The 263,924-nt window shown below is 36.7% G+C and overlaps 2 protein-coding genes across 2 annotated transcripts; one reads left to right on the top strand and one right to left on the bottom strand.

Moving 5' to 3' along the window:
* Positions 1–20,342: 20,342 nt before the first annotated feature.
* On the bottom strand, positions 20,343–161,913 carry LOC141540482 (maestro heat-like repeat family member 5). Its single transcript, XM_074264601.1, has 30 exons — positions 161,806–161,913; positions 126,125–126,315; positions 122,314–122,459; positions 120,428–120,556; positions 114,980–115,139; positions 110,941–110,993; positions 107,608–107,715; positions 103,505–103,621; positions 101,150–101,269; positions 99,739–99,885; positions 81,446–81,568; positions 80,023–80,102; positions 79,282–79,417; positions 78,002–78,097; positions 74,619–74,723; positions 70,502–70,637; positions 69,584–69,705; positions 64,755–64,904; positions 61,406–61,560; positions 59,201–59,351; positions 58,434–58,618; positions 52,181–52,318; positions 48,615–48,729; positions 45,551–45,694; positions 44,512–44,688; positions 42,726–42,881; positions 37,908–38,030; positions 23,958–24,060; positions 23,092–23,166; positions 20,343–20,584 (listed from the first exon to the last, which is right to left on the bottom strand). The coding sequence occupies exons 2-30, from the start codon at positions 126,225–126,227 to the stop codon at positions 20,487–20,489; spliced, it is 3,651 nt and encodes a 1,216-aa protein (XP_074120702.1). The 5' UTR covers positions 126,228–126,315; positions 161,806–161,913; the 3' UTR covers positions 20,343–20,486.
* Positions 161,914–187,177: 25,264 nt separating this feature from the next.
* On the top strand, positions 187,178–189,459 carry C1H8orf90 (chromosome 1 C8orf90 homolog). The gene is made up of 2 exons (XM_074284674.1): positions 187,178–187,278; positions 188,909–189,459. The coding sequence occupies exons 1-2, from the start codon at positions 187,209–187,211 to the stop codon at positions 189,385–189,387; spliced, it is 549 nt and encodes a 182-aa protein (XP_074140775.1). The 5' UTR covers positions 187,178–187,208; the 3' UTR covers positions 189,388–189,459.
* Positions 189,460–263,924: the final 74,465 nt, after the last annotated feature.

The following is a 263,924-nucleotide window of genomic DNA, read 5'->3' as shown; positions in this document are numbered from 1 at the left end:
AGTTGCTTGCCAGTTTACAGCGTCTGTTCAAGATACATGGATCGATAGTCCAAAGTGCTCCATTGGCAATCCCTAAAGATTGAGAGATCTACAGGGATGCCTTAAGAAGTATGTTGAATAGACTCCCTGTGGAGAATTTATGGGATGACATGGATGAGAAATATATAGGATAAAAAGGAATGGATGGGTGAAAGTATATAACAATCACTGAGATTATAGATCCAACCAAGCTTCCATGAATGTGTGCATTTTTGACTCATATTGAACAGGCAATCTTTTTTTTTTTATTATAGCTTTTTATTTATAAGATATATAAATAGGTAATTTTTCAGCATTGACAATTGCAAAACCTTTTGTTCCAACTTTTCCTGTCCTTCCCTCTACCTCTTCCCCGAGATGGCAAGTTGACTAATACATGGTAAATACGTTAAAGTATAAATTAAATACAATATATGTATACATGTCCAAACAGTTATTTTGCTGCACAAGGAGAATCAGACTTTGAAATAGTGTACAATTAGCCTGTGAAGGAAATAAAAAATGCAGGCGGAAAAAATAGAGGGATTGGGAATTCTATGTAGTGGTTCATAGTCATCTCCCAGAGTTCTTTCACTGGGTGTAGCTGGTTCAGTTCATTACTGCTCTATTGGAAGTGATTTGGTTCATCTCATTGTTGGAGAGGGCCACGCCCATCAGAATTGATCATCATATAATATTGTTGTTGAGGTATACAACGATCTCCTGGTCCTGCTCATTTCACTCAGCATCAGTTCATGTAAGTCTCTCCAGGCCTTTCTGAAATCGTCCTGCTGGCCATTTATTACAGAACAATAATATTCCATAACATTCATATACCACAATTTATTCAGCCATTCTCTAATTGATGGGCATCCACTCAGTTTCCAGTTTCTGGCCACTACAAAAAGGGCTGCCACAAACATTCTTGGACATACAGGTCCCTTGCCCTTCTTTTAAATCTCTTTGGGATATAAGCCCAGTAGTAACGCTGCTGGATCAAATGGGTATGCACAGTTTGATAACTTTTTGAGGATAGTTCCAAAGGAACAGGCAATCTGTTAAAATTCCAAGGTACTTTTCAAGCAACTTCAAGATACTTGTTTAGCCATACCTTTCACTTGAGAGGTTGATTTTGGGAATATGAGTGGTGGTGTTCAGTTATGTCCAACTCGTGACTTCATTTGGGGATTTTCTTGGCAAAGATACTGGACTGGTTTACCATTTCCTTCTGGAGTTCCAGATGAGGAAACTGAAGCAGAATTAAATGATTTGTCCAGGATCACAAATATCTGAAGCTCAAGGTTTGAGCTCAAAAAGTTGTCTTTCTAATTTCCAGCCAGCCCTGTATTCTATCCACTGATTCACCTAGTTTTACTAGATTTGGCTAATTCTTCCATCCTGTCAAAAATGATCTTGATTCGTCCTGATTTTATTTTCTGATTTGTTAGCTCTCATACCTCTCCTTGCATTTGACAAATCTGATGGTATACCATCTCTGCCCTCATCTAAGTCATTGATAAAAATATGAAATAGTATGGGGCCAAAAACAAATATTTGAAATGCTCTGCTTGGACTTCCTTTTACCTTCAATTTGGCGTTTCACCTAATCCCTGCCCACTTAAAACCCATTAAGACTGCCTCACTGTTCATCCTGCTTGGATGAGATGGGCTCTATTCCTTCTCATGAGATGGAGGACCACCAGGCCTTGACATCTACAATATATAAATATTTATTGAATATTTACTATGTGCCAGACATTGTGTTAAGTGTTAGGGAAACAGCTCTTGTTTTCAAGGAGCTTACAATCTAATAGAAAAGGTAATACAAGAAAGAAAGATGAAAAGGGAGAAGTGTCAGGGCATACATGGTGCACTGGCATGATGATGGTAATGATAATGATGGTAGTCTCAACCAAATAAAAGGTGTCAGAGAAAAGAAATATAAGGGTCTAGCTCCCTCTCCTTCCTCTCCTTAGAAAAGATTTTGAGAACACAGGCTGAATTCTGATTGAGAAAAGTAAAAAAAAAAAAAAGTCACAACAAATCTTTTTTTTTTTTTTTTTTTTTTTTTTTTTTCCAGCCTAGGGCTGGAAATGATGGACAAAGAGGTTTGTGGATTCTGAGGAGGGAATCTGGCCATTAGAGTAAGCCTGGTCTCAGGGATAGGGAGTATTATCATGTTCAGGGATTGACATAGGGCTGAGTAAGCACCAGAAAGAAATCCTAGGGGATCACTGAATAAGCAGTCAATGCAGAAAAGGGTATCATCTAGTTGCTGGTATTGCTAGCCAATACTGGGTCACAGATGCAGGATAGAGAGAAGCATTTGAGAGTATTGGCTCTAGGAGTGATAAAGCACAAAACAAGTTTTGGGAAACATATGGTAGCAGTGTGGCTCTGAGCCCAGGAGCAAGTACAGCATTCCAGACCAAAGAGGGGATTGCAGTTCAATCACTCTGAACCTGCAGAGTCTTTCATTGGGTCAACAGTAGAATATAGCAATAGTATATTGAAATTATTCACCAAAAACAAACCAATAGATGGAAATTTGTTTCAAGAACTTGCAGAGAAGTGTAGTGAACAGAACTTCCCCTGAATCTCACCACTTTGGGGGTACTGAAAGTTTTCAGGTCTGCATCGGGAGTTTTGAAAGGAGAGGAAAGATGTGATGTCAGATGTAGAGGCTAAATATCTCTTTCTCTCTTTCATCTCCCAGAAATGTGCACCTTCCAGCACTAATATAAAGTCTAAAGTCCAGAAGTAAACTGTATGAAGGAGCAAACAACAAACATAAACAGAATCTAATTATAAAGAGGTATTATGGTAATAGAGTGGATTAGGCCTCTGAAAAGGACTTAAAAAACCTATAAGCAATGCCTCAAAGAAGAATACAGCATGGGTATAAGTCGAACAAGAATTCCTAGACAAAGTATAGCAAGAATTTAAGAAGGAGCTAAAAATGATTTAAAAAATGAAATGAAGCTATAAAGAACTAGGGATGATATGAAGTCAAGCAGAGCAGCTGATGACAAATGAAGAGATGGGTGGAGAAAAATCAGCAAATTGAAAAAACCAGTAACTCCTTGTATTTTTGTGGTACTTAGAATGAGATTCCAGAGCTTGAATGGACCTTAGAATATAACACAGAATACCAAAATTGGAAGAAATATTATAAAGAAAGACTGGGGGAAGGTTTTTTTTTTTTAATTCTGCCTTCACTCTCTATATTCTAGCCTCTTTGTATCTGCACCTTAAATCTTTTTGGTTATTCCAGCTTCCCTGCAGATGAAAATTTCTTTTATGTATTTTATTTTTCCCAATTATAGTGTGAAATCCTTGAAAGTAGAGGGACTCTCTTGATTTTTTTGTTTGTATCCCCAGAACTTGCCACAATGCTTGCTGCAACAAAAGTACTTAAAAATGTTTTTTAATTAGTTAAGTAATTCTACACTGATATAAATTAGCCATTAATAAATATTCATTGATTATTCTTTAGACTTCACTTAGCTGTGCTATCATTTGGCCCACCTCTCCAGCTTGTTCACAAGAAAACATGAGAGATTTTATTTAGTATTTTGCTAAAATCAAGCTAAACTATATCTACAATGCTTCTCTGACTTAAAAGCCTAATAACCCTGTCAAAAAAGGAAATAAGGTTAGTCTGGCATAACCTTTCTTTGGTGAATCCATGCTGATTGACTCTTTGTGGCCTGGCTTTCTTTCATCAATGTTCCCCCTGCTAAATTCCTTTTACAACATAGTCTAGTATTTGTCAGAAATTGAAGTCAAACTCATTTACCTACAGCTTGCACACTCCACTTTTGCCTTTTTTGAAAATTAAGGCATTTTTACCCTACTTCCATCCTGAGACATGAGGGCTTTCTTCTTTCTCCCTATTCAGAAAAATAAAAAGCCAGCACTTTCCTGCATTTTTTGTGGTACTTAGAACATAGAATGTCAGAGCTTGAATGGATCTTAGAAAATAGAATGCAGAATATCAAAGTTAAAAGAGCTATAATAATTTCAGAAAATATATAATGGTAGAGCTGGAATGGCACTTAGAACGTAAATCATAGAATTTTAGAACTAAAAGTATTCTTAGAGATCTTCTCTAGAAATCTGTATTCTGAGATTTGTGAACTTTGTTTAAGTTTTTTTATAATGGTATTTTAAAAATAATTGGTTCCTTTGTAATTATGTGTATTTTATTTTATACATTTTAAAACATTATTCTCAAAAGGGATCCATGGGCTTTACCAGTCCTCCAATGGGTCAATGACACAACATTGGTTAAGAATACTTGATACAGGCTGATTCCATCTTTCTGTGGGGAAACTGAGGTTCAGAGGGGGAAGTTTATTCAAGGTCACAGATTGATTCAAAGTCAGATACTAGACTAGAACTCTTGTTTATGGACTCCTAAAGCGGAGCTATCTCCCTACGAGGAAGCAGAAGAGAAGGCTTGGTGGTTAAAGGGTGAGGAAGAAGTAGAAAGAGATTGTGTCTTTGAAAAAGGAGCAATTTTTGCTCTTTCTGCCTCTTTGCCCTGGCAATGACGCCACTTCACAATGGCTGAATGAACAGATAAAGCCTATTAATCTCATTCATTCCAATGCCAGGCTCCCCTGTGCATTCATCTCACTGAGCTGAGAAGAGAAAAAACATTATTGCTGACAGGAACAGGGCAGCTCTTTTCTGAGGCAGCCAAGGTCTTTGTTGCTGTTGGAGCATTGGTGTAGTTTCCAGGGACAACTACTCAGGAGGTGCAATGTGGGTGGCAGAGAATGCTGGTCTATGGCTGTGGCTAGGAGGCAGAAAATCCTGGATTCTGGATTCACTGACACTCCCCAACCCCTTTTCTGGATTTGATGTTATGGTATACATAATTCTAGTAATTCATTGGTGCCTTTTGTCCCCAGCAAGTCTTTTAGCATATCACAAAGATTTTTTTTTTTTTTTTTAAAGATAACTATCTCCATTTATCCTTAAGAACAAAGACAGTAAACCCAAGGACAGGAACAATTAGCAGAAGGATAGTTCAGAAGCATAATTGATTATTATGATGACTCCTTTTAGGAAGTACATTGTAAGTCTAAAAGAACTCTGAGTTATCATCATCATCATTATTGAGTGCCTATCCTGTGCCAAGTCATGGGTAGGTACAGTGGGGGATATAAAGAGATAATTTGATCACCTCTAAGGTTCTTTCCAGCTTGCACAATCTACAGTTCTATGATTCTAGTCATTAATTGAAGGCAGCTGCTCCCTTTAGGACTGCACATCAGAGTGATTTTTCAATTCACTTCAATTAAACAAATACTTATTAAATGTCTACTATATGCAAAGCACTGTGAGTGTTTGTATGCCATGTTTTCTTTAAGCAGAACATGGTTCAGTTCCACTCCTCCCTCCCCCTTTCCTATTAACATTAGCCTTCCAGATGCCATTTCAATGTATAATTCAATGAACATTTATTACGCCCTTACCATGTCAAGGGTCACATGTTCAACCCTGAAGATGTAGAGATAAAGAAAAATAGTCTTTGCCTTTAAGGATCTTAGAGTCCATTTGAAATAGAATTTGTACAAATAGATATGATAAAAGTTAACTACGTGCATAGGAGATGCCAAATATAATCATAAGATCAACAGTCCAAAGCTGGAAGAGAGCTCAGATATCAGTTCATCCATCATCTCCATTGCCCATATGAGGAAACAGATTAAATTCATACAGGACTGGGATTTGCATCTGGTCCCTTGACATTGCAAATAGGATACAGAAGGGAAATGGGAAAAGTTTAGATTTGAAATAAGGAAAAACCTTTTCAAGATTATAGATGTTGTTATGTGGTTATAGTAGATAGAGCACCGTGGCTAGAATCTGGAAGATCTGAGTTCAAATCCAGAGTTAGACACTTGTGAATCCTTGAGAGTCACTTAAGTACATTTCATTTCTTTTCTATGGATGACTGATTTTCAGGTATGTTTTTTGAAGATTTTTTTCAGACACAAGTTGGAGTAGGTTCATAGCTTTGGGTCTAAAAGGGATTCCAGTTCAACCCTCATTGTACAGATGACTCAGGGAGGTTGTGACTTGCCCAAGATCGCACTGGTAATAAGTGTTGGAGATAAGATTTGAACCTTGGTTCAAAATAAGATCTTGGTCTGACCTTATTAGAGTCAGTGTTTTTTCCACTGTACTATGTGTACCTAAAGAACCTTCCAACTGTGTAAGCCCCAACTGTTGGGAGAAATTAAAGAAAGCATCATTGAAGAAATGGTACCTGGGCTGGAACTTGAAGGAAAAGATGGATTGAAGGGCATAGAGGCACAGAAGGTATTCTGTGTATGTGTGCATCACAGAATTGGGAGAAGATTTGGTCGACCAGATTTCAAATATTAAGTAGTTCAATTTGTCTGGGGGAATAAAAGATACACAAAGGGGAGTAGTGTGAAGTAAGGCTAGAGAGGTAAGTCAGGGTTAGATTTTTAGATTGCTTTGAACCTCAAGATCAGTTTAGACTTAATTCTGTAGGCAATAGGGAGCTATTGAAAATATTTCAATAGAAGAGAGTTACGGTTAAGTGTGTGTTGGGGAGATAAAGGATGGATTGGAGAACAGAGAATGGAGTCAGGGAGACCAGTTCTGGGGCTGCAGCAGAATCAGGTTATTGGTGCCTGATCCACAGGGCTGACTGTTAGTGGGAAGAAGGGGGTAGCTATAAAAGATATTGCTCATCAAAAATAGATTAGGGATTAATAACTCATTGGATCTGTAGAGGGTGGGGGAGAGAGAAAGGCAGAAGAGGTTTTGCTGGGAAAGGTGAGGATGTCATCAGCAGAAAGAGGGAAGTTGGCAGAAGAGATTTTGGGTGGAAGACAATGAGACTAATTTTGGAGGTGTTGAAACCTAGCTGCCCATCATTCAGGTGAAATTGTCTGATGGGAAATTGGAGAGGTAGGCACAGATCCTTCATGGAGAGGTTAGGATCAGAGAAAAGATCCGGGAATTGTCTGCAGAGAAGTGACAATAGAAGCCAAGGAATATATTTTTTTGATTCAGACCTGGGATTTTGTCTCAATTGGGAAAATTTGGGTATATAAAATATCTTCCACTGATACAGATCATTAACATACTTGTATGTTATAGCCTAAGAGAGTTGCCTGAGGCATTGATAAGTGACACATTACTGGCCTGGTTTGCACGTGTCTGAGACAAGATTTGGGCCTGACTTCAGGGCTGCGTCCACTATTCATTACATCATACTCCTATATATCTATAGAGTGAGAGATAAGTTGATCTGGATGCATAGATTGCCACACCTATATATACCTACCTATAAACACATACACTGTATATACAAATATATGCAAATATATGTGTATATATTATATATATACATATGTATGTACATACACACACGAATAGATACAGGAGAAAGAACATCTACCTAGCCTGGGATTACAAAATGCCTGGTACTAACCTACCTTTTCAGTTTTATTTCAGATGAATCCCTTTTAAGTACACTTACTTTCTGACCAAACTGGAATAAGAGCTAACTAGTTCCTAAACTCGTCATATTACACCTTCTTCCATTCAGTCACTAGGAAGGAAGGAGGATGTAATTTCCCTTCCTGTTCAGTTGAGATTACACCATGATGAGGTTTTAATGTGTCAATGAAGTGTAACATCCTATGTTTCTTTTTATGAGTAGGAATCCCTGTCTGATTAAGTCAAGAAGGGATTGAGATTGGCTGAGCAAACAAATTAGCCATCCCATCTTCATCCTTCCCATCTCCATTAAATGGTTAAACCCTGAGCAAATTTCTGCAGTTTGAGAGTGGGAGAGTTTGCAAGTTGGCAGCTGCTTATGTAGAAGATCCTTGCAGTTGAGGGGGAAAAATTTACCTCTTCTTCCTTTTCCCCATCTCAAGTCAATCATGCAGTGGGAGCAACTGGACTAGTCAGAGACAATGCCTTCATCAGGGAGATTTGGGAGGTCTCAGAAGGAAGAAGATGCAGGATCAGAGACATGAGGGAAGGAGTTAGCTCTGGATAGGAGGAGAGGTACCTTGTCCTCTGAGATTGGAGGGAAGGAGCTATCTAAAGGTAAACCACAAGCACAACTCTTCAGCATAATCAATAAACAAATATTAAACATGACCTATATAAAGTATGCCTAGGTTTGGCTTATTCTATTATACTTTTGTCTTGGGAATCTCTAATTTACAAATTGAGGCAGAGAGGTGTGTCATGGACAATGCTTTAAAATGGTTGAATCTGTTATAGAGGAATTTCAGGCCATGTGACAGGGACATGATTGGCATTTATTAGATGCCTGCTATATGCCAAATCACATGTTTGGATCAGAGATACAAACACAAAAATAAAACAGTCTGCTTTTAGGAGGCTTACAGACTAATTTCTATGGTGTTAGGAGTAATAATGTGGAGAGACTTAATGTTAACCAAATTTTGTTGTCTTGGGCTTTAAAATATGGAGAGCTGATGCCGCACAAAGCAGAGACAGGTTTCAGAGATCAAGTAGCAGTTTAATTAATCACTTTCAGAGTGAGGAATACAGTTTGCAAACTGGAAATTCTCCTGGGCAGGAGACTTGTAGTCAGGGGTCAGGAAGTCTTGAGTTCAAATTCTGACTCTGATACATGACATCAAACCTGGGTAAGTCATTTCTCTCAAGCCTCAACATCCTGATTTATAAAATGAGGAAGGGCAGCTAGGTGGTGCAGTAGATAGGGTACCAGCCCTGACGTCAGGAGGACCCAAGTTCAAATCTGACCTCAGACACTTAACACTTATGAGGTGTGTGATCCTGGGCAAGTCATTTAACCTCAAATGAGGATTGGTTAACTTCTGAAGTTCTAACTCTAAATTTATCTAAATTGAGACAAAATATATATACACACATATGTGTATATGTACATATATGTGTGTTTATGTGTATATATATATATATGTATATATATGTTTGTGTGTATAGTAAGCCTCAGAGGAAAAGATACTTGTAGGTGTGGCTTAGGAGATAGCAAGAAAGGCTTCATGTTGGAAGTAATTATAGCTTTTTAAAGTGCTTTACAAATATCTCATTTTTATCTTTATAACCACTTTGAGAAGGAAGTGCTATTTCTGTCTTACAGATAAACAGGCAGAGATTAAATGACTTGTCTAGGGTCTTCTAGCTAGTAAGATCTGATTATTTAAGGTGGATTTGAATTCAGATCTTCATTTCGGGTTCAGCACTCCATCTACTGAACAATTAGCTAAAGATGGCACTTGCTAAGTTCTTGAGATAAATCAGGAAATTCAAGAAACTTAGGGAGAGCTTTTCAAGCATGGATGATAGATAACTAGTGGGAAAGCAGATGGGAGATGAAGTATTATGTGTGGGAAACAGAAAGCCGGCTATTATGCTTGGGCCATAGAATGCTTAGAAGGGAGGAATATTTAATAAGAAGGGTTGTTTTTTGAAGAATTATGAATGCCAAACAATGGATTTTACATTCATTCCTAGAGGTAATAAAAAGCCACTGGGACTTACCAAGTAGGAGAGTAGCCTGATGGGCTTGGGGGTACATGAAGAAAACAGTTCATCTTTTCAAGGATCTTGTATTTTAATGGAAGGTGACGTTTTAGGAAACTTTTTTATAGTTGTACGTGGGATGGATTGATGAAGAAAGTACTTGAGTCAGAAGGCTAATTAGGAGTCCACTGCAGTAATTTAGAAGAATGGTGATGGTATGAATAAGAATGGTGACTGATTTAACAACAGATTGGATATGTGGGGTAAGAGGGAGGAGTTAAGGACAATGACGTTTCAAATCGGGCCTGCTGGAACAGTGGTGATATCCTAGATCCCATTCAGGGAATGTTAGTCCTGGAAGGTCATTTAATCTTTTTTTTTTTTTGATGTCTATTATTATAGCTGTTTATTTACAAGATATATGCATAGGTAATTTTTCAGCATTGACAATTGCAAAACCTTTTGTTCCAACTTTTCTCCTTCCCCCCACCCCTTCCCCCAGATAGCAGGTTGACCAATACATGTTAAATATGTTAAAGTATAAATTAAATACAATATATGTATACATGTCCAAAGAGTTATTTTGCTGTACAAAAAGAATTGGACTTTGAAATAGGGTACAATTAGCCTGTGAAGGAAATAAAAAAATGCAGGCTGACAAAAAATAGAGGGATTGGGAATTCTATGTAGTGGTTCATAGTCATCTCCCAGAGTTCTTTCCCTGGGTGTAACTGGCTCAGTTCATTACTGCTCTGTTGGAACTGATTTGGTTAGTCTCATTGTTGAAGATAGCCACGTCCATCATAATTGATAATCATATAGTATTGTTGTTGAAGTATAATGATCTCCTGGTCCTGCTCATTTCACTCAGCATCAGTTCATGTAAGTCTCTCCAGGCCTTTCTGAAGTCATCCTGCTGGTCATTTCTTACAGAATAATATTCCATAATATTCATATATCTCAATTTATTCAGCCATTCTCCAATTGATGGGCATCCATTCATTTTCCAGTTTCTGGCCACTACAAAGAGGGCTGCTACAAACATTCTTGCACATACAGGTCCCTTTCCCTTCTTTAAGATCTCTTTGGGATATAAGCCCAGTAGTAGCACTGCTGGATCAAAGGGTATGCACAGTTTGATAACTTTTTGAGCATAGTTCCAAATCATTCTCCAGAATGGCTGGATGTATTCACAATCCCACTAACAACGTATCAGTGTCCCAGTTTTCCCACATCCCCTCCAACATTCTGCACTATCTTTCCCTGTCATTCTAGCCAATCTTAATTTTCATTTCTCTGATTAATAATGACTTGGAGCATCGTTTCATATGGCTAGAAATAGTTTCAATTGCTTCATCTGAGAATTGTCTGTTCATATCCATTGACCATTTATTAATTGGAGAATGACTTGATTTCTTATAAATTAGGATCAATTCTCTATATATTTTGGAAATGAGGCCTTTATCAGAACCTTTGACTGTAAACATGTTTTCCCAGTTTGTTGCTTCCCTTCTAATCTTGCCTGCATTAGTTTTGCTTGTACAAAAACTTTTCAATTTGATATAATCAAAAGTTTCTATTTTGTGATAATGATCTCTAGTTCTTTGGTCATAAATTCCTTCCTCTTCCATAGGTCTGAGAGGTAAAGTATATTCTTCTAATTTATTTATAATCTCTTTATGCCTAGGTCATGAACCCATTTTGACCTTATTTTGGTATATGATATTAAGTGTGGGTCAATGCCTAATTTCTGCCATACTAATTTCCACTTTTCCTAGCAATTTTTGTCAAACAGTGAGTTCCTATCCCAAAAGCTGAGGTCCTTGGGTTTGTCAAACACTAGATTATTAATGTTATTGGCTGTTTTATCCTTTGAACCTAACCTATTCCATTGATCAACTAGTCTATTTCTTAGCCAATACCAAATGGTTTTGGTAACCGCTGCTTTATAATTTTAGCTCGGGTACATCTAGGCCACCTTCATTTGATTTTTTTTTTCATTAATTCCCTTGAAATTCTTGTAGGTCATTTAATCTTATCCCCTCACTTTAGAGAGGAAGAAAACTAAGGCTATACAAAGGAAAATGACTTTGCTCAGAAGCATACTGTATGTTATTAGGAAAACTAACACTCAGTTTCAAGAACCTAGCTCTTCACTGTGATTGGCTTTTTTCCTCCTAGATATTTTGGGTAAAGGGAGAGTGTTTTCAATATTTGATACCACAACCTACTGGTGGTTGTTATTCAAACCTCTTGGAAGGGCTTTGTGTAAAGTCTTGACAGTTTATAAAATGACCACTTCACAAATCACAGAATAGATTACTTGAACCTTAAGGACTATATGAAGGCTGAAGGGGTCTCCTAGCAATAGCCAATGAGATAAATCATGTCATCTTCCAGCAGGCTTCTTCCATTCTCTTCCTCTGGCATGAGGTGCACCAGAAAGAGCCAGGAAGAATTACCCTAAAACTATCCCATAATGTAGTAGGTTTCCTTGACAGATAGCAAATAATTTGTTAAGGGATTTAAGCAGAGACTGATGGGAGACTATAATGGAGTGAGAGAGTCTGGGTTAGAGAACTTTGAGGTCCTTTCCAGTTCTGAGATTCCTTTCTTTCTAAATCCCATCTGCATGAAATCATATATTTGCAGAATCTCAGACCTTATCTGTAGGGGATAATTTGGAGAACAGGGAAGGGAGCAAAGGAAATATTAAGATATTTTGTGGCTTCAGGTTTCCTTTGCAACATATATCTCCAATTTTCTACTTTGTGCTGGCTTTTCTAACACTCATTCAGGCCAAGCTCATTTCAAGATGTTTCTCATGATATCCTCTCTGGTATGGAGGAAAGAAAGTGTTCCCTGCTCATTTCTGCCCATTTTAGGGCATAGAGCCTAATCCATCAGTATCTGCATTCAAATAATGTACTCTTTCTTCAGGGAAACTCTTCCTAACCAGCATCATAGAATTTCAAATTTGAAAGCAGCAACCTCAATGGTTTTGTAATTCAACAAATACCAGGGGAAAAAAGCATATTTACAGTCAACCCAATTAGATAGTCATCTAGCTTTTGCTTGAGAGACAACCCCCTGCTTCTTTTGGCTGTCCATTTCACTGATGGGTCTTTTCTCCTGATATCAAACCTAAATTTCCTTGTTGGCAATTTTGACTCATTACATCTACTTTAGCTCGCTTAGATCCAACAAAACTGTCTCCTTTTCTATAGGATCACTAATTATTAAATTATTTTCTAGAATTTCACCAAGAGTTGAAATCAAGTTCACTGGCCTGTAGTTTGTCAAGTCTTCTATCTCCTAAAAAGAAGTCCTGAATCAGGTATCATAATTTTTCACATTAACACTGGTAGTGGTTCAGAATTTCCATACATTGTTCTGGGCTAGGGGTGAATTAATTCATTAAGAGAAATTAGATATTCTCTTGTTTTGGATTCCAGCTTATAAAATGATTTTTAGAGCTGGAAAGGATCTAAGACATTCTTGAATCCAGCCCTCTCATTTCACAGATGGGACCAATAAGTTAAGGGAATTGTGAAGGGTCACACAACTGGTTAAGTATTTGAGAAAGGAACTGAAGCCAGTTCTTCCTGACTCCAAGTCTAAGCCACTAAACCAAGTTGTTTATTGCAAGTCTCTTTTAGCATTCTATCCTTTTGCTTTGTTCTTTCCAGTCCAAATGTAGTTCCAACTTGACTACATCTGAAAAAGGGATAATTAAGAGAATGGACATGACATGAAAGATGGACAGAACCCAGACTCGTGAGTCCAGTTCAAACTTCTCTCCACCATTAGTAAAAGGATTTGTTTATGCCTGGAGCCAGGCAAATGGGAGGGAGAAAGCCATCACAGGAGGAGTTTTCAGTATGGAGGTATAGAGAGCCAATGATGAGTCTCTAGACAATATGAGTAGCTATCATGAGTTCTGGAGAAGCTGTGGTGGGGGTTGAGAGGTAAAAATGATCCAAAGAGCAAATTATATTCTAGGTGAAATCTGCACTATTAATTGAGGTTGATGGGATGAGACATGGACAGCCATTCCTTAATCTTCCCTCTCTTTCAGAAAGAAGCTAAATGTCTTCATGGGTATTTAATAATTTTTGTCTCAATTCTTACCCAGCCTGTGGTCATTGAATGGCGTTACTTCAGACAAACTGAGACCTAGGAAAGATCTTAACTTTAGAAAAGCAAGGTCACCCTTTGCATCCTGGGCCATCAGCAGTTATCTTGACTATCTTGTCATTAAGCTCTTAACCTATGATTAAAAATACCCTGTTAGTAAAATGTCTAATCTGTGTATTGTTCTTTAAGACTTACAAATATAAATATAAGGGATAAGAGGAGGGGATAATGGAATCCTTCATCTGGAAAGAGCCATCTTGACAAGCTGAATTAGGCTGGGGGCTCTGAGCCATTCTAGAACTATTGGAGGCAAAGTCTGGAGGATGATGTTATAATTTGCCAGAGATAGTCAGAGAGAAAAAAAGTGAGGGAGGGATGAAAGGAGAAAGAGAGGGTCAGACAGACAGACAGAGACATAGACACAGAGAGAAAGAATAAGATACTCCTGCTAAAATCTAATAAAGAACCACAAGAGTGAGCATACGAGATGGGGCAGCTATTTTGCCACTTGAAAAACTTCCATGAAGAGAGGGATAATGAGCTCCAGGAACACTTCATCCATATGATGGGCTCCTTTACATTCCTCTATCTCAGGAAATTATTAGGTCAAGATGCCTTCCTTATACCATCTATTGATGCAAAAATCATTTTTCTTGGGACAAAACAACTGAATATTCCCTACACCTTTTCTCTGGCTAGTTATCTTATCCCAAGTATCATTCGTATTCCTTCTCTGATCCTTCTCTTCACCTTTTTAAATGCTAATTTTTGTCATCCTTAGCTCTCCTGGTCTGTCTTGACTTTTTCTGATTCTTTTTGATAGTACCTTGTCAAGCCTTTTATTTCTTTTGTGTTGTTGAATTATCTGCCCTTGCTTCTGTATTCACTATATAGCTTTTAAAAAAATCCAAGTTGGTTCCTTCAATCCATATAAGTCTCTTCAGACAACTTCCCCAGATCCCTGCCCCTCACCTTTGTTTTAATTTTACATTTGGTTCCTACATGTATTCTCCACCAGAAATGATCTTATTCTCCTCAGAAACTCATAGTATTTATTATTTGAGTCACACATTTGGTACTTTTTGTATCCTATCTTGTTCTGTGAGTTTTTTCCCCTTTGTCATAGCTTGAGAGTAATATTAGAACATAGAATATATTCATACAACATGGAATACAATATGGAAGAACCTTAAAATATAGAATACAAAGTCTTAGGGCTGGAAGAGAGATTAGAACATAGAGTGGTAAAGCTAAAAGGGATCTTACACCACAAGTTGTCAGAAAGGACTACAGACATTATCTGGTTCCCTCTCTCCTCATTCTTATTCTGTCAGTATTTCAGTAACACATTTCTGATCAGCACTGGGAATTTGCCTCCTACATCATTTGCTCCTTCAATCCACATCTCTTCTATGCTGATATCCCCTGCTTTTTTTGCCTACAAATAAAATCAAGTCTCCTTCAATTCCTGCTCTCCCTAAAAACAAATCCTTTCACTTGCCCATGATATGCCTTCAAGTTATTAACACATCTTATTTCCTTTTCACAAAATTTTAGAAAAAAAATTGCTCATCCTTCTTTCTCAGCTTATGTTCACTTGTCAAACCTTTGTATTGACTTCTGACCCCAGTACTAGACTGAAAATTCTCCCTCTAACCTTACCACTGCCATCTTAGCTGCTCCTTTTGATAGCTTCTTCTCAGTCTTCTTATTCCTTGACTGTCTCTGAAATTTTTGATGCTGATCACATGTTCTTTTTATATCTCCTTTCTTGGCTTATCTGATGCTCTTTTACATGTCTCATTTCTCTTTTTTTAGTCTCCTTCGGTGGATTGTTAATTATCTCCTACTTATTTAAGCGTTGCTATTCCTCAAGGCTTTGACTCTCATTGCCTTATAGCCTCTCTTGGTTATTTCAACTCCTCTGGGCTCCAGTTTCTATTTGGATAAGTAAATTGCTATCTTCTTCTATCCCCAAAGGATGTAAACACTTTGAAAGTAAGGATTGTTTAATTTTTGTTTATATATCTTGAGTACTAGCAGAGTGTTTGGCACATCAGATACTTCCTAGATGCTTGTTGGTTAGTAATTTAGTTTATCTAGTTTTACTCTCTTGTAGTCTAGTCCTTCACTGAGATAAACTAGGCCATCTTTTGTCTCAATCCTTACCTAGCTTTTAATCACTGAATGGACATTGCCTCAGACAAATGGAGAGCTGAGAAAAATATTAGCTTAAAAAGTCTCCCATTGCATTCTGGACCATTGCCAGTCATATTGACTTATGTCTTGTCATTGAACTCCAATAACTCTGGAGGAGAGGGGCTGATGACTTTGTACAGCTTTGTTTCACTGAAATCCAATTTAAGTCAAGACATCATCCTCCTGATGTCATTGGTCCTTTTTGAGAATGAAGGACAAACAACAAGAAATCCTTCACTGCCATTTGTCCATTAGATATCTTCATTTGGGTGTCCCATTGTCATTTTAAACTCAACATATAAACAATATAGTATTTTCTTCACTTAAATCTGCAATTTTAAAAAATTTACTCATTTCTGTCAAGGACACTCCAATCCTTCTTGTCATTCAGGTTAATAACCTTGGAGTCATTTTTGAATATTCTCTTCCTCTCATGGCCCAAGTTGCTAAGTCTTGTCAATTTTAACATCACAATACTCTTGAAATCTAACTTCTCTCCATTCATAATGACTCTATTCTAGTTGAGTTCCATCTTTAGTCTCCTAACTAGTGTCATTGCTTCTGTTCTCACTTTTCCCATCTGTCTTCTACATGCTTGTTAAAATAATCTTTCTAAAGCACATGTCTGACCATGAGAAGTTCCTGATAAAACCTCTCTAGTGGCTTCCTTTTGCTTCTTAGAAAAAGACAAATTCCTCAACCTGGCATTTAATATTACCCATAACCTTAATTACCACCTTCATTTCTGCACTTAATTCCCATTGTTCTCATGTATTCAAGTCTTCTCGCTAAGTTGGTCTAGTAGCTGGTCCTGAAACTTGTCATTCCATCTCTTTTCTCTTTAAGTTCACCTGGGCTATCCCCACATTGACCATTGCCACATTTCTGAAATTCAGTTCTTCCTCAACTTAATCTCTTAGTAGTCCCCAGATCAGGAATCATGCATCTTCACAGGTCTATGAGATAACCTGGTAAATTGAGACCAAGCACTTGTAATTGGGAATGTGGATCATATCCTCCCTTCTCCATGATAATTGTCTTGTCTCCAATACAACATGATCACCCCTTTCACCTATTATTTCCCAAACCCTCCTCTAGTTTGTCTTTTCCCACTGCTGTGCAAGTTTCCAACTTCTCTTTTTATATTAAGCTATTATTGTATTCCCCCCCCCCCCAGGAACTGGGGTTAGCTAGTAAGTGTCAAATGTCTAAGGTCACATTTGAACTCTGGTCCTCTTGATTCCAGGGCTGATATTCTATTCATTATACTACCTAGCTGCCTCTATGCTAAACTGTTTTAACCTATCCACAATCCAGGTTACCCTCTGCAGCTACACATATAGAACTGGCAAAAATCTTTTCTTGCCCTTACTTACCCACTTTCCATTTCCATCATTTTGTGGCTGTACCAGGTACCCCTTAATGAGTCCTCTTTTTCATGGTGAGATGAATCACAAGATTGATCAAGCATAGTCTGCATTGAAAATTCTCAATTATCTTTCCTATCAAATTCATCCATCACCCAAACTCCTATTTTTAACAAGGTTACACTATCCTTTTAGTTATCCATATCTGAAATTTTGATGTCATCTTCAGTGCCAAATTTTCACCCACATTTGCAATCAATTGCCAAAGTTGTAGTTTCTTCTCTGAAAGACAGTAGGTACTTAGTCCTTCTTGATTGATCGTTGGATCAATTGTTGGAATCACAGATCAGTTTTGGTATTTGTTTCACAAACTTCATGTGCTTGATTTTATTCTTCTTCAAAATTAGCCAAATCTCTAGACTCATGAAATAAGCCAAAGGAAGAGTTAAGATATATATATATATATATATATATATATATATATATATATATATATATATGTATATAAGTTTTGCAAAACCATTTGTAGATTTCTAGAACCAAATCCTGGAAAAATGTGCCACGATGAAGTATTTGGCAGATGCTTCCAAAACAAAGGGGAAAAAAAACCCTTCCAAAACACTTTCCCTACCTCCGTTATGAATGCTAATATTATTGCCGCAAAGTTCACTGGCTGTCTTTATTTCCTGGAAAAATACTTAAAAGAGTTATTGAATTTAATGCCATTTTTTCCAAAAAGAAAAATGTACCAAATTTGTTAATCTTTTTTTTTATGATGATAAATGTCTATCAGGAACATAGTATTTAATAGATTTTTTTCCCCAAAAAGCATTCTCAAACAATCCCTTCATGGTCGAGTTATATTAAATTAAAAAAAAAGTTTTTATATCACTTTCATTTCCTAATACATTGCAATATCTTCCCTCTACCCAAAGAACTATCCTCTATAACAAAGGATATAGAAGAGAAGATAGTACAACAAAATCAATCAATTCATCAATAAAGTCTGACAATATAGTGCTTGATATTCATAGTCATACTTCTCTGCAAAGAATGAAGGTACATTTTTATTTTATTTGAGGCCAAAATTCATTAAAATCACACCATATTCAGTTTCAGTTTTGTTATTCTATCCATTTACATCATTATACTCATTCTATTTTCTGGTTCTGCTAATTTCACATTGTCTTAGTTTTTATAAACCTTCCAATATCTCCCTGTGATCTTTCACTGGTATAATAATAGTCCATCATACAACATCTATTTAGTCATTCCTCAAATGATGATTATCTCCTCTCTCTTCCCCCCTCCAATTCTTTCCTGTGCAAAAAGTGCTGTCATGAATATTTTGGTGAATATTAAACCTTTCTATTTTTGACCTCTTTGAGACATATATAACTAACTGTATGGTCTCTGGATCAAAGGATATGAACACTTTAGTAATTGTTTTTATCATAATTCCCAATTTCTTTTAACAAGGTTGGATCAGTTCATGGTTCTTCTACTTACTGTACCTGTCCTTCCATAACTCCCAACACTGACTACCTTCATATTTGTCATTTTGATGGGTGTGAAGTGAAATCTCAAAGAGTTTTTTTGCTTTCTCCTATTTTGAACAATTTGGAGCAATTTTACAAATGATTAATAGTTCACAATTCTTTAGAGAATTATTGGTTCATATCCTTTGGTCACTTATTCATTGAAGACTGGCTTTTGGTCTTATATCTTTGTGTGAGAGTTCTCTATGTATCTTTGTATATCAGACAAATGTGATATTTTAACAATGAATAAAAAAGCAACTACTTTTTGAAAGAAGCCCATGCTAAAGGAAAGCTCATTTTGAAAATGGATGTTTAGAAATATTTCTATTGCTTTGTGATTTTGTTGCCCTAAATAATGTGTATTACCTATGAAGTCTATCTGTACACTTAAAAAACTTGGAAATGGAATTTTTTAGTCTGTTTTTCTTCTTAATGAAAATTTCCAGTGAGTTTGAACCAATTTGTTGAAAATATAAAAATATAACACTTTCTGATTAGTTTGCACAAATAATTGATTGACATCAGAGAACATGCAAATTTGCTGGCCAAATTTCAACAGCAATCTTTTGTGCAACTGAAGAAATAAGATTTTAAAAATGAATATCATGATTTAGTAAGTGAAGCCAACCACGCATTTTTATCCATTTGGATTTAAATATCTTTGTGAAATATCTTTTTCAGATATTACAATAATTAAAATCAAATATTAAAATAAACCATGAACATGCATATAATTTATATGAACATACACATATGCGGGGGAGTACGTGCACTATAATATGTTGCAACAACAGGGATGCACAGTAACAAAAAGTTTGTAGACTATTGTCTTGAAAATCTTAGCTTCTTTAAAGGCTCAGCTTCTGTGCCACTCCCTCCATGAAACCTTTACTGATCATTCCAATTATTTTTATTTGTAATTTCACATGTGATATGTCCTCTCTAATAGAATGTAAAAACTCCTAGGGGTCAGGGTCTGGGACTTCATCCAGAATAGGTGCTTAATAAATGTTTATTGAGCAATTAAGCTTTAAGTTTTTGGTTGGGAGAGGCTAGTAAGGAAAGGGGAGGATGAGAGAAGCCAGCTCACCAGCTCAAAGCTAAATTCATGCCCATTGAGGGTAAGAGGATACAGTGGGGGATTCCAGCCCAAAGAAACCCATGTCTTTGCTGTGAAGCAGTCGAGCCAAGAGTTTGGAGGGAGGCATCCTTCCTAAATAATTACCTAGAAAGGGGTCCTGGACTCTAATTTGTAGGAGAACCACAAAGTGACCAGAAAGACTTCATGAATGGACATCTCCACAGCTCAGTTTAGCTTATTAAGCATGGTCATTCATAGCCCCATAGCATTTCAGAATGTGTTCCTGTTCATGAAGAGAAAGCAAAGCAGAGCTGAGCCATCTTGGTCTGGTTTGTTCTCCTGAACACCTTGCTTACTTAGTTCAGCAGGATATCCACACCATGTTCTTCTTAGGAGGGAAAACAGTATTGGGAAGGGAATAAGTATAGAATGGGGGACAAGCAAGAGGTCAGAGGCTCCTTTGAACCTAGTTTTTTTTTCTTTTAAATCAAAAAAAGCAGAGCAATTAAACAAAAAACAATTTGGGAATAAGGAAGGTGCCCAGAAGGAATGGAGACATCAGACAGGGAGGAAAGGAGGTGGTGATGTGGGATAGAAATGAGGTTAGAGCATCTGTTTGGATGCACCCTCAAGGAAGGTGGAATGCCTTGTGGCGAAGTCCCTGAAGGTCTGCTCAGGATCTTGCTTAAGTTCTTCCAAAGCTTAAAGAGAGGAAAGGTCAGTGAGTTTCCCTGCCTTTGCCTCTACCCAGGAACCACCCAAGCCATTCCCATGATCCTGGGTCTTGGGTCTATTGCTTCCTGGGGCAAAGGGTGGTGATGGGATGCAGTTAGCATTTAAAGAAAGAGAAAGAACCCCTATCCCCTTCCCTCCCTCTACCAAATCCAACCCATATATATATACCTTCCTCCCTACCCATTTTAGGAAGCGAGGAGGCTCTTTCTCAGGCCATTGGTAGACTGAAACAGGGTCAAAGGGTAGGAGGGAGAGGAAAAAAAATAGTCATACTTTAATAATTATGTAAGGCCTTAATTCCATCACATAATGTTAGGTCTGGAAGAAGTCATTGATATAATTCACATGACTAGAGAGCTTTAGGACCTTATTTAAACAGCATTTTTCTTACAAGATAAGGGGTTAGTCAGTACAAACGTTACTTTTCTCATTTTACAGATCAGGCACACTGGACATGCTTAGCAAATATTTGTGAAATTGAATTGAATTTTACATATTATGGAACTTTAAAAGGTTTATAAAGTACTGCCTTCACAACCATATCTTTGAGGTAGTCAGTGTATAATTACATCAGTTTAATGGATGAGAAAACAGACTTGTGGAAGTAAAATGACTAGACCACCCACAGCTGAACAGGTGTTAGGCCAAGATTTGATCCTAGGTGTCTTAACTCCAAATTAAGAAGAGTAAAAACTGGAAGGGACCTTAAAACATAGAATGTTAGAAGATATAATATTTGAGCTCCTGGGAACCTTAGAACATAGGATGTTAGAACACAGAACATTAGAGGTAGAAGAGAACTTAAAACTTAAAAAGTTAGAACATAGAATGTTCAAGACAGCAGGAACTTTAGAATGTAGAATACTAGAGATAGAAGAAATCTTAGAACTTAGAATGTCAGAATATAGAAAAGTAGAGAGGAGACTACTTTAGAATTTAGAAAACTAAAACATAAAATGTTTGAGTCAACAGGGACCTTAGAACATAGACCACTAGAGATAAAAGAAAACTTAGAAAGTTAGAACATAGAATGTTTGAGCTGGTAGAGACTGTAGAACACTAGATATGGAAGAAGTCTTAGAACTTAAATACCACAACATAGAAAAGCAGAGATAAAAGATACTTTAGAATTTAGAAAACTAGAACATAAAATGTTTGAGTCAGCAGGGATCTTAGAACAAAGAACCCTAGAGATAGAAGGAAACTTAGAAAGTTAGAATACAGAATGTTCGAACTGGCAGGGTCTATAGAACATAGGATATTAGAGATGGAAGTGACCTTAGAACTTAGAAAGCTAGAGCAGAGAATGTTTGAGCTGGTAGGAACATTAGAATATAGAACACTAGAGATGGAAGAGACCGTAACTTAAGACTGTAAGAACATAGAATGTTAGAATTAGAAGCAATTCTAGAACACAGAATGAAGTAGTAGTCATCTAGCTCAACTTTATCACTTTACAGAGAAAGAATTTAAGGTGTAGAGAGGACAACCATATTTTCCCAAAGTCATCTGGAGAGATTTAGTGCCAGTTAAGCCTAGAATTCAGGCTTAGTTCCTTTATACCTTTTAAAGCCAGTCCACTTCTAGTACTTTACCAGAACACTGACCTTTGTGAAACAGCAAAAGCAGGAATTATAATCTGTATAAATAGACAAGTGAGGACTTCAAGAGGGACAAGGTGCCTCATCCGATGTTGCACAGTTTACGGGTGGCAAAGCCAGTTATGAAATTCAGGCCTTTCTGATTCCCAGAACTTTTCTATGTTCTGACATTCTAAGTTTTAAGACTTCGTCCATCTCTAGTGTTCCATGTCATAATATCCCATGTTCTACAGTCCCTTCCAACTCAAATATTCTGTGTTCTAACTTTCTAAGTTTTTTTCTATCTCTAATGTTCTATGTTCTAAGATCCCTGCTGACTCAAACATTTTATGTTTTAGCTTTCTAAGTTCTGAGGTATTTTTCATCTCTACTTTTGGTTAAGGCCCTAGTAGGAAAGCAAGAAGAAAATGGTAGGGAGGAGAAAAGGGTCTCCATGAATGGCCTTGAGAGGCTTTGTATGAACTTTTTTCTTAGAGCTAGTTTCTTTTGGTCCTGCCTAGCATCTTTATCAACTTCCTCCAATCAATCTTAGATTTTGTACAGCTTTTTGTTCTTTATTGCTAAGGTCGTCTCCTGAAAACTGAATTTGTGATGAAGTGAAATTTGAGAGCCAGTGTGGATCAGGAGTCTAATGCTGGCCCGGGTTCCTTTTCTGGGTCTCAGTTTCCTTCTCTGTAAAATGAGGGAGGCTGGACTAGGTGACCACTGAGGTCCTTTCAGCTCTGACATTCTATGTTCCACAATTTTAGACCCCTAGGGCCAGGGAAAGCCCACCTGCTAGAAGGAGAGAAGCAGGGAGAGGAAGATGGAATGGAATGGTGATTGAGTTGGCAGTTAAGAAAGGAAGGGGCTGATCCCAATCTGGGCCTTACTGGAATAGAACAAGGTCAAGTCAACTTCACTCGATTTCTGGAAGATAGCATCAGGATAATAACAGATGGTATAACCTGAATGGAAAAACAAAGGGTTCATTGAGTACTCATTTCCCAGGCAGGAGCTGGTGATAATGGGTGAGAACAATAGTCATGGCCCATCTTTGGGACTTTAGCAATTTCTCTTCTTCTCTTCTCTGGGTAAGGGTGAAATCAGGATATAAGTGGCTGTGGTGGGGAGGTGAGAGGAGAGGGCTGTGGCAGGATCTAGAATGGGAGTTTGGTCATGGTTGGCAGTATAGGCACTTGGGTGATGAGGTGCTTGATTGGTGACTGAGGTTTCAGAGAAAAATTTTTTTCATCTACAGCCCAAAGCTGGTGGTATGCTGCAAGAAAGTACGAGGGAATGGGAATAGAGGAATAAAGGAAAGGACAAGAAAAGAACAGAGAAGAGAGGACAGAGACACAAAAAAGAAGAGAAGAGAAGAAAGGAAGAGAGAAATGAGACAGAGGAAGATTGGAGAAAAGAAAAGCAAAAGAATAGAAAGGAAGAGAGGAAAAATGCAAAAAGGACAAGAGAAAGTTGAGGAAAGAAGAAGAGAAAAAGGAAAAAGAGAAGGAGTAAGAAAGGAAGAAAGCAGAAGAGAGATAAGTATAAGAGGAGGAAAACTGAAAGGGAGACTAGAAAAGGAGAGAGGGAGGGAAGGAAGGGGGAAGGTGGGGAGAAAGAGAGAGAGAGAGAGAGAGAGAGAGAGAGAGAGAGAGAGAGAGAGAGAGAGAGAGAGAGAGAGAGAAAAGAAAAACAGGATAGAAAACAAAAATGGAAGGAGAGAAGGCTCAGCATATTCTAGTTTCTTCTTCCTTACCTATAAACAAGGCCGCTGAAAGTTTGAGGTTTCGATGGGGACTATGGAGATATTTGAGAGCCTGTGAGAGGTGCACTGGAAATTCTCCTTCGCTATTCTCCATCTGTCAAGAGAGAAGATATTGGGGAGGGGTTTCATTTTATAGATTTGACTGCCCTTTCCCCAAGGGTTATAGATCTTAAGCCCCAGGAACACTGTGTTCTCTTTGCTCTTTGAGTCCCTTTTCAGGGAGAAGGAGGATTAACTATGATCTTGGACCCTGAGCCCTTAGCCTGTCACCTAGCCACCCCAGGTGTATTATGCACATTTTCTCAGTCATTTATTAATAATGTGCATTCATAATAATAGCTCACATTTCCTCTGAAATAGATAGTACAAAGTCTTATTAACTTCATTTTATGGATGTTTAAACTGAGAATTAAGTGAGGTAAAATGGATGTTCATGGTCATCATATAAATAGTATCAGAAGTGCAACTCACACCTATGTCTTCTGAAATTCTTTACTGCTTTCCACTGTCTTAACCATAGACACCAGACATCAGACATTTACTGAGCAGCTAGTGCAGTCTCAATCTTGTACTAGAAGCTCTTTGGCTTGCCCTCAAGGGACTTAGAATACTGTAATACAAGGTAAAAAGGGTCAGGGATCATCCCTTGAAATTTGGGATTCTCAGACAACAGGGGCTGAGACTCTCCCCCACCCACTCAATAATTCTGCCTTCTTTTCACTAATTTTATTTATAGCTCAATAAAGATACATAGAATGAACACAGCAACATATTTTTAACACTGATTTAAAAAAAGACCACAAATAGTGAAAGAACAAACTGAATAATCAAGGTCTCAAGGGCAAGAAGATTGTGAAAGTTGAACATATAATCTTAGAATATAGAATGAGCCCAGTAAGAGCTAGAAGAAAACAGAACTCTTGCATATAAAGCATTGAATGGTAGAATTACAACTTGGTTTATGATGGAGCCAACTTGTGAAGACTCCTAAGAATTGATTATTAAATTTTCAATGTGACTATACTTTGGAAATCAGCTACAAATGAGGGCTTGATTTATTGTTTTGTTGATTGTCTAGACTTTTAAAAATGGTGGGAGAAAATGTTAATGTAGATTAAATTTAAAGCATATCTATACTTTTTTTTTTCCTGGAGAGCTGGTTGTTAAACATATCTCAGGATACTCCTTCTCAAGAAGCTGAAGGCTCAGTAAAGAGAACCTTGGAAATTGAGAGAGATCAAGTGACTGAGTGATAGGTCTAAGGTGACACAATTAGCAAATATAAATATATATGTATGTAGTATGTATGTATTCACACAGAGATGTGTACATATACACATACATATATATACATACATAAAGATATCTAAATATATGAAATTTAAATATATACATGTATATGATCACCACAGTCCAGAGATTCATAAAATTGTAGAGCTGGAAAGGACTTTATCTAGTTTAATCCCTACTTGATAAAGAATTCCCATTATAATATACCTTGCATGTGTTCCTCCAGCCTCTTGCTTGAAAGGGAATAATTTGCTTTCTGAGGAAGCCTAGTTTACTTTTGGATGGGTTCTTCTTGTTACTAATTTTTTCCTAATATATATATATATATAGCATAGTTCCTGGTACACAGATGATGATTAATAAATGCTCATTCCCAATTCTTCTCCCTTATAGTTTTGGCCCAAGGTCATTTACCATTCTGGTTGCCGCCTTTTCGGCGGTGCTCCCCAATTGATCATTTTCTTTCCTAAAATGTGCTACATAGAACTGAAATCATGATTTCTGAAGGGCAAAGGTCAGAGGGAAGGTGACATCCTTGTCTCTAGAAGCCATGTCTCTCAATCCTAGCTCAAGTTCACATTACTTTCTTGTTATAGCACATCCCTGGTTCACTCCAAATTTGCTGTCCACTAAAACATCTCTTTTTTCATTAAAAATGCTTTTTTGATGTCTTTTTACATCAGTTATCTCTGGAAAAAGACCTCCCTCCTTAACCCCTCTACTCTCCATTGAATCTTTGCTTCAATCAATATCCCCCCTCCCCCTCCAACAAACTCTTTTATTTATTTATTTTAGCACACATTGCTTTGTGAATCATTTTGGGAGAGATGGGAAAGGTAGAAAAAAAAACAGAAAAAAGAAGTGAAAATAGCATGTGTTGATTTACATTCAATCTTTTTAATTCTTTTTCTGGATGAAGATGGCATTTTCTGTCCAAAGTCTATTGGAATTGCTTTGAATCACTGAATCACTGAGAACCACCAAATCTTTCATAAATGATCATTGCACACACTTGCTATTATTTCTGGTTCTGCTTATTTCTCTCAGCATTAGTTCATATACATCTTTCCAAGTCTTTCTAAAATCAACTTGTTCATCTTTTTTTTAATAGAATAATAATATTCCATTATCTTCATATACCACAACTTATTCAGCCATTCCCCAAATGATGGGCATCTACTCATTTTCCAATTCTTTGCTACCACAAAAAGAGCTGCTACAAACATTTTTGCACATATGGGTCCTTTTCTCTCCTTTATGATTTTCTTGGGGTACAGACCCAGTTATGATACTGCTGGGTCAAAGTCTATACACAGTTTTATAGCCATTTAGAAATATAGTTCCAGATTTCTCTCTCAAATGGTTGGATCACTTCACAATTTCACCAAAAATGCATTAGTGTCTCAGTTTTCTTACATCCTCTCCAACATTTATTATTATCTTTTCCTGTCAGCCAATTTGAGAGGTGTGAGGTGGTATCTCAAGAGTTGTTTTAATTTGCATTTCTCTAATCAATGGTGATTTAGAGCATTTTTTTCATATGATTATAGATGGCTTTAATTTCATCATCTGAAATTTGTTTGTTCATATCCTTTGACCATTTATTGATTGGGGAATAAGTTGTATTCTTATAAATTTGACACAGTTCTTGATATATTTTAGAAATGAGATCTTTATCAGAAATACTGAATATGAAGATTTTTTTATCAGTTTTGTACTGCCCTTTTAATTTTGTTTCTGTTGATTTTGTTTGTGCAAAAATTTTTTAGTTTAATGTAATCACAGTTGTCCATTTTACCTTTCACAATGTTCTCTAGTTCTTCTTTAGTCTAAATTTCTCCCTTCTCCAAAGAGAAATTAGGAATTCTTAATTAGTTTATGGTATCATTCTTTATGCCCACTCCATGTGTTCATTTCGACCTTATTTTGGTATGGGGTATGAGATGTAAGTCTATGTCGAGTTTCTGGCATTATTTTCCACCAACAAACTCTTAATATAGAAATAGCAAATGACAATGAATTCAACATTCTGCCCTGATAGTTCCCATTTTTCTGCCATAAAATCACTGAAAGATCCAGAGAATAGATAATATGACATTATCAATTCTCTGGATCCTTCCTTGATTTTTCAGTTACTCAAACTACTAGTAGTCTTTTAATTTATGTTGCTATTTTGCTTATTTTATTTCTTTGGTTATGTCCTCAATCACTCTATGCCAATGTATATACATATTCCTACTAGATTTCTCTAAATTCTTGATATTTTGTCATTTCTTAATGCACAATAATATCTATTATATTTTTTAGTGGGAAGATGGACCAGTGAAGGTTGGTGCTAAAGCCTGCCTTATGTTCAATTGGAGGCTAGATAAGCCTACTTCTTGAAGGACCCCTTGCTTCCTTGCTTCCTATTTCATAGTATGCATTTGTATTCTGTTCCTGTTGGTTTAGTGTATAATCATGAAAAAGCCTTTTAATTGACTGAATTGCATATGATCTCTTCCCCAATTGCCATCAGAGGCCTAATAATTGAAGATAGTAGAAGGACCTGCCACTTGCAATAGGTAGTATCTCACCCTGAGGAGTGGATTCCTTGTGCCAGCTCAGTAGTGAGTTGATCTGGTAGCTAAGATGCTGTGTCATGAAATCAAGGAAGTGACTTGTCCATTATCTACACTATGACTACAAATGAACTTGGTTAACAGGGAATATTTCATAGCAACCATTTTGAGATCTGACTCAATCTCTGCAGGGCTGTGGAGATAGATGAATATATGTTTCTTGTGTGAAATACTGTGCTTCAGTATTTGCTACTCTTCTCAGTAAATATTCCTTTATAAAATCTGATTGATGTTCATTGGTTAAATACCGATAAGATATTGATGATCAATATTGGGGGAACAACAAAGTAGGTGGGAATTCATGAGCAATAGTCTTAGAAAAATCATCCTTTTTTCCTCAGGGTTACCATTAGAACCCTGTTGCGTGAGTTAAGCTTGTGTTCTGGTACTCAAGCTTCTAGTCTGAGTATAAATTGGAAAAGCAAGCCTAAAACTTAAGCAGTACATAGTCATGCATCATAGTTTCTGAAGTCATTCCCCAGTTGATGGAATCCAACTTTTCTTTGAGCTCTTTTCTACTGTGATCAGTGTTGCCAGAAATATATTGGTAAGTATTGGGTCTTTGTTTCTGTCTTTATCTTCCTTCCTTCCTTCGATTTTATTTCATATTTATTTTTATGTCCAAGTAGTTCTACCTACTTTATTTTTTCCTCCAATTGACAATTTAGTAACTTGTTTTGCATAATTCCAAAATGACAACTCTATCAAGTTCATTGATTGTTCAATAATGTATATGTGTGTGTGTGAATTTTCAGGGTATGAAGTGTTTTTAAAATTTGCATTTATTTTACTATGATTGATATGGAGTATATTTTCAAAAGGCCATTTCAAATTTCCAATTCTTGTTTGAAAACTTTCTATCCTTTCACCACTTATCTGCTAAAGAATAACTTCTCTTGGTATTTCTATATTTGAATGAAGTCCCTGTATCATGGATACATGGACTCTTGTTACTGATATTTGATAATATATATTTTTCCTACTCTGCCATTTCTCTTTTAACACTGCCTTCATTAATTTTATTTGTACAAAAGCTTTTTAATTTTATGTAGTTGAAAGATGTTTGATTTGGTTTTGATCTGTTTGATCTAGTTGGGCTGGCAGGACCTCTTTTTAATAAAGTCATTTTATGCTTTTCATAATGATGGTTTTCTTTTCTAGATGTAAACTAAATGTCTCTCTAATTTCTAGAATTTAAATTCTACAATTTCCCCAGCAATTTATGCCAAACACATTAGCTGAAAATTTGCTGATTCTATTCCTTTTCACCTCTTATCACTTAAAAATGGAAACATTTGCCCCTCTCTGAGTTCATGGTACCTTTCCCATTCTTTAGAATCTTTTAGGTATCACCAAGGTTGGCTCAGCAATCCCATTTTCCGATTCTTTTAAAATTCAAGAATGTGGTTTTTCTCATTCAGGTGAGTTGAATTTGTTAAGGACATCTGAATGTTCTTTTGCTATCTCTTCACTTATCTTTGTTGAAACTCTCCATTAGCCATTTTTAGTTCACTTTCAATGCCAAAGTTTTCTGAGGAAATGGAAGTAAGAAAAAAAATTGAGCACCTCTGTTTTTTCTCTGTTGTGTTATTATTGTGCTATTCATCTTGAGGAGTGAGCATATTCCTTCTTCCCCTTTCATTTTCCTTAGCTTTCTTCGCCATCCTCCAGTCAAAATGAAATTTAGCATTCCTATCATTATTCTCACAGAATTATGTCATGCTCTTAGCATTATTTTGTTGCCTGCCCTTGCTTCCTTTGTCCATACCTACCTTTACAAAATTTAAGTTGGTTATTGAGTTTATTGTATGTTCATATCAATTTTTTAGCTTCTGTTTTTGCCTTTTCATTGAAATGGTTTCTCTTTGTTTCTTTAGCATTTTATTCTTGAGCATCTTCCATCCCTCCTGAGCTGGCATCCTTTGTCAATCTTAGTTTATAGAATTCTATTCATCCTTTTCCTGAAATTTGTTTTCCCTTTTAAATCTGCTTTCCCAAAATCTAAAGTGCATGTCAGACTTTTTCTACCACAAAATCTAGAATGATGATGATAATGATGACTGGCATTCATATATTTATGTAGTACTTTAAGGTTTGCAAAACACTTTACAAATATTGTCTCATTTGATTTTCAAAACCACTCTAGGAGAAGATATGTGCTACTATTATCCATAGTTTACAGATGAGGAAACTGAAGCAGAAAGTAGTTAAGTGATTTGCCCAGGGTTACATGACTAGTTCTTGAGACTTGATTCAACCTCAGATTTTCCTGATTGCAGGTCCAGTGGTCCAGTGTTCTATTACTTTGCCACCTGGTTGCTCCTCTTCCTATAGAGTAGTTACTTCTTCCTAAGGTTCCCACTCTGGAAAAACCAGCTCCTTCTTATTAATGAGACTCATACCCTCAGAGAATATCCTAATCTAGAGATTTTCAAGAGAGGGGCTATGAACTTTTTTTTTGGAAAAATATTATGATAAATGTATTTTGAAAAATTGTTTTTTGTAACCCTATGTATTTAATTTTATTCATTTAAAATCATTATTCCAAGAAACAGTCCGTAGACTTCACCAGACTGTCAAAAGGCTGGGAGTGTGTATGTGTGTGTGTGTGTGTGTGTGTGTGTGTGTGTGTGTGTGTGTGTGATTTACAGATGATAAAACTGACTGGCAGAGGATATAACTTATTCAACTAAGACCAACCAGCTAAACTAATAGTAGAACTGGTACTTTTAACTTTGGTTTCCTCTACTGCTCCAAGTTCACTTGCTAATCTAAGGATTTGATCTATTCAAGTGAACTGAGTTGGAGACTTGATGGCTGGAGCCTTTAATATGAGTTTTCTAATGTACTTGTGCAAGTCTCCAAAACATTGAAGCTTTGGCAAAGTTCACTGTTACCATTGAGTGATGGGAAACCTTCTTGTTTGCAATTAGAAACTCTTAGAAAAACAAGGATTCAGTATATCCTGAATCACCTTCATGTTAAATTGGTTCAGGGGAAAAAAACTTGAATTGATGCTTCTTTTGAGTGGAAAATTTTGAGAGGGAATGTGGGTGTGAATTGAGAACATGGAAACATTTGCTCTACAACTTACTATTTTTTTAAAAAGATGTTGATAATGCAGGTGTGGGTGTGAAAGACAGACTGGGTAAATAAAGAAGGTGGTAGATTTGCAGACTCAGAGACTGTCAGAGCTGGAAGGGAGCTTCCAGGGGATCATCCCTCTACCCTCCCTTCCCCACAATTAACAGGATAGGATTAAGATTAGGAGAAGGGAAGGGGGTTCCACAAGGTCATATAGCCAATGATTGGCATTGACAGAATTTGAACTCAGGTTTCTAAATCCTAGTCATACACTTTCTTTTTTTCCCCCTTTTTCTTTCTTTCTCTCTTACCTAGGGTCACATAGCCAGGAAGTGGCTGAGATCAAATTTGAACTCAGGTCCTCCTGACTTCTCATGTATTCCTGACTTCAAGACTGGCTGGTGCTCTTATCCACTGTGCCACTTAGTTGCCCCATCATATACTTTCCATTGCTTATTCACTATTTTGGTTCCTAAACTGAAACAGTACTAAACTATGTCATCTTGGAAATAACCTCTTATAAAATAGAGTGATGTATTGGGGCTTAGCAAGTAGCTTTTGTTGAATTAAATCAAATCAATAGTCTTTATTTCTGTGATCTAGTCCCAGTTTGCCTTTTCTACTTAATAAAAATCATAGAATCCTATATCAGAGGTGTCAAATGTGCAGCCCCATTGTGGTCACAGTATTCTCAAGTGTGGCTGAATAAGATTAAAATATCATTAGGAAATATTAAACAAAATAAGTAAAATAAAACACAGATAATGTTAACATGTTAAAGTTATTATATAGGCAGGGATATGTATGGTTTAGTGGCCATTCCTATTTGAAATAGTCTAGACTTCAGTTCGGTATATTAGATAATATAATATTAAATGACAGAGCAGGAAGGGACCTTAGGACAGAAAATAATAAGTGGTGGAAGGAACTTGAGAAGCCATTTATTCTATTGTTTTGGTCTCAGTCTATCTTTTCCACTTAATAATACAGCTACACTGCTATTGGTGCAAATGCCCCCCAGTGGTGGCAATGTTAAAATTCTTATTGCATATTTTGGATAGATTGGACAAATGACTATATTTTATATAACTTCAGATAATGCAAAATCAAATAGAGCTACCCATTTCAGGGAATTCATTATTTGCATTAATAGGGACCTAGGTGTAGAGTCAGAGAATTATAATCTATTACCAATTGGAAAGGATCTTAGAACATAAAATATGTTGAGAGCATATGAAATGAAGATGAAATAGAAGATTTCAAAGAGATATGAAAAGACAAATAAAATGATGTAGACTGAAGAAAGCAGAACTGGAAGAATAATTTGTTGTAGTGTTAATATTATAAAAATGAACAATGTTAAAGATTTTTTATAAACTAATGGAGAATAAAATAAGCAGAATGAGGAAAACAATATAGACAACAAACATAAAATTAAAAATTATAATAACTATGATCAATACAATCACCATGATTTCAAAGACTGCTGATGAAATATACTATTCTCTATTGGGAAAAGAGAGTAGCTAAAAGATTTAGGGTACAGAATTATATACACACATATACATATATAATATGTATACATATATGTATATAATATGTACACACACATATAAATATATAACTAAATAAATTTAGATATATGCACACATACAAGTATATACACACATATAACATACATATAAATGAATATTACTAGATAAATTTAGATATATAATATAAACATATATATACAAATATACATACACACAATACACATATACATACACACATACACAAACACAAACATCTTACATATATATGACAGTGCATATGTATATATGTGACATATACAAACATATTTGCATATAGCCAATGAGAGAATTTATTTTGATTAACTCTGCATACTTGTTACCAGAAATTTGTTTTTGCTTTCCTCCCCACAATGAAGTAGGGGTAAGAGGAAGAGAAAATAGATTTGTTAATAAAAATATTAAGAAGGGGATGCTATAGCTATGGAATGTTATATGCACTTTCAAATGATGTTGTTATATCATTAGTTTTACTAAGATAACTCTTGAGGAATGGAGGTGAACTAAAAATGGGATATAAATCATTCTGTTTAACATTAGTAAAATTTGTTTAATGGAAAAATTGAGATCCAGGGACTCTTATTCAGAGTTAGTGAAAGTTAGTGACAAGATAGGAATCAAATCCAGAACTCCTGAATTCCTACTATATAGTGTTCTTTCTCCTACCCAATATTCTTATTATTCTCCTCTATATATTGTACACTCTGACCAAGCTGAACTGTTAAATTTATCTGTTTCATATTTCCTATCTTCTCTCTATTACTTATTCTGGTACCCACATATCTCTCTACCTGTTGATATTCTTTCCATTCTAGAGTGGCCTGCTTCAAAAGCCTTCCTAGATCTTCAGGTCAAAAATTTTCTTTTTATGGATAGCTACCTTCTCTCTTCTTCCTCCAGGTTTTTGCCTTCTCCCTAGCATCTTTTGCCTATTTTATTATTCTTTCCTATTTCTCTTTGTCTTGTTTGTCTCCTTGCCTGAAGTCTCTTGCTAGGTTGTGAGAGCAGAGATGCTTGCCTTTGTGTTTCCCCCAGAAATGTGTCCAAAGTTTGACAATAAATCTCTGCTGAAAGAATGGGATTTCTACAATGTTGCAACATAGAAAGCTCTTCCTTTCTTCATAGACTTGATCATGTGCCTCCTTTGTTCAAATAGAAGGCTCCTAATCACTGCTTACATGACATTCAAATCCTTTTACTTGACATTTAAAGCCCTTTGTAACCTGTGATCGTCCTACATTTTCTGCCTTATTTCCTATTATCCTCTCTCCCTTCCAGGGAGTTCTGAAAAACTCTATTGCTCTAGGCAAACTGATCTATTCCAATTCTCCTGTCCTATATCATTGCCTTAACACTTCACCTTTGCCTTTGTTTACCCTGGTATCTGTGTCTAGAATGACTTCTTTCTCCCTTTTCATATATTGACATCTTATCAGTTGGAGCTAAAGTTTATCTGAAATATTACTGTTTCTCCGGGAAGCCTTTTTGTCATAATAATCTTTCCCTTCAAACCTCACATAATACTTTGTTTATTCCTCTTCTCTCCCTTGACTATTACCATTTAATAATTTGTATTATGGCTACTTGTATTGGTGTCACAGTCTTCTGTTAGATAATAAGTTCCTCAAAACTAGGGATGGTGCCTAATTAAAATTAATTCACAAGATTAGTATGAGGAAGGAACTTTGCCAGTCTTAGAGTACCATGAAAATATGAATTCTTTTATTATTACTGATGTTGCTCTCATTATTTTATAAACTTTATATCTCTCTAGAAAATCTTTGAATGACTATGTTCAGTGCTTAAGTAATAAATGTATTTATAGTTCTCTTAAGGGAAAGAGGTCAGTTATTTTTCCTATTGGACAAACGATATCATTTACTTATTTGTTATTTTATTTTTTGTACAATGGAGGTGGTATAGTGGATAGAATGCTCAGTCTGGAATTAAGAAAACTCATCTTCCTGAATTCAAATCCAATTTTAGACACTTGGCTATATGACCCCGGGCAACTCAATTTAAGTCAGTTTCCTTATCTGTAATATGAGCTGGAAAAGAAAATGGCAAACTATTCCAGTATATTTGCCAAGAAAACTTCAAAAAGAGTTGTAGAGAGTCAGACATGATTGAAAAAAAATTATTTTTAAATTTGGAGCTTTATAAATATCAAATAAGATAAATATTTCTAGTAGAACCCAAAAAGAGGAACACATGCACTGCTGTGAATCTCTATCATGAATTTATTCTCCATAGCTTTATTCTCCAAACAAATTCAGTAGGTTGAATTTTGTTTTCAAAACTGTCCTGCTTGTCTGTTTCCTACTGACCTTCCTTCTGTTCTCTTCGTCAATGATCTTTTAAAATATTTTTCTAATTTTATTCATTTTGTTAATTTTATCATTAACTCCCTTTTCTTCAACCTCCCCAAACTGAAGGGAACTCTATTATCATTGAAGTGAAAGGAAGAAAAACAAATCCCAGTATCATAAATGCAGAATCAAAAACAAATCCCCACTTTGGCTAAATCCCAAAATCAATGTCTCCTTCTGTACCTCCTGTTTGTAAGTAAAGAGCCATATTTTAACATTGGTCATCTGGAGTTGTGATTTTTGGTGTTTAGTTTAGTTGTGTCTGCCTCTTTGTGACCCCATTTGGAGTTTTCTTGGAAGAGACATCAGATTGATTTGCCATTTCCTTCTCCAATTCATTTTGCAAATGAGGAAACTGAGGCAAACAGGGTTAAGTGACTTGCTCAGGTCACATAGTTAAAAGTAAGTGTCTGAAGCTTGATATGAACTCAGGAAGATGAGTCTTCTTGACTTCAGGCCCAACTCTCTATCCAGTGACCCAATTGACTCCTGGGGGAATTGTGATTGGTTATTACTTTGTTTTTTTTTTTTTCCAATGTTATTTTTAAATTGTTCTCTAGATTTTGCTCATTTCACTTTTTATCAGTTTATAAAAGTCTTCCCAGGTTTAGAAACTCTCTCTTTTGTCATTTCTTATGGTGCAATAATATTTCATTCCATTCATATTCCATAATTTGTTCAGTTATTCCTCAATTGATGGGAACATCTTTTGTATTCTAGTTATGGGCTACCACAAAAAAAATCTATTATAAATATTTTTGTACATGTGGGTTTCTTTTTTTCCCTCTTACTTTGGCCTCATTTGGGATATATGTGTAGTAGTGGAATTACTGGGTAAAAAGGAATGTTTAGTGACTTTTTGAATATAGTTCTAAATTGCTTTCCAGAAGAAACAGACCAATTTCACAGCTTCACCAAAAATATATCTTTGTGCCTCTCCAAAAATGGTCTTTTTTTTTCCTGTCATATTAGCCAAACTGAGGTGCTACTTCAGTTATTTTAAATTACTTTTTGTTATTAGTGGCATTTTTACATTAACATGAATATTTTTATATGTTAACAGCTTGGACTTTTTCTTTAGAGGACTACATGTTTTGTTTCCTTTGTCTGTATCTACCTATCAGGCAATGTTTCTTGTTCTTATATAATTGAGTCAGTTCTTTATGTATCTTGGATGTTGGACTTTTATTTGAGAAATGTGCTTCAAAGATTCCCTCACCCCACCTTAGTAAATTGCTTGCCTTCTAATTTTAACTATATTAACTTTGTGCAATTATTTTTAGTTTTGGTTGATCAAAATGATCTGTTTTATTTCCTATGATCTTCTCCTTCTCTTGCTTGGCTATGTGCTCTTCTTTTCCCCAAGCTTGTATTAAATATTTCCTTTCTTGCTTCTCTACTTAGTTTATTATCTGATTTTTTATTTTTCTTATGTATACATTTGGATTTATCCATCTATTATATATTTATCTGTATATATATAATAAGTAATATGTATACATATATAAACATAGTAACATGTATATGTGTGCAAATAAATAAAATGAGTAATAATTTTAAAAATTTAAATCTAATTACTATCAGATTGCTTTCCAATTTTTCCTGATGTTTTTTGTCCGATATAGAGCACTTGCCCCAGTAGTTTGGGTTTATCAAACATGATATTGTATGTGATTTTGTCTATTATTTCTTAACCAATACCAAATGGTTTTGGTGACTGTTGCTTTATAATATAGTTCTAGATCAGGTACAGCTAGACCACCTTCATTTAATTTTTTTTTTCATTACTTCCCTTGAAATTCTCGACCTTTTGTCATTCCATATGAATTCTGTCATTTTTTATAGTTTATATAGTTTCTTGGGAGTCTGATTGGTATAGCACTAAATAAATAGATTATTTTAGGGAGTATTGTAATTTTAATTATATTCGCTCGGCCTGTCCAAGAGCACTGAATGTCTTTCCAATTATTTAAATCTGACTTTATTTTTTGTGGCAAGTGTTTCATAATTTTGCTCATATAATTCCTGACTTTCCTTTGGTAGATGGATTCCCAAATATTTTATACTATTGACAGTTATTTTGAATGGGATTTCTCTTTGTATCTCTTGCTCTTGGATTGTGTTGGTAATGTATAAAAATGCTGAAGATTTATGTGGATTTATTTTGTATCCTGCAACTTTGCTAAAGTTCTGAATTATTTCTAATAGCTTTTTAGCAGAGTCTTTGGGGTTCTCTAAGTATACCATCATGTCATCTCCAAAGAGTGATAGTTTGATTTCCTCATTTCCTACTCTAATTCCTTGAATCTCTTTCTCGGCTCTTATTGCCGAGGCTAGCATTTCTAGTACTATATTGAACAGTAATGGCGATAGTGGGCAACTTTGTTTCACTCCTGATCTTACAGGGAAAGGTTCCAGTTTATCGCCTTTACATATGATGCTTACTGATGGTTTTAAATATATGCTCGTTATTATTTTAAGGAATAGTCCATTTATTCCTATACTCTCAAGCGTTTTTAGTAGGAATGGATGTTGGATTTTATCAAATGCTTTTTCTGCATCTATTGAGATGCAGCCCTGTATTCCTGGTATAAATCCTACTTGATCATAGTGTATTATCCTGGGGATGATTTTCTGAAGTCTTTTTGCTAATATCTTATTTAAGATTTTAGCATCAATATTCATTAATTAGATTGGTTTATAGTTTTCTTTCTCTGTTTTCAATCTACCTGGTTTAGGTATCAGTACCATGTCTGTGTCATAAAAGGGATTTGGTAGGTCTCCTTCAATTCCTATTTTTTCAAATAGTTTATATAGCATTGGAGTTAGTTGTTCTTTAAATGTCTGGTAGAATTCACATGTAAATCATCTGGTCCTGGGGATTTTGTCTATTATATAACAAATATTTTTCACTGATTAACTTCTCTTTAGCCAACACCAAATAGAAACTAAATCATTAACAAAATATTTTTTCCCTCCTTCCTACCTTAGCCTTGACCCACTTACCAGAGAGGACCAGAGAAAATGGCGGGCAGTGAGTCCTTTTTCCCAGGCCAGTGTACAGAATAGAGTGTGGCGGAGCTTCCAATTCAAGAACACAGCACAACGGTAGAAAGTGAACTTGCATTTCTGCAAGGTAGAGATAGAGCTGATGGATCTTCCTCCTTAGTCCCCAAATGTGCTTCAAATCTCCCTCCCCCTCCCCTGCATGAAGAAAGCTGGCTTTCTAGAGTTGGAAGGACCTTGAGGAAAATCATTATGTCTAATTGTGATCAGAGCCAATGACTTGGGGCCCATCAGATAAAATTATAAGTATCAAGATATTTCCCATATTTACAGACATATGAAGTGCTTTTGTTATAACAGCCTCAAAAGCAGGGAATATTAGCATGAGTGATTGTCAGTCCTTTATTACTACATCATTTTGACATAAGGAGAAACTGAGGCTCTGAGAGGTTAAGAAAATAATTATTAATAAGTATTGAAGTCAGGATTTGAAGACATTCTCCTGTAGCCACTTTGCCTCAGGCAGAGGTCTGAATCAATCAACAAATATTTATTAAGAGCCTTATAAATCCCATTCATTGTATAGTAGCTGAGTATATAAAGACAAAAACGAAAGCCTTCAAAGTGCTTATATTTTACTGGGGGAGTTAAAATGTAGACATTGATATAAAATATATGTACAAATTAATACAAGGTAATTTTGTTGAAAAATGACACTAACATCTTGGCATGGTGGAAATTAGAAATGGTCTCATATAAAGAAGATGGCACTTGAGCTAAATTTTGAAGGAAATTAAGGATTCTATCAAAAAATAGTGCCCATGTATCAGGCAATAAGCTAATTGCTGGGAATACAAATATAAAGAATGAATTGATCCCTTCTCATAAGAAGCTTACATGTGAATGGGGAAACAAATATATATATATATATATATATATATATATATATATATATATATATATATATATATATATATGTATATATTTCCATATATATGTATCTATAATATATATATGTACATATATATAAAAGTTTATACAGAATAAATACCAAAATAATATGGATATTTACAAGGTAATTGGAGAGGAAGGGAACTAAAAGTTAAGGGGATCAGAGAAGACTTCATTTAGAGAAGTGGTCCTTGAGCTGAATCTTGAAAAGAGGGATTCTAGGAGACAGAAGAAAGGAGAAAGTATATTCCAAGCTGTAGAGTTGGCCAATACAAAGACAGATACAGAACATGTAGTGTGTGAAGAACAGAGAGAAGGCCAGGTTGATAGAACTGTTGATTGTCCTTTGTTTTTGAAGAAGACTAATAATATGGGGTGATGTCTTGACTCATGTGTGAATTGGATTTAAGTGGTGCAGAGTTGTACAAAGTTGTCAGCCTTACTCTCTCTTCCAGAGTCACCAGTGGCAAGACAAACTGGCAATGTCCTGGGATGCAGTGGATGGCCTTGGAATCTTTGATGTCTGACCAACCTCCAAGGCTTCACAGCACCTGCTTCAGCTGCCTTCATGACTGTGGGAACAAATTGTTCTCATGTGCCTATCCTGTTGGAATAAATCTTTATGTGCTTGGGGTAGACAGCACCCTAACTCACCAAAGCCCATTAGCTACTCTCAACTTGGTTTAGTCTGTCTGCCAAGATGGTTGAGTGCCAAGTAGACACCCAAAGTATATGAGCATCCCTGAAAAGGGCTTGGCAAGTCCTCACACTAGAGGCTCTAGTTCTTTTTGAGTGCCCCATAGACTCCCTGAACACCTCATACACCTTAGAATTGTAGAGTACAGAAGAATGAGCTATTTACATTCAAACTGGAAAGATAGTTTTAAAAGTTAAAGTTAAAAGGAGTTTTTCTTTGAACTTAGAGGAAACAGGGACCCAAGAGTAAGGGAGAAAAATGGTTAGATCTCCTCTTAAGGAAAATTACTTTGGCAACTCTTTTGGAAGATTTTAAGGGATTTTAAGGAAGTAGAAATGACAATATTTGGCAATTGATTGGATATGTGGGATAAGTAAAATGGAGTAGTTGAGGATGACTTTGATGTTATTAACCTGGGACACTAGAATAAGAGTGGTGCCTTCAACAGAAATAGAGGGGTAAGGAAGGTAGTTCAGGTAGAAGTTGGGGTTGAGCAGAAAGATAATGAATTTTCTTTTGAAAATGTTGATGTCTCAAGGACATAGAGTTTGAAATGATTAAAAAATGGTGGTATGGAACTGAAGGGGAGTGACTAGGACTGGATATATTATATAGATTGGTGATTCATAAGCATAAAGATGATAATTAAATCCTTGGAGAATAGGACCTAGGACAGAGTTTGGGGGAATGCTCATAGATGAGAATGTGTAATTTATTGTTCTAAAATATTACCAGTGTTTTCTGAGTTGTGAATTTACAACTGTAATTGATTTTGTGAATTTTTTATTATAATTGGATGTTGGCTCTTACAAATGATAAACCAGCATCAGTCAGACTGTTAGGAGAAGAATCAGGAGGAAGTAGTGAATAGCATAAAGCATCAGATTAGAAGTTATTGAGGAAGGGAGGATGACCAACAGTATTATATGTAACAGAAAGATTGAAGAGGTTGAAGACTGAGAAAAGATTTGTCAATTGAAGTCAATTGTAATTTGGAGAGAGTAGTTTCAGGTGAACAAAGAGGTTAAAAGCCACATTGCAATAGACTGAGAAATTAATAAGATGAGAGGAACTAGATACTAGGACTAGAGACCTTTTTCAAGGAGCTTGGATGAGAAAAGGAAGAGAAATAAAAGGTGATAGATTTAAGGGGTTAGGGTCTAGGGAAATTTCTTAATGATAGGAGAAGGATTGGGCATTTTTTGAAAGCAGCAGAAGAGATTCAGGTTTGAAGTGTGGAGGAGTAAATTGAGAAAGCAATATCAGGAGAACAGAGATCGTGAACCTCTATAGAGGACTTAATCTTGGTTTAAATTCCCCAGGGCAACCTCATTATCAAAATTATGGGAAAGGAAAAAAAAAGTAGGAGATTATAGTAAGGGATCCAATACTTTGCACAGTACTTGCAACATAGTAGGTACTTAATAAATGCTTGTTGACTGTTGATTGAAAATGAAAAGAGAGAATTTGAGGTTTAAGTAGTCTTAATTTTCTGATTAAAGAGGTAAAATTATCATCTGAGAAAGTGGAATAAAAGGAAATTGTAAAGAACTAGAGGAAACAAGGGTTAGAGTAGTTTCTGAGAGAGCAAAAAATGGAGTCAATTAGGGAGAAATAAAGAACTTGCTTCCTTCTGGTAAGGATCTAGCTGAAGTTGGATAACATGAATTTAAAGTGTATTCCTTCTGCATGTCTGTGTGACTTCCTCTGTCTGAATGTACTGTTGCATAAGAGTAGAACAAAAAGAGGTGAATGATCTAAAATTATCTAGGATAATCTAGAATTGATGTTTGACAAGGATAAAGTGTGATAGGGGGTGAAGGATTCAAGAGAGGATAAGAATATGGAGCAAGAATAATGGTCTGAAAGAGCACTGAGAGGTAAAAGAATTGGAGGTGAAGATGAAACCTTGAACCTGAAGGTCAGGAAAGGTGAGGCATGGGATGAGATAGAATGATGGGAGGTAATGATCAGGTCAGAATTTTTGATTAAGAAAATAAAGCACTTAGAAGGAATGGTGAGATCCAGGGTATATAGCCAAAGGAAAGTAAAGGAGTATCTTGTGAGATTTAAGGAGATTAAAAGAGCATCACCATTGTTTTTAAAGTCTGCTTTGAAAAAGATAAGAGGGAGGAGAGAAAGAGAAGTGAGAGGCAATAAACTTCTTTAGGTACGAGGGGATTGTTTTGGGGACAATAGTCACCATAATCTGAATAAGTTGGAACATTTTGATACCATGAATTCCAAAGTAGTTGAGAGTGCTGAGAGACAACAGCAAAGGGACAAGGTTCTATCCCAATTTCCTCTCCTGTATCAGTGAATCTCTATAGTGGGGTATGAATATAACTGCTTCTGGAAAGGATAGAATGGGAATGCAGTGTGATCTGGAAGAAGAATGATTCATATGTGGATGAAATAGCCTGTTCAAAGGCTTGGAGATAGAATATGGTATCTTTGTGAGGAACAGTACAAAGATCAGTTTGACTAGATTGTAATGTGTATAAAGGGGACTAATATGTAATAATGATGAGTTTCATAAAGCATCTATCCTAATGAAAATTGGGCATGAGACTAAATAAAAATGCTGGAGTTGGTTTTGTGAAAATAGGGCATGGCATTGAATGAAAATGAAATGACTGTGGTTCTGGACAACATTAGTCAGTGGATTTATAATGAAAATAAAATTCTCCATTCTAAGGTAGGGAAAGATGGCTGCCAGTGTGAATTTGCATGGGCTAGTCCATCCCATGCCTAACCAGAGTTGGAGAATTATCTTTTTCCTTTCCCTAGTTCCTCAGCTACTTTCTCAAGCAAAAATTCAATGTCTTTTTGTTAAGAGTAAAGATAGAAAAAAACAAAGCAAACAAAAAAATCAAACAACAAAAGAATAAAGATAAAACCCTCTTTTCTTAGATTATGGGCTTATTCCCACAGGGTATACTCAGTAACAACTTGAAGAATTGCATGGTTGATACCATTGCTTGACTGACCTAGAGACCTCTTAACTGATGGACTCCCAACCCCTCTGTCTGAATACTTGTTGAATTGATCATGACCTGAGTGACTACCTGAATGACTGCTCTCTGTGACTACTTGTTTTGATGATTGACAGGATGGTTGTCTGCTTATTTGACAATCAGCCTCTCTGCTTGACCATCGGATTGACTGACCGTTATAACTGCTGGGCACTTGTCCTTCAGGTGCATGAGAAGGGGAATCAAGCTCTGGTGCACCTGGGGCTTCATAGTGTAGGGATCCTTTCTCTCCATGGAAATCACCAGATCTCCGAACAGGGAGATGGCCGATGCTCTGACATTATCTCTTTCCTGAGGATGACATACCCAGAGGAACCCCCACCCCAACCATTATTATTTAATCAATCAAAAAGCACTTATTAAGTGATGACTCTATGTTAGGGACTGTGCTATGTCCTGAGACTACAAATACAAAAATGAAACAGTTCCTGTCCTCAAGAAGGTTTTTTTTTTTTTAAACCACATTTGACCATTGTTTATCAGATTTGATATTTGGTCTTAGGGCCAAATATTGCCAATAATTCCTTTCTGTTTTTATCTCAGATCAGGTCTCCCCAAGTGTATAGTCTATTACTCTTCTTTTATGCAAAAATTTTGGAAGGAGAGGATTTCTTTCTTTCTTAAACATGTACATTGTTATGCACATGTACTTTTACATACACACATACAAGTACACATAGAAAGTGTTATGCATGTGAAAACTCACACATATCCTCTTTACATGCAATGTAAAGCAGCTTGTACCCACTTTATCCTTAATTTGGTACCTCTAATATGTAATCCTGTTATAAGAATCATGTGTTTTATGGATCAAGCAACCTGAGTGGGAGGAAGGGCTCAGAGGATGCTATGAAAATAAGGCTGTCACTGACTTTGTGACCCAGTAATCATCCTATAGCACTCAGGCCTCTGGTTCCCCAAGCATAGTCTGGCACACAATACTTTCCCATACAACCTATGAGAGCTGCTATGCTTTGCTATTTATTAAAGGCGCTTGCTTACCCTTCTTGTTTATATACTCAGCTCTGCAGTCAAAGTACAGGGCATCAATTTTATTTTACTTTTTTAATGTTTATGATTTTTTTATTTTACATATTTTACATGGCTTCTTTTATGTGCAAAGTTTCCCAGATAAGAATAATTTTTAAAAATTCATTCAAAATACACCCAGTAAGTGGATTATATTGCTGCCCACATACCTTTCATTTTTTTTCCCTCAATAGTATTTTATTTTTACAAATACATGTAAAGAAAGCTTCTAGCATCCATTTTTAAAAGATTTTGTGTTCCATTTTTTTTTGTTTAGGGCATCACTTTTAGAGCCCATAACCTTGGGTTATAGCTCTGCCTGATTTTATCTATCACCTCTTGACAACTCTAGGAGAGGAGAGGGGTAAGGTAAGGGCCATTGGCAGCAAATTCTATTTTCAAATGAAATTCATTCTTTTGTGTAGGAACATGTATCTACTTACAGATCCTAAGACCCAGACCTAGAAGGGACTTTAGAATTATATAATCCAAAATCCCTATTTTACAGGTGGGGAAACTGAAGCTCCGAAAGAAGTGACTTGCTCAAGTCCCATAGCTATAGAGTCAAAATTCAAACCAATATAGTATTCCCATCTGTTACTCCACCCCAACTTCAGTGTTAAGATGGAGAAGCTCTAAAATTGGGGTCAGGAATTCCTAACTTTGTTATTGGCTGGCTTGTTGGGTGACCATTGGGTGATTTCTTCTTCCCCTCTCTGGGCCTCAGTTTTCCCCTTTATAAAATGAGAATCTCTGAAAAAGGACCGAAATGAGAATACAGTAGATACAAACTTAGAACTCCCTGGATCTAAGATCTCAACCAGAATAACCTGGAAATCTTGTAAAAGGAAATGGACAATATCAGGGCCCATGCATTCATTGATACACTCACATCATCAAAGAAGTTGCGAAGATTAAAGGCGATCTCCTGGCACTGGTGGCCAGCCCCTTGTTGGCCCAGGCAGTACAATACATCAGCCACTGTGCTCATTACCCTGATGACTACCTGCTCATTGTTGCTGTAGAAGCCCTCCAGGAAGGCAGGCAGTTGGGCCCGGAGAAGATTACCCTGGGGGAAAAGAGTTTTTAGGCAGAAGGCAAATTTGAGACCTGGCCCCAATCCTGCAAAATTATGAAGGGTAACCAGAATCAATTTAAAATGTAATTGGAAAATGGTGAACAAAATAAATTTAAAAATACAACATAGATCATGCTAATTTGTGATTTTCTAAGTTAACAAAGGATGTCTTCCTATTTGCATTTGACACCTCTGGTAGACTCCAGCACTTTAGTCCCTTTCCCATACAAAATTATATGTCCTCCAGGTTGTAAGGAACTATGGAGGGCAGGCTAACCAATAAGTAAATAGGACATACGCCTCTCCCCTGACAAATAGCTACTAACTTTTTCCAAGAGACTCTTCAGGAACATGGAACCCATTATTTTATGAAGTTACCTGCTCCACTTTTAGAAATTTTGTCCAGACTAATCTCAATTCTCATTCTATAACTCCCTAGTGGGAGCTAGTGGGAAGAGGCTATGAATATGAAATATTCTTCCATACTTGCTCAAGACACCTAGGTTAGAATCCTATTGGCTAACTAGTGAACTTGGGCTAGTGGGCTCTTTGGTTTACTTAAGTTTCTCTGGATCTTAAGTTTTCTCCTCTTTTAGCCTTGAATCCTATGATCTTATGCTCAAAACAGAAGATGGTTCCCCATTTGTCTGCTTCAACAAGCCTAAAGGTTACCTAGCATTCAAAGCCATGAGGGTATTATTCCTTCTTCCTTGTTTGCTTCTACTTCCTTTTACTCTGTACCACAACTATTGTCCCATCAGACTCATTCCTCTATGGTTAGGCTCTTACCCATCCATGTGCCATGGATAAATGAGTGAGCAATCAATAAATCAGCCTCTTTGGACCTTTTTACCTTCTCAGAGTCAAAGATGACGTTCTTGAGACCTTGCAGGCTCATCACTCTGATGGCAGGATTGAGATCAGTCAGCCCTTGATGGAGGTGTGACAATATGGCCTGTTTAGGTAGCTCCTCCAGTATCACGGGGCTGTTGAGAAACTGAAGTGGAGGAGTGGGCAATGTCATCCCTAAATCCCCTAACTCCCCTCATGGGGACATTTTTCTGATAATGAGGTATGTACAGATGTGGTGCTTGCATACTTTGAGTAAGGATGGCATAGGGGTGATCAGGGCTGACCTTTCTAGAGCTATTATATGTCAGGGAATAGTATGATTACAAACCATGAACAAGGATATAGCAAGAAGGTAGTATGGATTCTACTTCTAGGACCTAAGAAGGTAGACAGGGCATCAGATCAGAAATGAAAACAAAAGAATGTCAGAGTGGAAGGAACCTTAGAGGCAACAGTTGCTAGAGCAATGGATAGAACCTTAGGCCTAGAATCAGGAAGCCCTGAATTAAATTGGACCTTAGACATTTACTTGCTATGTGACCCTGGACACCTTAACCTCTATTTGCCTCAGTTTCCTCAATTGTAAAAGGGGGGTTATTATAGGCTATTGTGAGGATAAAGTAATGAGCACAGTATCTGGTACTAAGTAGGTGCTATATAAATATTTTTTCTCTTCCTGTCTGTATAGACTAGCCTTTAGGTAGATGAGGGAATAGGGACAATGTTGTGACAGAGGATACTTCTGGGCCTCAAAGGGATTGTAAGGCACAAAGTAAGAAATTAAAACTATAGAATTTCAGAGGTGGAAGGAAGGTGGTAGAAAGAATTTAATTCAATCTTATTATATTATAGGAAAAGAAGCTGAGAACAGTGATGAGAAAGAAACTTTTCCAAATTATTCATTTTTTTCCCATTTTTGGAAGAATAAAAAGATTTACTTTTCTAGTTTTGAAGATCTGAGATAGAGAATACAGATCAAGCAGGCTTAATGGGGGAAAGTTGGGGTTGGGATGGAGAAGCTGAAAGAGTGCCTTGATCCTATAGACAATGTCGAACCATTGATATTTTTCTAGAATGGGCTTGTGATCTGATGATCATGTTAAAGCTTCACCTCTGGGATCCTCCAGGGCCACTTCCTCTCTACTCAGGGCAGCCTTTCCCTCTAAAATGAGGAAAATGAGACCCAGAGAAATGAAGTGATTTGCCCAAGACCAGACAAGTAGAGCTATGATTGGAACCCAGATTCAATTGTTTTCTTTCTATCATACCACAACCTCCTCCCATCCTCCCCTCAATTTATCTTCTCATCATTGCCAAATGTCTTTGTAAAAACTAGCTAGGCTTTTTTTTTCTTTTTCTTTTTTCTCATCTGACTTTAGGGAGCAGTTCAGAATGACCGTCCTTTCTTTCATTGGCATCTTTTTGTTTTCCTCCTTTGATGATCCTTTCCTCCCAGGAAGAAGGTTCAGATGTCATTCCCTCTTACAATGGCAATTATACATACTTAAATGTTCTCCTTTTTTATCTTTTCCTCTTGCCTTCCCTGGCTTTCTTTTGTTTTCAACTAAAATCCTACTTTTCTTTTTCAGGGGTACCCATGTAATTTTGTTTGTTGACTCCATGTGTTTCTAAAAGAATTACATTGTCTTGTGCCTTTAAGACTCTTTCATGTAATAATTATGGTATACATATCTATTTTATTCATTCATTTATTTGTTTATTTACTGTTGAGGCAATTGGGGTTAAGTAACTTGTCCAGGGTTATACAGATAGGAGGTGTTAAGTGTCTGAGGTCAGATTTGAACTCAGGTTCTCCTGACTTCAGGGCTGGTGCTCTGTCCACTGCCCCACCTAGCTGCCCCTACGTATTTTATTTTTTACAATAATTTTGTTAGATTAGAGTTAGTTAAAAGCTTACCAATACCCCTTTAATATTAATATTAAAATATCTCAAGGCATTATGTAAATGATTATGCCAAGTTTTCTGTATTTGTTTAATGTTAGGGTTTTTAAATAATTAAAACGAGTTTGTAATGAAATTTTTTTCCTTAACATTATGTTACATTTTGAAAAAAAAAGGCTTTTTTAAATTTTCCATTTTTATTCTGTATATAGATTGTTTGTCCATAGTCACTGCCATGTTATCTCCCCTGATACATAGCAGGTACTTAATAAATGCTTTTTGACTAATTAGCCCTTTCTATATAGACATAATTCATAATTACATTCCCTCCTCTCCATTGTTTAACCTCACCTTAAAAATCCTGTCCCTTTCTCTTCCTTAGAAGAACACAATCATTTGTTAGGGCCCTTTAAATCTACTACCCTAAAGAAAATTTCTCCACTCTGGCAAATGCCACTGATGAAGTCCTGGTGGTCTGCTTAAAATAAAAATTCTATTTCTTGGGTCAGGAGAGGAAGTTTGAGGCATATCTAGAGATTGCCTTCCTTCTGGTAGCAAAAGGTCCTGTGGGGCTTTACTCCTAAAGGGGGGCCAGAATGGAGAGCAAAACAAGTTCTTAAAATAGGGGTAGTTCTTGGAGAAAGATTATCTAACAGACAATGAGGAGGATATGGCTCTGTCTCTTTGCCAGAAGGGTAGCCAATTCCCCAAACTTATGGGGCTAGAACATTTGGCCTAAGCTCAATGAATGTTTTAGGTTTTTTTTTTTTTTTTTTTTGTCAAAAAGAGAATGATAGCCATCTTTAAGTATTTCAAGAACTGTCATATGAGAGATGGAATAATTTTGTTGTGCTTGGATTGAAAAGGCAAAATTATAATGAGTGAAAATTAAAAAGAAAGAATTAGACTCACCCTAAGGGAAAAAATGTCTATTAAGACTTAAGTGAAATAGGCTCCCCTTCAAGTGGGGGTTAGGTGACTACTTGTTAAAGCATATTATTTATATTTGAGTTAGACTAGATCTGGTCTTTGAGAAGTCCATTTATCTCTGAGAATTTAGGATTCCTTTTACTGTCTAGGGACTTAGTGATGGGATAGGAAAATAAATATCTTTGAAGAAGATACCCAGAGTTTTCCACCCTACCCTTAGCAAGTATCCTACCTCTGTGAAAAAGAGGGTGGCGACCTTCTTGTCACGCTCTGGTTTGGCCTCCATATTGGAGATGGTCTGGTAAAGGAGTCCTTTGATTTGGCTGCAGGAATTCTGCACCATGGCCCTGTAATAGGATAGGAAGGCATGAAACATACAACCAAGGCATCCTATATCAACATTTGGTTTTGGAAGTGGGTATTTGTTTCTCTGTGTATAACAAGTAAAGAGTGCACTATAGTTAAGAAAACTTGGGTTTTGGAAATTATGGTGCTAGTTTTCCCAGGCAAGTTGCTTAAAAATCTTCCTCCCTGGCCATGAAATTTATTAGTTGTGTCATTCTGAGCAGGTCACTTAAACTCTCAAACTCTACCACCCATGATACTTGCATAAGTCACTCAAACCTTAGCAATGACATGTACCTGGACAAGTCACTTTAACTCTATGGGTCTCGGTTTTCTCACCATTGTAAAATGGGGTTAAAAACATTTTATTTTTATATTGTTAATCTTAAGGCAGTACAGAAATGCATGTTATTTCTAGAACAAAGACTGACAAACGCACTAGATGCAGAAGTTGAGATTATGGATACCCTTGGAAAGAATAACCCATTAGTTGAGCAGCAGTGTTCAAAGCCAGACAATGAGCAGTTGATGAGAGAAGAAGAAATTAAGTTAATTCCAGATGACTTTTTCCGAAGAGTCTTAACTAAGAAACATCATATTTCATAACCTTTCTATGTTTTGGTAGATGATCTCAGCGTATTTTTCTTGTCATAAAACAACAACAAAATATGCATTCTCTGTGGATCAGTTCCTTATCACTTACCTAGACATTTATATACACCTAGTCCATTGGAGGGTCTGCACTGAAATCCCTCCCAGTTTGGTAGGAGCAGCCATAGCTACTGGCACTGCTTTTGAGAAGCCAGAATTGTTGACTCTTTTGGTGTATTGGAGGAGGATGTTGGCAGAGCTATTTTTATGATCATTATTATCATTATGTGGTGACGATGACACATGGTAGGTGTGAGTAGGCTGTAGCATTTATTGCCAAAAAAGAAATATGCAGAGGAAATGGCCTAAAAGGAAAATGTCAAAAAACTATAGAACTGGAAAGGAAGGTGGGTGGGTCATGGAGGGAAAATACAGGGTAGCTGATGACTGGCCTAAATGCTTCATTGGCATCCTCACAATGTCAAGGTTTTCTAAAGAAAGGCCCTCCCTAGAATGCTGGGTAGATTCTGTGGGAGGACGTGGACAAGGATTGTCCAGGGTGAAGAAGTATGAATGGGTTGCAACCTATACTCTTGGGTGGAATATCTACAGTCGGAGATCATAGATCCATTAGAGTGGGAGAAGCAGGATGATATAGTAGAAAGGGCTAAACTTGAGGCCAGGAAACCTGAGTTCAAACGTCACTTTGGATGCTCACTAGCTTTGTGACCATAAGGCCATGGTTTTCTTGAGTTTTCAAAGTTATACATAGGATAGAGATCACCAGACTTGTATTGCCAGTTGTTAGTGTGAAACTCATACGTTAGACTTCTTTATGTGCATCTATGTGCAAAGACTTAAACCACATAAGATTTTTAGAATCAGAGTATAAAGGACTTTAGAGGGAGATTATTTTAAAAAGTAGATTCATTTGGGAGCCTGATGTCAGGAGTGATCGAGGTGGACTCTAGTGTGTTGGGAGCTTACAAGGCAGGACCTATGTGATAATGATATAGGAACAAAAGAAGCTAAGAAGAGGAGAGTTCTGGAGGCTGGAATGATTATGGAAGACTTCCTGGGGAAAGGAAGAATTTGAGAAGAGTCCCTGAAGGAAGTGCAGGGTTCAAATAGATTGAGAGAATGGAGAAGGCATTATATGAGTAACAACTACAAAACAAAGTATAATCAGGTATTGCATTGAAGTAACTTGGTGCAATGCATAGAACACTGGACCTGGACCTGGAAAGATGTGAGTTGACTAATTGTGTCACTTTGGACAAGTCTCAGTCTCTCTTTCCTCTTCTATAAAATAAGGCTAATAATAGCATTTACCTTTTCAGGATTGTTGTGAAGATGAAATGAGACAATATTTGCAAACTTTAAATTATCATATGAAAGCTAGCTATCAATGTTAATGTAATCTTGTCAAGTCATATCAAGAATCAAGGAGAGGGATTGGTATAAGAATAGTCAAAGAAATCTTGATGGATGTAAGTCTTAGAGGAGTGAAGTCCTGAAGGATAGTAGGGTTTCTATAATTAATTCATGGATGGTAAGTAATCCCTCTCTGACTAGCTGCTTTCACTTTTCTAAAGCCCATATATCCAGCTATCCAATTCAGGAGGTGACTTAGTTTAGTGGAAAGATCACTAGCTTTTGAGTCAAAGAATACGGGTTTGAATTCAGGTTCTTATTATCTTATTGACTTCATGGGCAAAATCACATCATAGAAACTTCAAATTAGAGAGAAAATTTTTAAAAGGCCATTTAAAATATTTATAGCAGCTCTTTTTGTTCTGGCTAAAAATTGGACAGCAAGGAGATGTCTATCAATTGAAAAAATGGCTGAATAAGCTGTGGTATATGAAATGTGATGGGATATTGTGCTATAAGAAATGAAAAGCAGTATGATTTCAGAAAAATCTGGGAATGATGATGTAAAGTGAAGTGAGAAGAACTATGATAACATTGTATACGTAACAGCAACATTGTACAATGAAGAATTATTAGTGACAGATATTCTTAGCAATATAGTGATCTAAGACAACCCCAAAGAACTCATAATAAAACATGTTATCTGCCTCCAGAGAAAAAATTGATACTGAGTATACACTGAAACTTGGTATTTTTCTTTTTTGTTTGTGCAAAATGAATAATATGGAAATGCTTTACATGACTGCACATGTACAATTTATATCAGATTGCTTGCTGTCTTGGTGGGGGGAGGGGGAATGAGAAAAAGGAGAGAGGGACTCAGAGTTTAAAAAATGTTAAAAATATTTTAATATGTGATTGGGGAAAATAAATTAATATTTTTTGGAAAGGCAATTTAAGTCCAACTTGTATCTGACCACAAAATTTGGGCTTCTATTTTCTTGGAAGCCCCTTTCCAACTTTAAATGTTATGATTCGGTATTGCACTTAGTCTAAGCAGTTACTGTGTGCCAAGCACTGTATATATGTACCTTTATTTTCTGAACAAACCTAAGACTTGGGGCATTAATTTTTTCCATAGTCACAAAGTGAATCAGTGGCAGAAGGAAGATTAGGCTCTCTGGACTAGATGATCCTCCCACTGAAATGAGTGAAGCCTCAAAGATAGAATACAGAATATTAGAAAAAGGTGGAACTTCAGGAGATTGAACATAGAATGTCAGAATTGAGTAGAATCTCAAGATAGAAAATACATCAGAACTGGGTGGAACCTTGCAAGATAGACGTTGAATGTAGGATGTCAGAGCTGGAAGGGATTGTAGAGATGATCTGTTCAGACCTTTCATTCTACAATGTTGAATTGAATAATTCTGTTCCTCTCTCCTTTCCCCTGCCCACTTGCACAGCTATTTTCCCCCCATTCAGTACCTGGCAATGAGGGTCACCCCTTGATGGTAGGTTTCAAAGTTGGTGAACAGATTCCAGGCTTCTTGTAGCTCTAACTGTGCAAAGTCCTTCCAGTGGCCACTGGTGTACAGAAGACTCTTCACAGAATTCAGAGAGGTTCTATGGCCAAGAGGAACCAGAGTCAGTTAAGGAATCCTAACATTTTGGAGCTGGAATGGATCTTAGAATCACCAAGGATTAGAATAGGCAGAACTTTGGAGATTATTTAGTACAACTCTCATTTTAAATGGAGGCCCAGAGATGTTAAATTTGTTACTTAGGTTCCTAGTTGTTCAGTCAACAAACATTAAGTGTCTACTGCTATGTGCTAAGTCCTGGTGATATAACAAAAGGCAAAAGATAGTCCAGAGACTGTATCAAAGAGCTCACAACCTAATGAGGGAGACAACAAATTAGTTAAACCACTACAAATAAGTTGAATATATTGCAAATTGTAGATAACCCATAGAGGGAAGACACTGATATTAATGAGAATGGACTGAAAGGCTTCTTGTAGAAGATGGGATTTTGGCTGGGACCAGAAGGTGAAGATGAGGAAGGATAGAATTTTAAGTATGTAGGGAAGTCAGTGAAAATGCTTTAGGTCTGGAGATGGAAAGTCTTATTCAAGGAGCAGTATGGAGGTCAATGTCACTGGAAAGAGAAGTTTTCGAGGTTGATTAAGATGATTGGGAAGTGATTAGGGGAAACTATCAAGGACTTTGCATATCTAACAGAGGATTTTATATTTGATTTGGGAGGTGACTAGTGGAGTTTATTGAGTAAGGGAAGGAGAAGTGACATAGTCAGATGTGCTTTAAGAAGATTATTTTGATAATTGGGGGGAAGGTGGGCTGGAGTGGGGAAGAACCTGTGGCATGCAGATCAAACAGCAGGATGTTAGAATAGTCTAGACTTGAAATGATCAGAACGAAGTGTCATGTAATAGACAAAAAATAGCTATAGGGAAGAGAGTAAGAAGTCAAGGATGACACCTAATTACCTGGAGCCTGGGAGTCTTGGAGGATGATGGGACCCTTAAACAGTCATATGGAAGGCCCACAAATAGCAAAGGCTAGAGCTGAGATCTTAGCCCAGAGTTTTCTCCACAGTCCCAAGGAGGATCATTTGTTACAAATCCTTTATTTTACCAATGCAGGAATTGATTAAGAGAGTGAAACAGCCATGGTCAAGATATATTACATAATGTGTCATAGGGTCATAGATTTCAAGTTGCAAGGGATCGTAGCGTAATCTCATTCAGTATCCTCATTTTACAAGTGAGAATATTGAGGCCCATAAAAATTATATAACTTGTCAAAAGGTCACAAAATCTGGATTTGAACCAGGTTTTCTGTTTCCTAATCAGTACTCAACCTATTGTATATGCCTTTCTAAGGTTCTGTATCACTTCTGGGTCTTGGAGCTTTGATGATACAGACCATATTTTTGTCTCTCAGAGACAGAACCTTCTCCTCTCCAACCTATATTAGACTGATGCAAATGATGCCATTTCATTAAGAAGAAGAATATTTTTCCTACTTATCTTCACTTCAGTGCCAAATAGAATTTTCCCTTTATGTCTAATCTCAATCCTCCCCAATATAGTATAAGATCATTTCACTGGGATATATCTTCAGAGTAAGGATAATGGCCACTTTACTTAGAGAAATATCTCTATGGCCTTAGTCTAAGGTCACCACATCTCAGCAGTGTTAGAGATAAGGATGTCAGAAGTCATTCTAATCTAACTACTTCCTGGATGGGAATCTTTTGGTTAAAAAAATCCCTGATGAGTAGTCATAAACATCCCTTAAGAGATCTCCCTGAAAGGAGAATTCATTTCCTCCTCATGGTGCAAACAGCCCATTATATTTTTGGACAGTTCTCATTGTATCACAAAATTTCAGAGTCAGAAAGGCCCTTAAGGTCCATCTGGTTCAAATGCTACTCAAATAAAAATCTCCTTTATAAATGCCCTCACTTGCTTTGCCTTTTAAAAAAAAATCCCAATTAATAAAAAATAAATGATTTTTGATTCCTTACACCTTAGACCCATCCACTGGAAAAACTAAACCAAAAAAAAAACCCTGTTGTGACAAATATATATATACACATATTTGTGTATACACATATACCATGTATGTGTGTGTGTGTATACACACACACACACACACACACACACACACACACACACACAAAGTCAAGTCAAATAAATTCCTTCGATTGTCCAAAAGTTATTTTTCTTAATCTGCCAAAGATCATGAGAAGTCTGGATTTTTTTATCATCTCTTGGTCAGGAGAAAGGCTTATTGGACCTCAGACTGTGGCTGTCATTGCATTGATCAGAGTTAAAGGCTTTAAAAGTTTTTTGTCTTGATAATTTGGTTGCTATTATATAAATTATTCTCTTGATTCTATTTACTTTACATCAGTTCATACAGAATACCTTTACTTGACTTCTAATAAGAATATATATATATATATATATATATGTATATATATATATATATATATATATATATATATATATATATATATATATATATACATATATATATATATATATATATATCCTAAGGCAATTCCCCTTTTGGGTAGCTTTAATTGCATATAGGTATCAGAGTAGATAGATCCCTGAGCTTGGAATCAGAAACTCTCATTTTCTCAATTTCAAATCTGATCTTAGACACTTACTAGTTGTATGACCCTGGGAAAGTGTTTGCCTCAGTTTTCTTTTACAAATAAAATGAGTTGGAGAAGGGAATGGAAAAATTCCAAATTGGGTCAGAGAGAGTTGGACATGATTGAAAGATAACAATGACAATTGCTTGAGCCAGTTTTCTCTTATTAGCAACAGTAATATTGTAGTTTTATAACTTCTACCCATTGTAACTAAATACATCTTGCTTCTAGAAAGAACATATTTAATCACTTTCCACTTAATATCCCTTCAGATACTTTTTATTTTTTGAGGCTGGGGTTAAGTGACTTGCCCAGGGTCACACAGCCAGGAAGTGTCAAGTGTCTGAGATCAGATTTGAACTCTGATCCTCCTGAATTCAAGGCTGGTACTCTATCTACTGCACCATCTAGCTGCCCCTATCCCTTCAGATACTTGAAGATCATGGACATCTCTTCCCTTCACTTCTCTCCTCTTCATCTTTTGTCTAGGTTCATTAATTTCAAATTCCCTTACGGCATCTTCACCATTTGCCCTCCTAATTACCCATTTGTTGTTTTTCCCTTTCCAGTCCAAAGGCAATTCTTCTTGGTAAAGAAAACAGAAGCAAAAAATCAAACCAAACCAAAAATCAAAACAAAACTCAATCCCCAAAGATAATTGAGAAGCTCTGCTTTTTTTGGTGTCTGCTTTCAACATCCCATAAGCTATGTTCTTTTCTCTTTATTCCTCTACTGTTAAAAGACAATCAGAGAAACTTTAAAAAAAAAATCCTAACATTTCTTTGATAGCTTTAGCTCATTCTGAACATATAAAACCATTATAGTATCATTCAGGTAAGCAAACAAACATTTATTGAGTACTTACAAACCTCTCTAATATCTTTGCTAAGAAAATTACGAATGAGGTCATGGAGAATTGGACATGACTGAAATGACTCAACAAAAGAAGAAATGTACAAATCTCAGAGATACAAATACAAGCTAAATAGTCTCTATCCTCAAGGAGCTTATATTCTAATAGGAGAAAACAACATATAAAAGGGAACTGGAAAGCAGGGGAGAGGATAAAATTAGTGGTAAAGTTGATGTTAGAGTCAGAAGCACAGCTGGGAGGGGGATGAAAAATGAGGGGCCTGTTCCCAAAACAGAGATTTCCAAAGGAACTCTTCATTAGGAGAAGGAGCCACCATAGTGGAGGGATATTGCTGGGTGAGAGGGCCATAATTTTATTCTCACTTTCTGCTTTCTGTTCTTGCTTCTATTTTCTGGACGTGTATAAAATGATTAATGAGTTGCCAGTGAATTCATATTGGTTTCTTTAGATACATTTCCTTTCCTAATCTAGATTATCTTTATATCTTTAAAATTATATTTTAGAGAATTTCTCATCTTTCCTAAGATGATTCCCTTAGGAGAATTTACCACATAGGTTCTTGCTTGTCATTTCTTTGAATCCTTTGGAGAAAAAAAAACAAAACAAAACCAAAACCAAAACCTCTTCAAATGTTGACATTATGACTGGAATTCCTCTTCTTTCTTTATCACAAATTAAAAAGGAATCGTGACTTCCCCTTGCTACTCAAAGTTCTTATTTCCACTCATCAACCAATTATTCCTTGTTGATGAGAATTAAGTGCAGAATAAAAGCCTCTTTCTTCTACTTCTGCCTTCATCACATTTTAAAAGAAGAAATTAAAATCAGGACAAGTTAAAGAATGACCAGCTGCCTTTGACAGATAAGGAAATCTAAAAGATTTTTGGATAATTAAATTTTCCATCACCATTACATCATCCTTCTGTTCCAAGACCATGATGTTTCTTGAATACCTCATTTATTTCTTCTTTCTGTCTTGGTGTCCTACAGTATACTCCAATGATGACATCACTTCTGTTTCTTCCACTAATGTTCTTTATAAAAAGACTCTCTATCTTGTTTTTCCTAGATAAGATGTAGCCTTTTATAGCCATATTCTAGTGATAGGTCTCATTCCCTCAAACCTCAATAATATCCAAGAAGTCAACTTTGCCTTCAGAATGTCTAATAAACTTTCCTTGTTACTTCATGCATTTGATATAAAACTTTGATGTCCAGAATCTTATTCCTGGCTCCTTTCTTGGATTTTTCCTTGTGTAATTTTTGGTCATCTCTACTGCTATTCTTCCAACACTATAGCTACTCTCAATGACATATCTGAGGAGGAGCAGTATATATATATATATATATATATATATATATATATATATATATGTATATATATATATATACATATATATATATATATATCTCCACATATACATATGTGTAAGTGTGTGTATTTGTATATATACACATATATAAGCATTTGAACAATTGTGCTCACTGCAGTAGAAGTGGAATGCTTGGCAGTTTAGTTTGAGAAAGGACCTCAGTGTCTGGTATCTTATCCTGACAGCTGATCTTCTTAATCTTCTCAAGATAATTCAAATGTACACTTGCCAAAAAGATTATTTTATGGAGAACTCACACAAAAGCTCATAAGTATTCAGAAAAAGTGATACAAGATGCTCTCAAGGTCAGTTAATAACTTAAGAATTGCTTTATGACATGGGAGACATTGGCACAGGACCACCCAGAATAGTGTGTTCTCATTCCTCATTAGAGATACGCTGACTCTATGAGCAAAACAGAATTAGCCCAAAGGAAATATGAAATGTGCAAAATTAGAGAAGCCATCCTAAATGTTCATATGGATTATTTGTGTCTGACTTGTGTCAGAACATTCTGAGCTCATATTCTGATCAGCTACAGCTGGACATGCTGTAATTCAACTCTCATATAGTGAGTGATCTGTCATTTTGGTCCTCTTTGAGAACGAAGAACAACCAAATGTGTGTTTTTATCTGTGTATACACACAAATGCACATATATGTATGTATACATACATTATATACATATATATTATGTATGTGTGTATATAGATATAGATACATTTACATACACAAGGAGAAAGGGACAGAGGGATACAGAGACATAGAGACACAGAGAGAAATTAACTATATGTGTATGTGTATATGTGCAGTGAATAAATTCCCACTGATTAGTCTATTCTTTAGGATGACTATCAGAACTTTGGGGCTTGGGACAAAGGGAAGCTAACAGGGAACATGAGCTCTATAGTTGGACAGTACTAGATAATCTCTCTCTGTTCTTCTCCCTTATTCCTCACCAGTAACTAAAATCTAATTTTAGAAGATTAATGAAATCTGAGATCTGGAGGGGACCTTAGAACATGGTAGATTTTAGGTGAAAGAAGTCTTTATCTATAGATCATGGAGTGTCAGAGCTCTAGGGAAATTTAGCACATAAAATGTTAGACTCAGGAGGAGCTTTAGGTCTTGGTAAATAGAATGTTAGAATAGACATCACATAACCCATTAAAAAAAAGAAGAGAACTAATTCTCAGAGGAAGAGACTTTCCAAGGTTACCTTATAAGTCAACAGGAGAGCTAGACAGGAGTCAGAACTCTTAAAGGTCCTGGATTTTTATAGAATACATTCTGTGGTCCTTACCCCTGAGGGCTGTTTATTGTTTCTTTCTCCTCTGCCAGCTCACTTTTCTTGGGTGATTCAGCCATGCTGAGTTCAAAGAGGTAGTGAAGCTGAGTAAGGAGACCCAGGAGGAGCTGTGGATACCAGTTCTGTATAGCTTCTCTGTATTCACGGGAATACTGAATTTCATAGAGTGTATTCATGGCCTGCCAGGAGGAAGACAAGAGAGAATGGATTTCAGAATGAAGATTTCTCAAGAAGAGAGGATGGAATTCTCCTTTAACTCTTCCAGGTTTATTTCTTCCTAGTCCTAGTCCTGTTCCCACTGGGCCTAGGATTAACGTGGAGTTCATCTAATTGTTTTTCCAATATTTTGATAATGGTATTTCAATATAATTTATTTCCTTTGTATTTTTTTTTTTTGGTGTTAAAAAGCTTATCATAAGGAGGAGTTCCTAGACTTCATCAGGTATGGGGTTCATAACCCAGAAAGGGTTAAGACCTCTAACTGGAAGGCTCTGATATAACAATAATGAGCATTACTGGTATGCTTGTAAAGTTTCTAAAGTTCTTTTATTGCAAAAATCTTTAAGGTAAATAATTATTTCCCTTCTACAGATAAGGAAGCAAGGATTTGCTTCATGTATCTCCCTCATTAGATTGCAAGATATTTGAGGCTAGGGACTGTCTTTTGCCTCTTTTTGAATCCCTAGTGCTTAGGGAAGTACCTAATAAATGCTTATGGAATAATTGATTGGTCCCATAAAGATCCCTTGTTCTTAACTTACAGCTAGTGAATCCAGGTAGATCTTAATCTCCTCAGGGCTTTTGACTTGTCCTGGAGTTGGCCGCTCCTGTAGCTTGATGAGCAGCTCATGGAGCACTTTGGGGGCTGTCGTTCTCTCTGCCCCCATGGCCCGCCAAAGATTGATGGTTTCACTGCCAAAAAATGCAAGAATCAGGAAGGGTTGTAATAAATTATTTGGGTTGGCTTGACCTTCACATATATTCCTAACCCCAAATTCCTCACTGCAGCCTCTGGCAGAGACTTGCTCTACTTAATTTTATTTTAAGCTCGGTATCCTTCACTCTAAGCCAAGGATAAGATCTTTGAAGTGGGGAGCTTTTTTTCTATATCCAGTCTAAAACTTTGAACTCAGAGCTTCCTTATTCCAAATCTAATCCTCTATCCACTGCTCTACTAAATCAATAGATGTCTGGTTTTCAAACCTTAAGGGAGATTGAGAGCATCTCATCCAGTTTCGTCATTTGAGAAATGAGGAGTCCCAGAGCTCCGGGATGGGATCAGAACATCTCCTGGATTTTCCCAATGCAGTCCTGACTCTGATTTCATTCATTGCTTATATATATAAAAGATATAAGTCATCATAGAGGTGCACTTGACCTAACTCCCTTGGAACTGAGGCTGAGAGGTTATATGACTTGTCTAAGATCACACAGCTTAAAAATTTCATTTGAACTCAGATCCTTTGCTTTTAAATCCAGCATATTCTTTTCACTGCACCATGTGGTCTTCAAGATATTTGACATTAGCTTTGTAAGTCTGCTGTGTTAAATTCTGGGCCTATAATAATTACAATAAACCTATGACTTTGTGAATGATCCTGCTTTCCCTAACAGATACGATTTTCAAAAATTCCCCAATGCCTAGGGCAGGGGAGTTCCATGCAATGGATTGAGGCCTGTTCTTCAAATGCAAAAAGTTCAGCATAGCAATATTCCTTCTCTCCTCTCTCACCCCAGTAAACTCAAGACTCCAAGATGTAAATGGAACTATAAAGTTATATGTATTATCGATTACACTTCTTCATTGAGGTTGGGGAATCCTCTCTTATAAAAAAAATGTTTAAACTTTTTAGCTTGGTGTTCTAGGTACTCCAGAACTGATCACAGTCTAGCCTTACAACTTTAGCAGCTGGTACTTCCCAATAACAATTAATGGTACTAGCTAGACTTAGCATCCTTATTGTCTCTTGAACATGTACAGTACAATTTGGGTCATCATTTAGACCTAGACAGACCCTACCCTATAATTCTAGATCCAAATCAAGTGCTACCTCTTCCTCTCAACCTTTTCTGTCACTGAGTCCCTTATCTACCCCTTGTTCCTTTAACTCTTGACCTGCCAGGGTTTGGTCACCTAGTTTCAAATCCTGGGTCTAACACTGGCTGTGTAATTTTGGAAAAGTCACTTTTCCTCTCTGATACTCTTGTTTCCTCATCTGTAAATAAGGGTAATGGCCTTGATGAATTTTAACATTCCTTCCATATTTAAAGTGATAAACCCTGGACTTATAGTATTAGTTTTTCATATCTTTCAAATGAAGGCAGCTATGACTTCATAGAGCTTTTGTGAGGAAAGTACTTTGAAAACATATTCTAAAAATGGAGGGAATTTTAAATATTATTATTATAGCACCTAAAAATAAAAAATAAACATTATTATAGTATAACTGAAAAGGCCCTATGTTACATATTATTATAAACTATCCTACTTTGAATCTTGCTTTCCTCACTAGACTGAAAGCTCCTTGAGACTATGCATTATACTTCTTTGTGAATCCCCCTTAGCCTCTTGCAGAGAACTCTGGAAATTGGGTGGAGTTCAATTTCACAGAATTGAAAAAGTGTTTTCTGGGAGCTCTAAAGATGATAATTTACAACTGCTTTCCCATTCGTTATATTTAAGACCTCCTCTTTCTAGAATTTGTAAGATTTATAAAAAACACTTTCCTAACAACAATCAGGAGGCAGGTCACACAAGGATTAACACTCCCATTTTGGAGATGGGGAAATTGAAAGATGAGAGAGCAAGTGTTTTTCTAGATCATACAAATATCCTGTTGAATAGCCAGGCATGCTGACAGGATCCCACTTCAGAGTTCTGAATACTACTACCATGTAAACTTAGTCAACTCCAGAGCTCTGCTGAGGTCTGGCCAGGCTGGGACCCCTGAAATTCCCCATTGTACCGGTCCAGTGGGAGAGAATACTCCAGAAAGGAGTTCACTAGGTCCTGGGTGTGGTATCTAGATATCTGGGTGATGGCCTTCAGGATTTTTTTCTTGATATTCACTGCTTCAATGGAGATGAAGTGGCAATAGAGGGTCCGGCTAATGTCTGAAACCTGAGAGAAGGAGAAAAAAAGCAGAGGAAAGATGCAGGCAAAACATCAAGAGACAGAATCAAAAAGACGTAATGACTGGTTGGGTATAGGGGCTTGAAGAGTCAAAGACCACAAGAAGTGTTAAACATTGATGGCTGGTAGAGATTGGAGCAGATGACTGAGGAAGGGAATCTAGTATTTATTGCAATACATCTAACTATTTGGAACCCCATTTGGGGTTTTCTTGGCAAAGCTACTGAAGTAGTTCACCATTTCCTTCTCCAACTCATTTTTACAGTAGAGGAAAGTACCCAGAATTTAAGTGACTTGGCCAGAATTACATGCTTCTAAGCATCTGAGCCTGGATTTGAACTTGGGTTTTCCTGATGCCAGGTCCAGTACCCTATCCACTGCACCACATACTTGCATTTATTAATTATGTGCTTACTATGTGTCAGGCACTATGCCCAGTGCTTTACAAATATTATCTTGTTTGATCCTCACAATTATTCATTAAAAATACTTTTAATTAAGGAATAAAACAGGCAATAAGTATTTCATGAAATTACAAAACTTAAGAGTTTGAAGGAACCTTAGCTGCCATTTAGTCCAATTCAATGTTAAAGAAATTTAGACACTAACATACCAGTTGAGTGTTCATCCAGCCTTTTTGAAGACTTCTTAAGAGAAAAAACTCACAGCTTCTAGAGCAGCTCATTCTACTTTGGGGCAGTTCTAATTAGAATTTTTTTCCTGACCTTGAATCTAAATTTGCCTCTTTGTAACCTCTACCATTACTCTTGGTTTAGCCCTTTGGGGTCAAACAGAATAAATCAGCACCCTCTTCACACAGCCCTTCAAATTAAAGGCAACTAAACATGTTCTCCTTAAGCCTTCTCTTTCCAAAATAAACGAGCACCCCTAGTTTTTTCATTCAATCCTTACATGACATGAACTGAAGGCCTTTTCAGTATCCTAGTTTGTCCAATGCCTCGTATGTGTCAGGCTAGCCTCTGGAGATAGAAACACATGTGAACAGTCTCTGCCCAAAGAAAACTTCCATTCCACTTGACATTAGGAATGAAGTATGGGGAGCTCTTTATATATAGCTATAGACTAATAAAAAGTACCTCAAAAGTAAATATGAAGTGATTTCTAGATTCTAATGAATCGTTTGCCAGCCCAGGTCTGTATTCACTAAATATTCCTGTCCTTTTACTTAATAGGTATTTGATGAATTGAATTGAATTGAGAGACCCTGAAATCCAGCTTTGTGAGCATAGGTAAAATAAATGGGGATGCTTAGCCTGAAGAAGACTTAGAGAGGCCTACTTGATATTTTCAGGCATTTGAAGGACCATCATGTAGAAAAGGGATTCTACTTGGGGCCATAAAAAAGTGCTTCCTAACAATTATAATTGCTCAAAAGGGAAAGGATCTAGTCCTAGAAGGATCATGAGATGCTCAAGAAAAGCTGGATTACATGTTAGTGATATTATAGATTAAATAGGGGACTTAATTCCTTTTTGAAAGTTTCATCCAGCTTGGAGATTCCTCTATAATTCTACCACTGCCTTGTCTATGTGTATTTTACTTCTCCTAATCATGTAGTGATTTCAACTTAACAAGAGCTTAGCAAAAATTTTTTTCCCACTTAAGTTGAGCTGAATTTATAAGGGATATTTTTTTAAAAGATCAAAAAGTGATCCTGACTCATAGATTGAGTTAGAAGGAAGATTAGAAATAAGAACAGAGAATGAAAATGACTTATTCAAGGTCACAGATATAATTAAAAGTAAGGTTGGAGTCAGGCTTAGGTCCCTTTGGATTCAAATCTAGTGCTGCACAGAGCTAAAAAGGAAAGTTTTTAAACTGAATTTTAGAACACAGGTATTTGCAAACCTGAAAGTGCAATATAAATACTAGCTATGTTCTTCCTACCAGAGGTCTGGTTTCCTCATATTTGTAATCAGAAAAGTAATTATGTTCAAATGAACTAATAAACATAGTTTATTGAATTTGAATTTCAGAGGATAGGTATTATATCATCAAGTAATTTTCATTTAAAGAAAATTAAGAAAACCTGGGCATAGCTGTTATAATGAGAGGGGAAGAAGGATTGAATCTAGGCAGCTGGGTGGCACAGTGAATAGCACTCAGAACTTAGATAGGATAAACCTGAGTTCAAATCTAGCTTTAGACACAAGCTGTGTGACTCTATTCAAGTCACTTAACCCCTTTATATTCTTCATCTGTAAAATAAGCATAACATTAGCACCTATTTAGGGTTGTTGTAAGATTAAATAAGTGAACACACATAAAGAGCTTTGTAAATCTAAAAGTACTATATAAATAATAGCTATTATTATTATTATCTGGTTCATATCCTTTATGCCAGAGCTCTGGTTTTTGTACGTTGTTTCTTATTCCAGTCTTAAGGTACCCTACGGTTCATAGCTCACAGTTGAACACTTGAGTCTCTGTTGTCTTACATTTTTTTAGCCCTTAGTACAATGTCTGTAACATAGTAGGTTCAAAATAAATGCTAATTGACTATTCTTTCATAGTTTTTGATATTTGATTTTCTCCTTGGTTGGATCAGAACTCCCAAATTTTCCCAGGCAGGATATTCTATTTACTGTGTCTTCACTATAACTGATTGGGGACTGACCACATATAATCTCCTTGAGGGCAGAGACTATTTAATTTTGGTGTTTGGATTCCCCAATACTTAGCACATAGTAGGCACTTATAAAATGCTTACTTACTGATTCCAGGTCCAAAGTCAATGCTTAATTATACTTTCCACTGGGGCAACAGCAATTGACCTGAGTCTCTTGGAAAAGCCAATCTAGTGTTCTGGAACTTATTTAGCTGGAGTCCCTCCACCCCTGGAGATCTATCCAAAGGATAGGAATTATAATCAAATGGGACTTCAGAGATACAATTTCCATAGAAATGGAAAGTGATTTGCCCAAGATCATACAATGAACAAGTAACAGAGTTTGGATTTAAATCTAGGTCTTCTTGATTAAATCTAAATCCAGTCATCTTTATGGTCACCTCCTCCTCCAATCCAACCCATTCCCTTTTCATTTGGGCATTTAATTATTTAGGATATAGACTGTGTCCCCTTTCCTGGAGGAGAAGCTCTGGACTCTGTGTCTCAGCCCTGCTCCCTCTCAGTTAATCTCTGCTCCTTCAAACATTCATACCTTTTCCACTCGAGGGCTAAAGTCTTCTAGGATGATAATGAGCATATCCCCTGCAGTTTCTGTTTGGAAATCCAAGTTACTCCTTAGACCATCCATCACTGTCCAGATGAGATCTTTCATCTGAGACAGAGATAAATTCTTTGCAAACTCCTATATCAAACAAGAAGAGAAAAAGTCACATTGGGATCAATAACCCCCTCTGGCCCTATGAATGGTGGTGCCCTAGGCCCTCTAAAGTCTAATCTCTTCCTTTGGGTTTCTTTCTGTTTCTTTTTACTAACTCCCTTATTTACCTAGCCCTATAAATAGTCCCTGAAATCCCTTTTTTTTCAGGATGATTTTGATCAGGAAATGATCATATTTTATATTTGCAGGGTATTTTCTTTTTTCTTTTTAAAATTTTATTTAATATTTTTCTCCAGTTACATTCAAAATAATTTTTTACATTTGTTTTTAAATTTTTTTGATAGGTTCTCTTTTTGATCCCCAATCACAATTTAGAAACCACATGTGAAGTTATGTAAAACATTTCCATAAAGTCAAGTTATGAAAGAAAATATAGATCTCCTACCCTAATGAAAATAAAAACCCTCAAGAAAAATTAAAAAGAGAAATATAGAGAAAGAGAGAATGCTTCAATCTGTATTCAGACACAGTTACTTCTTTGGGTATGGCTAGGATTTTTCATCATAAGTCCTTCAGAGTAGTCATGGATCATTGTACTATTAAGAATAGCAAAGTCATTCACAGCTGGTCATCCCAGAATACTGTTATCACTTTGTATACAGTACATTTCACTTTGAGTTCAAGTAGAACTTTCTGGGTTTTTTTTTTTTTTCCTGAGATCGTCCTTGCAGGGCATTTTAAAATCTAGAAGATTATTCATATTCATATAGTTTCATAGTATTGTCACAAGTAATTCTCAAGGAAGGCACAATAGGTAAGATTGTTCTTATCTCATATAGGAAACAAATCCAGAGAGAGAGGAATGACTAAGCAAAGATCAAAATCCTAGAAAAAGCTATCTAATAATGAAAGTTATACACTATATTTACATCATATTGTAAGATTTGCAAAGTAATTTATAAATTTCTCAATTTTTCCTCATAACAATTCTGGGAAGTAAGTACGATAATTGTCCACATTTTAAAGATGGGGAAACTGAGGCTTAGAGATTAAATGATTTATCCAGGATCACTGTTTCAGGATTGACTCAAACTAGTACAGCTCCCCATGTAATTGCCTCTGCCTTTATTAGATTTTTCCAATTCCTCACCTTCCACTCACTTCTTAATTCCTTGTATCCCACTTCTGATCCCACTGCTGGATTGGAAATACTTAATTAAAGTTCACCAATGACTTCCTAATGATTAAATCCAGTAGTCTCTTCTCAGTCCTGATCCTATCCCTTAGGCACAAGTGTGCTCTATCCTGAACTCCTGTCTCTTACTGCATATCTTCTATAGGTGATCTTATCAATTCCCATGCATTCAAATACTCCCAAGGTAACTCTTCCAGGTAACTCCCAAGTCAACACATTCAACTCTTATTTCATTACTGAGCTCAGGTCTACCATTTTCCCGTTTGATATCTCCACTAGATAGGTCTCATTGGTATCTTAAACTTCATGATCTTTCCCCTCAAGCTCAACTTTCACCTTAACATCTGAATTTTTTTTTTCAATGATGCCGCCATCCTTCCAGTCATCTAGAGAGGAAATCTTGTGAGTTATCCACGAATCTCTACTGTCTCTCCATTTTCAACCAGTTGTCAAAGTCTTGTTGATTCTACCTTTATAACATCTCCTCTAATGTTCCCTTCTTCCCACTTACACACTCATCACCATCGTTTAAGTTTCTCTCATCATTTCTTAGCAGGATTTTTAAAATGAAATATTTGAAGAGAATCTTAGTCTTTTTGTATATGATAACTAAAGCCTAGTTTCTACTTTTAAATCCATTATCCTTGCAGCTACCAAATTGATATTCCTAACTTGTATATCTGACCATTCCATTGCCCTCTTTAATAGATTTCCGTGGTTCTCTATTGCTTCTGAGGGAATATGAAATATATGGAAGTAAAAGGACTTTATAATATAACCCCAACTTCTATTTTTGGGCTGATCTCACATTCTTCCCTTTCACACTTGCTTATTATTTTCTGCATATAATATTCTATTTTCTGGTTTTTGTTCATTTGTACTGTGCTTGGAGCTCTCCCTTTCTCCATCATCCTTGAAGCCATTCATGATCTTTCCAGTTATTGATTATTTCTCCTCAGCAAGTTATTGTGAATTTGCTTTGAATATATTTTGTCTTTACTAACTGGGTAGATTTTATTTCCCCAGAAGAATGTAAGTTCTCAGAAGGCTGGGGATTGTTTAATCTTTGCCTTTGCAAAGCCCAGTGCCTAACAACCCTGTGAATAATCCTAAGAAACTTCTGATGAATAGAATTGAAGGTTTAATAGGAATTTGGTATCAAAACTGGAGAAAGAAACTCAGTATACGGATTACTTTTCTGAACTATGTCTTATGACCAGTTAATATTAAAGGTGTATCATGAATCAAAAGGGGGGTTACTTTATTGAGCTATGTCTTGTGACTAGTTAATATTAAAGGTCTATCTGGATGGTCAGATGGCACGGAATGTGTATCCCAAAGTTAGGAACTCAGGAAGATGAGTTCAAATCTGGCTTCAGATATTTACTAGCTATGTGACCCAGAATGAGTTGCTTAATTTCTCCCTTTTCAGTTTCTTAACTGTAAAATGGGAATAATAACAGCACATTCTTCTCAGGGTTGTTGTGAGGATCAATCAAGATATGCCTGGCATTTTTTATTGAATTGTTTTTCAGTGCTGTCTGACTCTGTGATTCTCCTCCCTTCCTCCCCCTGCCCCTTTAGGGATTTTTTTAATAAAAGATACTGGAGTGGTTTGTGAATTCTTGTGTACAGGAGGTATTTAATGTTTGTCCCTTCCCCCTTTCCTTAGTTCCTAGAACTGTTCATGGAGTCATGGAATTTAGAACTATAAGGGACTTCAGGTATCTTCTATTGCCTTTTCACTTTGACGTATTTGGAAGTTTGGAGGATCAGAGAGGTTGAACCATTTGCCCAAGGTCACATAGACATAGATGAAATTTGAAGTCAGTTCCCTTGATTCTAAAAATTCAGTGCTCTTTCCATTAAATATATGACATAAAATAATAATAATGATAACACCACTATAATGATAACTTTAAGGAGGAAAGGAAACAGACCTGAAACTGAACTTTTAAGGCCATCTAACTAAGTCTTTTTTCCACCCTGTCATAGATCTGTACTCTGGATTTATCAAACCACAAACACTATTTGATTTTTCTTATCTCAAGTATAGGATTCCTAATAAAAATGTACTTAATTGGATCTGGCTCATTGTTCAAGTTTGTAAGATCTTTTTGGATTTTGACTCTGGCATTCAATATATTATTGCACAAAAAGTGCTGGTCTGGAATTAGAGGGTATGGATTCAAATCCTAGATCTATGACTTAGCCTGTGTGACCTGGGACAAATTGTTGTCCTTTTCTGGGTTTCAGGTTCTTAATATGTAAAATGAAATCATTGGACTTGATCATTTTGAGGTCCTCTCCCTTCCTCCTTTAAATCTATAATACTATGATCGCCTGAACTATTCTTCTCTTCCCAGTTTTGTGTTATTTGCAAATTGGATAAGCAAATAACTTATTTTTTTGTTCAGTAGTCCCAGTCATGTCTGACTCTGACTCTTTGTGACCCAATTTGGATTTTCTTGGCAAAAAACACTGGAGTATTTTGCCATTTACCTCTCCAGCTCATTTTGCAGATGAGGAAATTGAGGCAAACAGTATGTCTGAGACTAGATTTGAGTTCAGGAAGATGAGTCTTCCTGACTCAAGAATGTATTCTATGTACCACGCCACCAAGTTGCCCATGTACCTTATGACTTAATCCAAATGACTGAGAAAAAGTTAAACAGAATAGATCTCAAGCCTGTCAAAGTTGTTGTCTCTCCATTAATGACTGCTTTTTAGATTCAATTATAAAATGTTTTTATAAAATTTATGAAATTTTATAAAAATGTATCTAAATTATCAATTGTCCAACCATTCTTGATTTCAGGGATAATGTGTAAAGCTTTGCTGAAATCTAGGTATATGAGATTATGTCCATAGAATTCTACTTTTTTACTAGGCTAGGAACATCACCAAATCATGACTTGTAGGCTAAATTTAGAAAATGAGTGTTGTTTTTATAAATAAAGTACAGTGTATCTTGCCCATTAAAGAACTGATATTTTGCAGATGAGGTAACTGAAGGCTAGGAAATTTAAGTGATTTATTTGAAGTCACATAGATAATAAGTGGTGAGAGTAAAGTAGGACTTGAACCCAAATCCTGTAAGAAAACTCATCTTCCTGAGTTCTAATCTGGTCTCAGATACTTACTAGCTGTGTGACACGGAGCCGGTCATTTAACCTTTAGTTTCCTCATCTGTGAAATAAAGTGAAAAAGGAAATGGACAACCACTCTAGTATCTTTGCCAAGAAAACTCCAAATGATTTAATAGAATTGTACATGGCTGAAATGGTTATACAACCACCATCCAAATGATATAATTGAGTTGTACATGATTGAAATGGTTGTACAACAACCACCACTTCTGATTTTAAATTCAATGCTCTTTCTATGTTACCCCTCATTCTTGACTCTTCAGTAAAGACTGGGAGATGAGACCTCTAGCTGACCTAGAAGAGAGGCTCCTAAGGTAAGCCCTCCCGCTCTGCCCTGCTGATCCCTCGAGAGCTTTGACCTTAATAATGTGGGTGGTAGGGTTGACAGGAATCTCCGGCATAGGTATTGGCCCCTGTTTTGATAGACTCTGTGTTTCTTCGCTCTGCCCCATATTTCTGAAAAGGATAGATGTCTCCAAGCCTGGTGAAGAGACATGATTATAAATGGCTGTTGTTTCCTAAAAGACAACTCTAGCTATCTATGTTTCTACTTCAGAGTTGGAAATAGAGTAAACATTAAAGTTGGGGCACAGACAATGAGGGGCCAAGTTTGGGGATGCAGTTGGTATAGTATATAGTATATAGTATAGTTGGTATAGTAGAGGTAGGATGTATACAGGGCTATATAGGAGGTCAGAGCTGGGATCAGGTTTGGTCAGGTTGGGTTAGGATAGGGAAGTGTACAATGTGGTCAAGCTTGAGGGTTTGGTCAAGATCTAGGGGCATAATGAATTAAAGTTAGAGCTGAATTATAGTCAGAATTGTAGTGAGCTCAAAGTTGGTTATTTGGAAAAAGCCAGGGTATGGTCAGGGATGGGGACAAGGTCAGGGCTCAGATGACACGGTCAGAAGTTAGTTTTATCAAGACTGAGAGACATGGTTGGTATGGAGGATGAGATAAAATTATGGTATGGCAAGGGTTGTGGAGGAGGGTCAGTGACAAGGATATACTTAGATTTGTGGTGAGGTGACTGTAGGGAGGTATTCAGTGATAGAGATGTGGCCCTTTCTGAGGTGAGATCATGGTTACATAGCATGTTGTCACAGAGATTACTATTATGGTTTGAGTAAGGTCATTGCTTGGGTCTGGTCAATATTGGAAAGTGAGTTTAGGACTGACGAGTATATTGGAAAGTGAGTTTAGGACTAGGAAGTAACTATGTAAGAGGAAACAGACACACATAAATCACTAAATTAGGGTTCCTGTCAAGTATCACCTTTTTGATATAGGAGGACTTGGTATAAGTAGTTAATTGCTTCAAGCACCAGCTGCTGTATTTCTTTGTCTGGATCCTGACATAACATGCCCAGCGTGCCCAAAATGTACCCGATTCTTTCAAATTCCTCTGTTGTCTGGTAAGAGAAAAATAAAGAAAATAAACATAACATTGTAATTTCAGGCTTCAAGGGACCTAAGAGATCATCTAATTCATCCCTTTCATTTGACGATGGAAATGAGTTTCAGAATTTGAATCTCAGTTTTCTTATTTCTAAATTATTGCTCTTATTACAACAGACCTACAGCTTTCTGGGTAAGTAATGCCTAGAGCTATTTCTTTGTCCTGATATTCCACCCCTAAAATGCATTTATACTTCCCCCAAAACAAATCAACAAACATTTGTTAAACTCTTCCTATATATCAGGCATTGTGCCACAGATTATAAGTACATGCAAAAAGACAGTGCCTGTCCTCAAGAAACTTACATTCTAATGATATATCATAATACATAAAATGAAGTTGAAAAGCAGGGGGAGCCAGGGGAAGTATCTGAGCAAGAGCATGGAAATAGAAGCAGATGTGGGAGAAAAAAGGAGTTTAGCTGGCCTGAGTCATCCTTCAAAATGGAGTCCTAGGAGGTACTCATCAATAGGAAAAGAGAGCTACAGGAATGGAGGGATGTACTAAAGTGAGAAGGCAGCTAAGACATGGCAGAAAAGTCCAGAAAATAATCAGAGCCAGGAAAAGGATGAAGGGTGCCCGACCTGGGCCATTCCTTAAAGTAGAAGTCTTCAGAAGATATGGTGGCTGCTTGGAGAGAGGAATATTCCAGAATTATCATAGATTGAGATTCTAGTCCTATGTTCTTAATGTCACACAGTTGACTGGAAGTCATTACAAGTTTCTCCTATGTTTGAATAAAATGAAAGGAAGGCATGTGTCTATATAGATAAGAGCAAAATGCAGTTAAAAAAAAAACTTTCCTTTAACAAGGTGTCTCCCATGCAGATATTAAAATTATACAAAGATCTTTGAGATCAGCAAATTCAAAAAAAATAACTTTGATGATTCTGATTATGAATATTCAACTCATCTTAAGTCATTAAGCAATTATTAAGCACCTACATATATGATAAGTGTCAGGGATAGAAAGATAAACTAGATAATTTCATTATTCAAGGAATTTAAATTCTTCTATGGGGGCAGAGTGAGAACTTAAATTTTATAGCATGTAAATAAATATATGTCCAAAAAAAATCAGAGCTATTGTCTATACCCACATATATACATGAATGATGGTAGTGAATATGGAGTAATTACAGGGAATGGAACATATTAACAAATGGGAAGATATTATTGAGAGATAAAACAGAGAGATTTAAGGCACTGGCTATGGTACAAAGTCCAAAAGGAAGAGGGATACCCTATAGATAGATGGTGATGTACTTCAGATAACTCCTGCTTAAGAATGTAAAATTAATGTAAATTTGTTAGGTTCTTACTAAGTGCTAATGAGATAATGAGATATTAGGTTCTTACTAAGTACTAAGTCGGTACTTGACAATTCTCTAGTTCCGGCCATGTCTGGGAGTTTTACTTGTGAATTTCTGGGGAAGAGCTTGCATGCTTAGGAGGAGCAAGTTCATTGGTTGAAGTAATTTTTCCCAGAAGGCCTTGCATTATCTCATGCCCATTCTCTGGGAGGATAAAAGAGGGAAGTCACACTCTGGACCAGAGTTGACGGCAACTGTCTGGAGACAACGGCTCTCTACAGGAAGAAGAATCTGTCTGAGAGATTTGAGTTGACACAGCAGATCTCCTCCCAGAGAGCGATAGGCAGCTTCTGGAGACAGCAGCACGGTACATAAATTAATTACTCAATTATTATAGTCTCTTGAATGAGGCACAGAACTACTAAAGAATTTGGCCTAGGGGTAGCTAGGTGGCGCAGTGGATAGAGCACCAGCCCTGAAGTCAGGAGGACCTGAATTCAAATCTGGCCTCAGACACTTAACACTTCCTAGCTGTGTGACCCTGGGCAAGTCACTTAACCCCAACTGCCTCAGAAAAAAAAGAATTTGGTCTAATTCACATGAGAAAAATCAAGTGAATGAAGAATGCTTACTGTCCAGTGTATATTATAAAATGAGATGGACAAATTATAACCCTGTGAATAGATGTGTCTATACATATATACACATATACATATATGACATACACATAGTTACACATGTACACAACTGTCTATATAAGTGTATATACATATATGTGTATGTCTGTATCTCTATAATGTACTGATAGTTAACTGGACAATTAAACAGGAAGCTGAGATTGAACTGAAATATCTCTGGGAAATTGCTATATTCTTTGGGCAATTGTTATATTAACAACTCCAAATTTCTCTTTGAAATAAAGACCTCTCTCTTTAATACTAGTATTCTCCTAGTATTATCTTACAGTTATGAGTCATGGAATATAACAATCTCCAAACAATTAAATGTGATTATCACTAAGAGACCAACAGAGAGGACAATGGATAGTGTTAATTAGTCCATAAAATAATACAAAGAAGGGATTAAGGAGAACAGAGTAGAATATGCCATTTAAAAATGTTCAGTATAAAAAAGCTATGTAATAAGATCAAGAGCTAACATGGACATTGTGAATATTCTTCCAATGTTATGGAAAAGTAAGAGAGGCTTCCAAGATTTTTAGTGAAACTTTAATGATGAATTTATTAGGATTTGTTCAAGAATCACCCAGATTGAGCAGGCATAAAATTTTGACAAGATGACAAGATTAGAGAGCCATTGGAGTAATCTTTCTGTTTAAATCTATCTCTGGGCTTAGCCAAAATACATTTATAGTATTGAGATTTTCAATGTTTCAAGAAGTAGCATTATGCAACATTTCCTCCAAGATGGCTTCCAGAGGCAAAGAAGGTAGTGATTGTCCCTCCCAAGGCAGAAGCTAAATCAAAATTCCTGAAGGCCAAGAAGGCAGTGATGAAGGATGTCCATAGCCCCCAAAAGATGAAAATCCAAATGTCTCCCACTTTCTGGCAACCAAGCAATTTCAGTTTAAAAGCAGTCCAATACTCTTAAAAAAAAAAACTCCCCGTAGCACTAACAAGCTTGATCACCATGCCATCATCAAATTTCCCTTGACCACTGAATTTGTTGTGAAGAAGGCTGAATTCTTAGTAAATATTAAGGCCAACAAACATCATATTAAATAAGGTATAAAGAATACTTTGACCAAAGTTCCCACAGTGGTTTAGCCTGATGGAAAGAAGACCTAAATCTGATATATCCTGGACTGAGAGGTGCAGGATATTGCCAACAAAATTGGAATCATCTAAACTTTCCAGCTAGCTTGCTCAACATGCAATAAAATTCCCATTTTTGTAGTCTGCATGTACACTTGCACACATACATGTATGTATAACACTCATGTATATATAGATTGTATATATACATATACATGTATTTATAGATATACATATAGACATGTATTTGTATATGAAGAGAGAGAGAGAGAGAGAGAGAGAGAGAGAGAGAGAGAGAGAGAGAGAGAGAGAGAGAGAGAAGGAGATAGAGAGGGAAAGAGAATATGGCATAGTGGAAAAAACAGTTAATTTGGAATTAGAGGACCTGCGGTTGGAAGCATAGTTCTCCTGCTTCTTACCCCATTGTGGTATCTATCAAATAATGGTGCTAATGAAACTATGACACTTGCAATCAGTGTGGGCATGAACTCTTTTGTTTACTGAGGCAATTGGGATTAAGTGACATGCTCAGGGTCATAAAGCTAGGAAGTATTAAGTGTCTGAGTCACATTTGAACTCAGGTCCTCTTGACTTCAGGGCTCTATCCACAGCGTCACTAGCTGCCCCAAAATCTCCTTTAGAGATAATCATATGCAGACCCAGCCTATGCATCCTTCAAATGTCGTCCTGACAGGAAATGGAGATTAGGACTGGCTTATTTTCTGGAGTTCCTTTTAGATCTACACTCTATAATATAGAAAAGCTCACTTACACATCACCATGAGGAATAGGGAAGGATTCAGTAAGATGAAGTGAGGGGAGGGATCAGATGATGGTAGTACTCACATCCAAGCAGGCTTTTTGTGCCAGAAATTTGAGGAGAACCATGCAGCTTCTAACTGCCCGCTGACGCTCATGAACCTTCTCTGAGACAAGCCAGTTGTACATGTGCTGGAGAGAACAAAGGGGCAGATAGGACAGAGCCATTGGGACCAACAGAACATCTATGAAAGGACAATAGCATCTACTCTCCTGCTCCCATCACTCCCACTGGAAGATGTCTCCTTTTCTTTCTCCCTACTTATCCAAATTAGACCCTCCATCAGACCCCAGCTAAATACTATCTTCTCTAGAAAGCTCCTCTTGGCTCCTCTTAGTAACAGGGTTAACTCCTTTTCTCTGGATTGCTATTACACATTACCACAGAGTCAGCCTGTATTTCTACTTGTTTTATGAGTCTCTTATCTCCTGGAGAAAAGTGCAAAACTACATAAGAGGAAAGGGAATTGCCTTTTTTCCTTCTATTTCTTATTTTATTTGGGATTCAGGGACTGGACTAATGATAGATGTTTAGTAAATATGGAATGCAAAGGATACTTCCTTTGGGACTTTGACAAAAGGATTTCTGATGTTGAGGGAGTATCATGTAGTTGAAATTCACTGGGTGGGCATCAGAAGGCTTGGGGTCACTTTTTACTTCAATATTTACTTTTTGTGAGAACCTGGGCAAGTCACTTAGCTGATTTGATCCTCAGTCTCCTCTTCTGTGAAAGGGAGTAATAGCACATACTTCATAGGAAGCACTTTGTAAACTTTTAAAATGCCATAGAGATGTGAGGAAAATCCCTTTACTTCTCTGGACCTCAGTATCCTCATCTGTAATATAGATATGATAACCACTTGTCTTGCCTCCGAGAGCACTCAAGTGAAAAAAAAGGATAGAAAAGCAAATATTGGTTCAAATATAGGTGTCAACCCCTAAAATAAAAGGCCCTTGAAGGGTCCTTAGAGATAATTGAGTCTAGCCTCCTAATTTTCTTGCTAAGAAAACTGAAGTCCAGAGGAAGGGAGTTAGGACCTAGTTCAAGATCATATAGGTGGTAAGACAAAGAACAGAGATGGGGAGTCAGGTTTTTAAATTGCTAACTCCAGGACTTTTACCATGCTTTTGCATCTATGTCAAAGAGAAAAATTATGAACAAACGTTGTAGCAGTTCAAACTATGGGCTGCACTTGGGTTTTATACAAATTGTAATTGGAGGAAAAATGCAGCCTCTATGGGGTTAATGTGGTGGAAAGCGCTATATGTATAGATATGAGGGATTTTCTTATTCTCAGTTCCAGTTACATCTCTGTCCTTACTCCCAGGAATTGGAGTAGTTTTTGAGACTCTAGTGATCAACACAAGACAAAATGAGAAAGATCAGGTGGTTTAGATTGTAAGAGATCATTTCACATATTTTATTACTGGGAATGATTGGTGCATTGGAGATGTTGAAAACTAGGTTGGATTCTGAAGGGATACCCTTCCCTCTTGTGTGTGCTGAGCCTGGCCTCAGGAGAATAGTGTGGAAAAAATTGCTAGAAATAGGCCATAGGTCTGCCAGAGTTCTTCAAGATTAGTTCTTTTTTTTTAACCTTACCCACTTCCCTCCCAATTTTATCATCATTCATTACAGCCGTGGTTCTCAAAGTGTGATTCATAGGATGCTGAGGGTCCCTGAAACCCTTTCAGAGGATCTACAAATTAAAAATTAGTTTTGTTTTCTAATACTCTCTCTATATATGTAATTTTCATAAACAAAAATTCTTTTGACAGATACTAGATTTTTAAATGATATAACCTGAGAACTAAACTTTGAGGACTACAGCATTATATAAATGCAACAAAACCAACACCATATTTAATTAGGGATTACTTTTATAAGTGATGATAGTAATGATGTGGAATAAAATTGTGATTTTGATTATGATAATGAGAGTAATGGTGAATGAAGTCATAAGATGGTGATAGTAATTATTGTGTCTATGATGGTGATAATTATGAAGGTGATGGGACTATAGTGATGGTGACGATGCTGATAGTGGTAATGGGAATAAAATAATAAGAGTGATGATGATAATGTTGCTGATTAAGGTGATGGGAATATAGTAATGGTGGTTGTAACTGATGATAGTGATGGAAATATAATGGTAATGAAAGTGATTATAATGATGGTGATGTAAATATGATGATAGTAATGATGGTACTGATTCTGGTGATGAGAATGCAATGGCAATAGGAATGATGCTGTTGATGGTGAGGGTGATGATTCATATGACAATGGTGATGCTGATTCTTTAATCATATATCAATAATGAGAATCAACAATAATCATTGATGGGTAATTGTTGATGGTGATGATGGTGATAATTCAGAATTTAGAGTATACTCTCATGATGTTAATTTTCTTATACTTATACCTCTAATATTAGTCCCTATCATTTTGGTCTCTTTGTAGCATTTGGACTCCATTGCTTCTGAATATTTTCATCTTAAACTGTAATTATATTGTTCCAGGTTCTCATACCATCTCTCTGATACTTCCTTTTTTTTCCCTTTCTCCTAAAAAAAGACTTTCCACACACTATGGATCATCTCTTCTCTATTTCCATTGTTCCTTATCTATTAAAGATCATAGCTTCAATGATTACTTTACATATATGACTATCAAACACGTCTTCAATTACAACCTCAATCCTAAATTCCACATGCATGTCTATATGTTAGAAATTTACACCTGCATTTGTTACTGGAACATCAAACTCACTAAGTACAAAAGAGAATAGTTAAATCTGATCTTCCTGACTTTAGGATCTGAGTTCTACCATGTGACCATGATCATACCAAGCCATTTTCCCTATCTGGGCTTCAGTTTCCTTTCCTGAAAATGAGAGATTGAACTAGACAGAATGTAAGGGTCTTTCTAGCATGCACATCAGCATTCTGTGTTTTAAAGTGTTCCTATTCTGACATTCTATGTTCTAAAGTCCTGCTAGTACTTATGTTCTGATATTCCTATTAGAGATTTCTATGTTTATATTTTAAGTTCATTTTGTCTTTTAATAAATATATTCTAGATTCTCTTGTTCCTTTCAGCTCTGATATTTTAAAAAGCTTTTTAAAGGCTTTTAAAAAGTGAAAATATCTATTTTTCTCTGCTTTACATTCTGCTTCAAATCACATGGTAAAGAAACTTAGGATAACCTTGATGTTCTGATCTTCAGTCACATCCTCATCCCACAAGTAAATAAAAAAAATGTTTATTAAGCTTTAATATATGTCAAGAGTAGAAAATACAATGCATGGTAACTTTAAAAATCAGATATAGTTTCCCACTCTCATGGGTTCATTGGATGGTATCCCACATAAATTATTTCCCTCTTCCTCCCGCCAAAACCTGGGTTACCCCTAGCAAGCAGTGAAGTTCTTCTGGCTTGGGATTCTCTGTGATTAAGCTCTGGAGAAGGTCATCTAAGGAGTTCATGGTGTCAATGTAGAGTTTCTAGAAGGAGAAAAACTAAAGTCAAAGGGAGTCCTAGATTATATCTAATGTAACTCTGATTGGGATCCCAGTTGAACAAGGACTAAGGTGTCAGAGTTGAGTTGAGCAAAATATAGGCATTCCTCTCTGTTTTGGCTGTATATTTATTGTCTAGTGGCTCTCACTTGTATATCACCCTTCCTGGCCTTTACTTATAGACCATTTTTAGGACATACAATGAGGGATATTGAGTTTATTGATAAAATTTCTTTTATGTATGATATTGTATAATTTGTATTTTATGTCACAGAATCAGTGACAGCTTTGTCCTTGAGAACACATTTCAAGTCTTCCCCTTTTTCTTAGAGTACTTTTGTCCCAAAAGTGTTTGTACCCTGATGGAGGGAGAGAAAGACAGACCCAATGCTAGATTGTTGATCACCTATCTCTGCGGAAGCATAGGGCCAGGCCTGACAACATGTGAAACTGTTTCACATAAGAATCATTTTTTACTCTCTATAGCATTTTCACAGATGCGTTTATAAATTGTTTCCAAATACAATTGATCTCCAAGTTTCAACTTATTTTCTACCTAATCTGCTCAAAAGACATGACTCAGCAGAACTCTCTGTATGTATTTTATATAAATTGGGAGGTAGAATTTGGGGACCCATAAACATATAAGAGTGAGACCTCTCCCCTTTCCCTCTTTGCATTGGCTGGTTGAGCGCTCAACTGGCAACAAGTAAGCCAACAACAGTTCTCATTGGCTATAATACCAAGAGACACAGCAATGATGGAGGACAATGTCTGTGGTCATCTTCCTCTCCATCCCCTTCATTGATTTACCACAAGAAGTAGAGATAAGGATAGTCTTAAAATAGAGAACATTCAATGGTAATTTGAAAAGACTAGACCAGCTACAGATTGCGCTTAATACTTCACTATTTCATAAATAATCATGGGCAACTTTTCTGATGGGCCATGGGTGTATCTCCCAATGTACCAGTCTTGATGTATCTTGATTGCCAAGACTAATGTGGTTTAAATTTCCTTTATATCTTCCTTTATCACCCTGTGGTCATCAGTAGGGACTCATCCCCAAGGGAAGGGTTGGGAAGGAGGAAGAGTAAATACAGCACAAATAGAAAATGGTCAACAAAAAGAATGCCCCTTAGATAATGGAGAACAGTTGGCTGTGTCACCTGTATATCAGGAGGGTCTGCCAGGAGACAGGTGTGTTTTTCCAGAGCCTCTATCAGTGGAAGTTTAAACACACTTTGGAAGCAGGTGAAGAGAATCTTGGATTTCCTTTTGGAGTCCAACATTGGTCTCAGTTTGCTATGAGGTTATCAGAAAAATAAAAGAATGTGAGCACAATTTGAGTTACAGTTAAAGAAACACAAATTTGGACCAAATAAAGAGGTGAAAAAGGCAATGGAATTAGAATCAAATCAGAGTTTTGTGTTCTAACCCTGAACACATCAAAACATGTGTTTTACCATACCATCATACCAACCATCAAAATAAAAGTCAGAAAGTGTTGGGGAAACAAACATTTCAAGAGGAAGAAAATTCAATTAAAAATTTGGAACACAAAACAAAATCAGTCAAAAGAGGTTTCTAAAATTAGAAAGGAGAATGGGTTTCCACAGATCTCTCAAAAGCATTCCTCACTCACTCCAGTCATAGTGTATTATTCTTATTCATGTTGGTATCTTATCCCAATACTAGCCTTTCTGCTCCATGAGATTAGAAAGTGGAAAGTAACCTTTGCATACAGTAGGTACTTCATAAGTGTCTGTGTGATATGAATTTGAATTCTCCCCTTTCTACCATCTTCTGCCTAATTGAGTCTTGATTTTTTCAGTTTGATAGTCCCTGGACAGTCCCTGGACATGTTTGTTTCACTGGACATCACTTTGAGGAGGATTGGGAGAGCCTACCAAAGTCCTGATATGGCGCACATGACCTGCTGTCGAGTTGTGGTACAGAGTGTGTCTTGGGGTTCTTTCTTCATCAGCACCTGCAATTCCCCAAAATAAAGGATTAGTAACAGGATTAAAATCTCAAGGTCCTCTACACAGAAAAACTGGTATGAACTTCAGTGAGCCAAGCCCTCACCTATCCTCAAATACATATTTCTTCTCCCATTCCTTCTTTCTACCCCCCAAACTGAGGACCACTTTCTTACAGACCTGCTAAGGGAGTTCTGAATGTTGCCTGTCTTTGTGTAGGATTTTGTTCTGGACATGTGGGCATGGCTGTTCCCCACTGTTGTTCTTTATCCTCAAGATCTGTCCCTCCCATTCCTCTCAGAATGATCCCCATTGAAACAAATATACCCAGGAACTACCAAATAAAAAAAAAACCCAGTTAGTTCCTTGTCAGGAATCAGGATATAGGATCCTATAAATCAGTCTTAGAGACAGACTTTTAAGGTCATCTGGTCCAATCTCCCGTTTTACAAATGAGGAGATTGAGACATTCTAGAGAAATACCTTTTTTAAGTATGAGACCTTCTCAAAGAGACTTTGCAGAAAGGCTCCAAAGTTTTCCCCTTAGTAATACAGCTATTAGTAAATCATCACTAGAGGCAGGATATTGTTTCAGATAAAGAAAGTAGTTCTAGAAAATGATTGCTGAATCTGAGATGAGTGATGGGGAAATTTTGTGTGTGTGTATGTGTGTGTGTGTGTGTGTGTGTGTGTGTGTGTGTGTGTGTGTGTGTGTGGTCCCAGGCTATTTTGACTATACCCAGTAGTGTATTAAGAATCAGAGAGTGAGAAACAACCTCAGGTTAACCAAATCCATCCCTAGAGAGGAATCTCCAACATTCTTGGATTTCTGCTACAAAGTACCTAGTAGGTTCCCAAGTAATGCCTTTTGCATTCATTTATACTTTCTAGTATTATGTGGATATTTGAAGTGCAAGTTGTAGGACTAGGTGAATTCTGAGTTTGGGAACTGTTACTGTTTAGGGGGATATATAGTCATTAATAGAAAAGTGAAAAACAAAATGGCAGCATATGTGAGGAATGTTGGTGCATTTTCCTAGTTCTCAATCCTATTGAAATCTCAAACCCCATGGAAGACACAAATAGAATGGGTTGGTTGTGCTAGATCTGGAGAGAACTTAGGTTCATATTTCATCTGTCCTCTTTAGGTCACAGTTTTGTCATTTGGAAAATGAAGGGGTTGGACTCAATGTGTTTGAGGCTCTCTTTCAGCTCTAAATACTATGATCCTTTGGTATTTAACCACATTTACATTTAACAGGGTTGGAGGGGGGATAATCCCTTTCCCATTCCTCTAGTCTTCCCAGCCACATTGTTGATATTCTCTCTTTCCCCATACCCTTTCATTTACCAATAGGCTGTCGATCAGCTCAGGCACCTGGGTGAACTCATAACTGTGGGCCCCCTCATTCCTGCTGATGGATCCCACTAGCAACAGGGTGGCCTCGAGGAAGCTCTGCTTGAGGGTGTCATCCTGGTAATCCCATAGAGAAGACATGAAAAATCAGGTTAAAGAGTGTGTGGATATGAATTGATATCCTTTTGTGCTCTCTTGGAGCCCTGCTAATTGTTTAGGCAAGGGTTAGTTATCTCTGGGAAATGGAAAGGGTTTGGAGTCCCAAGGAGTGTGTGGGCCCAAGGCCATTTCTAGTTAGTAGGAGGGTGCCTTCAGACAAACTGATCCTGGGAACATGATCTGGACTCTGTATAATGTGAATCCTAATTTGGTTTTCTGTAGATAAGCCTGACTTGACTTTGGGAAGGGTGTTAGCCTCTATTTATCTTCATTATATTGTTGCATTATGTTCACAGAAAAACTCAAACATAGGTCATCTCTTTCCTTTCTCTCTCCTCCCAGCTTCTTTTTACTGACATGAATTCCAGGAATTCTTGGACTATAGAATTCTCCATAGTTTGCCAAAATTAGATCTCTTTATTACCAGCAATCATCTTTCTTTCCAGCCATATTAGTTGACTCAAGATCTTCTAACAAATTCTTTTCCAACAAAGATTGAGTTATATTCTATCTCCATCATTCTTCCATTGCTAGACTAATTCTGTCACTGTTCCCCCAAACACACTCTCTTCTCCAATCCAGGTGCGCTGCTCACTGTTTCTCAACAATCTTTCCCTCTTTTCTAGTCAGATTAGTTCATCACTGCCCTTGAACATGCACCTTCATAGTAAGCCAAATAGATTTACTCACTTACTATCCCTTCTTTAAATCCCCAAAGCCAGATAGGTCTATTTATTGTTTCTCAACCTTCAATAAACCCATGAGCCAGATGATCTACTAATTGTCCTCAACATATAATTTCATCAGCAATCATACTATTTCATCTGGTTTTCCCCAACAATCATACAATTCTTCAGGTTGACATTGTCTCCCAAAATGCATCCTACTTTACAGCTAGTTAGGTACCTTAATAATCTTTTCTGAGCAGAGAGTTACACTATTTCCCAATAGTGTATCTTTCCGTCTAGCCAGACTTGTCTATACTCCAACTATGCATCCTTTTATCTACCCAGTCAATCAAATACCAAATATTGAATGCTAAATCTGAACCAAGAATAGGAATACAAAGAAAGGTAAAATCCTTATCCTTCCTTATCCCACACAAAAATCTCACTTTCTAATTGGGAAATACCATGAAAGAAACATGTAAGATAAATACTAAATAGATGAGACAATCTCTAAGAGGAACATTTTGGGATGGGGGAATAGGGGTAGGAAAGCCTACCCTAATTCAGTTACTCACTAATCCCCTATATGCATTCTCTTCTATATCTAGTTTTGTCCATTATTCTAGGAGCCTTTTTTGATGAGGGTACATCATACTGAACAGTCCTGTGCCAATGTCTCTCACAGCATACAATTTAAGATTCTTAAGAGAGACCTTGAGAATATTCTTGTATTGCTTTTTTCTGACCACTTTGTGAGCACGTGTGCTATGTGAGTTCTCCATAAAATTGTCTTTTAGAATTAACTGTATAACATGGGAGATGCTGGCACAGGATTACCCAGCATGGTGGACCCTCATCAGAGGTGTTGTGCTCTATGAGCAAGGCAGAATTGAATTAGCTTGGAAGAAATGTGAGGTGCACAAAGTTAGAGAAGCTATCTCAAATGTTCATAGGGCTGTTTTTGTCTGCCCTGTGGCAGAATATTCTGAGCTCATATTGTTCTGATTAGCCACAGTCAGACATACTATAACTCGACTTTTAACATAGTAATGTCATTTTTGGTCCTCTTTGAGAACAAAAGACAACAACCAGCCAACTAAGAAGCCTGTTTTTTTTTTTTTGAACCCTTAGTTCCTAAATCATCTTATAGATGAAAGATACTCAAGTATGACATACTGGGCAGAAGCCCCAAGTGAGTGTTAATGTTTCCTCCACCTGCTCTATCTGGCACCAATATGCTGTAAATTCTGGAGGTTAGCTCCAGAAAATTGAAATTAAGATAAAAAATCAGGCCAATAATGAATTTAATGGTGCTACTGTTTGTTTGCCATTTGCCAAGCTTGTATCATCTCCTGAACCTTAAATTTCTTATCCAACTTCTAGCGAGCTGAGTTGTATAGACTATGCCCATCTGTGCAAAAACTTGAGTTCTTGGACTCTGGGAAACTTAAAGAGCAAGAAGTGTCCCTGACTCCAACTGATATATCCAAAGCTGATCCAATATATTTACAAAGTTAGCCAGGAAATGAATCAGGCTCTTCCCACCTTCCTTTTCTACCTCCTTCCCTTTTTCAATTAATTCTAATTCTCAGAGATCTCAAAGGATAGATTTGAGAGCAGAAATAACATATAATACCTTGTTTCCACACTAGTCATTGCCTTAGAATCCCAGGAGAGCAATAAAACTGGTGAAACATCACCAACCCTCAACAGAGATGAGAATTATTGCAGGGAAAGATGGGAAGCCCTTTTTTTTGCCAGTGCTTCTTACAAACTGATCAGAGAATGCTGACACTTTGTGACACAGATAGTTGATATGAAATTTGATTTACAGGTCTCATACTAAGATACAAATTTCCTAGAAATGCCTAGGAAAATTGTAGTATCTTGCATCAAAAGCCTTTGTGGTCTCAGCTGGCTTTAAAAAATAGCCTTCAACAAATCTCATGAGGATATCTAAGTTTTGTTCATGGGCAGTCTTTCATGCTTTTTGTGTGCTGGCAAATGGATGACTCAGATAACTATACATTTAGAAAACATTGCTCCTACATGGTAAAGGATAGAAAGAAGAAACTGATTACCTCTCCAAAATCTAAAAGCAAGTCTTCTGGACCTATTTGTTCCTTTATATAAACATTCTCTCTAGACAAATTGGTCCACTCACTAACTCTAATCACAAATGTCTATTCACTTATCTCTAAACATGCACTCATTCAACAGGTTTCATTCATTGTTATCATATCCAATCAGACTGGTTCATGCATTGTGTCTCAACATGTACTTTTTGTTTAAGTCAGACTGGGCTCTTCATTTTCCTTCGATAATACATTGTCCTATTTAGACAGCACCATGCACCCACTATCTGTTAACTCTCAATAGTCCTTTCCAATCAGGCTGACATCCTCCAATTAATAGTCTCCTCTTTAGCCAAACTGGTCTCCCTTACACTCCCCAAATACACATATCCTCTAGAGCCACGTCTACTCAATGATCCCCCCAAATTAATCCTCTCCAATCAGACACTTCCATTATTGTTCCCCAGCTTTGATACACTTGTCTTGCCAGACAGGACCACTTATTGTTTTCCAAGATGGACTCTTTTCTTCAGTGTTTCTATTATTACTCCACATGCCCTTTCTTCAGCCAAATTGGTCTACTCACTGTCTTCCTGAAGTAAATGCTTCTCTTCAGCCAGACTGGTCCACTTTATTTCCTAACATATCTTTCTTTCTCTTTCCATTAAGAATACACATCTCCTGTTACAATGACCCATTTATTGTCCCTAACATGCATCCTTCCAGTAGACTAATACACTCAACTCATTGTCTCTTGAATGAATCTTTCTTTGCAATCTGACTCACTAGTTGTTCTGGACATGTACTCTTTTCCTGAATGATTCTCTCATTCTCCTTCCAAATGTGTCAGCCTTTCCAGTAAGACGTGTATTCACCATTGTCTAACAAGTATCTCAATTTCCCCCCTCCCCCACCTCCAATCTTGACTGGTCTCTAATTGAGTCTAGTAATAAGCACTCAACTCTGATTACTTTGGTGCACTTAGTATACCCTCAATATACTTCTTTTATAGCCCAATTGACTGTTGTCAAATAAAGACACTTTAGCTAGAATGGCCTCCCAATTTCAAAGATAACTTGCTTTAAACCAACTCTTTTCAAAAGGAATTATTGCTTCATTCTGGGATATTTCACTCAATTCTCCCTCCTTCCTGATTGGTCTTATCAGTCCCAAAATACAATCATCCCTTCTATATGCTAGTTCCATTCAATTTTCCCATTATGTGTCCATCTCTCCAGCCAAACTGTTGCACGCTCTATCTCCACACAGTCACTAGGCAGCTTGATTCATTCACTGTCCACAAAATGAATCCTTATCTCCAGCCAGAGTGGTTCATTCACTGTTCCCATGCAATCTCCTTTCCATCTAGAATGCTACATTCACTGTTCACCATTTCTAGCTAAAGCAGTTCCTTTCATCATCTTTCAACAAAAATTTTTTTCTTGGCCAAAGGGCTGTCATTCACAATGTCCTAAAATCATCTTCCTCTCTAGTTATCCTGATCTAATCAACTCCCCCACAATATGCATTCTATTCTCTCTAAAATTGTACACTAAGTGTAGCCTCCTCTTCCACAGATAAAATGATCCATTCTCACATCCTTCTTTCCATGGGAAGACTGGTCCAGTTGTTCCCTTACATTTATCCTCCTTTCTAGCCAGAAAAATCCACTCATTGCTTCCTGACTATTCATTTCCTCCTCTAATTGGATGGATCCACTCATTATTTCTGATATATACATTCTTTTCCAGCCAGAGATCTATTTATTCTACACTTAGTACCCTTCTGGACTTATTGCTTTGACAGGCTTGTCCACTTGCTGTCTACCAAATGATACCCTCTTCTGGGTTCTACTGTCTCTTGTATGCTCTTCCATTCTACCCATGAGACCTCTCATCTTCCATTCTCTCACATGTGTATCAACGTCACTAAAATGTTCTACTCAATGTACCCTCAAGGCAATTCTCACTGTGGGCAGACAGCCTCATAACTCACTGTCCTTTTCCATGAATGTTCTGAGTCAGAATAATGGATCCATTCATTGTTGTCCAAAATGCACCTTCCCTTTCCAGACATATTAGTTCATCTGCTTGTTGTACTCAAGCACAGACATCATCTCATCTAGCCTTCCTGAATAGACTATTAATAATTCTCCAACATACCCCAACCTTCTCCATCCATAAAATTCCATTTTAAAAACTAATGAATATGGCCTCTCAGGTTCCTCTTAACTCGAATCTACAATCCTATGGCCTCATCCTCCTGCCAAACTGATGTAATCGTGGTTGCCTTATGCATATCTTTTCTCTTGGTAAACTATTCCAGTTATTTTCTCTCAACATACTCTTACCTTCCTCTCCAAATTGTACATAGTTTCTCAAGTTTGCACTCTTTAATCCAGACTAATCAGGCTACGCATTTTGCCATTTCATATTTAGCAAAAACAGTTCACTCTATCCTATATAAACTTATCCGTCCTTCTTGTCAGAATGTTCCATTCACTGTCTATTAATATGTACTTTCTTTTCCAGGAACACTCTTGTCCTGCCATATGTATCCAATCTTCCTAGGCCAGCTGGTCATCTCTCAATAATACCTAACATCATCGTATTCCCCTTTTCAGGCGTATTAATTCACTCACTCTTTAGCAAGATCTTCCCTCCAGCTTTTTACTGTTTACCCACACCCACTCTTCTCTGCCTCCTTAGAGCAGCTGGTTGTAGATGGAGTCAGGAAGACTAAAGTTCAAATCGAACCTCAGGCACTTACTAGCTATGTGAACTTGGGACAAGTAATTTTGGTTTGTCTCAGGTTCTACAAATGTTAATAGAATACGTTTAGGGTTGTTTAAGGATCAACTGAGATAATATTTGTAAAAAGCATTTAATGTTTCCCTACTCTTTCCCTATAGTCTAATTGGTCTTCTTACTGTCTCTATTATGTTTCTTTGAGAGCTAAATGACCCTCATTAACTATGCATTTTCTTCTCCAGTCAGCTATTTCTCTCCAAAGTCACATCCTCTTCAGCCATATTAGTTTATTTAATGCTGTCTAGTAGCATTCAATCTCCTGTCCAACCAGAAGGAGCCATTCATTTTCTTCCAATATACACATTCCTTTTCTGCCGATCTGGTCCACTTACTCTAGTGAAATCTTCCTTACTAGTAGGACTGATTTACTCAGTTTTCCCCATCATATAGTGTCCTCCAAACTTTTTTTCCCCCCTATGAATAGTTTGGTCAGTTCATTCTCTCTAGCATTATATATATATATATATATATATATATATATATATATATATATATTTCTTTCTAACCAAACTGATCCAGTCAATAGATAAAATGTAGTTTCACCTCAACAGTCAGATTGATCCATTCTCTATGCTCCATTATGTTAACTATTCTCTATGTTCCATTATGTTAATTGCTTCTTCACTCACTGGTCCACTCACATTTCTTCATTGTTTTCCTTATTCTATAGATAGGCCCATCTATTCACTTACTGTTCCCTCTTTAATTTTTTTCTATCTAGTTCAAGTCTTTTATTATTTTTATTTTTCCTAGTTATATGTGAAGTAATTTTCACATTTATTTTAAAAACTTTTGAGTTTCATATTTGCTTTCTTTCTCTCTACCTTCTCATTAAGAAAACACATGTATTTCTTATGGAACATACCATAAAAGTTATACTGTAAAAGATAACAATCTCTCCCCCCCCAACTAAAAAGCCCTTAATAAAACAGAGTAGAAAATAAAGTATGTTTTAATCTGCATTCAGACCCAATCAGTTCTTCTTTGGGTATGAGTAACACTTTTCATAAGTCCTTCAGAGAAGTCTTGGAACACTATATTGCTGAAACTAAGTTTTTCATAGTTGATCATTTCACAACTTTGCTATTACTATGTACACAATACATTTCACTTTAATGCAGCCTCTCTTTAGCAGAAAGAATATATTATTCCATGACCATCCTGGATATGTGCCCTTTTGTCTACTTGAGGTATACCTACAGGTAGCCTTTTTCTTCATAGCTAAACTGATTTATTTATAGTCCTAAACATACAGAATTTTTGCCTAGCCAGACTGATCATCACTTTCCCTGAATGCATCATCTCCTCTATTGATATCCTCTACTGTATCTTCCTATTCATAGTGGCTCATATATAGACTATTCCCAGACAGGTTTGATCATACTGTCCAGAATTATGAACCCTCATTTTCAATTGAACTGGTCCCCTTACGGCTACCCAAACATATGCCATCATTTCCAATCTGACTATCAATTCAAACTCCCTCAAGAGCACCTCCTCCTTTCTATCTAGATTGGATACTTTACTGAAGCACACATCTTCCTCTCCAGTCAGACTCTGGCCCCAAGAATCACTTATTGTTCTTTTTATGTGGCTCACCTCTCCGGCCCACATTGGTTTACTTGCTATCTCTGACTGGCACCCACTTCTCCAGCCAGATTCCTCTACTTGCCATACCACCAAATTCACCCTTTGCTTTTCCAGCTGGACTGGACCACTGATGTCCTCTTAACATCATATTCTACTCTGCAGCCTACTTCTTTCATACACTATCCATGGCACACTTCTTCATCTTGAGATGAAACTTCATTGTCTTTGGTCTGCTCATTCCTCTTCAGTTGTTTGGTTATTCAACCCCATTATCCTCTAGTATGGTTCCTCAAATCATACCTCCTCTCAAGTCTATACTTCCTCATCTGGAGCTTAGAAGGCTGTGATTCAAATCTTACTTTTGATATTTACTGTCACTCTACTTTTCTCAGCCTCAGTTTTGTCATCTGTAAAATAGGCATAATGATATCTGTTGTGCCTATGTCTTAGGATTGTTGTGAAGCTTAAATAAATTCATGTATGGAAAACAATTTGCAAATCTTATCTAATACTATATAAATGTCAGTTATTATCAACATTATCATAATGATGCAAAAATATCATGATGTAGTAGAACTAAATTATAAGAACTAAATGGTTCTAATTTCGTCTTGGATCTGACTGTGTGACCCAGTGCCTCAAGCACCCTCCTAAGATGAGGAGTTGCAGCACTATCTGCATTGTTAATAAGAATTTACTTATGAGAGTTCCCTAGAAGTCACTGATCTGGACAAAAATTTTATTATTATTATTATCACTTTTGGCCAGATCATGTATTCTTCTTTTACCCATTGTTTCGTAGCACACACCCCTCTACCTAGTAATGTCATTTCATTCACCATTCCACCCAAAGGCAATTTCCTCAGCAGCCAGGCTAACCAATTCCCTCATCCATTCACTGTTCCAGAATAAGCATTTTCCTTTTTTGGTCATATTCCTCCATTCACTGTCTTATTAAACATTTTTTTCCTAGTCAGGATGTTTCATGCATTTGATCATTGTCTCCACTCATTCTGATCTATATGTTGCCACTGGACCCAGATGACTCTGGATGACAGAATGAGGCAGGTGATATTGCACAGTCCTCCCTTACTCAAATCCAGTTCACTTGCATGTCATGATATTACCCTCCTGATGGTAATGGTCCTTATCCAGAACAAAGGATAGATAACAACAACTACTATTCAATAAAAACTTTTGAAAACTCTGTTATGGGTTCTATGTGATGCTAAGCCCTGGGAATACAAATAAAAAGGCAAAAAATGTCCCTGTTCTCCAGGAGCTCACAGTTTATCATGCAAATATATATAGTACAAGTTATATGCAGTATCACACATGCTCTAGCAGTATGAAAAGTCAGGCAAAGCTTCTGCCAGAAGATGGGACCATTTCCTTTCTCTGACAAACTTTCTCAAATAACTCACTCATATTCCCTGACATGTACTCTCCCCTATGGCTAGATTTCTCCCTATCCACTCTGAATTGTATTTTCCCCTCTAGTTAGATTGTGCCATTGTTCCTCCTCCTTCTTTAGTCACATTATTCTACTTCTTCTCTCCCATTTCTCTCCAGACATCTATCCCTGACATGATTTTTTCATTCATGAAAGCAAATTTATGGAACTAGAAAGGAGCTCAGAGAGTATCTTGTTTAATCTCTTATGCAACTTATAAATCCTATCTGTATAGCATCTCTAATAAGGATAATGGTCTTAAGAGCTAGAAGAGACCTTAGAAGTTCTATAGGGTTTTAAAAATTTTCCCAATTAGGAAATTAAGCCACTAAGAAGTTAAGTGCTTTACCTCAATTGTCTAATGCTTTTATTTTCCAAAAGAGGAACTTGAAGCCAAAAGAGATGGAATAATTTATCCAAAGTAACACAAGTAGTAAATGATTGAACTGGGATTTGAAATCTGGTCTTCTAAATCCAATGTTCTTTTTTCAATACCATGTTGCCTCTTCCAAGTGGTCCTTTAGGCATTTCCTGAACACCTCTCCAGAGGATGAGAAACATTCTCTTCTGAGACAAATTCCATTCCCTTTTTGTCCAGATTTGATCAAGTTTTTCCTTACATTAAGCCTAAATCAGCCTTTCTCTGCAATTTCTACCCACTGTTTTTAATTCTTTTGAGGTCAAGCAGAATAAAGTTAGCCTATCTTTCACATGCTAGGCCTTTAAGTACTTGAAACCATGATTATGCCTTCCCTCAACTGGGTCAACTTCTGAGATCAACAATTCAAGTTTTCTTTTTGCCTCAATTTCAAGTCCCTTCAACAATTGCATTATTTTTCTAATATACCTTTCTACTATTAACTGTTAATGTCTTTCTCAACATGTTCCTAGAAGTGAAAATACTATTCTGAATGGTGGAAGGTCTTACCAGGGTAGGGGATAGTATAGTGTTCACTAGTCTTGGAATCAGGCTTCTGATATAGCCTAAAACCAGTGTGTATGTGTGTGTGTAGCTTTCCATGTCATACAATTAATTCACAATGAGCTTACAATACATTAAAACTCCTCAGCTTCCCTCACCATTATTTGACTTACAGTAAGTATTAGTTTTTATAACTCGCATTGCTTTCTAGCTGTACCTTTTCTTTCCTGTATTTGTCCTATTCATTTATTTATTTTTGTTCCTAAATGATGGACATTAAGAGAATATCTATTAAATTTCACTTTTCTGAATGCCTATTCGTTTTTCTTAAAATCCCTATTCTTGACATCTGATAACTTAAGATATCTCTCCTTCCCTCTTTTCCTTCCTAACCCCCGTGTATAAACTGCTAAATTTGATAAACATTCCATAATGTCTTTATCTAAGTAACTCATAAAGAGGGAAGGAAGAAAGGAAATAAGCATTTATTAAACATTTATTATGTGTCAGGCATAATGATAAGTGCTTCACAATTATTATCTCATTTAATCCTCATAAAAGCCCTGGCAAGTGAGTGCCATTAATATTGCCTTTTTCTGGGGCAGCTAGGTGGTGCAGTGGATAGAGCACCAGTACTGAAGTCAGGAGGACCCGAGTTCAAATCTGCCCTCAGACACTTAACACTTCCTAGCTGAGAAAAAGACCAAATTATAAACCCCCAACCAAAAATTAAACTCGAAATACAAAAATTAAAAGGAGAAATCAATAAAATTGAAAGTAAAAAAACTATTGAATTAATAAATAAAACCAAGAGTTGGTTTTATGAAAAAGCCAATAAAATAGATAAACCTTTGGTAAATTTGATCAAAAAAAAGAAAGAGGAAAATCAAATTGATAGTCTTACAAATGAAAAGGGGGATCTTTCCACCAATGAAGAGGAAATTAGAGAAATAATAAGGAGTTACTTTGCCCAACTTTATGCCAATAAATTTGATAACTTAAGTGAAATGGATGACTTTCTCCAAAAATATAGGCTCCCTAGATTAACAGAGGAGGAGATAAATTGCTTAAATAGTCCCATTTCAGAAAAAGAAATAGAACAAGCTATTAATCAACTCCCCAGGAAAAAATCCCCAGGGCCAGATGGATTCACATGTGAATTCTACCAAACATTTAAAGAACAATTAGCCCCAATGTTATATAAATTATTTGAAAAAATAGGGGATGAAGGAGTCCTACCAAACTCCTTTTATGACACAGACATGGTACTGATACCTAAACCTGGTAGATCGAAAACTGAGAAAGAAAATTATAGACCAATCTCCTTAATGAATATTGATGCTAAAATCTTAAATAAGATATTAGCAAAAAGACTTCAGAAAATCATCTCCAAGATAATACAAGTAGGATTTATTCCAGGAATGCAGGGCTGGTTTAATATTAGGAAAACTATTAATATAATTGACCATATTAATAATCAAATTAATAAGAACCATATGATCATCTCAATAGATGCAGAAAAAGCATTTGACAAAATCCAACATCCATTCCTACTAAAAACTCTTGAGAGTATAGGAATAAATGGATTATTCCTTAGAATAATCAGGAGTATATATTTAAGACCGTCAGTAAGCATAATATGCAATAGAAATAAACTGCAACCTTTCCCAGTAAGATCAGGAGTGAAACAAGGTTGCCCACTATCACCATTACTATTCAATATAGTACTAGAAACGCTAGCCTCGGCAATAAGAGCCGAGAAAGAGATTCAAGGAATTAGAGTAGGAAATGAGGAAATCAAACTATCACTTTTTGCAGATGACATGATGGTATACTTAGAGAACCCCAAAGACTCTGCTAAAAAGCTACTAGAAATAATTCAAAATTTCAGCAAAGTGGCAGGATACAAAATAAATCCACATAAATCCTCGGCATTTTTATATATCACTAACAAAATGCAACAGCAAGAGATACAAAGAGAAATTCCATTCCAAACAAATGTTGAGAGTATAAAATATTTGGGAATCCATCTACCAAAGAAAAGTCAGGAATTATATGAGAAAAATTACAAAACACTTGCCACAAAAAATAAAGTCAGATTTAAATAATTGGAAAGACATTCAGTGCTCTTGGATAGGCCGAGCGAATATAATAAAGATGACAATACTCCCCAAACTAATCTATTTATTTAGTGCTATACCAATCAGACTCCCAAGAAACTATTTTAATGACCTAGAAAAAATAACAACAAAATTCATATGGAAGAATAAAAGGTCAAGAATTGCAAGGGAACTAATGAAAAAAAACTCAGAGGAAGGTGGTCTAAGTGTACCTGATCTAAAGCTATATTATATAGCAGCAGTCACCAAAACCATTTGGTATTGGCTACGAAATAGACCGGTAGATCAGTGGAACAGATTAGATACAAAGGACAAAAAAGGGTACATCTATAGCAATCTAATCTTTGACAAACCCAAAGATTCCAACATTAGGGATAAAAATTCATTATTCGGAAAAAACTGTTGGGAAAACTGGAAATTAGTATGGCAGAAATTAGATATGGATCCACACTTAACACCATATACCAAGATAAGATCAAAATGGGTCCATGATTTAGGCATAAAGAGGGAGATAATAAATAGATTAGAGGAACAGAGGATAATCTACCTCTCAGACTTGTGGAGGAGGAAGGAATTTATGACCAGAGGAGAACTAGAGATCATTATTGATCACAAAATAGAAGATTTTGATTACATCAAACTAAAAAGTTTCTGTACAAATAATACTAATGCAAACAAGATTAGAAGGGAAGTAACAAATTGGGAAAATATTTTTAAAAACAAAGGTTCTGACAAAGGTCTCATTTCCAAAATATATAGAGAACTGACCCTAATTTATAAGAAACCAAACCATTCTCCAATTGATAAATGGTCAAAGGATATGAACAGACAATTCTCAGAGGAAGAAATTGAAACTATATCCACTCACATGAAAGAGTGTTCCAAATCACTACTGATCAGAGAAATGCAAATTAAGACCACTCTGAGATACCACTACACACCTGTCAGATTGGCTAAGATGACAGGAACAAATAATGACAAATGTTGGAGGGGATGTGGGGAAACTGGGACACTAATACATTGCTGGTGGAGTTGTGAAAGAATCCAGCCATTCTGGAGAGCAATCTGGAATTATGCCCAAAAAGTTATCAAACTGTGCATACCCTTTGACCCAGCAGCGCTACTACTGGGATTATATCCCAAAGAAATACTAAAGAGCAGAAAGAGACATATATGTGCCAAAATGTTTGTGGCAGCTCTTTTTGTTGTAGCTAGAAACTGGAGGATGAATGGATGTCCATCAGTTGGAGAATGGTTGGGTAAATTGTGGTATATGAAGGTTATGGAATATTATTGCTCGGTAAGAAATGACCAGCAGGAGGAATATAGAGAGGCCTGGAGAGACTTAAATCAACTGATGCTGAGTGAAATGAGCAGAACCAGAAGATCACTGTACACTTCAACAACAATACTGTATGAGGATGTATTCTGATGGAAGTGGAAATCTTCAACATAAAGAAGATCCAACTCACTTCCAGTTGATCAATGATGGACAGAGGTAGCTGCACCCAGAGAAGAAACACTGGGAGGGGAATGAAAATTGTTAGCACTAATATCTGTCTGCCCAGGTTGCATGTACCTTCGGATTCTAATGTTTATTGTGCAACAAGAAAATGATATTCGCACACATGTATTGTACCTAGACTATATTGTAACACATGTAAAATGTATGGTATTGCCTGTCGTCGGGGGGAGGGAATAGAGGGAGGGGGGGTAAATTGGAAAAATGAATACAAGGGATAATATTATAAAATATATATATATATATATATATATATATATATATATATATATATATAATAAAAAAAAAAAAGAAAAAAAAAAAAAAACCAAAACACTTCCTAGCTGTGTGATCCTGGGCAAGTCACTTAACCCCAATTGCCTCAGCAAAAAAAAAAAAAAAAAAAAAAAAAAAAAAAAAAAAAAAATATATATATATATATATATATATATATATATATATATATATATATATTCCCTTTTTCTAGCCAAAGAAACTGAGGCAGACAAAAATAACTTGCCTAGGGTCATAATAAGTGTATGTAAAATTGGATTTGAACTTGGGTCTCCCTGACTTCATGCCCAGTACTCTATTAATTATACCACCAGGCTGTATAAAATAAACAAATACATACATACATATATACACATATAGATATACATATAGATAAATATATAAGTAGTAAAATATTAAAAAGACTTAGATTTTAGATAGAAGTCATTTGGCACTTCATTAAAGATCTCCATCTAGGTTGTCATTCACTCATTAATCAATAAACTGAGCCTATTCATTCTATTACTTCTGAATCCCCCAAACTCTACTATCATCTACCATCAGGCTGTATTTCTCCATCTTGTTCATGAGAATTCTGAGGAGGTTCTGCCAAATGCCTCACTAATTTCCAGGTATACTTAAACTAACATGTTCTGCTGATTTAGTAACTCTTTCAAAAAGGAAGTGAGGGGGTGGCAGAATCAAGCGATTCTCAGATTGGGGTAGATCAGGGCATATTTGTAGGCAGGAAAAGAGCCAGTAGGAAGACAAGAGGTTGATTATAGGGAAAAATTGTTCTTTGGGAATTTTTTCTAGTTTTAAGTGAAGATCACTTCCTCTTCAAAGTCCTTAAAATCTATTTTTTATAATCCTTTGAGGTTTGTGAGAAGTTAGGCATTAAACTCAATAATGACTGCTTTGCAGAATCCATTTTATTTCTCTTTTTGAAAATGGAAATGACTTTAACTGTCTCCACATGTGTGGTACCTCATCTGTTCTCTATAAGTCCTTTCAAGTTTACAAAAGGGGCTCAGCAATCTCATTCCCAAATTCATGTAAGCCTTTTATTCTGAATATATATTAGGGACAGTAAAAGGGACTATGGAAAGAGCTTGAGACTTGGGAGTCAGGAGACACCTATAATTTATTAATTATATGACACTGAACAAATCATTCAACTTGAGTCTCAGTTCCCTTCTCTCTAAGTTGGGGTTGATAATGTGAACATTACATTTGAGAAAAGATAAAGCTGGAAAAAGGTTGGAGTAGGTTGACAAGGATGATGAGGGGACACAAAACATCGAATACGAGGTGTACCAAATGTCTTAGTGGAGCTCAAAGCTATTAAAACTTTGAAGAAACTGAGGAATGGAAAAGAGAAGATTTAAGGGAGACTAGCCAACTATTTGAATGGTTAGAATATCAAAGAAGTATTATTTTATTCTGCTTATTCTAGGAACAGTAGGAATGAAGCTGCAAATAGATTTTGGTTTGAAGGAACAATTTCCTTGGAAAATAGAGCTGACCCAATATGTAATGGTATGTTTTAGAGGTAGTGAGTTTCCTTGTCACTTTAAACCTTCAAGGAGAAGACTGGATATCCATATGTAGAGATACTGGAGAAGTTACTTCTTACTCAGTGAGAGGTTAGGCTGAGAGTTCTTTCAACTCTGAGAAGCAAGAAGCCCAAATTAGGAGGATTTTATAGTAACCGATGAGATATAAGGGCCTAAGGATGCTGTTTGTGTGAATAGCAAAAAAGAAGATAATTACAAAAAACGATTTGGAGTTAGACTTGACAAAAATAAGATTTGTCAAATGATTGGATATGGGAGGTAAGTGGAAGGGAAGAGTTCAATAACTGTATGGTCTTAAAGTTGTACTTGCAACAGAAATATAGAAGTTTGGAGGATTGAAGACTTTAATTGAGGAAAACAGCAATTTTCCTTTTTGACAAACTGAGTTTGAAATGCCTATGGGGCATTCAGGAAAAAAAATTCAGTTGTAATTGATAATATTGCTTATTATAGCCATCGAGGTTAGATATACAGATATGGGTATTGTTTGCATAAGAGATGGCACTTGAATCTATGAGAACTCATGGAATTTCCAAGAGAGAAAAGTAAAGGAGGAAAGAAGGACTATGAGTATAAAGTGATAAAAATATTATCTTAATAGAGAAAGTGACAGATGATTATCCAGCTAAGAGGATTTGAAAATGATATGGACAGGGAAGATGAGAAATGAGAAACATTTCCATGGAGGAAGGGGAGTGCTTATGAGTGTCAAAAGTTGTAGAGAAGTCAAGGAGGTTAAGATGAGATATAAAGAGGTCTTTAGCAAGTTTGGAGAGAACAGTAGCAGTCAGATAGTGGAGTCTGAAGCCCAACTGCAAAAGGTTGAGAATTGAAGGAGTAATGAATAAATAGTACAAATATGTACAACCCTTTTTAGAATTGCAGTACAAGAGAGGAGATGGATATAATAACAGCATGAGGAGATGGCAGAATCAAGTGAGGACTTCTTCAGATTGCGGGAGGCCAGGGCATATTTGTAGGCAAGAAAAAAGCCAACAGGAAGACAAGAGATTGATTATAAGAGAAAGAGGGGCAACATTTAATGAGTCAAGTTCCTAGAAGAGATGGGAAAGGAAGGGATCAAGGATAAAAGTTGAGAGGTTGCTTCAAAGGCAAAGATTACCTTTTTCAAATATAAGGATAAAGGAGATACATCTGAGTAAAAATAGAGATTTTTGAGATATGGAATAGGAAGCAATGAAGTTTATGAAGGAGGAACTTTATTTTCTTGAAAAAGGAGGCAGTGACATCTGTGGAGAATGGGGTAAAAGAAAACAGATGATGGTACTAGAGGCTTGAGAGAGTAGAGAAAGGAGATCCAGTTGAGATTAATTAACATGGAATTGAGATAACATGGAGTTGGAACAATGTGGTTGCTTCCTCCAGATATATTTGGGATTATGGATGGTAGAAGTGATCCAGTGTTGAGGCAGGGGATAAATTATGGTAAGATCACAAACAAGAGAGTTCAAGGATGGAGAATAATGTTCTTGGCAATTATATGATCTGTGATATGGATAGAGTAGAGAAGCAGGTCTGGGAGAAAAGAGAGAAATGGGTGGATGTGAGGTTACTTACATTAAGGAGATACAGTAGGTTTAGGCATTTAGAAGGCAGCAGAGGAAGAGATGAAAAGATAGGGGATTATCTCATAGAAGGATCCTAGAACTGTAGATCTAGAGATGTGAAACATCATCTAGTCCATTACCTTATTTTAAAAGATTAGGTACTATTAGGTCATGGAAGAATTAAGGAAAGAAACAATCCTTGATTAAACAGCAATTATGTGCCAGATACTGTGTTAAGTGATCACAATTGTTTTCTCATTCATTCTCAGAATCGTGGGAAGTAAGTATTTTTATTAGCTTCATTTTATAGATAAGAAACCTAAGATTTAGATTTGCTCAAAGTCTTACAACTAGTAAGTTTCTGAAGCCAGATTTAAACTCAGGTTTTCCTGACTCAATACCTAGATCTCTAAGCCCCCCAAATTCCTAAAATTATCTTTATCTTGAAAGGAATTTCATATCTCCCCATTTCTCTCTCTTCTCTTAATCTATCCAATGTGCCAGCTAGCTGACTTACACTTTAACATTAAACTCTCCAATTAAGAGGCTGAATAATTTAGGAATTTCAGAGTTCAGTATCATGGAAGTGCCAAGTAATGGACGACGATGATGGTGTTCTATGATATAATCATCCCTGTGAGTGACTGAAGTACAGCAAAGCTTTAGCTCATGTGAATTAAAAAAAAAAGTTGTCCTGGGAGGCCAAGCTTACCAACAGTCAGAAGTTCTAGATCTTTCATGGAAAGGGAGTCTTGAGGACTTAAGGGACTGATAAGTGGTAGATTTAAGTTGGATTAGATGAGAAGATGGAGAAAGGACAGCAAGGGGAGAATTATTCCTCTCTGGCACAGATTGACTGAGTCACTGAGATTAAGAAAGAAGTAAGAATTTGTTCATCATAGCTGTCAATTGTTTGGAACCTTTACTTTTCTGGATCTTATGATGTTGAAAGATGGTATAGATATAATCCTTCCCTCTTCTAAGATGGTAGTAGAATGTTTAGCCTGGAGGCTCAAGACCTCTCTTTCCCCTCCTTAATTGCAACGGACTCTCTCATGTCACCACCTCATTAGTAACATCCCAAGATGGAGGAACATGAAGTCAACATAGAAGATATCTCCCACAGTATACCCATATTAGGTCTTGCCTTTAATTAATGCATCCCATAAACCATCCACAACTTATAAATGGTTTCATAAGTACCCATGACTGAACAAGAAATGAGCCTCTCTCTATTTAGCTAAGCAGAGCTTCAGCAAACTGAAAGAATCTTAACACCAAACCTATCTTCAAAGACTTTCCTTTCCATCTTTGAAAGACTTATAAAAGCTGATTCTGTTGGTTTAGCCTTTGAGAAGTCGGAGTTTCCCCCCAGTCTTTTCGTACTATAATGAGATGAGAGGTTTTTATAATTTTGAAACTCCATGTTTACAATAATTCTATGAATCTATGATTGTAATATTTTCAATGTAATTCTAAGATTCTATGACTATGTGCTTTTGAATCTAGATTCTAAGAGGTTCTGCATTCCTCATTTCTGATTCTCTTTGATCAAGTAGCACTTTTCATACCCAGTAGCTACTGCGAAAGTAGAAAACCATTCTCGAGGAGATGTTGTCCACCCAAGGAAGAATATTCTCTTTAGCCTTGGCTGCCATCTGCCCATAAGAGAGAAGGATGGTACTGCTGGCCCACCTCCACTTTGGGTCCTCTTCCTCCTAGGGAGAAGGGAAAAGAAAAGAACAAAGAGAGACTTTCATATTGGGTTCATCAACAGGTATCACTGTTTTTGAACAGTGGAGCCCCAAGGACTAGGCATCATAGAATTATAGATTTAGAATTAGGAGGCAAGACATTTAGAAGTCTGTGAGTATAATCTCATCATTTTAGAGAGTAGGTAAATGATGTTAAGTTAAACATCTTGGCCAGCATCATGGATAGTAAAGGACAAAACAAGTCCTTGGACTCCAAATCAAGCACTTTTTCCTAGACAGTATACCTCTCTGATAAAAGATCATGGGTTTAGTTCCCTAATTCTTCCAGGAAAGGGACTCACATCTTGAGTGGTACCTTTGTTTTCTCCAATTTGTAAAATATATAAACTTGAAAGAATCCACTCATTTGGGTGGGTTCTAGGCCTGGGGAAAGTTATGTCATGGGTAAGGTCAGTATGTAGTGACAATACAAACCCTTTTTGCCTGACTGGTCTTCAACACATCTCATTCATTGATCTACTTATTAACTGATTGATTCAACAAATATTTATTGAATACCTGCTAAATGTAGGACCTTGAGCTCCATGACAGGGAAAATATACAATGCCTTCATGAAGCTTAGTCAGTCAAGAAAAAGGAGGATTGATTAGGTGACTCATATGTTTATAGATACAAACATTTCTCTTCTATTTTTCCCCCCCAGGTTTTAGGTTTCTCTTTGCTGTGCTGATGTTTCTCTTCCTGTGTCCTACCCTGCCTACTTATTCTATTAATATTTTTTGTCCTTATGATCTCTTCAGATTTCCAATTCTTTCCTTTACTACTTGGAATTCCTGCCACCCATCCTTTGCTCCTTTCCCCTTAACCTCTTTTTTCTATGCTGTTTGAGGGATCAATGATTGTCATAGGTCCTTGCATGATGTTAATGGTGGGCAAACCTGTTATTTGAGGATAGTATTCTTGTTTGGAAGGTGAAAATGGGCATTGTGGGGAATCCTGAAAGTGAGATTCTGTGCTACAAAAGATATAGATTTTTGTCATAGATCATAGACTTTGAGATCAAAAGGACTTGAGAGAAAAGCTAATACATGTGCCCCATTTTGCAATTAGAGAAATTGTCTCAGATAGGGACAGATTGATTCTGAACATTAGACAGGTTATTTGTCATAGATCTATTTGTCATAGATCCTTTGTTGCTTATAGTCTCTGTGAAGAGGATAGGAAGAGGTGTGGGCAGAGTTTTTTTGTGGCCATGGGGTGCAAATACCTTAATACTAAAGTTGTTAAGAGTCCGCTTTAAAGGTCCTGTCCGGCCAAATTGGTCCAGGACTGCCCAAGCATCATCCAGATGTCGTGCTGCTGTTAATCCTATGGTGAGGGCAATTCCCTGTAAGGGGACAAGAGAAGGAAGGATGCTGATAAATTGAGGGTTCCTAGTATAGGGAAGATTGGGACAAGATTCATGAGATCTTAGAGGAGAAAGGGATTACTCCATGAGGAAATTAAGTCTCAGAAAAGAGAAAGGATTTCATTCCTCCTAGATAACACAGTGACTCAGCAGGCTTACACTTCAAGTTTCAAATCAATAACATTCATATAATGCTTAACATGTTTCCTCCTCACAGAAGCTCTATGAGATAGGTTATGTAAATGTTATTGTTTTTTAAAGCTCATTGATTTATAGATGGGAGGGCTCTTAGAGGTAAATTGGTTCAATCTCTAATTTTTATAGATGAGGAAACTGAGATACACGGAGGTGAATTGAGGGACCCAAAAGCCAATATATTTTCCAGTATTGAGATGGCTAGATAGAATAGTAGAGTGTTGTACTTGGAGTAAGGAAAGCCTGAGTTCAAATCTGGCCTTAGACACTTATTAGCTATGTGTCCCTGAGTACATCATGTCTGCCTCAGTTTCCTCAATTGCAAAATCAGGAGAATAGCAGCATCTACCTCCCTAGGTTGTTGTAAGGAAAGCACTTAGTACAGTATCTAGCACAGTGGTCCTCAAACTTTTTAAATACTGTCCCTCAGACTGTGGGAGGGCCGGACTATAATAAAAACAAAACCTCACATGTCTCCGCCCCTCAGCCCATTTGCCATAATCTGGTGGGCTGCATAAATGTCCTCAGCCTGCAGTATCTGGCCGATGGGCTGTAGTTTGAGAACCCCTGGCCTCTAGCATATAGTAAGTGCTCAATAAATGCTTGTTCCTTTCAACACCCTTCTCTCTCTTCCCTTTCATCATTTTATAGATGAAAGCAACTGAGTCTCTGAAGAGTGATCTTACCATAGTACTGTGTTTTTTTTTATGTTTTTTTTTTAAATATAAATATAAATTCACATATTTTGACTCCCAAGTCCAGGTTCTTTTCCATCATATCATATCATATCATACTACATGAAACTCAGACCTTACTTGTAGTAGGATTTTAAGGATTTATAATCAGGTGGTATTCATGAGGAAGGAATTTTTAAGGAAACAAAGAGTCAAACTTGGAACTCCTATAGGAATAGCAAATTGTACATAGTGCAGTTGTACATGATGTGCAATTTTATGTGTAATTATCTTTTAAAAATTATACTGTTGAAAATATTTTAATTGTATAAATTAAAAATAAAATAAAAATTACACTATGTAGCTGGTCAGTTTCTAAGGACTGGGTACTCTAAGGGTACTCACTGGTTGGTTCCCCTATTATACGGGTACTCACTGGTTGGTTCCCCTATTATACTGGTATATGGATAAAACAGTAGTGGAAACAGCTCTGGAAGCAGCACCAGAAAGCCTGTCTAAAGCAGCAAAGAAATAGTATTTGTGCCTCCTACTTCATGGAATCACTAAGAAGAAAGTACTTTCAAGGTGTAAGAATAGGTCAAGCCTGCTGGATTTCCCCTAAGGGCTAATAACTGTTTAACAATTCATTAAAAGGGGGGGGGTGAAATGTAAGCAGGACACATCATTACCATTTTTTTTCTATCATTTTCTTAGGTATAATGAACAAAATAATAAATCAAGTCTCTGATTTGTGGTTTATCTATTTCTGAAATGTAAATGGTCACACTGAAAATTTAACAACTGTCTCTAATGAGCTGGTAAGAGCTGGCTCCAGCACATCACTATTTGAGAGCCATTGATCTCACTCGATACCTTTTATCTAGGGAAGTTGTTTGTACCAGGGCAGCTGGTGATGATGGAGATGAAATTTAATGACAAGGTAAGCCTGGAATGGTTTAAGTTTGTAAGTTTAGAACAATATGTAGACAGAAGCAGACCTTACTCAAGTCTATGGCTATGGGGAGAGTTTAGCCTGGGTTTAGAATTAAGCATAAATCTGGTAATAGAGTTAGATCTTAGTCCATGCTGATGGTCATGACTGGTCGTAAGATCAACATACAGTCTGGAGTGGGGGTTAAGAATCTGTGGTTGAATTTAGGGCTTAGGTTGTGACAGGCATCTTTAAGACATCTTTTGTTAGGATTGGAGTTCATCCTGTTAATGGATCAGTGTTCAACTTATGGCAGAGATATCAGGTATATTCTGAGAATGTATGAGTTCTTCATGGGCTTTACAGGATTAGACGTTTACTAGAAAAGACTGGGATGACTATCGATATGATCACCTCTCTCTGTTGCAGGGACTGATGGGATGTGTCCAAAAGTGATCTTAAATGTTTTCTGATCATGGAGCTGTTGTTGGCTGCTCGTAGAATCATTCCATAGTAGATGAATAGGAAAGTCTGAAAAAACGGTTAAAAGGTTAGAATTATATAGGGAAAAAACTACTTGATGTGAACCAAAATGAGATTGAGGTGCTCTTTCAAGTCAATCCAAACATTTACTAAATGCCTACTATAAACAAAAAGACTCTGCTAGATATTAGAAATTCAGAGACAAAAAATAGCCTCTGCCCTCAAGAGGCTTGCTTTTTCTTGAGTGATATGAGGAAAGGGGGAATACCAATAGCTTAGAGGCTAGGGCTAGGGATGACATTGTTGGGAGGTTACAGCTGAGCTGATTCTTGAACAAAGAAAATATATTATGTAACTATAAATATAGAATATATAAAATATATAATATTTGATATAATGATATATATTATACTATAATATAGCTATATAAAATAATCTATACAAATATATAGAGAAGGAAAATAGAGTGGCAAGTTTGGGGGAAATCTAGTAGCCCAGTTTGGCTGGAATGAAGAACTCAGTGAAATAAGCCTGGAAGGAAAGAGGAAACAAGTATTTATTGAGTATCTACTATATGCCAGATACTGTGTTAAACACTTTACAAATATTATCTCATTTGATTCTCTCCACAATCTGGGTAAATAGATATTATTATCATCCCCGTTTTACAGGAAATTGAGGTAGACAAAGGTTTAAGTTACATGCCTAGAGTTATATAATTGGCAAGTGTCTGTGGCAGGATTTGAACTTGTCTTCCTGTCTCTATACCTAATACTCTAGTTACTATACTATTAATTGCCTGGAAAGATAGATTTGAACTCCTCCAAGTAAAGCTTTTCCCTAATATTGAAAAGATGAAAGCATACATTTAAGTAATGCTTTAAAGTTTAGAAAGTTTTCAATATGAATCTTCTCATTTGAACTCCCCCATCACCTGGAGAGCAGGTAGTATGATTTTACAGATGACAAAAAGCAGCTGACATTGAAATGGAGTTTGCTGATATGTTCTTTCCTCTGATGGGAAGGTTGCAGGGCAGAGAATCCACCTCTATCCAATGCCTTCCTTTATGGAGGATAAAAACTGGACTTTCAGTTCACTCTACTTTGTATCTGTTATTATGCCTGATATTGCCTCCATCGAACAAGATTTCCCATTGGGTATCCTCTGATGAGCTCTCCCACTTTTCCTGTATCTTTTTTTATGCTCTTGCTTTCTCCTCTAGATTGCAAGCCCCTTAAAGGCAGGGTCTATCTTTTAAAAAATTAATTGTATCCTTATTGCTTAGCACAGTGCCTAAAGTAAGAAAAAAAAAGTAAAATAAATTAAGTTATATTTACATAGTAAGTAAAATAAATTATTGTATTAGATTGGTTTGGAGTATCGTTCTAATCTCTAACTTTGTTGTTAAAAACATCAAATAAAAGGCAAGGCAAAGGTATGCAGATACATACATGTAGAATATAGAGATGTGAATAGAGGTATGTTGGTAAATGCATAAAAACCAGCTCACCAAATATATATATATATATATATATATATATATATATATATATATATATATATATATATATATATATATATATATATATATATATACGAACACATTAATTTACATTGTCTAAATTTTCTCCATAATTTTAAGTAAAGATAATCAACAAAACAAATCAAGTCCTAATTTGTAGCATTTGACCATTTTTGAGGTAAGAATGCTCCCACTAAAAATGAAATAATTGGCTCTGGTCAGCCTTTCCCAGCTTCCTCCAGCACATCATTGGGCAGAGGAGACCTTAGAGTTCCTTTGTTAGGTTCTTACTAAATGCTAATGAAATTGTGATGGTCCGGTCTAGCTCCTCTGAAGGGCTCAGAATAAGTCCTTGTCAGGATAAACAAAAGTCCTTGTTCCCCCCTCCCCCCCAGTAAAGGCTGGAACTAGAGAATTGTTAAGTACCGACTTAGCACTTAGTAAGAACCTAATATCTCATTATCTCATTAGCACTTAGTAAGAACCTAACATTCCTTTAGTTCTGTCCCCTCAGTTTCAAGATCGTTGAAGCTGAGAAATAAACTGTGTTTATGTGAGAGAAGACAATTTCATGTCAGAGAAGAGGGGCGGAGAAAAGAGAGAGGGGAGACAGACAGTGAAAGATAAAGAGAGCAAAGAGTAAAATAGATTAAAAGTATAATAATCAAGAAGTATTTATTATGAGTCTATTGTATGCCAGGCACTATGCTTGGTTTAGGTGCAGGAGATACAAATAGGAAAAAAATGAAACAATCCCTAGTTACAATGAACTTACATTGTAATGGAAGAGATAACATGCAAAAACATTTATATACACACATACATACATATAAGGTTAATAAATATATTTATATATACACACATAGGTATGTATATACATATATATGTATATAATACATATTTAAATTTAATATATTTAAATTACATATATTAAGTTAAATATAAAATTTAAAGTTAAGTTTAATATGAGAGTTAAATATAAGAGCAGCTAGGTGGTGCAGGAGACAATGCTGGCCCTGAAATCAAATGGAGATTTGAGTTTAAATTCAGCTTCAGCTACTAGTTGTGTGACCCTGAGCAAGTCACTGAGCTCCACCTACCTCAGTTTATCTGTAAAATGAGCTGGAGAATAAATGGCAAATAACTCTGGTATTTGTGCTAAGAAAATGTCAAATGGGATCACAGAGAATTGACCATAACTATAACTATTCAATGACAGCATCTTCCTTTCCTAACACACTACTCTGCACACAGTAGGACCTCAGTAAATATTTGCTGGATTGATTGAGAGGGAAGAGAGAGAGAATTCAGAACTAAAAACACAAAAAAATTGAACTTAAAAAATGAAGAGGAGAAAACACATAGGAAAGTAAAGAAAGATGCACACAGATAAGGACAGCTTTGAAAGTTCCCAGTTATCCTGCTTTAAAAGAAAAGCAAATACGTTATAAAGGACTACAATGTTATATATAATCCTCTTTATTTTGTTCTACTATACATATATATACACACATATTCATTTATATGGTGAAAAGGGCTGACACTCTTAAAAGATGTGCTTGAATCAGACAACTCCAGCACTTAAGGCTAATTAACTATTAGCCAATAACTCTATTAGCATATGTTTGGAAAAATGGCCCTTCTCACAATTCCCTACTGGCTCGATCTTTTGGTGTATACAGATAATTGTAGGAGGGATTAGAGAGTGGAGTGAGACAAGCCAAACTCACTTTGCTGTAGGACCAGGAGAAGGGAGGTTGGTGGAGAGCTTGTGGCAGTTTGTCTCCTTCATTTCTCCCCCTAAAGACTAAGGACTTTTGCTTATCCTGACTCTGGCTTATCCTGAAGTCTCCAGGGAGCTAGTCCAGAACTTACAATATGGTATATGTGAAATTGAAAATTTAAATAAAAAGGAAAAAAGGCAAGATCCATTATTCTTGTATTCAAACAATTAGATTCGAGCCGTGGCTTTAATACTTATTTTTTAACATCCTTGGATAGTCTGTTTCCTCATCTATGAAATGTTGTTACATCCTTTCAGTCACATTGAACTCTTCATAATTTAATTTGGGATTTTTCTGGCAAAATGTTTTACTGTTTCCTTCTCTAGCTTATTTTATTGATGAGGAAACTGAGGCAAACAAGATCAAGTGATTGCCTGGAGGTCACATAGGTAGTAAGTATCTGAGGTCAGGTTTGAATTTAAGTTTTCCTGACTCCAGGACCACAGCTCTATCTACTGTGCTACCTAGCTGCTCATCTATAAAGTGGGGCATCATTTTTACATTACCTGCCCTATAGGAAAATTATGAGCACAGTATCTTATAAAGCCTCAAATGCTAAATAATTAAGAATTATAATGATATCATGTGATGGTACCCTCTGTCAATTTACTTTCCTTCCCAGTGTGGATCACAGCATTAGGTAAACAAGCATGCTATGTCCTAAAATAGGGACATAGAAGAAGTAGTGAATGGTAGGTGAAAATAAGGAGAAATCTGTGAAACGAACCTTTTCAGGATTTTGCTCCACATAAGTCCGGTCAGGTTTCATGACAGCAAGCATTAGTGACTTTGCCCATCCATCTACTGTTAAGAACTGAACAGACCTGGCTCCTATCTGTGGGCAGATGTTAAAAAGTCATTGAGAGGACAAATTGGAATCTCTCCCACTTTCTGAGCTGGGGGGGATCAAGTTCTCCCTTTTTGTTCTGCCTCAACCAGTACCCAGATATGTCCCCAAGGTCAGTTTTTCAGTAGCTTGAATCTTCATGTTGCTCAGTCTCTTATCTTCATAGCCACAATTCTATCCCATATCTTTAAAGTCTAAGGTTTTTTCTGTTTGACACATGGGACAAGGCCTTCTCAGTTTCTTCACAACCCAGTCAGTGTCAGAGCTATCAACTGATGCTTTCTAAATGTATATAGAACTTTCTGTCAGTGTAAAGACTTGCAAGTATCATTGAGAGGATAGCTCGCTTTCTCCAGAAAATAGAGAGTAGGACTACCTTCATTCAGAGATGTAATCTGAAGGAGTCCTGTGGGATAGATGGAGGTAGATTACTTTTTCTTCATAAAATGGGGTCAGACTACTTTTGTTCCAAACTAACTCCTGGACAGCACGATTTCTAATGTAGATAGAAGATAAGAGAGTTAGTTTGGAGATGAGGTCCATGACTTAGTTTGATCAAAATAGTAGGGGAGGTATCAATCAGGTCTCTTTTGATTTTGCTTATTCTTTAGCCCCTTTTTCCCCCCTGGAAAACCAGGAAGCAGCCTCTGGGGTATGCCCTTGGTATTTTCTCCTCTGCATGTCTTTGAGGAAGAAGACAGGACCAACCTTTGCTATCTTAGATCTGGAGTTAAGTTGAGGAAAACAGGCCTGATTGCAATTTTTTCCCTTCTTCTCTATCTTCTTCCTCCTCTTCCCATTTCCTCCCCTCTCCCCCCACCTTTTTTTCTTTCTGTCTTTGTTTCTATCTTTTGGTCTCATAGCCTACATTGCTTCATATTTGAGCAGGCTTTACTATTTCTAGAATTGATATCGTTACTAATCTATTGGAATTCTTTTTCCAGGAATAATTTTGACATATTTATAGGATTATTATTAAGGCTTCAATTTACATTAAAAAGGAATCATTTTTATAGTCTGCATGCTTGTTTGTGAGTTATTCATCTGTAAGCTGAGTGTCCCCGTTACATTTTTCGCTATCTTGAGCAAAATTGTGGATTTATTTTGGGGAATTTAATTTCCTGGTATTCTGTCTTTAAGCCTTCAACAGATTTGAAGCACAGCAGACTAATAACAGCTAGTAGAAGGTTTTTGTTTGTTTTTGGAGAGGCAATTGGGGTTAATTGATTTGCCCAGGGTCACACAGCTGGTGAGTATTAAGTGTTTAAGACTGAATTTGAACTCAGATCTTTCTGACTTGAAGGTGAATGTTCTATCCACTGTGCCATCTAGCTGCCCCAGAAATTTTTTAGGGGAGGTCCCTCTATTGAAGCAGACTTGTTAACACAGACCAATAATAGGAAGCTTCCTGTGTTCTAAAAGGAATTAGGTAAATACCTGCAGGGAAATGGGATGGAGTGGGGAAGGGGCTGTAAAAGGGATGGGAAGTTGGGTTAGGTGATCTCTAGTATTCCTTCTGTGATGTTCTAACATTTAGTAATTGTTTCCCAAACGCAAAAGGAATGAAAAAAATGTGATAAGAAGAGATCTGGGGAAAAGTAGGTTTGAGAGGACAAGATGGCTTGGCACCTTGGTGATTTATCTAGTTTGTTCATGCCCTCATTTTGCAGAGTTTGGTCAAAACCTTGTGGTCCTGTTTGCTTTTTCCTTTACATTCTTCACCCTGATTGACTCCAAAGCTTCTGAATCTGCTTTCAGCCTGCCAGGAATATTTCCTTCCTTTCCCATCCCCTACCAAATTTTATGTTAACCTTCATAGACTTTCATGTGTTTAAAGGATAGAAATCTGGAATAGAGTTTGAAAGTTTTGTAGTCCAACAATATTATTTTATAAATGGAGAAACTTGGGTTCAGAGAGGGAAACTCCCAAGGGATAAACCTTCCTAACCAAAATTTAAACTCGACTCTTTTGGCTGCAAATCCATCATTCTTTCAAAATTCTGCTTAGGATTCCCCTTAAACTCCAGGTCTTTTCTTCAGTTACTTTACTTGCAAATTTCATCCTCTACTCTCATGTACTAATCTTAAAAGTTTGAAAACTGCTTTATATATTAGCTCATTTGATCCTCACAATCAGCCTGGGAGGCAGGTGCTATTTTTATTTCCTCATTTGGAAACGGAGATATATTAAAATTCAGTTATTTGCCCAAAGTTGAGAGCTAACAATTTTCTAGTTACACCTAGAATTGTCTTACTCTTTGGGAGAGAAGTAAGAGAATTTATTTGGAGATACATGATAAGAGGTCCATGACTTAGTTTGATCAAAATAGTAGGTGAGGCATCAATCAGATCTTAAGAGGTGTTTCTGCTTGATTTTGTTTATTTTCTTTCTTTTTGCTGGCAATCAAGGAAGTAGCCTCTGGGATACTTTTCTCCTCTGCCTATTTATAAGAGAAAAGAATGGCCTAATCTTGCTAGCTAACTGAGTTCTGCTTGGATCTGGAGTTAAGTTGAGGATATTCCTGATTCCAGGTTCAATGTTCTATCCAAACTGGCACCTAGCTGCCTTATATTTACAAAGCAGATTTTTGCACTTGATACATTTAACCAGGGTAGAGGTTAGAATGCATCATATGCTTCACAGTGGGTATTTTCTAAGAATTTGGTCTTGAAGTCCAGAAAATTATCCTTTACTTCCATAGGCCTTCAATGTCAATGACCAATTGCCATTTATCTTTGACTCATGGAGCTGTGGGTAATGGGGTTTCTAGAGGAGACTATTTTCATAATGAAATATCAGAAGTGGCTTTGGATTCTGAGTTAAGAAGTTTCATCTTTGAGGCAGCTCAGTAGCACAGTAAATAGAGCACAGTTCCTGAAGTCAGGAAGACTTGAGTGAAAAACTCATGATAGTGAGATCCTGGGCAAGCCATAATTTCCACATCTGTAAAATGAGAATTGATTTGAGGATCAATTGAGATTAATATTGTAAAATTCTTTGCAAACTTTAGGCATCATATAAATTTTAGTTCTTTCTATTGTCTGTATGACTATCACTACTATGAAGGTTTGTTTCCTTCTCTGCAAAATTAGTATAATACATGCAACGTTCTCACAAGGTATCACACTGTGTTAGAATGCTAAAAAGTGTTAATTATAATTATTGTTGATATTATTAGCCATTCAGCTTGATATGTAGTCAGCTTTTCCTACCTGAATCAATTGCTCTTGCCAATGATCTCTTTGTGTAGGAGTAAGTAGTTTATCTGTTGCAGAAAGAAAGAAAATATGCAGTGAGGACTGTGTCAAAGTTTTGACTTGCTGTAGATTAATCTCCATTTTTCCTAATATTTGTCCATCCATCCATCCATCCATTTGCCCTTCCCTCCCTCCCTTCAGTCAGTAACCATTGGTTAAGTATTTTCTCTACTGTGAGCACTATGGTAATAACTAGTATTTATATAGCATCCTAAAGTTTGCAAAACACTTTACCGATGTTATCTCATTTGATCTTCAGAGGTGGGTGCTATTTCTATCCCCATTTTACAAATGAGGACACTGAAGTTGAGGAAGCATAAATGACTTGTCCAGAATCATACAGATGTTAAGCATCTGAAACAAGATTTGAACTCAGATCTTCTTGAGTTCAAGTTCAACATTCTTTCCAGAAAATCATCTAATTTTCCAATATACTGTGATTGATACTGGAAGGAGAAAACCAAAATAAATGGTTCTTGCCCTCATAAAGTTTCTAGTAGAGAAGCTAGATCATGTTCTTGATGGGTTAACAAATGCCATTTCCCTCAGTCTTGTCTCCTCCACAGACTTAGAGAATATGTTCTCTGGATTGTCTATTCTCTTCTTCCAATTTGACTATTACAGTTGACATATGTCAGTGGCAAAGATTCCATCTTAAGTAGTCTGTACTCTCATGACAATATTGGGAGATATTCCAAAGGAATGATTTCCTGGAGATTTGAAGTATTCAAATAAAGCCACAGATGTTTCTTGTAGAGAGTATTCATGCTTTAGGTTGGGATTGATCTAAATTCTGTCAACTCATGGAAGGTAATACTGTTTATTCTGAGTGCCACATTTTAGTAGAGACAAGCTGGAAGTTAATGTAGAGGATGGCTCTGTGCCTGAACCTGGAGAGGCTGGGACCTCAGCCAAAGGCCCAATGCCATCCCAACTAGGATTTTGGGTATTAGGTCAAATGCCAAAGAGACCAGAGTCTTGGATGACAGGATTGCCAAAGAGCATGCCCCGAGTGCAAAGTTTTTGTTGGATGTGCCTCCTAGCAGAGTTTGAGTCCAGAGTGGTTCATGGAGACCAGGCCTTTGCCACCCAACCCAAGCTTCTATATTTATAGAGGGAAATATTTATACCAATGCATACTCTAGCATTAAAGGATATTTGAGGGCTCCATCAGTTTCTATATCTCCAATTATGATTATCAAATTTTTTCATTTTGTTTCCTTCTAAATCCCTGCCTATCAGAGTCTTATATCTCCACAGGCAAAATCCCCATATTCCTGCCTACCTCTCTGCATAGTCCTATCACTATCAACTTTCTTGATATAGTCCCCCTACATTCTATTCCTTCTCCTCCTCTTTGCACTATGTATTTTGGAATCTGAGTTTGATCATTAACAAATAATAATCACTACCATTTACATAGTATTTTAAAGATTTACCTAAATTATGTGAGGGATGCACTACTATAATTATTTTCAGCTTACAGAGGAAGAAAATGAGACTGAGTAAAGTTGTCACTTGCTCAGTGCCATAAAACTAGTGTGTATCCTAGGAAAGATCCAAACCATGTTTTGCCCAGTCACATGATTGGTATATGTCTAAGAGAGGATCCAAACCCATAGTTTTCTGATTCTAAATCCATCCTTCAAATGTCCAGCTTCTTAAACTGTGGGTCGTGACCTTATATGGGATGTCACCTCATATGGGATGTCATAATTGAATGTGGGGGTTAAAATTATGATTTATTATCAGTAAATGTTTGATTTGTATACCTACTATATAATATATAGATATAGATATATAAATATATCTATATCTATATCTATCTATCTATCTATCTATCTATCTATCTATTTATATATCTATCTATATATCTACACACACACACACACACATATACTTTATATACCTAAATACCCATGTAAAATTTTTTCAGGTGAAAAGGGATGGCAAGCGAAAAATTTAAGAAACCCTTGTCTAATATATTGTGCTACTTTGCCTCCCCTTAATTTTAGAATTCTTACTTTTTCCTTCTAAACCTATCCTTTGTTGCCATATCCTTTATTCCTCTAGGTTAGCAATCTGTTTCTGTCCCCATTTATTGTCTTTGTTAGCTTTAATGTTAAGAGCTGACCAGTTCAATTTCACGTTGTACTCCAATTTTGACTCCCTTTGTCCTCTTTTCCTTCCCACTAGTTACCCTGTTCCTGTTTGTCCTAAACCCTTAATCATCCCACTATCTGCCTTTTCTGCTTATTTTATAGTGCTACCACATCTACTGCTTCATCGATTATATCTACTATAAATCCAAGTTATTGAGTCTCAATGGAATCCTCATTATTTTAAAGAAAACCATTTATGCTTGTTTTGTTACCCTACTCCTCTCAATAGTTGGTTCAAACTTCCTCCTTTTCTCCTCAAACCCCAATATCACTGTCACTTCTCCAACTCTCAGCAGATGGCCCTGGCTTCTCACTTAACACAGAAAATGAGGCCGTTCAGCATGAGTTTCCTCTTCTCTACTCTATATCTCCGAACCTCTCAACATTTTCATGCATCCTCTTCTACCTTACCCTTCTAAGCAAGAACGTTTTCTTTTTCAAGGTTATTCCTTCTACTCATATACCCTCAATTCTTCTGAGATTGAGATAAGGTTTATAAATGAAATAATATATGTAAAGCACTTAGGACAGTTTTATCAGCTCTTTTATTCTCTTCTTCCTTCTCCTTTTCTCCTCTTGCCTATCTCCTCTCCTTTTTTCTCTTCTTTCCTCTCATTTCTCCTTTTCCTCTTCTCTGCTGTCCTGTTCTCTACTTTTCTATTTTTTTCTCATATATTTACTAGCTCTTTCCTTACTGCCTATAAGTATTCTCAGTTCTATTCCACCCTTAAAAAATACCTGCCATTACTTCAAACTACCACCCTAGATCTCCCCCCTCCCATTCACTGCCAGATTCGTGTAAAGAACTGCTCACACTTCCTGCATCCAACACCTTACCATTCACTCATCCTTTGGCTTTTTTTTAGTCTGGTTTCTGAATCTTCATGTATATTGAAAGCACTCTTCCTCAAGGTTACCAGGTCCTTAATTGCTAAACTCAATGGTCTTTTCTTGGTCATCCCCCTACTTGACTTGTCTCTCTAGTTGGGTGGCACTGATGACTACCCCCTTTCACTAGTTTCTTTTTCCTTAGCTTTTTTTAGTCACTTCTTTATGGTCTTCCTACTTTCCTGAATATTTCTTTTCAATCTTTTACTTCTCTGTCTTCATCTATTTCTTGTCTTCTAAGCAAGACTATCCCCAAAGGTCTTTCCTGAGCCTACTCTCCTTTACATTTATTCACTTAAGTGATTAAGAGCATGTGAGTGCCATATCTATGTGTTTAACCTCCATCATCCTCCTTAACTCCAGTTTTCCATTTCCTGTTTCCTGATAAAACATTTCCTAATTGATGTTTCAGCATCTCAAACCCAGCATGTCCAAAATGGAATTAATTGACTTCTCTCCTAAACTTGTCTTTCCTCCAAATTTCTTTCATCTTTTTCTGAGATATCATTATCCTCTCATTTATACAAGTTCATCCTTTTCTCTTTCCAATTTATCATCACTTTTCTATCTAATCCACGAATAGCTGCCATTTATAAAGCACTTTCTCTGTGTCAAGCACTATGAGAAGCACTTTACAATTATCTCCTTTGATCTTCAAAACAACCTTGGGAGGTAGGTGCTATTATTATCCCCATTTTACAATCGAGAAAGTTGAGGTAGACAGTGGTTATCAGGGTCACACAGCTGACTCCATGTCCATTGTTCTATCTATTATGCCACCTAGCTGTTATAATTGGCTGTATAATTGGGTGGTTGACAATGTTTACATCAAATCAGAAGGTGTTTGACTCTGGATTTTAGACCTGCCCCCCCCCACCCCCGTGGACTGAACATTTAAACTCAGTGCATTGGGAACCCCTGAAGTCACATAGGAAGAACCAAACCATTGGTGGAGATGATGCCCATCACATAGAGAAGGCTGCGATGGGGGAAAATGCCAGTTAGGAAATCTTCCTCGAGCTTGCTGAACACTAGATTCCAAGAGTGTTTGCACATAGCCAAGAGCACGTTGCTGGCAGCATCCTGATAAATATCTTCTAGTTCCTAGGGCAGCAGAGGGGGAGGGGGAAAACCTGATTAAGACAAGCAGGTGGGGCAGAAGTCTGATGAGTCAAATGATAGTCACTTGGCATCTAACAGAATACATGGTATATTATATGTGCTACCTGTACAGTACATACATCTCTGTAATCAATCAACAAATAATTTATCAAGCAGTTACAATGTGCCAGGCTCCAGATACACAAAGACAAAATGTAAAAAAATCCCTGTCCATGGGGAGTTTGCATTCTAAAGACAGAGGCAACATGCACATGTAGAAATGTATATAGAACAAATGCCAAATAAATATAATCAAATGTAAGTGTATTATTGGACAGGGGGTGCTGGCAGTTAGGGGGAATCCCAAAGACACTGGATAGTATCAGGTATTTGAACACCCTTTAAGGATGCCGTAAAAATAGGGAGGGGACAGGCAAAATGCTAGCCTTGGAGTTTGAAAGATTTGAGTTCAAATTCAGCTTTAAGTACTTACAAGGTATGTGACCATGACCAAATCTCAACTTCTGATTGCCTCAGTTTCTTCATCTATAAAAAGGAACCTACCTCCCACAGCTTTTAAGAGGATCAAATGAAATAATATTTGTGAAGTACTTAGCACATCTTTGACAAATAGTAGGCTCTCTATAAATGTCAGCTACATGTTATTATTAAGAGAGGAATTCTTTGAGATAGAAATGAAGTATTATCACTATATATATAATCCTGAGACTATGGCAGAGACTGGTGTCAGAAGACTCAGTTTTGTGTCTCATATCTTGACATATGCTGACTGCATGACTGTGGACATGTCATTTAAAGTTTCAGACTCACAACTACCTAAAACAATATGTTGCAGAATAGATGTAAAGAAAGTTTTGGCTTGTAAAGAGAATTTCGTTGTCAGAAGTTCCCCATGCGATGCAAAAGTTTGGACAATATATATGTATGTAATACATACATGTACTTTTATTACCATTCTACAGATGGGAAAACTGAAATGAAACCTCTTGCTCAATTTAGTCTCATTGCTTTCTAAGGCCAACCATGGGAAGAGGTTTCTCCACCAAATTAATCTGCATCCAAACTCAAGGAAAATATTGAACTACCTCAGTCAGAGAGAACTAGGGGGGCACTAAAGGAAGAATACTGGCCAGGAAAGAGTTTCTTGCATAGAATCGGATCTGGGGTTTCCTTACTTCTGGATGAACTGCAGTGTAGTAGAAAGGACCCTCTAGAGTTCTGGAGTCAGAGAACATTTATGACTTGCTTCTGAAACATGTGGTGGTCATGGGGGAGTCATTTTACTTCTTTGAGACTCATTGTCTCTCTGTAAAATAGGGATATCAATACTTGTTCTATATCTCTTACAGGGGGGTAATATGGAAAATGCTTTGTAAACTTAAAAAATGTGAATAATGATGATGATTTTATTATATTATTATCTTATAATATTATTATTAGATAATATCATCATTTCTAATTACTATTGCTACTACTATTTCCTGTTTGATTATTTCCATTTTTTTAGCTCTTTATGACCCCATTTGGGGTTTTCCTGGCAAAGATACTGAAGTGGTCTACCATTTCCTTTTCCAGATCATTTTATAGATGAGGAAACATAGGTAAATATATTTAAGTGACTTGCCCAAGATCACACAGTTAGTGTATATCTGAGGATGGATTTAAACTTAGGAAGCTCAGTCTTCCTGACTCCAGACCTGGAACTCTATCCACTGCACTACTACCAGTCCTCTTCCTCCTCCTTCTCCTCCTACCACTCCTACTATTATTATCATTACTATGGCAATGACTACTACTACTACTACTACTATTACTACTACCACCACCACCACTACTGACTACTACTACTATTACTACTACTACTAGTCATTTATATGCTACCCACTTCACAGTATACTTATTAGAGTTAGTTGAGTGCATGTGTGTGTGTGAAGTGACAGATTTGTAAGCTGTCAAGAATTCTTTCTCAGTGTAAGGAAGAGTTATAATTATTTAGGTAAAACATTTATGTTTTGCCTAAATTCCTACTATGTACAAAGCACTAATGTAAGGCACTACAGGATATCCAAAGGTTATAGGACAGTTTCCTTCTTCTCATGGAATGAGAAAGTTCTTCCTTTATAGGATGGAGAATATGACAATATATGTTTAATATAAGATGACCATACTAAAACTTAATACATGACAAGTGCATTTGAAAGGTTCAAAGTGCTATCTAAGGTTTGAGGGTCAGAGAAAAGTTATTGATTAGGGAAAGTTTCCTTGAAGTTGGCATCTGAGTTAGGTTTTGATGCAGGGATTGCATTTTAATTGGTACAAAGAAGGGCAAATACATTGCAAAGACTGGGAATAATCTAAGTAAAGGTACAGAAATGAGAAAGTTCATATATTTAAGGACCAGAGGATTGTTTAGTGAAGCAGACCATAGGGTATTGCAGAAAGAAAAGACTTATGAAATCAGACTGGAGATGTAAAACATCTGATTGTGGAAGGCCTTGAATGTTAGGCAGAGTGTTTGGGATTTCTTTTGTAGCAACAGGGAGTCACTGAAGGTTTTTGAACAGTGACATGACCAGAAATTTAGTCTGACAACACAGTAGGGCAGCATAGAGGTAAAAAAGAGGTTAAAAAAAGGTTTGATTTTCTTGGCTTCCAAAGGAAACAGTTCAGATGTTACAGAAGGCTCAATGAAAGGAAGACCTTTAAAAAATCTTCAGTATTTAAAAATTTTAATAATATATTATTTTTCCAATTACATGTAAAGATGGTTTTAAACAATTTATTTTTGTAAAATTTTGAGTTCCAGTTTTTTTCTCCCTCTTTCCCTTATCTCCCCTCTCCCCAAGATAGGAAGCAATCTGGTATAGATTACACATATACAATTATTTTTTTAGACATTTTTCCATGAAAATAATGTTGGAAAAGACAAATCAGAACAGAAAGGAAAAACCACAAGAAAGAGAAATAAAACAAAAGGTGAAAATAACATGCTTTGATCCTAATTCAATCTCCATACTTCTTTCTCTGGATGTGGATAGCATTTTCCATCCCAAGTCTATTGGAAATATTTTGGGGCATTGTAGTATTGAGAAAAACTAAGTTTATCATAGTTGATCATGATACAATATTGCTTCTTACTGTGTATACTGTTTTCCTGGTTCTGGTCACTTCACTCAGCGTTAGTTCATATCTTTCCAGGCTTTCCCGAAACCAGTCACTCATCATTTCTTATAGAACAGTAATATTCCATTACAATCATATAGCATAACATATAGCCATTTCCCAAGTGATGGACATCTACTCAATTTCCAATTCCTTGCCATCAAAAAAAAAGAGTTGCTATAAATATTTTAGCACATGGTCATTTTCTCTCTTTTATGATGTTTGAAATATAGATGCAGTAATGATACTGCTGGATCAAAGGGTATATACAGTTTAATATCCCTTTGAGCATAGTTTCAAATTGCTCTTCAGAATGGCTGAATCAGTTCACAATTTTCACCAACAATGCATTAGTATTCCATTTCCCCCACATCCCCTCCAACATTTATCATTATCTTTTCCTGAGAGGTGTGAGGTAATACTTCAGTTGTTTTAATTTTCATTTCTCTAATCAAATGTAATTTAATATATTTTTTCATATGACTATAGATGGCTTTTAATTTTTTCATCCAATAACTTTTTTTATCTTTTGATCATTTGTCAATTGGGGAATGACTTCTATTCTCACACATTCAACTCAATTCTAATCAGCTCTGCATTCTTGCTATAAATCTCACTTAATCATAGTGTATTATCCTGAAGAATAATTGCTGTATTTTCTCTGCTATTATTTTATTTAAGGTTTTTGCATTAACATTCACGTGAGAAATTGGGCTGTAATTTTTTTTCTCTGTTTTAGGTATCAGCAACCTATTTATGTCAAAAAGGAATTTGGCAGGACTGCTTTTTTTACCCATTTTCCCAAATAGTTTATATAGCATTGGGATTAAATTAAATTTTAATGTTCTTTAAATGTTTGGTAGAATTCACCTGTAAATCCATCTGGCCCTGGAGATTTTTCTTAGGGAGTTTATTGATGGTTCAATTTCTTTTTATAAAATGGGTTTATTTAGGTACTTTTCCTCTTCTGTTAATAAGAACAATTTATATTTTTGCAGATATTCATCTACTTCAATTAGATTGTCAGATTTGCTGGCATATATTTGTGGTCAAAATAGCTCCTAATTATTTATTACTTTAATTTCTTCATTGATGGTAATCAATTTAATTTTTGATACTGGTAATTTGATTTTTCTTATTTTCTTTTTCTAATTAAATTAACCAAAGGTTTATTTGTTTCATTGACTTTCCCCCATTAAATTCTTAAGTTTTATTTATTAGTTTAATAGTTACTTTCAATTTTATTACTAGTTACTTTTATTATTAGTTACCTTCAATTTTATTAATCTCTCCTTTGATTTCCAGAATTTCTAATTTGATGATTTAATTGGGGGTTAAAAGGAAGAACTTTCTAACAATATGAGCTAAAGTGGAGAAAATTGGCCATTTTTCATAATGGGATGTATGCCACTAATAGAGTCTTGCAACAATACATGAGCTTTTGTTGCAAGACTTTATTAGTAATGTAGGGGGCAGTAAAAAAGAAAAAAACTTCCCTTCTTCTCCCACCCCTTTTGTTACAGTAATTCATCTTTCCTTGCCTAGGTTACTTCACTTTCTATAGTGATTTAAGGCTTACATACCCATTTCTTCAAGAGTCCTAGTGGAATATATAGTTCAGGTTTCAAGACCTCATTTTATTAGTTCTGGAAACTGAGGCACAGAGAGGTGATTAGCTCTTAAAAGTCATGTATAAGCCAAGAAGTTGGAAGCTTTCCTTCATTGTTGCTCATAGCAATATCCTTTTTTGGGGGGACTTTAATCAGAGTATGTTTATCATGTAATGGTGGTATATCATAGACTGTAGGCTGCCTGCGAATATAGGTTTTTATTTAAACTGCTTATCTCAAAAGTCATGTTCAACATGTAATAAGTGTGTAATAAATGAATTTTAACCTATTTCTATTTGACGTGTGTATGTTTGTATATGTGTGTGTGTGTGTGTGTGTGTGTGTGTGAGAGAGAGAGAGAGAGAGAGAGACAGAGAGAGAGAGACAGAGAGACAGAGACTATGTGCATGGTGAATGTGTGTAAGTGAATTTTAGATGAAGATGAGGCTTTCTGCCTTTGAAGGTATCAGATTAAACCTCTTACAGAAAATTCCTTACCGTAGTCTTGGTCATATTTTCCAAAGCAAGTCCAATAAATCTTTCTCCCCAGTCTTCTTGGATATATGTAGCATCAAGTATGATGGTCTCAAGGATTTGGAATAATCGGTACCTATGCTTGGCAGAAATCTGTAGGCGACACAAAGAGAAGAGTCACTAAGGAACAGAGATGTGGTTTGACAAGGGGGAGATTGGAAATGACCCTGAATATCAATGTCTGCCTTCTGGGCAAGATTTGAAGGGCTATAGGGAAGGCTCCTCATGTACCAAACTCCTCTCTCATTGGTTAGACATGCCCATCATTGTAATTTATTAAAAAGAGTGCTGGATGTGATGATCAAGAGATATAGGTTTGAACTTTAGATCTGTTGCTTGTGATTGAGATCTAAGTTTCTTCATTTATAAAGATGGAATAATAAGTATGAAGTGTCATGGAATAATTTGTTGTTGTCAGTGTTCTGGACCTGTGATTTTATTGGTATAGGAAAGGAATCCTCTCTACAATGCACATTAGAAATTTCTCTATAACTTGGGTAGTTTCTGCTTTCCCAACTCTAGCATCAGATTCCTTTTAGGAATCTCCAAATTCTTAGAGTAGAATGGAAAAGGAAGGACAATTATGGAATTATTGCAAATCCTTTAGTTTGCTTGCATTTTCTGTGATATGGAATTAAAAGTTGTCCTCTGGCTGAAATACATTGTTCAACTAGATGCTTGCCCAAGGCCTATTTTTTACCCATTTGTAATTAGGGGATGAATGAGAAGGAAACATTTTTTTAAAGTTTGAGTCAGGACTATAATAGAGACAGGTTACATTTGGAGATGATAGTGTGATAAACAGTTGAAGATTTTTTTTATAGGCAAACAAAAGTGTGGGTTCAGGTACCAAATGGAAGGAGAATAACAGACTGCTATTATAAACCAAGCAGTTAATCAGCAAATACTTATTAAGTTCTTACAGTGTTGTCAAGCACTGTGCTAGGCTGTAGAGACACAAAATGAGACCCTGTCTGTTCTCAAAGAACTTACAATCTAAAGCTAGGAAAATAATATGTTCAGATACACACACATATACACCCACATAGATATGTTAAGTAATTGCAAAATATGGATAAGATAGTTTTGGGTAGAAAGTAGTAGGAGCTAGGGGAAGTGAAATGGAAAATACTAATATATATAAAAAGCAACAACAAACATTAGGAGGAGTCATCTGTGCTGAGCTTGGAAAGTAATAAGGAATTCAAAGAGATGGAGGTGAAGTTGTGCTTCCCAGTCATGCAATATATCCAATACAAAGATACTGAGACAGGAGAATTGTGAATCATGTGCATGGAATGGGAGGAGAGGGGGAAAGGAGGGAGAGAAGAGAGAGAAAGAAGAGGGAGAGATATACTGATACCAGAACCATGGATAGTACTATCATTAAAGACATAGGAGGAGGAATCCACTCAAAAAATGAAAAAAAATCTTGAGACTTGAGAACTAACATGATTTGCTTATGGTGACATAGTAAATGAGGAGCCAGGACTTGATCTGGGACTTTTGATTCAAAGGCTAATGCTCATTCTGTGATAAAATATACGAGAACAGGTCTATGCCTGCTTTTTCCTTATCCTACACAGTACCTCAAACATACTCATTCCCAGTATGCAAATACTGATAAGAAACCAGATTACTGATTACAATTGGAAAAGAGTTTAAAGATTAAGTGGTGGGTCACCCCCTCATTTTGCAGAAGGAGAATCCAAGTTTCTGAGAAGGGAAGAAATTTGGCTAAGGTCACACAGTGAGTCTATGGTAAAGCTATAAGTACTATATAGGTCTTTCCTGATTTTCCAAGCCTGGACCTCTTTTCTTTGGGAATGATTCCATTTTAATGTTCCCACCTCTAAGTTGTCCACAAAGTAATCGTTGATGGTTTCCAATACCATGTTCTGTTCTGCTTTAGCCATGTTGTTGAGTTTCTTGGTTACCATTTTCACTCGGGGAATGTCAGAACTCCCCAAGTCCCGGAGAAGCTTAAAACAGATGGCTGAAGTGAAAAAGATAGAATGGAAAGAAACAAGATTATGATGCAGTATGGATGAGCACTCTGAGCACTTGGTATCTTATAATTGATCTTAACTTAGGTAATCCTTACACTCTTACAAACGAGTTTGTGACTTTCTCTGAGTGTGTCCCTTTTTGCCCTGCCATTTTTTAAAATTAAATTGTCTTTTTAAAAATTAACAAGAATTTATTTTCTCTCCCTTCTTCCCTCCCTTTCCCAAAAAGAAAAAAAATAAAGCTTTCCTAACAAATATATATATAGTAAAACAAGACAAATTCCCACATTGACCATGTTTAATAATGAATGTCTCATTCTGCACCCTAAATCCATGCATTGTTTGGGAATTTTATGTCTAACCATTTGGCCCAGCTAAACCATTACTAGGTTTATATACTTAAAGAAAGAGTAAAAGGACCCATATATACAAAAATATTATAGGGGCTCTTTTTTTTTGTGGTGGCAAAGAACAGGAGAGTAAGGAAATAGTTCTCAATTGGGGAGTGATTAAACAAATTATGGCTTAACTACATACTGGAATACTATTGCGCCCTGTTTTATGGTTAGATTCTCTGAACTGGCAAGGATCATAGATCAATGTTCTTCTCTCATATGTGGTGAAATTGACATACAAGGAAATGATTTGCTCAAGGTCATATAGTGAGCCAATGCTAAGATAACTCAGGTTATGGTTTGTCCTCTGTTCTTGAGGACTATGACATCAGGCAGGGGATACTGAGACACACAAGTGAGTTGGATTTAAGCGAGGGAGACTGTGCAAGGTCACCTGCTTCACTTTCCCTTCCAGAGCCATCTGGGTCCAATGGCCAGATACAGATCAGGACTTCAGCCCGGGATGCAATGGGAGGCTCTGGTCTTTTTAAACTAACAGGTCCCAGTCTGATTGAGGCCACATCCATTCAGGGACTAAGGCTAGGTAGCATTTGAGGCCAAGAAACTCCTCTTTCATCTAGTAAAAAAAAATCTAAATAAACAAACTCGGGAGGGGAAGACTTTCTGAGTTTCTGGTCAAGCAGAAAGGATTGATATTTACATTCTATCTGAGTTAATTAAGACTTAAACCATGACCACTTTAGGCTTGGCCTAGGATCTATTGGCAGCCAATGAGAATCAGATTGGTTTTGGTTTAAGGCAAGATCCTTAAGAAAGAAATCTAGCCAGTAACTCCCAAGATATCTTTGGAGGGAAAATTAAGGGCTCTTTGAATCATAATTTTCTGATTTCCCAGCTCCATTCCAAGTTTAAAATCTAAACCAGATAGTGTTCGCTCAGAGTTGTCTGTCTGCTATTCTCTCATATTGTGAGTGATTGTTCAACCAGAGGTTTGCTTACTATGCTTGGGCCCATAGGAGGTGCTCATCGGTCTCTGCTTGATGATAAATGACCATGGAGAGATCCCTGGCTCAGTGGCCTAACTCCAAAAGTAACTCAATACTAGTCATTGAGCAATATTCAGGTAGTATGTCATAAAGAAATCAATTTCCTCATTCCTAACAAGGAATGTGATCATAATCCAATTTACCTTTTCTTAAAGATCAAATGACAAACTTGAGAATTAAGACTTTGCAAAAGGATTATCTATCCTGTGGTTTCTCCTCCTCCCTAAGAGGCCCTTATGGCTATGGATCTGAAAATGTATAATGCAAGATTCCGAAGGAGAATATAGACATTTATGGGAATAGTAAAAAATGGCTGTGGTTTTCATATGCACACACACACACACACACACACAAGATCCTCTATCAACTGTATTTTTGGCCTCAGAAGACAGAACTAGAAGATTCAAATTTAGGGTCAACATAGGGAGAACCACTTCTGACCAATGAGATTTCAGTAAAACCAATAGTGGATCATCTCTAGAGGTAGTGAGTGAGTTGCCTTAACAGTGGGAGTTTGTAAGCCAAGGCCAGATATGATCACTTCTCTGGAATGATACAGAGATAATATAGAAAAGATTCTTGCTCAGGAATGGATTGGATTAGTGACTGCTAAGATCCTCCCTAGTTCTAACATTCTGCAAAATGTGTGTCATAGATGTCAGGTATTATTCTTTTTTTTTTGTTGTTGCTATTATTGTTGGGTTTTTGCTTGATAATAATATATTGCTGAAGAAACTGAGGCAAGATAAGAGATTAGAGTTTTTAAAAATATTTTATTTATTGGAGAGCTTAATTGATTGACTAGATCGGACTCTTTTCTCAAAGTATCCAGTATTGAATATGAGACTCCGAGGTTTGTAATAGGGTTTCAGTGAGAAGAGAAACAAAGGCAGAAGGTAAGGAGCAGGAATTTTCAGGGATGGACCATAAATTCAGTTATGACAGATTGGGGTAGAGAATTATAAATTCTTACTAATTTGGAGTTAAGGAGGTGTCCAAGTAGAGCTAGGAAGTCTGGAGACTGAGGTAGAGGATGTCAATTAGATATTTGAGATAGGGCATCTGGAGTTTTATCTTTTAGAATGTCAGAGTGGCCAGATCTGTACAGCACTAATTATCTCAGCCCTAATGAACAGAAAAAAGGGGGGGGGTGGTTGCATACTAACTTAGGGAAATTGAGATATTATAATTCAGGGAAACTAATGCAGGGAAACTGAGAACAATTCAAAGAGACTGGCATAGCAATAACAATAATTGCCAGTCACTGTTAAGCACTTTACAATTATTATTTCATTAAATTTTCATAACACTTGTACGAGGTGGTTGTGATTGACACTGTACCAACTAGTTGCCCCTAACTTCATACTGTAGGAAAGAAATATAAAGATGAGAAATTACAAGAATCTAATGTGATTTTCAGGTGTAGAGACCGGGGATGACAAGCTCTGCTTTAGAAAGTGGTTGGAATCAGGGTAAGTGAAGAAATAGGTGAGGCTCAAAAGAATAATTTCAGTTTCTAGAGAAGCCCCAACATGATGTTTCTCTTTTCCTCATTCACCTTGGACTACTCTTTAAGGACTTTTTTTTCTCCTTTAATGATACTCTGGATTTTCAACTGAACAAGATAGGAAGTGGGTGGATATACAGTATCATTAATTCCTAGGGTTAGCAATGACTCTTATATCTACCAGATACTCCAGATACCTCATATTTTATAGGACACCCAGACCCCTTACTCCCCTAGTTCTGGGACCTCTCATAAATCCTAAGGAACACTTGGACTCTTTATTAAAGTTGTGTAACTAGAGTGAGATAACAGTAGCTTTAAAAACACTGAAATTTAGAGAGAACAACAGTTTCTACTAGATAATCTTCCAGTCACCCCCTGTTCCTTTTCTGGTGATAACTTTTCCCAGCAAAATATCACAGTGTGCTGAGGTCCTGCTTTCCCCCGTTAACCTCCACCTACAGGGTGGAGATGGGATTTACAGGATCTCTGTATTTCCTGACATGACATAACCCCCCAGTTCTTTACCTATAGAACTCTGCCAGAGTTTTTGGCTTACCCTTCAGTGCCTTTTACATTGCTTGATCCAAGTAATCAAATTATTAATTAACTGCTTTCTTTCATATTTTTAGTTTCCCTCATTTATAGTCTCTCTCACTCTCTTACTGTCTCCCACTCAGCTTTAGAACCTTGGGTCTGGGATGTTAGTGTATGTGGGGGATGAAAGAAAATAGCAGACTCACCTGTATTATATGCTTCCTCCATGAATAGTTTGTGGTTTTGTGGTACAAAGGTTGCCTGATTACTGTGGGACTTTTTCAGTAAGATGCTGGTGGGTTTGACCATACCTTCCCCACGGATGGAATCTTTGCGGGTAGGTTCACTGGGTTTTCTGGCGGATGTTTTCCACTTTGAAGGGGAGTGGGAAGATAATCTAAAGTAGAAATCAGATCAGTGGATATGTTAGCATCACAAACAAGGGTGGCAGAATGTATCTAAGTTGGGCATCAACAATGGGCCATCGGGAACTCTAGTTGGTCTTGTTTTAGGGAAAAAACATCTTTGAGAGGACACAACATATAAGAGTTATTCTTGGAGTCAGAAGGCCTGAGTATCCAGACCTTATATGCTAAGCATATATGGAAGGTCAATGACAAAAAGAAAGCAGGCCCTCCTCTCTGCTGTCTCCATCAAAATATTCCTTACAATGCTTTTAGTGGTATCAAAGAATTGGAAACAAAGTTATATGTTGGTCCAATGGGTAATCATCAAAGAAACAATATAACAAATATGAAGAAGCATGATGAATACTTGTACGAACTGATACATAGTAAAATAAACAACCCAAGAAAACTATATAGGAAGCCAAAATGTAATGCAGCAAAATTATGACTAAATTTGGCCCCCAAGGAGACTTAAGGGAATCTACCTTCCTCTGTTCTTTTGCAGAACTTGAGTAGTCATGGGTGTGGAATTATGCAAATATAAAAACTTTTAAAAAAATGTGTTCTTTTGTTTTTAAGAATTCTGCCCTCTCTTCCCTCTTTTCATACATTTATTATATGAGATGGTTCTTTGGAATAGAATGGGAAAAGAAAGCTACATTAAAAAGTATGTGTAATGTAAGTTAAATAAATTAAACTTTAAAAAGAAATTAAGCAATTCCAACAGACTTTGGATGGAAAATGCCATTCGCATACAAATCATAAAAAGAACTGTGAAAACTGAATGAGACTTGAAGCTAACTATTTTCAGTTTCTTTCTTTCTTTCTGGTTTTTCCCTTTTGTTCTGATTTTTATTACCCAACATGACTCATATGGAAATACGTTGAAAATGATTGTACATGTATAACATAACTTTCTTTTTTTAAATTTTATTATTATCATTATTTTTAATTTACAAAGCATATGCATGAGTAATTTTTCCAACACTGACCCTTGCAAAACCTTTTGTTCTAAATTTTCCCCTCCTTCTGCCCACCCCTTCCCCCCCCCCCAACTGGCAGGTAGTCCAATACATATTAAATGTGCTGAAATACATAACATATCTTTCTTGGGGAAGGAAGTGATAAGGAAGGGAGGGAGAAAAAAATTTGGAATTCAAAATCTTATAGAAATGAATGTTGAAAACAACCTTTACATGTAATTAGAAAAATAAATACTATCAAAATTAAAAAGAAAAGAAGAAAAAAAGAATGTATTACTTTTGTATATATATCTTGAGTATTAGGATTTTATTTCTATTTATCAAATCCCCCCCATGAACCATTTTTTATTTGACCTGCATTGATTTTGTTAATGCAAAGGCATTCCAATGTTATGTAATTGAAATGATTTGTTTTTGTCTTTTAAAATCACTTTTATCCCTTCTTTAGATAAAAAATCTCTTCATAGTTAAAAAAAATAATTTAAATTCTGTATGCAAATCTTAATCCTGATCCTTAATAGCTGTGGAGACTCTGGACAAGTCGTTTAACTTTTTAAAACTGAATTTAATAATATATAATGAGGCTAATACTTGTGCTGTCAGACTCATAGGACAATTATGAAGAATGCTCTTTGTAAAACTTCAAGTATAACACTGGTATATAGTGCTGGTGTACTAAATTTATGTTTAGACTAACTCAACTTGGTGAAATTCTAGCAATTGTATTTGACACACAAGGAGGGCATCAGATCCAATGCAGACTACTATTAGTACAGTGCTGAGCAATGACTTTTAGGAAGGGCATTGACAAGTAAAGGCTACTGCTTATCTTTGAAAGGAGAAAATTTAGGAAGAAGGACTCAGTATAGTAGTCTTCAATTACTAGAAAAAGTTTTTATGGGGAAGAGGTAACTAACTTGTCCCACCTGGTCCTGTTAGAGAGCAAAAGTAAGAGCAAAGAAAGTGGGAGAGGGATGTATTTCAGCTCAAAAAAATGGAAATACTGCCTAACAGAAGAGATATTCATAAAAGGAATAATTTTCTTTGGGAGGTAGTATTTCTTATCACTGGGAATCTTCAGGTTGATACAAAATGATCACTTGTATATGTTGTAAATATATTTGTATCAGCTCTCAGTTGGGCTCAATACTTGGCGAAGTAGAAAGAAAAGTGGACTTTGGATCAAAGGACCTAATTTGAAACTTGAAACTTTCTCTCACTTCCTTTTAGGATTCTGGGAAAACTGCTTTCTCTCATGAGACTTTTCAGGTTGCTCATTTTTAAAATGATGGGATTGGCATAAATAGTTCTGAGGTCCACCTAAATTCTACACCTGTGATCTTGTGATCCTTCTTTGAGGTCCCTTTCAATGCTGAGATTATGCATGGGAAAGGCCCAACACACTTATTCTGTCTTGTGCTATGGATAGTTGGCCTGGGCTTTTCCCAAACCCTATAAATCATCAATGAAACATTCATGTTATTTAATCGATGGCCTTGTGATTTAATGGTTTCTTGATAGTAGAGATAATAATGATTATGATGATAATAATAATGACAACTAGAAGTTATATAGAATTATAAAGTTTACAAAGATTATCTCATTTAATCTTTATGACAAGGTGAGACAGGTGCTTTTATTATCTCTATTTTCCAAATGAGGAAAATGAGGCTGGAAGAGGTTGTGATTTGCTCAAAGTCACGTAGCTAGTTTATGCCTAAGGCAGGTTTTGAGCTCAGGTGTTCAAGACTAAAAAGTTTATTTCTCTATTCAATGGGTCACCTTGCTGCCTATGTCTAAATAGGTTAGTATATTAAACACCAATTAACAATGCTGTAGAAGACATGCCTTTATTTGGGGGTGGTGGTGGAGAAGGGAGATTGGTTTTAGTTCCCTTCTTGCTCTAAGAATCAGTGATTCTAAATTTCATAAATTTAAGATACCCTGGGCAAATCATTTAATCAATTTTTTTGCCTTAATTAACTGGAACAGGAAATGGTGAACTATTCCAGTATCTTTGCCAAGAAAACCTCATATTTTATGATTTTGATCTTATACAATTGCCCCTATGTAAGTCTACTCTTTTCCAGAGTAAACCTCCATGGATCTCTCAGTTGATCCTATAGAACTTTGTCTTTGGTGCTCTTACTATTTGTTTTTCTCCTTTGGAATATTCCAAATATTCCAAATATGGCACCCAGAAATGGACACAACACTCCCAGTGAGGTAAGACAAGAGCAAGAAAGAAGAGTAGCAATTGTTTTGGATACTCAACAAATCCTAAGATTGCTTTCACTTTTTTGAGCTTCCACTGTTGACTCCAATTGTGAAAACTTCCAGATATTTTTCATGAGAAGAGATATCTAGTTTTCTCTTTACTTTTATAATTGGTTCTTCACAGCCTCTAAGAATTTTCATGTATCACTATTATCACTATCACATTATTATCACTATTAAAATGTATCTCATAATCTTCAGCTTATCATTCCAGCCACCCACTATCTATCTTGTCTTGACTGTCATCTAACCTGTTAACTATCATTCCAAAGTTTTCATGCTATCTATGCTTTTTATTCAACTCAAAATCACAGAAACATTGAATCTCAAATTGAAAAAAATTTCAGAAATCATTTAGTCCAATTCCTCCAGACTGAGAAGTCCTTCCTCCATGACATCGCCATAATCCAGCCTTCCTTTAAAGACTGTATATGTGTTGTTTTTGTGTGTGCACATGTGTGTATGATCTTTACTTCTTGAATAACTGACTTCACTTTGGTATTTTTCCAATATGTAGGAAGTTTTTCAAGAAAACAAGCTTTAACCAGACTCTCTTACATGTTTACCCATTACTTTTACATCTGTTTTCTGAAGCTAAAAAAGAAAGTCTAATACTTATTTCATATGACAACTCTTCAGATACTTGAGGGAGCCATTATGTAACATCTATGTGTGCTCTTCTTCAAACTAAACTGGTGATGAGTATAATACTTGCAAATCAAAGGTCTTTCGGTTCATGCCCAGAACTTTGAAACCTTGAATAATACATTTTAGGTTCTTTCTGATATATCATTTGTGTCCAAGTGAATTATTAGATCCTGAAGAAAGAAAACACAAAACACTCCGGTATCTTTGCCAAGAAAATCCAGTGGACAGTTTTGGCTGGTTGTAGCTCATGGGACCATGAAAAATTAAACACAATGAACAACGACATGAATTTTTGAAAGTGCAAAGTAGTGAACCAGATTTAGTGTTTCTGCTGTTCTACTTCTGCCTTGATATGTGGCCTCAGAGACACTGCAGACAGATCTCTCTAGTATTAAAAACCAAGGTCAAGTGCCTTGTGGAGAAGGTAGGCAGACAATATGGTGGAACCTCAAAGTTTCAATGGAAAAAATAATTGAAACAATAACTATACTAGCAGAATTTGATTTTGTAATCAGCCGCCTTGTATATTTAGAAAGAAGGAAGGAAACAAACAAACATTTTAAAAGCACCTACTATGTACCAGGAACTGTGCTAAGTTTTTTTGAAAAATTATTTAATTTGATCCTTACAACAACCTTGAGAATTATCACCCTTATTTTATATCAGAGGAATCTGAGGCAGATGGAGGTTAAGTGACCTAGGTTCATCAATTTAGTGAATATCTGAGGCTAGATTTAGACTCATTTTTTCTTTACTTAGGGAACTTTGTTTTCTATCCACTATACCACCTTAGATAAAAGAATAAAAAATACAATTCAAAATAGTCATAAAATAATGCATACAAATCTCATATATATGCAAATATATACAATATTTATAATACTTGACTATTTATCAACTATCTGTCTATATCTTTGACAAAATAATAATAATATTAATAAATACTACTTCATAGTAATAATAAATACTACTTAAAAACTAAAAAAAAATAAAAGTAGACAAGATAATTAGTGAGCATTCACTGCTCATGGTTGGGCTATGCCAATGCAACAAAAGTCGCTCCATACCTAAATTAATTCACAGGTTTATTTTTATGCCAATCAAACTACAAAAGTGTTACTTTTTAGAGAATTAGATCAAATAAATTTTATCTTAATAAAACAAAATGGTCAAGAATCTCATTGGAAATAATTAAAACCATGAATTTAAAATAGTAGTAGTATATCAGATGATAAAATTAATTATATTGTAAAGTAGCACCCAAACTATATGATTTTAGTTTTAAAATGGACAAGTAGATCAATGGTACATATTATGTAAGTGAGACCCAGAAAAAGCCAAACATAAAATAATACAATGTTTCCATTCAAGACCTCAAATACTAGAGAAAGGGCTCTTATAAAAACTATTAGAAAAGAAACAAAGCAATTTGGCACAATTTAGGTTTATACCATCATTTTACATAATACCAGAATAAGCTCTAAATGGAAAAGTGAATTAGCATAAGTGGTCATAACAAACAATCTTAACAACCTTACAGAACTATGGTTTGAAGGAATATTCATAATCAAATAAGGGAAAGAGGAGATAAAGAAAAATAGAGAAATTTGATTGTATAATATTTAATCTAATAAGAAGGAAAAATGGAGGAAAGTTTTTTTTTTTTTTTTTTTTTTTTGCAAATATCTCTGCTAAAAATTAGACATTGAATATAGGGGTGGAGCACAGACTATGATGCCTCTGACCTTCTCTCCATAGATTAAGCCTCTAAACTGGTTTTGGAGTCAAAGAACCCACAACTATTTGGAGTACAACACATTTCCAGAAGAAGATAACTTGGAAGAACTTCAGAACTGTTTCAGTCTGTTGAGCCCAGACTGTAGCACAGGGAGAATGGGGCAAGGAGCTGGGGTGGAGAGTCAGAATGTTGCAGCTTTCACATATCTGGGAATCATCTGTGAGCCTCTTAAACTACTCTGTCCTGGTTGCAAGCAGGTGGTTTGGTAGATTTATTATGAAAGGCAAATTGTAAACCATTGAAGCCCTGGGAGCCCTGGAAGAATGTGAGACCTAGCTGCAATTACTTAGCACTGGAAGTCAAGCAGCAGAACTGCTCCAGGGCAAACTAAAATAGCTATTGCTCCTTTTTGTTAGAGCAGACCTCAAGTCTTAAAAAATGAGCAAAAAGTCAAAAAGAACTTTTACCATAGATAGCTTTATGAAGAAAGAGAGAACAACAGACCTCAAATTCTGAGATTCCTAAAGGCAAATCAACTCCAAATGAAACCCCAAAGGGAGATATGAGCTCATTCCTATTTTACAAAGCTTTCTTGGAAGATTGTATAAAGGATCTTAAAAGAAAGTTTTAAGAAAATTGGGGAAAGGAAATGAAATCTTTGCAAGAAGGGATGGGAAAAGCATATAACTCCCTACAAAGTAGATTTGATGAAATGGAAAAAGCATATAATGCCTTAAAAAGAGATATGAGGGGCAGCTAGGTGGCGCAGTGGATAGAGCACCAGCCCTGAATTCAGGAGGACCCGAGTTCAAATCTGGTTTCAGACACTTAACACTTCCTAGCTGTGTGACCCTGGGCAAGTCACTTAACCCCAGCCAAAAAAAAAAAAAAAAAAAAGAGATACTAATGATGAAAAGGATACTAATTTGTTGAAAAACAAAATTTGTGAAATGGAAAAAAACTGCAATGAACAAAACAATTCAATTGGCCAAATACAAAAGGAGCTATAAAAGGTAACTGAAGAAAATAATACACTAAAAATTAGAATTGAACAAATGGAAGTGAATGATTCAATAAGACTTCAAGAATCAATTAAAAACAAAAAATAAAAAAAGTAGAAGAAAATATGAAATACCTTCTAGGAAAAACAACTTCCCTAGAAAATAGATCTAGGAAAGCTAATCTAAGGAATATTGGACTCCCTGAAAGCCATGATGAAAAAAAGAACCTAGAGACTGTCTTACAGGAAATCATAAAGGAAAACTGCCCTGATGTCTTAGAATTAGAAGGTAAAATAGCCATTGAAAGAATTCACCAATCACCTCTTGAAAGAGATCCAAAAATTAAGTCCATAAGGAGTATCATGGCTAAATTTCAGAAATAATGCACCAAGGAAAAGATATTGCAAGCAGCCAGAAAAAAAAATTAAATACCGAGAAGCCACAATTAGGATTACCCAGGCCCTAGCAGCTTCTATCTTAAAGGATTAAAGGGCCTGGAATATGATATTCCGAAAGTCAAAGAAACCTGGATTACAGCCAAGAATAAGCTATCCAGATAAAAATGAGCATTCTCTTTCAGGGAAAAAAATGGGCATTTAATGATATAGGTGAATTTCACCCATTTCCAATGAAAAGACCAGAACTGAACAAGTTGATCTCTAAACAGAGAACTCAAGAGAAGCATAAAAAGGTAAAAAGGAAAGACTCTTGAGAACTATAATTATGTTATGGATATATTTAGAGAGTGTGGGTATAATTTGATTTTATTGTGATAATAGGAAAAATAAACTAGAGGCAGAAAGGAGGTAATACAGGAAGAAGAAGAAAAAGGAGGTAAAATAAGAGAAATTACATTTTACAAAGAGGTAAAGAAGACCTATTATAATTGAGAGAAAGAAGGGAGGAGGATGAGCATTGTGTGACTCTTGCTCTCATGAGATTTGGCTCAAAAAGAGACTATCAAAAAGAGACTATCAGACATATTTGGTGTCACAGAGAAACTTGTCTCACCTATAGGGAAGTAGAAGGGGAATGGGGAAAAAAAGGGGAAAGACTGATAGAAGGGAAAACAGAAATATTAGGGGAAAAGTATAAAAAAGGAAAGGGGGTCTAAAGGGAGAGGACTGTTTGAGGAAGTAGTCATCAAAAGCAAGATACTGGGGAGGAGAGAAGGGGGAAAGGCAAGAGAAAAGCGTAACTTAAGATTAAATAAGATGACAGGAAATATTGAAATTAATTATTTTAACTGTGAATGTGAATGGGATGAACTCTCCCATAAAAAAGGAAGTGGATAGCAGATTGGATTAAAAACCAGAATATTATAATAAGTTGTTTACAAGAAACATATTTAAAGCAGAATGAAGGTAAAGAGTGAAGGTAAAGGGCTAGAGCAGAATCCATTATGCTTCAAGTGAAATTAAAAAAAGCAGGGATCGAAATCCTGATCTCAGATCAAGTAAAAGCAAAGATAAAACTAATTAAAAGAGATAAGGAAGGAAACTGTAGAGGGTTACAGTCAATGGGGAAACTCTGGGTAAGATATAAGACCCTTCATCCCAGAGGGAACCTGCTCACAATGTCTGGTTCTGCTCCCCATCTCACCCAAGGGCTCTTGGCCTTCCTGAGCAGTCAGGGGGTGGTGACAACTTGTGTTGTGATTGAAGCAGAGTGATATCAGGTGGAAGAATGATTACCAGGTGGCAAACTATGTATAATAGCAAGTTGTTTATGTAGTCCCATGTGCACAGCATTGTTTTTCTTACATTATAAAAAGGGAAAAGTCCTTGAAATAAATGGACTCCATTTTCCCACCATCCTCAGGAGTCCTACCTTATCACTTCTCCACTAGGAAGGTATATTTTAATCACCCCACAATGGGGGCTTTAGAAAGCAGGTATGTTTATCACCCCAACTTGGGGGCTCTAGAAAGCGGGACTCAATATTTTAATCACCCTGGTGTGGGAGCTCTAGAAAGCAATGTTACATTTTGACAACCCAACTGGGGGCTCTAGAAAGCAGGACATAACATTTGGTGTCCAAATGTGGGGCTCTTGGTGAAGTTCTGTAGAAATCAGCTTGACTGACAAGATCAGCTGCGTTCAGTGGAGACGTCCCTGTGACCCCAAAGAGTAAGTATAGGCTAGCAGGAAGAATCAGTAAGGGCTAATTTAGTCACTTTCGTTTTTCAACCGAAATGAGGCAAATACTAAAAAAAGTGTCTCCCCTTCAAGGAAAGTGTGAAGCATGCTTAGCTAGGTTAGCTGAGAAGCAAAGTTTGTTAGTAACTTCGAAGCAGGTCACTGAGTTCTCAGATGCTCTGGAGTACATGTCTCTCTGGCTTTGTAAGAAGGAGAGTATGGAGCCAGAGATGTGGAAGTTAGTGGGAGAACAACTAACTGAGTACAATGGATTAAAATTGGTTTTAAGGAATCCTACAAATTTTAAAACAAGGAAAGATTTTAACTTGGGTAGTCAAACCAGGATTATGGCAAACACTCATATGTCTGGCATAGGAGAATCAATAGCAGCTGAAATTAGTGCTACCCCATTGAGATGGAAATTTGAAAACATCAAGATGCTCCTCCAAAAATAAAAGAAAGGGGGAGTCACAGGTAACTCTAGAGAACTTCTAAATTTAACAATATATATTAAAAACTTTTTGATTTTTGATGGAGATGCATTGGCTCCACAGGCCGGAAGGTCAGTGTCCAATTCGAGCAGCTCCACTATCTTTAAATAATCACTAGGTGATGTGGAGAGATCCAGAAAGTGGTGAATGGGAGGGATCAGATAGGCTAAGTGCTTTGGGGAGAAGGTGTTATGGGCCATAACTCTGACCCTGAAACAAAAGATTCTTACAAGGTACTAAGTCAATGGAATTGATAGAGAATAGTTATCTAATTTAACATAGTTCAGTATGTTTGATTTAATCCTACAAGGAGATGCTATGGGACAGAACTTGAAACAAGGTGCTAAGTGGAATTGAGGAGACAATGGTTAAATCTAGTTTAGCATTGATTTAATCCTACAACAAATAATGGTTTCCTAGTGATATAATGATTGGTTTGTACTCAGTGTGGAGCCTATAAGCTAAAAGCCTCAGCCAGTAGATTCAGAGACAAGGGGACAGAAGGCTGGAGGCTAAAGGCTGGAGCACAAGCCCTTGGACTCAGACAGATTCATCCCATTTCACACCATCTTGGTGGCAGGCTCTTCTCCTTCACTTCTCCACTGAAACCAAGACTTTGGAAGGCCTCCAGAAAACTAGCCAAACCCCAAGTGAAGGAGATAAGACTTTGAAAGAGATAATAAAGGATTTGGACTTTAACCCTTGGCTGTACTCATGTGGTGATTACTGAACTGAAACAAAGGTTGCCTCCAGAGACCCTAAGAAAACCTCAACAGAGAACATTACATTTTAGAGAGAATATTACATTTTGGTGTCCAATTTAGGGCCAAGAACCTTCATCTTAAGGATTACAAAAATAGACAAGGAAACTTTGTTAGGGCCTAAAGTAGTATTCCAGCTAAAATGGGACAAATGTTTAGAAAGGGGATTTCTCCACCAAAAGGAAAATGTGTCTTAAGCTTGGTCAGACTGATAAAAAAATCAGGGTTTGATTGTAACTTGGGAACAAATCATTGAACTTTTAGAAATAGTACAGTACACATCTCCTTGATTCTCTAAGGAAAAAGAATTAGATCTAGAGGAGTGGAAATTAGTAGGAGAGCAACTATGTGAATATATAATAATAATGGACCTGACTCAATTTCCAAAGAAACACTTTATACATATAATTTAATACAACTGGCTCTAAGAAATTATATAAGTATTAAAAGAAGAAAAAAGAAGAAAGACCAGGAGGGACCAGAAAACAAGGTGAAAAGGATAAAGAATCAGATAAGTATAAAGGGCTGAAACTCTTGAGTCAATGCACTGGGATAAGACAATCGAGTGCTTGAGGCTAATTACTGGTTGGATAATACTCTATAAGAATATGCTTGGAAAATGGCCCTTCCCATTATCCTGTGCTGGCCCAATCGTTTGTTGTATACAGAGAATTGTGGGAAGGACTAGAAGGTACAGTGAGACTAGCCAGGGTCACTTCTGTGAGGGAGACAATGAGGTGAGATCGCAGAGATCCTATGTGTCAGCTCTCTTCATTTCTATTGCTAAAGACCTAGAATAAAGACTTTTGCTTATCCTGACTCCGGCTGATTCTAAGGCATCCAGGGTCCTAATGGGATTGCCACAGATAAGAATGGAGTTAAGTACAATTCTGAGTATAGTGCTTCACAGCAGAAGCCATTAGGGCATTTCCCATTCCCTGATCTATTTCCCTCAATTAACCCTTCAAGGGTGCAGGGAGAAGGAGGAGGGGGAGAGGCAGTAACACAACCAGCATCACCTATGAACCAGCCTATGCCAAGATTAGAAAAGTTACTGGTTAAGGCAAAAAAAGAAGGACAGGATATATATGATTTAAAAATAAATGCATATCCTGTGATTGAAAAGCTTGACTCTTCAGGTCAACAAAGGAGAAGATACACTCCTTTTGATCTGATAAAAATCAAGGATTTGAAAAAGGGTTGCACTCTTTATGGGGTTACATTATCTTATGTTAAGATGTTACTTTGACTTATGAAATCTTAACCATGAGTGATTGGAAATCCATAGCAAGGACATGCTTAGACCCTAGACAAAACTTATTGTGGCTTTTGGAGTACAGTGAATTATGCAGATACAGGCCCAACACAATAAGCAAATTAGAGTTAACATACAAATCACCTTTGACCAACTAGCAGGTGAAGATCAGTAGGCAGACAATTTAGCATAGATTAATTACCCCATAACAGTGTATGAGCAAATTGCTACTGCTGCAATAAAAGCTTGGGGTTCCCTCCCAGGAAAAGATGGAGGTGAAGCCTTCACAAAAATAGAGACAAGTCCCAATAAGCTCTTTGCTGATTTTGTGGGATGTTTGCAAATAGCTGTCACAAGAACCATTGGAGAAAACACAGCTACAAAAATAATGATGGGGTTTGCAGAAGAATTATATGGGGACTACACAAAGATGCTCCTTTAAAGGAGATCACAAAGCACTGTGCTACAGTGGGCACAAATGCTTATTATACTCAGACTATGATGAACATGAGAAGACAGGGTCCCTCTTAGTAAGGGACTTCTAGAGAAACTTTTTGATGCTTTCAGTGTGGAAAAATTGAGCATCTGAGAGCCCAATGTAGATATAGAGATAGAATGAGAAGACAGAGTGAGAGAGCAAGACCCAATACCCCATGTATAAAATGCAAAAAGGGTTTCTACTGGGCTTCAGAATGTAGATTGACCTAAGGAAATGAGAGGCACAGCCCAGCTCCAAGATTTCAAACAAAAAACAGGTGGGGAATGATGGCAGCTGAGGTTACACCCAGAGAGCCTTTAGAAGTAATCAATCACCAGAGAAGCAATCAGATGGCAGAAAGGGATTACATGATCAAGTCAGCAGAAAAGCAATCAGATCACAGAAGGGGATTACAGTTGGGGAGAATACAAGCTTTTTTTAACCCAAAAGAAGGGCAGTATCCAATGTGAGCAGCTCCACTATCTTTAGATAATCACTAGGTGATGTGGAGAGATCCAGAAAGTGGTAAATAGAAGGGACTAGATAGATTAAGTGCTTGGGAGAAAGGGTTTGCTTGTATTTCTACAGATGGAGAAAGAATCAGATGGGTGCCAACGAGCACCTAGAGACACAGAAAAAGAGAAAAACCTTGAAACAAAGGAGAAGATCTAAGAAACATCTGACACTGAAAGATCATGGCTAATAATAAGACTGTTACAGAACTTTAAAACCAACAGGAATCATTGATTCCCTGAGATGAAACATTGTTGATGAAACTATTGCAGGACTTCAAAACTTGCAGGAATAATTGGATTCCCTACACACATGAAGTAATGGACAATAGATTCCTTTTGGACTATTTCTAGGACTATGGACGTGTATAATTCTTCATGTTGATTCATGTTATTTGTAACATCACTACTAGCCTATGTTACTATGTGCTTATGTAATTTATGTAATTATGTGTAATACCTCCCATGTTGATGGATTTATGCATACCTGTTTCAAAGTGAGACCCTTCAGAAACCCACTTATCTGATTTCATTTCCCATTTCCTTTGGTGTTTTCATCTCCCTTCCTGAGATGTCAGGGAGGGTGTGATCACCTCCTTTTATGGTGTTTTCACCCCTATTTTGAGCAATCAGGGAAGGCGTGATCACCTCCTTTTTGGGAGGTTTTCACCTCCTTGAGAAGTCAGGGAGAGTGACCACACTAGGTTCTAAAACAAAAGAAAGCAAGAGATGTTATGGGCCAGAACTCTGAACTTGAAACAAAGGATTCTTAGAAGATACTAAGTCAGTGGAATTAGACAATAGTTATCTAATTTAGCATGGTTCAGTATGTTTGATTTAATCCTACAAGGAGATGTTATGGGACAGAACTTGAAACAAGGTACTAAGTGGAATTGAGGAGACAATGGTTAAATCTAGTTTAGCATTGATTTAATCCTACAACAAATAATGGTTTCCTAGTGATATAATAATGATTAGTTTGTACTCAATGTGGAGCATATAAGCTAGAAGCCTCAGCCAGTAGATTCAGAGACAAGGGGACAGAAGGCTGGAGGCTAAAGGCTGGAGCACAAGCCCTTGGACTCAGACAGATTCATCCCATTTCACACCATCTTGGTGGCAGATTCTCTCCTCCTTCACTTCTCCACTGAAACCAAGACTCTGGAAGGCCTCCAGAAAACTAGCCGAGCCCCAAATGAAGGAGATGAGACTTTGAAAGTGATAATAAAGGATTTGGACTTTAACACCTGGCTGTACTCATGTGGTGATTACTGAACTGAAACAAAGGCTGCCTCCAGACTCCCTAATTAAACCTCAATAGAGAACATTACATTTTAGAGAGAACATTACAAGAAGGTTTGCTTGTATCACTATAGATGGAGAAGGAATCAGATGAGTGCCAATGAGCTGTATCCTCCTGGTCCATCAGAGAGAGATGGAAAAAGAGAAGACCTTCGAAACAAAGGAGAAAACCCAAGAAACATTGGGTGGTTCCATTGCTGACTTTGCCTACCACTGAAAGAACCTGGCAGTTAACCCTTTGTGTACTCATGAACATCAAAAATAATTCTCAATAAAACTGATGCAGACTTCAAAACCTGCAGGAATCATTGGATTCCCTGACACATGAAGTGATGGACAATAGATTGGTTTTGGACTATCTCTTGGCTGCTCAAGTAGGTGTATATGGTTATGAATTGATAGCTATTTTTTAACACTTTCCTTCTGGCACTCATGGAAATCTTTATAGTATTTTGTTTGTTCATATTATTTGTTATATTACTACTTGCTCATATGATATTACAACTTGTGTGTGATTCCTCCATGGTGATGGATTTAACTATTGGTATATACCTACTTCAATTAAAACAAAAAAAGGGCAAGATGTAGAGGGTCACAGTCAGGGGGGAAACTCTGGGTAAGGTATAAAGCCCTTCAGGCCAGAGGAAACCTGCTAACAATGTCTGGTTCAGCTCCCCATCTCCTCTAAGGGCTCTCGGCCTTCCTGAACAGTCAGGGTGGTGACAACCTGTGTTGTGATTGAAGCAGAGTGATACCAGGCGGCAAACTATGAATAATAGCAAGTTGTTTATGTGGTCCCATCTGCACAGCATTGTTTTTGTTACATTAAAAAAAGGGGAAAGGCCTTGAAATAAATGGACTCCATATTTCCACCATCCTCAGGAATCCTGCCTCATCACTTCTCCATTAGAAAGGTATATTTTAATCATCCTAGCATGGGGGCTTTAGAAAGCATGTTATGTTTTATAACCCTAACTTTGGGGCTCTAGAAAACAGGACCAATATTTTAATCACCCTAGTGTGGGGCCTCTAGAAAGCAGAGGTATGTTTTGATCCCCCCAACTTGGGGGCTCTAGAAAGCAGGACACAACAGGAAACTATATTTTACTAAAGGGTACTATAGATAATGAATCAATATTAATACTAAGCATATATACACCAAGAGGTATAGCATGGAAATTCCTAGAGGAGAAGTTGAGAGATACAAGAAGAGATAGACAGCAAAACTATACTAGTGGGGGCTCTCAACCTTGCTCTCTCAGAACTATATAAATCAAACCACAAAATAAATAAAGAAGTTAAGGAGGTAAACAGCATGTTAGAAAAGTGAAGTATGATAGATCTTTGGAGAAAATTGAATGGAGACATAAAAGAGTTTAAATTGACCATGTATTAGGGCATAAAATCCTCAAAATCAAATGCAGAAAAGCAGAAATAGTAAATGCATTTTTTCAGATTATGATGCAATAAAAATCACATGACATGTAAGGAGAAAATAGACCAAAAATTAATTGGAAATTAAATAATCCAATCCTAAAGAATGAATGGGCGAAACAACAAATCATAGACACAATCAACAACTTCATCCAAGAAAATGATAATAATGAGACAACATATCAAAATTTTTAAGTGCAGTGAAAGCAGTTGAAGGGGAAATTTTATATCTCTATATGGTTATTTGCATGACATAGAGAAGGAGAAGATCAATGAATTGGATTTATGACTAAAAAATCTAGAAAAGGAATAAATTAAAAATCCTCAGTTAAACACCAAATTTGAAATTCTGAAAATAAAATGACATATTAATAAAATAGAAAATAAGAAAACTATTGAATTAATAAAACTGAGTTGGTTTTATGAAAAAACCAACAAAATAAATAAACCTTTAGTTAATTTGATTAGAAAAAGGAAAGAAAAAAATTAAATTGTTAGTCTCAAAAATTTAGAGAACTTTCTACCAATGAAGAGGAAATTAGAGCAATAATTAGGAGGTTTTTTTTGCACAACTAAATGTCAATAAATTTGATAATTTATATGAAATGAAGAAATATCTACAAAAATATAGATTCCTCAGGCTAACAGAAGAGGAAATTATTTATGTCCCATTTTAGAAAAAGAAACAAAACAAGCTATTTAATCAACTCCCTGGAAATTTTTCTTTTTCTTAGATTATCTCTGATGCAGAAAAAGCACTTGATCCACATCCTTTTCTATTAAAAACACTAGAGATATAGGAATAAATGGACTTTTCCTTAAAATGATCAGTAGCATCTACTTAAAACCATCTTAAAGCATCATATGTAATGGGGACAAATTAGAACTATTCCCAATAAGATCAGGAGTGAAACAAGGTTGCCCACTAACACTCTTACTATTCAATATTGTTTTAGAAATGTTAGCTTTGGCAAGAAGAGAAGAAAAAGAGACAAAAGGAATTAAGAGTAGGTAATGAGGAAACCAAATTATCACTCTTTGCAGATGGTATACTTAGAGAACTTTAGAGAATCAAATAAAAAAACTACTAGAAACAATTCACAACTTTAGCAAAGTTGGCAGGATACAAAATAAATCCACACAAATCATCAGGATTTTTATGTATTACCAAAAAAGTCCAGCAGCAAGAAATACAAAAAGAAATTCCATTCAAAATAATTGTCAGTAGTATAAATATTTGGGACTCTTATCTGCCAAGGGAAAGTCAGGAAGTATATGAACACAACTACAAAATGCTCTCCATACAAATAAAATTAGATCTAATCAGTTGGAAAAATAACAAGTGCTTAAGGGTAGGCTGAGCAAATATAATAAAAATGATAATAGTCCCTAAATTAATCTGCTTATTTAGTGCCATACCAATCAAATCCCAAGAAATTATTTTACAGAGCTAGAAAAATGACAAAGTTTATCTGGAAGAACAAAAGGTCAAGAATTTCAATGAAGATGGCCTAGCTGTGCCAGACCTGAAACTATGTTATAAAGTAGTGGTCATCAAAACTATTGGGTACTGGATAAAAAATAGAATAATTGATCAGTGGAATAGGTTAAGATCACAGGACAAAATAGCCAATAACTATAGTAATCTAGTGTTTGATAAACCCAACTACCCCAGCTTTTGGGATAAGAACTCACTATTTGACAAAAAACTGCTGGGAAAATTGGAAACTAGAATGGGAGAAACTAGGCATTGACTCACACCTAACACCACATACCAAGATAAGGTCAAAATAGGTTTATGATTTATTATTATATTATAATTATTATAAGCAAATTAGCAGAACATAGGATAGTTTACCTCTCAGATCTATGGAGAAGGAAGGAATTTGTGTCCAAAGAAGAACTGGAACTCATAATTGAACACCAAATAGATAATTTTCATTATATTAAGTTAAAAAGTTTTTATACAGATAGACCTTTGGAGAAAACTGAATGGCAATAGAAAGGAATATACTTTCTTCTCAGCAGTTCATGGATCCTATACAAAAATAGACCATATATTAGGACATATAGATCTCAAAATTAAATGTAGGAAGGCAGAAATAATAAATGACTTCTTCTCAGATCACAATGCAATAAAAGCTACATTCAGTAAAAAGTTAGGGGTAAATAGACCAAAAAGTAATTGGAAAATGAACAATCTCATTTTAAAGAATGACTGGGTGAAACAGCAAATTATAGAAACAATTAATAATTTCACCCAAGATAATGACAATGATGAGACATCATACCAAAATCTGTGGGATGCAGCTAAAGCAGTAATAAGGGGAAATTTTATATCTTTAGAGGCTTATTTGAAGAAAATAGAGAATGAGAAGATTAACGAATTGGGCCTGCAACTTAAAAAGCTAGAAAAAGACCAAATTAAAAACCCCCAACCAAAAATCAAACTTGAAATACTAAAATTAAAAGGAGAAATCAATAATATTGAAAGTAAAAAAAAAAACTATTGAATTAATAAATAAAAACAAGAGTTGGTTTTATGAAAAAGCCAATAAAATAGATAAACCTTTGGTAATCTGATCAGAAAAAGGAAAGAGGAAAACCAAATTGTTAGTCTTACAAATGAAAAGGGGGATCTTTCCACCAATGAAGAGGAAATTAGAGAAATAATAAGGAGTTACTTTGCCCAACTTTATGCCAATAAATTTGATAACTTAAGTGAAATGGATGACTTCCTCCAAAAATATAGGCTCCCTAGATTAACAGAGGAGGAGATAAATTGCTTAAATAGTCCCATTTTAGAAAAAGAAATAGAACAAGCTATTAATCAACTCCCCAGGAAAAAATCCCCAGGACCAGATGGATTCACATGTGAATTCTACCAAACATTTAAAGAACAATTAGCCCCAATGTTATATAAATCATTTGAAAAAATCGGGGCTGAAGGAGTCCTACCAAACTCCTTTTATGACACAGACATGGTACTGATACCTAAACCAGGTAGATCGAAAACTGAGAAAGAAAATTATAGACCAATTTCCTTAATGAATATTGATGCTAAAATCTTAAATAAGATATTAGCAAAAAGACTTCAGAAAATCATCTCCAGGATAATACACTATGGTCAAGTAGGATTTATTCCAGGAATGCAGGGCTGGTTTAATATTAGGAAAACTATTAATATAATTGACCATATTAATAATCAAATTAATAAAAACCATATGATCATCTCAATAGATGCAGAAAAAGCATTTGACAAAATCCAACATCCATTCCTAGTAAAAACTCTTGAGAGTATAGGAATAAATGGACTATTCCTTAGAATAATCAGGAGCATATATTTAAGACCTTCAGTAAGCATAATATGCAATAGAAATAAACTGCAACCTTTCCCAGTAAGATCAGGAGTGAAACAAGGTTGCCCACTATCACCATTACTATTCAATATAGTACTAGAAACGCTAGCCTCGGCAATAAGAGCCGAGAAAGAGATTCAAGGAATTAGAGTAGGAAATGAGGAAATCAAACTATCACTCTTTGCAGATGACATGATGGCATACTTAGAGAACCCCAAAGACTTTGCTAAAAAGCTATTAGAAATAATTCAAAATTTTAGCAAAGTGGCAGGATACAAAATAAATCCACATAAATCCTCAGCATTTTTATATATCACCAACAAAATGCAACAGCAAGAGATACAAAGAGAAATTCCATTCCAAACAAATGTTGAGAGTATAAAGTATTTGGGAATCCATCTACCAAAGAAAAGTCAGGAATTATATGAGAAAAATTACAAAACACTTGCCACAAAAATAAAGTCAGATTTAAATAATTGGAAAGACATTCAGTGCTCTTGGATAGGCCGAGCGAATATAATAAAGATGACAATACTCCCCAAACTAATCTATTTATTTAGTGCTATACCAATCAGACTCCCCAGAAACTATTTTAATGACCTAGAAAAAATAACAAAATTCATATGGAAGAATAAAAGGTCGAGAATTGCAAGGGAACTAATGAAAAAAAACTCAGAGGAAGGTGGTCTAAGTGTACCTGATCTAAAGCTATATTATATAGCAGCAGTCACCAAAACCATTTGGTATTGGCTAAGAAATAGACCGGTGGATCAGTGGAACAGATTAGATACAAAGGACAAAAAAGGGTACATCTATAACAATCTAATCTTTGACAAACCCAAAGATACCAACATTAGGGATAAAAATTCATTATTTGGAAAAAAACTGTTGGGAAAACTGTAAATTAATATGGCAGAAATTAGATATGGATCCACACTTAACACCATATACCAAGATAAGATCAAAATGGGTCCATGATTTAGGCATAAAGAATGAGATAATAAATAGATTAGAGGAACAGAGGATAGTCTACCTCTCAGACCTGTGGAGGAGGAAGGAATTTATGACCAGAGGAGAACTAGAGATCATTATTGATCACAAAATAGAAGATTTTGATTACATCAAACTAAAAAGTTTCTGTACAAAAAATACTAATGCAAACAAGATTAGAAGGGAAGTAACAAATTGGGAAAATATTTTTAAAAGTAAAGGTTCTGACAAAGGTCTCATTTCCAAAATATATAGAGAACTGACCCTAATTTATAAGAAACCAAACCATTCTCCAATTGATAAATGGTCAAAGGATATGAACAGACAATTCTCAGATGATGAAATTGAAACTATATCCACTCATATGAAAGAGTGTTCCAAATCACTACTGATCAGAGAAATGCAAATTAAGACAACTCTGAGATATCACTACACACCTGTCAGATTGGCTATGATGACAGGAACAAATAATGATGAATGTTGGAGGGGATGTGGGAAAACTGGGACACTAATACATTGCTGGTGGAGTTGTGAAAGAATCCAGCCATTCTGGAGAGCAATTTGGAACTATGCCCAAAAAGTTATCAAACTGTGCATACCCTTTGACCCAGCAGTACTACTACTGGGCTTATATCCCAAAGAAATACTAAAGAGCGGAAAGAGACCTGTATGTGCCAAAATGTTTGTGGCAGCTCTTTTTGTTGTAGCTAGAAACTGGAAGACGAATGGATGTCCATCAATTGGAGAATGGTTGGGCAAATTATGGTATATGAAGGTTACGGAATATTATTGCTCTGTAAGAAATGAACAGCAGGAGGAATACAGAGAGACTTGGAGAGACTTACATCAACTGATGCTGAGTGAAATGAGCAGAACCAGAAGATCACTATACATTTCAACAACAATACTGTATGAGGATATATTCTGATGGAAGTGGAAATCTTCAACATAAAGAAGATCCAACTCACTTCCAGTAGATCAATGATGGACAGAGGTAGCTACACCCAGAGAAGGAACACTGGGAAGTGAATGTAAATTGTTAGCACTAATATCTGTCTGCTCAGATTACATGTACCTTCGGAATCTAATGCTTATTGTGCAACAAGAAAATGGTATTTACACACATGTATTGTATCTAGGTTATATTGTAACACATGTAAAATGTATGGGATTGCCTGTCATCGGGGGGGGAGGGAGTAGAGGGAGGGGGAATAATTTGGAAAAATGAATACAAGGGATAATATTATAAAAATATATAATAAAAAAATTAAAAAAAACCAAATAGCTCACACTAAAAAAAAAGTTTTTATACAAGCCAAACTAATGCAGACAATATCAGAAGGGAATTAATAAATTGGGAAAACATTTTTACATTTAAGGTTCTAATATAGGCCTCATTTCTAAAATATATAGAGATCTGACTCAAATTTATAAGAATTTAAGCTATTCTCCAATTGATAAATGGTCAAAGGACATGAACATACAATTTTTAGATGAAGAAATTAAAACCATTTCTAATCATGTGAAAAGGTGCTCTAAACTATTGATTAGAGAAGTGCAAATTAAAACAACTGAGATACTACTACATACCTCTCAGAGATGACAGGAAAGATAAGGAATGATGACAGGAAAATATAGTCATGAATATTGGAAGGGATGTGGGAAAACTGGGATACTAATACATGGTTGGTGGAACTGTGAATGGATCCGGCCATTCTGGAGAGCAATTTGGAATTATGTTCAAAAAGTTATCAAACTGTGCATATCCTGTCATCTAGCAGTGTTTTTCTTGGGCCTATATTCAAATAGATCTTAAAAAGAGAAAGGGACACATGTGCAAAAATGTTTGTGGTAGCCCTTATTGGCACAACCAAATGCAGAAAATCAGAAATAATAAATGCATCTTTTTCCAGATAATAATGCAATAAAATATTCAACAAAGAGCCATGGAAATACAGATTAAAAATTAATGGGAAATTAATCAAATTATATAAGATGAGTAGATCAAAGAACACATCATAGAAATAATCAATAATTTCATTATATAGAATGACAACAATAAGATAACATATCAAATCATGTAATACAGCCAAAGAAGTACTTAGGGAAAAATTCATATCTCTAAACATTTATTTCAATGAAATAATGAAAGAGCAGATCAATGAATTGAATTTTGACTATATGTCATGTTATATAAAGTAATTTCTTGTGAGTTTGACTATATTAAACTAAAAACTTTTTTGCCAAATAAAACCAATGCAGCCAAGATTAAAAGGAAAACAGAAAACTGGAAAAAAATTTGTGGCAAGTGTCTTTGATAAAGGCCTAAATTTTCAAATATATTCAAATAAAATGTCTTTGATAAAGGCCTACATTTTCAAATATATTCAAATATATAATTTTCAAACTAATTTAAATTTATAAGAATGTAATGCTAATTACTCTCTTCTCTTTGCTACTCTCTTCTAGGTTTTTAATGATACTACTGCTATTATTTTCTAGTTTTTCTCCCACTTGTTTGACTGCTTATTAGTCTCTGATTGTTATCTAAAATATATTTGACAACCATGCATGTCTAAGTGGCTCCATCCTTAACCCTCTTATTCTCTCCTAATATAATGTCACTTGGGGGTTTTTCATCAGCTAAGATGTATTAAATTATTATTTCTATGCTGATTCTTAGAGCTATTTATCCATTGTTAACTTTCTCTTGATGTTCTGTTGGACATTTTGAACTAAATGTCCTATAGACATTTGAAACTCAACATATATCAAATTGGGAAGAAGGGTAAAGGAGATGGAGCCAAGATGAGGGAGAATGAATAGGGACTCATGTAAGCTCTCCCAAATTTTCCTTCAAACAACTTTAAATAATATCTCAAAACAAATTCTGGATTGGCAGAATTCAAAAAAGGATGGGATGAATCAATTTTCTAGCCCAATAAAACTCTGAAGTCAGTAGGAATGGTGTATTACACCAGGGTGAGAGTGAAGCACAGAATGCTCTAGCATAGACCATTACCAGAACCAGCAGGTGGCTTTGAGACAGAATCAACAACAGTAAAAGCTTCTTGAACTCTCAGCCCACAAAGGATAAAGGCCTCAGACAATTAGTAAGAAGATTATGAGTCCTTTTGCTGGAAAAAGGTGAAGGATTATATTGTATTGGCTAATCTTGGCTAAACCCAGAGCGGGTTGCAATCCTGGGTCATAGTCCTGGGGGAAAAGGGTCACTAGCTTGTGGACCCAAGGGAATAGGGACTCTGGTCATAGTTACAGGACAGAAAAAAGTGTTTGTAATAAGGCCAGAAAAGTAGTAAATACATCTTTCCTTATATCATACCATTTTGAAAAAAACTGGAAAGCTTATAGACTCCCAGAAATAGGTGCACAAAAAAACTAAAACCTGGGACTATGCCCACTTTATACTTGGAGAAGAGGTCAGGGTTTAGTATGAAGTTAAAAGTCGAGAAATAGGCTAGAAAAAAAGCAAACCAAAAAAAAAAAAGATTGTAACTATAGAAAGTTATTATGATAAAAGGGAAGAGACTAAAACACAAACTCAAAAGAAGACAATAAAGTCAAAACTGCTGCATCTAAAGCCTCAAGGAAAAATGTAAATTGGTTTTAGTTCCCAAAAGAATTTCTGAAACATCTTAAAAATATTTTTTTCTTTTTCTTTTTTTTTTAATTAAAGCTTTATATTTTCAAAAAAAAAATATGTGTGGATAATTTTCCAACATTGTCCCTTGCAAAACCTTGTGTTCCAAAATTTCCCCTCTTCTCCCTATCCTTCCTTAGATGGCAAGAAATCTAATATATGTTAAACATGTTAAAATATATGTTAAACACAATATATGTATACATATTTATACAATAATCTTGTGGCACAAGAAAAATCAGATCAAAAAGGAAAATAATGAGAAAGAAAACAAAATGCAAGCAAACAAAAATGCTATGTTGTGATCCATACTCAGTTCCCACAGTGCTCTCTCTGGGTGTAGATAGCTTTCTTCATCATAAGGTCATTAGAACTGGCCTCAATTATCTCATTGTGGAAAGAGTCATGTCCATCAGAGTTGATCATCATATAATCTTGATGTTGCTGTGTATAATGATCTCCTGGTTCTGCTCATTTTACTTAGTATCAGTTCATATAAGTCTCTTCAGACCTCTTTAAGATCATCCTGCTGATCATTTCTTATAGAACAATAATATTCCATAATGTTCATATACCATAACTTATTTAGCCATTCTTCAACTGATGGGCATCCACTCAATTTCCAATTTCTTGCCACTATGAAAAGGGCTGCCACAAACATTTTTGCACATGTGAGTCCCTTTCCCTCTTTAAGATTTCTTTGGGATATAAGCCCAGTAGAAACACTGATGGATCAAAGGGTATGGAGAGTTTGATAATTTTTTGAGCATAGTTCCAAATTGTTGTCCAGAGTGGCTGGATCCATTCACAATTCAACCAACAACGTATTAGTGTCTCAGTTTTCCCACATCCCCTTCAACATGTTATCTTTTCCTGTCATCTTAGCCAATCTGAGAAGTGTGTACTTCAGAGTTGTCTTAATTTGTATTTCTTTGATCAATTGTGATTTAGAGCATCTTTCTTAGGTAGAAATGACTTTAATTGCTTTATCTGAAAATTGTCTGTCCATATCCTTTGACCATTTATCAATTGGAGAATGGCTTGAATTCTTATAAATTTGAGTCAATTCTCTATATATTTTAGAAATGAGGCCTTTATCAGAACCCTTAAATATAAAAAATGTTTTCCCAATGTATTGCTTCCCTTCTAATGTATTGTATTGTGTATATTAATTTTGTTTGTATAAAAACTTTTTAACTTAATATAATGAAAATTATCTATTTGTTCTTCAATAATGAGTTCCAGTACTTCTTGGTCACAAAGTCCTTCCTTCTCCACAGATCTGAGAGATAAACTATCAAAAATGTTTTAAAAAGAAATGCCTTCCAGAAACTAGGCATCGACCTATACTTAACACCTTACACCATGATAAGGTCAAAATGGGTTTATGACCTAGGCATAAAGAATGAGATTATAAATAAATTAGAAGAACATAGGATAGTTTATCTCTCAGACCTATGGAAGAGGAAGGAATTTATGACCAAAGAAGAATTAGAGATCATTATTGATCACAAAATAGAAAATTTTGATTATATCAAATCGAAAAGTTTTTGTACAAACAAAACTAATGCAGACAAGATTAGAAGGGAAGCAATAAATTGGGAATACATTTTTACAGTCAAAACCTGATAAAGGCCTCATTTCTAAAATATATAGAGAATTGATTCTAATTTATAAATCAAGCCATTCTCCAATTACTAAATGGTCAAAGGATATGAACATACAATTCTCAGATGAAGCAATTAAAACTATTTCTAGCCATATGAAAAGATGCTCCAAGTCATTATTAATCAGAGAAATACAAATTAAGATAACTCTGAGATACCATCACACACCTGTCAGATTGGCTAGAATGACAGGGAAAGATAATGCAGAATGTTGGAGGGAATGTGGGCAAACAGGGACACTGATACATTGTTGGTGCAATTGTGAATACATCCAGCCCTTCTGGAGAGCGATTTGGAACTATGCTCAAAAAGTTATCAAACTGTGCATACCCTTCTATCCAGCAGTGCTACTACTGGGCTTATATCCCAAAGAGATCTCAAAGAAGGGAAAGACACCTGTATGTGCAAGAATGTTTGTGGCAGCCCTCTTTGTAGTGGCCAGAAACTGGAAATTGAGTGGATGCCCATCAAATGGAGAATGGCTGAATAAATTGTGGTATATGAATATTATGGAATATTATTGTGCTGTAAGAAATGACCAGCAGGATGATTTCAGAAAGGCCTGGAGTGACTTACATCAACTGATACTGAGTGAAATGAGCAGGACCAGGGGATCATATATACTTCAAAAACAATACTATATGATGGTCAGTTCTGATGAACAAGGCCCTCCTTCAACAATGAGATAAACCAAATCAGTTCCAATAGAGCAGTAATGAACTGAACCAGCTATACCCAGTGAAAGAACTCTGGGAAATGAGTATGAACCACTACATAGAATTCACATTCCCTCTATTTTTGTCCACTTGCATTTTTGATTTCCTTCACAGTCTAATTGTACACTATTTCAAAGTCCGATTCTTTTTGTACAGCAAAACAACTGTATGGACATGTATACATTTATTTTATTTAATATATACTTTAACATATATAACATGTATTGGTTAACCTGCTATCTGGGAGAGGGGAGTGGGAGGAAGGAGGGGACAAATTGAAACAGAAGGTTTTGCAATTGTCAGTGATGAAAAATTACCCATGCATATATCTTGTAAAAAAAAGCTATAATAAAAAAAATAAAAATGAGATATTGAACCTTTTGCAACTTAAAAGATCATCCTGTGGCCAAAGAGGCTGCCCAACGCCAAGGCAAGGTGTTTTCCTTAATAATAATAAACTATTTCTTATTTATTTTTTTTAAAGAAAAGAAATGCCTGTAATATAAGAAAATCATGAAAAAAGCCAGTAGGTTGGTAAAGGAGGCACAAAAATACTAAAAAAAATCCCCTTAAAAACAAAATAAGCCAAATGGTTAAAAAAGGCAGAAAAATCCACAGAAGAAAGGACACCTTAAAAAGCAAAATTGGCCAAATGGAGAAAGATATATACAATAATTTACTAAGGAAATTTCTTTAAAAAGCAGAATTGACCATATGCAGAAAGATGTACAAAAATCCACAGAAGAAAAGAACTCCTTAAAAAGCAGAATTGGACAAAAAGAAAAGAAATTTCAACAGCTTACTGAAGAAAATAATTCCTTAAAAATTAGAATGAGGCAATTGAAAGCTAATTAAACATCAAGAAGCAATAAAACACAATCAAAAGAATAAAAATGGACAAACCTAGAAAAGAGATTGAAGAGAGATAATTTAAGAATTATTGGACTAATCAAAAAAGTAAAAAAAAAGAGCCTAGACCACTTCTTTCAGGAAATTATCAAGGAAAGCTGCCCAGATATTACACTAGAACTAAAAGGTAAAATAGAAATTGAAAGAATCTGCGGGTCACCTTTTGAAAGAGATTCCAAAATGAAAACACACAGGAATATCATAATCAAATTCCAGAACATCCACGTCAGGGAGAAAATATTGTAAGAAACCAGAAAGAAAAAATTCAAATATTGTGGCACCACAGTCTGGCTAAGTTTCTACATTAAAGAAATGGAGGACTTGGAATGTGAGATTCTGGAGGATAAAGAACTTAGAATTACAATAAAAAGTATGTACTTAGCAAAACTAAATATAATTTTTCAGGGGCAAATGGATATTCAATGAAATAAAGGACTTTTAAGCATTCCTGATGAAAAGACTAGAGGTGAATAGAAATTTTGATTTTCAAATACAAGTCACAAGAAAAGCCTAAAAAATAATAAGCAGGAAAGAGAAATCACAAAGGATTCAATAGTTAAATTGTTAACATTCCTAAGTGGAAAAATGGTACTCATGATTCCTAAGAACTTTCTAATTATCAAGGTGCCAAAATCAAAATAAAAAAGTTAAGGCAGTTAAAAAGAACATACATAGAGGTCATGAATGTGGATTTAATATGAAGAAATGATTATACAAATATTAAGGGATAAGAAAGAGGACAGCATTGGGAGAAGGAGACTAGGAGAGGTAGAATGGGGTAAGTTATTTCACATAAAAGGAGTGAAAAAGAGCTTTTATGTGAAAAGGCTTTGAACCTTACTTTTGTGGGAAATTACTCAAAAAGGGAAATCTAGGGGCATCTAGGATGCATGGTGGTTAGAGCACCAGCCCTGAAGTCAGGAGGACCTGAGTTCAAATCTGGCCTCAGACACTTAACACTTCCCAGTTGTGTGACCTTGGGCAAGTCACTTAACCCTAATTGCCTCAGGGAAAAAAGGAAATTATCTTACCCCACTGGAAAGAAAGTAGAGTAAGAGGATAAGAGAGGAAGGCAGAACTAATAGAAGAGAGGTAGAATTGGAGAGGAGGTGGTAGTCAAAAACAAAATACTTTTGAGGATGAATAGGATGAAAGGAGAGAGAGAGAGTAGGATAAACAGGTAGAAAATAGGATGGAGGGAAATACAATTAATCATAACTGAAAACTTTTTATAGCAAGTTTCTCTGATAAAGATATCATTTCTCAAATATGTAGAGAAATTAATCCAATTTATAAAAATAAGAGCCATTCCCCAAATGATAAAGGGTCAAAGGAGATGAACAGACAGTTTTCTGACAAAGTTATCAATCTATAGTCATATGAGATCCATTCCAGATCACTATTGACTGTATAAATGTAAATTAAAACAATTTTGAGGTACCACTCCACATCTATCAGATTGACTAATATGGCAGAAAGGCAAAATAACAAATGGAGGAGATTTGGGATAATTGATATACCAATGCCCTATTAGTGAAGTGATATGCTGATTCAACTATTTGGTAGAACAATTTGGAGCTATTCCCAAATGGCTATTACAACCATGGTAAGCAGTTTTTGATACAGCAATACCCCTACTAGGTCTGTAACCCAAAGAGATAAAAACAAAAATGAAAAGAACCTATATGTATAACAATATTTATAGCAATTTTTTTGGGAAAAGAATTGATAATTAAGAGAATGACTGTCAATTGAGAAATGATTGAAATGGTGTATGATTGTAAAGGAATACTATTGTGTTATAAGAAAATATGAATAGATGCTTTCAGAAAAAAATCTAGTAACACATGAATTAAGCCAAAGTGAAATGAGCAGAACTCATAGAAAGTTGTACACAGTGACATCAGTATTTCATGATGATCAACTGGGAATGACTTAACTATTCTTAGCAAAACAATGATCAAAAGTAATTGCAGAGGCTTATGTTTAAGTGCTGTCAATCTCCAGAGAAAGAATTGAAGGAGTCTAAATGCTTTAAAGCATCCTTTTAAAACTTTGTTTTTCTTTTTTTTTGGTCTGTTTTCTTTCATAATATTACTAATACTTGGAAATATATTTTGTATGATAGTACATATAGAACTGATATATAATTATTTGCCCCTTCAATGAGGAAGGGGGGAGGGAAGACAGGAAGAGAAAAAATTTGAAAACTTTAAGTTAAAAAATGAATTTTAAATATAGTTTTTAATGTGTAATTGGGGAAAAAAAAATAAATAATTAAGAACATGCAAAACTGAACTCATTTACTTTCCCCTCCCAAGTTCTCTCCTCTCTCCCCTAAGTTTGCTACTACTGTTGAGAGCAATACCATTTCAGTCATTCAGAGCTGCAACTTTGATATCATCCTTGATTTGTAATGCTCAACTACATACCACACGTACAAAATTCTATTGATTTTACCTTCATAGCATCTTTCATATATGACCCCCTCCCTTTTATTTTCTGGCATTGCCATCACCTTTAAATCTCATGCCTGGAATGGCCTGCTTTTTGGCATCCCTGCTTCAAGTCTTTTTCCACTTTAATCGGTACTCCATGCAGCTGTCAAATTGTTCTTCCTAAAAATACAGGTCTGACCATATTATTATCCTCTTCCCACCCCTCTTCTTCAACAAATTCCAGTAACTGTCTACCTCTTCAGAAACAAGTAAATGTAAAATTCTGTTTGACATTCAAAGCTCTTTCATAACTTGTCTTCCTCCTATGTTCCTAAGAAGAATGGACATTCCTCTCTTCTTGTACTCTGTGAACTAGTGCCACTGGCTTGTTAGTTATTTCCTTGAATAATGACAATCTCTCTCGACTCCATTGGCTGTTTTCACTAGCTGTGTCTCATGCTGGAATTCTCTCCTTCCTCATCAATTCTCTCCTTCCTCATCAATCTCTTGCCTCCTTGGCTTTCTTCAAGTCTTAGTTAAAATCTTACCTTCTACAAGAAGCATTTCAAGGTTCTCTCTTAGTTCACTAGAACTTCTGTTTATCATCTCCAATTTGACTTGTATACATCCTGTTTATTGGTACTTGTTTTTGTGTTATCTTTCTATTAGACTGCAAACTGGGGGAAAGACAGAGAAGGGGCTATTTTTGCTCCTGACTTTCTTTGAATTCTTAATATTTAGCACAGTGTCTGATACATTATAATCTAATAAATAAATGCTTATTATATGAGACTGACAATGACTTTTCTTCTTTCATTGATTCATTTACAGGATTATCAGCTCTCCAGAACTGGATTATCATATTGGAACATCAACAGCTTGTTCCTCTATGCTTCTAAGCAAGATATTCCTGTTTGTTATCTACATCTAAGCCTTTAGGAACTCTTTTCCTATTTTTTTGGTAATATTCTTCTAAAGATTCCATTCTGTTTTCCCCCTAGATCTTTTCTTCTTTTTTTCCACCTTGAAGCTCATTTACTTCATTTTCCCCTCAGCAAATATTTCATTTTCTACAGGAGTGGAGAGGGGTTCTAGGAACACCTTGATTTTCCTCTAGGAGAGAAACCAAATCTGTATTTTGAGCACAAATACAAGTATTAACTTTAGATTCTGCCCACTTACATTATCAGCTCAACACACACACACACACACACATACACACACACACACACACACACACACACACGCAGACACACAGGCAGACAAAAACATATTTTCCCATCTTGTGTTTTTTTCCCTAAAAAGATGACTACTTCCATTGTCCTTTCTAACTATTGTTCCCTCTGAATAAAGTATATATCATATTATCAGAGAGATATTTAAAAATCTACAGGGACAATGTATTGGCTTTGGGATTCTATTAGTATAAAGAACTCCAGGTAAAGATACATTTTTTCCTTTTCTTTAAAAAAAACTTATTCAGGTTGGTACTTTTTCTATAATCTTATAATTTTGAGAGCTGCCTGGAATATTGAGAGATTAAATGATATGCTGAGGTCAAAATCATGTCTATTGAAGGTGAGACTTGAAAACAAGTCTTCTTGACTCAGAAATCCAGTGACTCTTCACCCATGATGATATGTCACTATGACCTCCTCTATGAGCTAGTGCAGTTCTAAATCCAAGAACCTCTCACTTCAGAGACTGATTCAGACTGATAGCTAGTAAGTTTCTATAGGAACATTCTTTTCATAGAGTAGTTTGGGTTTATGAAGAATGAACCAAAGGGTTGTTGTTGGAGGAAGATTCCAGAAATTAGAACTGGATAGGACACTAAAGACATTGAAATGTGCCTTCCTTCACAATCTTGCAGGGTCTACCATGTTTTTTGGATCCCAAGTAGGATGGAAAAAGGGAGGGACTTATATCAATTGGAGGAGGATTTACCTGTTGTCCTTAGACATGGCTGGGGGAGGGGGGAACTCTGTCCACACAGCAGGAATCAAGAGAGAATGATACTCTCTTTGGGATGCCTTCTTGCCAATGCCCAAGAAAATATATGAGAGGGTATTGAGAACCCGAACATAAGAGGTCAACCAATTAAGCCTGTCTTATTTAATAACATCTATTTACTCAAAAGTTATAGAGACAGATTCATTTGGCTGCAGAGCCCTTTCCTTTCAACCTTGAACCTGACTTCTATGACATTACTGATGACGTCACAATGAGCTTTCAAGCTGAAGGGAATCTTGGTTTCATTGAGACACATAGTATCCTCCTACTATGTTTTGGGCTGTTTGAAGACCCTCCTCAATATGTGCCAAGGGTAACTCTCCTTTACCCTTTTTCTATTAAGTGAGGGTACAGGTAGTGATTTCATAAGTTGTAAAGTCAGAGGACCTAGGCTTGAAAACCAGGTTCTACTTAGCCCATCACCTATCTGGCTCTGGCCAAATCATTCTTCCTCTCTGAACCTCCCTTGACAAATAAGAAAATTACAGATGATTTAGACAACTTCCATCGTCACTTCTAGATCAATAATCTTTGAATAAGTAGGTAGGAGAACTTGCAATATATAATTTGAAGTTCCTTGTGATGAAAAACTTGGAACTCCACCTCTTCCAGAACCCAGAGTGTTCTTTTCCGTCTTGAAGTTTCCACTTTCCTTTGGATTAGGAAACAGAAGTGGGAGCTTCCTATCCAAAGATCTTTCATAAAACACAAATAGGAGTACTACTGATGGAGGGAAGAGATACCAGCAAATTTGGTGAATTTTTCATAGACCAGTATGTCCCATATAAGATACATATAGATGAATGCATCAGATGAATACATATATACAATGTACATATATATACATATGTATATGTGTATGCATGTCTTTATGTGTATGTACATATATCTCCTGAGATACACACACATATATATACATGCATACATATATATATATATATATACTCATATGTATATGCATATGCATGTATATATGCATGCATATATATGTAAACATATTCACTGTTCATTTCTGAGACACAATAATGAAAAATGACTTGGGTTAGAAGATAAGTTATGATTGAATAACTATGTCCAAGAGATACACAGTGCTGTGAGAACATTTGAGAATGGAAAGAATACTTTCACCTGGGCATCTGGGAAGGTTTTATGTCTATTCAATATCCATGATTTCTTGGGAAAACAGTAAGCAGGCTGATTGAACATTTGCAAAAGTGTCTGTTTATTGGACATTTACAAGTTCATCTTCCATAGGTATCTCAAACTCGGTATGTCCAAGTTAGGTATATTTTATCTGAATAATGAACATGAAGTCAATAGAACCTGCATTCTTTAGAAATAATGTCATTCCACCTAATAGCTTCAGTTTACCCCACCAAACAGCTTTCAGCTTATAAAAAAGGATTATAATAACCCCTACCTCTCTTGCAGGATTGTTTTGTGGAGGCCAAATAACAATATGTTATGTATTTCATAAGCCTTAAAATGCTAAATATAAACACTAGCTATTGTCTAAAACAGTGCTCAATTTTTCCTTCAAACCTGTTATTGTTCATTAATTTCAGATGTGTCCAACTCTTTGTGATCCTATTTGGTTTTTTTCTGGCAAAGATGCTGGAATGATTTGCCATTCCTATTCCAGCTCATTGTACAGATAAAGAAACCAAAACAAACAGAACACATTTTGCTGATTGTGTCTTCACAACATCTCTCTCATCTGTCTGTCCTTTTGTAACTCTTTTTTTAAACAAAATACCCAAATGGTTAGCCAATTTTTCTCCAGATGAGGAAAATAAGATAAACAGGGTTATTAAGGTGATTTGCCCACAGTCATACAGCTAGTAAGTGTCTGAGGCAAAATTTGAACTGCCTGACTCCAGTCTCAGCACTCTAATCCCCTTGCATCACCTAGCTGCCTGCATTTCTAGCTCTCATTTGAACCTTTTGCAACACTATCCCATTTGTTCTTCTAGCCTTTTTTCTTTCCTCTTTTCAATCTTTCTTTTTCACATAGATGCCAAATTTTCATCTGTAAAATTAGCAAAGACTTCAAACTTACTCTAGAAGCTTCCATTGATCCCCCCCCCTTTTTTTTTTTCTGTAGGATCATAATCCTTTGGTATTTAAAGCCATTCACAATCTAATTCCAACCTTTTTTCCAGACTGATTGCACATTATTTCCCCTTCAGATAAACTTGAAACTGTTCTCTATATATGATATTCAGTCTTTGTACAAGGAATCCAATGCTCTCCTTTCATCTGTGTAGCATTCCCCAACTTCCTTAAAATCATTCCTTAGATGCCATCATTCTACAATGTTGATCTTTCCTGGTCCTTTTAAAAGAAAGATTCTTAAACTTTTTGATATTTTAGGCCCCTCCTCACTTAGGTCTTTTGGTGAAATCCATAAAACTTTTCTCAGAACAATATGTATTGCCCATATTCATAATGGAAAGAAATGCAAAATTTCATTTAGAGGTGAGTGAAAAGAAAGATAAGTTTTTTTCCCTATTCAAATTCAGAGTTCTGTAGTCCTCAGGTTAAGAACCCCCAAATAATCAATAGTTCCTCCCATTAAAATTTTACTTGTATTCTCTTATCAGGGTGTATATGTTTGTTTCCTGCAAATAGAATAAACCTTCTTTGAAGTCTTCAGAGACTTTCATTTTTGTTTTTGCCTAAAAGTTACAGTACATAGAGATACACAGTAGATAGAACAGTGGTCCTGAAGTCAGAAATTCTTAGTTCAAATCAAATCAAATCTTAGATATTTACTAGCTGTGTGACTTAAGTCACTTAATTCTATTTGCCTCAGTTTCCTCTAAAGTGAACTGGATAAGGACATGGCAAACAACTCCAGCATCTTTGACAAGACTACTCCAGAGAGTTCTACAAAGAGTTGGACATGATTGAAATGATAGAACAATAATAGTGCTTGAGGATAGATAAATGAGTGCTGGCATCTGAGCCTTGAAGAATAAGAGTTTTGGGAATTTAGGCGGATATGAAGATTCTAATAAGGAAAGTGAGCCTCAGAGAAGGAGGAAGTATCTGATTCCAAAGGGAACATATTAGGTGAATGGTAATTTGAAAGCTGAGCTTTTGACTCCAAATTCAGAGATCACTTTGTTAAATCACTCTCATATCTGGCCATAGTAAGTGTCCCTGTCTTCCCATTTAAATCACATAAAATACTCCTGCCCTCTCTAAACTCTTCAGGCAAACTGGACTAACTGCGTTTATTGAAAACACAAAGCACACCATTCTATATGATAATGATTTCTTTGTTTGAGCTAGTCCGGGGAAACTGAACTCCTCAGATCCAATACTGCAAAATCCAACTCAAATATCACCTCCTCCAAGAATCTTTTCTTGAGAGCCTATGGGACTGGATTTCCAGATGGATATTATAAAGGTGTTGTATCTAATGTAATGGCAAGCTCATAACTAGAAATTGAACACAGTTCTGGAAAATATACAAAGTTCAGAGCTGTCCATTATTCTTTATTACCACTGTCTAACTGGAGTTATTCCTATGGACAGAGGATTACCTTATCTAAAATCACAGTCTTCCCTAGTACTTACATAGAAGGCTCACAGATCATAGATTTAGAACTGAAAGGGATCTTAGAGAACATTAAGTCTGTACCTCAATATTGTAAGCAAGGATGTTGAGATACATAGAAATTGAATTACTTGCTCAGGGTCACATAACTTAGTCTATGGAATAGGACAAAGTTGGTTGTTTTTAAAGCACTTTATTTATGACATCTAATTGCTGGATTAAAAATTTGCTGGCTGAATTGCACGAACTGCATAAGTGAAGTGAATCCTATGTTGTCATTTTATTCCTCATGCTCTCCTCCTTTAACATAACTAACAGAGGGCTAGGTGCTCAGATACTGCTCAATAAAAGTCAAGTTAAAATGAATGATTCATAAACCTTCTGGAGGTCAAAAATCTTTGGAAGAGGAAATTTCAAGGCTAACCAGCAGAGAGCAGCAGAAACACAGGAATAATGTTAATAGCACAGAACCTCACAAAATCTCCTCTAGAACTGGTTCAGCTATTTGGTACCACAATGAAAGCCTGCTTTATCTGGCATTGCTACATCAGAATGTCTGGAGTGTTTGATGCAGATGCATCTAACTTTAATTTTTATCTAAATCAACCCACTTGTTTTATTTTTCTAAGGCAAAGAAACAGTCCTGTGGACAGTGACTCATCAAGAGTACAATAGAAAAGAGCATTAAATTTAGGATCATGGGGTGTGGATTCAAAACCCATCCCTGTCATTTATTACTAATATGACCTCATTTCCCCCATCTGTAGATCAGCATCCTGCATTGGATAGATAAAGTGCTTGATGTGATGTCAAAGAATTGGGTAAATCTTCTGTGTGAATCTGGACACAGTGACAAACTCAGTTTCCTTATTTTTGAAATAAGGTGGTTGAATTAGATGGTCTCTAAATTAAATTCTGAGGTCCCTCACTCTATATGATCTTCTTTGTAATTGCTTTAATTATTTTTTTTCCAGTATGTCTCTGGCCTCCTTTGACTGCTTTGGGCAATTTTAAAGACACAAATTGACTCAATGATATCAGAGATGATAATGAACTTGCTTAGAATTTTACCACCCTCAGCAAGGCAATAAATTTCAGAATGAATGGGAAAGGAGGAAGGAAAATGGTAGCAAGAATACATCACCCGGGTTACGTAGGAGTCTCTCTTCCTGGTTGCTCCTCTTGTTCTTCTGCGGGGACATCTAGGCAGTCCCACACAATATGGTCACACTGAAATGAGGAAGCTGAGTGCAGGTGTTTTATAGGCGAGGGCGGGGGAATTCTCTCTCAGGACTATCTGATTGGCTTCTTGTCTCTGAGGTCATAGGCAAGGACACACCAATACATGATCTTGAATGGAAGATAGAAGTTTCCAGCAAGGAAGATTCCAGACAAGGATGGAGGGGGAGTGGATAGAAAACAAAAAGACATATATTCAGAGCAGAAATGGCTTGTAGCATGAATGGACCAGGTCCCTTTCTAAGAGAATTTTCAGTCTATTTCCAATAGTTATTTTTTTTAAAGCTATATCATTATTTCTTTGATGGCATCAATAGATCCTGACCCAGCATTGTAATTCCTGTGCTACAGATGAGTTTGCTATAATTCGTCATCAAGATTTTGAAGGTTTTATTGCAGACTGATTCTAAAGTCAGACTGGATTTCCATTTCTTTCTGAGAAAGGGATAATTCTGCAGGAGCTGCTGCTGTCAGTGGATCCTCCAGTATGGGATAGTTAGGCTGCAGAAGAGAACATCGACAGATTGTAGAAGTTAGAACTGGAAATAGATCTTAGAAGTCTGCTAGCCTCATCCCTTTGTTTTACTGATGAAAGAACTTTGATCCAGAGAGAAGTATTTTGCCCATGAAAAACTTGAGATTTAATCCAGGACCTCTTATTCCAACCTTTTGAAACAAACTGCATTGCTTCCCATTCAAACAAATATTTGTTGAATAATGAATGAATAATGAATCTGCAGCTTCTTGGGAACTTGGGATGGAAATGATAGGAAACCAAATGCTTGAATGTGATTGGGAATGGGATAGAGGTAGTCAGGGAAATTAGGGAACTGAGAACATATCATTCAGGCAGCTCTGAAGGCAGGCAGGCTGGGATATGGGAATGTAGGCAGCAGGAGAGAACATTAGGTTATTAAAATTGGTAGAGACCATAGAAATTATCAAAGCAAAATTTGTCACTTTTTACAAAGTGAGAATGGAAATGATTTGCCTAAAATCACATGGCTAATTTGTGAGTTAAATCTTTTGATTTCTAGTAGAGTTGAAAGCCCCCAGTCTTTGGTTCTGTAATAATGTTATAGATTGATAGTATCTTGGATCCTTAAGGATTGTAGATCAAGAGTTGAGGTCCTCTAGACCAATCCCTCAATTCTATGGATAAGGAAAAGTCTAGGAATATTAAAAAAAACTCATTGAGAGTTTCATTGGCAATAAAGGGACAGACTAAGATTTGAACTCAGATCTCATTACTCTGAGTTTAGCATCTTGCCCAAGGCCCTATTCTGTCTTGTGTCAACCAGTCCAGCTTCTAAAGAGACCGTAATGTTCTTTAGAATGTTCCTAAAATTAGCCATAGGGTAGCCTTCACCTGAGCACCTCCAGCTGAGGGATTCACCTCTTTTTCACAAGGCATCCCATTGCTGTATTGAATAGTTCTTCAAGTCTGTTTCATCTAAAGTTGTCAAGTCTTAGTCAAGTCTTGTAGCTTGTCAACCTCAGATTACTCATCTGCAAAATGTGAATAATAATAGTGACTTTTCTGCCTGTGAATAAAACTTACAGATCTCTATATAACATTTGGGAATATTTTCCCTCCCCCTTTTCACTTATGCAATTCTTAGTCCAACTCAAATGCTGCTCCCTCCAGGAATCCTTCCCTGTCCTTTTCCTGATGGAAATGATCTCTAGGATTTTGCATAACACTCAGTTTGCCCCAATTTGATTCACTTTCAATGTAATATTGTATAATAATTATATAGTATACTGTACAAGTCATATCCTTCACGAGACTATAAGTGAACAAAGACCATGTCTTATTTAAACTTTGAACCTTATCCAGCAGCTTGAACAGTATACTGCACACAATAGATGCTTAATAAATGACTTATAGTCAGGAAGACCTGAGTTCAAATCCTTCCTCAGATACTTACCAAATGTATGACCAAATTACTCAACTTTTATGTATCTCAGTTCTCTTATCTGTAAAATGAGGGAGTTGGACTCTCAATGATCTGCCTCTAAGGTTTCTTTCTGCTCCATCTCTATGATTCTATGAACATAAGCTCTTATTTATAATAACTATTAATGCTGATTAATTTCCTTAACAATAATGATTTATTTTTTCCTTTTTTTTTTTTTTGGTACTTTGGGAATGGCTTCAGAGTTTCAGAGATAAGAAAGAAAAGAGAAAAACAAGTATTTTAAAAGTATCTTATATGTTGTAAGCACTGTGCTAAAGGCTTTACAAATATTATCTTATTTGATTTTCACATTAACCTTGAGAAATAGGTGCTATTATTATCTCCATTGAGTAAACTGAGGTTGTTACTTGTCCAGAGACACACAACTAGATAAGTATCTGAGGCTGGATTTGAACTGGTCTTCCTCGGCCCAGAGCCCTAACCACTAACTAAGTGATTTAAATAAAAGATAAGTTGGGTGATACAGAAAAGATCAGTAGAGAAGGAAAAAGGGAGGAGGGAAGACTTCAAAGCTCTGTCTAATAATCGTGCATCTGTGACTGAGAAAAGAATTTCTAGTGAAGTGCTTCATATTTCCTAGAGATGATGACTAAATTCTGGGCCTGAGTTGATCCAGGGGTGATAGAAGATTGAATTATATTTACAAATTCTACCAGCGTACACGTATTTCACTACTGATGGGCTCCGGTTTGGAGCCATAATGAGAAAAAGTCAATTACACCACACAACGCCCTTGAGGTCACCTTGTAATTGCCAATCATGATATTCCTATGAAAGAACCAGGAATGACTAGACTGCTGGGAAACAAAACTGATGATTCTCCCCCTGCTCCTCCTCTGCCTCCCCATGCAAAGATCTTATTTGATGTCTTGCATCACTGTTTGTCTTCCTTAATATTTAATAAAATGTTGAACTCAGAGGGGGCCGCATTCCAGATGTACAGAACTGCAGCTGAATACTCTCTGACATGGTCATTTAGTCTAGCCAGACTGAGGAGAAATCAGTTTGAAGTTGTCTCAGTCCAAAGATGGGAGGGAAGCAAGGTCTGGGGCAAAAGGATCAGAGAGGGATTAGCCAGAAGAACAAAAAGCATGAGTACTGGGGGTTGGAGGCTGGAGGCTGAATAGACCAGGCAGCATCTATGTTCAAGAAACAAAAAATTCCAATAACTCTCTCACCACAGGCAGAAACACAGGTCTCCTTGGAGAAATCCAGAGTGAAAGAGGTTTGAGAAATGAATTGCTTATTTTACTTGAAGAATAAGGCAGAGATGGAGGAACTGGGACTGAATCTTCGATATCATTGATATTGAAACTGATGGATAAAGAATCTTCCTTTAGTAAATAAGTCAGGACTTTCTTGTTAATGTAAGAGTCTTAGAGATTGGGGCACCTACATGGTGCAGGGGACAGAGCACTGGTCTTGGATTTAGGAGGATCTTAATTCAAATATTTCCTCAATACTTACTAGCTCTGTGATCTTGAACAAGTCACTTTAACCTCAATTGCTTCCCCCAAAAAAGTCTTAGAGATTTAATGGTTTGCCTAAAGTCATGCAGCATGTGGGGAAAGGACCTAAACTAAGATCTTCTTAACTTCAGATTCACTCCCTATCCATTACACCACATTTCCTCTGTCAGAGACTGATAAAATCAAGCTAAAGTCAGTTCTGTCTTCTCCAGAACACAGAATGACAGCCTCTATCTGGTGGGATTTCTGATTTCTGAATTGATGATAGGTAGAAGTCAGAGAGAAGATGGTGGAGTAGTGAAATATAACATGTAAACTTGTAAGTCAATGCAAGGTGATTCAAACTTTATACCCGGGTTGAAAAACTACTGGATAAGAGTGAAAATAGGTAGTTGCTTACAGCCCCATTCACTTTTTAATAATATGATTGTGATTTTGTGACTACCATTATGGGCTGGACATCTCACTGTTCACCTGCTCTACCCCTACTTACCCTGTAGTGGAGCAACAGAAACACCTACATCCAACAGGCCTTAGTCAAAACCAGATTATCACCAATCCTGCTAGCCAGGAGGATATCTGCCCACTGTTCTCCATTGCTTCATCTCTGAAGGGACCCAGGCTACTTGCTTCTGGGGCATCTTTTAGAGAAAGTGAGCTTCTCCAATCATCTTGCCAATCATGTCAAATCCACAAACATATTAAGTGCTTCCTACATTTTGGGTGCTATCTTAAAGGCTCTATAAACAAACAAATGTATATAGTAAAAACATAGTTCCTACCTCTAAGGAGCTCACAGACTAATGGAAGGAAGTGGGGACAACATGTAAATACCTATGTGTATATGCATGTATATAGGATATATGTAGGAATATTTAAATAATTTCAGAGGAAAGGCATTAGTAGGAAGTGATATCTGGAAAGAAGTTCTCTTCCAGAATGCAAGTTCTGATCTATCTTGAAGGAAGCCAGTAAGTGGATGTAAGGGATGACCTTGAATGGAAAAAAAATGACATCTTTATTTTTACTACCCTTTGATTTCCTTAGTAATTGAATGTATTATTTTTGCATTCAAAATATTATTCTGAGAAAGGGCTAATATGCTTCACTAGACTGGTCTAAAAGGGTTCATGACACAAAAGGTTAAGAACCAGTGACTTAGCTGCTCCATCAAACTCCCCAGCTCTTTATTTTTCAGCCTCCTTAAATTCTATGACCTTCATTCCACCTCAGACATGAATATACCTTAGATTTCACCATTATCCATTCATAAACATTCCACTTCCCTAATGAGAAGCTCTGTTATTCCCCAATCTGACCATAGCCTCCTAACATTCTACCTCTCTTAATTTTCTATTTCATCTTACTAATTTTCTACCTCATTCAGACCTTTACCCACTAACCCTTGGGACTTTCTCAGGCCACTATATCTGCTCTGATTTCACTTTCCTTGATCTTGTTCTCAATCCCAGAGTTAGCCATTTTAATTCTACATTCTCCTTTGTCCTATGTAAACCTTAGCTTTGGATTAACTACTTTACATCCCACCTCTTTTACTCAATAGCTGCTGAACACAGTAGGAGGAAATCTCACAACTTTGCTAACGGGGTACATTACAGAGTCATGTTATATAAACTCAAATGGGCTCTCACTGAAGCAAGGCAACTTTTTAATTCCTCTTATCTCACTTTTTGCCAAAGCTATTCCAAACTTTCTTTCCTCTCCTTTCACCACATTTTCTTCCCTGTCTACCTCAATTGAGGACTTGCCTCATTAGTCTGAAAATTGAAACCATTTGATGTGAGCTCTTCTTTTTCTCAAAAGCCTTTGGCATTATCTCTCACTCTTCCTCCTTTCTCCAATCTTTGACAAAGGGATGGTTATTATCCTTGAGAGGCTATCCCCTCTACAAGTGCATGTGATCATCTTCACTCTTGTCTTTTTCAGCAGATTGCATGTACATTCATTCTCCCTTAATCTTACTTTTTTATTTTAAAACATTCAGTATTTTATTACTTTCAAACACATGAAGAAGTTAGAACTAGAGTTACAAAGTTTAGAGTAATTGACTTAAATATATAAGAATGATTTGTATCTAGAATATTAATTCTTTTGTAAATAAAAGGGTACTTTTAATATATTTGAAAGTGCCTGAAAATGTATCTTAAATAATTAGGACATTCCCTCTAGGAACTTGTTTATGTTTTTAATTTTATATTTATATATATATGTGTATATATGTATATTATACATATATACATATTTCAAATTTATTTATTTTTAACTTAAAAATATTTACTTCCAAATTCTTTTTCCCTTTAGTACTTCCCCACCCATTGAGAAGGCCAACAACATGAAATCAATTTCACTTGTGAAATTATACAAACTATATTTTCATGCTAGCCATGTTGCAAAAAAAAGCAAGTAAAAAGAGTATACTGCAATTTGCACTCAGAGTATATTGTTCTCTCTCTGGAGGTGGCCAGCATTTTTCAACATGAATTCTTTGAATTTTCTTGGATCAGATCAGAGTAGCTAAATATTTTAGAATCAATGCTATTTTTTTCCATTTGTCTTTCTCTTTCTTTAGCTTGTTTCTCATCAAAAGACTGTTTTGCTTCTGACCAGCCCTCCCTTAATCTGCTCTCCCTTTTGTCATGTTCCCTTTTTGTTATCATCTTTCTTTCCTATGTCTCTGTTAGGTAAAATAGATCTGCATACTCAGCTGTTGAGTGTATATAGTTTTTCCTCTTTGAACCAATTCTTATAATAGTGAAATTAAAACATTGCTCCCATTTCCCCTTCTTTGTAAAAGCTTTATTGTTTCTTTTATGTGAAATATTTTTCCTCATTCTTTATCTTTCTTTCCCTTCTCTTCTATATTGATCTTTCTTATACTTTCATTTTTTTGAGAACATAATTGAATCACACTTTTTTGTCTATATAGACTTCTTCCTATGAGCCTGGTAATGATAAAGTTCTTAGGAGTAATATATATTATTTTCCCATATAGTAATATTAACAGTTTAACTCTCTTAAGTCTCTTATGATTTTTTTTCCCTTATATTTATCTTTTTATGTTTCTCTTGAGTCTTGTGTTGGAATGTCAAACTTTCTATTCAGTTTTAGTCTTTTTCATCAGGAATGCTTGAGAATCTTCTATTTCATTAAATATCTATTTTTTTTCTCTCTGATTTTATTCAGTTTTGCTGGGTAGGTTATGCTTGGCTATAATCCTAGTTCTTTTGTCTTCCAGAATATCATATTTCAAGCTCTTTGCTCCTACAATTTGGAAATTTAAATTTTGTATGATCCTGGCTATGGCTCCATGATAGTTAAATTACTTATTTTTGGCTTCCGACAATATTTTCTCCTTGGCCTGGGGGCTCTGGAGTTTGGCTATAATATCCCTGGGGGTTTTAAATATAGATATCTCTCAGGAAGTGATTAATTGATTCTTTCCATTTTTTATTTACCCCCTGATTTTAGGAATCAGAACACTTTTCCTTTGTAAATACTTAAGATATAATGTCTTGGCTCTTTCTTGGATCATGCCTTTCAGGCAGTACAATAACTCTTAAATGATCTCTCCTGAGGGCAGCTATTACCACTAGTGGACAAAGCACTTCCTCTGGTATCAGGAGGACCTGAGTTTAAATCCAGTGTAAGACCCTTACTAGTATCTGATCCTGGGCAAGCCGCTTAACCTCATTTGCCTTCCAAAAAAAAAAATCCACTAAACAATTCCTATCTATTTTTAAGTCAGTTAGTCTTGTGAAGAAACATTTCACATTTTCTTCTTTTTCTTCTTTTGACTTTGTTTTATTGTTTCTTGATGTCTCATGATAAAATAAATTAAAATTAGTTATCTAATTTTAATTTTTAAAGGAATTTTCTTCATTTAGCTTTTTTATATTTCTTTTTTTCTATTTGGCCAATTCTGCTTTTAAGCAATTCTTTTCTTCAGTGAATTTTGTAAATCTTCTTTACAATTTGGCTAATTCTGTTTTTTAAGGTGTTATTCAGTTTTTTTTTTGTTACAAAGCTGTAAATTCTATTTTCATAATTTTCTTACATTTTTCTAATTTTCTTTCCCAATTTTTTCTCTACTATTTTTATCTCTTTGGTTAACTCTTCTAGAAATTCCTATTGAGCTTATTTTCAATTTGTATTTTTTGAAACTTTATTAGCTCTTTTCACATTATTGTCTCTTGAGTTTGTGTCTTGGTCTTTCCCACCAAATTCTTTGTTCTTGTTCTTGTTTGTTTATTTGTTCAGCCTATTTTTTGACTTTGCACTTTATAGTAAGGTTTACCTTTGCTCACCTGAGAGTTGGGAGGAACTATTTTAAAGTTCAAGCTTTTTCAAGCTACTGTTTTCAGAGCTAGTTCTGGGAATCTGTAAGTTTTTGATACTTCAAAGGTGGTATGATTTGGGAAGAGGAACATTATTTTCCTGGTGTGTGCTCTGGTCTTTTATCCAGGAAGGATCTTATTCTCCTGCATCTACAAGTACAGGTGCTCCTCTTGGCTCTGGAACTGTGACTTGTTACTCACTGCAAGTGCTTCTTTCTGACCTGAAACGGAGATCTAAGATTGCATATAGGTAATAGAGTTCCAACCTCAATCAATTCTGAGCTCAGTTCTGAGTTCAGTGCCAGTTTGGGGTTCTCTGTAATCTGATTGGTTGTTGAACCCATTTTCCTCCCCAGACTGAGATCTCCCAAAGTTGCTGCTGCTTCCATTGCTGCCACATCCAAGGCTTATTTTTGTTTTGGTGCTGTGACAATGTGTGCTCCAAGAGAGCCCTCATCCCTATATCATGTAACTTGCTAAGCTGTCTTAGTTTGGGAAAAACATTGCACTTCCACCTTTTCTTGGCTCTGCTGCTCCAAAATTGAATTTGGACCATTGTTTTTAAAATTGTTAGTAGGAGAATCTTGTTAAGGGGAATGGCATACCAGAGAATTGATTGTTAAATTTTTGCTTGCAATTACATCTTAGAAGTTAGCACACTATAAATTGGGACTTGATTTATTATTTTATTAGTTGTCTAGACTTGAGAAAGCATTAGGAAAAAATGTTCATAATATAGATTAAACTTAAAAGTGTGTTGTATGTGTTTTTTTTTTTTTGAGTGGGGATAAACTGGTTGGTAAGTCCTTAACACCTAACTGGTCATTTCTCAGGTCTAATCCTTCTTCATTTGTCTTCTACATTTGACAACATCGGTCAACCACTTATTCAAAATTGCTCTTTTCTGGGATTTTGGGAAACAACTCTCTCCTGGTTTGTCTTGTATATGTCTGACTCTTCTTTCTTATGACTCTAACTCTGGGTGTTCTTCAAGGCTCTCTCTATCCTCTATCTTCTTGGTAAATTCATCAGTTTCTATGAATTTAACTATTTTCTAGATTTAGATGACTACTAGATAAATTGGTTGTTTCTTTGTTGTTCTTTGCTCTTGAAAGAGACAAGTTTTATCACTATGTTGGAATCAAAGTAGAGTGTATCTGACTGTGGCTGATTAGACCAATATGAGCTTGGAAGGCTCTATCAGAAGTTGGGCACAAATAGTGCACATAAACATTTAAAGTGGAGATGTCGCTAAATTTGTGCATCTCATATTTCTTTTGAGCTACTGAAATTCTGCTTTGCTCAGAGTACAGTGCCTTCTTTAATGCAGGCACACCATGCTGAGCAGTCTTTGTCAGTCTCCCATGTTTTATAATTGATTCAAAAATTTTTCAGGGAGACCTTAAGAGTGTATCACTTCTTCTGACTGCTATGTGAGTACTTGCTTTGTGTGAATTATCTGTGAAATAGTCTCCTAGATAAAAGTACATTTGGCTTTCAAACAACATGGCCAGCCCATTGGATCTGTACTTTCTACAGCAGACTTTTAATGCTTGACAGTTTAGCTTAAGAAAGGACATCAGAGTCCAGCACCTTATCTTACCAGGTGATCTTCAGGATCTTCCTAAGACAATTCAAATGGAGGTGATCTAATTTCCTGGTGTGATGGTGGTATATAGCCCAGTTTTCATAGGAGCACAACAATGAGGTCTGTTCAAAAGACCTTCAGGTTAGAGTAGGTCTAATAACTTTCTCTCTCGTACTTTTTTTGGGAGCCTCCCAAACACTGAACTAGCTCTGGCAATGCATTCTTTGACTTTATCATCTCTGTACATCCCTGGAAATTATACTGCTAAAGTAAGTGAACTTATCCACAATATTCAGACTTTTCCCACTTGCTGTAACTGATGGCTCCACATACAGATGGTGTAGTGTTGGCTGGTGAAGAACCTGTGTTTTCTTGTGTTAATTGTTAGGCTAAAATGAGCATAAGCAGCAGGAAATCGATCCATACTTTGTTGCATCTCAGCTTTAGTGGTTGCATTGAGTGCACAATCATCTTGCAAACAAAAAATCATGCACCAACTCTCCTTCCATTTTAGTCAAAGCACATACACACACACACAAACACATACACACATATATATCCCAAGTCTCTCCCTGAGCTTCAGTTCTGCATCACCAAGTGCCTTTTGGACATTTCAAACATGACATCCCAAAGACACCCTGAATTTAAAATGCAAAAAACTAAATTCGTTTTCTTTCCTATAAAATCTTCCTTCTTCCAACTTTCCTTTTTCTGTTGAAATCACCATATCTTTCCACTCTGCCAAATTTTTTATTTCATTTTTCCTCACCCCAAATTTAAAATATTTCCAAATCTTGCCATTTCTACATTCATAACATTGTTTTGCATTTGATCCTTTCTGCCTTTACCTAACTATCATCTCATTTCAGGTTCTCAACACCCATAGTATAGATTAGTGTAAAAGCCTGCTTCAAGCCTCTCATCACTCCTGTCTATCCTATACAATGGTGCCAAACTAATTTTCTTTCTGTGCAGAACTGACCATATGATTCCCCTATTCAAAAAACTCCAGTGGTTTCCTATCATTCCTGGGATAAAATATAAAATTCCCTGGCTAATTTCTAAAATCCTATGTGATTTATCCCAAACCTGTTTTCAGGTTCAATGGACATTATTGCCTCTCTACTATTGTAGCCATCTTGGCCTTCTCATTATTCTTCACATATGATATCCCTTCTCTGTGACTTTGTTCTGCTGGTCCCACATGCCTAGAAAGCTTTTACCTTTTTTTACCTTCTTCTTTACCTCTGTCTCTTAGAATCTAACTCTTCCTTTAAGATACTATTCAAAAACTATCTTCTGCACAAAACTTTTAATGATCTGCCAACTGATTTCCCCTTCCTTCCCAAATGCCCCAGTTTCTAACTAGAAGTGTAAGGGATGTTAAGGGAGGACCAGCATCTCTGATATGAGGGCTTGCCCAGCCTTTGGTGTCTACCTGGATAACTTTCACTGGTGGTTCCAAGAAGTTATAGCATTCTCAGAGACTACACCCTGTCAAACCATCTCAGCAGATGGACTAAATTAGAATGAGGGTAACCATTAGGTCTCAGATCTGTTAGTGAATTATGGGATATCTACTCCAAACATATGAAGAATTCCCTTGGTACAATAGGTGGATGAGAATATTTTTTTTCTAAAGGCCAAGAAAGTGGCTGAAGCAGGTGCTGCGAAACACTTAGGGCTTGGTCAGGTATCAAAGATGCCAAAGTTATTCAGAGCATCCCCGACCATTACCAGTCATCCTGACTTTTGTCCTGCTCCTGGACTTAAATGACTAAAAGAGAGAGTGTGGCTTCTGGCTTTGTGCAATTCCACCTTACTTAAATCTAATTCTTGTGCAAGTCAAGACATCATCATCGACATGGAGATATCATTGGTTCTCTTTGAAAAAAAAAGAAAGGAAAAAAATAATATTTAACTACTTTGTCAATTTTGTATTTATTAAATATATTTATATAAATTATATTTTCTGTGATATTTTAACACAATTAGATTAAACATTATAATATAATTGAGTAGGGATTGTTTCATTCTTTGTTCTTGTAACATCAGCTTCTAGTGCAGCATCTGACATATAGTTATTGTTGTTTGGTAGATAGTAGGTACTTAATAAATACTCAGGATTGATTGATTCATTCCTTCTCTTAGGTACTATTTGTAATTTTCTGAGGAGAAAAATGGCCATTAATCACTGTGGAGATCAGGAAAGGAGTTGGTACTTGAATTGAGTTTTGAAGGAAGAGAAACATCCTAAAGAGGTGGGTTTGAAGAAACAGTTTGTTCTTGTTATGGGGACAGTTTATATAAATTACAGTGACAGGAGATTGTAAAGTTCAAGAATAGCTTATAATCCTGTTTGCCTGGAACAGTATGTACATGAAGGAAAATAATGTGAAGTAAATCTGGAAAGGTAGATTTCAAACAGACTGTGTAGTGACTTTAGTGTTAGGCTGAAGAGTTATATTTTATTCTAAGGTAGAGTTGTGCCTGAGACAGCTTGAGCTGGCTCTAGAGGACTCATTGTTAAATTTTCAATGTGAACATTTACACTTAGAAAATTGGCAACTGCTATAAGTCAAGATGACTTATTGCTTTGTTGATCATCTAGACGAAAGAAAGTGGTGAAGAAAATGTTAATAGAAATTAAACTAAAAAAACAAACAAACCCAAAACATCACCACCAAAACAGCATGTCATGTACACCCTATCCAAAGATTGTTTGTTAAATATTTATAGGATACAGTTCTACCTAGAGACAATAGGTAGAAACTGATGGCTTTTGAATAGAGGAGTAAGGGGAGTACTTGTGCTTTAGAAAGATTATTTTTGTTTCTGCCTGGCGGAATATTAGAGAGGGAAGAGACTGGAACCAGGAAGACCATCTAGAAAATTGTTGCAAGAGTTTAAGTGATAAAGTCAATGAATTTGATTTAGCAGCTGTATAGATGGAAAGGAAGGTACAAAGAAGGGAGATATTATGAAGTTAAAATTGACAATGCATATGGCAGTGAATTGATTGGCCCGGAACTGTTCTGCAGTGGAAAGGACTTTTTTCTACAGGTATTTGCAGATATAAGCAGAGAAGCCATTCCCTTTTTGGGATAACATAAGGTATATTCATGTGTTTCTAGTGGCATTTTAATCAGACTTTCTGAAGTCCTTCCAAGCCTGGGATTATAGGATTTTATTATAATCTTTATAAACTCTAGGGGTCCTTATCTCAAGTCCCACTCTCACTGGCAAGTTGGGTCCCTAGAGCAAGGCTATATCTTTTCCTTAGGGTGCTAGGAGAAATCCTGAAAGGTTGGGGTTATCTTTTTAATGTTATCAATTTTAGTGTCTATTCTGCAGTGCTCTTCCCAATATTAATCACCAATGATTAGAACTCTATTATTCTTTAGACAATTAATATCAATTCACTTTTACAAAGGATTATTTACTGAGAAGATAAATCAAGAACATAAGTACAAACATTCCCCCCGCCCCTCATCCCTGCCAGGGATACACTCTTAATCCTTATGTCACCTAAATTCCCAGGAAGCAGACTAAAACTTAAAATGCTTCCTATAAAGAATTCCCTCTACCAAATTAATTTCATGATACAGCATTGCTGATGGACATCTCTGCATGGATCCATTGCAAGGTTGGGTCAAGGACCCTAAACCCTTCATGCTTCCCTAACCTTTTGAAGGTTAACAAGGTTTACAGCCCAGTATTTCCAATATTCTTTTATATAAGACAGCACAACCAGGACATAATCAAAAGCAAAAAAAAAAAATGTACTCATGGCTTCATGTCAATCTAGCTTGGGAAAATAGGCCAGTAGTTTTCCCCCCTCCCAAACCTTTCTCTTTCTTTTCCTCTCTATCTCTGTCTATCTGGTCTGAAAGACAGGAGATAATGATGGCATTGAGATTATAAGCGTGGTTCTCTGCAAGGGGACAATAATATAGAAAATCCAAAGAAGGAGTTTTTTGGGGAAAAAGATGAGTACTATTTTGGAAATATTGGATTTGAGATGCCTATGGGAAATCCAGTTTGAAATATCCAATGGGTAATTTGTAATGTAGATTAGAGTTTAGTAGAGAAACTAAGACTAATATCTATAGCTAAATGTGACAATTATTAGCATAGAGGAACTGAGGAGATGACCAAATAAGAGGATGTAGATAAAAAAAGAGAAGAGGGTCTTGGAAAATACAGTTAGAATGAGAATTGGAGGAAGATGAATCAAAGGGGAATGAGAAGGAATAGATGAGAACCAGGAGAGAAAAGTCTCATGAAAATCTCCAAAGGAGACACTATCCTGGAGGAGAATATAATCAACAATGTCAAGGATATAGAGAAGGCTCAAGGACAAGTTGATAGGTAGGCAAGTCCGTATGTAAACCTTAAAACATGATAGAAAATGTGAGCTATTTAATATGTATATTTCAAAGCTTCATGAAGAGCCTGCCTATTATTCATCTTTTTACCTTTCCTATTGCCAGGTCATTTTTGTAGAAGGTACTTAATAATTACATATTGATGGATTGATTCCATTTCCTTTCATACTACTTGATAAACATCTATTAATCACTTATTTGCCCAGATTGATCCGAGGTGCCCTGGGAAGTGGCAGAAGGCATAGACAAATACCCTGCTTTCAGAATGTTCCCAATCTGGCTGAAGTGATAATAATAAGCATTATAATAACAAAAATAATAAAGATAATAATAATAGTGACAATAACTAGCAATTATTTAGCATTAATTTCACAAAACATAAATATCTGATTTGATATTCACAACAACCCTGAAAGGTAAGTGCTGTTATTATTTCCTTTTTACAGAGTTAGAGACTATAACAGACTGGTTAAATGATTTGTCTGGGTTCACATTCCTACTAAGTGTTTGGAATAGGATTTGAACTTAGAGTTTCTGCCTTTAGGTCTAATAAAATAAACCTTGTACAAAGGGAATTTGAGAATATAGGCATCAGAGTAGAAATTAGAAGCTAGAATCTGAGTCCAGGCTCTTGTACCAACTTGCATTTGGGGATATGGAACTGGGGATGGTTCTTTCTTTGGGCCTCAATTTTTTCATCAATAGAATGGGAGAGTAGGAGTAGTAATTATGACTCTACTTTCAACTTGAATGCTTTATGGTTTATGATGTGAATGATAAGGAAATGTGTTTACAAGAGTAGGATTGTGCAATTCAGCATGTGTACCTAAGTGCTGCATAATTTCAGTAAAAAGGAATATTGAAAAGAGTGGGATTTATCTGAGAAAGCTTTTTGGAGGAAATGCATTGAGATGTAAAATTCCATCCTACCTACTCTTTCCCCTGGTCCTTTCCATTCCTTTTTCTAGTCTGAGTTCCTCATGTAGTGACATTAGGTTTAATAATGGATAGAGTGCTGGACCTGGAGTCAGGAGGAACTCAGTTCATTCTCAGGTACTTAGAGTATGTGACCCTGTAAAAGTCTGCCTGTAAAATGGGGATAATAATAGTACCTACCTCTCAGGGGTTTTGTGAACATAACATGAAATAACACTTATAAAGTGCTTTGTAAATCTTAAAATATTACATAGAAATGCTATTATTGTTATTGTCATCTTTGATAAGAGGATATATATGATATATCTAAATTCTCTTTCAATTATAACAACCACAAAGGAGTCAGAGTTAGAAAGCCTGGGTTTAAACTCCAGATTGCTACTTCTCTCATGAGTTGTCTTGGATAAGTCACTGCAAGATAAGGAGTAGGTTAGATTAAAGGAGCTCTTAAGGCTCTTCCACTCTTGGCTTGGGTCCTTAATACATGTATTTTACTCATTGGGTATGTTCTTCTGACCTTCACAACATTTTTATCTTAGGCTTATTATGTATTTCTTACCAGAGTATGGGTGTATATAACAGCCTGTTTGATGCAAAGGGATCAGTTCATGCTCACAAGAATTATTATTTTTAATTTTTAGTTTTTTATTTTCAAAACATATGCAAAGGGGCAGCAAGATAACACAGTGAATAGAGTGCTGACTCTGAAGTTAGGAGGACATGAGTTCAAATCTTATCTCAGAAACTCAATACTTCCTAGCTGTGTGACCCTGGGCAAGTCACTTAACCCCAATTGCCTCAGCAAAAAAAAAAAAAAAAAAAAAAAAAAAATTCAGATTAGTGGTTCTACCACCTTTTATCCTAAAGAGATCTTAAAGGGGGGAAAGGGACTCACATGTGCAAAAATGTTTGTGGCAACCCTTTTTATAGTGGCAAGAAGCTGGAAATTGAGTGGATGCCCATCAGTTGGAGAATGGCTGAACAAGTTATAGCATATGAATGTTATGGAATATTATTGTTCTGTTAAAAATGACCAGCAGGATAATTTCAGAGAGACCTGGAGAGACTTACATGAACTGGTGTTAGCAGAACAGGGTAACAGCAAGATTATATGATGATCGATTCTGATGGACGTGGCTTTCTTCAACAATGAGATGATTCAAACATTTCCAATTGTTCAGTGAAGAAAGCCATATACACCCAGGGAGAGGCCTGTGGGAACTGAGTGGACCATAACATAGCATTTTCATGCTTTCTGTTTATGTTTGCTTGCATTTTGTTTTTTTCTCAGTTTTTTTTTATCTTTCTAGATTTGATTTTTCTTGTGCAGCAAGATCACTGTATAAATATGTATACATATATTAGATTTAACTTATATTTTAACATGTATTGGACTATCTGCCATCTAGGAGAGAAGGTGGGAGGAAGGAGGGAAAAAACTGGATCAGAAAGTTTTGCAAGGGTCAGTGTTGAAAAATCATCCATGCATATGTTTTGTAAATAAAAAAAGTTTTAATAAAAATATGCAAAGATTGTTTTCAACATTCAACCTTGTAAAACCTTGTGTTCCAAATTTTTTCTTTCTTCCTTCCCCACCCTCTCCCCTACATAGCAAGTAATCCAATATATGCTAAATATGTGTAACTCTTTTATACTTATTTCCACAATTATATTGCACAAGAAAAATCAGATCAAAAAAGAAAAAAAAATGAGAAAGAAAAAAAAGCAAGCAAACAACAACAAAATGGTGAAAATACTATATTATGATCCACACTCAGTCCCCACAGTTCTCTTTCTGCATGCAGATGGCTCTCTATATCACAAGTCAACTGGAATTAGCCTGAATCACCTCATTGTTGAAACGAGCCATGTCCATCAGAATTGATCATAGCATAATATAAAAACTATTTATTTTTTAAAAACTCACTATTTGTGGTTTCACTAGTATATGGGATTACCATATAATGTAATCCTGTACTTTTCTCCTTATTATGTTATTGCTTATTTTATTAAATATTTCCTAAATGCATGTAATTTTTTTAATTTTTCATTTTTAAAAATTTTGAGTTTCAAATTCTCTCTCTTTCCTTCCCCTCCTCCCTCCTTGGGAAGTTATTGATTTTATATATATGAAGACCTCCAAGACATTTTCATATTAGCCATGTTGCAAAAGAAAACATGACAAAAATCCCAAGAAAATAAAGTAAAGAAAGTATGCTGCAATGTACATTCAGTGATCATCAGTTCTCTCTTTGGAGATGGAGAGCATTTTTCATCATGGGTTTTTTGGAATTATCTTAGATCATTGTCTATCAGAGTAGTATTCACAATTGTTCATTCTTATGATATTGTTGCTATGTACAATGTTTCCTGGTTTTGCTCATTTCACTTTGTATCAGTTCATATTAGTCTTTCCAGTTTTTTCTGAAGTTTTTTCTTTTGTCCAGTTTTTTCTTTTGTCATTTCTTGTAGCACAATGGTATTCCATCACAATCATATACTACAACTTGTTCAACCATTCTCCAATTGATAGGCATCCCCCTCTCAATTGTCAATTTTTTCCACCACAAAAAAGAGATGCTATAAGTATTATTGTACAAATAGATTCTTTCTTCTTTTATTTTTATATATTTGGAATACAGATAATTGTGGTATTGCTAGATCCACCAAAACTGTAATTCTTTGGGTGCCAAGTTGCTTTCCAGTTGCTAATCCAGTTGAATTAGTTCAAAACTCTAAATCCCCTTCTATATTTGTACTTTTGTTTTTCTGTCCTGTTAGCCAATCTGATAGTGGGAAGTGCTATCTCTGAATAATTTTGCTTACATTTCTCTAACCAGAAGTAATTAGAATATTTTTCCCACATGGCTATTGATAGTTTTAATTTCTTCTTCTGTTCACATCCATTGGACATTTATTAATTGGGAAATGGCTCTTACTTTTAGAAATTTGACTCAGTTTCCAAAATATTTGAGAAATGAAACCTTTATTAGAGAAACTTGTTCTAAATCTCTCCTCCCCACGTTTCTGTTTTCTTTCTAATTTTATTTGCATTGATTTTGTTTGTGCAAAAAAGCCTTTTAATTTTATGTAATTAAAATTGTCCATTTTACTTACCATGATCTTGTCATTCTCATTTGGTCATAAATTCTTTCCTTATCCATAGATCTGACAGGTGCATTTCCTTGCTCCCCTAATTTACTTAACCCCCTTTATGTTTAATACATTTTCTTTTTTAAAAATCATTTTTAATCATTTATCTCTTTTGAATTTATCTTAGTTTATGGTGTGAGATGTTACAGACCTGTAGTTTTCCTGTAGTTTATAATATTAAACAATTGAGTCGAGCACCAAGAACAGATTTGCTTAGGATCTCATAACCAAAATATATCTTGGCCATGACTTGGATTTGGGTCTTCTTGACTCCAAGGCTGGCCTTCTAGATACTTTGCTACTTTGCATGGACATTAGTTAGGTGTATCAAATGAGGAGCATGGAAAAGCATGGGAAAAAAAAAAGAAAAACTGCAGTGGGTTTATGTGAAAGAATATAAAGAAAAGGTAAGTTTGGATGCCTGAATCCTGGGCTTAATTTTGACAAGACCTGGGGTTATGGGAGAAGCTGTAATCATTCCTCCCCTACCTTGGTCTGAGTTTCCTTACCTGTGAAATTGAAATAATGAGCCCAGCTCTACCTCTTTTCCAGGAGTTTGAGGGGATGCCTGAAGACATTCAAAGTATTAAGTAATATGCAGATGTCATACTCATAAATCATATGCAGATGTTGGAAGCTTTCCCCAAATCTTCTCTCCAAGAACTTATGCAACATGTCTCAATCCTCCTCCCTGAAGAGGTAAGGGCAATAAGGAAAAACTGCCATGAGTCTCAGTCCCTGGGGGAATCCCATAGGATCTGACAGGAGCTGGATCTTTTTACTAAAGCAGAAGCAGCATCAGGCACAGAGAGACCTGAGGGGAAATCTCATTGTTGCTATGGTGATAGGAATCCTCAAAGGAAAAAATCCTGCAAAGAGATCCATCCCCCCATCCTTTTCCCTTGATTTGAGTTTCTGTCAGAATGTCTAAGGCTATGTGCTGTCTTAAGGATAACTGAGACAAACTGACAGACGGGGGTGTATTTGTGTTTTGGGGTGTTGTAACTGGTCTATCATAATGAATTCCCCATAAAACTCTTTACTCTTGTCCCAGCCTGAGCAGTGGCCCCACGCTGGGTCCTAGACTACGACCTAGACCAAGCACTAATACTAATACAGAGTCTGATCCAGGATCCTTCCTGAACCTGACTATGGGTTCAAACTGGTCCTTAATTGTGTAAATAGATCAAACTCTTACCTTGATCCTAGATTGAGATGTAAATCTCTCCTTTGCCAGTTTTTTGTTTTCTTTCTGATTTTGTCAGCATTGATTTTGTTTGTGCAAAATAGCCTTTTAATTTTACGTAATCAAAATTATCCATTTTGTTTATCATGATCTTATGTATCTCTTGTTTGGTTTATAAACTCTTTCCTTATCCATAGATTCGACAGGTATATTTCCACGCTCCCCTAATTTACTTATATTCCCCTTTGTGCTTAATCCTTTACCTATTTTGAACTATTATGAGTAGCAAGCATTAACTATGGGCTGACCCTAATCATAGACAGACCCTATCTATGAACCTAGACCTAATTCTAACCCTCATCCCTAACTTTACAGATTCACAATGGACATATTAGGATGCCAGATTGGCTCTCTTCCCCATTTCTTTTCCTTGGATCTTAATGGAAAACATACGTTCAAAGGAATGCATTTCTCATAGAATTTCAGGTACCCTGACAGGTCTATGAGCAAGATATTTTGGTGACAGAGGAAGCTTTCAGCATTCTTTTAAGCTATGAGTGGCTTCCAAGCTCTACACTGGCATTAATACCCCAGTTCTAATTCTGGATTAGTTATTGTTTTAAGCAAGTTAATGCCCATCTCTGAACCCTGGTTTCCTAATCTCTAAAGTTAGAGAATATATATTAGCAGATGCCTCAGGTTGGACAGTCTAAGTTCTAGGTCCTTTCCAGGTGTGATATTCTATGGTCTGTTTTAGTTTTTCCCTCCCAGTTATGATATACTATGTTCTATATTGTAAGGTCCCTTCAATTCCGTCATTCCTTCTGGTTTATCTTAATATGTCTCTTTCTACCTCTGACATCCAGTGAGTGCTGACAGCTCAGGCTTGGGAAGGAAGCAGTTAGAGGTTCATCTTCCCAGCCTCCAGCAGATGTCACTGACAGCCTTCAGAGTGATCACAGCCTGAGCAGATTAAAGATGGGAAATCCTGGAATGGGTGGAACAGTGGTGATTGCAGAAACTAGGGATCACACTGCTGGTTTAGTCTTCTCTCAATTTATATGCAGTATTTGAGTTCTCTTTACTCTGAAAAAACAGGGTAAAGGATAACAGGGGGAAAGGATGAGGAATGGGCTGGGGCTACAGTCTCACCAATTGTGAAATAATATGATTGCCTTAGAGGAGAAAGCAAAGGATTGAAAAAGTCCTTGCTTCTCAATCAGTCCCTCACGTAGCCCCCTCACCTAAACCTAATAGGGGTTAGAATAGAATAGAGTGTACATAGTCCAGTACTGTAGGCTCATAGCAAAGTGCCAGAGTTCTATTCCCATTCTGCCATTAACTTGCTGTGTGACCTTGAGCAAAGTCACATATTTTTAGACCTGATACAAAAGGTTGGATGGGCCTTTTGGATCTCCAAGATCTCTTTCATTTCTCTTGTTGTTGTTGCTTATTATATGGATTATCTAGGCTTTCTCCCCCACTGTCTTTTCTTGCACTTTATCATCTCTCCTACAAGATAGGGATATAACTCAAAGCAGTCCTTTTCTTCCTTTGGAAGCTTAAATCTATGACTGTGGAAGAAGGCAGAAGTATGTATAGGAGGGAAGGAGAAGTTCTCAGTAGGACTTTTTGTTGGGGGAATATAGAGAGTCTAGAGCAGAGCCCAGAGGGATACTAATAGTAGGAGGACAACCAGGAGAAAGGACACCCTTAAAGTCTAGAGAAAATCTCAAGGAGGAGAGGGCAATCAACAGTGAACAACAGGATTTAGGATTATGGGATATAGGATTAAGGGACCTTAGAAGTCATGTATTCCAAGTTTCTCTTTTTTTTTAGAAGAGGAAATTAAAAATTTTAGAAAGGTTAAGAGGTTTTTCTTAGACAACCAACCTAGTAGTCTTTGCAATAAAAAATAGCTTATTTTTATTTTGAAGTAGCATAACAATAGCCCACCTTTGAATGGTGCTTTAAAGCTCATGGGTGGCTTTCCTTATAATAATCCTGTATAGAATAAGGAATTTGTCTCTGACAAACTGATTTCTCCCAGCTTGAATATATTTGGAAAGGATGGTTTATTAAAAGCGCTTATCCATTAACAAGGTAATCCTGGTACCAAGTATAAGCACTATACTTGATGGAGTTAGAGAAGATGCTACATCATTTTTATAGATGGACAAACAGGTTTAGAGGTTCAGTGACTTAATTAAGATCACGAAGTTAGTAAGTACTCCAGTCAGTATTGCAACTCAGGTCCTTGACTTCAAATCTCATGCTATTTTAATCACATCATGCTGGAGTGGCTGTCCAATTTCCCTTGGAAAATTTCTAAGTTTCCGGAGGTCAAGGACTTGATCTTCTCTTATCTGCCTTCATCCTCTTTCGGTTCCTCCCACCAGAATTGGATTCCGAGGCTGAGCATGGAAGCATGCTGAATGGCTGATTGATAACTAGACCTTGGGATCAAGGAGCTTATTCTCTAATACATATATAAGTATGATTGGAGGGAGAATGATGCAGAGGAGGATCCAAGCATAGTTTTAGAAGAATGCCAAAGAGTAAGAGATCCTTTTGACCTGGGTCATATCTATCTTTGTATCCCTAACTTTGAGTAGGATGCTTTGGCCCCAACTAGTTGTTTAATAAATGTTTGTTTAATTGAAAAGTGTCATTTAGAGCTGTCCCATAGTGATGGCTGCCTCAGAAGATAGTGAGCTCCTGTCACAGGAATTTGGAGTTCACAAACGTCACTTGTCAAGGACCTTGGGAAGGGGACTCCTAATCGGGGACTAGGACTAGATGATGGGATCCCTTTTAGATCTGATATTTCATTAGTCAATAAACCATAATAAGTATTAAGCACTTACTATGTGTCAGGCATTGTACAAAATATTGGAGATATAAAGAAAGACTAAAAATCACTCTGAGCTCTTCAGAAGGATACATTCCAATGGGAGAAAAATGTGTAAATAAAAAGGGACATACAAGTATTGTTGTTCAGTCATATCTGATTCTTCATGACTCAATTAGGGTTTTCTTGGCAAAGATACTGGAGAAATTTGCCATTTTCTTCTCTAGCTTATTTTACAGATGAGGAAATTGAGGGAAATGGAATAAATGACTTGCCCATGGTTACTTAGCTATTAAATGTCTGACGCTGGATTTTAACTTAGGAAGGTGGATCTTCCTGACTCCAGGCCTGGTGTCTATGCATGATGGCACCATCTTGCTGCCCACAGAGAGGTCATCCTTAAAGGGAAGGCACTAGCACTTGAGGTTAGTTAGAAAGTCCTCTTGAAGTCTGTATTTGAGCTAAGTCTTGAAGGAAGTCAGGGAAGTCAAGTTGTGGAAGTGAGGAAGGTGGGCATTTGATGCACAGGGGACAGCCAGTGCAAAGGTCCAAAGATGAGGTTGGAGTGTCATTATTTCAAGGGCACAAGAACATTTTAATCCATTTTGGATGCAACCTCTGCACTAACATTCAGTCAGCCCTTACTCTACTTCTCAAAAAAGGGAGAAATATAGAGGGCCTAGAACAGAGCCCTAAGGGACACTAATAGTTAGAGGATGTGATCTAGATAAAGATCCAGCAAAGAGACTGAGAAGAAGAGTCCGATAGGGAGGAGGACAATCAGGAAAAAGGGTGCCTCCAAACCTAGAGAGAGAATCTCAAGGAAGAGAGGGCAATCAACAGTGCACAAAGGATTTAGGATTGTGGAATATAAAGAAGGAACCTACCACTCTACTTCAGGCCCTCAACACCTTTTATCTGGACTATTACAATGGCCTCCTGTTTGGTGTCCTAGACTTGCCTCCTCTTTTTCCAATCTTTCCTCTAAAGAGCCATCAAAGCAATTTTCTAAATCATGTATAATTTCCTTGCTTAGTGAATCCCAATAATTCTCTATTGCCTCCAGAATCAAATGCCAACTCCTTTGGCAATTAAGCTCTTCTTCAGAATCTGGCTCCCACCTTCCTTTCAAGGCTTATTTCACATTTTTCTCCTTCATGTACTCCATGATCTATCTAAGCTAGCATTCTTGCTATTTTCCCTGCATGAAGTCCATCTTTTTTCCATACCTTCAAGTAGCTCTCTGTCCCCCATCTGGAGTTCATACCTTTTTTGCTTCTGCCTTGTGGATTCCCACATTCCCTTCAAAGATCATCTCAAACACCATCTTTTGCAGGAAAACTTTTACATGCTTCCAGATCCTATTGCTTTTATCCTCCCCTACCCCTTTGCCTTCATTTATATAGTTGGGCCAGCTAGTGCCATGTGTACCTAAACAGGAGTCCCCTCTCCACTACCTCAGACAAATGAAGACTTTCAATGATGTTGAAATCACCAATTATCAAGGTTCCATTCCTCATCTCTATCACTGATAGTCTTCTAGGTATTAGTTTCATATTCTTTTTTCCACCTTCTGTTTTTTCTTTTACAAATCAGCAAGCCCATGGATTTTTCTCTGTCCTTAACCTCTGTAAGATTGTTAGCTGCCTCTGCTCAGTGACCATACCTTATTTCCAACTTTGTATTTGTCTACAATTCTGGGGACTGAACTCTGAACATTGTGAACCCTGAAGTAAACATTTGTTGATTTAAATTGTGCCAAGTGACCTGGTTTTGGGTCCTGATTTTGTAGCTAACTTGTGTGTGACCTTGGGCCTATTATACTTGATGTAAAGTTCTTAGGTCCCTTCTATCCCTGAAATTCTTTTGATTTTTCTTTCCTAACTTTTTTTTTCAGTCTGTTTCCATCTGCTCAAGTTAGGAGCAACCAGGCAGGTAAATAAGAAATGTCTTTAGAAATACTTATAAAGGTCTGTTGGCTCCTTTTTTGTGTGGTGGGAGTTGGGAGGGGGCAAGATGTATAATCCTAGCATGACTAATAGCCTGATCTACCTGAGAGAGATTGGCTTTTCTGCAAAGCTCTGAGATTCCTCCTTTCCTTTCTCAATGTTGGTTTCATAATTTTTCACCACCACCAAAAAAAAAATAATAATAACACAAGGCTTTTCTCTTCCACTCTCTGGAAATGAGACTTTAAAAATAACCCCAAGGTGGTCAGCAGGCAAGACAAGGGATTATGAAGTGAGAAAACTGCCAGTGTAGCTGGGGAAGCACAGAACAATTAGCATGATTTGAGGCCTTGTATTGTGCTGAAAAGGACCCTGAACTTGGCATCAGACAATCTGGGTTCTAATCAAATCATTTCATTAAACTTCTATTTCCTCATAAAGGGTTTTTCTTAGGAAAGTCCTTTTTAAAGTCTGATGGTTTAGAGAAATGAGAATTTTTGCTATTGTAATGTTATTGAACTGGAGAGAAGCTTAGAAGATGGGAAATTTGACTTGCTGGTCAATCCTGCCTCTGATACCTATTGGCCATGTGATCTTAATGAACTCTCTTAAACTCTCGATACTTAAGGCAATTCTAAGACCACACAATCTCAAGTTTATTGATCTGGAGCTGGAAGAGACCTTAGAGGTCATGCAGTCCAATCCCTTCTGTAGATAAGGAAACTGAAGCCTGTGAAATGTGGGGAAGGGGCTTGCTTAAGGTAACATATGTATTAAGTAACAGATTTGGAGATGGAACCCAGCTTCCCAAAGCAGTGGTCTTTCTAGTGGAAATGACCTATCTTACTACCTCAGAGGAGAACGTGGACTCTTGAGCATCATATCGGAGTATGATCCCTAAAAGGTCCCACTAGCTGGAAGGGCTTCAGGTCCAGACCCAGTGATGATCTGTGTTATTCTTAAATGACAGAATATCAGTTAAGGACCAAATGAGTACTCGAGACTCCTAGGACTTGATCTGGAGTCAAGGACAAGGAGTCAGAAACTTACTAGCTCTGTGACTCTAGACAAGTCATTTAAAACCCTTGGACTTCAGTCCCTTATCTGAGAGAGGAGGGGTGTAGGTTTGTTGAAATCTGAGCTCCGAACGGGCTCTAGATCTGATTCTTGTCTAAATCCATGGTCTTCAGGCAGAGGATGGGGAGGGAGGTCAGGGAAGGCTTCCTGGAAGAGCTGAGACTTAAAGCATGGGAAGATTTGGAGAACTAGAGAGGTGGGAGAGGGAACAAGCGTCAGATTTGATTTTTTTTAGCTTGGTTACTATCTCTTTAATTGTGAAGTTCTCTCTTAGCTTTGGCTCAGAATTCCCTTCCACTCTCGTCTCCAGGGTGCCCGGGTAAACAGGGCTTCCCCCCCAAGCATCCCGCCCCTAGAGGCGTCTTCCTGTCTACATGGCGTCTCCCTGTTCTGGAGACCCTGGCCCTGGCCGGCTGCCCCCGCCCGCCACTCCGGGTGTGACAGGTCTTTCCGAAGGGTGGCGCATTGGGAGTGGGTGGGTGGGGGAGGATAGAACCATGGACATTTAATTGGGAAGGGGCTTTAGAGACCACCTGCTCCAACTGGCTCAGCTTGGGTCAGGGAGGATAAGGGTCTCACTGAAAATTACCCAGCCAGGTAGTGAGATAGGACATGGAGGAAGGAGAGAGGAGGAAAGGGAAAAAGGCAGCTAAGAAGCAGGACAGCAAAGTTAGTATATTATCTCCTAAAGACCTTTCACCTTAGCCTCCTCCATATACTGACCATCCTGATGTGCTAATGGGAGAGCACTGGAGTGGCTACTTTAGGCTTCTCTCCCAGCTCAGGCCCTCCCTCCCCTTCCAAGGAACACATCTGCATTTTCAAGGGCCTTCTGGAGACAACATCCCTGTGCTATAGTGGAAAAAGCACTGGATCTGGAATCAGAAGACAGGGCTCTGAATTCTTTCTGTAGTGTAGTAAGTAAATCTACATCTCTGGGATTCAGGTTCCTCTTTCTAAAATGAGTAGGGCTAGAATAGGTGACTTCTCTTCCTGATTCTCTCTGGTCCTAGGCTTGGTGTTAGCAGTGTCAAGGCAGGGACAGGTGGGGGTGGCTGGGCCAGGTAGGAGTGGGAGGCAGAGGTCAGAGGGAGGAAGGGGTAGTTATGACCTCACATCACGACATACAGGGTGACCACTACCCTGCTCTGGCTACGAGCATCCGAGGGCTTGACCTTAGAGAAAAGACTTGGGATAAAATTGGAGGCAGGGGAAGCAGGGGTTCTTGGAGGGTGTGGAGATGGGATGTGGGAAGTTAAAACACAAGTAGACCTTGGTATAGTTCTTGCAGTTGTTTAAGTGGAAGTGTAACAAAATGGCGAGAGCCCTGGTCTTGGAATCAGGGGATCTCTGTTCAAGTTTAGCCCCTCAAACTTTCTAGCTAGGAAACCATGGGAAAGCCAATTTGTCCTTTTCAGCCTCAGTTTTCCCATCTGTAAAATGGGGATGGCAATCTTCTTTAGCATTTCGACTTCTTAGAATTTCTGAAGAAAGCATTTTAAAGAAGATGTTGCAGAAATGTGATGCTCCCATAAAGCAAGTAGGGCAGCTACCATTTTCCCCTGCCATTTTACAGATGGGAATAAATTACAAACTACTGAGTTAAAGTCTGTGGTTAGGTGACCTTGGAGTATAAAACAACCTCTGAATGCAGAAATCAAGGTGAAGGACTTGCCCAACACCATACAGCCGGTGCTGAGTCTATATATGAACCTGAGGTAGCTCAGCCCCTCGTTCAATGCTCTTTCCCCTGGGCCACACGGGCTCTCTGACCTCCTCTCCCACTTGTTTCCCCATCCTACAGAAGGGGTAGTGAAAAAGGAGCCTGAATTTGGAGTTACAGGACACCTGTGTGAATCTTGGCTCTGTTACTGTCATCTTGGCTAAGCAATATTCCCTTTTCTGGATTTGCTTTCTGTAAAAAAAAAAGGGGAACAGATGATGATCTCTAAAGGTCCCTTTTAGCTCTGAATCCTCTGCAGATCTAACATTCTGTGATGAGTATGAGATTTTAGCAACCAGTAGCTTTCCCCTTCCTGGCCGACGCGCCGCTCTCCACCCGTGCTTCCCTCAGGTCCTGCTGCTCCCCAAGAACCCCCGTTCCCGGACATTTATGGAGGTGATGCCCAGCTCTGGGAGGCTCACTTCCGTGGCATTGGTCGGGCCTATCGGGCCCTGGGCAAGGAGGATGACTTCGCCATCCGAGTTCTGACCGAGGACTTTACGCTCCCCTTCCCTTACGCCTGGCCACCTGGACCTGAGCCTGCTCGGGGCCCCCTCTTCTATGATCCCCAAGACAGAACAGGCTTTGACTTCCTCCTGCGGCCAGGGGCACCCCCACCCGCCTTGCTCCGTCCTCTCCATGCAACAGCTCAAGCCTTCCTACGGAAGCGACGACTGGAACAGCTGGCCTTGAGCTACGCCAACTCAGGCAGCGGAGCCACCCCACACCCCGGAGTGGTCCTTCTGGCCCCTGCTCCTGGACCCAACAAATTCCCTACCCCAGGACTCCCAGATGGGAAAGGGGCCAGGCCTGGGCCCCCACTGGTCTAAACCAGAGCACCATGTAGCAGACCTATGGCCTATGTCCCACTAGAGTCTTCTGGAAAACGAATAAATATTTTTGCTCCCTACTGTGTCCCAGAGCTGTTCAGAACTTTATAGAGACGTGAGAGCATAGATTATTAGAGGCAGAGGGGATAGTGGAACATAGGGAAACACGGACTCTCTGAGGGGAAAGGGAATTGGTAACATAGAATGATAGAGTGGGAAAGGACCTAAGAGATGAGCTAGTCTAACTTCCCCCTTTTACAGATAAGGAAACTGAGGGCAGGCAAAGAGACTTGCCCATACTTTGGTAGCAAGCAGCAGAACCAGCTTTGGAAACTGATTTCTCTGACTCCAACCTACCTCATACTGCCTCTTAAATATTCCTTTGATACTGAGACCACTCAATGGTCTGGCATCAAATCTAGCCCTGCAGACTATTTGAGTCATTTCAGGGCATTACAGACTGTTCATGGGAGCCCAACTGATAAATATTTTAGAAATTTTATATCCCCTTCCCGTTATCACCTTTTATCACAACTACAGGAAATCTCCATTGTCTCCAGCTTGATCCCTTCCAGTAATAGGGAACTCATCATCACCTGTGACAGCCCATCTGATTGAGGAACTGCTCTGAATTTCACAAAGTTTTTCCTTACATTGGATCAAAGTTTATTTTCTGAACTCCATCTTTGCCCCTCCCCTCCTCAACCACCAAGAAATAAGTCTGCCTTTTGGAATGGTATACAATGAGACTTTAGCATCAATTTGTATCTAAGACTTTCTTGACCCATTCTTTGACTCTCTGGAGTAGATAGATGTGAAATGAATTGAGACCTGTGTTCAAATCCCAATTCATTTCCTTTTGAGATCATTAGATTTAGAACTAAAAGTGAACTCAGAGATAACAGATTTTGAGAGCCTGGAGCAGCTCAGAAGCCATCAAACCTAACCCATGTGTGAGGGAATCCTAACTGTGAGTCATCACTGAGCAGCTTCTTCCTGAAGACTTCCAAGGCCGGAGAATCTGCCCCACCCTATATCAAACTTAACATTTACCTTTTTACAACATCCAACCATTGATCCTGCCTCTGTCCTCTGGGGCCAAAGTTAGTCTTTGTCTTCTTTCTCCCTTCTTTGTCAGACAGCTCTTTAAACACCAGGATCTTTAATAGGGCTCCCTTCTTCGACAGGGAAAGCCAGGTTTTAAAAGTTAATTGACTTACTCAAGGTCTCACAAGTAGGTAAGAGGCAGAGTTGGAATTCTAGCTCTATGATCATTAGCCAATCCCAGCATTTCACTCAGTCTCAGTCTACAAAATGGGAACAATATTTGCACTACCCACCTCCCAGGGTTGACTATATAAAGCTTAAAAATAGGAGCACTTTAATTCAACTCTGGCCTCTTGCCATCCAGATTTAACACATTAATTTGGTTCCTTTTGTGCTCAGATTCTTCAGATTTCTCATTTTCTCCTTTTAAAGGCCCACACTGTCTCTGTTTGTCTCTCCTAATTTAATTCTGTTAAGTCCCATTTCTATGTCACTGTCTCTTCAACAACACTGTGAGCCTTGAAGAGCAAATATTATGCCTATTTTTACAGATAAGGAAATTATACAGAGAAGTGGCTGTCCCTTGTTTTTTTATATCTATTGGACTGCAAGGGAAATGATTGGAAAATGGCTCAATCATTCTAGCTTTTTAAAACTGTTCATTTCCCAGCAGATGTAATCGAGTAAGAAGATAAGAGAAAGAGGGATAAGTCCTACCGAGGAGACCACTTCCTTTGCCCTTGGGCATTTGAGGATATGATTTGGTCCTTGCTTTCAAGTAATTCTGGAACCATAGGGGAGACAAAGGCTCTCCCCATAAGGTTTCTGGTCTCAGGGAACCCTTGCCTTTTGGGATCAATGTGTAGGAATCATTCCAGAACCCTAAAAATTCTAGTGTCCAGAGCAAGTATTACACAATATATTTCAAGTAATTCTCAAGTCAAGTTTTAAAGATACTCATTGGGGTAGAAAACCTTAAATATCAAGATGTCATTAAGGGGAAGTACCCTGACTATGGAGAGATTGAAGAGGGGAGAAAGCAGAAATCCCAGAACACCAATGAGCCATTGTTAGAGCGACTTCCACTGGAAGTGACACTGGAGGAGACTAACCTGGAGTGTGTGGTTGCTTGAAAGCTAGGTGAGAAAGCTGATGATCCAATTGGTTCTTAATTAGACTAATTATCCATGTTTTGTTAGCAAGCTCTATTATCAATAGATAATAGAGCAAAGCTAACAAAACAAGGATAATTATTACCTGTTGACAAGACTTCTAGATTCCAATGGCCTAAGGCAAACTCTTAGTCATGCTCTCTACTTTTGGCTTTGATTCACATAAAGTGAGAAAACAAACTCAAATATGAACCCTACTGTCCAAAGACAAATATAACACTGCTGAGTAACCTGGAAGGCTGCTAGGACAAAGCATACCCATTAGTTCACTCAGATGCACTAATTGGAGTTAATGGGAGGGGAGTTAGAGACTAAACTGATTAAATTGTTATTTAATTATGTGAATATCTCAATTCTCCATGGAGTTCTGCAGGGGTACCATCAACTCACAGAGAAAGCAGCATTTAACCGGTGACCCATGAATGAGTCCTACTGGACTAACTCCTGAGCAGAGAAGGAATATTTTAAGGACATTGACAAGCTGTTACGGGTAGGGTAAGATGGATAGGGAAGAATATTCAAAATTAAGTCCTGTGAGGGCTAGTGGAGGGAAGATAGGTTATTGAACCTTATAAAGAAAAGACTCAGGGACCCTTGATTTCTGTCTTCAAATATGAAGGGCTATCTTAGGGCAGAGGGAGTTGGTCTATGTGATCCCTTAAAGGTCTAGTTGAGGGAAGTTATGAGGAAAGAGATTTTGGCTTAATGTAAAAAACTCTCTAATAATCATGAGCTATTCTACAGAGGAATGAATTGTTTCAAAAGGTAGTGAGCTCCCCATTACTGGAGGTTTTCAAGATACCTAGGATCTTAGGCTTCAGATTTAAAAGAGAAAGAGCCACATTTATTTGTTTATTCATTTTTAGGCCTTTTCTACAAAAAGAAAGTTTTTATTATATTTGGATAGAATACAAGGACCTCTGGTGATGAAATGGGATTCTTTGGTAGAACTTTTTGATGACATGGTAATGGAGCAGTATCTATGAACAATTTAAACTACACTTCCCATTCACTTTTTTGGACCTAGGCTTGAATTTCTCTCCACACATTCTCTTGATTTCTTCTCAGCCTACAGGAGTGTTCCCTTCAGACTGAGGAAAACAATGGCAAGGTAAATGGCAAAGGTCCCATCTCCATTACCAGCCACAGGTCCCTTTTCTCACATCTCAGTCAGACCCCTAACTCATTGCCTAGATAGAAATAATGGTATATGTTCATTCTGCCTTGGGAAATAGTAAAAAATGAATCAGTGATTCACTTTTCTTCAGTTGCAAACCTCCAGATAGGAAAAAATCACGCTTTGTCAAAATGCTGCAGTTATTAAAATCTTTCTCCTCTCTCAGAAATTCCCTTTGGCCCCTCTCAGCTGCATTTGAGTAATGAAACACATAGGTTAGTAATGCAATGGTTAACCACATTTGTCATAAAGGATAATCAAAAGGAAGGTTAATAAATGTTTAAGAAATGGAGGTAAACCTTTCACCCTTAGGAAGGTATTACATTTTGTCATTTCTGAAGATGAAACGGGTGTGTGTGTGTGTGTGTGTGTGTGTGTGTGTGTGTGTGTGTGTGTGTATGAGAGAAACAGAGACAGAGAGAGAGAGACAGGCAGATTGGCAGAAACAGAGGGAGACAAATAGATAAAAATAAAAGTAGAAACAGAGACAGAGAGACAGAGGCAGAGAGAGAGAGACAAAGAGAGACAGGGAGACCAAGAGACACAGACAGACACACAGAGAGAGGAATATTTAGCATTAGAGAGACAAAGAGACAGAGATAAAGGCAGAAACACAGAGATAGAGACAGATGGAGAGACAGAGATACAGAGAGGCATAGTGTCCAAAGCAAGGGAGGAGATGGTCCCGGAATCCTTGCTGTGGTCTGATCACATCCGGAGCATTGTTTTCAGTTCTGGTCACCACATTTTGACAGATCACATTGAATCTGGAGTATGTCCAGCAGAGGGAAATAAGATGATGAGGGCACTGAAAGTCATATTCCATTCAAGGAAGGATCTAGGAATATTTAGCCTGGAGAAGTGAAGACTCAGAAGGAAGGCATTTAGAGGATTATAAATCTCTGAAGGGCTGCCATGGGATTGAGTTATTAGATGAATTATGTGTGGTCTCAAAGATTAGAATAATGGAGGCAAGAAGGAAACATAGAGAGACTAACTTTTTAGCTCAGCATAAAGAACTTTTCCCCCCAATTCTCTCATTTTATTTTTAAAAATAATAATAGACATTTTTTCAGAATCTATGCAAATTAAGCATTCACCCTTGCAAAACCTTGTGTTCCCATTTTTTCCCTCCCTGCTCCCTTAGACAGCAAGCAATCTGATATGGGTTAAACATGTGCAGTTAAGAAGAACCTAATACTCAGAGCTCCTTTTCAATGAACAATCAGTTGTTTCTGAGAGGCAGTGTGTTTTTCATTTTGGGAAGGCTTAAAAGCAGAGGCATGGCCAATTGTGACATATTAGGGAGGGGATCCAGTAGAATATAAACTTCCTGAGGTCGACTTAAATTCTAGTTCAGTGCTACACCTGATAAAAGTTTACTGTATTAGCTCGAATCTCTGTTTTAGGTCACAATCTTAAAATCTCCCAACTCTTGGATTCTAGGATACTACATTTCTAACTGCAATACTTCAGGGATTTGTGATTTCATGAGTGTGGGAATTCCCTCCATTGGCACACATCTCAACTCCCTCCAAACATCAGTAGATTGTCTTGTTTATTATGACTGAAAAACAAAGAATATCACCTGCTGGCCAGCCCTCTGGAGAAGAATCTCTTTAAGATTAGCTCTGCTGGTGTCTAGGCAACAGGCACAAATTCCTTTGCTATGGTTGAAACCTTTGCAGCTTTGTAGGACCAGCCACAACTGGTCTGCTGACATAATCAAGAATTCAGGGTGTTCCCCATTTCTTAATAAGGCATCAGAGAAGATAGGATTCTATGACTAGCTTTTTTTCTGGGGTCCAGCCTTAACCTACTCTCTCCTGTTTCCCAGGTAACTCTTCTCCTTAAAGCCTCATCTCTATCATTTCTGATGATCAGCTATTCTTAGCTCTCCTCAAAATTGTTCTTACATCTGGGCTCCCCCAGTCTTTGTTCATGTCCTTTCATGCCCTTAGAGATGGCACTTAGATCGTGCCATGGAGATCCAACACCACCATTTTCTGAGAAGGTAACACAAATGATTGACCACTTCTACTGTCGGAGAGGGGAACCTCCGAGATTGATGAAAAGTCTCCCTTCCCTGGAATCTTGGCCCCCTGATCCCTTCTCCTCAGGAGCTCTAAGTCCTTACAGGAAGAAGAAGAATTTTTTTCAGTCCCTGTTGTGAGTCTGAGTGACCCGCCATGGACAAAATCATTCCAATCAACAATTTCCATGAGTCATGACTGCTCTGAAGCTCAGAGTATCTTTTCTTAGCAACAGAGAGCAAGGGTTTGCCAGAGGTGATCCAGCCCATGGCTCTGTAGCCAGGTTTGAAACTCAGCAAACACAGAGGTGGATACAGCTCTTGGGCTGGGAAAGGGATGTCAGTTTTTTGTTCAAGTGGCTAGGGGAGAGCAAGGTGGCTTTTAAAAAAAATATTAAAGGAAGCTGTTGCTCAAACTGTGTGACTACACCTGTTGTCCTTACAGAAGGAAAGGTGTCCTTAAGTCATGAATAATCTTCTGAGCAAGTGCCTAACAGGTATCCACATTTTTCCCACCTGGTACCTCATGGGACTCATGATATATGTTTGTAAGACAATTTATAAGGTTTAGAGTTCAGTCTGAAATTTTGGCCAAGGCTGCTTGGTTAGGGCTCACTTTGTGACTAGGTTAGGTTTTCATTTGTGGCCTAGATCAGGGCTTAGAATGAGACCCTGGGAGATCAGGGCTCATTCTGAGATCAGGGCTCATTCTGGGATCAGGGCTAACCCTCAAACTGGTCATACTTGAAGGGATCCATAGTCCAAGCTCATAAGGGCTAAATGGGGCCTGGTCAAGGGAACTGGTATTACCAGTATCAGGGTTAAGACTCTGACTTAAATTAGGAATCAAAATCAAATTAAAGGTAGAGCCCTAACTATAAAGGAACTTGAACTAGAAAGAGAATGAGAATAACATGATAGTGGTGAATGTTATGAGGAAAGGAATAGAATAGGCAGAGTATTACTAGCTGACACTGATGTATCACTTTACAGAAATTATCTCATTTGTTTCACAATAATTGTGTCAGATACATGGGTGATCTGCCCCGGGCCACACAGCTAGTAAAAATCTGAATCAAGATTCAGCTACAGATTTTTTGACTCCATGTCCTGACTTCGGTTGACTTTGCCATGCTGCCTCTAGATGGAACAGTGAGAGGGAGAAAAAATGGTTCTAGGCTAAGGGGTTGGCCAATAGGGTTAAATGGGATTCAAGATGTTGGCAGCTGGGTGGCTCAGAAAATGTTGCGCTGGGTCTGGAGTTAGGAGGTCCTAAATTCAAATATGATCTCAGATACTCACTAGCTGTGTGACTCTGAGAAGTCATTTAACTCTGTTTGACTCAGTTTCCTCCTCTGTAAAATAAGTGGAATAGTGCCTACCACTCAGGTTGTTGGAATGATCATCTAAGATAATTGTAAAGTGCTTAACAGCACCTGGTAAATGCTATAGAAAAAGTTCCCTATTATTAATCATAATGGATCATATGACAGCTAGCAATCTTGATTCATAGCCAACAAATCAATTTCAGTGCAGCTTCTGATTTGACTAAAATCACTCAATATAAAGGTGCGAAACAGCTAACATTTCTATGTGGGTGTAAGTTTAACAAAGCACTTTGCATTCTCTATCCTATTCAGGCCTTAAATTCAATCTTATGTTCAAGGTCTCCTGTTCAATCTTGATGGGGGAAGTGGGATAAGAAGACAAATGAAAAATGGCCCCTGGCCCTCAGGGAATTTACACGCTGATAGGGGGATAAGGTGGGCGTAAATTAACTATATCAAGGCTGAAAGTGAGAATAATTATAATAACAGGTCAGATGTAGCTCACTTTAAGATTGTGATCTCAAGTTTGCAGTCTTTGACAATAGAGTTCCTCATTTTATCCATATAATAATGCTGTGAGTAAATATTTTGAGTATTATTCCAACCACTGTTTTACTGATGAGGAAACTGAGGCTAAGATAAATATGATTAATAAGATTGATGAATTAAATATGATTAAGATGATATGATGAGGTAAGATTTCTTCCCCCCCCCCCCAGGTTGGTGTTAAGTGACTTGCCCAGGGTCACACAGCTAGGAAGTGTTAAGTGTCTGAGATCTGATTTGAACTCAGGTCCTCCTGAATTCAGGGCTGGTGCTCTATCCACTGAGCCACCTAGCTGCCCCTTGAGGAAAGATTTCAACCCAGGTCTCTTCCAGCGTACAATATGGCTATAATACAGCAAATCAATATTATAAAATATGAAATAAGTGCCTACTGTGTGCAGAACCCTATGTTAGGTTGTGGGAGTAATATAGATAAGGGTTCTTACACCATAGATCTAGTAGTTTAGAAATGCAGAAAACATGCTATTAAGAACTGGTGAAGGAGAAATCACTTCCATTTAGGACACTGTCTCATTAGGAAGTTTTTTTTTTTTTCTCTTACATTGGACTGAACAACTAATTCTTCATCAACTAATTCATACACAATAGCCCTTTCTATACTTGAAGATGCTTTTCCTCTTCTCTTCTCCAATCTAATAGATTCCCAGTTCCTTCACCTTTTTTTTTTTTTTTTTTTTTTTTTTTTTTTTTTTTTTTGAGAGCATTCTCCAGTCCTTGCTCCAGCCTGGTTGCACTCCTCTAGCTGTACTTCAGATTTTTAATATGGCAGTTGGGACTATATAGCTTGTGGCCTGACTAGAGCAGCATGTAGGAGTACTATCATCCACCTAGGCTTAATGTAGCTTGAGACGCCTTTGATTTTCTTGGTTGCTGTATTATGTTGTTAATTCATATGAAGCTTGTAGTCCTTTATCTTTTTAAGATAAATGCCGTATCTTCTCCAAAGTGTATTTTAAAGTTTTTTTTTTTTTACCTAAATGAAAGATTTTATTGTGGACTATGCCAATTATTTCATTGGCACAGACCATCTGGTACTATACAGAACACTCTGCTAAGTAAACTCTTTTTTACCAATACTGGTTGGAAGCTTCTCTCCAACTTATAATTTTAGATAAATTGCATAGAGTGCTGAGAGGTCAATTGATTTGCTCAGGATAACACAGCCAGTACATCAGAGGCGAGCTTTTACTGTCAAAAGATTTTTTACTATATGGCCATTAAATTTCAACTTGTTTGATTTGGTCCAGAGATCAAGCTTACTAAGATCCTTTTGGATCCTAACTTCAACCGATATGTCAGCTATCCCTCCTGGCTTTGTGTCATTTGAAAACTTCATAGACATGCCATCTATGTCTTTTTGTTAAGTCACTGATAAAAATCAGGCAAAAATACAGAGATTGAGACTTGGAGGTACTGAGGGAGAAAAAAGAATGTGATAGTAATGAGATAAGAATTTGGAGACAGAGACCTAGAAAAATGGACATGCATGGTTTTGTTAATAAACACAGACAATAAGCTATTTGTTCAAAGATTTTCTTGGCAGCATCATAAGTAATTATAAAAATAACCCCTGGGAAGCAACTTAAATGTCACACAGTAGGAGGATAGTTGAATAAATTGTGGTCCATTAAGGAAATGGAATATTGCCACCAAGATGGACAAGTATGACGAAAATAAATTCAGAAAGATGTTTGAGAAATAAAGGAAAGTGAAAAAGGAAGAATAGAGTAGACAGCAACTATGAACATAAAAGTGGGAAAGTGAATAAGAATAATTGGACAAAGAGTCCTAATGAGAATTTAAAGGGAGTGACTGAAAAATTCTTATGATAATTTATGCATTGAAATTAATTAAAATGCAAATAGTTTTTACTGAAAGTTTGGTTGGCTGTATTGATATTCAACGTAAGAGGTTTTTTATATTTAGTACAATCACCTTTATTCCAAAGTTAGAACAAGGACACAGCCAGATATAGATACAGAGAAATGAAATGACTCTCACCAAAGTAAAGGATGGTGAAAGGATGAATCCATTTAAAAAAAAATCATCTTAGAGAAATCAAGGGTAGGCAATTTTACCTAAGGAAACCTTGCTCTTTTCCCCAGTACTCTCTTCTATTCTTCCCTCTCAGTTAACGGTAGGATGATTCTCCTTCTATCCCAACATTATATATCCTTTAACATAGGCAGTAAGAGCACATTTCCCTTCCCAATCTCCCTTTATTTCCTCTGCTTTGGGAAAAGAAGCTGGGTCTCTCTAGCTCCTAGGGAGAGCCCTGAAGGACTGAGGGGTCTCAAGAAGGTGTTTAAGACAAAACCAAGAATAGTATATAGAGGTGTAGAGGCAGGCATCTTCAGGAGTGACTGGAGGAGTGAGATAAATGTGGCAGTGTGTGTATAAAATACAGAATAGAAATGTACACATGGTCTAGGAAGTATATCTTGGGCTTGGTGGGAGACTGGAGCCCATACTCATTTGTGGTTTGGTTAGAAAATGTTTATTAATACAAGTAGTTAGGATATGGAGTCAATGGAAAGAGGGATATTACACTGCTCCATCCAGTCTAAGCCAGATCTGTTGCCAAAGGGTCTAGGTAATGTCCCAATATTTAGATGCTGGTGGTCAGTACCCTATTAGGAGACAAATAAGAAGATGGAGGGATCCTGGAATTAGGGGAAGAATGCATCCTGTCCTGTGGGCCCAGCTAAAGCATTTCGCTGGGAAGAGAACCCTATGCTAGGGTTGAGGATAACTTTTTTATATCCTCAAGTCTTGGGTATTATATACAAAAGCCTGAATAGAAATGAAAGGACCCCATTATTATGTTTATCCATTGATTATCATTAGTTGATATTAATTAGCCAGATTTAAGATTATTTCCCTAAACTGGGAGCAAATTTCCCATAAGTCCAGGAGAAAATGGGCTCAAGCTTAAAACATCTGAGTCAAAAGGAATAATCCACACCTTAATAATTCATACCTCTTGGAAGTCAGCATCTCAGATTAAAACAACAAATCAGATTAAAGTGTAATTGGGAAATATTTAATACAACATTTAGTTAAAATACTATAAAACATAAATAATATAAATATGTGGTTTTCTAAACCAAAATATTGTCCTCAGGCATCTAGATATAGGATTTAGTGACTTCTCATTTCTATTTGATTTTGATCTAGTGACTTCATATCCCATTGTGAGCTCTTCATAAAGTTCTCCTTCAGTGTGATCTAGTTTTCTGCTGGGTTCCTTGTAGAGTTCTTAAGCTGCCTTTCTCAGTATGTCATTTGAATTTAATCATGATGCAGACACTGCTGCCAGTCATTGTGTTTCAGGTACACTTCTAGGGCTGTAATGTGGAGACCAAATCTTCATATCTTTAAAAAAAAATTCACAAAATCCTCTCTCTTCTGGACAAGGTTGGTGAGGGAGAAGTAGGGATGACAAGATCCCTCTCTTTTATCTTCACTTCCTCCCCTCCCTTCATGCAATTTTCTTTCAATAACTTTCTGGAACTTCTGTCTCCTGGTTTGCCACTGATGATGCTGAATTCTGATTTGGCTTGCTTTTTTTTATAAATGGTCTAACAGTCATGATTAATTTAATGCATCTGGCTGATTAGTTGATTCACTAGATATATTTCTAGACCTGTTAGCAAGAGATCTGGCTTAGTCTGGATAAGGGAGAGGTCATACTACTTTTATCCTTGGCCCCATATCCTGGTCCTTTATGTTTTCAGTCACTTTTAGCTTAGCACTAGTGAGTACTGACAGCAGCCTTCAATTGAAGTTAGTGGAGTATTTACCCCAAACATTTGAAGATCTCCCAGTAGAACAGGCAATTGAGAACAGTTTGTTCCAACAGCCATGAAGCTAGGCAAAGCAAGCTCTGTGGATGACTTACACTTTGGTTAGACACTAAAAATACCAAGGTCATCCATGAGTCCTTAGCCATCGCCAGTCAACTTGACTTTTATCTTGCTACTGCACTGCAATTACAGAGTGAGGTCAATGAATTGGCACAATTTTACCTTGCTCATATTCAATTTGTGCACAAATAAAAACACTTAGCCTATACTATTTTACCATTTTAATCTACCTCAAAGTCCTGTGGCCACAAACAAGTGATGAAGCAATAAATATGTATACACTGGGAGCTGTATCACAGCCCTGTGCACAGGTAATCTAGGTCATAGGGTTATCTTCTTATAGACTGCAGCAACGGTGGAATTTGGCAGCCTCTTGGATTGTCTGTGTAGCTTTTTTTTCTTTTTGCTGAGGCAATTTGGGTTAAGTGATTTGTCCAGGATCACACAGCTAGGAAGTGTTAAGTGTCTGAGACCAAATTTGAACTTTGGTCTTCCTGACTTCAGGGCTGGTGCTCTATCTACTGTACCAACTATGAGTAACGTTTTTAAAAAGTCCATAACATTTACTTGTTGGCATGAGGAAGGAGCTAGAAAAGGTGCCTTAACATTATCTTATTTAGCTAATCTCACCCTGGCCTGCTTATTGCAGCAGGTAGGGATCCTACCTTGTGATAAAAATACCCAAAAATTATACAGCAACTTTGTGAAAATGATTCTGCTCACCATCGGTACATAGAATATGAACACAGATTTATGGAATCGAATTTATGAAATCTAATAACTCTTGTGGGTAAAAGAACTCAGCATCACATCCAAATAGCAGTCCTCAGTGAAACAAGACTGGCACATGAAAGAACGCTTACTGAAGTTGGACCTGGAAACATGGTTTTCTAGAGTGGCCATATTGATGGGGAGCACCATGAAGCTGGTGTAGGTTTCATAATTGAAATTAATCTAGCCAGCAAGTTGGTATGTTCCCAAAGGAGTGAATAATAAGCTCATGACAATACAATTGCCATTTGCAGAAAGGCACCATTCTAATCATCAGTGTGTATGTATGCCCATTGTGACAAACCCTGATGAAATCAAAGAAAAAATTTATGAAGACTTGAAGATTATCATCAATGTGCTTAGTGAGGACAAGTTTGTAATTCTGATGACTTTACCAGAATTACAGTAGGTGAAGTAGGTAAGTAAAGACTGTCAGACATAGCAGAATGGGAAGAATGAAGTCAGAAACATCTACTGAAGATTTGTGTCTCATAAAGTTTTCATATCAACACTTCTCCTTAAAGACAATAAATAAATTCAAGGATGTACCCTTATAATAAACAGTGACATTTAATAAACTATGTCATTGTAAGTAGAAGAGTCAGACAAAATGTGGGAGTGATAAAAGTGATGTAGAATGCTGGACCAATCATAGACTTATCCTCTCCAAGCTAAACATTCACATTCAACAAAAGCAGTAGCTCCAAGATAAGATGACTAGTAGAGAATTTAATATCCACAGATTAGAGCCTTTCTCTAAGTGTGAAGTTTGGAGGAAAAGTTATCAATATAGTGAAGATGAAAAGGAGTGGGAAACTTTCAGAGATGTAGTATATAGCACTATATTTACTCATCTAGGTCTGAACACTCACAAATATTAAGATTGGTTTTATGTAACTTATTGAGAAATCCAGATGCTGCTACAAACCACAGGGTTTACCAGAAGGATAATTCATTTATCTCTAAGGAGGAAGCATTTAATGCCATCAAAAGTAAAATGCAAGTGAGGCTTAATTCTTGGCTCAGTTAGAAGGCAGATAAAATTCAGTCTTGCACAGAAGCATTTTTATGATTCCCTGAAGACTATTTATGAGTCAAAGATCTATAGTGCAGCTTAACTCTGCAAAGCTGATGGAACAATATTGATTAATGATAAAAACATGATTCTGGAGAGATGGCTGAACACTTTCATCAAAAAATGATCCTCAAACAATGCTGAAACCATTGCCTATATACCTCAGGTTTAATTTGATCCCTCTCTAGTGGAGCTTTCAACTGAAAAAAAGAGGTTTTGAATGCAATTGGCCTTTTCTTGTATGGCAAAGTGCCTGGTGCTAATTTTATTCCAGTTAAGATTTATAGGGCAAAAGCAAAAGCAAACTGAAGTCTTCTGGATTATATGACAAGAGGAGATTGTCTCCCAGGAGTTCATGGATGCTTCTATTGTCCATCTCTATAAAGGAAAAGAAAATAAGTTGTCTTGTAATAATCACAGTGAGGACTCTCTTTTAGGCATGTTAGCAAGATTTTGCCAGAGTTGCTCCTCAATAAATTGATTCTTCCCCTGATGGTCATCTACTCAAGACCAATGAGCCAGTGTGACTTCCAAAAGAGCCAAGGAACAGTCAATACAGTGTTTTCCAACAACTATGGGAGAAATGTTAGGAGCAGAATCAATCTGTATAGGACACTTATCAATTGGACAAAGGCATTTGATATAGTCAACAATTAGAATCATGGCAAAATTTGCTTGCCTGGAGACATTCATCAATATTGTATGTCAGTTCTAAGATGCTTGCATGGTTCTGAATAATGAACAATTCTGTTGCACTTTCCCAGTCAGCAATGGAGTAAAGCAAAGCTGTGTGCATGCTCCCATGATTTTTAGCATTATGTTTTCAGTATTGTGGTCAGATACCTTCAAGGCGGATGAAAATGGCATCAAGGTCAACTACCACACTGATAGTAAATTATTTAACTTGAAAAGGCTACAAGCCAAGACTAAAGAGGAGGGAGAATTGATGTGTAATTTTTTGATTGTGTAACGAATTTTCTGGTATTTGTACTCATTTTGGCCTGAAAACATCAAGAAAACAGAGGTTCTACATCAATCAGTACTGCATCATTCATATGTGTAACTCTTTGTTACAGCAAAGAGTGAAATTTTGAATGCCGTGGAGAAGTTTATTTACTTTGGTGGTATACTTTCCAGGGCAAGTATATATACTTGTCCACATAGATGATGAGGTTGTTGCCTACATTGCTAGAGCTAATTCAATGTTTGGGAAGCTCCAAAAGAAAATGTGGGAGGGGAGAGGTACCAAACTGAAGGTCTATAGAGGAGTTGTGTATTGTTGTACACTTGTGAAACCTGATCACTATATCAGCATTATGCCAGGAAACTGAATTGCTTCCATTTCAATTGTCTTGGGGAGATTATGATGATCTCCCAACAAGATAAGGTACTGGACACTGAGTCCTTTCTCAAGCTGAATTGTCAATCATTCAAACTACACTGAAGACCGTGCATTTCTGAAAGGCTAGCCATGTAATTCAACTGCCAAATGTACATTTGCATAAAAGACTATGTTATAGAGAATTCATACAAAGCAAATGTTCACATTGAGTTCACAAGGACACTCTTAAGGCTTCTCTGAAGAACTTTGAAATTAATTATGAGACAAAGACATCGGTACAGAACCACTCACTATGGCAAGCCTGTATCAAAACAGAATTGTAGTAGCTGAAAAAATGTGAGATGTGTGAATTTAGAGCCATCTCTACTCCAAATGTTTATATGGACTGTTTGTGACTGACCTGAAGTAGACATTTCTGATCTCATATTGATCTGATTATCCACAGTTGGATATGCTGTACCTTGATCCTGCTATAGTGATATCATTTTGATCAATAACAAAACCAACCAGATAGGTTTTTGCCTGATAAAGAACAAGGGCTATGGGTCCTTTGTTAGTTGTGACAGGGAAGTGGTTGAATAAATAATGTGATAAACATGGAATCAGGAAGAAGAGTTCAAATCTTAACTGAACATGTATTAGCCGTTTCAACCTGGGGAAGTCATTGAGGCTCTTTCAGCCTTACTTTTCTTATCTGTTAAATGGGAGTAATAATAGCACCTAATTTATAGGGTTAAGATAGCTAAGTGGTACAGTAGATAGAAGGCTGGGACCTGAGTTCAAATTCAGCCTCAGACATCATTAAAGGTTTGACTCTGGGCAATTCACTTAGCCTTGTTTGCCTCAGTTTTCTCATCTGGAAAATGAGCTGGAGAATGAAATGACAATCTCCACTCTAGTATCTTTGTCAACAATACACTAAATGGGGTCACAAAGAGTTGGTCATGACTAAAAAATGACTGAACAACAAACATTTATAGGATTGTTGTGAAGACCAACATTTATTTATGTATAAAGCAACTTTAAAGTATAATTATTGTCATGGCTAGGAGTTGAGCCATTGGTCTCTTCACTCTGAAATGAAGTAACTTTCTAGGAAGACTTCATCTCCTAATAAACTCCAGGTCTTCAGTAGGAGAGTGAATTGTAAGATTATATAATAGCCCGTTGTTACATTGACATAAATTCACCGGCTGTTTCTTTCTCTTCTGGGCTTGGCCTATTTGGAGCCACAACTCAAAGAAATCTGGTAAACTTAGGGCCTAAGAAAAGAAGCTTCCATAAAAGAAATTGTTTTCTCCTCTAGATTTCTTATGCCTTTTTTTGGAGGAGGGAAGGGAAGTATTATTATTAGTTACATTCAGGAAGTAGGATGTTGAGCTCTTATTCAATTGTGGAGAGTTTCTGGGGTCTATTCCAGAATCATTGATGGTTACAGAAAGACAATTCTCTTCTGTGCTCTACTTGGTTTCTCTTTAGTTTTGAATATCTGTGATAGAAGACACGGATACTATTAAGAGTAATGGACAGTGAATATTCAGTATTTCCTGAAGAATATTTTTACTGTTGGGGATCACTTGGAGACAGGAGTACCCCCAAATTGTTTGACCTTCCATTTTTTTTCTCCTACAGGCAGCTTGATTGTCCCAACATGGCCTTGTTCAGTTGTTTATTAATTGTGTGACTATGGCCAAGTCATCCTCTCTATGAGGCTTACTTTCTTCATTTGATCCTTACTCCTTCTCCAGCTGATAGTTTCAGCCAGAAAGATACCCCAGGAAAGCCAATGACCTTTGAAAAGATTTATTAAGGCAAACACATTCCACTCCTAGTTTGTGCAAACCCAAAAGGTCTCTAATAATACCTTCCAATATTAGGTAAATCAAACAGCAGCTTCTGACTTCAAAGGCCAGGACACTATCATAATGGCCATTTGCTATGAGGGAAATAAATTAAAGCTCCATCCTGGAATGTCTTATGCTTTGTTATACATTTGGACGAAAGGAACTCAAATCTAATTATCATGAAAGACAGAGCGAGTGGTGGATTTGATCCTCAGTCTATCGCCATGCCAAGATTAGACTTGACTTTAGCCTGAATTTAGACTGCTTCCCTTCTCATCCCCTACTCATAGATATTCCCATAGGGACTTGGTAGGCTGGGGAATGTATATACCTGAGTTTGTCTGTACTCATAACTCCAGTATTCCCAGGAGTTTTTATTTTATGGACATTTCTAAAAGTTTGTAGAGAAGCCATTCAAGAAAATAAAAAGGGAATTAGCGGGGCTATGTCTGATTCTATATTTATATTTATTATATTTATATTTCTAAGTGTAGCTGGGGATTGGAGATGGGCAAATGACTCTCCTGCCACCAAAGGCAAGGAGTAATGGACACTATCAGGATGTGAGTAGATATGGGTCCTGACAGATGAGATCAAGAGTCATCATGGATAAACTGAATGAGAAGCAGAGAGGAGATTGGTCTAGAGCAATTATAAATGGCTGTTGAAATGATTAAAGTATGGCCTATTAGCCCCTTTACTCCTAAAGTCTGTCCTATCTAGCTGTCTGGTTTTGTTGTTCTATGAGTTTGTAAGGGAGGTTTATCTAGTTTAATTCATTATTATCTAGTTTAATTTAATTCAATCCAAAATACTTATTTTGTTCAAGGCACTGTGTTAGGTGATAGACATACATACACATAAATACACATACACTCAAACAAACCCTAAATTACTCTCTGCCCTCCAGGAACTGACATTAAGAGTATAACAGGCAGACATAGACAAGTATTTGATAATTTGAAAAGAAAGCACCAGCAAATACTAGGCATTAAGGAAAAGTTTCCATAAGATGGCAAGTGAGTTGAATCTTGAAGGAAATTAGGGATTTTAAGTGGGGCTGAAAAGGGATTGTATTCCAGGTGTGTGTATATGTATGTGTGGGGCAACCTATGAAAAGGTATGGAAGCTGGAAATGTCATGCTAAGTTTGGAGTGTAGCAAATAAGTCATTTTGGTTGGAATATATAAAAATTGAAGGTGTAGTGTGTATTATATTCCTAGAATAATGGGCTAGAATCAGACTGTGAGGGACTTTAAGTATCTTGAAGACAAATTAATTTATCCTAGATAAGGAACCTTTGCAGATAATTAAGTAGAGGAGTGACAAGGACAGATTTGTTTTTTTAGCCAAAACCAGGTTTGCACCTATCTACCTGGGCTATTGTGAAGATCAAATGAAATATTTATAAAAGTACTTAGTATAGTGCTTGGTACATAGTATGTGCTAGCAGTAACGATGATGATGATGATGATGATGATGATGATGATGATGATGATGATGATGATGATGGTGATGATGGACTTGGGCATCTCAGGCTCTCAACTTCCATGACCTCTGTCTCTACTTTATATCAACCCACACAGTAATTGTCTTAAGTATTTTCTAACTCTTCACCCACTTGAATTCATCTGAAGTGTAAGACTCTTAGTCTGGCAGCCTGATAGACAACAGATAGGAGAGGGCAGTAATTGGAAGCTTGGAGTCCAATTAGGAGAGTTGTGCTATAACCTAGAAGAGAAGTAATGAGAGAATGAGAAACAAAATCATCTTTAAGTTCTGACTTCTCAAATTCTATAATTCTTGGAAGTTGAAATTAGATAGGAAGTAGAGTGATATCAGGAATATAGATTTTCTTTCCATTGGGTATCTTCAGGGTCCTCTTTCCCAAATTGTATTCTAAGTGAGGTGGGCTAGCTTTTCCTAGTCTTCATGGCTCATATGGGACATCCATTCAATTGTCAGGGACTTCAATTTAATCATCTATAAAGTGGATATAATAATCATTGTCTTGACTCTTTTAGGGGCTTCATGAAACTCAAGTGAGAGAATGGTTGTTAAAGTTCTCTGAAAATTATAAAGTTCTATGTAGCTAGATGATATTATTATTCTTCATTAAGAATGGGTTATTTTTGTGAACCTTGGAGGTGACGTCTATATTTAGGTGAAGGGTTCTAATTGTAAGGTGATGGGATATGTCAGATTTATTAATTTGAATTTTTATTAGTCTGATGATGGAAGGCAATTTAGTGAATTTTAGTTAAACCTCTAGTTAGTCAAGAAGGCCTAGGGATGCTTAGCCTGATTATCTAGGAGTGAGTTGTGCATGGAAAAAAGAGCCTAATCCAGTTGGCTTAGAAAGGCTATTTGGACAGCTCCAAACTCTGTCTGTAATATGTTTTGAGCAGAAGAAGGCAGAGAATATGTTAAGCCTAGAAGAACTTCTTAACCTTGAAAGGGTCCAAATGGAAAGAGGATACCTTTGAACGCAATGAGGTCTCTTTCACAGGAGGCCTTTGAATAGAATCTAGATGCTATTTCTCAGGTATCAGTGTTGGTGAATTGACATTTAATAAATATTAATTAATTAAGAAAATGACAGTAAATCCCAATTTTTCCAAGAATGTTTCTTGGTATATTGCCCTTGATTTGACACTTTCTCCTGTAGAGGGCAGGAACTCTGCAGAAGTATACTTGAAACAAGGAGTTAACTCAATGGAATTGATGAGATGATGGTTCTCTAGTTCATATATATGCTTAGTACTAAATATGGTGATAAAATGATTCTCTAGTTCACATATATTCAGTATGCTGTAATGGTGTAATTGTCCTATGGTATATAAGGGCTAAGAAGGACTGGAAATGAGGCATTCCATTTTGGCCATCCTCCTAGTGACTCTCCTACCTTCTGCACTCCTCCACTGAGACCAAGGCCTTTCCGGAGATTCTCCAGAAAGCTAGCCTGAACATTACATTCTTCCATGCTTTTAAAACTCTTTCCTTTAATCTCCCATTCTAGGAATTCTCAAGGGTCCTTCTAGGATAGACTCAGTTCAAGGGCCACCTTTTAAATCAGAATCTTTCTTGAACTACCCCAATGGTTGTGTTCTTCCTCTCTAATACTTTGTGCACATTTTGTATTTATTTGTATCCACATGGATTCTTCTTGGAGAAGTAGGAGAAGTCTTTGAAGGAGGAATCAGTTTTGTTTTTGTCTTTATAATCCTAGCATCCAGGATAATTTCTGGCACATGCTGTGTTCAGTCATTTTTCATGACCAACTTTTCATGACCCCAACTGGGGTTTTTCTGGCAAAAATAGTGGAGTGGTTTGCCATTTCCTTTTCCAGTTCATTTTATAGATGAGGAAACTGAGGAACACAGGATTATGAAATTTGCCCAAAGTCACAGAATAAGTGTCTGAGACCAGATTTGAACTCAGGAAGATGAATCTTTCTGACTGCAAGCCTGATACTCTATCCCCTGTGCCACCTGGCATCTCTTTGGCATATAGTAGGCATTTAAGTGGTCACTGAATGAATGAAGGAATGAATGAATGCACAGGAAACTGAAATCATCAATAGCCATTCATTAGGAGCACATACTGTTCCAGACACCGAGTTAAGCATTGGACATTTTTATAATGCTTTAAGGTTTACATTTTCAAAATTTACAATATCTAATTTCAGCTGTATAACTTTGTGAGAGAGGTGGTATGGATATTACTGTTGCCATTTTACAGATGAGAAAAATGAGTTTCAGAGGGGTTAAGTGATTTTCCCAGGATCACAATTTCAGAAGCTGGACTTGAATCAGGATGTCCTGCTGCTTTTCCCATGGTACCGCACTGATTGTAGGTGTGAATAAAATCGCACATGAGCTGACCTACAAGAAGTAAATGGCATTAGTCATTGTCATGAGTCAGACTCCTGAGCCACTTGTCCAGGGATTATAACCTGAACTGGCTGATGCTTTCAAGTATGCTCTTTCAAGTTCTTAGGTCCACAGCAAAGACATTTGCTGCCCTGCCAGGCTTTTCCTTACCCCATTTCCCTGAAATAGGACTCTGGTGGCATCTGAGTTGCAACAATAAATGAAACAGATTTCTGGAGAATGTAGATTCAGTTTCTCTAGGATGACCTTCACCCTGGCTATTCTCTGCCCTGTTGCTGTCCATCTATGTGTCCTTTCACCATTCTCCCCTCCCTCCCTCCCTCTCTCTCCCCCCCCTCTCTCTCTCTCTTTCTCTCTCTCTCTCTCTCTCTCTCTCTCTCTCTCTCTCTCTCTCTCTCTCTCTCTCTTTCTCTCTCTCTTCCCTCCCTCCCTCCCTTATCCTCTCTGTTTCTTTCTCCCCTCTCCTTCTCTTCCTCCCTCCCTCCCTTTTTCTCTGTCTCTCTTTTCTCTTCTCTCGCCCCCCTCTCAGAACTACAACCAAATTACTACCATCACCTATGGAATGCCTGTCAATGCATTTCATAACTCAACTTTTTTTTTTTTTTTTTTACTCACTAGACCATAAGTCCTTTCCCCTTGACCAATGTTCTCTTATGTATGAGACATATGAGCTTTTTGAAGATAAAACTTGACTCACTTTTGTATTTGTATTACTAGTGCTTAGCATGATGCTTGAAACATAGGAGGAACTTAGTCAATGTTTTTCATTTTAACCAGCTATAATCTGAACTCCATTTACAATGTCTGGTTTCTAACTGGCTTTGTGTGACTTTTATCTCCCTGGTAGGAAGCTCCAGTGTTATTGGTCCATTGAAAGTTTCTAACCCAGAGAGAGATTCCCAATGACCCTACCAATGTGGCCTTTATGATATATAATCTAGCTGAATCAGCTGCCAACAAGCTACCCTCTACCTCACAGAAAATAAGTTCTTTGCTAAGATTGAAGAGTAATTTTAGGAGTCCAAGAAGCTTTTAGATATACTTTTCCAATTTGAGTATGCCATCTAACAAATTAGCTGCCTCTAATAAAAGCTGGGAACCTTGGCAGAAGATATCAGCTTCTTCTGAACCATAAGTTCGCACTTGGCATGGACTATTCTTTCCTGATGGATTATTTTTGGAGGATTTGGCACCACTCATTCATGAAGAATTAGTCCAAATGGACATGACCACTCACTTATCTGAACTTATTTGGTTATATATGCCCAGAGTTCTGATCAATCAAGTATTTATGAAGTTCCAGACACTATCCTAGGCTGTAAGGTACAAATACAACTGCTCCCCTGCCCCCAACCTATCTCATCAGGCAATGAACTGGTACATGAATATAGAACTAAACCCAGAGTTGGGAAGACCTGAGTTCAAATACAGCATCAGATACTAGTTTTGTGACTCTGGACAAGTCACTTTACCACTATTTGGCACAAGTAATTCTAATCTGTAAACTGGGGATAACAAGAGAACCTACTCCCCAGGGTTGTTGTGAGGATGAAATTAAACCATGTTTATAAAACACTTTTCAAACTTCACAGCACAATATAAGTACTAGCTATTTTATTATTATTGTTATTAAAGCATTTACATTCTTAGGGGGAAAGACAATTAAGTGTATCTATATCTATATATGTAAATATAAAATTAATAAGCACAAAGCAGTTATATTAGGTATTTTGGGTGGGAGGACTCAACCAATTAGGTTTTGCTGAGAGTAGGGTCATTGTGTCATTGTTCCAGGATGCTACAAATAGAGGATTCTGGATTTAGATGGAACTGATAACATCTGAATTTCTTCACAACTTAATAACAGAACTCAATGATGTTGGCAAGAAAATTAGTTAAAAGAGGAAGGTTCAAGATGACGAGATAGAGAGAGTTTATCGCAACTCTACCCTGCCTTTCCTGGACCGTATGGTCTTGTGCTGAAGTCTCTGCTTTGCTCATATGGGCTTCATCTTGCTCTTCCCCATTCTCACCCCACCCAACCACTGAAGGGACATTTTGGGTCAATTGCCACAGGAATGATTTTAAATGAAAAAAAGCAAAAATTAATGAATAAATGATAATTAATATATAATTTTATAATAATATAAGAAATATATAATTATTAAAATAGAATGCAGAAAATATTAATTAATTAACATTAATTAATTAAGCATCTATTGTATAGCAGTTCCTTTGTTAGTTTCTAGTAATACAAAGATAAAAGGAAACAATCTTTTTCAAAAGAATTTATATTCCATTTTTGAATCCAAAAATTCTCAAATCCTCAAATGAATGTGTTTTTTCTGAGGTATCTATACCCATGCAGATAGCTACTCTTTCACACTGACTACTCTGCTTAACTCTTTTTTCAGTTGTCATTTGCTTGGGTCTAATTAACTCTTTGTGATTCCATGGGGTTATATAGTCCATGGGGTTTTCTTGGCAAATATACTGGAGTAGTTTGCTATTTTCTTCTTCAGTGGATTAAGGCAAATAGAGGTTAAATGATCTGCTTAGGGATCACATATCTAGTAAGTTTCTTGAAGCTAAATTTGAACTCAAGTTTTGCCTGACTCCATGCCTAGTGTTCTATCCACTGACCCATCTAGTTGACTCAAATGCTTATACCTATCCTCCACTAAATTTAATGAAAGAAGCTTACCAAGGATACTGAAGTGGGGCTGCCTTGATTTTTCCTGACTTCCCGAGATCACCAATGGCACAAAATGGGGGTCTCATTCATTTTTCCTTTGCTATTGTCTATCTTGTTTTTTTTTTTTTTTTTTTTTTTATCATATATCTCTTTCCCTTGGGCTCTTCTTTGTACTTTCTTATTTGTCAAGTAACAAACTGTGAAACACATACTGCAGATAAGTGAATATAAAGTGTCGACAAATTTCATGGTAGTTATCCCAGAGGGAAAAAAAAATCCTTTAGGTTCTCATCAAATTTTGCCTTTGTTACCCCTGAAGGTGTAGTGATTCTTCCAGGCTTGATGGAGAGGGTTAAAGTAGTAATATTTGAGGCTACTATATCTCATCAACACAATGAGCCACCTAGGGATCAGCCCCTATACTTTCATGCATAATAATAACAGCTAACATTTATATATACTTACAATGTGCCAGGCACTATGCTAAGTACTTTATAATTGGTATCTTATTAAACCTCACAATAACCTCAGGAGGTAGGTATTATCATTATCCTTATTTTACAGATGAGGAAACAGAGGCAAATAGGGTAAGTGACTAGCCCGGGGTCACACAGCTAGTCAGAGTCTGTGTCTGGATTTTAATTCAGATCTCCCTGACTCCAGACTCAGTACTCTATACACTGGACCACATAGCAGCTGAAGTTCCCCACTTCCCACCCATTTCCAAAAGAGCCAATTTTCACAATCTATCTCACAACCTACTTCTGCCTGATGCTCTGAGCTGTCAGGACTCTGAGTTTTTTCTCATTCCTTAAATTATCTTGTTATGTTCTTATCTATTTACATGTTATGTCTCTCAGCAGAATACAGGGTCCTTAATGGCAGAGACAACTTTTCATTTCTGCCAATGTGTCCCCAGCACCTCATTTAGTATTTTACACATACTATATACTTAACTTGTTTAGTAAAATTAAGCAAATTGAATTTATTGACCACAAAACAAGCTGACAAAATATATTCCTGATAGAAATCAAATTGACGTGGAATTGGATATCAAGGATATAATATTTATTATTCTTGTGTAGGTTGGTCTTGTCCCATTTTGCTTTTAATTAGATGGTTTTGGAAGGGAAGTAAATAAGTAGGTGCTAGGGAAGAGCATTGTGGTGGCAGCAGAAGGAGGAATGAATGATCAAAAATCAGGATCATTGAATTTTTGAACAGTTTTGAGCAGGATCAACGGTTAAGAAGGTTATAGGTCTCAGGACTTCAGTTTTGGAGTTAAGGGAAACTTAAAAGACAAAATCTTGGTGACCACTTGCAAAGCTCTTTAATCTGTTTCTAAGAATAGGAGCCAGTAAGTTCATCAGTCTAGATCTTTGAGGCATTACAGAAGCCATTTCATCCAATATCTTCATTTGACAGATGAGGAATGCTAAATGACTTGCTGAAAGTCCCAAAGTTAATTAGTATTGATGATGGAATCCTTTGACTCCAGAATCAATGTACTTTTCATTCAACCACACTGGTTCTGCTCTGTTGGCCCTGACTGGGGAATGGGGCAGGAATGAAGAGACTAGTTCTTGTCATCTTTCCTCTTTTTGATAATCATTTCTTTTCAGTGGATGGGCATCATCAAATCCCAGAACACCAGTCTTTAAAGTGGCCTCACTGCAGAGACCAAAGACTTTGGAAAATTGTCCTCATATCTTAAAAAAATATAGTCATGGCCCAGAGAAAAAAATTTCCTGCCCCAATACTTGCCAAAGAATATGCTCCATCACCAGTTTCTGCAGGGAATCTAAACTGGAAGTTAAACTCTACTTCCTTCTTTTTTTTAACCCCCTTCTCCTTATCTCCAATGTCTTATCCAATTTCCCCAATGAACATTGGGAAAGTTCAGAGCAGTGTTGCATGTTTAATTAATTGCTATTACAATCTTCAAAAGAAACGGTAAGATGAAAGTTGTTTCTAATTACCGTGTTATGATGTCAGCATCATTGCATGTCTATGCTCCAAATTGATTTTATTAGAATGGTGGATGAAGAATTAATTGAGTTACTATATAGTTCTACTTTATTTCCCTTCCCTTTAAGCAAGAGCTGCATTCAGGGACAAAGAAAAGAAAAAGCTTTTTGGGCTGGAATAAAAATGAAGGCTGGGGGGAAGGGTAGAGAGCTAGAATTGGACTCTTTAATAAAGACCTCAAGAGCATGGCTGGTAGACTTGGATCCTTTCCCAGGTGAAATCCAATAGAATTGTAGAAGTTTAAAATTTCCAAGCTGAAAGAGACCTTAGGGGTCATCTAGCTCAAGTTTTTACTTTTACTGTTGGGGAGACTTGAACTATGAGTGGGAAATGGGAGTTGGCCAAGTATAACACAGTGGTAAAATGTTATGTTCCATGCCTGGAATGCCTACCTTCCTAATTGCTACCAGTTGTCGTGTCTCATCCAGTTTAAAAGAATGAATCAAATATTTTTTTTAAACCTTGAACCTTTCTTTGATTCTCCCAGTTTTAAGTGATGTCTCTCTCCTCTGACCTGATAACACTTTGTACTCTTTTTGATCATTCAATGTATTGTACTGGGTTGACTGAATCAGAAAATGATTTGGTGCATGCAGAGTTGTACTAACAATTCTAGCAATGATAAAATCCCACACAATGTTTCTATGCCAAGGAGCACAAGTTCTCTAAAATCAACTTTTCAAGTGAGTTGTCTATGCAACCACATTTTTCTCCTCTTCAAAATATTTCCCTCCATCTTTCATTCTTGAGAATTTTCCATCCCCCTTTATAGAATTATGATTAATGGTTCCTTTCTCTGAACCCTCTCAAATCTAAAATCATTGAAATCTAGGATGCAGGTCAAACTATTCTTGGTTTTTCTTTCTTATTCCTTCAAAAACTCAGGGATAGAATGCTTACTTTCTCTCAGATTTCCAAATTTTATTTATTGGTGAAAATTAGATCCAGAATCAAGTTTCCTCTTGTTGCTTCTTCTCCTTTTTTAAGATTACCAAGTTTAAAAATAAAACTATTCAATCAATGAATGTCACATCAATCAATAATACATTAGATGCTTACCATATGCTGTGTATTTTCCAATGTGCTAGGGGCACAGAGACAGAATGGATATTTTTCGTGTCCTTAGGGAGGTCATATTTTGACAGGAAAACATAGGCAAACTTGCACACATGCATCCACACACATAAGTATAATATACACAAAACAGGTTACTTTGAGTGGATGAGACACTCATAGCTGGTGAAGGGAAAAGGAATATAGGAAAGAACCCTTGTATAAGGTGATTTGAGTTATGAAGGAAACCAGGGAAACCAAGAAAAAGAGGGAAGGAAAAAATACGTTCTAGCCTTGAGAGATATTTACTACAAAGCTTCAGATATAGAAGAAACATTATGTGTAATGAAAAGCAAGAAGTTCAGTTTGGCTATATAGTAGAATTTATACAACATGCAAAATACTGAACTGATAGGAAGGGGACAGATCGTGAAGAGTTTGAAATGCTAACAATGCAGTTTATACTTGGCCCCAGAAATAGTAGGGATCACCTGGAGCTTATTGAATAGAGAAGTGATATAGTTAGATTCTGCTTTAGGGAAAATCCCTTTAGCATCTATGTGGAAGATGAAATAGAAATGGAGAAGACTTGAAATAGGAAGATTAATTAATAGACTATTTCAATAGACCAGGAAATAAGTGAACTAGTTTGATGATTATATGAATTGAGAGGAAAGGACACATATAAAAGATTTAAAAGTAGAAGTAATAAAATTTGGCAACATTTTAGATGTGTAGAGCTCATGAGACTGATGAGATGAATATGATACTAAAGTTATAATCTTGAGTGATAAGAAACATAGTGGTTCTTATAGGGAGGTTTGGAAGAAGGGAGGGAAAAAACATTTATTTTAAATACCTACCATATACCAGGCATTGTACAAAGCACTTTATACATTTTATTCTCATTTGAGTTTTTTTTTTAAGTGATTTACAACTATTTCATTTGGATTCTGAAAATAAGATGATACATTCTTGTGTGTGTGTGTATTGAGTTTAAGATGCCCATGTGAATTTCTCTTAGAAATTTCCAATACAGTTGTTGATACATTGAAGAATTCTGGGAGAAAGGTTAGAACTACATATACAGACCTGGGAATTATCTGTTTAGAGATGATAAAATTCATTGCAACTGATGAGCTCATTGAGTGACAGTGAAGAAACAAAAAAAGAGAATCCAGGAGAGATCTTAGGCCTATACGTTGTTAGAGGATGACCTGAATGGTAATACAACAAAGTATATTCTGGACAAAATAATCAGAAAGACAGAAGGAGAACAAAAGAACAATATAAAAAGTTAGGAGGGAAAGAGTATCTTAGAGGAAAGGAGAATTTAGTGATAAATGTCACAGAATTTAAGGAGTATGAAGATTGAGAAAAAGGCTGGTAGATTTGACAAATAAGACACCATTGGCAGTTAGATTTAACAAATAAAACATCAGTGGTAGTTTTGTAGAGAGCAGTTACAGTTGAAAGATGAGGTTGGAAGCCAGACAGATTTAGATAGACAGGAGATTTAGATAAGAGGAGAGGATTAATGGAGGCAATGAGTGTAGGTAGGTTTTTCAAATTTGCTTGAGAGAAGGAAAAAGAGAAACAAAATAACTAGAAGTAATGATAAATGCTAAGGTTTAAATAGTTTTTTTTGAAGGATGGAGAGAGATATTTTTGTAGAAAGTGAGGGGGGAGCTAGGAGACTGAAGCTTCAGAAATAAGGGATTTTGATAAAGAATGCATACAGAGGAGTTAGCCTTGGTGAGAAGGATCAGTTTGTTATCAAAGAAGATAGCTGACAATAATATCACAGGGTTTGGGGAAGTTGGAGGAAGGTCTTAGGAATAGTTTTGGTTTTCTTCAGTAGAATATGGAGAATCTTAGTTGAGAAAATGGAGAGTAAGGATGATATGGGACAGTTGAGGGAAAAGAAGAAGAAAAGGTTTGGAATGGAAGCAACAGTGAGGAGGATAAATAATTAGGAAGGAGTAGGTTTGCCTTGTGGCAGTTAAAGCCCTGGGTGAGATTAGATCACATATATTTGTAGTGGGTCCAGTCAACAGAGATATGCTTCCTCTTCAAAAGTTCTTTTTAGAACCATGTGTGTAGATGTGGAGGCAAGTGAAAGCAAGATTAATCCAAGGTCAGAGTTTAAGGACAGGGGGAAAAGGGTTAGCTAATTAAAAGGCTGAGATTGAGAAGGCAGGACAGTATAGTCAGAAGAAATTTTATTTATTTGAGAAAGTACTGAGTGGGTGGAGGGACTGGAGATATAATGAAGGTGAACAATAAGTTTAGGCATAGTAAAGTTCAGGAAAGACAATAGAATGGTTGAAGATAATGATTGGATAAAGGAATTTCTGAATTCATGAGCATGGAAATGGAATAATTGTGCTTGATGGCAATATTAAGGGAGTTACCATTCTTGCAGAAAGTTGAGGTAGGGTGAAGAAGGCCATATGAATTGAATAGATTGGAAGAACTGGGAAGTTAACATTTCACCATAAATGCTGATGTCCACTAGTATAAAGGCAAGAGTTGGATTGGAGAGGAAGACTAAGTCAGACTTTGACTTCATTGAGAAAGGAAGTAGAATGTCTTGTGGAACAGTAGATAATGGCCAGCAGAATTTGGTTTGGAGAGTAAATGTGAAAAGTTTGAACTTCAGAGAAGAGACTACTAAATAATGGTGGTAAAGTGATCTAGAAATGGTGATGGAAAATGACAAATATTCTAACTTTCCTTCTGGCAGCTTGTAGAGGTACAACCATTCTAGAGATAAAATGTCATCTGGGGAGAACGATGTCTTTATAGTGCTCAAAAATGGAAAAAAAAAAAACCACAAGAGAAGAAAATCTAAAATGAATGGAAGTTTGTTTATTATGAGGCACAATGGAAAGGATAGTTAGATTTGGAGAAAGCCATTGAAAAACTAGTTGAAGTAGATGAAAATAAGATAACAGCCAGCAAGTTTTGGAAGGAAGTGATTTACTCTTATGTAGCCAGGGATTTGGTGTCACTAAGACTAGGAAAATAAGATTACTAATCATGGTTAATGAGCTGAGCTATGATAACCAAAGAAAAGTTGATGAGTAGATGAGTAGAAAGTTTCAGGTCATGGTTCCTCAATGAAGTCTTGCAGGGATGGCTATAGTCTCTCTGCCGTCACAGTTGTGGAGCTCAGTCTAGTGAAGAAGTTATTCATTTCTTTCATTTTAATAGAGAGAGCTCTAATATACATGCAGATAACTGAAGCCTCCTAATATTAATTTCCCTATATTACATTTCTGTGTCAGGCTTGTGATTTCTTCTCTAGTTTTAGTCCCCCTATGCTATGTCTCTGTCTCAGGTTTATGATTTCCTTCCTAGATTTACCTGTTTCTTCTTTCCTTCCAGGTAATATGCTATATATTCCAATGGTAATATTGCTTCTGTTTTCGCCTTCAATAATTTTCCCCCAGATGTCCTTTACCATGTTTCCCCATTTTGATTTCTGAATTTCCTCTCATGGTTATAATCTTCGAAGGTAATTCTTCCCTTCCTTTTGTCTATCATGTTTCTTTTTAAAAAAAAGATTTATCCTTCTAAAGTCATATTTTATTTGTTGGCCTCTTTCTACTGATTCTCATTAGTTATGAGGTTAAATTTACCTTCTTGCATTAGGAACCTTAGGGCAGTTTGCTTGCTAACTGTTCTTTGTGTATTAGTAATTGTAGTCCTACATTTGATGACTGGTTTCCTTCTTGGATTTTATTTCCCATGACTTTTTGGGTATTTCTATTGCTGCTGTTATATGGTAACTACAACCCATGATATTTAAAGTATCTTGATCCCTTTACCTTGTAATGTCAATGTCTCTGCTTTTTGGCTCAGGTTTCTTCCCTTAGTCTTTTCGCTGAAGAAGGTACAGAAGAGCCCCATGAGGCTCATGAATTAAGGCAGAGTGAAAGGATTTCAATGCCCTCCTCTCAGGAACCCTAGGACCACATTGCTTTTGAGTAATTGGTATTTTATAACTTTTTGGGAAGCAGATAATTTAGTGGAATAAACAGGGGAGTGGAGAGTCAGAAAACGGGTTTTAGGTCTAACTAACCTGACTAGCTAGGCAAGTCACTAAATTTATTTGTTCCTATATGTGAAATGGAATAGTTATACTTATATCTCAGAAGATTATTTGTATGCAATGCTTTCAGAATTCCAGGTGGCACAGTGGAAAGAATGCCAGTCAGGAAAACTCAAATTCAAATCCAACCTTAGACACTCATTAGCTATGTGACTGTAGGCAAGTCACTTAACTTTGTCTCAGTTTCCTCATCTATAAAATGAACTGGAGGAGGAAATATTAAACCTCTCCAGCATATCTGTCAAGAAAATTCCAAATGGGGTCACAGTTGAAATGACTAAATGACAATGAGAGAGCTAAACAAGAGATGGAGTTTTAGGACCCTTCTTGACCTGACTTTCTATGTTCTCAGGCCTCTTGTATCCCTGACATTCTGTGGCTTTTTGATGTTGCCATGTGGGGCAGCCAGGAACTTGAAAAAGACCAAAGAAAGAGTTTCACACCCCAAAAGACTGATGTTGGTAAGTCTGAAAACCTTCTGTGTCCTTAACTATGAATCTGTAATGAACTCTGAAATTAAATTAAGATGTAGAATTGATATTAGGCATTTATTTTCTTTTGTGGGAACCTCTAGAAAGGGGACTGCAAATCTGAGCATTGTTGGGAGGATAGGAGATTGGGCAGTCATGAGATCCACGGCCTTGGGACTCCAGAGACACAAGATAGGCAAGGAAGAGAAATGTCTTGTTTGTCTTTCTGACCTTCAGACTTCCTCCCTTCTCCCCGCCAATTCTCCCATATTCCCACAAATCCAACAAACCTTTACTGATAAGGAATAATAGCAAATGAGATTATTTGAATAGTTTAAGGTTTGCACAATGTTTTATAAACACAATATCATTTAATGTTCATAAAAACTTTGGGAGGTAGGGACTTATATCCCCATTTTACAGGTAAGGAAACTGAAGTTCAATGTGGATAAGTGGCACGGTTGTAACCATAGCAGATGGAATTTGAACCTGGATGCCATTTTAAAGACTCTTTCTACCATGGTGCGCTGCTTCTCATTCCCATTCCTGTGTGGGGATGTGGATAGGGTGTGGATGTGACCTCATCTCACTCTAGGAAAGATGGGAGGAAAAAAATAATAAGTTCTGTATTAAAGGGGTTCTCTTGTCTAGGGAAACGAGATGTACAATGAACAATTCAATTCAGTTCACATTTATGAATTGTGTCCGTATGTAGAGCATTGTACTAGTTCCAGTTCAGAAAATGGGATTTCTAGCCAATATAAAAGGAGCCAAATGAATCTGAATCCTTTATGGGGCATGAGCCAAAGATAGGGATTTGTGAGCATTCCCTCCAAGACTGAACCCAGACCATGTAAACATTTACAACTTCAGATCTGATTCACAGGTTACATTCTCATTAAGACTCTTCATATACTATGTATTTACACAATATATATACTATATATTCATATATTTCATATACTATATATTTACACAAAACTTGAATTCAAATTTCCACATTCTACTTTTATGCATTTTACAAGTCAGTGTAGAGGCCAGCTTGGCTTTGGTGACTATTTTAAAACCGCTCTTTTCATAAGGCTTGAAATAAGGATGTATGTATTTGAGCTCTTCTTTAATGTCTTCTCTTTTACCTCAACTATTATTCACTTGTTGCTATATCCAGGAAGATGTTCAGTTGCTGGAGCCAGTCAGATGTAAGCAATATCTAAGTAATACTGATGTTTATGCCTTTATCTTCAGACCTATATGTATTTTCACTTTTTTTGACAAGATGTGCATTTAGAAAAATTCAGACCTAACAGATATCCTAAAACTTGTTCCTTGATGTATATAAGATACTTTAATTAAATGAGAATATTTGTTAAGTGCTTAGCATAGTGCCCAGCACATAGTAGGTGCTATATAAAAACTTATTCTTTCCCCTTGTAAGGGATATAGGCTAGTTCCTAAACAAATGTGTCCTCCTACTTGCCTAATAAAAAATTGGAACAATCTTGCCTGCTATAATGAAAGAAAAGTAGCTTTTGTTTTGTAATACTTATTTCTTGTCCTCCCCTCATCCTACTGGGACTATACTCTCTCCTTTATCTCAGAATCTTCCACTTCTTTCAAGGCTTTACTCAGATATCACCTTCACCATGAAGCCTTCTTTGATTTCTTCAGTTGCTGATGCCTCCTCCTTCCTTAAATTACAATGCTTTAGAATGTATTTTGTTGTTATCTTTAAATTTTATTTTGACACAAAAAGTTAAAATATGAAGAAGAAAGAAAAAATGATTGTAAAGTATAAATAGAAATATAGTACATTTAACAAACCTGAAATTGTAAGGCTTTTCTATAGCCACTATAATGACTTTTAGTTTATTATATTTTCTTAATTTTCTTGAAAATGGAAACTTTTGTATTGATTTTTAAAAATATATATTTTGTTAAGACACAACAACTGCTCACCAGTAAACATCAGCCATCCTCACCTGTACTCTCCCTTAAAAAATTGTTAAGCAACATTTTCCATGACAATGATTAGGATTAATAGCACATGAAACATTTGGATGATTTTTTTTTTTTTTTTTTTTTTTTGCTAAGGGAATTGGGGTTAAGTGACTTGCCTAGGGTCACACAGCTAGGAAGTGGTGTCTGAGGTCAGATTTAAACTCAGGTCCTCCTGACTTCAGGGTTGATAGTCTACTGTAACACCTAGCTGCCCCTGGATGAACATTTCTTAATAGAAAGTTTGGAAGTATGTTTGGACAAGCATTTATCTGATCACCTTCCCTACCATTACATTCAACTTGAATTCTATTCATTTACTGCTATCTTCTTTTACAGGAAGCCTTTCCCAAGCTTTCAATTCTTCTTTAATTTATTTTCTATTTATTCTATTTATAAAAACTATGTAAAATGGCAAAATAGGATTATATGATGATCGATTCTGATGGACATAGCTCTTTTCAACAATGAGATGACTCAGGGCGATTCCAATGATTTTGTGATAATGAGAGCCATTTCTATCCAGAGAGAGGACTGTGGGAACTGAGGGTAGATCACAACATAGCATTTTTACTCTTCTTGTTGTATTTTGCTTGACTTTTATTTTCTTTTTAATTTTTTTACCTTTTGATTTGATTTTTCTTGTGCAGCAAAATAATTATATAAACATGTATGCCTATATTGAATTTGGCACATTATTTTTACTATATTTAACATATATTGGATTACATGCCATCTAGGGGAGGGAGTGAGGGGAAGGCGAGGAAAATTGGAACACAAGGTTTTTCAAGGGTCAATGTTTAAAAAATAGTCCTTGCTTATGTTTTGAAAATAAAAAAAAAAACTTCAGTAAATTTAAAAAAACCTATGTATATAGTTTGTATATATTTGTTTCAAAGTTGTCTCTTTTATTAGATAGTAAACTCATCGAGGGCAGGAGCTATCTTTTGTCTGTTAATTGTGTACTACTTAGTAGAGTAACCATATGTGATTAGCACAGAGCCTAGTGCATGGTAGGTGTTAAATAACTTTATTGATTGATTTTCATCATTGTCATTATTATGTATGTTTATTTATTTATTTATTTATTTATTTATTTATTTATTTATTTATTTATTTATTTATTTATTTATTTATTTTTGTTCTGCTATTTTAGCTTAGTTCCGCAGCCATGAAGCTGACTAGAAGCTGGCTAGGGTATAGAGTAGAGCATAGTTGGAGCAACTCAAGATACATGTATCACTCACATTCAGGATAGCAGGTGCCCCAGAAAGAGCGCTCCCGAAGTGAAAGGGTTATGTTTTCCAGGGTGTCTGGATCAAGGGTGCAATGGCAGGATGACTAGTAAGAAGCTTATTGGAGTACAGAGGGATTTCAGATCAAAGGATAAAAGTATTTTTATGATTTTTGTCTTATAAATGCAAATTGTCTCCCAAAGAGTTGAACTTTTTCCAAATTCCACCATTAAGGCTTCATTGTATAATGACAAGTGTCCCTGTCTTCTCACCACCCCTCCAGCAATGACTATTTCTACCTTCTATGACCTTTGTCAGATTGATAGGTATGAGGTGAAAACAATAGTGTTGTTTTAATTTGTATTTTTCTTTTTTTTTTTTAGTGATGTGGAACATTTTTTTTCATGTAATTGTTGACAGTTTTTTATCTTTTTTTTCTTTTTTAACTGCCTATTCATATGCTTTGACCACTGATCCACTGGAAAATGACTCAGTAATATATTTGGGTCAATTCTTTATAGATTTTGAATTTCAGACTTTTATCAGTGATGTCTGATGCAAAGGTTTTTTTTTTCAATCAATAACTTTTCTTCTTATTTTGGCAGTATTGATTCTTGTGCATAAAAAGCTTAAACATATTTTTTAGACTTTTGAATGTCTTTGATTCTGCAGTCTTAAGATTTTGTGAGTTTAGCACTGGCCTAGTTGATATGGAATTTATAAAAGATAGTCCTTGCTTTCAAAGAGCATGGAATTTCTGAATTAGAAGGAAACTCAGAAGTTTCCTTTTTGAACAGTTTCAACAAAAAGAAACTCACTATTTTATTGTATAGACCATTCTATTTGAAGGGTTGCTCTAAATATTGGGAAGTATTTCCTCAAGCAAAGTAAAAATTCACTTTTCTGTAGCAAGTAGGATCACAGGATTGTGAGCTTTTATTAAGCCATTTTTCGGTTATGTGTGACTCTTTATGGCCCCATTTGGGATTTTCTTGGCAGAGATACTGAGAAGTTTGACATTTCCTTCTCCAGTTTATTTTACAGTTGAGGAAACTTAGGCAAACAGTAAAGTGACTTGCCCAGGGTCACATAGCTAGTAAGTGTCTGAGACTAGATTTGAACTGAAGAAGATGAGAATTCCTGACTTCAGGTCTGTCATTCTATGCACTGAGCCACCTAGCTTCTGGATTGGGAGCCATAAGGAATTAAATAGTTTATTCAGTCTACCTTTTCACTTTTTTACAAAGGATGTCCAAAAAAAAGGCAATAGGGAATTACTAGGTAGAGATTAGCTTGAGAGTCAGGAAGACCTGAATCCAAATCTTGCTTGATATATTTAATATCTGTGTAATACTTGGCATGTTATATAATCATTGCCTGCCTCATTTTCTTGTAAACTCGGATAACAATAGCACCAGGTACTTTACCAGGCTCTATTGGAATTAAACAAAATATAATTTAACTGGAAAAACACAGAATTTGGAGTTGAAATGTCTGGAGTTAAATACTTGTTCTTTTATTTGCTAGCTATGTCATCTTGGATAAGTAGCTTCAGCTCCATGGGCCCCAGTTTCCCTCCTCCATTAACAGAGGATTAGATAATCTTTAAAGTCCCCTGCAACTCAAAATATGTGTTTCTTTCTATAATTTAGTCTACAGAATGGCATCTATATAATAGATCCTATATAATATATCCCACACAACCTCTGAGGAGCTTTGTTGCACCCTTCACTCTTTTAGACACGTCTCAAATCCCAGAACAAGACCATACCTCTCTCTAAATATTTTAAACATTTCTTGGAATATTTGGAGGTGATTCTCTAATGACACTCGTTCAAGCTCTCATTAGTATGGTTCCCCCAAGATCTTCAGTTGAGAATCATTTTAATCATCTTACCTTAATTACTTTTTAGAAAGGGAATATTTGTGCCTATCCTTTGACCCAGCAGTATCTCTACTGGGCCTGTATCCCAATGAGATCATAAAAAGGGAAAAGGGCCCACATGTGCAAAAATGTTTGTAGCATCTGTTTTCATAGTGGCAAGGAACTAGAAACTAAGTGGAAGCCCATAAGGGGGAGAATGGCTGAATAAGTTATGGTATATGAATGTAATGGAATATTATTGTTCTATAAGAAATGATCAACATTATATACTTCAACAACAATACTATATGATGATCATTTCTGATGGACATGGTCATCTTCAACAATGAAATGAACCAAACCAGTTCCAATAGAGCAGTAATGAACTGAACCAGCTACACCCAGCGAAAGAACTCTGGGAGATGACTATGAACTACATAGAATTCCCAATCCCTCTATTTTTGTCTGCCTGCATTTTTGATTTTCTTCACAGGCTAATTATACACTATTTCAAAGTCTGATTCTTTTTGTACAGCAAAATAATTGTATGGATATGTGTACATATTTAACATACTTTAACATATTTAACATCTATTGGTCAACCTGCCATCTGGGGGAGGGGATGGGGGAAGGAGGGGAAAAGTTGGAACAAAAGGTTTTGCAATTGTCAATGCTGAAAAATTACCCATGAATATATCTTGTAAATAAAAAGGTATAATTTAAAAAAAAAAAAGAAATGATCAAGAGAATTATTTCAGAGAGACTTACATGAACTGATGCTGAATGAAGTTAGTAAACCCAAGAGAACATTGTACACAGCAACAACAAGATTATACGATGATTAATTCTGATAGATGTGGCTCCTTTCAACAGTGAGATGATTCAGACCATTTCCAATGGTTTTATGATGGAAAGAGTCATCTGCCTCCCCAGAGAGAGGACTGTGGGACTGAATTTTCATACTCATTCGCAACATAGTGTTTTCAGCTTTTTTTGTTATTGTTTGCTTGCTTTTTGTTTTTTTCTCATTTTTTTTTTCCTTTTTGATCTGGTTTTTCTTGTGCAACATGATAAATTTAGAAATACATATGGCAGAATTGGACACGTTTAACATATATTGGATTACTTGCCATCTAGGGGAGAGGGGAAGGGAGAGAGAAAAAAAAATTGGAGCACAAGGTTTTGCAAAGGTGAATATTGATAATTATCTATGTATGTGTTTTGAAAAATAAAAATCTTTATTAAAAAAAAAGAATTGGTGTATTTATTAAGGTAGTATGGTAAGAACACAGGGCAAAACAACTCACCAAAGTCTGTGATAAATTCATTCACAAGTACATATGAGATCTAGGGAGAAATGGACTTCAGCTTATGGACACAGGTAGCAAACTTAGTGGTGGTAGGGAAATCCTTTTCCCTGATTCCTGAAATGCTAGATAAGTTTTCTTTATGGGTAATATAGTTGCTTTGTTGCTTTGTTGATGACCTATCAATCTGCTTTTAGTTTTTTCTTGACTCCTAATGCATAAACTTCTATAGGCTAATCAAGGGATGCTGCTAAGAATTGAACGGGAAGATGGGACATCTAGCATCCTAAAGACCCTTCAAACCTGCCAAGCAGTTCCTCTAGATAAAAGAGAGAAAAGAAAAGAAAATATAGGCAAAAGCAAAAGAACCAACTTGGTTCCTTTTCAGGGTGTTACAGGAGTAACTTCAACTCTTCAAATGACTTTGGTCTAAAGTAATTTAATAATTTATAGGTAAGTCCTAAAATGTGATCTGGTTTCCTTAGCCTATTGTTTTTATACTTAGTCTAAAACCTATGATTGATTGAAACAAAAGCCTTTGAAATAGATTGTTTTCACATTGTGAAAGGTACCAGGGCATTTTATCAATTAATGTAAGTGTAGTGAGATGACTGGGTTGAATAAATCAAACAACCTCTCTCCATATTACAAAATCACATTATAGGCATACCTTATTTTATTGTGCTTTGCCTTATTACACTTTGCAGCTATTGTGGGTTTGTGGGTTGTTGTTTTTTAAAAAAAATTGAAGATTTGTGGCAACTTTGCATCAAACAATTCTACTGGCAGCATTTTCCCCAACAACATATACTCATATAACATCTGTGTCACATTTTGGTAATTCTGCCAACACTTTAAACTTTCATGATTATTATATCTGTTATGGAGATCTGTGATCAGTGATTTTTGAAGGTGTTATTGTAATTGTTTTGGGGCAACACTAACTCATATAAGATGATGAACTTAAATCAATAAATATTGTGTGCATTCCGATTGCTTGACTGAAAAGTTTCTAGCAACATGCTATATAAAAAAACATTTAAGAAGTATCATTATCATTTTGTTTTAGTAGTAGTAATGTGAGGCAGTCTAGGTATAATAGATGGACAGTTGGCTTGTAAGCCAGGAAGCCCTGGGTTCAAATCCAGTAATGAGGAGAAAAGTTAGAAACAAGAAGACTGGAAAGTTAGGAAGGTTTCAGAAACTTTAAAAGACGGAAAATTTTATATTTGATCCTGGAGGAAATGGAGTCATTGATCAATGGGAGGGAGTTGGTGGTATATAGACCATGATTGATGAACTTGGACCAAGACTCAGAATGGAGACATTCTACCTTTTTCTATCACAAATCTATAGCCATGGCTGGGCTATACCTTGGAAAAACCATTCATCTCAAACTCTCTCTTACAAGGCAGGAAAAATTTACTGAGTCCCTGAGCAAGATAGGAACCAGTGTTCTCTTGTCTGTTTACATGCCCTATCAGAAACCCAAACGCACTCAATCATTGAGAAAGGAATTGACTAATTCAGACCCAGAGGGTAAAGATAGGCAAGAAGTAGAGCCCATCTCCCACACTCACAAGGAATAGGATGATGAGGGACCTGGCAGAGATGCATGAACAGGAATAAACAGAAATTTGCAAATAGAAATACTAGTTTTTGTATTACTTGCAAACCTGTCGGAAAAGTTCATTTCAAAACTTAGGGAAATGGGAGCTTAACATCACTCACTGATGCTGCCCCTGCACCCACCATAAAACACTCAATACCTTTTAAATTTTAAAATAAAAATAAACAAGCCTTTTTATTTTTTAAGAGAAGAGAATAACAGTTAGAAGGGAACTGTAGAACAGAGAACATAGATACCAGAGCTTGAAAAGGAAGGGAAGGAGAAGAGGAAAGAAAGGGAATAAAAACCTATAGTATGCTAAGTGCTGTGCTACTCATGTTAAAACACTATTCTCATTTGATTTTCTCAACAATTCTTCAAGTTAAGTCTTTAAAACAAAACAAAACAAAAAAAACACTTTATTATTGAGGAAACGGAAGCAAACAGTAAAGCCCAGGATCACACAGCTAGTGTCTGAGGATAGATTTGAACTCAGGTCTTTCAGACTCCAGGTTTAGTGTTATCACCTAGCTGTCAGAACTGGGAGGAAACTTAGGAGATAAGACCATGGAATATCTGCTTTGGAGAGGGCCTTAGAACAGAGAATAACAAGAAGGTACTTTAGAACATATAGTCAGACTGTCAGATTTAGGAAGGCCCTTAAAACACAGAATATCAGATCTGGAAGGGACATTAGAGAGAATTGTCAGAGTTGGGAGGGCTTTTAGAATTTAGCATGTGAGATCTGGCTATGAATTTAGAGATCACCTCACTGAATCACCTTGCTTGACAGAGGAAGGAACTGAGTCTCAGAGATCTGGTAGTAACCTGCTTCAGATTAAAGAGTGAGTTAATGGAAGCTCTGAGACTTGAAGCCAAGTTTATGCATCCTTAATCTTGTGCTCTCTTTAAAACTCCCTACTGCTCCCTCCATTAGGACTGAGAAATTTCTACCCGGAGGAACAGCATGATTGAAGAAAGCTAACCTTCCCCTCCCCTCCAAACATTGAGGTCAGGTGGGATCTGGGTCATTTATAACCAGCAGGCCCCTCTAGTCAACTTCCATATTCATCCAACCAGAGATTAGCACACACCCGCTGAGTGAAGGCATTACTGACTGTTAGAAACCAATTTCCAGGCAGAAAAAGCACCTAGTCAACAATGAGATCTTCTTCCATGAGAAGCACATTCATTCCAAATAACTAAAAATGCTCTTGCATCCAGGCCTCTTGTGAACAGAACATCGTCCACTTCTGAAATGGGTTTTCATATTAATCACAGCTAATCACTAGGGGGGACTGTTTATCTCCAGAACCATTTATTCCTGGAAGTAAAGAGAAGGGAAAGACTAATTCTTCTTTTATTTTACATTTATGCTGTAGGGTGGTGTGCCCCAAAAGAGGCCAGGATTTAGAATCAGAAGCCCTCAGTTCAAACCTTGACTCTGACACTTATTAGCTTTCCACAAGCTTTTACTATTGCAAAGCACTGTGCCCTCAACTTCAGTAAGACACATTGGCACTCTGCTCTTGTGCAGCTCACTCCTTTCCCCCTGGGTTTTCTTTTTTTCTTCTACTAAATGTGGGGCTTGTATTAAATTATCTCTAAAAGCCCCCTTTATTTTAAAATCCTATAATTTGAAATGAAATCTTAATTACAAAAGATACAAATGAACAAATAAAATAGCACTCTTCTTTGAACCAGAATCTACAAGGTTTTGATTATGGAAAACTATTTTTTCCCCCTGAGGTGGAATGTAATGCAATTTGTGATATAATAGAAAGAATCTTGGACTTGGGTTCTAGTCTCAGTTCTTCTACTTAGTCAATTCATGATATTACTGTGTGAAATAGAGAGATAAAGTGAAAAACTTACAGGAATGTGTGAATTCTTTTTCTGTATTTTATTTTCATTATATCTGTGTTTCCCCTATGACCTGTATAATATGTGTCAGCCCATATGTACTTGAGCTTTGGCAAGCTATATCTGAAGCCTGAAGGCCTGATTTTCTGTTTCCTAGAAATCAGGTGATTTCGGGAAACAGAAACCTTCCACTCCAATCTTTCTGGATAGCAACAACCAATTAGATGCCTCCCCCTCCCTTTCTCAATGCTCTCTTACTTGTGATGTAATCTCTTGTATAAAATCTGTGTATCTTTACTACTTCTTTAGCTCTCCTACCATGAGCTTTCTCTTTCTATTTTGAGTGATCTCTGAATAGTCATTTTGGGTAAGGGTCTTCTACATCCCACACATTACAAAGGATTTTTCTCCTCTGGGTTTCAGTTTCCTCATTTCTATAGAATCTACTGTGTACTAGGCACTGTATTAAGGGCATTACAAATATGATCTCATATTTGACCCTCACAATAATCCTGGGAGGTATACATTATTATTATCATCCTCATTTTACAGCTGCAGAAACTAATGCAGACAGAAATTAAGTGACTTGGGGCAGTTAGATGGTGCAATGGATAGAGCACTAACCTTCAAGTCAGGAGGAGCTTTGTTCAAATCCAGCTTTAGACATTTAATTATCAGTGTGACCCTAAACAAGTCATTTAGCCTCAATTGCATCACCAAAAAGAAAGTTGTTAGAAAATATCTGAGGCTCCTTTTGAACTTCTACCTCCAGGCTCAGAACTCCACTGAGCTACCAAGTAGGAGGTAGAAACTACTCTAAGTGATCCCTAAAGTCTCTCCCAGTGTTGAAAAAATAGATGCTTTTTCTACCATATCAACCATCTCATCCATCACTAATTTAAGATTGAGATGTTGACTTTGGAAGAGGAATTTGGATCATTAACTCATTAGCTTCTTCACTGATTGGTGAGTTGCTCCATGGGATTGCCACATTCACCCAAGCCCTTGACATGCTGCTCACTTCATTTTGGGCTTACTCTGTGGTTTGCTTCATCTCCCCATAGGCTGCTTTGCCAGGTGCTAGTTTTCCTTCCCACTTTTTCTTGCTCTCTCACCCACTTTCTTCCTTGCCCCTTTGCTCCCCTTTTTGAGGATAAAGACAACTCCTGCTAGAGTTTAGTATATGTCATGGCACATAGTAAGTATTTCATATATGATTCATCTATCTGCCATTGTTTTCCAGGGAATGAGAGAATTGTATTCACTCAACTTGCTCTCTATCTGGACTAACTGGTTAAAATAGGAGAATTGAAGAGAATTGCAGAGAGTCAAAGGATAAGGGGAATGGATCCTGAGAGGTAAGCCAGGATTAGGAAAGACTTTTTGAACAGATAATAACAAGTTCATGCACCTTTGCCTCCAAACTTGGATTCAGAGTTACTTCTTCCCTTGCTTAACTTGTGAAGCTATGATCACAAGATACCTAGTTCAATGAATATTATCTAAACAAAGAATTCCCTTACAGATCTCTCTAAAATGGTCATCAGGACCCATTATCTCTATAGAATCATATAACCATAGAACCTCAAACTGTATGGGATTCTTTTTTTTTTTATTCATTTTTCCAAATTATCCCCTCCCTCCCTCCACTCCCTCCCACCGATGGCAGGTAATCCCATACATTTTACATGTGTTACAATATAACCTAGATACAATATATGTGTGTAAATACCATTTTCTTGTTGCACATTAATTATTAGCTTCCGAAGGTGGAAGTGAGTTGGATCTTCTTTATGTTGAAGATTTCCACTTCCATCAGAATACATCCTCATACAGTATTGTTGTTGAAGTGTATAGTGATCTTCTGGTTCTGCTCATTTCACTCAGCAACAGTTGATTTAAGTCTCTCCAAGCCTCTCTGTATTCCTCCTGCTGGTCATTTCTTACAGAGCAATAATATTCCATAACCTTCATAAAACTGTATGGGATTCTACAGACCATCTAGTATGGGAATAAGAATATCAAAAGCCACATCTTTGACAGTCATTTGATCTCTGCTTGAAGACCTTCAATGTTAGAGAACTTGCTTCTTCCCCCCCTCACCCCCACCCAAGGCAGCCCATTCCATTTTCTTGGATAGCTCTAATTATTAGTTCTAATTATTTCTGCATCTTTTCAATTTCTCCTTTCCTTCTCTTATAATTTTGCCCATATTTCACCCTCATGATGTCATTGGTCCTCTTTAAGAAGGAAATAAGAACAACAATAATTCTGTCCTCTGAGACCAAGAAGCAAGGTGATGAAGTAGTCAGAGTGGAATCAGGAAGAATTAGTCTCAGATACTTACTAACTGTATGATCCTGAGAAAGTTACTCCAATTTTATCTCAGCTTCCTTAACTATAAAATGGGGATCATAATTGCATCCATGTTACTGTGAGAATCAAATAAGATAATATTTGTTAAGTGTATGGCACATGGTAAACAGTTTATAAATGTTAGCTATTGTTATTTTTAATTCTTCTTCTTCATAGCAGCCGGTCTGATAGCTAGGACAGCTATTCAGGCCTTTCTTCTTTGGATTATTTATCCTAATTCTTTCCACCAGTTCTCCATAAGACTTTATGCTAGTGCATATCATGTGGACATATTATCCTTAGCTTCCTTTGAGTTCTAACATTCTGTGTTCTAAGGCCTAGCTGGCACAGTGGATAGGACACCCACAGTGGATAGGACACTTACACTGGAGCTCAGAAAGACCTGATTTCAAATCTCACCTTAGACATTTAACTAGCTGTGTGACCCTGTCATTTAAAGTCTGTCACCTTCAATTTCTTCAACTATAAAATGGGGATACTAATAGCACCTACTTCCCTGAGATGTCTTGGGAATCAAATGAATCAATATTTAACACTTAGCATGGTGTCTGGAATATAGTAGGCATTTAATAAATGCTTGTTTCTTTCCCTTCTCAGTATCAATAGACATTTTATGAGTCCATGTTCCATTAAGAAGTGAGGAGAAGAGAAATAGGTAAAGGAGAGTTTGATGAATGTCTTCCTTTTGAATTTTTGGGAGTAGATTATTCTTTATGGATGATAGGCAATTATTGGTATTGATATTGTAACACTTTTTATTTTCCTTTGTTTTATGGAGCAGGGGAATTTTTGTCCTAAATGGGGAACAAGAAAGGGGGGGATGGGATAGGGTTAATAATAGAAAAACATAATAATAGAAAATAAATATAATTATAACATTTTGTTTCTTTTTTTGTGAGGCAATTAGGGATGAGTGACTTGAACAAGATCACACAGCTAATAAGTGTTAAGTATCTGAGGCTGGATTTGAACTTTATATAATGTAACATTATCTGTACTCTTTTGTAAGTTTGTGAAAGAATAAGCATCCTACTATGTGTCAATAACTGTTAAATATTTTACAAATATCTCATATCATTTTTACTAGAATGCTGAGAGGTAGGTATTATTATCATCTCTTTTACGGTTTGGGGAAATTGAGATAGCTAGACACAGTGATCTGACCAAGGTCTTACAGCTACTAAGTATCTGAGGCTGGATTTGAACTCATCTTCCTGATTCCAAACCCAGCACTTGTGCCACTTAGTTGCTTCTAAAGAGACTCAATTTTTTTTTCTTCCCCCTTCACAAAACTCCTTCATATAGAGTTTCTGATGTACTCCTCTAGACACTAAGAAAGATTATCAGGTACAAAGATATTTGAGAGATATTTCAATATGTATTGTTTATAGTTTTAAAATGTATTCTATGTCAAATATCTCTCTCTGTCTCTGTCTTTCTGTCTGTCTCTCTATTTCTCTCTCTCTGTCTCTGTCTGTCTTTCCTCTCCTTTTCTTTATTCCTTCACCCCCTGTTTTTTCTAGAAGCACCAGTGTAGTGCAAGTATTTAGAACTGGGTCCAAATACAGCCTCAGATATGTAATTAGCTGTATGATCCTGGACAAGTAATTTAATCTGTTTGCTTCAGTTTCCTCAACTGTAAAATGGGGATAATAACAGTTATCTCTCAGGATTGTTGTAAAGATCAACAGAGACCATATTTGTAAAATCTGGCACATAGTAGGTGCATAGGATATAAATGCTTATCCATCCCACCTCTTCCCTATTACTGTTGAAGGTACCAATATCTTCCTAGTCACTGAGGCTTATAACCTTGATATCATTCTTGAGTTCTCACTCTGATTAGCCTCACATTGCCAAATCTTGGGGTGTTTACCTTTACCACATTTCTTAATCCTTTCTCTCCATTCATATTGTCACTACCCCAGAGCAAACCCTCTTTTCCTCTCATCTACACTCCTGCAATACTCTTCTATTTCATCTCTCTGCATTAATCTATTCTCTACCCAGCTGCCAAACTGATTTCCTAAAGCAGGGCTCTGCTCATATCAGGCCACATACTAAATAATCTCCAGTGATCTTCATGATCAAATAAATTTACAATCCTCTATTTGGCTTTTAAAGTTCTTCTCAACCTGGCTTCTCTTTACTTTTACAATTTCTTTCATCTTCCTTCCATTCATGCCATCCCATACATTGGCACTGGCCTACTATTCCTGCTGCTTCTCCACCTCCCATTTCTGTACATTTTCACTGGCTATCCTCCATGTTTAGGATTCTGTTTCCCTTCTCACTGTTGCCTCTTAGTTTCTCTGGATTCTTTTAAGAATAGATTCAAATATCACCTCCTTTTCCAAAAGCCTTTCTCAGTCTTACCCCCCTTCCCCAACTCCAACCAGTGGTGAGTCCCTTCCCTTTCTGATGACTTTCCATTTTGCTTTATATATCTGTAGGTAACTAGGTTTTTTTGTTTGTTTGTTTGTTTGTTTTTTTCACATTTTCTCTGCTTCCATTAGACTGTAAGCTCTGTTAGAGAAGGAACTGTGGTTTGCCTTTCTTTGTCCCCCCAGAACTTAGTACCATGCCTGACACAAAAAATTAATAAATGGTTGTTGACAGGTTGATTATGCTTTAGCAAAATCACAACAATCCATAATTGATAGACAGTGATTTGGCAAAGAGAAATGGAGCTGAAAGATCAGAGTTTTTCTCTGCCTGAACCATAGAGAGATTAGTATTTATTTGACACTTCCATCCAACAGGGTACAAGTACATAATCATCAGGCAAAGCATGGGACCACTCAACTTGGAATTCTTGTTACTGAATGGGATATGATCGTGCCTATTAGTGTCAATTAGGAGTTGAATTATTAACATGACTTCTTTCTTTTTCACCTCTATTTGGGGAAGAGAAGCTGGTACAGTAGTGACTGTAAACCCTTGGTTAAGTGCCAGTTCTGTATGAAGGTCATTATCTATCTTTCCCCACCTTTCTACATGCCCCTCTGACCAGATTAATCCCTGCTTGAAACAGAGGGACTTAGAAGCATTGGATAGCTCATTATATACACTTTCATAATAACTCAGCCAAGAAAGTGGGATAATGGATAAGGTGCCTGTCCTGAAGTGAGAAAGACTCAATTGTTTTTGATTTCAAATCTGGCCTCTAACTGTGTGATCCTGGGCAAGTCACTCAATCCTGTTTATCTTAGTTTCCTCATGTGAAAAATGAGCTGGAGAAAGAAATGGCAAACTACTCCAGCATCTTTGCCAAGAAAATCCCAAGTAGGGATACAAAGAATCAGACATGCCTGAAAAATGACTGAAATAAATCAGTCTCACACTGTTATGCTGAGCTTTTCTGGAGACCAGTCTGTGCTAGTGACCAGGTCATCCAGAGTCCTCCCCTAGCTCCCAATCTCTATTTCACACTCATTCTCAGGCCACTGCCTCTGCTCTTAAGCTAAGTCAAAAATGAATTTTCCTGGCTCCCTGACTCCACCCACCCTAACTCTTCCTCTCTTATCTTAAACGAATTTATTTTTTTAAATTTTGCTTGGATGCACACCCAGAACAGTCTGTCACTGTTGACTCTGTACCATCCTGCTCACAGCTTTCTGACTGGTCTCCTAAATCGCCAATCAACATTTACCAGTCCCAAGGTTATTTTTTTCTCCTCCTAAATATTGTCATATAATTATAAATAATTTGTATCTCTTGTTGCCCCATATGACTAGAGATAGGGAAGGATCCATGAAGTGTACTTATGTCTCTTTCCCTCCCTCTAAACATTTCAGCATCCCAGGCTGTTAACACTGCTAGTGAATTTGGGAAGATATTCTTCCTTTGCAGGCCTCATTTTCCTTATCTATATAATGAGGAACTTGGGTTAGTTGCTCTTAAAAGTCCTATCCAATTACAAATCCTATGAGGGTCAGCTTGGGCCTATGGAAAAATAGTTAAAGATTAGGTTAGAAAGCTTAGGTTCCATTAAGTCCAAGGTAGATCCCAATCGGAGGAGGAGATAATAGAGGTGGAGGCCTTGCCGGCATGATGAATGGCTGCTGGGGAGACGGCATCAATAAGGGAGCCCAGGAATCATGAGCTGATCCAGATTTGTTATATTTTCTTTTCTTTTGTGAGTAACTTCTGGAAGATGATCACTTAGCATCTAGAGAGTATTTGGAAAAAACAAAGGGGATGGGATGGAGGGAGAGGATGCAAGATTCAGATGTTTTGTTACAGTGGTAATTGATACCTTCTCTTCTAATCTATAATAATATTATTATATAATATATTATATAACATATAATATATAATATTAATATATAATATATAATAATATAATAGATCTTCTAATCCTTGTGTAGATAAGCAAGGTTCCAGAGCTTAGGGCAAGCTTTTTCACTTGAGCCTCTCAGAGAATTAGCAGGATGGGACTGGATTCTAGTGATCTGAGTGTAACAGAATACATAGCTTCATTTGTCTGTAAACTCTGAGCAATTTCTTAAGGAGAAGAGAAGGGTCTGGGCCCATATTGTTCACAGAGAGGAAGAATCATTGAGTGTAGAAGCCAACTGATCTAATTTTCACTTAACAGTATTTAAGTGATTGACAAGAGAAGGGACATGGACCCTGGTCTCCTGACTTCTGGTTGAAATTCTTCTAATTGCACTAATGTGAGCACAATGAAAAGACTTGGATTTGGAATCCGAGGGTGTGGGTTCAAATTCTGTTTCTGTGTGACCTTGGGCAAATGACCCAAGTTTCTGGGTCTTTATTTTTTTCCCTGTAAAATGAGGAGCTTGGATTAGAAATCCTTGTAAATTTCATATTTATGTTCTAATTATTTCTTTTACAGAACCTAGGAGAGAAGGTGAAGAAGGGAAGGGATGAGATGTGTGGAAAAGGATCGATGAAAAGCAATTAGATGACCGGGGCCTGCTCCCTTGGGAGCCAGGAAGCTGGCTGTATTTGGGATCTGATTTTAGCTGAGCATCTCATGAATTCCTCAAAGCGTGGGAGGACTCGTGTCAAAATCTGAGCTGTGTGGGAATTGTGATTTCATCGAGTATCCTGGCAACATCACCCGCCCCCGGAGCAGGAGCTAAGAGAGACTGTAAGAAAAGCACATGCATGTATGTAACCCCTCTCTCCAGACAGATTCCCAGGGTCCCCTCAGCGGGAGTCACTCAGGGAAGGCTTCTTCCTGCATCACGGCTCACCAGCACAGACGGGCCCTGCTGCTTCAGCAGATTCCCCCTATGAAGGGGTTACCCTTCCCAGCATTCCTCTGCAGATAGACTTAAGGGTGGGGGCTCCTCTCTGTTACTGCACCAAATCCTGGGAGACAGAGGAGAGAGGCAGGAGGCAGAAGAGATCTTAGAAACATGGCATCTCAGGGGTGGAAACAATTTCAAAAATCATTGGATTTGATCCAAAGCATGAATTCCTCATGTTATAAAAGGTTTGGGGGAAAATCAGTACAGCAACAAAGAGCACTAGCTTTGTTTATTTAAAAGCTCTGAACTCTCATCTGTTTTTTTATTGTTTACTAAATGTGTGACCAAGAGCAAGCCATTTAATGAATGAATGATATAAACAATTTTGGGGGCTTCTTATGAGCTAAACATTTTGTATACAAAAGAAAAACAAGATAATCCCTGATTTCCAGGAGCTCACATTATATATTATAGGGAGAGATGATACATATAGAGGAGGTTTCACTGGTGAGTCAGATAAGATCTTGTGGTCCTTAGGGTGCTGTACCAGAGGTTGTTACTGTTGTTAAATTATGTCTGATTCTTCGTGATCCCATTTGATATTTTATCTACAAGGATACTGGAATGATTTGCCATTTCCTTCTCCATTTCATTTTACAGGTAGGGAAATTGAGGCAAACAAGATTAAGTCACTTGCCAGGACCACATAGGTAGGAAGTGTCTGAGGCTAGATTTGAACTCAAAATCTTCCTGAGCCTTGGCCCAACATGCTATGCACTATGGCATCAATCAGCTGCCCAAAAGCAAGATAGATAGAGGGTAATGGGTCTTTTAAAATCTCTTAAAGCCTCAGTTCCTTCATGCTTAAAAGAGCAGATAAGATAATCTCTGGAGGCCTTTTCTATCTCAAATTTATGATGTTATTACCTCTAAAGTCCTTCAGTAGAAAGAATATTGGATACAAAGTCAGTGGAACTATGTTTGAATCCCAGTTTTGCAACTTACTACTGGTATGACTTTGAGGATGATGATGAAAAAGATGCTTAAGCTTAATGCTCTCTTAAGTTCTCTTCTAGCTTTCAATCTCATGATTCTGTGACAGGAATAAAGATTATTATTCAAATTTATATTCAAATATATATATATATATATTTAATATTTTAAAATATTGAGTTCCAAATTTTGTCCTTCCTTCTAGTTTCTCCCTCACTCATTGTAAAGGCAAACAATAAGACATTAGTTATAAGAATTCATACAAAACATATTAGTGACTTAACATTATTTAAAGAGTTAGGATTTCCTCAGCCAAGCAGCAAGTACCCATTGAGGTTCTTTAATATACCTAGGCCTATCCTTCCAAACTTGAGTCTGTTATATTTTCTTGCTCAATATCTCAGGTAGGCTAGGACCTTTCCTTGGAATCCTGTCCCTGAATCCCAGCTTTGAGTCATTCCCATGATGGCCACTTGCCTACCTAGTCTACATTGCCTGACTGGGAGATTTGAGTTTAGACGGTGGTCTGGAAGGAGAAGCTAGTCTGGAACAGAGTTGGGACGGCAGTCTTGAAGGAGAGACTCTGGCTGGAGGCTCCAGAAGCTTCCCAAGAAACCTGCTCACAGAGGAAAAGATTTTACAGAAAAGAGATCTCCTCCCACAGAAGGATTCTAATTGAAGAGATGACAGGACTTTACATTTTGGCCTACATTGCCTGTTGGACTTCCCTGGCTCTATGCTCTATCTCCTTACCTAGACTTTTCCGGTTAAATCCTATTAATGCTAGCCACCTGGTAGCCTCTTGCCAGCTTCCTTGCTGCTTCCCCCTCCAGTCTAATCATTGCTCTACTATGTTACTATTGAAACCATTTAGATATGGTAACTAAAACTTTGAATTTGAAACCAGAAATCTGATTCTATTCTTGTTCTGCCACTTGTTAGCTATTTGGCAAAGACAACATCAACAAATCTTTGCATTTTCTTTTTCTCATCTATAATGGTGCCTGCCCTCCTCTACCTCATTGGGTTCTCTAGGAGGTGAAGTACGGGAATGCTGTTGGACCATTTTGTGAACTGGAGAGTACTATATACAGAAAAACAAAGAGCTTCATGATTTCATCACTAAGATGGTGGTATGGAGATGATCCCTGGCTCTTAAAGGTTGTTAAAAAAAAAAAAAAAAAGAGGATAGCCTCAAGGGAGGCTAAATTAATGGATCTTTACTTTCTAACTTTAGGCCTGGTACTCTATCCATTATTCCATCAACTCCTCATTTCCATTTATAGTTTAGGAAAATTAAGCCACAAATAAACTCCTGGGGAGTGAGCCCTATCCAGATGTTGCCCTGCTCATAGAATAGTCTGCTATACTTAGGGTCTATGTGGTTTTATACATATATGGTATACCAAAGATTTGGAGTTTCTTACAGATGCATTGATTTAGAGTAGACAAACTTACCTTAACTTGACATATACCAATAATGAATAGGTTAGATAAGAATTATTTTGGTGTGAGATCTTTTATTTATAGATATAGTCCCTAAATGGCCCAAATGTCTATCGATAACCATCTCCTCTCCATCCAGGGGAGGAAGAATCTGCACCCACTGGTAAATAATAGCAATGTTAGCCATATTGAGGTAGACAAAAGCTTGAATATTGATATATTATTATTATCATTAAGGAAATAAAAATGTCAAATATCTAAGAGGTTCAAAGCCGTGTTCTGTACTCTAGGGGAGGGTTAGGGGACATGTTTAGATAATAATAGAATAATAGATTTAGAGCTAGAATTCTTGTCTAATCCAAATCCCTCATTTTGTAGAGGAGAAAACTGAAGCTTGCTTAAAGTAAACAAGAGAAGGAGGATTTGAAACCAGATCCTCTGGTTCTTGACCCAGCATTCTTTTCCACCATAACACATTGTCTCTCTCAAATAAGAGACCCCAATTTAGTTTACTAGCAGTTTAAGGTGGACAGAAAACTGTTCTCCCTCTGAAAAAAATCATGAATTGTAGCTAATGATACTATTATATACTTGGTGGAATTAGTGAACTGGGCTCTGGACTTAGAATCAAGAAGACTGAGATCAAATCATGCCTGAAGTTTATATAGAATGTTCATGAAGGACTAGCAATCTTTTTTCAAAGTTGCTCATTTACCTTGGTTTACTTGTCACCCAACTCTCACCTGTGGCTCTGAGAAGCAATAGCATATGCAGTGGCCAGACTCCTGGTAAGCCATTTTAGTTGATGGACCGGACTTGGTGGAGGGTAACTAATGGTCCTCAAACCCTTTGGTGAATTGGTGAGATGTCTACTCCAAATGAAGACTTCCCTTGGAGGAAGGGGCAGATAATAAAAGTTTATTTCAAAAACCCTAAAGGTAAAGAATTCTTATAGCTTGGTCAGACATCAAAGATGTCATGAACATCTGTTGCATCCCAGGCCACTGATAGTCATTTGATTTTTGTCTTGCTTCTTGCTTGTACTTCACTGGATCTGGAAGAGAGATTGAGGCTGGCAACTGTGTGCAATTATGCCTCACTTAAATTTTCTAGTCAAGACATCATCTAGATTTCATTAGTTCTCTTTGAAAATGAAAGACAAACAATAGTTGTGTGACTCTGGGCAAGTAACTTAAAATCCCCTAATATTGGTTTTCTCATATATAAAATGGCGATAATAATGTCATCTATCTACTGCCTTATTATAATGTTCCAATGAGATAATCCCTTTAAAGTACATTGTAAGTTTTAAACTACCCATATAAATATTAGCAATGATGATGATGGTGATGATGATGATATTCTGAGAAGTGGACTCTGCTTTCCTAACATTTCTACTCAAGAACCTTTAATAACTTCCTTTTAGCAAGATTTCATGATGATTTGTAAGTGCCTCAAGAGAAAAGTTTCTATACCCCTCATTTCAGACTCCTTTTTGTGTTTTTCTTTTCTGATCCCAGGTCAGAGAACAAAGACCTCCAAATAGGCTTTCCTGAATCAAAAGAAGACAGCATCTGGGGCAGCAGTTGCATGTATTGTGTTCCTACAGGAGCACATGGCAGAAGGAGACAAACATGTATTCCTTCAACACTCAGGGGACAGCTCTTGGAATCATCCCTCTAAAATTCAGGAATCTTGAATTCTACCTAAAGTGGAAAAAATATTTTGAGCTTCTTGTCTCTTATTGAGAGAAGAGGATCTTGTACTTTGCTCTAGAAAATGGGAAAAAGAATGAGAAGGAGCAAAAAGCCATGAGATGGACCTGGATTTTGCACTTTGAAATTACAGTGAGTTATTCAGATAGTACCAGCACAAAGGGAAGTGGGTTTGCTGGGCTAACAGCCACAACTTCATTTCCCTTCTGGAGGAGTCCAAACCCTCTGAGCAGTACCATAAGTTGGTTATCTCTATGGGTTTCTGTTGTCTTTTGGCCTTCATTCTAGAAGAGGACCATTGTCACCAGCCTCATTTTCTCTTCCAGAGTCATTTGGATTCAGTGGCAAGATAAAGATCTGGATGGTTGGAGATGGTCCTGGATGCAGTGGGAGACTTTGGCCTTTCAAACTAAAGTCTTTAACAGGTATGTTTGACTGAGGCAACACACAATCAATGATTAAGATTAGGTAAGAAAGGATTCAGAGAATGATCTATTTTATCTAGTAAATTAAAAAATCATTCTGGGAGAAGTCCCTTTGATTTCTGGGCAAAACAGAAACAATTTCTTTTTACATTCACTTTGAGCCAACCAAGACCCAAACTATGACCAAGTAGGCTTTGGCCTGGGATCAATGAGAGTAGGAGTGATTTGGGTTTAAGGCATATTCCTTAAGAAAAAAATATAGTCTGTCAACCCCAAGATATTTTGTAAGGTTTAAGTATCAACTCTTCTTTCTTTGTCCTTCCACAGCCCAGTCCTATAAAGTGAAATGCTGAGATGTACATCAATAGAGTATCAAATATGAGGCATTGCTCAGTATGGAGGATTTTAGGACCATGTTGGAAATTAGAATTCACCAGAAAGGGAGAAAAATTGTATTGATTGTTTATGGGCTATTGTGAATCCTCTGTGTATTTTCTACTTTTGTTTATGGGTTCCTATGAGTCCTTTGTGTTTTCTTCATTTTTCTGTGGGGTAGAATAAAGGCTGTTGTGTATTTAATATTTGCATTGTTACCTTGAGTGTTTGTAGAGAAGTTGGGAACTGTTACACTATACTGTCTGTGGAAGCCTTAGCACAATCCATAGTCTAAGGTGGACCAGGGTGGGAATAGGTGAGTCCGGCAAAAAAATTCTGCTTTTCAACTGGCTTCTAGGATTGAATACTGTCTGTGTATGTTCAGAGGTTAGGATAATAGGCTATTGAGGAATTCTTATTTTTAGCTGAGGAAATGGAGCTTCATTCAGGTGAAGTGGTTTGTCTAAGATCCTGCAGGGAGTAACCATCGGAGTAGAATTTAGATGCAACTCTATTGATTTCCAGTCCAATGGCATTTCATATTTTCATTCCATAATTGCTTCATTTCCCGTTTGCGATTAGCTTATGGTCTAGAATATGACATACTTATGTATCTCTTTCTCCAATATGGTCATTCCAATGTGGCCTGGTCCTTGTCCTGGTTATGACCTATATGGACACTCCTGGAAAGCCTGTTACTCTAGGTAATGGCTAAGTCCTGCAGTCCCTTACAGGTAGCCCCATTCCCTCTGTTGGCACTGCTGGGGAATCCTTCCCAAGGGAATTGGGGCACAGCCTGGGAAATCCGATCCTGCCACGCCACCTCCCCGGGAATTTCCGATCCCCTGAGAAGCGGTGAGTCACTAGCACCTTCTCAGGAGTGGGGAGGAGGTGGGAGGCGAGAGTTTGCAGAACTTTGGCTAAGGACCAGATGGTGTTTTGAACATTTTCATAAGAGCTATTTGCAGTGTTGCTGCCAGAAAAAAATTTCCTGCTTAACGAGGAAACGCACGTTGGTATCGAATTAAATCGGCTCCGATGTTTTAAATATTACGTCCGGAGTGTTCATGTTAACAAACCTGATTGTTAATTACATCTTCTCCTGCTGCCTGGTAGGGCTTTGAAAGGAGGGAGAATTGGAGGAGGTGAAACAAATTTTATTTCTGCACGATGCTTCTCCAGGAAAGACAGTGGGAGGCAGCATGGCTCTGTAGAGAAAGAAGTCTGGACTGAAAGGCAAGCTATCTGGGCTCCTCTCTGCTCTACCATTGTGTGACCTTGGCTTAGTTATTTAATCCCCTTGATCTTCAGTTTTGTTTTGTTTTTGGTTTTGTTTTTGTTTTCATCTGCAAAATAAAGAAACTGGAATCAAAACTACCGGGTTAAAAACTATCAAACAAACTAAAACCCAGAAACACTAGCTCTGGAGACTGAGGACCTGGGTTAAATCCCACTTCCAATGCTTACTGCCTCAGTGCTTCTTAGTTATTTTGGGTAAGTCAGTTCTCTTCTTTGAGCCTTGCTTTCCCCAACTGGAAAGTGCATTGGCCTACATGAGTTCTAAGGTCCTTTCTAGTTTCCGAGCTATGATTCTATGAATCTACCCTTTGGCAAAATCTCTATTGGCCACATCTTCTTTATGGCTTACAGTGAGGATGAAGATAGAGAAGGGAGAGTTCTGCCATTGAACATCAGGGCAGAAAAAAGCAAATGAAAGGCAGAAATCTTTGAACTGTGGACAAAGCTACTTCTCTTTTTCTCTGTGGTAGGAAGTGATGAGAGCAAAGTAGATAGTCAAAGTGATCTAGGAAAATTTGGAGAAAGAGAAAAAAAATCAATTGAGGGTATTATAGAAAGTTTTACAGAGGATGGGGCATCTCATAGAATAGTTGAAGGAAGATAAAGATTCCAGAAGGTGAAAATAAGGAGGGGGTGCATGCTTGGTGCAGGGAATGGCTTGAACAGACACAGAAAGGAAGGAAATGACTTGCCAAATTCAGAATGTATAGATCTTGGCTATTGATATGATATGAAGGATGACTTTGATGTTTTGAACTTGGGTGGCTAAAGGATTAATGGTGTCACCAGCAGAAATAGGGCTGTGTGTACCAGGGCAAGGTTGTCAGAAGATGATGATTCAGTTTGGGGCATGTTGAGTTTACAAAAAGACATCTGGAAGGGAGTGGCCAACAAAAAGTTAGAGATGTAGGGAACTGCTCAGGAGAGAGATTTGGAATAGGTATGCAGATATGTCAATCACTTACATAAAAGTAACCAAAAATGAGGTCACCAAATGAGAGTGTGGAGAAAAAGGCTTTTCCCTCCTGTTGTTAATGTTCATAGATTTTGTGTTTACTTATATGTAAACATATTCTATCCCTACTAGAATGTAAGCTTCTTGAAGGCAGACCAGACCCATTTTTGTTTTTCTCTTGTATCCCCCGCACCCAGCACAATGCTTCATACATAGTAGTATATAAGGAGTTATTCAGTAGTAGATAGGGAGATGATCAGTGGAGACAGAGAAGGGATGATGAAACAGATCTCTTCATTTTCTATTTTGTAACACTCATTGTGGACTCTTTGGCTTCATCATGCTGCACTTGATGCTTCTCCCTCCTCCCTTTTATGTATTATCTTCTCCATTTGATTGTAAACTCCTTGAGAGCTGGGACTAAATTTCTTTTTTCTTATTTGTATCCCCAGTGCTTACCATAAAGTCAGAGTAAGAACTTAAGAAATGTTTATTAGCTGACTAAAAGTAGAGGAACCAGGAGAGAGAAACCTAAAAAGAGGTTAATGAAGGAGAAGGTATGTAGGAGAAGGTGATCATTAATGTTGAATTTAGCAGTGTTCAAGAAGAATATGGTCTGAGAAAAGGCCATCAGTTTTGGGACTTAAGATATCACTGGTAATTTTGTAGAGAACATTTTGAGTAGGATGGTCAAGTCAGAAACCAGATTGCATAGGGGTTGAGAAGTGAGTGGGTAGTGAAGAGATGGAGACAAGAGTACAGGATATTCTCTTTAAGGACTTGGTAGTGAAGTAAAGATGAGACATTGTATGACGGCTGAAAAGGATATGGAAAGGGATAAATGGAAGGAGGTTGAGGAGCAGCTCTGGACATGTTGGTGAGCAGTAGGGAAAGTGAAAATAGAGAGTGATTGAAGAGAAGGAAGGAAGGGAAAAGGGAAGAAAGAGGGATAGAGACAAGGAGAAGGGAGAAGAAGCTCCAAGAAAGGAGTATAGATTTAGAATTTAGAAATTTAGAGAAAGGACCTTTCAACCTTACTAGCTATCTACTGATAGGAGTCATCTATTTTAGAGATAGAAATCTAAAGTCTGGATGAGAATTGACTTGCTCAAAGGATCATAGACTCCTGAGATTTTCTTATTTCCTCGACTTGATGCTTCTTCCATAATTATTTAATAATACAGTGTCATGAACTACTTCCTGTGGCTCCATTGTTTCAAGGCGATGTTTGCTAATGTTTGCAGCAGTGTATAATTCACATAACTGAATTCATAGGATTGTAGGGTTGACAAAGAATTTAAGAAGTCATCTGATTAATTTAAGTCACCCAGATAGAGACAGAACTAGGGTTGAAATCTATGTTCCTTGATTCCAGATCCCCTTCTTGCTAACTGCACCATACTATAGACCTATTTAATAGGCTAGCTGAATGACCTTGTATAAGCCATTTAAACTTTATGATAATCTGTTTCCCTGATTGAAAAATTTAAATGGATAATAATTTCATTATCTCTCTCCCAAGGTAGTTTTGAAGAAAGTACTTTGTAAACTTTAAAATGAAGTAATAAGAGCTATTATTATTAAGTGACAAAGTTAGAATTCAAGTCCCGGTCTTTTGATTTCAAACCAAATATTTTCCACTGAAGGAATGGAATCACAAAATATTAGAATTCCAAGGGCATATAGAACATAGTCAAGCTAACCCTTGTCTTACTGATGAGATGACCTGCCTAAAATCCAAAGAAAGTATGAAACAGAGCTCAAATTTGAATCCAGATAAAAATATTTTGACAAGCTAAAGAATTGTACTGAAATAACAACAAACATTGCTTAAATGCCTACTATATACCTTGCTGTTCCTCTCATAAGATGCTTTTTGTGTGGTACGGAAATGGTGAGGGGTCACCATTTAATAAAAAAAGCTGGGAGATCTCTAGAATAAAGCAAAGTTTATTGTACATTCTAGAGAGAAGGTCGTCCCACCCCTTGAGCAGACAATTGAAGAGAGGAAGCACCTCCTGTGGACTGGACAGCACCTTTAATCCCTAACGCAAAACGCCCCCTCCCACCACTGACCCTCATCCTCATTGGCTGAGAGTCTTACATTCTAAACTCGAGATCTACCCACGAAATTGAACTTGACCAATAAGTACATAGTTGCCCTTATTTGACTGAAATAGGGAGGAAATTGTATCATGGGAGGATATCAGGAAGGGGACTCAATTATGCCCTTGAATCAATGCTCAAAGTCCTTCAGGCCTACTCAAACTCTGAAGTAGATGAAGCCTTACTCAATTTTCACAACTGTCTTGAAAGCTCTCACCTCATCTCATTCACTTTTCTTTCCAAATCTGAGCATCTTTCCTGTCTATCCTCTATTTCTATCCCACAGAATGGAGAAAGAGCTATCAATCTGTCAATCTTTTCCTTGTCCAGGCTGGGTGAGGTTTCCCGTGTAGGGTGTTCCCACCCTAGAATATTCTCTTCTATCTTAACATTCTGGCTTCTTTGACTTCCTTCAAATTGATATTAAAACCTCAGTATTTATAATAAGTCTTTCATGATCTTTGTAGTATTCTCTCTAAAATATAATATTCTCTTGTTGGGGTTTTCTTGGGGTCTCTGGAGGCAGCCTTCATTTCAGTTCAGTAATCACCACATGAGTAGCCCCAGGGGTTAAAGTCCAATCCTTTATTATCTCTTTCCTGGGGCTAGGCAGCTTTATGGAGAGACTTTCAGTCTGGCCTTGGTTCCAAGAGCTTTGAGCTCCCACCTGCCTTCTCTGGCTTCTGAATCTCCCCAACTTTCAAGGGTTTGTGCTTGAGCCTCCAGCCACAACAAAGGTGGAAGGTGGAATAAATCTGTCTCAGCCTCTGAGAGCTTCTAGTGTGCTTGTCCTTCCTGGCCCCAAGAGCTTCTTGCTTATATGCTGAGTACAAACCAATCATTATATCACTAGGAAACCATTATTTGTTGTAGGATTAAATCAATGCTAAACTAGATTTAACCATTGTCTCCTCAATGTACCTTGTTCAAGTTCTTGTACAAGTACCTTGTTTCAAGTTCTGGCCCATAACATCTCCTTGTAGGATTAAATCAATCATACTGAACTACGTTAAATTAAATAACTATTTTCTCTATCAATTTCACTGACTTAGTACCTTGTAAGAATCCTTTGTTTCAAGTTCAGAGTTCTGGCCCATAACAGATCTTTCTCTTAATATCAGTACCTTCCTTCTTTTGGTGATATCCAATTTATTTTGCATATAGATTAATTGCATATAGTTGTTTGCATGTTACCTTCCTCATCAGATTAGCAGCTCCTTGAGGGTAGGAACTACATTTTGACTTATTCTCAGTATTTAGAACAGTGATTGACACATAGCAGGCACTTAAATGCTTATTGACTATCTGACTGCTAGGCATAAGGTATACAAAGAAAGAAGCAATTCCTATTTGCAAAAAACTTATCCTCTAATAAGATGAAATTCAAATGGACTAAAAAAATTATTTCAGTAGTACAAGATGAATGAGGTGTGATTGGAGAGCAGATTGTTTGGGAAAAAAAAATTGGGGGACTTAATAGCTCAATGTGAATCACCATTAGTGGTCATATCAACAACAAAAAACCACTAATGCTATCTTAGGTTACAGTAAAAGTGATGGTATATGGTATTAACAATTAAAGGGAATAGCTCCACTGTCTTCTGCTCTGGTTGGTCCGCATCTGTAGTATTGTATTCAATTCTAGGTCCAAAGTCTTAGGAAGGACATTAACAAGCTAGAGAGTGTCCAGAGATTACATACTTGGGTGATGAAAATCTTGGATATCATAGATATTGATATAGATATCATAGAATATTGAAGATTATTTTGAATAACTGGATATATTTAAAATTTTTATTAAATCTTTTTATTTTCAAAACATATGCATGGACAATTTTTCAACATTGACCCTTGCAAAACCTTGTACTCCAATTTCTCTCCCTTCTTCCACCCCTCCCTCAGATGGCAAGCAACCCAATATATGTTAACCAGTAAAAATATATGTTAAATCCAAAATATGTTAAAAAAATATGTTAAATCATGCATATTTATACAATTATCTTACTGCACAAGAAAAATCAGATCAAAAAAGAAAATGAAATGAAAAAGAAAACAAAATGAAAGCAAACAACAACAAAAAGATGAAAATGCTATGTTGTAATCCACTCTCACTTCCCACAGTTCTGTCTCTGGGTGTAGATGGCTCTGTTCATCACAAGATCATTGGAACTGGCCAGAATCACCTCATTATTGAAAATAGCCATGTCTATCAGAATTGATCATCATATAATCATCTTGTTATCATGTACAGTGATCTCCTAGTTCTGCTCATTTCATTTAGCATCAATTCATGTAAGTCTCTCCAAGCCTTTCTGAAGTCATCCTGTTGTTTCTCTTTTACAGAACAATAATATTCTATAACATTCATATATCATAACTTATTCAGCCATTCTCCAATTGATGGGCATCCACTCAGTTTCCAGTTTCTAGGCACTACAAAAAGGACCGACACAAACATTTTTGCACATGTGGGTCTCTTCCCCTCCTTTAAAATATTTTTGGGATATAAGCCTAGTAGAAACACTGCTGGATCAAAGGATATGCACAATTTGATAGCCCTTTGGACATAGAAGAATTGGGTATATTTACCATGGAGAAGGTAAGACCTCCTTATCTTCCTATATTTGAAATACTGTTATATGGAAGAGAGTTTAAACTTATTTATTTGGCCTCAGAAGGAAGAAGAAGGAGCAATGGATGGACATTTCAATGCCTTAGTCTTCTCATATGTAAAATGAGGATAATAAAAGCACTTACCTCCCAGTGTAGTTGTAAGGATCAAATGAGATAATATTTGTAAGAATTTAGCATAGTGAATATTAGCTATTATTATCTCTAAATTCTCTTTCAACTCTAAATCTAATGATCCTATGATTCTAGCATAGTAGCAACAAAAACAACAATAAGTATTGTTGTTCAGTCATGTCTGACTTTTCCTGATCCATTTAGGATTTTCTTGGCAGAGATATTGTAGTGGTTTGTCATTTCCTTCCCTAATTCATTTTATAGATAAGGAAAGTGAAGTAAATAAGTGCCTTGCCCAGGGTCACACAGTAAAAGTCTGAGGTTGGATTTTAACTTAGATCTTTCTGACTCCAGGCTTTTTACATAATAAGTGAATTGACCTTCATAACAAAAATGAGAGATAGTTACTTTTATTATTCACATTTTACAGGTAAGGAAACTGAAGCACAGGAAAGTGATTTGTCCAGAGTCACACAGCTAGTTATTGTTTGAGGCTAGATTTGAACTAAGGTCTTTCTAATTCTTCAATACTATGTTCTACTTACTCTACCACCTAGATGCTTAGTATTATATAAGTATTATTCTATATAACCTGTGGGTGCTAAGAAAATATTTATTGACTCACCTGATTATGTAAGTTAAGTCATTTGCTAGGAGACCAATAGAATATAGGTTTCAGAAGTCTAGTTTCCTGTCTTTTGCTTTTGAATTTGTCATTATGATTTGCTAGAAAGAATGGTAGGTTCCACAATCAAGAGATACAGTTTCTAGTCAATTCTAATGTCTGATTCACTTAACAGTGTCTGAGACTAAACTTCCCTATCTGTGAAATGATTATAGTAATACTTGCATTACTTGCTTTATGTGATTTCTATGAGAAATATATTTCAAGCTCTGTAAAACTGGGAGTTAGTCTTATTTGAACTACAGTGTTTTTTTAATATAACTTCATTTGGACCACGACAATAATGTAAGAAGTATGGGCAAAATAGAGAAGGAGCAGTGAGCAAAAACTATTAGATTGGGAGTTACAAGAGTTTCTAGTCCTGGCGCTGGTGATTGACTTGCTCTGTGATATTGAGCATTTCACTACCTCTGGGCCTCACTTTCTTCCTCTGCAAAATGGGGATAATAATTCTCATTATTTTTCCTTCCTACAACTATTGTTATTGCAGGTAGGGGGAGTCTGTCTGGATACTATATGCAATATATGTTTACCTGAACAAACACACCATTTTCCATCTCTCACTGTTACTGTCTTAATACCTCAATAATCTCTCTTTGTGTTCTGAATGGTATGGGGTAATGTTATCACAGCAATTGCTATTATTAGAACAATTTCTCTAATTAGCTCACCCCCAAAATTCAGTCTGAGCCAAGGACAATCTTTCCCTTTTTTTGTTGGTTTCCTTTCTCTTGATCCTCAAATTTCATGATTGAGCACAATTATTGTTGTGTCTGTATATTTAATAGCAATTTAAAATAGCATAAGAGACCAAATGAGAATTTAAAGTAACAAGGTATCACACTTCTATTTGTAGGCTCTGAAGGATAGGCAATCAACCAAGCAACCAAATCTTGTTACTTCTTCCTCTGTGTCCCCTAAATGGTCAGAGGGTAAATAGGAAGAAAAGTAGCTGGACAGATAATAGAGGATGGCTTCCTTGGGCTGCTCTCCCAGGAAATGTAGTGGAAAGCAAATACTAAGGATTGGCTTTCAGACATCTCACCAATTGCATTTGCTGGTTCCTACTCAGTTCTCTGTGCTAGTAGGCTTGTGCTGAGCTTCTCATTTTCCCTTTCCTTTATGTATTCTAGGTCTCAGTCTTTCTTGCCTTCATTTTCTCTTGCAGGAGTAGTGCCCAATATCCCAGAGTTTGGTGTGAAAAACTTGGAGCGATCAGTACATCTTACAGTATTCCTTCCATGTCTCTCTTTGGCTCCAGTGAATGACTTCTTTATGAAAAAAACTCCTTACCAAAATTCTGATGGATGTGGCCATCCTCAACAATGAGATGAACCAAATCAGTTCCAATAGAACAGTAATGAATAGAACCAGCTACACTCAGCGGAAGAATTCTGGGAGATGACTATGAACCACTACATGGAATTCCCAATCCCTCTATTTTTGTCCGCCTGTATTTTTGATTTCCTTCACAGGTTAATTGTACATTATTTCAAAGTCCGATTCTTCTTGTACATCAAAATAACTATATGGACATGTATACATATATTACATTTAACATATACTTTAACATATTTAACATGTATTGGTCTGCCTGCCATCTGGGGGAAGGGGTAGGGGGAAAGAGGAGAAAAATTGAAACAAAAGGTTTTGCAATTGTCAATGCTGAAAAATTACCCATGCATATATCTTGTAAATAAAAAGCTATAATAAAATAAATACATAAATAAATATCTATTGGCAAGGCATGAAATGTCCAAGAAGGGTTTAGGATCAGTCCTATAGGAACACTGTTTTTTTCCTCCTTATCAGTTACCAGAAATGAAGTGAATTTTCTTTCATTAGCAATTAGTTTTCAAGAATAAGGGTCTGGAAGGAATCTTTAAACATTGAATGTTTAACAGAAGAACCTTTAGAATATAGGGAGGTCATAACTTGAGGTTGCTTTAGAACAAAGAATAAAAAGGTTGGAAGGCATCTTTAGAAATAGTCTAGCCCACACTCCCTTATTTCACAGAGAAGGAAACTGAATCCTAGAGAAGAGAACTGCTTTTTCCAAAGTACTAGGGTTAAATGGGGAATTAAAAGTTAAACCCAGGTATAAATTTCCAGTCCCATTCTTTTTCTATTTCCCTAAAGAGACCTCTCAGTTTCTCTTAGCTTTGATATTCTGTAACTCTATGATTCATTTTGCTTATTTGTCTGAAAACCCCAAAGAGATGGGAGGGTGTACTGTGGGATTTGGGAGAGTGGAGGTAGGTAGTGTTTCACATGTGCATGTCCCTTCACACTTGGGGACAGGTTCTAAGTAGGAAGAAGAGAAGCAACAGAGAAACAAAAGAGAAAAAAGGAGGAAACAGGTTTGGATGGAGAACAAAGTCTCCTCTAATTTCTGAAGTTTCTGAATGTCCTTAAGAATGCAGCTCAGTGTTGATTTTTGGTGGAAAAAACCTTTCCTCATATGACACTCAGGAACTGTCTTTCTTTCTCTTTCCTCTGCCCTGATAGCAGTTAATTTTGTACAAGTTGGAGCGCATTCAATCCTGTGTATATGCCTAAATGACTTCCGGCTCCAATACCTCATTAGAATGCTGGCTGTGAGTATCTATGCTCTGCTCTCAGTCAGCCTCAAAGAGGCCTAAGGAGGATCATAGAAAGAGAGAATCATAGAATCTTAGAGATGAATCACAGAATAGAAGAATCACATAATTATAAAATCTAAGGGACCTTAAAACACCATCTAGTCTCTCTCTCTCTCTCTCCCCTCTCTCTCTCTCTCTCTCTCTCTCTCTCTCTCTCTCTCTCTCTCTCTCTCTCTCTCTCTCTCTCTTTCTCTTTCTCTCTCTCTCTCTGCTTTGCTTCTGTTTTACAAAGAAGGAAGCTGAGTCCCAGAGATGCAAATTATTTTTCCAAGGTCACACAACAAGTCAATGGTAGAGTTGGGATAAGATCCCAGCTCTCTTGCTTCTTACTTTGTTGTGCCTACTCCTGTATCACAATGCAGTTTTCTAGTGCACTGTCACGGCTATTGTTGGGAGTTAACATTTGTTCAAGAGATTTTTATCTGTCCTTTCCACAATGAATTCATCAATTCAATTTTCTTTTCCCATATAGCCATGAGCCCTCCATCTTCATATCCCCATCTATCCATTCACTAATCTTACTTTCTGAAGGCCATCTTCAGTCATCCTGATCTATATCTTACCACTGGACCCAGATTGCTCTGGAGGAGAAAGCCAGGCTAATAACTTTGCACAGCCCACTCTCCTTTAAATCCAATTCACTTGCATGCCATGGCATTACTTTGTTGCTATCATGGTGCTTTTTGAGAAGGAAAGACAACCAACCACCACCACCACCTCCTATTTAGCTATCCTACACTTCTTTTAATCAACCCATTCATCCATGCTTCCCACTCCCCCTTTCCTCTTCATTTATCCAGTCATCTTTACTCCTCTGCACTTCCTTTCTATCTCTCTGCATTGTTTCAGTCTGTTTAAAAGCATTTTCCTTCTTCAATTTTTAACCTAGTCCTTTTTTGCTTTCCCTGGTTGTCTTTGACCTTCTAGCCATCAGTTTCTATCCTGTGCATGTGGGCTTTTGATAAAGTGGTTCCCATGACGACTCAAAAAAAAAAAATCATAGATTGGCCTTTGCAAAGGGAGAGGGGGAAGGGAACTGCAAGTTCAACCCAATGAAATCTTGTCACTGAGTAGCCTGGAGGTGTAGAGTATGAAGGAAGAGACCAGACACCCTAATCCCATGATCTTTTGGGAGGACAGAGTGAGAAACATGGGAAGAACACTGCATTTGGAGTTATTTGGATTTTGGATTTGAACATGGCTTTAATTTCTGGCTCTGCTGGAAACTTTCATTTTTTCTTTCTTGATTCTCACACCTAGCTCAGTGCCTGGCATATAGAAGCAACTATTTAAACCTTTATTAAGTTGAATTAACTTTGTGACCTGGAGCAAATCATATCATCTTCCTGAACTTCACTTTCTTCATTTTTAAAATGAAGAAAAACCAAAAACTGAGGGAACTATATATATATATGAGAAACATAAGTACCAGGAAATAGGGTTGTGGGCTAGAGAGGATAAAGATCTCCAGAGTTAGAGACCTGGGGTCCAGGGCTCACAGAGTACGGGAGTTGAATGCAATAACTTCTAAGACCCTTGTCTGTTCTAAAATATATTTGTCTGTGACTTTGGGAATGGAAGTAAATGATGGTTCAGGATTATGGAGGGCACAGAATAGTGTGAATACTTGTTCCATGGGCTCTGGTCTGTTCTGCCCCTAGTTCAGACCAATACCTCTCCTTCCAGTTTCAATGGAATACACTTCTGTGTTTACTTCTCTTTGCCTGAAATCTTTCCGTTAGTCTTTCCTCTTGAAATACTAGAAGCTCAGGGCATTATCTTCAGAAGACCTTGGAAAAAATTCTCTTGGCCTAAGTCTGTTGTGCAGGATTTCCCTTGGCCCTTGACCATTAGCACACTTATCTAGGCTGACTGATTAGATAAATTAATTCAATTCAATATAATTTAGCAACTATTATTAAAAACCTGCTAAATGTAGAGAATTCTGCTTGGCACTGGACATACTAAGGCACAGAACTCCTTGCCCACATGAAACTTACATTCTATTTGAGGGATAAAAGATGTACATGGATAAAAGTATATAATGGCTGATATTGACTGAGAAAAGCTTCATGTAGGACATCAATCAACCAATCACTATAAAGTACCTACTATGTGCAGGTACTGTGTTAAGCACTGGGAATATAAAAAAGACAAAAAGCTGTCCCTCTCCTCAAGGAACTTACAGTTTAACTGGGAGTGGGGGGGACATCCAAGTAAATATATACAAATCAACCTATTTATGTGATAAATAAGAATAATTTAAAAAGTAAAGGTACTAGAATTAAGAGGGGTTAGGGGAAGATTCTTATAGAAGGTTTGGTTTTAGTTAGGTCTTAAATCCAAGAAGGTCAATATAAATTTATATAGAATGTATGTAGAATGGGAATTGGGAAAGTGTATTAAGTATAGCAGCATTGTTTTTATATGAACAAATGTACACTATTATTGGGGCAGAAACTGTTCTGCATGGACCTCAAGAGATCTCTTGGAGATAAAGATGTCTGATCCTTGTGGAACATCTCCTTGACTATTTGGTATTTCACAGTTCCTGGCACATAATAATCATTTAAAACACATTTAACTAATTGAATTATATTAACATTTGAGAAAGCATAAGAGTAACTAGAAAGGTTTCCATCATGAGATTTAGCAATCTGTAGCATGGAGTGAAAAAACAAAAAAACAAAACAAAACTACTTGTTCTAGGACATATAAGTACCAAGAAAATTGGGTCCACAAAAGAAAGGATTAGTCCCAGTATTAAAACTGTGTGTCTTTGAACAAATTAATTCATTTCTTAGAGCCTTAGTTTTCTCATTTGTAAAATGGGGCTAAGAATACTTGGCTTGCCTTCTTTGCTCACCATTGTGAGAAAATAAGCATTTTGTAAACTTTTTAGAGTCAATAAAAATGAAACGATTATCATTATTAATAATATTAATAATACTAATATGAATGCAAATTCACAGCTCTTCATCTTTCTTTTGTATGGCTCATTAGGTCCTTCTAGGACATTTAAACACAAAACATAAATAACTTTATTTATTTATTTAGGAAGCTAATTTCTAGTTAAAGGACTTCTTCCTTTCTTTGAGGAGCAACTCCCCTTCTCTAGGACAACAAACTGATGAACCTTAAAGCCTCAGACTAACTCAGAGTCTCCTTAGTAGGATGTTAAAGGAAGAGAATGATGGGTAAAATTAGGAAATGAAAAGTCTAGAAGGTGTTATCAGTGAAACTCTACTCCCAAGCTCTGACACTTACTACTTGTGTGACTGTATGTCGCTTCACTCAACCCTCACTTTCTGACTCATTTTCTCCATTTGTAAAATGGTAGGATACTAGTATTATCTTTCTCACTGGACAGCATTAGGGAAAAGGCTTTGTAAGCTTTAAACCTTTAGAGAATTAGGAGCTGTATTTATGATTTGGATAGAACTATAATCTGGCTTAGAAATTCAATGCTAATGATGGCCTGGAAAGATCAAAGTCTTGTGGGCTACTCTGTTCTCTAGTTTTTAGGAGCTCCAAAGTTTGGTTGAATGAATTCACTGAACTAAGAGAGGAGGGCATTGAATTATAAGGACAGTGCTTCCTGATTTAGAATCAGGAAATCTGGGTCTGAGGCTTTAATTCTAACAAACTTTGTTACCTGGAATAAATCACTTAATGTAACAATAATAATAGTTGAATTGGAAGGTCCTGAACATGATGAATATCAAATACCATTACAAAAATAAAATCATTTCATCTTAACATATGGGAAATGACTTTTGACTGATGTGAAATTTATTCCTGAATCAACTGTATCTGTGTACAATTAGACCAGTGACTTGTTAGAACAAAGGTCAAAATTAGTGCAGTTCTGGAAGAAAGAACACAAATGAGCAAAAGATATGGCATACGATGCAGAAAACTTTAGTCTGACCTATTTTAAAAAGTTATTAATACCAAAGATTGAGAAATAACTGGAGAAATAGAAATTGACAGCATGATAACATTTTCATAAAGAAATTCAACTATTGTAAATTAGATGCTATAAGAAAGAATCCAAATGAACTTAAAAGCTGCCTTAAGTTAGCAAATACTTATTCATTTTGACAAGCAAGGTTATGTGGCAACCAAGAGCCGGGTGGGCTTACAATATAAATCCATTTGTAACTTCTTAAACAGAAAGATAGTTGAAGATTATGAGCAATAATAATGAATAAAACAAGAAGCAGAAGAAAAAAAAGCAAGCATAAAGAAATCTTGATATAATTAGGCAGAGTCATATAAAGGATATTTAGGGATAAAAATAGAAAGAGGGCAACAGACAGATAAAAAATGGAAAAGATCTATGAAAAATCAAACACAATAGAACAATCACATTTGAACATCAATATCACAATCTGATGTGCTTTTTGTAGAAATGAAAATTGTTTCATAGAAAACAAAGACAAAAATCAGTGGGAATAGTAAGAGTGTATGCAGAGGAGTGTATGCAAATATATACATATACACACATTTTATATATACATATACACATGTGTATATACATATATATGTGTATACACACACACACACACACACACACACACACACACATATATATATAAAATTTTGAAGGTAATTAGCCATCAATTTTCAAGGCAGTAAAGGTATGGAAAATATAAAAGATTGGAACAAGACTTTAGATTTAACTTTTTTATTAAAATAACAGTGACTGAGAGAATGTCAGTAACTAATAGTCATATGCTTGCGTTGTCATCTATTGAAAATGGTTAGGATGGCTACATATGTATTGAGGGCATCTTTGATGAGAATATTAGAAGGGAAAAGTTAGGCTTTTGAAAGTAATATCCATAGAAGACGACATTTTTACCATCATTCATGTCTCTTGTGCATATGTCAAAAATGTACAAGTTTTCTTATGAGGTATAATAACAGACATTTTTGTTTCATGATTCTCTGATTTATTATTTTAAAAAGCATAAAACAAAGACATTCATATTCTTCAAAGATGTTCAACATTGTCTTAAAGTCTAGATCACTTACATATGGTGAAGTCCTCCAACTACTCCAGCTTGCCTTTACTTTCTAATCATTGCATCTAGTCCCAAGATATTGAAGAGCCTTCTAAATGAGATCCACAGTCACTATCCTAGAAAAATGCAAGTGGATGAAAAATACCTAATGTCCAGAATATGAAATGTAGTTGGTTGGTAATATATATGTTCATTAGTATGTAATTTGGATAGATAATACCAACTGACAATGTTGTGGTCCTAGAATTGATAAGGAGATTGAGAACAGACTTCCTTGAAACAAAAACCCATCTTTTAGCACCAATAGTAACTAATGATAGCTATCATTTATGTAGCACTCTAAAGTTGACAATATATATACTTATTATACACACACACACACATGCATATACATATATATTTTTCCTGTTTACTTTCTACTTATTTCTTCTGTCACCAAAAGAAAAAAAAAAGACCTGAGTCAGAAATATCATATTTGTGATACTATCTTGCATTTTTATGTTTTCTGCCCTCTTTTTTTTAAAATTTAATTACAGTTTTAATTTACCAAATATATGTGCCCTCTTCTTTCTTACAAATAATGCTTGCAATTGGTTTTGCATAGAAACTGTTTATTATTTTAAGGAAAATTCACTTTATCCTTATACTATCTAGCATCTATTGAGATTATTATATGATTTATCTTAATTTTGTTATTGATATGGTTGATTATGGCAATAGTTTCCTTGGTATTAAACCAACCTTGCATTCCTGGTATAAATTCTACTTGGTCATAGTCTATTATCCTGGTAATAAGTTGCTGAAATCTCTTTGCTAATATTTTATTTATTTTTTTGCAGCAATATTCATTAGGGATATTGGTCTGTAATTTTCTTTTTCTGTTTTGGCTCTTCCTGGTTTAGGTATCAGTACCATATTTTTGTCATGAAGGAATTTGGCAGGACTCCTTTTTTGTCTATATTTTGCCAAATAGTTTATATAGTATTGAAAATAATTGTTCTTTAAGTATGTGGTAAAATTCACTTGTAAATCCATCATGCCCTAGAGATTTTTCCTTAGGGAGTTCATTAATGGCTTGTTCAATTTCTTTGAGTATAATGAGACTATTTAAGTAATTTATTTCCTCTTTTATTGATCTGGGCAATTTATGTTTTTGTAAATATTTATCCATTTTGCTTAGATTGTCAGACTTGCTGGCATACAGTTGGGCAACATAGCTTCTAATTATTGCTTTAATTTCTTGTTAATTATAAGTAAGTTTATCTTTTTCTTTTTTGATGCTAGTAATTTGGTTTTGTTCTTTCCTTTTTCTAATCAAATTAACCAAAGGTTTTTCTATTTTGTTGGTTTTTCATAAGAAAAGCTATTAGTTTTATTACTTAGTTTGGTAGTTTTCTTAGTTTCAATTTTATTAATCTCACCTTTCAGTTTCAGAATTTCTAATTTGGTATTTAATTGGGGGGCTTTAATTTGTTCTTTTTCTATTTTTTTAGTTGTATGCCCAATTAATTGATATCTTTCTCTATTTTATTCATATAACTACTGAGAGATGCAAAATTTTTCCCTAAGAACTGCTTTGGCTGTATTCCATAGCTTTTGGTATGTTGTCTCATTATTGTCATTCTCTTGGATGAAATTTTGGATTATTTCTATGATTTGTTGTTTGACCCACTCATTCTTTAGAATTATATTATTTAATTTCCAATTGGTTTTTATTCTATTTATGTCCCTTTATTGATTTTTATTACATCGTGGTCTGAAAAGGAAGAACTTACTATTTCTGTCTTTTTGCATGTGATTGTAGATTTTGCCCTAATATATGGTCAATTTTTCTGTAGGTGCCATGTCTGCTGAGAAAAAGGTGTATTTCTTTTTGTTTCTATTCAGTTTTCTCCAGATGTCTCCAGATGTCTAGGTTTTCTGGGATTCAATTAATCTCTCTAGTTTCTTTCTTGCTTATTTTGTGGTTAGATTCATCTGATTCTGAAGAGGGGAAGGTTGAAATCCCCCATGATATAGTTTTTCTGTCTATTTCTTCCTATAACTGGTTTAAAATCTTCTCTAAGAATTTGGCAGCTCTACCACTTGGTGCACATACATTTAGTATAGTTACTTTTTTATTGTTACCTTTATGAAGATGTACTTCCTTTCTTATTCCTTTTTTCTTATCTCTTTTAATCAGATCTATTTTTATTTTTGCTTTATTTGAGATCAGAATTGCTAACCCTGCTTTTTTACTTCAGTTGAAGCATAATTCTCCTCCAGCCTTTTACCTTTATTCTGTACGTGTCTCTCTTTGTCAAATATGTTTCTTGTATTCAACATGTTGTAGGATTCTGTTTTATAATCCATTCTGCTGTTCACTTCCATTTTATGGGAGAATTCATCCTATTCACCTTCACAGTTAAGATTACCAGCTCCTTCCATCCTATTTTCTCCTGTGTTTACTTTTGTTTTTTAAATTCCTTCTTGTCCTTCAGAGGTGTTTTGTTTTTAACCCACCCCACCATCTGCCTGGTCTTCTATTGCCCCTTCCCTTTTTCTTATCTCTTTTTCCTAGTGTTTCTGCCCTCCCTTCTATGCAGCTCCTCCCTTTTCTTTCCTCTTTCTCCTCCTACTTCTTCATGGGGTAAGATAAATTTCTATATCCAGTTGAATGAATAAGTTATTCCCTCTTTGAGCCCACACTAATGAGATCAAGCTTCAGGCAATGCTCATCCTTCTCCTTTCTTTCCTCTAATCTAATAGTTTTTTTTGTGTCTCTTAACATGAACTGATTTGTCCCATTATATCTCCTCTTTCCTCTTCTCCCAGTAGAGTCCTTTTTCCACCCATTAATGGCTTTTTCTTTGATATCATCACATTAGAGTCCCTTCATAACCATATCCTCTAACCATGTGATACCCCCCCCCTCTAACTGTCCCAATAACACATACAGTTCTCAAGAATTACAGATATAATTTTCTCATTTAAGGATGCTAATAGTTTAATATTTAAATAATTATTTATCTTCTCTTGAGTCATGTGATTGCAGATCAAATTTTCTGTTTAGTTCTGTTTTTTTTTTTTTCAATAGAAATAACTGAAAGTTTCTTATTTAATTGAAGATCTATCTCCTTTCCTGAAAAATGATGCTTAGTCTAGCTGAGTAGTTAATTTTTGGCTGTAACCTCAGGTTCTTCTAGAACAAAGTGTTCTAGATTCTCCAGATCCTTTGTTGTAGACACTGCCAGATCCTAGGTAATCCTGACTGTTGCTCTTTTTTTGGCAACTTGCAGTATTTTTTCCTTGAGATTATAGCTCTGGAGTTTTTTTTTTGGGGGGGTTCATTGTGGGATCTCTTTCTGGAGATATTTGATGGATTTTTTTCAATGACTATTTCCCCCTCTGTTTCTAGTATTCAGGGCAATTTTCATTGATGATCTCTTGAAGAATGGTATCCAGTCTCTTTTTTTGCAGGGTTGTCATGATCTTCAGATAGACCAATTGATGGGGGTTGAGGTCCCTTTAAGATTTCCTTTCTGAAAGCACCCTTTTGAATCTCTGGGCCCAGCCCCCACCGGGTCTGATCTGGCTTGGGTTTTTCAGCCCCCACTATCTGCTCAGGTTTTCCCAACCCCCCACAAAGTTTCTTCCTTATCTGAAAAGCCCATCAAGAACTTGGGGCACCACCCATAAGCCCCTTTTAGGTATAAAAGAGCCAATCCTTCTGGCCATGTAAGGGTTCCTGCCTGTGCAGCAACCACCTTTGGCCCTGGCATCTTTCTACCTTCAACTTTACTTCCAAATTCCTACAATAAATCTTTTTTATTTTTTATTTTTATTTATTTATTTTTTAATCAATCCAGGTTTTCGGGCCTGTAAATTCATTTACAGGGGACACTGCGCCTTCATGGGACTTATCTTACTATCTTTGCGCTGACCAAAATGGGGTTCCCCCTTTCCTATCTCTCATCACAATGATCTTTAAATCATCTCTCCTAGATCTATTTTCAGGTTGGCTGTTTTTGCAATGAGGCATTTTACATTTTCTTCCATTTTTTCAGTCTTTTTTAATTTGTTTGACTGATTCTTGATGTCTCAGAGTCATTAGCTTCCATTTATTCTGTCCTAGTTTTTAAAGTATGATTTTCTTCAATTAATTTTAGTATTTTTCCTTTTGATTAATTTTACTTTCAAGGTGTTTTCTTCAATGGATTTTTAAATTTTTTTTTTTTTTTTTTTGCATTTGGCTAAATATATTTTTTAAGGAGTTTCTTTTCTTTTCCAAGTTGTAGACTCTCTCTTGCATACCTCTCATTTCTTTTCTCCCTCTCATTTCCTTTTTAAAATCTTTTATTAGCACTTCCAAGAAACCTCTTTGGCCTTGAAAACAATTCATATCACTCTGGAATTTCCTCTGTGGACATTTTGTCCTCATCTGAGTTGGTGTTTTGGTCTACCCTGTCACCATGGTAGCTTTCTATGGTCAAATTTATTTTCTGTTTCTTGATCATTTTCTTTCTTTTCCTTCTTTTTTTTTTTTTTTAAACTCTTATTTTTGAGCTCTGCTCCTGGGGGTGCTGTCTCAAGCTTCCTGTGTAACTCTGAGCACAACTTTGAATACAGGGATCCCTTTGTTTTTGTAGGGGGTAGATTCACCTGTTCCTTTCAGAAAACAGCCTAGTTTCTAACTATTTACCTTCAGAGCTGGGACTGGATGCTGTTCCCCAGGTCTGCTCCACTACTATTCCAAGAGCAAGGGTCTTAAATGCTGATCTCATGTGATTAAGACCCTTTCACTGGCTTTCAACTCTGAGCCGAGTTGAACATCCCTTTTTACCAGTGAGACTGACCTTTCTTGAAGTTTTCCTAACCTATTTTGAGCTGGAAGGTGGTTTTATTTCAAAAAGACTGTTCAGAAGATTCGTTTCATGTGGCTTTCAAAAGAAACTGGGAGAACTCAAGCATCTTCCTGGTTTCACTCTGCCATCTTGGCTCCATTCTTGGAAGTCAATTGCAATCATGGCTCCATTGGACTATTGGAATATAATATCTCATTATCCCCTTTCTTCACAGAATGCCTGTGAGGAAATATTTTTTTAACCTTAAAATTATGCATAAGTGTGAATTGCTTGTGGTCCTCAAACTTTTTAAATAGGGGGCTAGTTCACTGTCCCTCAGACTGTAGGAGAGCCGGACTATAGTAAAAACAAAAATTTACATTCTGTCTCTGCCCCTCAGCCCATTTGCCATAACCCGTTGGGCCGCATAAATATCCTCAGTTGCCACATCTGGCCCGCGGGCTATAGTTTAAGAACCCCTGGTAGACTCATAGACTTATGTGAATTGAATATGTGTGAATATGTGTGTTGAGTAGGTGAATGCCTCAGAGAGCAGGTATCACACAGCCCAGTAAGGAATTCTCTTTACATCTTTACATCAGGGCTTCTTAAACTTTGTACCCCTTTTTGCTTTTCCATGTTCTTTTCTTTGAAATACTTTCTATCTCTGGAATTCTTTGTTATTAACAATAACAACAGATTCATGTGCAGGTTTACAAAATACTGTCCTCACAAAAATATTGTAGGATAACTAGACCCACCATGATATAATAAATGGAGTGCTAAGAGTCAGAACCAAGACGACCCAGGTTCAAATCCTACCTCAGATACTTACAAATTGTGTTACCAATTTTCTTATCTGTAAAATAAGGGGGTTGTCCTTTGAGGTCTCTTCCAGCTCTGTGATTCTAAGTATTTTAGTGTCCATTTTATAGATGATGAAACAGGTTAAAAGTTTTTGTAACTACTGTTTTTAATATACTTTCTCATTAAATGACTTTACTAAAAGATAATGGAGATTGATAATGGGCACCTCAACTAACAGGGATTTATGAGTGACAATATTAGAAATTTCAGTAAAACATAAGTTATCTCTAGAACTCTGAAGGGTTAAATAACCAGCCATTTTCTGTGCAATTTGGGATTGGGAGAAGGCTCCCAGAGGGAATGCTGCAGATTAAATGATTTTTTCAGGATCACAGAGAATTGGTAAATGTCAAAACCAGATTTAGGAATCAGGCTTCCTGATTGCTCTATTTGACTTCATTACCTCTGTGTTTGAAGGTCCTTTCCCATTTTGACATTTTTGATTCTAGGTTCTGTGATCCTTTCTTGTTCTAACATTTTATG

Source organism: Sminthopsis crassicaudata, chromosome 1 (assembly GCF_048593235.1).
Source record: "Sminthopsis crassicaudata isolate SCR6 chromosome 1, ASM4859323v1, whole genome shotgun sequence".
Lineage (NCBI taxonomy): Eukaryota > Metazoa > Chordata > Mammalia > Dasyuromorphia > Dasyuridae > Sminthopsis > Sminthopsis crassicaudata.
The sequence above is the reverse complement of the archived record's forward strand: the minus strand, read 5'-3'. Positions and strand labels throughout refer to the sequence as shown.

Excerpts from the sequence above, each read along its gene's own strand:
- LOC141540482 (XM_074264601.1), bottom strand. The coding sequence starts at position 126,227 with ATGGTCAAACCCACCAGCATCTTACTGAAAAAGTCCCACAGTAATCAG. Across the intron at positions 59,352-61,405 it reads TATTCTCTCCCACTGGACCG|TGAAACCATCAATCTTTGGC; the intron begins GTACAATGGGGA and ends ATTTTTTGGCAG. Across the intron at positions 24,061-37,907 it reads ATTTTCTCTGGTCCTCTCTG|ATGGAGAATAGCGAAGGAGA; the intron begins GTAAGTGGGTCA and ends CTCTCTTGACAG.
- C1H8orf90 (XM_074284674.1), top strand. The coding sequence starts at position 187,209 with ATGGCGTCTCCCTGTTCTGGAGACCCTGGCCCTGGCCGGCTGCCCCCG. Across the intron at positions 187,279-188,908 it reads CGCCACTCCGGGTGTGACAG|GTCCTGCTGCTCCCCAAGAA; the intron begins GTCTTTCCGAAG and ends TGCTTCCCTCAG.